This window comes from Molothrus ater, chromosome 4 (genome assembly GCF_012460135.2).
Source record: "Molothrus ater isolate BHLD 08-10-18 breed brown headed cowbird chromosome 4, BPBGC_Mater_1.1, whole genome shotgun sequence".
Taxonomy (NCBI): domain Eukaryota; kingdom Metazoa; phylum Chordata; class Aves; order Passeriformes; family Icteridae; genus Molothrus; species Molothrus ater.
In genome coordinates, this window is record NC_050481.2 from 37,357,800 (window position 1) to 37,569,787 (window position 211,988).

At 36.1% G+C, this 211,988-nt stretch overlaps 3 protein-coding genes across 12 annotated transcripts; 2 read left to right on the top strand and 1 right to left on the bottom strand.

Annotated features, from left to right (window-relative positions):
- Positions 1 to 52,975: 52,975 nt before the first annotated feature.
- WDR17 (WD repeat domain 17) lies at positions 52,976 to 110,959 on the top strand. 7 transcript variants are annotated; one of them, XM_054514631.1, is made up of 31 exons: positions 63,367 to 63,383; positions 64,201 to 64,301; positions 71,399 to 71,527; positions 72,517 to 72,700; positions 74,442 to 74,672; positions 76,388 to 76,639; positions 77,438 to 77,560; positions 77,884 to 78,071; positions 79,317 to 79,485; positions 81,415 to 81,506; positions 85,815 to 85,897; positions 86,786 to 86,872; positions 87,586 to 87,750; positions 88,625 to 88,827; positions 88,964 to 89,113; positions 89,221 to 89,351; positions 91,169 to 91,294; positions 93,447 to 93,602; positions 93,879 to 93,943; positions 94,326 to 94,458; positions 95,664 to 95,755; positions 96,886 to 96,985; positions 98,086 to 98,225; positions 100,652 to 100,672; positions 101,632 to 101,743; positions 102,451 to 102,592; positions 102,693 to 102,795; positions 103,652 to 103,753; positions 104,805 to 104,900; positions 105,068 to 105,251; positions 106,940 to 110,959. In XM_054514631.1, exons 2-31 carry the CDS (start codon positions 64,236 to 64,238, stop codon positions 107,057 to 107,059), a joined length of 3,945 nt encoding a protein of 1,314 aa, XP_054370606.1. In that variant the 5' UTR covers positions 63,367 to 63,383; positions 64,201 to 64,235; the 3' UTR covers positions 107,060 to 110,959. The 7 variants fall into 7 exon arrangements, with proteins under 7 accessions (XP_036237827.1, XP_054370606.1, XP_036237825.1 ...); XM_036381932.2 differs by lacking the exon at positions 63,367 to 63,383 and adding an exon at positions 63,804 to 64,030; XM_036381934.2 differs by lacking the exons at positions 63,367 to 63,383; positions 64,201 to 64,301 and adding an exon at positions 52,976 to 53,116.
- A 1,081-nt stretch (positions 110,960 to 112,040) lies between these two features.
- ASB5 (ankyrin repeat and SOCS box containing 5) lies at positions 112,041 to 151,817 on the bottom strand. Of its 4 annotated transcripts, none has more exons than XM_054514633.1 (8): positions 151,762 to 151,817; positions 121,943 to 122,010; positions 118,554 to 118,633; positions 117,404 to 117,511; positions 116,481 to 116,631; positions 116,213 to 116,347; positions 114,026 to 114,217; positions 112,041 to 112,654 (listed from the first exon to the last, which is right to left on the bottom strand). In XM_054514633.1, the coding sequence occupies exons 2-8, from the start codon at positions 121,998 to 122,000 to the stop codon at positions 112,527 to 112,529; spliced, it is 852 nt and encodes a 283-aa protein (XP_054370608.1). In that variant the 5' UTR covers positions 122,001 to 122,010; positions 151,762 to 151,817; the 3' UTR covers positions 112,041 to 112,526. The 4 variants fall into 4 exon arrangements, with proteins under 4 accessions (XP_054370608.1, XP_054370607.1, XP_036237830.1 ...); XM_054514632.1 differs by lacking the exon at positions 151,762 to 151,817 and adding an exon at positions 127,380 to 127,463; XM_036381937.2 differs by lacking the exons at positions 121,943 to 122,010; positions 151,762 to 151,817 and adding an exon at positions 139,492 to 139,718.
- SPCS3 (signal peptidase complex subunit 3) lies at positions 151,620 to 159,770 on the top strand. Its single transcript, XM_036381939.2, has 5 exons — positions 151,620 to 151,836; positions 154,333 to 154,406; positions 156,932 to 157,008; positions 158,432 to 158,547; positions 158,993 to 159,770. Exons 1-5 carry the CDS (start codon positions 151,694 to 151,696, stop codon positions 159,123 to 159,125), a joined length of 543 nt encoding a protein of 180 aa, XP_036237832.1. The 5' UTR covers positions 151,620 to 151,693; the 3' UTR covers positions 159,126 to 159,770.
- Positions 159,771 to 211,988: the final 52,218 nt, after the last annotated feature.

The following is a 211,988-nucleotide window of genomic DNA, read 5'->3' on the forward strand; positions in this document are numbered from 1 at the left end:
CGTTGTTTACTTTGCCTGGTTGGGTTTTGTTTGGGATTTGTTTAGGGAGGGGCTTTTGGGGGGGTTATTGTTGGGGTTTTTGTTGTTTTTTACCCTGTTTGCATATAAATCTGTTCAAATCTGGTTTGTATCAGAATAATTATCATGTATGAATTTACATGCATATATATAATTAACTGAATCATTATTTATAAGTCAACACATTTCCTACTTTTTTTTTCCTTTTAATTCATGTTTCTAGGGCTCTATTTTTTTGGAATAACTGAAAAAAACTTATCAGTTGTTTTACTTCTCAGATCTAATTGATAATTTAAAAACCAACATATTAATAAGTTCTATACATATAGAAGTGCTGCAAGCACCATAGGATGTAAGCAGCTCTCATCTTTTTAGGGATTATTCTTTTAGAGAGTTTTTTAGGAGAGGTATATTTCCTTTAAAAACGGATCTCCTGTGTAAGTCTCCTCTGCTATTCTTTCTCTTCAAAACCTTTTCTTAGATAAGCATTAACAAATCTTCGTATTTCAAAGACAGTCTGGCAAATATTTTACCTAGGCTGGTAGATTGCTTCTAAGTTGCATTTCTCAATAGCACCAAATATTTGAAATGACCAACATCCTCAACAGGGATGTTTGCAACAATGGAATATATAGGTCAAATTACTATAGGTCATAGTAATTTGATGAAACCAAATTACTTTGTTCCTTGAAAAAAACATACAAACTTTTTTCAAATATAATAGGAAACAAAAAGAATAAAGGTTGGAAAGAGGTAACTGGGAGAAGATACAATAAAGATGGCACAATCTTGAGTGGCATAAAAGGGTCAGGAAGAAACAACTTGCTCAACAAAGGGACAGGACTGCAAAGAAAGTAGGCTCAGAAGTAAACAAAGGCATATTATACAGCATGTATTTAAGTTGTGGAAACTTGTTGTAGCAGGCTGTTGTAGAGGGGGAAAAGAACCCAACAAAATAACAAGGAGAATCTGAATCACAAGGATTCATGGATATGAAATCACTGAACTGCAAATTACTAGGGAGTAGAGGAATATTTTGTTGAAAAAGTTTTAGCCATTTCTTATACTACTTCCAAGGCAGAATGCTTTTGGCACAAATATATGAGATGTTGAGCTGAATGAATCTTATTTCCCATTATGGTCATTTTCACATCAGGTTCACACACACCTTAATTTTAATGACAGGATTTTTAACTTCCTAAAAACTCACATGCCAAAGGTAAAGATGAAATCACTGTAATTGATGAAACAAAGTGTAACATTGACAAAAAATGGCTTCAAGTTTTATTCCCACCCCTGCAATACTCTATTTTTCATTGTAAATATTATTGTTAATGAAGATGCCGACAGCTCCTCCTGTTAAACAGCAACTCCTCCAAGCTATGTAAGTGCCAAAGCTCCTTCTTCAGAGAACTCTGCTTAGTTTCAGGTACTGTTAACTGGTCATCCACACAGCTTGTGTGACAGTGAGCAACAGAGAGAATGTGAAAGAGATTTCATGCAAGCTTCTTTCATATTTAACTGCACTTTATTAACAAGGGTTAAAACATAAATCTGTCTCCTGAATGTTTCTTTAGAACTGCTCCAAGGACCTTTCAAGATTAAAGTATGAATAGATGTTAATCCTAAAGCCAAATAACAGAAAAGCTCTGCAAGTCTTACATAGAATAACAAACCAAAGCAGAAAATGCCAACTGTATGTGACTTTCTAAGCAGCAATCACAGAGGCTTTCTTTCTTCAGTATACTGGGAAACATATTTACCACCAGTGATAAGCTACTTTAAAACTGTACAGAGAAACTACACAAGCTTCTGTTTCTGGAAACACTTCTAGCACAGAAAAGAGCTATGTTAGCGAATGTAGCAAACTACATTCGACTGCCTAAAATTCCCTTTTAATGTGAAATGAGATTATTGGTGCAAGTGATCATTGGACAACCATGCCAATTGTAAATGGCAAGGCAAGACAGAACATCCAACTGTATAATGAGACTAAATAAACAGTTAATCAAGAGAATAATTGGAAGCTGATGACATTAAGGGATCCCCTGGTGTCCATTATGATATTATAAAATGTAGCTGAGCACTTACAGCTTTAAACAGCATGACAAACACCTGACTTTTACTCCCAGTTTTGTATGGCCTTCAAATCAGTTTACCATTCCATCCTTCAGTCCTATCAATTTTCAATGACATAATAATGATAATGCTGTGGTGCAGTGATGTCTTGATCATGACAACATAATAAACTGGATGATGAATACATAATTTAAAAGCACAAAATTATTTATGTTACTCATACTACTACCTCAATAACCAAGCAAGAAAAATCAAAAGCCAGCTCAGATTACTTCAGCTATTTTGCCTCTGACTGCAGGAGAAAGTTGTGATGGATATGGGGAGTGAAGCAATATGTGTTCTTTGTGCTTCAAGGGAATTCAATTTGGACTAATGCCAGACAGGTCCCACAGACAGACTGCCCTTTATCAGTTGGAGCGGTGTACCGCTCACTCCTGGAAAGCATGCTCTGGTTTCATTACATGAAAAAATATAATGCATCTATAAAAACATTTATGAAAACATAAATTATAAAAACAATTTATGTTCTTAGAGAATATTCTATGATGCAAAAAATTCAGTAGGAGAGGAAAAGTAGGACATACATTTTAAAAATTCACTCCTAAATTCACCTAAACACTAATGTAGATGCACAGGTAGTAATTATTTTATGTAAATTAGGCAGTAGATTATAGAAATCTGGAAAACACACAGAGAAGAATTAAAACTGATGCTTCAAGTTTCTATTTAGAGTGCTCCACAATTCATATTTTATATTTAAAATAGAAATCTAACTATAAAATAATGGCACGTCATATTTTGTCTTTGGAATATCCCAACAAAAAGGTGTTGAAGGAAGCATTGGGAAGGTTTAAGATTTCCAAAATGTCTCTAAATGTCTGCTCTGGGATCTATATTTCATATCTACAACTTTGTGAGATACTTACAGAATAATAAAACAAGAGCACATGGCCCTGAGTTTAACTCATAGCAGACACTTACACAAGTGTCCAGGGAAAGGAGAAATGCCTAATGACATGAAAATCATCAGAATTAGTGGGGAAATGGAATGTTAAGAGAGGAAGGAAGAAAGTAGAAGGCAAAATGTAATGTTAGCAGAATATTGTTGCTTACACCATTGATGGGATTTGCATAGTTCCACTAATTCCCAATAATTACTTTTTCTGAGGAAATAACATTCACTAGAGGAACAAACTACCAGTTTAAAACTGGCAGCTATCAAGAGATGGCAGGATGGTCATACAGTCTAAAAAATTTCAGTACAGGGCTTCACCTGATAGAAATAAGTCTCTTACTATTTTTTGTGCACAAGTCTGGGTGTTACATTTGACAGAAAAATAATGGACATCCTTTCCTTGATGACCTTAATTTATTTTCATTTCTTTCTGCATTCCTCTATATTCTAACATATCTAGAAACAGAAATTTTATTGAAGAGGAGAGTGAGAAGACAACCTCCTTGCATATATTCTCATTATGTTCATACTAATAAACACTAACAGCATTATCATATTCAGAAAATTAACCTTTTTGTAAAAGTCTCATCGGTTAAAAAATTTCCTTCACTGAGAAGATCTTTCACCACTGCATACGATATCCAGACTTAAAACACAAGAGATAAGAAGTAACCTGCTCATATCAGTATTCAAATATATATTTCATATACGCTATATCGATCAAGAGGAGAAAGATAATAAAAAATTATTAACAGTACTTCTGATTCAGAATACCAATCTTAATATACTTCCAGACTATTACTGGAGCTATTGTAAGTATCATCTGTAATTTAAAACCTTCAGTCTGACTGAATATGTTTCATGATTCTTACTGGTTTTACTTTTGAAAGCAAGTAAAATTTTCCAGAGTAAAATTAGTTAACAGTCAATATAATTCCTCTAAAATTCTGAAAAACTTCAATCATTTTGATACCTAAGACTAAGAAAACTATGCCTTTTATATCTTGCGATCAAAATTAGTTGTCCATATTCCCAAAGGAATATGCTACTCATTTGCTAAGGTTTAACTCTGAAAAGATGCTCCTGGTTGTCAGATTGATGAAGAACAATGAACTGAATATGAATGCCCAATAATACATTTCTACATAGAGATTTCTAAATGTCATGGCTAGATTCTCCACATGGATACTCTAGACCTTAGCAGTAAGACCGTAAGTATATTTAAAGCCCAACAACTGATAGCTGATCACATCCCCTTTCAAAACTGGACACCATGACATAAGTGCAGCGTTGAGATCATCCAACAGAGTCTTTTTCACCCCAGAGTGCAATAGGAAGTGGATATACTAATAAACACTCATACAGATGTACATTAGATCAAGCGATTATAAAAAGAACATTTCACAGGGTAGCATACTCAACACATACAGTTCTAGCCAGACTCTGCTTTTATCAGGGGACTGAGACTGCACTATTTTCAGAGGTCTTCTCCAAACTAAATCACTGTTATTGTATTCTAAGATTTCCTACTGATATAACTATCACTGAAATATTCCATATAGGTTTTGGTGCCATCAATGTAAAGTTGCTGCTGAAAACTGGAAGTACTCTAAAACTGGCCACAGGCATGCCTTCAATTTAAAAATGTACAGTGCTAGTATGGTAAATTTAAGAATGAAGGTAAGGGGCACCTACATCACACCAGAATATCTACAAGAAAACAGATCTAATGGGAAGTTGTTAAAGCTAAGATGATCTTAGTGGAATTTGAAACTAGACATTGGTGAATAGAAATGATATTCAAATTATTTCTTCCAAACAATAGAGAAATTAGCCAAGATTGGATTCTTGGACCCACATACACATACAAAACTAAATCTTAATCTGTATTTTCTTAGCTTAATTAATTTTTAAAATTAATTTATAAAAACATTATTTTATATATATTTTTAAAATATAATCTTTAATTTAATTAGGTCATAGGATTTCTCTGATTAATACTTGCATTATGCAGGAGTTTGGACTAAATGACCACATTAGACCCTTCTGAATTTTAATCACTTAATTATTTAAAGCTTTAATCACTGTTTGCTGAGAGATTTCACATCTTAATGTGCTCTGAGATTCCCTTGACTTCTGTGGTCTTTGTACATCAAAGTGCTCATTCAAATATCTTCACAATTTTGGGTCTGATGAATGGAAGAATTATTTACAGCCAAACCCTCTTTTCTCTTCCTTTCCAAGAATTCTTATGGAGCCAAAAAACTGTGATTAAAAATACTATCCATCCAACATGCAACAACAGTATGTGTATTTCCCTATGTGCCTCTGTTCTATTGGAGGTTATTGGTCTATTAAAGCATTCAAGTTTCTCTTTGGCTCCATAGAGTTTCTGCCTTGTCTTCAAAGTTTGAGGCATGTCTGAAAGCATCTTCTGATGATTTCAAAAGGTAGTACATGGTATAGTCCTTCATTTTGACAAGGGCTCCTAAGTTACTAGCTAAGAAGGCAGCTGGGCACAGAAGAATACGCAACACACATATAACATACAATAACTGTAACAAGAAAAAATTAATATAACAGTATAGAAATAAAGTAAGAGAGGGACTAAAGATAAAAATGCACAGACAAGAATGTTTCAAAACAGTTCTCACTATCAGTCATATCTTGCTCATACTTAATAGAAAGAAAGAGCTTGACCATTCCTGTTGGGAAACACAAGCATCACACAGGATGACTGAATTCATGATCCCTCACTTCTAGTACAGTTCACCATGTGCTAGTGTAAGGGACTAAATTCAAGGCATCATTAAAACACAATTATGTTTAAATCTTACCTTAAGGTTTACTATTTTGTTACCCAAGTCCTGCCTGCAGGGTGCAGATGAAGGAGCTGATTTACGGTTCATGTAGGGCATGTCTATAATTCATCCACTTCTGCTTTTCACTTCAGATTCTACAGTTTCTCCACAAAATCACAACACAGAACAAATTGCCAAGTTCCTGCATGAGTACAGCATACAAAATACAGAATAATAACCTATCCACCTGTCTAACTGCAATACCCAAGCTGATTAATTTAAAGTTATCTCTCCATTATTCTAGTTTAGGCATTGGCTTTGTTCATTATTTGACACAAAACAATCTTTACAGTTAAGACTTTTATACAACACAAGACATAGGATCAGAATATCTTTTGCTGGAAAGGATCATCAAGTCCATCTCCTGTCCCTGTACACGATAGCCCCAAGACACACACCATGTGTCTGAGACAATTGTTCAAATGCCTCTTGAAGTCTGTCAGGTTTGTGCTGTAACCACTTCCCTGGGGAGACTGTTCCAGTGCTCAACCATCCTCTGGGTGAAGAATCTTTTCCTAATTCCAACCTAAACCACCTGTGACACAACTTCAGACCATTTCCTCAGGTTCCACCACTGGTTACAAGGAAGTTGCAAACTGCAATGAGGTCTCCCCTCAGTCTTCTGTCATCTAAGCTGAACAGAGCAAGTGACCTCAGCTGCTCCTCATAAGGCTTCCACTCAATGCCCTTCACCATCTTTGTAGCTCTCCTTTGAATGCTCTCTAAGAGCTTTATACACCTCTTACATCCCAAAACTGTCCCCAGCCCTGGAGGTGAGGCTGCGCCAGTGCAGAGCGGAGCGCGACAATCCCCTCCCTTGCCTGGCTGGTGATGCTGTGCCTGTCCTGCTCCCCAGGACAGGGCTGCCCTCCAGGTTGGTAGGGCACTGCTGACTCATCTTCCACTTGTCATTGATGATGACCCTCAGCTGTCTCTCCATGGTGCTGCTCTCCAGCCTCTCATTTCCCAGTTTGTATGTACATCTGCAGTCGACACTTCCAAAGTTCAGGATCCAGCTTTTCCTTCCTTAAATCCCAATTTACTAGCATCTGCACACTTAGTACTCTTTTGAGTCCTGAATCCAAGGCATTAATGAAGATGTCCCCAGTCTGATGCCACCCTATTCCCTGTAACCCTTTGTGCCTGACCCATGAGCCAGTTGCTTATCTGGTGCATTGATGTCCTTATCCAGCTGTGTGCTGGACATTTTGTCTAGAAGGATCCTGTGAGAGACACTATCAAAAGCCTTACTGTAATACAAAAATATTGTATCCACTGACTTCCCTTCTTCAATTGGTGGGCTACCTTGTCATAAAAGGATGTCATCAGGTTTGATAAGCAGGACTTTCCCCTCATGAACCTGTACTAGCTGGGATGATGACTGAGATGTTTTTCAGTAATGCTCAGAATGATCTCCTCCATGATTTTACCAAGCACTGAAGTGAGACACAGGTATCAGTTACTGAAGATTGTTTGTGTAGATGCCAACTACAGTTTTGCTAACACTTGACTTTTCTCCAACTGCATCCATTTCATCCAAGCTCTGAAAGGAACAAGAAAGTAAAAACAAGCCAGAAAAGGGAGAATAACAGTTGAGTGAAAAAAAAAAAAGATAAATAAAGAAAAGGCTGACAAAAGGCTGCTGGGTGGGTCCTCCCATTGGCATAGAAAACATATGACTTATGGATAATTGTCAAGCTGAACAATCGTAGATGTTTAATGATTATTATAATGGAAATTTTAGTTGCCTTATGTTTTAAAACTTGAGAGATCACAAATATACAATTTGTAAAATAATAGAAGTGAGACTCTGCTTATAACAGTACCAGCAAACTTTTTACTTGTTACCATACCCCCTAATGAGCAATGTGTGCCTGTCTCTTATAGCTTCAATGCAACAAATGTAAGTAATCTATTTTCTAGTTTCTAAAGAAACTTTTGTGCCCAAGAAAAACCAAAAAATATTTTTTTAAAGAGAAAATTGCAGACTTCTAACACTGTTCGAATTAGAGATGAAGTGCACCTATATATCTATTTGTGCATGTACGTGTATATATATGTAGATTTATGTCTATAAACACACCCATACACATATATAGTCCTATGCAGTTATATTCAGGTGCAAAGTGTCCAACAAGTGAGACCTTTATGCAATATGCATGTCCCTCAACAGAAGGCATGTAAATCATGTCCTGACAGAACATACACTGCACTCCTCATCCCACCCCTTTATCATCCTAGAAAATCAGAGAAAGAGATTTAAAAACCATAACTGAAACTGAGTGTTCAATTACAGGCTAAAAAAGAACAGTTTATAAATATCTTCTGTGAGCACTGGTTTAGTGATGCTGGTTCAGTGAACTCCCTGGATCCTGTAATCCCTTTTTTAATCTCTGTTACTTACTTACTGCCTTTGAAAGATTCAAAGTAGCATTCAATATTCCTATTACAGAGCAATATTACAACAGGACAAGTTTGGGGAAATAAAGATTAGCAAAATATTTTTTCTTTTTTTGAAGCGACACATTTTGGGTGATATTCAAGCTAAGATTCCATTACAAATTCTAATTGCAATCTCTTAATACAACATAATTAGAGGATCGTCCTAATCTGGAAAACTAAATCACATAAATGGATTACAGATCAGTTTTCAGATGACCAAAAGGAAAAAAAAAAGGTTCCCACAAAGAGTAAAAGCTGTCAGATGGCTAAAACACGGCAAACAAGACCACATTTCCTGAATTATCACTTTTACTCTAACAGAAGTAAACTGATTACTGGTTTAGATATGTTTTAAATATCAGATTTCTCTAAGCCCTCTTTACACCTATTAAGACATACACCCTACACTGTACGAATTTTGGCAAAACATCACATAATATTTTTTCCACTAATCCTTGTATAAATATAATAATTGTAAAGCCAGGACTTACTCTGGTAATGGATTCTCAGGAAGTCTACTAGCCTGTCTCTCAGACTATGGTCCAAATAATGGAAAAATCTGGGCTGAATAAAAATCAGCACTTTTTAGATGTTATTATGTTCATGACAGTTATTCTACTATTATTTTACCACTAAGAATTCAAGTTTGCATCACAGTAAAATGAACACTGTTCTCTGAACTGTGTAATGCCTTATAATCATGAAGATTTTTTGTATTTCTAAATAGATCTGCTAGCAGTGTAGACTATAAGAATGCATATCTATTCCAAAAACTATGTCCTTATCACTTAAAAAAATATTTTGTATACTTAGCACATAAACCTAAAAGAAGTAATCTCAGATGTTCAGGTGTGAATTAACCACATGCATAATTTTTCAAGGATATGTTTAATAAAGTACTAACTTGCTATGTGCTTTTTTTTAATTATCCTGCACTAACAAGATTTTTTCCTTTTTTAAAATATTTTGTTCATACCTGTAATAATAACAAACATCAAAACATCATATCTTTGTTTCATTTATTTTTAAAGAGAAATTTACATATATTAAAATGTAAATATAGTTTTGCGCTGGATGAAGACACTGATGAACTGAGTACATTAATAGAGAAGAAAACAATCAGCGAGACACTGAGACATTAGATTTCAAAATATACAGCAACCCACAGAAAAGCTATGACAAAACAGAGAAAAAGAACAGAGCATATCAATCATTGTTTTACTAAAGTTCATATGGGGAACCCTAAAAATAAGGAAACTTGATAAAAAAGAAATGATCAGGACAGCTAAAAAATTAATTACTCAGAGAAGGCAAAAAAACCCTGAAAGTGACTTTACTAGAGGCACAGCATGCAACTAAAGATTTGAGAAAGAGTAGAAGTTACCTTAGACACAGATGGGTTTTGCAGATTTTTCCCCACGTTTTCCTAAGCAGACTATAGTAACTTAAGTTTGCAAGATCTACCTGCTAGGAACCCAGCTGCAGCTGTCACTCACTGCATATCTATTTCATTAGAATATGAACTTTGGATGGAAGGATGAGATATATCTGAGCAAAACCAATGGCAGATGCAAAATGAAGGTTCTCCCATGGTAGAAGACACTACGCAAAAGAGATGATACTTGCTTCTCAAGTATCATCTCTTTTAACATTTCCCACCTTTTCTTGGAAGCAAGGAACCTGTGTCTTCAGAGCAGAGGCTCAAAATATTCACAACCTGAATCATGTTTTCTCTCTGTCTCTGAACCAGCACAAAAATGTTTATGTGCTTATTATTGCAGAACTCGCTTGCTTACAGTGCTTCAGCTCATTTGAACATATACCTACAGAAAAACTGCAATGGGGGAACCATTCTGAAGACATAATGAGGAATTAGTGATCCTGAGGTATATGCTGAGCCAGCTAAGCCTCCCCAGCTAGTACCCATATGTCATTGCAAGTGGCCGCTGAATGACCCCATGCTCTGTCCTGCCTTGGTAGCTTGCAGGTGTTACAGGAGGATGTGCAGATGGTCCTGTCTGATGTTCTGACGTGTATTACATGTCCTTCGTGGACATTTCACACTCATTAGGTCACAAATTATTGGTTTTATTGTGATGAAACAGACCATTTTTAACTGATAAATTTATTGGTGAGGAAGAAAAATATAAAAGCATGGCAGGTGGTCAGATACATTGAACCTCAACAGAGGGAAATTCTGTGCAATGTGTCATGGACATCTTGAAGAAGTCTGTCTGATGCTGACAGGCCTCAGGGGTTCCTGGCATCAGAATTGACATAGGATTAACACATTAAAGTCACTTTCTAATTATTCTGTAAATAGCATTAACCTCATTTATGTTTGAATCATTTTTCTTATCATCAAGACCCAGAAAAAACAAGTACAAAAGAACCGTAAAAAACATGACACTGTATTTAAACACAAAGGAAAAAACTCCTGCTCAGTCAACGACAGAAAACAGACACAGTAAAAACTGGATTGTCCTCATGGCCTCCATCAGTAACTTTGCAACTTACATCTGTATGAGATGGAAAGTGTTAACAATATCTAGTATTTAGTCCAATCCAATTTTTTACTTTACCACTGCATGCTTCAGTGTAACGATGCCTTCTTTTTCCTGCCAGATTGAGACTCTATTCTACAAGGTGAAGTACACACCCAGTATCTTCTTATCTCCCAATATTTGTTTCTTCTCAGCCTTTTAGCCTTCAAACTCTAGAGGACATAAAAGGGAAGTAAAAGGATGATAAAGGAAGTATAACTTTTCTTTTCTGAAGCACAACACTGCCAGTATGAAGCTAAATTTATTAAAGGAATGCTATAAAAAGCAAAAGCAGAACAAATAAACCTACAAAAAAATAAAAAATCCTCATTTCCATGACAACAGAAACACATCATTAAGGGCCACTAAACTTCAGAAGAATGTTTTTCTCTAATAAACAGCACATTAACTGTATTTTTTTTTAAGCATAGAGGTTCGTCCTCTGAAGCCTTCCCATAAACAAACTGATATGGGAATACAAGACAAATAATTACTCTTGATATGTAAGAAGGAAAACCTCACCAAGTGGTACCTACAGGAAAGAAACAGAGCTATTGTGTGCAATGATTATTATCTTTTCTCTCAGAAGTCCAACAATTATTTGCAAAACTATGACAAAGCTACAAAATTCTCTCACACATTTTATTTGGCCTAAAGAAGTTCATTTACAAAAAAATCCATATAACTTTACTCTTCAGAGACTGTTGTATGTTATTATTTACATATTTCTATATATATGTGTATGTATGTATATATAAAATTCCTTCCTCTTCGTTGATTATATGGAAGCAGCCACAAATTTTTCATGGCAGCCCCCCAATATTTTATGCTTTATTCAAGTACACACTTATGCTATAAAGATGGTGACAGAATCAGTCTCTCCTAAGAAGCAAAATATACCAGTCTTCTTATGTCACTATTATGTATCTAAACTGTCCCTTTACAGAGATCTCTGTTCTGAGCAAAATTATCATTTTAGCTTTAACTGTTGAAGCACAGGATCTCTTATGTAACACTAATTAGAAAAACACAATAAATAAATAAAATCAACTTCTTCCTAATTTTATTTCAGTCTTCTTATTCTCCCCAGTTTTTCCCAGCTTAAAAAAAGTCAAGAATTCCAGAATTTCGACTATATGTCAGGTTCATTAGCTGGACAACATTATCTGGACCCAAGCTGTCTGCTATAGCTTTCCAATACCACAATTTCAGGACTCAATCCAACTTCATCATTGACAGCACCTCTTTAAACCTTACCAATGTCATCCAAAAAAACCAACTCATTTCACAACTTTCTAATTTCTTGCTCTTTCATTTTCTATCATACCAACTAGTATTTCCAGAATTCAAGCCTATCTCTGCCTTTTAAGGTGACCACTTTAAATCACTTCCCCCTTTCTTGATTTTTGTCCTAATTTTAAAAATAAAATTCACTACTTCAGCCCATCTAAAATACTAATAAGTGATCATAAAATGCAGAGACTTAAAAAAAATTCTGGCAAGGCACACTGCTAAACTTGAAAAATTATCTACTCTAGATCAGAGTTATCATGCCCCATTTGAATAGATGATCAACAATGACTTGAAACATGACAATTTTCAGAAACAAAGCAACTTATTGCTACATAATATATTGCTATGTTATATTTAAAAAAATCTCTGCTCAAGCCTTAACAAAGCATCAGAGTCATTAGATGAATACTTTTCAGCTGACTACTTTTTCTATCTAATCAGAAAAAAACTCATACCTCATCTTTCCAAGTGGCCTCTGAAGAGGGACTATAAGCAATGCTGCATCAGAATAAAGGCTGAAATAGCTTCCTAACTAAATTATAATTAAGAGATTCAGACAGAGTTAAAGAAAATAATGTTTGAAACTGATTATTAAGCCAAAATTATTTTGGAACATAATAAAAAGACAACATGTTCAAATATACATACCATTCCATAAAGAAAGCCAGAAGATAGAGGGTTGCTAAGAACTAGATTCTCAACCTGAAAACTTGAACATCTAATAGCACATCAGCTATTACTGTATGAAAATAATTTTTATAGCTGATCCAACGGAGATATACATAAGACTATTATAAGTGTTTCAATGTCTTGACAAACATTGCAAACCCCTACTTAGACATTTTAAAAATTGATTAATTCACTATTTTTATGCTTCAAAACCATCCTTTTATTTTATATGTGTTTTATTTTTTTACACATACGCAACCAACCTAGTTGTAAATCAAGACTACAGGAACTACAGACCTCCTTCTTTATTATCTCTTATTTAAAGTGTTTGTGTGAGCTTCTTCAGGGCATTTTTTCTGCTTCACATTTGTATGGACAGTCCAGTATCTGCGGCTTCTTTTTTCTCTCTAAAACACAATCCCAATTTTGTTGACTGACTAGCACAGCACCTGCAGCTATCTTTACTGAAAAATTGTCAGAAAAAGCTATCTGGTGACTCTGAAAAACCTCTTTGTAGTGCAGTATTTTGTGAAATGCTCATAACAATACAATTTTAGCAGCAAACTTCCTTGCTAGCTTTCCAGCTTGCCCTAGTTCTTGGGGAAAACAGGCCTCTCCCTACATGCTTAATGTCCAGAGTTGTGTTGTTTCCAAACAACCATTCATTTTCAATAATGTCCATTTGGGCCCAATGACATCCAATTCAGGGAGCTTCTGTCTTGTTTAGGACACCATTGTGAACTGTGATAGATGCATGCCCTTCATTTTTGTATTCACCAATTAGTACCTGTAAACTATATTTTTGTGAATGTGTCAGAGCTGCTGAGGAAAGGCTATTTGCCTTGCTCAGGCTGCTGCTAATGAGGACAAATACAAGTTTTTGGGGAACAAAAAGATTGTTTTGAAGAGCAACTCATCACCTTCATTTGGAAAAAGCTTACAGAAGGCAGCAAGGAAAACAAAAAAAAAAAAAAAGGCAGAAAAAAAGCAGATCATGGGGAGCAATGCAACACACACCATAAACCACACAACTTTTCCCAAAGAACCTATCAAGGACTGCATTGATTGCTACTATCAAGAATGCTGATGAAAGATGTCGGACTAAAAAGTGAAGAGGAAGAAAGAATTAATCATCTTAATATTTTACAGACAAGAGATCTGAATTTCTATTTCAAAAGTAGAAAATTATGTAAAACCTATATTTAGGTTCATAGAGTGTCCAAACTTTAAGAAGTGGTACTCTGGTAGAATCTTGTCAAATGAACAAAACAGGAATACACAATGCAAAGATGTGCCAATCTCCCACATTCAAGTAAAGCCTGAATTCAGACAAATTTTTCTCTGCAAGAAGTGGAGGAGGTAATGGGGCTATTGGGGAAAAAATACCAAAACAAAACCAAACAAAATAACCCGAACACACCAACCAAGCAACAAACAAAACCAATGAAACAAAAAAAGTCCACAAAAACTGTAGAATAAATATTTTCAAGATAAATATTTGTTTGATTTTCTTATTAAGCATCAAATAAAAAACCAAAAAATGAAAACATTTTCAATAAAACTTATTTTGATTCTTAAATGATAATGATTTATCATATTTGGGATCAATTTTCTACTAATAGCATAATACTACATCTTTTTTCTAACTGTCGCAAAAAAAAGCAATAGCAAATCCTCCAGCTTTATGAATTCCAAAAGGGTCAAGACCAAGACATTTGTTTAACTAAGACAGGACAGTAACTTGATGTCCTCCCACAATTTTTTCTTAAAGATTACATCAAAAGAAATAGAAGACTGTATTAAAAAACACATAGGCTTCACCTGAGACCGAAAAAAAATTACAAATGAAGTTTTGGTTCTATCAGCACATTATTCCCTCATTTGGTCATTTTCTGAAGGGACTGCCAAGGTGGATGACTACCTCCCACAGTCCTGTCATTCCCCTGCTAACTACTTCTTTCCAGTGATGTATTCCACTATAATTGTCATATTTTCCATTATACTTCCACCATGAAGGAAAAGATGTCACTAAAAGTGGTGTAACAGCTTGCCAATACACTGAGAAAGATCTGCTGAACCTTTGGCAATTGTTACCTTAAGAAACACAACCCTGAAGACGCATGTTGGGGAGCGCTGCTGTGAGAAACGAATAAACATCCTTTCACTCTTTCTCCCTGACATCAAGCAGAAATGAGAAAGAGAAGTCGACAGAAGTCACACACAAAAGTGAAGAGCTCCGTAGAAACATCTTTGGATTCTAATCTGGACTGACAGCTATCCTATTTGTTACTAGTGTTATGTATAATGAACACACAACTGCTGCTTCAAAGTCAGAATAACCCTCTGTTTGAATGTTTTAAAGACAAAATTAGTAGGCCTCATTCCAGCCTCCTGAACCAAGGTACACAAGAATCAACGATCTACTTGGGCAAGTAGTGGTTCAAGATAACATGCTAAAAAATGCAGCAAAAAATCCACAAACTAAATTGAATTATTCATGCTATTCTAAGAGAATTACCACATCCATTACATGTATGACCTTAGGGAAATTATTAATATTAATATTAATGTATACATTTATACTGTTGAGAGATTGTAATATGTGGATCACAAGGAAAATTAAGGCAACTTTTCACCAAATGCAGAAATTGTTTTCTATATATGTTTCATTGGGCTTGGATATATAACTTAACTGTAATTGATATACTCACACTTTTACTTTCACAATATCAATTAGACGTGTATTTATCTATTTCTAAAGTTGATTTTTTTCATGCCTTTTCAGTTGTAAAATTGCCCAGATATTAATTATTTATCAATATACTTCTCAAGTAAAGCATACATGCCAGACTTGAAGGTTAATTTCTACAGCAGAAATTTAGACATCATCTATTATCTAAAATATTTTTTCCCTATTAGCTCTTGGAGAAGAACACTGCCACTAATGCAGTAAAGGTAAGATTTCTAAAACAGCCACTAGGTAATGCTGCAGAGCCCTTAAAATGGATAAAAAAGCACTGTGTTTTCTTGGGTGAGATAAAGATAGGTCTCCAGGCCCTTTCCCACTGGAGCTGGAGAAAGAAACAGCAAAAATGGTCCTCCTGGAGAAAGCAGAAAGGCATCATCGCAAGACGAACATTTCTAGGGACTTCTAAACTCTCTTTTGGTGGTGTCCTATGTTGGTATAAATCTTGTGCAAAGGGGAGAGAAATAATGGGTAATAGATGAAACAAGGGACAATTTACATAACAGGAATATTTGGAATCCCATGTAGTTTCTTTTCAATGGGTACTGAATATTTGCAGAACACTGCACCATAACAAATCCTGTTCCAAGAAACAGTCTGCTGCTACTACACACCAAGCTATCAGGAAGGGAAATGGAAACTTGCAAAGCAAAAAAAAAAAAAAAAGGCTTACAAACACATAGGAAAGGAGATAGGATCAAATGAAATGCAACTGAAAAAAGAAGAAACCAAAAAACCAGAAAATTGAGACATTTAGTGACTAGCAGAAAATGGTCTGTGAAGAAATCAGGAGCAGGGCAGACGACCAAAACACGCCAAAACTAAGCTCACAGATGCTGCAAAGGCACGGGAAAAACTCAAGGATGAAGAAAAACTTTGAGGGGAAGATACAAGAAACATTATATGGATACTGGGAAAAAAAAAATACAAAATTTGTCGCCAAAGAGAAAGCCATCAAAAGGCATGGGATGCCATCAAGCACAGCGACAAGCACAAAAGCTTGCCAAAATTCATCCATATGGAAATCCTGCAAACAGAAAAGAAGGACTTACAAACACACTGGAACAGAGAGAGGATCAAAGGAAACATAATTGAAAAAAAAGAAAAGAAAATAGGGAAATTTAGTGACAGCAAGAAAATGGACCAGGATTACAACAGGTGTAGTACAAAGGCCGAAAACAAGCCAAAACCAGGCTCACAGACATGTAAGGCAGGGGAAAAAGTCAAGGAGGAAGACAAAACTTGGAGGGAAAGATATGAGGGGCATTGCATTGACACTGAAAACAAAAAAAAAAATATTGTCGCAAAAATGAAAGCCATCAAAAGGCATGGGATGCCATCAAGTGCAGGCACATGCATCAAAACTTGTCAAGATTCATCCCCATTGAAATCCTGCAAAAAGAAAAGAAGATTAAAAACACTCTGGAATGCAAATATCATCAAAGGAATTACAAGTGAAGAGGAAAAAAAAAAGAAAATTGGGAAATTCAGTGACAACAAGAAAATGGACAAGTATTACCTGCAGCACAGTGCAAAGGACCAAAACATGCCAAAACTAAGCTCACAGATGTTGCAAAAGCAGGGGAAAAAGTCAAGGAGGAAGACAAACCTTGGGAAGATATGAGGGACATAGCATGGATACTTAATAAAAAAAAAAGAAAAAAACTTCCCCAAAGTCACCAAAGTCATAGCCATCAAAAGGCACAGCATGCCATCAAGGGCAGGGACATGCAACAAAGCTTGCCAAAATTGATCCCTGCTGAAGGCCAAAAGATAAAAGAAGGACTTAGAAACACGCTGGAATGGAGATACCATCAAAGGAATTGCAATTGGAGGAGAAAAAAAAAAAAAGTGGGAAATTTGGGCAATTTAGTGACCATATGAAAATGGACCGGGATTATATCAGAACAGTGCAAAAAACCAAAACATGCCAAAACAAAGCTCACAGACGTAGCAAAAGCAGAGGAAAATGTCAAGGAGGAAGAAAAACTTGGAGGGGAAGATATAAGAGACATGGCGTGGATGAAAAAAAAGAAAAAAAAATCTTCCCCAAAGTCAAAGCCATCGAAAGGCATGGCATGCCATCAAGTGCAGGGACATGCACCAATGATTCCCCTATTGGTCCCCATTGAAATCGCAAGATTCTGTTTCCCTTCCCAAAAGGAAATGAAATACCTGTCCACGGAGGCTTTATCATTGCAAGGTCAGCAGAAAACCATCACAACAGCCACTAGGATGTTGTCCCAACACAAGAAAGACTACCTGCACCATTAAAGCTCTGCCTGGTAAACATTGGCCTGAAAAAGATTTTCAGCTTCCAGGTGTATGTTATATTGATGAGACTAAACAGTTTTCTAGTGTGAGTTTTTTGTTTATTCTATCATACTTCATAAGTGACCATCTCAGAACTCTTCTTTTAGGCCAAAAGATGCACTGCATTCTCTGGGTGTTTCATTATAAAATCAATGCTCTCAGAGGATCACTTAAAATACACCCTGTAGTTGCCCATATACCCTTTAAAATTAATTTGGGAGCATCAACCAACTTCTACTCTAGGCTGTATAATTTTAAAATTGTATCACATTTTTAAGGCCACTGATTTCCTGCACCCCTTGTCTGCTTTTAAATATATCATCGCATATAATTTTGACAGGCAAAACCTGCTTTCCTTTAACCCCACTTGACTGCATTAAAGATTTTCAGTTTCTGATTAATGAAGTCTCATAAGAAATATTTAATCTCTTGACTGAGGTCAGAGCCATACTGATAAGAATAGAAATACTTATTTCTTTTACTCCATTCTTTTCCAATATTAGAATTCTTATGCCAATTTTCAGGAGCTACTACTTCTGTTTTACAAGGGTTTTTTAAAAAACCTAATAAAATTGGTTCCTAAAACTAAAAGGCTTTTGCAGACTGTTCTTATATCTCTTCAGGATAAGACAGAAGTGACAAAAGGCACATAAATAGAATGCATGTTTTGACAGTTAGGAGGGTATCTAAGTATTTCTTCTTCCAAACATGGAGAATGAGACTAGAATCATAGAATGAATCCAAAAAAGCTGAAAATTATTTATATGGTTTGAATAAAGCACATCATTTGCCAAGCCCACTCATGAACTAAAAGATACAGTTTTAATAGGATATGAAATAGACTGAAGGCGGTGTTGGACTTTCAGAGATATCTGACTACACAGTATATACCATAATCTGTGACACTAACCCTGTTGCCAACCAATATTTACAAACTTTTAGGATCTACTCCAGCATTTGGGAGCTGCATGTATTTCATGGTCAGTTCACTTCAGAAAATTCACAGAATTGTGGAATAGGTAATGCTGGAAGGGACCACAGTTGGTCATCTTGTCCAACCTCCCTTCTCCAGCAGGACCATCCTAGAGCACATGGCACAGGATTGTGTCCAGACAGTTCTGCAATACCTTCAGTGAGGGAGACTTCACAACCTCTCTGGGCAATCTGTTCTACTGCTCAGACAATTGCACAGTAAAGAAGTTCTTCCTCACGTTCAGTTGTAACTTCCTGCCAATCAGTTTCTCCCCACTGCTTCGTGTCCTATTGCTTGGCACCACTGAGCAGAGCCTGGGTCCATCCTCTTGGTACCCTCCCTTCAGACACTGATGAGGTCCCCTCTCAGTTGTCCCTTCTCAAGGCTGAACAGGCCCAGCTCCCTCAGTCTTTTCTCATAAGAAAGATGCTCCAGTTCCTTAATCACCTTTGACACCCTTCACTGGACTTGCTCCAGGAGTTCCATGTCTCTTGTACTGAGAAGCCCAGAACTGGACACAGCACTCCAGATTCAGCTTCACCAGGGCTGCAATTACTCATCCTGACAACTTAACTTTGGCATGTAGAAATCAGCCTTGAAGTATCAAGGTATATAAAGCCCATTTGTATTTTCAAGACCATGGTCAAGGCAATTGTTTCCAGAGAAACCATTCAATTAATAACATTCACATTATCTTACTGAGTTGGAGACACAATGGGGAGAAAAATAGCTTTTTCTGTGACCATTCTATTGAATTAATAATGCAATAAAAGCTGTTTTGGTAAAAAAGAAATCATCACATGCACAGTGATGATTTAGATATCTACAGATGCCTAGATAATCATCTAGATATCTACAGATGCCTAGATAAATCATCTAGATATCTACAGATATCTATACTAGATATTATCTAGTATAAGCTGCAAAAGCAAAAACTAATTAAATAATACAGTCATTAGAAAGAAATTAATTTTGAAAATTGATCTCATAAACCTGGGAGGCTTTGGATTTAAATCTCAAAAGCACGTATACAGTATCTCATATTTCCCCAAATAAAATTGCATACTAAAGTAACAGAAAGTCCTCTTTCTGAAGAAGGTCCAACTTTGTATTATGCTGCTGACACATCTTTAGGGAAGAGAGATTGGAAGTCATATAAACATGAAGAAAGTTAGAATTCCATCACTGAACACTGATGCCACATATTTAAATACATAGTAATACTGGGTGATGAGATCTGCTGATAATTCTGAGAATTTAGATATTATGAATAGAAACACTATGGAAGTTCCACATCTTGAAGTGTTACAGTGTTATTTTATTCCAGTAAATTAGCATGTTAGTGAAAGAGGCCATGTGATTAATATGCAATACTCTGCTAAGTGAGCTCTTAATTAGGCTAACAATTTAGGAGAAACAGGAAATAAAGGAATTAATTTAGCACTTTGTACATGATAAAAATTAAAAGTTAATGCTGTTCATGCACTGAATAAAAGTGGAGCCAGATGGCATAACCTATGAAAAAAGGCGACACAAAATTCTCATTTTCATTAAACTGTGATGTGAACAGCATCTTGTCTACTAATTAGCAGAACCTGATGATCCCCCTTTCAGTATATCTAACATATGTAGCATATGCACTTCAGCATATGTAGAACTTTCTATAATAAATATTGATAAAGATACCATACTATTTATCTGATCTTTTTCCCTTGGAGTTCTTATACAGAATTTGAAGTATACAATATTGAGTTCCTATTCAGCCAGGAATATTAATTACATGGAAAGTGCAAGCAAACCACCACGTTTTTCCAGTTAATATGTGGCAGTGAAGTAGCACAGACCTGCAGCATCATGCACTGTTAAAAGAAAAAATCAGCGACATGGACCATGCCCCAGAGTACTTTTATTTCAACCATTAAAAAGAATCCTCTATCACAAAAAGGAGCAAAACAGCAATGCATTAACATATCCCCTGAAAGAGGCACAAAAATAAAAATCTAAGCAGGGGTGTGGGGCATCAGTGCAACAGAATGATAAGAAAGAAATATTAGAAACCTCTGAAGATTAGTAACAGAGGTTTGATATTCATAACTTTACTATGATAGCCACTTGGCTACCTAGGACCCAGAACAAGTTGCTACATTAACACGAAACTCAGTGCAAGACCAAACCTCTGTCATTTTTGTTACTTTATTTGCAGCTCTGTTTTCAAGATAAATTACTGTATTAAATCACTTAACAATTACTACCTGTCCAAATCCTCAGTTCTCACCTTTGACACCTTCTGCAAGCATGAAATAAATTATCTGGACTTAAGCATTTGTTATGGTGTTAATTGGAGTTGTTTTATCTCAATCTACACTCATTTGTGATTTGGTGAGTTTGCCTAACAGAAATAACACTGAAATTACAGGCTCCAAATCCATATCTCCTTATATCTCTATTCTAAGTAAAACTACGTGAGGAATTTTCTCCTCATAAATTATGGCATAAATTATATGTCATCTAAATAGATATTTGTCATTCTATTGCCTCTCATAAGGATATGTCCATAATACTTGTCACATTGATGTACAATAATTTGCACTAACAAGTAGGAGCTAAAAAAATTCAGTTGGAATCCAAATCACATCCTTGTGTTGGAGATGATTGGACCACATCTGCAGTAAAGAAAAATATCAGTTATAATTTCTTGGTGTGTTTTGTGACACACAGGCTCTTAGTCTATTACAGAAAATCTAGAGAATCAAACATTTGGACATTTCTATCACTGTTCTACCCGTAGGACTTCTGCAAGATGTACCCTAAGCAAAAGTTACAAAAATATTAAATTTTCTATTAAATGTGTATGATTAGGTTTCAACATCATCATTTCTAAAAATCACAACCATTATGAAATCAGATGTTTTGAACACTCTCATTCAGCAAATGTACTTCTTCCCATATTCCTCAAACGACTATTTACTCACAACATGAAAAAAACCAAATTACCAGACAAATCTAGATCCAGGAATTTAATTAGAGACACCAAACTTCAGACTGAAAATAAATACTCATGTTCAAGGTAGATGTCAGTGAGCCACAATGCAGGAGGCAGATTCATTCACATCATCTTTCTAATAAGGATTTCTGACACTCTTTCTACAGAGTGCTGCAAATTTTAACCTAAAGGGAGTATAAAGCAATGAATCAAGACAAATTATGACTGCAATATGAATTGTAGCTTTTTGTAGCTTGTATTTCCGTTTTTCACTTCATGCTTTTGGTAAGCTTAAGTGTAAGAAAAATAGAAAAACCTTTTGCAAAAGTGAAATAAAGCTGGAATACAAAAAAAAAAATTAAAAAGTCATTATGGATCCAACAACCAATCTGAACCCTAAAGAGTCACATCTTTATTTAGTTATTATCATAGCAATTATCCCTTCTAATTCAGTGTGCTGTATTGTGCTAGCTCTACCAGAGATGATTACATAATCACTGAATGACTATACATTAGTTGGTGTAGCAAAAGATACTATGAACTGTTTTCAACTGGTTTGCAATGTTAGCTGTGTTTATATTAATTGTTATTTAAATTCAGCTATTATTGGAGAGTTTATTAGAATATTATGCAGTAAACCTCACTTTGGTGGATATTTGAAAATAGCATTTTACCATTAAATTCCAGTGTAAGTTAGATGCTTTAAGTGTGTATCTGCTGATCTACTTCCCTCACTGTATATCAGCACTGGAAAAAAACAATCAGCTCACATTCCAGTTTCAGTTATATCCATTATATCCCCTTACATCCCCACGTTTTGGAAGCCAAAGTAAGGAACTGACTTTAAGCCACAGTAATGGTCTCAGTGTGTTTTAAGATGAACATCTTTAACAAATGCCATTTTCCAATCCAGAAGCTGAGGTGCAAATAAAACTACATTATTTAAGATTAAACCTTGGAAAACAGATTATCATTTTATTATTTTTTTATTTTTTATTCAAATGCACATAGCTGTTCTATATATATGCATACAGACACACATACAGTATCATCCAAACAGGTGCACACACAAGTAATGTTCATTCTTTGAAAATAAATGTTTATTATGATTTTTAAATGTTTATTATTGCATTTATTAAGCCCAGTGATATAATATAGAGCAAATAGTACAGCACTTTTTGGAATCAAAAAGGCAGCTTTTCAAAAAGGCACTAAATGAACTGAGTAAGAACAGAAGCATAACCTTTATGATCTTAATTTTCATTAAGACATTAGTTGCCAAAGAAAATAGCTGAATGATTCCAGAAGGCAGAAATATTTTCAAGGTCTATTAATAACTAGATGAATGCTATTCATCTAGCTAATGTCACTCAACTAATTTTCATTCAAGCTGTCACCAGACTAATTGTAAAAAGAAATGGTATAAGCCAAAACTCATGGAATAATTATTCAGATGTATGGCTCTATGGCTAAGTAGCCTATCTTACTCAATATGGTGGGCCTTCAGTATTGAAAATGCATCTATTAACTATACATTTTCTGAAAACAACATTAATTATAGTGCATTTCAGGATGCTCCACAGAATAGTACAAAGGCATTTTATTTGCATGAGAAATTTGTGATTTTTTTTGTGTTAGTGTTGAATTATGCTATGGTAACAAAATTACCAGACCACACACCCAGTGACAGATTTTGGACATTGAGGATGACTATGGCGAGAGAGTACTAGCAAGATATTTTATTTCTTTAGACATACAATATTTTGTTGCAATCATATTGCAAAGCTCTCATACCTTCTCAGTGATTTCTCATGGGCAGTTCCTCACAGCACTGACTCTTTCTTCTTCACAGCCAACAACTCCACCTCTCTTCACAGCACAGCCAACAAACTCCATCTCTCCTCACCCAGCTAACCCACTCTTTTGTAGCACTCGTCTTCTTATTGGACACAGCTGTGGCCTATTAAGGGCAGGCCTGTTCCTAATCTTTGGTGATTGGTACAGCTGCAGCTCCTCAGGGGTGAGACTACCTTCTGCACTATTCTCTTACATTCTATCCCTCCACAATATTTGCCTTTCTATCTCTCATATACTGTGCAATTCACCTCTTTTCTGCAGGCTATTCACTTAAGAGTTGGACTTGACAATCCTTGTGAGTCCTTCCAACTCAGAATATTCTGTGAAATCTTTGGAATCTGTGGATTTAAGTCCTGTGACATCCTCACAGACTATGTTTGAGTTTTAGGTCAGAGTTCAGGTACACATTATCAGCTTGCCAGATTCAAACTTATAAAAAAGGTAAAGCTATTTTCAGGACTTTATAGATCACTTAGTTTGCCCTTGTGCACTACGGGTGCACAGACCTGGGAGTTTATCACGGCACCTTATGTCCTCAGTAACACAGATCTACCAGGGAGCAGCTGCTCAGTTTTGTTCCAGTCACAGTACTTACCTATGTCAATCCAGACTGGCACTATTCTCCTTCCCCACCAGTCTTCTGTCAAACGAAATAAGTAACAAAACAAAACACCTTTTACAGGGGAATTTCACATTTGAAGAAGTTAGATTTAGGAAAGATCTATGGAAAAGCACTGGAACACAGAAGAAGACTGCTTAGTGTTCCATATTACTATTTCCATGAGTAAAAGGATATGAAAAGAACTTTCTTTTGGGGATCATCCATTATGACTAAAAAGTTATTACCCCCACTTACACTAAGAAAACTTAATAAAGTCCATGGAAGACCAAAGAAAATAAAAAAGCATTAAATATTAACCAGGTTGGTGCAGATTGCCTTTGAAACTCATACTTTAGTTAAATCTTTAGGATGCAAATCTCATCCCCAGTCAGAAGAAGACTGGACTGACTTTAGGACTGACTAATATGCAACAATTAAGGTCTAATGCTTACTTCACAGTTTGGCTAAGTAACAGCTGCTTGAACTGCCTCTGTAAACAAACTGGACTGAATTGACTGCAGGCTAAGTGGGCAGCTCTGTGATAAGAAGTCAGCAGAAAAGAAAGAAACAGTGTCTGCACAATCTAGAATTGTGGAAAAAGTGAATAAAATGAGGAGTGAGAAACATCTCAAGTCAAATCTGCTCCATAACAGCTTCAGGAAATCCCTTCTGTAAAGCCCTCTTCTGTAAAAGAAGAGATCAAAGAAAAGAGTGAAAAGAATAATGAATCAGAGAAGCAAATGAGATGAGAAATAGCAGAACAACAGACTTGAAATATAGGAAAGACAGCTCTTATAAACTAAAATTCCCACTCATATTCTCATATTCCCCTCATTCCAATACCAGGGGGAAATATCACTGGTCTGATGCTTTTATTACATAATCAGATGTAGCTAGAATACCCATTCAGATTATTTCAGTTTGAGATCAGCTTACTTCATAAAAGTTTAAACAATTCCATGAGTTTCATTACAGCTAAAAGGTTTTTCATGTTACTTGTTTTATTATGCTACAGTAAAGTCCCTAAGGAACTGAAACAAAAGGTTGTAATTCTGTTTACTGATATGAATGATACATTGGTCTTAAAAATACTGAAATTAAAATAATGTGCTTTATTGGTTGTTCTTCTTTTATGCTATATGACTTTAGTAGACTATCTAAGGTAAGACCTCTTGGAAAAAAAAAAAAAAAACAACTTCAAAAATGAAAGGGTGGCAGGGGAAGCTGCTCTTTTCCCAAGGAGAAGCTGAGCATGTTTATGGTGGAGATGCTTTGAAGTAGGCAGCACACAAAGAAGGAAGTAAGAGTGGCACCGAAGAGCTTCAAGCTGCATTTCAAGCAAAGAGAATCAGATCAGTGCAGAGCAGCGTGTGAAGCAGGCAAGCATATCTCAGAGAACAAACACCCCACGTACCAGGCAGGAGTCCACAGACTTCCCTGTAGAGCAGAAAGCCACTGAACTAACTTTAGTAAGACCCACATGCTAGACCAATGTGGGCAGAATTTTCCAACTGTCTTCTTTTATTTCTGTTCTCCCTGACATAATCTTTTTGAGTTTTCTATATTTAATAAGGTAATAATTATAATTTTATTCTTATAAATCCTGGATTTTGTGGATCATTCAAAAAATAAAAAACTAACCAACCAAACAAAAAACAAAACACCAAAACTCCACAACTTTACTTCTCTGGGACCCAGTAGAGAATAATAATTTCTATTGCATTAGTATATTCAATGTAAGTTATCATAGTACCACATCAATATAATATTAAGCAAGTATTATAGGCAAGATCTGAAATACATTCTTAAACAAGAAACTGACTTTTTGAAAATTTATGAGTGTTCCATCAGTAGCAGATATTCAATCATACCTGAAGAGACACCGCCACACAGAAATAAATCTGACTGTTAATAATTCATATTGAAAATGTCAGGTAATAAAATTCTCAGTTCTTATACATGCACTTATTATGCAAGTTTTCTTCCCACAAAAGATAAAAGAAAATTATTCAAAGAACTGTAGACAGGGTTGTCTATGATAAAAAAAAATAATGGAAAAGAAATGATAAAAATGAAAAGAGAGACTGCAATGAGGCAATGGGGATCCAGCAGAGAGCACAGAATCTTTCTTGAAGTTACTGAGTTTCAGGTCACCGTTGGACATCCATGACTGAGAACAGGCAAAATGGTGTTTAGAAGCGTCTAAAGCTTTTGTAGCAGTCTATATTACCCAGAACTTTTTTCTTTGTAACAAAAAACCCAAATATTTTGGTGCATTTCAATTCTCAGTTTTCACCATGCTTTTCTAAAGCCTAATTCTCAGTTCATTAATACTATAATTATCCTCATCATACAGCTTCCACTGATAGAGTGTTCAAATTTGACTATTTTTCCTCTATTTTAAACATCTAAATATGTAATCTGAAATCTTCCTCTTCATGACTACTCTCACATTTCTTAGTATCAGCACTTATATTTGAACACAAAGAACTTGAGTCATTGATGCCATTTTCTACTCAGTCAATATAACCAAAGGAAAGGTTCATTAACACTGAAAACAGACAGTGGTCAGGCACCAGCTTCCACCAGAAGACTAAATAGAATTTGGTACAGTTATTTCCAGAATTGTTATTTGAAGTTTTACACAAATTTCATGTATGCAGGAATTTTACAGGCATGTATGCAACATATGTAAAAGGAAACTGAGATCTGTCATTAAGCCTTCTACTTATAGTTGTGAATTACCCACCCCCTGCATAACAACAGTTCCTTCACTCAAATAGTTTACTGTACTCAGCATTTATTGCTAAGGCATGATCAGACATATATTTTAGAAGAAACTTAGATGGCATAGTAAAATAATATTGAACTATAGTCCAGATGGCATCAAGATGTGAGGATTAAAAGGACATCTCTTTCATCAGAAAGAGCTGTACATTAAGTTCTCAGTTTATTCTCTACTTAACTCTATCTAAAGTCTTGTTCCTATAGCAACTGAATATACAGATATGAAAGAAATATATACCAGCAAGCACTCCCATCTCCAAAGTGTATATTGCAATTTAACACATCTTTGGGCAGGAGCTTCCATTTAGAACTGCTATAAAATCCTCTTGTCCATCCATTTGGGGGGATTACAGTCCCTGTCTTCTAACATCCCAGGAGTTTTCCTGGTATTTACAGGCATCACTAGCTCTGCCTCACCAGAGGCTACCTCATTATTTAAAACACAGTCATCAAATTCATTTGGAAATAAAAACAGCTACTTGGTCACAATATTAAAAATTAAAGACCTGGATACATTTTCCAAGGTCCGTGGAACCATTACTTTTTCACAGAACATGTAATATATATTTACATCATGAAAATATTGTGACAGAAAAAGTGATGTTTGAAAATTCAGAAATTTATTTTTTTTTTGTCTTTAAGAATAATCTTCTCATCAAACTGAAATAATTAATCTCCCTTCATTATACTTCTTCAATGCTTTAAGATGTTGGCATTAAGAAGCATTTAGATATAATACATGGAGAAATGAAGGATTTATGAAAGTGAAAAGCAAGGGCACACATACAAAGCCTATAGGTTACAAGAGATGCTGGAACAAAGCCATGTTCCTTTAGTTAATTTTTAATTCTTTCTGAATAGTACCAATGTACCAAAATATCAGCTATTATACATACATTGAGTCAGGATAGGTTGACTTTTATTGTTCTCTCTGAAAGCCATAGAACTCTTGCCAGATTTCCAAAAATTAAATCCCAATTAAAAATTAGTTCTTTTAACATTTAAAATATTCAAACTACCTTCTCCAGAACATCTAGCAGATCTTCAAGTAGAATATTTTGCAGCTAGGAAATTGGCAATAGGCTCTGAAAAAGTGACTACTTTTTCTCTGCTAAACAGGAGAATTATATTCTAGAGAAGTGTTAGATCAACGAAGCTATAAAATCATTCTCACACAGTGCAAAACACATTCATTCATCTGTTCCTTGAGCTCCTTGAAAGGTTGGAATTTAATCTACCAGTCCAGACCCTCAATGAGCTTTCTGCAAACTTTTCTTTGTAATTTCTAAGATCACAAAAAAATAAATAAATAGAGTATTAAAGCTTGATCTTGAACTTGTCTCAAGAGAGTTTTAGTCCACTTTGAGATGGTCTTTCTGGAAATATAGCAGTTAGATGAGATTTCTTGTCTTATTTCTAAGCAAAACTATTTATTTTGAAGCAGCACTACCACTTACTTGCTGTTTGAGAGAAATTTTATCAAATTTGCACTGTCATGGAAGTCTGGAACAGTTAAAATGCTAGCTATCAAAAATTATTTTTAATAAAGCCTTCATTGTTCACATATCATATCACAAGAAATTATGCCAGTTAAGAAAAAGAAAGACAAAGTCAGCAAATATGCCAGCAGGCAGACAGAGAGCAGGTGGGTTATTTATAGCTTTGGTTTTAGTAGGTAAATAGGGCTTACAAACAAGGTCTTCTGTCAACTCCTTCTCAAATGATTTAGTTAGAATTTAGGCAGGCATAGAGGTCCTATGGAAGTCTTTGTGGAGACTGCAGTGGTGTTCCATGTGATAGTAAAAGATAAAATACTAGGCTTTAGAAATTACATCAATTGTGCTCACTTCTAAAAACTATTAACTTTAATTTGACACACACTCAACACTGATTTTACACTGCTCTATCCACATTGATTTCAGTAGGGCTAGTCATGATTGATTTGGAGCAAGTCAGATAAGCCCCAACCATTTTACTTTATTCCCTGAACCACAGAGCAAAAGATCAATATTTACTGTCTTCAATTTCAAATATAGAAGTCAAACTTGAGACCCAGCTAAACCCCAAAACCAACTGAAATCAGCCACAATAAAAGCTCCTTATTTTGCCATATTTTCCATTTCCCATGGAAGAGTCTAACAAAAACTGCTACTGTCTAACAAAAACTGCTGATGAAAGTAGTACAGTCTTCAAAACAAAATACCAAAAATGTGGAACTTCAATGCAGACTTCAAATTATTCTCAGGTGAGTATATCAGGAGATGCATAGGCCCTAGAAGATGAGAGGCCAAGCACACTACCTGATAAACAGGAATAAGTATTATTATGTAGTAGACATGTTTTACTGTATTCAGTGCAGAAGTGGACTCATCAGTCTTCCACTGACTCCTCTTTTCAATTGATAATCTAGCATGCAAATATTCCATCTGAATAATATTTTAAACTAAAACCAGATCAGGATACCCAGGGTTAAAGGTTGATAATCAGAGAAAAAGTGGGAAAGGGAAAACACTATCAGACTACAAAGTTCTTCATCATCCATGGTTAATCTGGAAAGCACTGCGGACCACAGGCAGAAATAATTTTTCAAGCTAAGAAATTCATGCACTACTACTTTAAAAATCTAACTAATCAATTAAGCACAAAGATCTTCAAGCTCATTAAAAGTAAGAACTCTATCCCTTAAGGATCAAAAAAGCTGGGTCACCCCAAACTAGTAAACAGCTTCCCAGGATGATAAACCTCTAGTCTGAATATCAACTTGCATCAGACACACGCTACATCTACTGCGAAGAAGAGATTTTATACAAAATCCACCGATTTTAACTCATCCACTAAATCAAGACAGAATTAAAATAACATGTTGTTTAATCAGAAGCTGTTGATCTTTCTTTTTTAGGCTTTCCTGGTTTCCTTCCGCCTCTGTGGACTTCATGTTAATGTTCTAACTTGCATGAGGATTATTCAATCTTTCATCAGGCCATTAAGGGTGGGGAATTAAGAGTTTTACAACCAACAGCATATTTTCGTCTTCAGGAAGGACTTAGACAGGAAAAAAATCACAAAATGACCTTGTGTAAAACAAGACGAAAACCAGTAGAGCTTTTTGAATATTTCTATGCAGTTTTATATTCTCTTTTGCAACCAGCCATCTGTTTCATCTTAATCCAGCTACATAAAAGCAGGTGTAGGCTGAAGACCATTCTTGGAAAGAATAAGGCCTTCAGGCCAGAGATACAGATGCTAGAACTCTAGTCAAGCAATGAAGAGAAAACATTAGCCTGCCATATGTTAAAAAGGAGTTTCTCTTAAGAAATGGTCTGGGTGTTGCTTATGATCTTTAATCAATATTCATATATAGAATATATTTAAAGAAGAATACAATTTCACTCTTTGGCTCTGGTAGCTCTTTGCACTTGGAATTATGAGAAAATTAATGAGATTGATATGCAAGTATTGTCAAAACTCATTCATGAGACCAATTCTCATTCATGTCAAAACAATTCATGAGAATGCCTGTACTGAGAATTACCAGCAGATTGCGATACTTGGCCTGCTCCCCTTTACCTGCTCACCACTGCTGACTGCCCGGCAGCACACAGTACCTTCTCCATAAGACTCTTGCATCAAGATAACATAGGATTACATTAAAATTGTACCTATTTTAAGGTGTCTTTATCTCATAGAGGCAGCAATGACAAGAGAACAGGACATAGCCTGAAAGTTGCACCTTGACAGCAGACTCTCAGGCCAGTATATGCCACCAAATTTTGAAATGTGGGCATTTGACACTCCTTCCACTTGGACTCCTGAAAAAATCATTCAGTTCTCAGATGATCCATGAGAAAATCCAAAGTATGAATATAGTACTAAGATTAGTAAATAAGAATTGAATTTATAGTTCTAAGTAGGTGCTATACCTGAAAAAAATCATCATGAGCACAAATAACTTACCAGAATGTACAAATAACTGAAACTTAGACTACCTTATAAAGATAAAAGAAAAACCCTAATGTATTATTACTCTATTGGAGGCCAAAGGAAATTTCAGGTGTCCACATACCAGACCAATAAATTCTGCTCTCATTGACCAACACTTCCAGGTCCTTTTCTGCCAGACAGCTTTCCAGCCACTCCTTCACAAGCCTGTAGTGCTGCAGGGGGTTGTTGTAACCCAAGCGCAGGACCCAGCACCTGGCCTTGTTGAACCTTCTACCACCGGCCTCAACCCATCGATACAACCTGCAAAATTACTGAGGATGCACTTAATCCCCTTGTCCAGATCACTGATAAAAGTATTAAACAGGACTGATATTGAATATATGGCTGCTGTTGGAATACTTTTTAATTTCAGATATCCATTGGAGAGTGAAATAGAAATATCTGAACATGCAGCATTCTGCTGCTAACAGTTCTATAGGTAATGCAGAGATGGAAAGAAATGCTGTAAAAGAATTAACATTTAAATAAAATATTTTGCCAGTGTGGATCAGATAGAAATGTCAACCATAACGATCTTGCAGTTCGCACATACACACAAAAAAAAATAAAGATTTGCTAGTATCCATGTCAGCCTCCCTGCTCCAAAGAATTTTTCCTGCTATATATTTAAAAAGAAAATAAGCTGTTGCATATTTCCAATCAACTACAATTCAATACAGGCAAAGCCATAGCATACATACATACAGATACCATAGTATGAATTACCACATGCTAAAGCCATTTCATCATCCTTTCTTAAAATAGCAAAAATATGTATCAGTATTTTCAAATAGTGGATGAATGAATCCTAGAGTAAATCTTTGTAGATTTTCTTAGGATTCAGAATGCAATGGTAGTACTAATTTCAAAATAGGAAGGAACAAAATTATTTTAGTTTGCCTGGAAGGCAGCAAATAGTGCAGTAATAAACGAAAAAATTCTATTATACTTTAGGAATAAACTTAGCTGACTGTGACTAGTTAAAATTAACATGCTTAATCTTTTGAGCCAAGTAGTTTCTGAAATAAATGTTCTTTTATAAATACAAATCCAACCCAAAACTTACTGAATTTCACTAGGGAAAAAAAGTAATCTTTACACTCTGAGGCATACAAAGTAAAATCAGCAAGTAAACACACCACTTATGTTAAAGCTATATATTTTGACATACTCTTACTACTACTTATATAGTTTCGAAAAGTACATAACATTTTTAGATGTTTCACAGTACAAACCACATCGAAAGAACTCTATTCAGTTCCAAAAGCAACTGTTGCATTCACTGTCACTTGGCAATATGACTGCTTTCTGTTTGTAGTACTGTTCTAGTGACAGGAATATTAATTTTCAAAAACCTCTATTTAAAGAACAAAGCATTTAAGAATCTACAAATTTGTTAGCCTTTAAATAAAATGAAAAAAAAAGATAGCATCTATACAAAAAGATTTCTAAAGTCACCTGAGAGCTGTTGCTGCAGACTTTGTTTTAATGTTACATAGTTATAGTAATAGCTACAGAATATTCTCCCATTTAAATACCCAAACCCCTTTCCTAAAGCATGTCAGAATTAGACCCTCTGGACAGCATCCCAAGTTAAGCCAGGTAACAATCCAGAACTTGCCTACAGAAACAGTGGATATGAGGGCCTGCTTTTCTCCAGAGGTCTGAGAAATAAAAAACTCCTCAGTAACTCTAGGCAGGCTTTGTACCATAAAACTGTATTTTGCATCTTCTGCAGCTCAAACTCACAGATTACCTAATACATAAGCAATATCTGGATTATGCAGTCAAAACCACAGTCATACCTGGCAAAGAATATGTGTGTGAAACAAGCAAGGAGGCTAAGTTGTCCCTGCATATAAAGTAAAAAGACAGAAAAGAGGACTGGGAATGCAGTCTAAATCTCTTGGCACAAGCTTGGATAAGCTTTAACTTTTCTACTCTTTTAAAGAGCTTACTGCAATGTCTGTTTAGAAAACCAGTGAGGTTTGCTATGCTCCTGGCTGTTGCAAATATATCTTGTTTGTTCCAGAAAAATACAGGGTATGATTCAAGATAAATCATGCATCAGACTTTTCAGTCACATGACTGGGGATGTGTTCAGCATGACGATCCCTGCATGCTCCGTGCAGAAATGACTCAGAAGCAACTTACACATTTGTCAATCCAAGCAAGGGACACAACAGTAATTAAAATCACTAACATTTGGGTGAGGCTCAATGCATCCATCTAGATCTGATGCATGTAATAGAGTAATAGGTGATGATAGATCAATATCATATTATAATATCCTATGATAATACCTAAAAAAGATCTGATGAAAACAATGTATTAAAAAAATATCAAGAAAAGGAGAAATTTGCCTAGTTAGTCAGTTAATTCATGGAACTGTGTGTGCTCCCTGGCAATAGCAAGGATTCTTATTAAATAGTTCTTTCTTTGAGGCTTGAATACTTTCCCAGAGAACAGCACTAGAATAAGAAAAAACTATTTACACAAGTAACTCACATGTCTCCTGCTAGTTCCTGATTTGATATCAGAGTGCAGTTAAAATTTCATATATGCTTTCAGATATTTTCAATACTTTGATAACAATTAGATATAAAAAAATATTTAGGCATTTACATGTTAACTTAATTTTATTTGTTTGGTCACAAGTCTGAAAGTTAGGATCCTATGAGAAGACTCCAGAAACAAAGCTTTATATTTTAAAGGATATAAATAATATAATGTTCATCAATCAGAGGAATATCTAGGATTAACCAAGAGGGAGGCTAAGAAATGAAGAATATATAAAAATCTATCCCTTTTCTGGCATACCTTCAGTAAAATAGGTATCAGAAGGAGGGTAAATGCCAACAGCTTCTCTTTTAATAATTCAGAGATAAATATTCTATTGTAAAATGCAGACAGAGAAAAAAGAAAACATATTTTAGACCTGCAGTACAATCCAAGAACACTCACCTGTGAAATGGAAGATGCAAATTCATTTTCCTTTTCTGCCTGAGGCAATTTAAATATTATTATTATAATTATATTGTTTTAATGATGCATTCCCATCACCAAATTGTAGCATTCTCTGGGTGGGACATTCCTCATTCCTCCCAACTGATGTTGGGAAAAACCAGATACCCCACCCACATCCCAAACCCTATCAACTGTTCAGACTGTATTTTGATCTCTGTCTTCTGACTTTTCCTCAAGAAGATCAGAGTCTCAGCTGCTATGCTTTTAGACAACCTGAACCCAATGATCCTCTCTTACACTTTCCATGGCCAAGTTATTCCAAAGGGTTTTTTTAACGTTTTTCTTACAATCCAGTGGATAGTAAAATGACACTTTGGAACCTCAATCTCCTTTTGCTAATTCAAGTATTTAAGAACCAAAACTATCAACTAATTTTCTTCCTTACAGATTTTTAAATTCTTTCACAACTGCTACTAAGCTCAATATACAGGCTATAAGGAACTTCCTGAGAGACTATAAAGATACACATGTTGAGAACTATGCAAAATATTAATTCATTAGATGTTAGTGGGCACATTTTGTGGAAAATTAGACATATCTTTTGCTAGCCTAAATTTTATAGGCTCTTTCAATTATTAAAATACCATTCAACCATTGAACAGAAAAGTTTAATCAAAATTCAATCAAGATAATAAAACACAAACCCACTCAATATATTCTCAGTGGATCAAATGAAGATATCTTAATAGCCCAATACTCACCTTTAAAAAAAGAGTTCATTAATAGACTCCTCTGGAAGTAAAATGAAGAATATACTTCACTATAGCTTGAGTTTTCCAGCAAATTTAATCTGTAGCACTCTGAAAAATTTCTGGGAACCTCCTTTTAAAGAAAAAAACCCCAAACACTCCTTTGATATCTGCCACTTACCTAGTACCATGAAGGCTGGCCTCAGTTGTAGATTGAACAGTTACCAGTTAAACAATTAGTTTAACAAATAGTTCCCAGTTAAACAATTTCAGGTTTCGGCAGTCTCAGACTAATTCTATGATTGTCACAGTTGATTACTATCTTCACTCTTAAAGACCTATTAGATGTTATTTGACGCAATGCTTTAGGTTTGTTCCTCACTGAGTGGAATCTTGCTCCTGTAGATTAAGGAACAATGGAGTGAGCAATGACCACAACGTTTTAGCTCTGTGTGTTATGGCTGTGTCTTATTATATCAAAAAATATCCTGAGCTAGAAGAGACCCACAAGGATCCTGTCCACAAGTCCAGTCCTGACCCTGCAGAGTACAGCCCTAAGAACACCGCTATGTGCCTGATAATGTCTAAACACTTCTCAAACTCTGTCAAGTTTGGTACTGTGACCACTTCCCCATGGAGCCTATTCCAGTGCCTGACCATCCTCTGGGGGAAAAGACTTTTCTTAATACCCAATCTAAACCTTCCCTGACACATCTTCATACCATTACTTAGGGTCACTTATCACCAGGGAGAAGAGATGAGAACCTGCCTTTAGTTTCCTATTGTGAGAAAGCTATAGATGACAATGAGGTCTCCTCCTCAGTCTTCTCTCTCCAGGCTGAACAGATCGAGTGATCTCAGCTGCTCCTCTTTTTTTTCCCCTCAAGACCTTTCATCATTTTTGTTGCCCTCCTCTGGACACTCTCTAATAGCTTAATATCTTTCTTATGTTGTGATGCCCAAAATGGCACTCAGGACTCAAGACGAGTACACCCCTTGTGCAGGATAGTGCAGGACAGAGCAGGACAATCCCCTCTCTTGCCTGGTTGGCCATGCCATGCCTGATGTTCCCCAGGACACAGGTGGCCCACCTGGCAGCCAGGGCAGAGACTCAACTTGCCATTGATCAGGACCCCCAGATCTCTTTCTGCAGTGATGCTCTCCAGCCTCTTGTTCTCAAGTCTATATGTACACCCAGGGTTGCCCCTTCCCAGGTGCAGAATCCACCACTTGCCCTTGTTAAACTTCATAGAATTATTATTTTCCAGCCCTCTCTTTTATCCAGGTCCTCTTCAGGGCCTCCCTGCCTTCAAGGGAGTCAACAATTCCTCCAAATTTGCTATCATCTGCAAACTTAGCATTCCTTTAAGTCCTGCATCCAAATCGTTTCTGAAGATGCTGAAGAGCACTGGCCCTACAGTGGAGCCCTGCTGCAACTGGTCACTGACCTGACGTTATCACATCACAGTAACCCCCGTTGTGCCCAACCCATGAGACAGTTGCTCACCCACCACATGATATGTTTACCCAGCTGAATAATTTTGTTCAGAGGGATACTATGAGAGACAGTACAGAAGGCTTTAGTGGAATGCCAAAAGATAACATCTGCTGGCTTCCTTTGGTCAGCTGCATGGGTTAAAGGAAGTCAGGTCTGAAAAACAGGACTTTAATGAAGCCATGTTGGCTGTGACCAACAACTGTTTTCTTTTAGGTGATTTCCAATACCTCCCAGAATAATCTTCTCTGTAATTTTACCAGTCACTGAAATGAGACTGACAGGCCTGAAATTTCCTGGGTGATTTTTCTTGCCCTTCTTGAAAACTGGGACATCTGTTTTAAGTTTCCAGTGAACTGGGACCTCTCCAGATTCCCAAGATCATTCAAAAATCATCCAGAGAGGCCTTGTAATGACAGCACGCTCTTTGAGTATTCTCAGATGAATCCTATCAGGCCCCATAGATTTACAGGGATCCGGCTGGAGTAGAAAATCCTACACAAGTTCAGGGTCAACTGGGAGTTTCACAGGTATGATCCTCCTGCTCAGGATGCTGGGATCCCCATAGCCCAGGAATGATGTTGAAGACAGAGGAAAAGAAATCATTAAACACATCTGCCTTGTCAATGTCCCTGACTGTGATGGTTTGGTGTAATTTCTGCATTGCCTTTTGACATTAATATATTTTAAAAACTTTTTTATTGTCCCCCATAGTTCTTGCCAGCTTCAACTCCAGTTGAGCTGTGGCCACACAAATTGTCTCCCTAGACTGTCAAGCAGGATCTTTGTGTCCCTTACACGTTACCTGCATTTGCTTCCACTGGCCATATTCTTTCCTTTTTTGCCTTATCTCCAAAATAAGATTCCTGGCCAGCCAAGCTGGCCTTCTGCACCTCACCTGCTTGACTCCTGACAGTTTGGAATTGCCAGGTCCCGTGCCTTTAGAAGGCGGTGCTGAAAAACTGACCAGCACTGATGGATCCCAAGCATCTTCAGAAGCACCTTCCCAGGGAACCTCACTCCCTAGTTCCCTGAGAAGCCTCAAGTCTGCTCTCATACTCAGCATTGAAGTTTTGTAGGCACTGAAACTTTTCCTTCTGTCAGCAAAGCTTTTAAACTTGATTGCTTTGTGGTCACTGTGGACAAGACAGCCACCAAACTCCATTTCACTCATCAGACCCACTCTGTTAACATCAACAAATCAATGAGGGCACTGCTCCTAGTTTGCTCCCTTGGTACCTGGACCATGAAGTTATCATCCAAATGCCTTAGGAATATTCCAGACTTGTTTGTGCCAGCTGTGTGATGCTCCCAGTTAATTTCTGGCAAGTTGAAGTCTTCCATAAGGAAAAGGGAGCTTGATTTGGAGGTGTCTCTTAGTTCCTTGAAGAGTAACTCCTTGGTGTCATCATCCTGGCTAAGTGGTCTATAACTGACTCCCACAATGACATCCGCATTACTTGTCTGTCCCTTAATTCTTACCTAGAGACTCGCAAGTGCCATTGCCAACTATAAGCTCCATTTTTGTTGAGTTCAAATTTTACACCTCAGTGGTCTCTGAGTTCCCTCCTGGTGTCATCTCTATGACTTAAATAACTGGGGGAGAGGGGGGACATTGTGCACATTGTAAACCTCAAACTCTTTTCATTTTAATTAAACATATTACTGCAATATTCTGTCTGAGCTTTTCTTCTTTCATGTGTTTTGACTTTTCACTTTCAAAAATACTATACTTTGACTTTCGACAGGAACTTGCTTAGGAATGCTAAAACTTATTTCTCTTCACATTCTAAAAACTTCCCTCTTATATACAAGCATATATCTATTTATTGGGCCCTTCTAATTCCCACTTTAAAAATTTTAATCCCTACATAACCACTACTAAACTGAATGGGTGGATTATTTCTACAAAGATTTTGAATGTAAATGTGTTACTATTAACATAAATATAATTCCTCATAGAACCCTTTTACTAACTGCATCTCAAACTAGACCTTGTGTACTGCTCAAGGCTAAAATAGAGAGATCCTGATATTTTTTCAGTTCCACTAACAGTGATTCTCAAAAGCAACCATTTATGAAATTTAAATGTCTGCATCATCATTCATTGGAACACTCATTGAGTCAAAATAAGCACTTTGCATAATTTTAAACATCTGCATTTCATGCTTTTTAAACAGTAAATTTTTTTGCTTATAAAGAATACACTGTATTTCAAAGCCATTATATATTAAAAAAAATCACACTACTGCAGTTTACATTGAGAACAAAGCCCCAAACCCTAAATGAGTCATGCAGAATATTTTTAAAGGCTTTTAGAATAAGTTTTTTAACCAATGTTTCACTTAAAGGGCTGATAAAACATAACTATAACATGAACAATCCTGTTGTTACCAAAGTTTGTTTCCATTGTTAAGGCAATGGCCTATTTCCTCCAACTAGCAACAATAACAACCCCACACATCATTTTAGATAAAGGAATACGAATCGCTTGCTCAGTTAGTTGAAAAAATGGTCTGATTTTACCAAATAGAGATTGCAAAGCCAGTGGTACCTAGGTACAATGGTGACCCATTGGGTAGAAGTAATTCCATAAAAATTGTTTATTTGGGGAAGACATGGATGGAGATGAGGGGGGATCAAGATGAATCAACAAGAAACAAGACCAGCAAAATGGAGAGAAGTCAGGGAATAAAAGAGACCTGACACATGTAGACAAGCTACTGGTCATTAGGTTTTTCTGGTTCATCTTGTTCATGCTGATGAATGCTCTGTGTGTTTTCGCAGGTGTCTGCAATGGCTGGCTGTCCCTGCAATACGTGTGGCTGTGGCTGTGTATGTGTGTGCCCACTGGGAAGTAGCCTGGCTAGAGTCTGCCTGCAAACACAGAGAAGCTGCCACCTTGCATCTAGCAAGGTTCACTAGATTCAGCTACCATCAAAACAAGTCATATTATTTTAACTCTGAACTGGCTAACACTAACTTCTTTAATTTTGTGGGATCAATTCACACTTCCTCTATCACTTAATATGAGGAAAAATGAAATTATGATCATTTGATAATGAAATTATCATATGATCCATTGGTTCTTGTATATCTTTTATGTTATTTTTCTCCCTCATCAGTTTACCAGAGAAATATTTAGCAATTATTTGGTTATTTAAACACACTAGGATAGCTATAAGATCATTCAAAAAGGGAAATAAAAAAGTGAATTTTCAAGACGTTTAAAACAAATGGATGTAAGTACTACCCTATGCTGTATCTATTAGGCTTGAAGAATCAGGACAGAACAAGGTTTGAATTGATTGTAATCTGTAACACAGAGCTATCAATTCCATTTGCCAATAATAAATGATGGCCAATAATTCTGCTCAAATAACACACCAATATACTCAAATATGTTAATACATTTTGAAGCAAGCAGTTTCCTTATGGAAACTCTACAAGGAATTTTACAGTTAATTCCATTTTGTATATCAGTACAGCCCCATAGCTTCTGAAACAAATATATGCCTATCAACTTTAAAGCAGTGTTCATGGGAATAAATAAGAATATAATGAATTGTGAGAGTTTTTAGATTGGATTTTGTTTGAGTGTGCTGTGCTATAGGCCAACTTCTACTGATTACTCTTTCTAATTTACTCAGACAGTACTTTTTAAACACAACAGGATGAGAATGCCCAATAGCTAAGAGAGCATAAAAAGAAACATTCCAAGCATTCCGCATCAAACTTAGCAAGTCTACTTTTATTATTTATTGGGTTTGTCTGGTTGGTTGGTTGGTTTAGTTTTTTAAATTTTTTTTTATTTTTTGCCAGGTCAATTTAAATTGGTAGCTCTACCAATTGGAGCAGACAAGTTTTTACAAAGTGTTCACAGAAGGGTATTTTAACTACACTAATATTTACCCTCAAAAAAAAAAAAACAACTTTACAGATAAGAAAGCGAAATAGTCACACATTTTTCAGTAAAATCATATTCTAAATTGGTACAATGCAAGTCCAGAATTAAGGTACCTGAAAAAAGCATATACATAAATAAAGATAAAATATACCTTTAAAGCCTAGTAGACCAGCCATCTCATGCAGGTAAAATTCTACATAAAAAAAAAACTTAGAAAATTTGGGGATGGCTAAAAATGAGGCAAGATGGATTTAAACATTTTTTAATCCATTTTAAACATGGATTTTTTAGCATAAAAAATCTAATTAAAACCCTCAGTCTATAGATAATTTTTCAAGCGATGAGACACAAATTATTATCTTACAATGAGTGCAGCATCTTTTGATGTACATGTGAAAACTCATCTAGAAGTGACTGAATCAATAAAGTTTGGCAAAGTCTTTTAAGAAATATAAATATATAATGTACATTATATAAAACCACAGAGTTCACTATACAATATAGCAAGGATGTTTATGGAAGAAGCAAATGGGGGACACATGATCCAAATTCTGTTGAAGGGAAATATGCACATAAGCTTTTCCAACTAATTAAACATTGTTAAAACTCATCAATCAAGCAGAGGCAGTGTATCATTTTAGAAGTTTAAAATTCTAGGTCTTATTTAGAAATGTATTCAGATCTGAATTCACATTCTTTACTCACAGAAAGACTTTTACTGAATTAGAAGGAAGATTAATTTTTGACCTGGCCTGCAATCATGGCACTTGAGTAACTTCTCACTGAACTATATGTCTGGTTCACCTGTACTCAGTTGTAGAACCTGAGTCCTTGCAAGTTCTTCAAGACAGAAGATATATCTAATTCATTGTCTTTATTTTGGAAGGAAAAAACATATATTCGCCTAAGAGGAATTTAAAGATGTCACAGAAACTTCACATTGATAAAAGACAGAGAATAGAAATAGATGACATTGGATGTTCAGTATGACAAGTTTTTTTCTGTAATAGCCACTGATCATTTAGGAGTGCTATATAATTTGAAATTAATGCATCAGACTTGGGTGTAATACAGTCCTTTTGTAACCTGTCTCCCTTGACACAGATCTAAGCAGGTATATATTTAAAAGCTTCTTTTTTTTAAATAAAATTGAACAGACTGAATATGATGTGCCAGTGTGCTACTTCAGGATTTGCAATAATAAAATGCCAAAGAACAAGCTGCAATCTGTTTTTTTTTTGCTTGAGATACTCAAAGAATTAATTTTATGCTGGCATATACTGTAATTAGAAATAGCTCTGTGCATCATGATTAAACTAGTAGCTATGGAAACCAAAGCAGACTAGAATAAGTGTAAAAGGAGAATAGTGAAGAAGCCAATCATAAAATTCCTTTAATTTGTTTATTTTTAATCTTTCTCGTAGTGCAAATTGGAATACTAAGGGTCAATACTACTTTCTTACTCTTTTTTAACCTTTGTATGTTTGGAAAGAACAGTATTCTTTCCAAACTACTTCCTAGGTATTAGATTTTTTCACTCCAGAACTTCTCTACCCACACAATCTTAGGTGTTAAAAGCACACCATTTTTAAAGAACCCTTCTGTATTAAATAATTGTATCTATTTATCCTTTATTGAAATGAGAACTCCATGTTTTCAACAGCTGAAAATCTCCATGGTGCCCTATCCCCTTAGCTATTCCGACAGCCATCCGCTGAACATGTTCCAGTTTAGCAGCCTCCTGATGGGTGTGGGGGAAGGATGGATGCATCTCTGAGCCGTACTCACCTGATGCAATCTCGAGTACTGAATGAGGGGGAAGAATCACTTCCCTTGCTGTGCAGGCTGCACATACTGTGACCACCAAGCAGGCAGACAGCCTTTGTGACACAGCGCTGACTCATGTTTAAATTCTCACTCAGCCTCGGGTCTTTTCTGAAAGAGCTGATTCGTGGCAAGTCACTCACCAGCCAATGCTGTTGCACGGGGTTGTGCCAGCCCAGGTATGTCTGTTCTTAACAAATTCCATCAGGTACCTTATAGTCAGATTAGCTGAGGTCCCTTTGAATGCTATCCCTGTGTACAGCCCAGTGTACAGGCTGACTCGCTTTGCCACCCATTTTGCTGTCATTAGCAAACAAAAGGGCACTTTCCCTGCCATCATCCAGGTCAATGATTAAATTGTTAAGTAATATTTGCATCAGTATCAGCCTCTAAAGTGCAGCCACTCCTTAGACATCATGCTGTACACCTCTGTCCTTTGAGACATACAGTGGAGCTGCCTTCTCACCTGTGCTCTGGCCACTAGTCCCTAATGCTTTAAGAAACCATGTCAAAATACTTGGTTTAGTCAAGGTAAACAAGATTTTTTACCTCTTGTACCCTTGTCTAGAGACAGGTGCCTCATTACAGAATGTAATCAGGTTAGTCAGACATGGTTTGTCCTCAGTAAAGCTAGGATGGCTTTATGAATCACATTATTTACCTTGCTGTGCCTAATAATGGCTTCCAGAAAGATTTCTTTCATAATCTTCCCAGGAACTGAGATGAGACTGTGCTGTGTACAGCTCTTTGAATATCTTTCCTTTCCCTTTTGAAAGTGGGCATATTAATTAGCTTTCTCCAGTTACTGAAGACCTCTCATAATCACCACAATCTTTAAAAAAAGACAAGAAATAGAAATATTGGATGCACATCCTGCAGTTTCAGTCTGCTAATATGAACACTTAACTCAGTCCTCCTCTCGCATAGCTAGCATTCCTTCCCTGCAGACTTTCCCAGGAGGCACAGAGGTCTGGGAGGCTAGTGACCAGAGGCCCAAAGATATCACCTTATGATTTTCAAATCTTAAAATGGAAAAACAGTAGGTGTATTAGCTATATTACATATAAACGAACTGTACCTGCCTTCAGCCAGGCACCATTTATGACACTCAGTGTCAATATTTGGTACATTATTGGGCCATTATTGTAAGATAACTGTTCAAAAAGTCCACTTTTCTCAGAAGATGACTGTGGAAGGGGATCTGGTCCAAGCCATTCTCTGGGCTATGGCAAAGGATGAATAAACATTTCAGATATCCTGCTTTATATCAGTACTTTCAGACAGACTTATTAAACAGTTTCCTAGTATGTAAGAGCTGACATTGACTTGGTCAGAAAGCACTTAATTGTTGATCAGTATCATGCTTTGAAATGGAAAACTACCATAGATCAAAGCAAAACCTTTTCTCCCCATTGCCCAAATAATACAAAAGCAGATAAATCTTACACTTCTTAACTCTCTTTTCAAGAAAACACTTGGTGTAATAAGTTCAGTTTCGTCATTCTCAGTTAAGTGTTTTCCTGGCCTACTCCTCCTGCTGCCTCTCAACACCAGCACAAATATTCATAAAACAAAATATGAAGAGCAACACTCTGAAGGACAGAGACCTTTTTTCCCTGCTACTTCTGCCTGGAGTTTTTGCTTCAAAATGTGCTTCCAACCATTTTATTTCCTCTACTGCATAGGCTCCAACATCTTCTAAGGAAGAAAACCTAGCAGAATCAGCGACAGGATCTCATCAACACTCATCATACTAGCATCACTTGGGTGATAAAAACTGTCATTATAATCATCTTTAAATTCAACATCTGAGTCCTGTATGGTCACTATATTCACCAATTTTTGCTGCATTTGAAGTCACACCTTCCTCAGTAGAGACCTTCATCAAAGAGGTAATAATTTCTTTGGAACTTTGGGAAAAGAAGGTTACCAACATAAACTGGATTTAGTTTTGCAACTGTATTTTTACAGCTGGAAGAGAAGAGAATGCAAAAGTCCATCCCTACAAAAATATCCTGACTAGCCATGTCCCATGACCTATACAACTTTTACACTGAAAGACGAGGAAAATCTCTAATTACTATCTTTACTATGTGATTGAAATAGTTATAGTTTTAAAAGTCAGCTGGAAAATTTTTCCTCTCAGAGTACTGGGATTCTGTCAATGAATCTAAGTGATTTGGGGGAGAAGGGCAAATCAAAATGAATTAGTATTCAGGATAAAGAAATAATGTCTACCTAGGATACCTGTGATATTTTATCTGTTTTGTTAATAAAAGCCAGGAGTTCTCAGCACACAAGTCATCAGCAAAGTATTTTCAGTATTATCAGTATTTTTTCCTATTCCAGTATCAGTCCCTTCATTCATTTATGCTACTATCCTCCTCTTTTCCCCCATGTCAATAATTTCAGTGATTGCACTAGCTTTCTCATACAGTATCAAAGCACATCTGACAATACTCTAATCGGTTTCACTACTAGCAACAGGATTCTCACAGAACACAAAATTACTCAGGATGAGATTACAAAGAGGGTTTAGGGGTTTTTTTCACAGTGGAGAGGAGAGCATTCTTCTTTTCAAAGATCACCAAAATATTGCATATTTCACAAGGAACAATTTGGAATAAGCCTTCTTCAACATGCTCCCTTTACCCTCCTTACTGCCCGTGGATTTTAATTTCTTTGGCAGAAAACTGATTACTGCAACCCTGTTGAGCCACTGTCCACCACTGAAGCAAGCACTGGACTTGTGCTTATGAACAAGCACTGAAACAAGCACTGTTTCACGTGCTTATGAAGACAGAGTCAATCACCTTCCAGGACTATGTGTTTTGGCAATTGTATTGGGGTTATGCGGTGAGGTTTTGTAACAGGGGAGGGGGGCTACAGGGGGACTTCTTTGAGAAGCTGATAGAAGCTTCGGCTTTGTCCAATGGAAGCGCTGTTTTTCATACGAACTGTATTCTTCTGTGAACCAAAACAGCTCTAATCAATCAGAAAAAAAAAGAAAAAAAAAGAAAAGGCTGTTTTTATGATGGGGCGGCGACTTGAATCAAGACCGACTACTCTGACTTCAAGAAATTCCTGTCTGAGGTTAGGAACTGTGTTGTCGTCTGTGTCCGACCGCATCAAACCTTAAATTATCCTCCAGCTCTCCACCTGCAGGAGGCAGCGGGAAAAACAGTCTCCCTTCACTCCTCAAGGAAAACGGATTTCCACTCGCTTTAAAAACAAATGACGTAATCCCTGCTTTTCCCTTTTTTCATGTTTTTGGGGTAGAGGGAGGGGCGGGCGCGGGGGGGAGGGGTGGGCTCGGGGGGGAGGGGGTGGGGTGGGGCGCTGTTTTGTTTTGTTTCTGCATGGAACAGAGATAATGAGATCATTTGAGAGGGTTTGAGAGCGGCCCCCCGGTGCCAGCCGAGCCCCGCTCCCCGCACCCCCGGCGCTGCGGGGGGACCGCGCTCGCCGCCGGCGGGGACAGAGCGGCGCCCCCTGCCGGGCGCGCTCCGCACCAGCGCCTTCCGAATGACATCACCGCTGCAGCGGCTGCGCTCCGCCCGCCACCCACCGGCACCGCGGGCAAATGTTCCCGCAGGTTTTCACCCTGCTCTTGCTCCGTTTTCTTTTTTTTTTTTTTTTTTTTTAATTTTTCCTTTTCTTTCCTCTCTTTTCTTTTTGGTACGTCTTTTAAATAGCTGGTGAAATTTTTGGTGTCGGAACGTGACCAGATTGTAAAGGAAGCCTTAAAGAAACGCCTCGCATTGGACAGACATCGGCTCAGGCTACTCAGCAGAGCCAAATCGGTGATGTCACTGGCACACGCTGCAAACCAAATGTACCTTTCTGTTGTGCAATAAATAAACAAGCCTAAGTGAGGTGCAGAGCTGGTGAGGCAGTCAGCATTACTACCACTCCCCTGTTTACAGGGCCAAGCACGGTTTCTCAGAAGAAAGCGCAACATCCTGCCGTGCAGGTAACACGAGCAATTTATAGAACATCCCTCCCCCCCCAACTAAAAAAACAACCCGAGGCCAAAACCAAACATGGCCAAACAGCAACAAAAAAAAGCGCAGAAAACGAACAAACAAAACCCTGAAAACCAGCCCACCAGTCTATGTGGTGGGTTGATTCCTCTACAAAGAGTATAACATTACTCTTCCAGATCCCCCAGTCAAATACTCAAACACTCCTGAAAAAGCACATCTCCATCCACAAAGCCAACCTTGCTACTTGCTGCATTTCTCAGGAGTGTTGAATGAAACGGTCAAGTTCCACAAGCAGAATTTGCAGGGTCAGGAGACGGGGTCTCTCAGCAACAAGGCAAAAGCATTGAGATGGTTATGGGAGACAAGTGCTCTGAAAGTTGCAGGGTTTACAGTCAGAGAGGAAAACATTTTTTTTCCAGATCTACAGGTAAAAATAGGACAGAATAAGAACATAAAAAAAAAGTGAAAAAAGAGGGTGGGTGGGGGGAAGAGTAAAAACAGCAGGGAATTGGAAAATATCCTTAACTACTTCAAGATAAAAGGGAAAATTATAATGCTCTACCTGCTTTTAAGCTTCAGTTATGCAGCAAAGGGGGCATTATAACTTATTACAATCATAAGTTTGTAAATCATCTGATACAGAATAGGTACTAGATTTTGCTTCTACTGAATGTACTGGTGTATTCACTGACACTGGATTATGAAATGTTCAGCATTATGAAAGAAAAAAATTAGCTATTTTGTTGAAGGGTACATTGCTCTTATGTTTAGTTCATTTAGGCAAGTCAAGCACATATTTCCTATTATTTAACAAGTGTGGCAGACTACAAAAAAAAAATGGGTTTGACCCTTTTTCAGTGTTCATTATATTTTATGAATCATACAACACATTTATCTACTATGGTAGCTCTGTTCTACTTTCCTAATGCTATGTTTGATGTTTTAGAAAATTCTATCATGTTGAAAGTGTGCTGAAAACAGACTTTATCTTTCTGTTTCCAGTAGGTCCAAGCACAACCTTGCCCCCGTTGAAATCAGGGACAAAACTTTTGTCTGCTATAATGAAAGGCTATATTCATTACTCTTGGATCTTACTACTATAAAGTTCTCTAAAAAAAATGCATTGCTTCTATAAAAGCAGTTATAGTATTACTCTTATTTTATGTAGATGCCATGATGCTCCAAATTTGAAAGCAACAAGATCTCAGTTCTGGAACTTGGTCCTGTTCCAGTTACAACTACTGTGTTACTTTCTTGCAAATGACTGATTTAGCCTCCAGAGATGAATAAGAAAGCATTAAGAAATTATATCTGCATGAAAGCACTTGACAAGAAACATAATATCCTACTTTATTCAATGGAAACTGAAGAGTTTGAATGGCATCAGGGAGCAAGCAGGAGGGAAGGACAAGGAAAAAAGATCAAAAGAAAACCTAAATAAGTAGAATTTTTCTTTAATCTTTCATTTTTTGCATATGAAGAATTAATGTTCATAATGTCTTTCTACAGAAAAAAAAAGAGTGTGTGAACTCTAACTTTTTAATTCTTCAGCAGAACTGTCATGGTATGACATAATTTTACTATACATTGACTATATTACATCCCTTATTTAAGCTGTCAAATTTTACTTATAATCAAGAGATAATGGTAGAAGAAGATAAAAGAAAAGCAGAGAGAACACCTGCTAAGGAGAGGCTACATTGAGGTAGATTTAAACACTCTGAAAAGCACAGTAAGAAGAGGGCTAAGAGGAAAATTAACTATGTACCTGGTCACTGAAAGGCTTCTCAAGGATAAAAGGTGCAGATAAGGGACTGAAGGAAGTAAGAAGGAGGCAGAACAGAAGGGGGAGGATATAGTAAGAACTCTGAAGAAATTATTTCATAAACCCTTGAGGGAAGAGATCAGATTGTAGTTATACAATTTAATGTACTGACAATGAACAGGACTACCACAAAACTGGAGTTTCAGCAAAACCAGAAAACCCTGACTTCAACCAATTTCCAGTCTCCACCTCCTGAAGTGGTGATGTCTGGCCCATGCCTGCCACGTGCTTTGTAGTGTCATCCTACAGCAACATAGCATAGCCCCTGCCCACAGCACACAGCTCTACCACATATCCCTGTTTTGTGGCATGCCCCAGGGAGCTCCATGGCCTACACACCTGCTGGCACTGGACACAGCACTGTACTTGAAATCACCTAATCCCACCTCATCTGGATCCAGACGCTGCTGTTTCAGCGTGACAGACTTTCCTAGCCAAAGGGGTGACTTCAGTCTTTGTATCTGATGATAGATCTGGTTCTTCTGCTGGTAGATCTGGGCCTTAGCAGTGCCACAATATCAAAGTTCATTGGAATTGTTAGGAGCTTGCAGCATGAGTAACAATAGATTTAAAACAACAGAAAATTATGGTACAGCTGGCATCTATTGTTGCTTTTGAACTGTTGTTGCTATTGAAGCAGTTGTACAGCTTCTTCCTTTCTACCAGAAGACTTACTAATAATGAGTAGAAAAGTTGCCCATCATTAAAAACCTGATATTACCCCAGCTTTTGCAATTATCTAAAACTAAAAAAATTGACTGCCTACTTTCTATAAAACAGAGTTGATAACACATAGTAATCATGTAATATGTACACGATTACTATGTGTTATCAATTCTGTTTTATAGCAACTAGGCAGTCAATTTTTTTAGTTCTCATATGTAATCTCTTAGTTCAAAATAATGTCAAGATATTCAGAAGAAAAAGAAATCCTAGTTTACAGGATTTAATATGAGATATGTTCACAGGCTAAATGTGAGATGGGAAAGTTTAATGAGAAGTACATGAAATAAAATACTTGAGACAAAATATGATTGCTACCTGTGAAATAAGAGGTGTTGTTAGTGGGGTGGAATGAGTAAACAACTTATACCCATCCTTCTCTCTCCCTTTCTTTCTTATCTCTGAAGAAGGATATGCAGGAGAAGGAAGCAATTGAGAGGGAGAACACACTGTCCTTCTACATCAAAGGGTCCATTGAGCACATCCTATAATATCCAGCAGAGCTAAAATGTTAATTCTTGGGTTTATAATTTTAGGTTTATGCATTTGATATTTAATGATGCAAAATTGATGGTTGGACTTGATGATCTTGAAGGTCTCTTCCCACCCTGACGATTCTGTTATTCTATGAAAATGTTATAGTGGGCCGCTACAGAAGACATTGTAACAAGGAAAAAATGATTTTAAGTAGAATCTCGAGGGTTTAATCATAAATCTTGGTTGTAGAGACCCATACACAGACATGAGTTACTGCTGTAGGGCCTGAGCACTACATTAACAGGTACTGCCTTTAACAAAAAGGTTTGTATGTACTGTTGCTAAGAGCTTGTTAACCAGAGCCTGTTCAGAGTAGTGATTATCCCTGGTTACTGCTTTTTGAAAACTACCACCAATCATCAGCCAGGAAGGGTCTGTCACCTTCTTCTTCTTCCTCATGCCCTGCAGTGGCTCTTCAAAGTCTACATTGTGCAAGTCACTAAGGACAAGTGTTACTTTCTGATTTGGCCTGATCTCATTTGCAAATGTTGGACTCATTGCATTTAATTTCCTGGAATTAATTCTAGGCAAACCCAATGCTGTAAGTACCAACAAACATCAATACCACCACCAAGGTGGTAATTCCTCTGCTTAAAATAATTTATAAAATGTTACTGATTTTAGTCACAGCAGAGACTTCATGCGCCTAATAAAAAAACTGCATGAACACAATTAATTAAGCTTCTTTCAAGTATTTTCTCATTTTTACACCTTTCATTAAGGACTTAGGAAAAATGGGAGAAGATAACCACCAGCCTGAGTCCCCCATGAAATCATTTGCTGGATATAATTTCTACCTCAGTTAACATGAGGTAGAAAGGCATATAGTCCCTGCCAGACAGCAAGTGAATAGGATCACTAGTGGGAAAAAAAATTCTTAGTGAGAAATTAAAACAATATTTACATATTCCCACCAGAGGTCACTCATATCATAGGAATAAAATGAAAGTAACCAAAATTCTAAGTACTTGTTGATTCTACATATGATGGAAATTGAAATTGCATTTTCAATCCATTTGAATTTCTATTTCTACTGATTTTATTGAATGTTCATAATTGGGATAAATGTATCTTTCTTTAATAACAGGAGTGCAGGAGAAAATACAGAGCTTTGGTAAGAATAAGAAACAACTAGCTGAATAAACTTCTGCTTAGCTTTTAGTGACTGAGGAAAAACAAGAAAAAATTCTGCAAAAACTTAAGGCTCTAGTAACAATAACTAATGCTGTAGATAAGACTGTGTATGGTGGACATGGATGACAATAAACTACTGCATTTCATCTTGATACCTTTACTTCTTGAGCTGAAAGTCACAGAGAAGCTAGAAAAAGTAGGATTTATTCTTGGTAATGTGGTAGAGCTAGACACCTTGCATAAAGGAGTTATTAGGTATGCCTATGTTAATCAAGACTCCTAATAGTAAAATTTATATTTCTTTTCTAAGTAACTAAAATAAAACACAACATAGCAAAGATCACACTGCTAAATATAATCTCAGAATCCAGAGAAAATTACTTTATGCACTTAAATGTGATTAGTTCTATTTAAAGAAAAGGTTTCTATCCTTAGCATGTAAAAGAGAAAGTGTTAAAACTGTTCTCTGTTTTACATCTTTAATTTATTTCTCTTTCCTAAGCACTTCTTAGGCCACATCTTTTCTCCTGCTTCCAGTTTTGGGCCCCCAACACAAGAAAGGCATCAACAAAAGGGAGTAAGTTCAGTGGAGGACTGCCAAAATAAAACCATGAGCAATCTGTCCTGTCCTCATAGCTCACCCTGCTTTGAACAGGAGGTTTGGCTAGATTGTCTCAGAAGGTCCCTCTAATCTGAGTCATCCTCTTTTACTATATTATGATCCTGTGAATCAGACCTTCGATCCACAGACCGATGCTTTTCTAGGAATAAGCTCTAGGCAGTTCCAGTCACCCTAGGCCACCCAATTTAACTAGAAAAGATAAAGACAACATGTGTGCACCTATCAGTTAGATCTTATCTAAGAGTGAAAGTTAGCTAGAGCTCTTCAGCTGGTGGAAGGTTTGGCTGAAAAGAGCTAGGGAAGCATGACCAGACAAAAACTGAACAGAAAATTATTTGCTATCTGTTATTAAAAAGGGAGCGCATGGATATGCAAATGCTGACTTTAAAAATAGTGTTCAGTGTTGTGGGATGTTTTGGAGATCAAAAGTCTAGGATGATGGATAAATGTACAGGGTACATAACCTTGACCACAAATGCAACATTTAGTATAAAAATCTCATTGTTTATTTTTGCCAAAAGATACAATATTAAGAGTGAAAGAATACATTTATTTTCCTTATATTTTTTGCATTTACCTCTGCCAGAAGCCTTTCTTTAAGTATAGTGCTTAACGGCGTTTTGTTCCATTCTCTGTCTGCTCCTACTTTTTGTACTGACTTCTTGTACTATCCAACTTCTTGTTGGATTTGGAAAATAGATAGTGCTTGAGACTATGACCAAGTATGGTTGTTATGATCTTCAAGATCCTTTAGGCTGAAACATAGCAGTCTTCTAAGGAAGGAAGCAAATTAAAGAAATGTTTCACTGACAGTTGATGTATATTGTACATTTTCTGCCCAGTAAATCATAGACAAAGCAATTCCTTATCCACCTCTTCTCAGTTCCTTCTCCTAAAGAAGAATTTGTCAGGAATTACACAGTACAACAAATCTTCTCAAACAACACATTGCTTTTTTGCAGAGAACAGGGTAACAAGACATTTTTTCTTATTTGCATACATGTCAGGTACAGTGGATTGTGTCAGCTTTATTGAAAGAAATCAAGAACTGTCTTCGGAACTGTAGTTTCACACTCTATTGGGTACTTTCCCACTGTTTGCATCACTTTGACACAAACACAGCAATGGTGATAAACTGAGTTGGACCAGGAAATTCTTCTCTCTGAAATATAATTCAAGGAAAAATACTTTTCACTAAACAAGTTCCACACTGCAAGCGACCACCCAGCTGCACAAACAGTTGGAGAAGGGAAAAAGTAGAAGAGAAAAACAGGTGGATGTTCCCCAATAAGTGTCTGTGAATCATAAACCCACATATGTACATGATAACTCCAGGTGGAGCGGGATCTGGTGGGATGCATTTTGTGACTCCTGTTTGATGGGATTAGTGCGGATTAGTCTGCGGTTCCCTTCAGCACGTAACCACGGTCCCTGCGAACGAAGGGCAGCTACAGCTAAATGAGTCAATATTCATGTCACTTTATCAAACCGAGTCAATTTCATGTCACTTTTCAAGTGCTTGGCTTGACAACCGGGGCGTCTGGGGACGGACCAGCACTCCCGGAGATCCTCGGGGAGGCAAAATCCTCCCTTCCCGCCTGGCGCTGGTTTCAGGCGCCCTCCCAGTAACGGGGAATGCGGCTTGCGAACTCTGAAACCTCCCCTTCCCAGCCGCCGCCCCAGCCGGAGCCCGCACGGAACAGTCACACAATGACAGCATCACTAAGGCTGAAAGAGACCTTCAAGGCCACCCAGCGGCACCGCAGTAGCCGCTACCCCCCGATCCAGCCGGACACGGGTGTCAGTGGAGCCGGGCCAGGGCCTGTCCCACACGGCCCGCGCGCCCCGCTCCCAGCGGCCGCGCCGGGGCCGCGCTCGGGGTGCGCGCGCGTTGCCCGGTAACGCGGCGGGGGCGGGCGCGCGGGTTGCCCGGAGACGGCGCTGCCGCGGCCGCGCTGTGGGCGCTGCGGGCCGGCGGGTGAGGGAGGCAGCGCCGGCGGCCGCCCCCGCGGAGTGGGTGAGAGCTCGGCGGCCGGGCCCGGCAGGCCAGCGGAGGTGCGGCGTTTCTTGCCCTGCGTTCTTGCCCCGCGATTCTTGCCCCGCGGGGTGCGGCACGGCCCGGGAGGTTGCGCGGGGCTCGGGCGCGCGGCGCCGCCCTGCGCCCACCTGCGCTCCGGGGACGGAGCGGCCCCGGGGAGCTCTCGGGGCTGCGGGCGGTGTCTGAAGCGTCCAGGAGCCGTCTGACGGTATTGTCGGGATTTTACACTGTTCTGGGGACTGTCCTACGCTGTGTGCGTCTCTTTACAAACGTGCTTGTGCGGCAACGCGAACTTAAGATCGAGTAAAGGCGGGGGCAGCAATCTCTAAAGGAAGCAAGCAAGCGCTTGTCCTCCGCAGGGAGGGAGAGCTTTGGGCTTGTTTATACTATAAATGTTTTTCCCAGCTGGGACGAGGGTGGGAGGGGGAAGCAAAATCAAGTTTAGAGAGTTAAAAAAAAAATCATTCAAGTACAAAAGCAAACTACAAGCAAAGCTTATGAGAACGAATTTAAGACAGCAGACTCTGCAAATGAAGAAATAAGTTTAAGGGTTTTTTTTCTGTACAGTAAATTCTTCTAATATCTTAAGAGATGTTGCTTGACATAGACATTGTCATTCAACAGTTTGAGAAACTGTGTTGGAAACTTGCTCATCTTGCTACTGTTGAGCAAGATCTTTAATTACATGTAATGCTGCAGTGAAGAACATAATCCTGGATTTTAGACTCGATAAAGACCATACTGTTCTTAATAATCGACTTAACCGTGGAATGATATAGAAAATAAATACTTAGAAATGTCCTTTTGAGGGCTAAACCCTATTGGTTCAAGAGTCTCTTTCCGATTGCCATGCACCTAGTCTTTCAAAAATTTAATGGGCTAGGAAGTTCATTGTATCTCTTTCTAACTAATTTTAGAGGGTTTTTATAGGAGTGCTGAGCCTTGTGGTTTATTACCTTGTTTAAAATTTTGCCCTGACATTATGCAGCTACCTGCTATTCATAAGAGTATAACAGGGGAAGAATTCTGGTAAGAAACATGTAACAGTAAGATGTTCTTCAAACTTTAGAACAGAGCTATTTTGCTTTAAGTTATTTCTGGTAAGACATATTTCCCACTGTTTTAAAATAAGTTCAAGGTTCTAATCCTTGCACTTCCTAGTTTTTTGTAGTCCTAAAATAGAGAAAATACACTTCTGTTGTGGTGTTTCTTTCCTAATTACAGGCACAACTGTGTAAGTTACTGATACATTTCCAGGTTTCTGTTGTGTGTGTGTGTGCCTTGCGTGAATCAGTCTAGATGACTTAGTGATATCATTATTTATATTTTGTATTTCAAAACTGTTCAAAAGCTTCAGTTAAGACTGTAGTCATCTTCAACAAATTGTTGTAACCCATATGGAGACATGGTGGTATAAAGAACTTAGAAGGTAATATGGAGTATGCATGGAAGATACAGATAATGCAAAAATTTAAAAATATCATGGGGCTCTTGTTTTACTTACTGATTTTTTTCCACTTATGAATTATTCTCCCTGATAAGATATCTACAGGCTTCTTCCTCAGTTCCAACATTCTCTGTGTTCTGTTATACCAAATCTTTGACTCTTTGAGTAGCTCTGGCTGTTTAAAGGACCTATAACATGCAATAAACTTGTCATTTGGTCATCTGCTATGAGGAAAATTCCCAGATAGCAAGAAGTAAGGGAGGTCCTTGGTGAGTCCTAATTGTCCATTTAATTCAGTATTTTATTTCTAGCAGTGATAATAGGAGATTATAATTTAGGGAGAGCAGAATTTCCTCTTCCTGCAATCTGTGAATTAAAATTGATGTGGCCAGTAGGAGTAACTTCACCAAGTCCTGGTGGTGATGTTCTGTAACTGATATTATTTGTTTTATAAAGCAAAATATAGGCAGCCCAAGAAGATAAGTAAATATCAATATAACATTTGAATTCCAGAAAGTGGCTACAAGAACTGTGAATTCCCCTGTAGGGTATAGGCAAGTTGGTGACATCCTATCTCTCTGGCTAGCCATTATTTATGGTAGCAGCTGAGCTGTACTATGGGCACTGGAGAAAGACAGAAGCTTTTGTGGTAATCTTTTCCCCACTTGCATCCTATAAGCACACCTTGGCTGTATCCATTGGGGCCATTTTTCCATATCCTGTTCTAGTACTGGTGGGAGAATTTGGTTTTTCTGGTATGTGTGGGATTTATTTGGTTATCAGTAAAGGCCTGTAGAACTTTGCTGACTTTTTTATTGGTTGACAATATAATTTATTAGTTCTCAAAGCAGTGTCAAGTGTAGGAACTTGCCTCTTCCAGTTGTTTCTTTGTTGGTGTTTTATTTTATGCCGATGACCTTGACTGTTGTTAGCACCGTTGTCCCTGCTAAGTCTTCTCCTTACACTTTTTCTCTTGGACTACTTTGTTTAATTGTATGTGGAAAACAATTTGTAAGCAAACAAGTTGATAAATAGTGATTTTTAAGATCTTCATCAGTGAGGAATCTTTTTTTTTGTTGTTGTTGTCCAGTATCTAATTTCCTATTTATTGATGGTAGAGGGTCTCAGAAGCAGCTGTTGCAGTGGAAAAGGATTGATGTAATCTTTTTTTTTCCCTTGTGCTGTATATTATGTGTCTATTGATGAGGTTAGTAGTGCCTTTCCCCTACTTAATGATTTTTTTTTCTTAATGCTTCTACTGACTATAAATTTGCTTCAGGTCCAGGAACCTTTACCTACCTTCTAGCACCATGACCAATTTGAACCCAGCTGCTTAGCACATATGATGTCTTGATTCAAATAACATTTCTACATCTCTGGTAATTGCCCCCTTGTTTCATTATTTTTTAAACCTCTGTATTTACATGTTTCTCGAACACGTTAACAAAACATAATGCATGAATGACTGGTAAAATGATGTTAGGCCTCCTTCTGTGGTGGCAATATCTTTCCTTACATGTTGTACTCTTCTGGCTACATCCTGTTGGTGGCTCATACTTTTCCCATGGTTTATTACATCCATTGTTTGACTGATTTTGTAAAGGCTTTTTTTCCCTCCTTCTCTCCTTTTGACTGATTCAATTCTGCTTGGTGTACTATAGTTGGGTAGTATGTACTCAATTTCATGGTCTCTTAAAACCCACCACCTCTATTTGCATTTTTTTTTGGGGGGGGGGCAAGAAGGGGGACACAACACACAGCATTTATCTCATCCCTTTGAGTTGTATGTTTTAACATCACTTTGTTTCTGTCTTAGGTGTAATTGTTGACATTTACTTGTACCATTAGATAACATGCTCTGTAACCTCTTTCTTAATGAGAGGCCATAAATGGCCATGAGGCCATAAATGGCCAAGTTTGTTGACAGTCTGAAACCTAATTCTTTGGTTTTAAACTTCTGTATTCTCTTTTCGATCTGGCTAAAGAATCATTTAGGGGTTTTATGTTAGAGTTGATTATATTTAATTTTTTTACCCCACATAGGTTAATCAAGGTCTAAGAGAACTAATTAAAACTACTATTTTCATTCTCCTAACTTTCTTTTCAAGTTGTTACCTATTGTCTGAAAATACCTGTGATGGAGGACTGGTAATGACTGAGTGAAAGAGGATATGTCAGATCCAGGAGATCAGTTTCATACATTGGTTTAGACTTCAGGATAGAAAGACTGAGATTTCTGCTGTCAAGTGTGAGGTTGGTGTTGAGAAGAGCTCTTCTCAACACTAATCATTTGTTGCTAACCTAAGCACATCTTTTGTTCCTAACTGCTGGCTGTCATCAGGTTATGTAGTCATATCCCATACTGGTTTCCCAGACAATCAAGGGCAATCTTTTTGCAGTTAAAGTGTTTCTTATTTTGGGGTTTATTATGATGTTTGCTTTTTGAGGTTTCTTTTGCCTTTATGGATATTTGGGCACAAGTGGCTCTGAAGTGTCTGAAAAAACCTGTTAAACTGACTGCTCTGTAAAAATTCCTAGGGCAGAAAATCTCATGTTTTAGAACATTATATCAGAGATAAACTTTTCAAGAGCTGACCTCTTTTTCTAATAAAAACAAGTTTTTCTTGTCCATGTCCAGCTTTAACTACTAGTTCAAATTTGGAAAATTAGTAAGTTGATATACAGCTGCATGTCATCCCCACTTTGACTGTTCAACCTTTCTTATCTCAGCAAATGTACTTTATATTAATTATTATTCAATTTATATTTAACATCCGAATCAGCCAACTATAGTATAAAAAGTTGATGTAATTAAAATATTTACTTTATAATGTGTGCATTATAACTGCAGACAGGGATTTGCACTATTATAGTCCAAATTTATTAGAATATGTCTCTGAAGAATATGTTACAATGGAATGACTTAACTAGACATAGATAAAATCTTGTGATCATAATAGCAAAAAATACATGCAATATGTTTCTTGGCATGTGAACTGTTTGCTGACTGACCAAAAAATCACCAAGTGGCCATGGGCAGTTAGCTACCTGCCCGATTAAATCATAACTGGGGTACTTTAATGTTGGCTGCATTCAAATTTTATACAAGCAGTGATTATGAAACTGATACAAATATTTCAATATAGACATGGTTTTATGAATGAGATTGTAATTTTTCTCTGTAAATATATTCCTTTTTGTCTTTTTTGACCAAGGACACAATTGGAGATATTTAAAATTGTCATTTTTTATATGTATTCTTCACAGCATTAGAATGGTATCTGCTAAGCCATAGTAAAAGTGGTACTATAAATATATATAAACTTATAATTTTTTTCTGAAGGGATGTTAATTTATTTTCTTGGAAAAAGACTATAAAGCTTCATTGAATTTATTTTTAAAATCCAGTTATAGAACATCCTTAAGAAGATACATGATCAAGTCCAATCCACTGCTATTGTTGGTAGCTAAAGCTTAATCTCCTGATAAAGCTCAATCTTAAAAGTAGCTTGTGAGAAGGTTGTGTGAAAGTCTCAGCCCAGTGTAGGTCTGGTGGTGATGATAGTGTTGTACATCTGTTACTAACAGCTTATTCCAATCACTGTGAGGTGGCCTGGTTGTTCTGTATGTCATCTTGTCCTGATAAATCCATATAGCTTGCTGGGAAAGAGCAAGTGAGGGAAAAAATAAAAAAGGACACCTATCTAGAGCTGTGCTATGTTTGTGCCATTAGTAGCTTGATAGGAGTTGGGGAAGTCTAGGGAAATCTAATTGTTGCCTGACCTTGTATGACATAAGATTGCTGAGGTGTAAGTTTGCTGTGTCATTATCATATGATTGGTTCTTGCACAGCTTTACTCTAAACATTGTATTTTAGGATTTATTTTAGGATACTTGGTATCGGTACATGCTTTGTGTTCTCGGTGTAAAGATTCTTAAAGTGCTAGTTAATAAATAAAACCTGAGGATTTAACTGACTTCTGTACTGTAGATGTTGGTGTAATGAATTTGCATAACAGCATATAAATCATGAAAGTAATTAATTTCTAGGCTTTTTTAATTTAAGAAATTTTAAAGTATTTTGTTCTTGGGTTATTTTTGTTATTAAGACATTCTTGTAATGAGTTTTGTGTCTTCAGTGCAAAGTCACAGCATATTAATTTTTAGTAATTCAGTAGTTAAGACAGATAATTTTTAGAGTTTTGATGGGACATATTATGAAGTTATGCCTATATAGATTGGCAGGAAGTTTTCTCAGAGAACTGAGTATAGCAAAAATAAAAACTTCTGAGGTAAAAATTGGATTAATTTAAAATAATTCTTAATTTTGAAAAACATATAATGCTACTAATTTATGGCAAGAATATATCAAACATAACTTTTATAGAGGTTAAACAGAAAATATCTAAATATTTCTGTATATAATAGTTAAGCAGAAACAGAAACAGTGGTTAAAGATGTGTTTGAAAAAAAAGTGCATGGTTGATTTGTCACAGTATATCAACTTCAAATTATTAATTAAGAGCAAATTTCATGGTAAAAGTGGAAGATCAAAATAGAGGTTTCTTACCGCTCACCATCTATTTCTGAAAATCTTTATTCATGACTAAAGTGCATTGCTGATTTCTTGTATTGCCAGATAACATGGGAGAGTAGCATCAGTTTGCTCATTCTGATACCATACAGGACATTATTTTCAGATGTAATCTTCTATCCTCTGTTTTCTAGGCAAATTATACATGTATGTTATAATTAGGTACAGTTTTTTTCAGTGTGTAGAGATTGAGGCCACTATACTCTCCAATATATTCTTCTAGATTCTTAAGGTCATGTCTTTTGTAAAGAGCAAGGTAGTAGCCTGCTCTCATACTAAACAAATATCTGCACTGGAATGTCCAGATGATCAACTTTGATATGAAATACAAAGAGAAAATAACCACGGGTGGGTTTTTTTTGTTTTGTTTTGGTTTTTTTTTTAATGAGTTTCCTTTGGGAGGTGGGGTGGTTGGTTGCTTCTGGGTTCTTGTAATTCTTGACCATTGTAGTTCTGAACTTTAAAAACACATTGTGATGTTTATATGGTAAATCATTATTATTTTCAACATCCCTTCCACTTTTTCCTTCTGACAGTTTTAAGTTTTTTGTATTTAGGCCTAGTCAATCTGAAATGAGCTAAAATAAGAGTACCTAGTTCCAAAGGGAGGATTGTGAAATGTCTGCAGCACAAGCTTGGTCATAGAATCATAGTATATCTCAAGTTTGAAGGGGTCTGTAAGGATCATTGAGTCCAACATCCTGCTCCTCGCTAAACCAGATGACTAAGAGCATCGTCCAGATGCTCAGTGAAATCTGAATGGTTTGGTGTCATGAAAGCTTCAGGAGGAATCTGTCCCAGTGACTGACCACCCTCTCAGTGAAGAATCTTTTCATAATGTCTAACCTCAAGATGAGGTTGTCCTGACACAGTTTCATGCCATTTTCTTGTGTCAGCTCAAGAATTAAACAATTGTTTCTGCATCAAATGAATAGGATGTTTTGTCTGTTTTTATTCCTTCTAGAATATTGAAAACAAATTTATTGGGCAATATATTATATAAAAGACTGTTTATGCCTTGAAGATGTCTCTTTCGGTCTGATCTATTATAGTCCATTTTGTTGTCCTTAAATTGAGATCAATGAACACTTAACTGGAAGTACCAGCTGGACTTTAGGTTAAGAGCATACAAAGTTACTTATAAAACATTTAATTAGATTAATTACAACAATTTAAAGGATCGAACATTTTGAGGTTTTTCATATTTTTATTATACTTTAGTACACATAGTTTTATTCATCCTACACATAAGTTTTGTTATACCTGTATGTCATGGTTTAACCCCACCCAACAGCCAAGCCGCACACCCACTCAGCTACTCTCTCACTCCTCCACCAGCAGGATCAGGGAGAGAATCTGCAAGGTATAAGCCAGAGAACTTGTGGGTTGAGATAAAGACAGTTTAAGAGGGAAATCAAAAACCAACCACACAAGCAAAGCTAAACAAGGAATTCTTTCACTGCTTCGCATGGGCAGGTAGGTGCTCTGCCATCTCCAGGAGAGCAGGGCCCCTTCAGTGGTTACTTGGGAAAACAAACACCATCACTCTGAATGTCTTCCCCTGCTCCTTCTTCCCCTCACTTTATGTACTTGCCATGATGTAGCATGGTCTGGAATATTCCTTTGGTCAATTGGGGTCAACTGTCCCAACCTGAATTTCCTTATAGCTTCACATCCACCCCCAGAAAATGCCTTGGCTCTGTGTAATCTATATGAATTATAATCTCTGTGTTGTCAGTTCTGTTCAGCACAAACTCAAAACACATCCCCATACTAGCCACTGGGAAGAAAATTAACTCTACCCTAGCCAAAAACAGCACACTATAATATAATAGTTTTCCCAGCACCTGGAGATGAATGATGAAGTAGGCAAAAACATGTAATTGCCTTATAATGCATTTGCAGTCTTTCTTGTCTTTAATTTTTCATGTATAATTTAGCACCAAACTTCTTAATTTGTTCACAGGTAATTGTAACAGATATTTTTAAGCAGTTTAAGTTCCCATCTGCTATCTTGAGATGATTTTAATTACATCTGTACTTTTCAGTTGAAGATATTTACCAGTTTATTGAAAGGATAATACAGTATCTATATCCTTTTTAGCCCATGCTTCCCTGATGATGCTGAAACTAAATGTGAGTCACAGTGTTTGTCTGTCTTGAGAGACTCATTGTTCTGACAGGTTGGTATTGAGATTAGAAAACTCAGATCACATAGATGGTGGAGCAGGTACAGGCTGTTGTGGTTTGACAGTGGCCAAACCCACAAAAGCCACTTGCTCACCCTTCCCTGCCACAGCAGGGAAGAAGCAGAGGGGAGAAAAATTAATGAAGTGTTCATGAGTTGAGGTAAGGATTGAGAGAAAAAAAAAGTCCAAGGGCAAAACAGGCTCAACTTAAAAGTACAAAGTGAATTTATTGCTAACTAAATTAGAGAAGGATAATGAGAAGTAAAATAAGCCCTTAAAAACATCCTTTCCTGCCCTTCCCTTCTTCTCACTGACAGTGCAGGGAGACAGGGCATGGGGGTTTGCTCAGTTCATCCCCCCAGGTTTTCTTCCCCTGCACAGGGAGAGGAGTCCTCCCCCTGCTACATCATGGGGTCCCAACCACAGGAAACAATTCTCCATGAACCTCTCCAGAGTGGGTCCAATCTCACGAGCAGGAGTTCTCCCAAAACTGCTGCAACATGAGCCCCTCCCATGGGCACACAGTCCTCCTAGAGCTGCTGTGGTGAGGGTCACTCTTCCACGGGGTGCAGTCCTCCAAGGACAGGCTGCTCCAGCCGGGAAGCAGGGGCCCTCTCTCTCTCCACCAGGTCTCCCACTGGATCACAGCCTCCTCCAGGCATCCACCTTCTCCAGCCTGGGCACCTCCCACACGGGCTGTGGGTGGATCTCTGCATTCCCCGTCGATCCCCAAGGGCTGCAGGGACACAGCTGCGTCACCTTGGTCTCACCACGGCCTGCAGAGGAATCATGGCTGTGGCACCTGGAGCAGCTCCTCCCCTCCTTCTCCACTGATCTTGGTGCTTCTGCTTGTTTCCCTCACATGTTCTCACCTCCTCCTCTTGTCTGACAAAAAAAAAAACCCTGCACTTTGTTTTGATTTCCTTCTTAAATATGTTATCAGAGAGGCGTTACCAACCTCTCTCTGGCCCAGCTTTGGCCAGCAGCACGTCCATCTTCAGGAGCCATCAGGAATTGGCTCTGCCAGGCATGGTGGAAGCTTCCAGCAACTTCTCACAGAAGCCACCTCTGTGCCCCCCTAACTACTAAAAACCAGAGGGTGCAAAACCAATACATAGGCATACAAAATAAACACGTTTTTATAGATGGTGGAACAGCTACAGGCATAAAAGAGAAACAAGTTTGATACTACTGAACTACTTGTAATTCTTCGATCAAGATTCTCAGTGATACTATGTGCCCTTATAAAAAGGACACAACACCCTGAAAGCAAAGACTTTCCATAATGGGCAAGTATTTTTTTACTTGAAAACATGATTTTCATGTGTAACAAACAGTAATAATGTGGATATGTTTTAACAATTTTTAAAATTTTGTTCATGGAAGTGGTACATCAGTAATGTTTTTCTTCATTGCTCATAGACTATGGTTATGGTCAGGAATGTCTTCAGCACTGTCATTTGAGGTGACTGAATTGGTGCCATGTTTCTCATACAGTTTATGAGACCATGCAAATCTGTGCACTTTGCATAGTTAATGTTTGAGCTGAAATCTCAAAGGGCAAGTAATTTGAAAAATTTCAGCAGTATTGTAGGAAGTTCTGTATATTCTTGTGTCTGTATCCATTTACATGGATGACTGTATAACTACAAAAAATCTGATAATCTTGGAATGCTACTTCCTATTACTGGGTGCCTTGACTTAAATATTTATGGTTTTGCTTGTGTGGTTTGTTTTTGGTTTGTTTTATTTTTTTCTCCTTGGCTGTCAGAATTTCTGAGTAAGAGGTTTGAACGAAAAATATTGCTGTTTTTCTTTATTCCCCTGGAGAATGTCACCTGCCTATACAGTACCCTTAACGGAAACTACACATTCTAGGGTAGGACAGGTAATAACACAGAATTTCTCTGTGGAAATGGTAAGTAATGTTGACCAGTTAGTAGCTGGTACTTCCAGCTACTTTTCCTACTTTTCTTTGTTTATTTCTTGATTAAACAATACACTTCTCTGTTTAGTTTTTACATTTATTATATTACAAACTGTGAGGAACAGCTTGTTAAGTCAGTGTAGAAAGGCAGAGGTTGTCTGGATCCTAGGTTTCTTAAGAAACTGTTTTTTTTTAGGTCTGCACAATCTCTGTTGAGGATTTGATAGTTGCTGTAACCATGCAGTCAGGAAGATTTGTATGATAATGTCTCCTACACAGCACAGCTGAAGAAGTACATTGCTGCAGTACGGAAATGTGGTAGTACAGCTTTTGTTCCTTTTTACCTTTCATTTTCACTGGCATAATGCACTGTGAAACTTGGAGGCATACCAGAAAAGGATACTAACTGTGGAAGGCATAAATGCTGTCAGATATGTGAAACTCTTCTAAGGAAAAGAAGCAGATCCATTCCGATGAATTAGTTAAATTAGTCTTTTTACATTTTTCAGCCAATGCTGGTGGCTGCAGCTGAGCCCTTTAGGCTCTGCTGGCTGTGAACAATGGACTTGCAGATTTTTCTTTTTCCTCTTTAAAAAAAAAAAGTTAAACCGACGCTTGGTATTTGCGATAATTTTGGCCCCTCCTACTGTGCCAATTCAAACCACTCCCTACATAACCAAAACAAATCATTCCCCATGATTCTGAGCATATTTTACATTTCAGTACAAGCTTTTGCTAGTACAAGCTAGTGCACTGAACTACATTTTGTAGATAGTACATTTTTAAAAAATGAAAGTAATTTTTTAGAAGACAGATAAGAATGACTCAAACAGCACCTCATTTTTGGAGCTCAGAAGCACAGGAAAATGAATCTTGAAGAACTAACCTTCTTCAATTTTAAATACTGGAATATATAATCTAATTATTACTGTAGTATTGAATTCCATTTTCCATTAGAAAATCCAGTAGGTAGAACATTTAAATTGCTGTTAAAAGTATTTCAGATTACAGATTTACTAATTTAAAATTTATTAATCTCAAATAATATCACAGACTTCAGATCTGATCTTTGAGTTGCTTATTGTACTGTTGAATAAATTTTAGCACAGGATTTATTGTACTTATATGTCTTCAGGTTCTGTATTTTTTATTTCAACTGTGCCTTCTTTCATGGCTTGGATGACTTATATTTCCCACTGGTTTGATGAAGATGATTGGTATGAAGGACAAGAAAGAGTAAGAATTGCTTAAAGTAATATTTTCTATTTTACTATTTTTATATTTTTCTTCTTTAAGCTGCTCTTTATTATTATATTGATTATATCAAAAGTAGTTGTCATGGTTTGAGACAAAATGAGTTTTTTGAAAATTAATGTTGCTAGCTGCATAAAAGGTACTGGAAGTGTGACAACCACCTACTTGCATTTTTTAGGTTGCATAATTTAACAAGTAGTAATTTTTTAATATGCAATGAGATGAAAAGCAAACATTACATTTTGTTGTACTAGAAGGAATTAATATACCATGCATGGAGTAAAATTAAATAATTCTAGTTAGTAATAGGGTAAACCACAAATATTTGGGAGAGATTAAATTCACATAGGGTCATTTCCAACTTGTATCTTGGATAGCTTTATGTTTTTATTAACATTTTTCTGAGGAGGAGTTGTTACTATAGCAACATTTGCAGGATAACTTGGATTTATTTTTAGCATTTATTAGCTGCATGTCTACAGCTGCTTTCATAGATTTATGGTGGAAAATGAATATAAGTCACATTTCTCTCACTGTATTAAACTCTTTCAGGGTACATTTCTGTGATTTCTTTTTCTGTTTTCAGAGTATATAGTCAGCTAATTAGAATGCAGGAGATGCTAGTGAAAGCAGCTGCTTTCATTGGATTATAGTGTATTATTTGATAATGCCAGCTATATGCTCATAAGTATAAAAAAAACTGGCAGATATTAATACTGTTCCACTGTTCTCATTTTACATGTCACTCATGATATGGATGCTTCAGATGTAGAATTGCCTTTTAATAGCTGTCATCAGGGATTCGGGTGTGAGATGTGTCAAGAAGTAACTTTATCTGAAATCAGAACAGTCTTGGCAGTTTGCCAGCAGAAAAGCAATCTTCTGGTGATTGTTGTAGCTCTGGTTTGGAAGATGAGAACAGAATCTTACGCAGACTCTTAGATGCTTCATTCTGTGATCAGACATGGTTGTATACTTATCTCTGTGTATTGCACACATTATCTGCAAACCATGATTAAGCAATACTCTGCAGATAATGGCTTGGTTATCACTGCTAGATGGTTTCATATTGATTAAGTGTGTAGTCCAACATTGCTGGTGATTTATTGTTACAAATATCAGCATTTCTCCATGCTTGGAGAAATGCTTGCTAGTATGGGTCTTTAGATTGTCTTGTTAAGGTGGCACAATAAAGGGTATTCTAGTTAAACGTACTAGTGTAGTCAAGACAATCAAAAGCACTACTTTGTAAGACTTACTATGTTACATTTTCTTAATGTTGTTGCCTTATGTTTTCTAAGCAGGGTATCTATCTTGGATTAATATATTTGGGGTTTATTGTGAGTATTTGTTTCTGAAAAACAGTCTCAGGCTAGGATTTCAAGTTTCAAACTTTAAGGAAAGGTCCAAAGCTTCTGCCCTTGTGAAGCCAGAGATCCTGTGGTTAAATCAGTTCTGGTAATGATTTGTGTCCAAGTTTATCGTGGTTTAAAATGGCAGTGAACACTAGTAGAACATTTGTTCATTTCAAAAAATCTTTTAAATCAGAGTATTATCTTCCTGGTCAGTGTCTGGATAAGTGAATGCACATTTTGAACATTTGCTAGGTTGTCATAGGTTAGGAAATGTCATCTGCAAATTCTGATTGCAGGAGTCTAGCCAAAGCTTGTGGTATTTTTGAGGAATCTTGTTGAAATTCAAAGCCTTGTTCAAGGCACCCTCTTCCTGACCATGGTTAGCCTTCTGATTATGTGGGAGCTATACATGGCCTGTGTACCATGAATTGCATACAAAATTAGAAAAAACCTTTCCAATTTTTGCAAACTATCTACACTGTTTAGTGGTAAGCCAGCAACCAGCCTGGCACTTAAATAAGCAGTAGACTGCCTTGGTAGAATTCTCCTGGAAAGAATGAAGGGCTTCATTTGTATAGAGAAGTACATGTGTAAGCCTACATAATTATTCTACATTGTGACTGTCACTACTAATATAGGCAGACTTCATTCATCTTTTCCAGAAGCAGTTGCTTGAGTAGTGTGTGTTGTCTCAGACTATTCAGACACCTGCAGTAGTAATTGCAGTTTATTAAGCCATGTCAAGACTGCAGATTGGTTAGCATTTTGCAGTATCCCAAAGCAGGAAGAACTTTTGTTTGTTTTGTCAAAGTTTTCATACTGTAAGTTATCTATTGGCTTTTAAGCTGTATATATACCAGAATATTTCCATATATACCAGAGTATTTCCAATTACCCTCATTTCATGGGTCAGGAAAAATTAATGAGAATTTAATTTCCTGACATGGCTATAATGTGCTTGGTGTTTCCCAGTTCCACAGGAAGAACACCAGTGCTAATTATGTTTGTGTTTTTCCACATTTCTCAGTGCCGTTGAGGCAGACATTCAATCAGAAGTCATTTTCTGCTCTGTCTTGCAGACATGCCAGCATTTCTTCATAAGTTTGAACACCTTCATGCTTTTAGCAAGATAAAATGATTGTCCACTATCTGGTGCTTCTAAGTGGTCCCACTGGATAGGGTAACAAATTTGAAACTCTGTGGTTCACAGGTGACATTTTCATCTCCAACGGATTTCCTCCCAAGGATGGGTAAATATACCCAGTGTTTTCAAGGAGAAATAACATGATATAATGTCTTTATATCACTAAAGATCTTACTAATTATTATGTTATCATTGATTTGCTGACAAAAATATTGGTGCCTTGGGACAGTAGTGTGGATGAGATATAACAGTTTTATATGTCTGACATACAGGAGTGACAGCAAGCTTTCCACATAAGAAAAGAGACAAACTTGATGGAAAATAACGACAATAGAGTGAACAGAAGCAGAGGGCACTAGCACTTTACTGCTTGTAGCTATTAAGAAACTACACTTTGTATACACAGAAGCATATTGATTAACATAAGGCTACTCTGTGTCCACTTTTGTATGCATGCCATATTGCATATTTGGGTTGGTCATACACCACATGGACCACAATCAAAGCACATGTGAGCATATGTTGTTGCTTGTGCTTGATGGTTAGATATTTATGGATACTGATGACGTGCAAGCACTGTATTGATAATGAAAGTGTCAAGTGGTGGGTTTCAAGAGCTATTATTATTCCACAAGTGTTATCATAGTGCAATTGGGAAACACAGTGAGGAATGAAATACACTGAGTAGCTGAAACACAGAAAAAGGAGTTAGATTAAAATTAAAATGGTGCCTGTTAAAGAGCTGCAGTTGCCAGGCTACTGGCACTGCAGTTTTGTGTGCGGTGTGACACAACACTGAGTCTTTTCCCCTGCATCCTGTAGTAACTGCATTATTCGTGAATATCAAGGTTTAGTTCCTCCATCTGTCAAGTAAAGTGATTTCATTCTACAATGAGAACAATATTTTCCATTTTTGGGACCAGCAAGGTATTGGAATGAACGTGGAAATTCTAAAGTGCTTTCCAAAAATTGATACCTATGCTAAGGTAGGGATTATTAGGCATTTATCTTTAAGTTATTGATATAAAGCCATGATATGTATCTAGTCAATTCAGTTGTTATTTTTAAATAATATTTATGATATACCAATTTTCAGTTTAATGTGGTTGGTTGTTGGGGTTTTTTCTATATTAAGCAACAAGGAAGGACCTAGAATGTTGCTGTTTCTGCCAATTGAAAAGAAAGGGTTTTGTTGTCCTCCCTCTTTCCTTCATCTCCTTGGAAACTGTGAGCACACACTGCTAGCTTTCCCAATGTGGTATGCATTTTTTACATGCACAGAGGTTTCTTCATTGTATACTTAAGAGTAAAATATAATTACTTAAAAATAAAATACTTCTTTACAAAGTATAAAAAATCTCCATTGTATAAAAATGCACCAAGTGCAAAATCATACGTACGTTCAGTTATGCTGCATTGCTACGTTTTTGTCCTTCTACTCAGGCTGTTCTGATGAATACATCTTTCTCTTTTATATCTGCTTACTCAGTTAATTATGCTTAACGGAAATCTATAATGTTTGAAACTATGTGCAGGAAATTGCTTTAAGACATGATACATATGAGAGAGCAGTATTCCAGTATTCCACACACAACTGTCATTTCTTTGTCTAGATACTGTCATTTTGAATTTCAAGGCAAATGCTTCCTCTTGTAAAATTGTATATCATTACAAAGAGCAGGAAATAATAACAAGTTTTAAACAATATATATTAGTTATTAAAATGCAAATTCTTTTCTGTAATAAAGCTCAGAATATTTTATATATGTAACTTTTTTACATATATTTAAATAGGGAAAATCTAGTCAAAGTTTAAGAATACTTATTAAGCATGAATTCTTAACTCAGTGAAATAACACTATATTACAGACTAACATTTTTCATCTAAAATTGAAAAATTTCACCTATTAGCAGCATTTTTAAAGAGATTATTGCAGAATCCTATAGGACAAATCTGTTGTTACTCTAAAAGAAAAATCTGTGGAATTCTGTTTTAGCATCTGTAAGAGATCTTGGCTTTGCGATTAATTTTACATGGACTCAAACTGCAAGTTAAACAAGTCTTAAATCATATTTTCTTACAGATTAAAACTTCATCAAATCAAGAATTCTTAGCTCCCATATGAGAAGGTAAAAAAGAGTATCTGTACAAAGTGAGAAAAATCTTTTATTATTATGAAGTAAAGGCTTGTGTAGTCTTAGGTTCTATATAGTTGTCAACTTTTTATCAGTCTTACATTGATGGTTTTCAGGCAGTAAACCTGCAAACTAAACCTATGATTCTCTAATATTTTACAGCTCATTCTCTCCTACTTCACCATGCCTTTTTTTAATGTCCCTTATCAATTTGCTGACACACCTGGAGTTTTAACCATTGTTTTCCCTGGATTCAAGAGCAGAACACAAAATTTCTAGTTCCAGGTATTCTGTACTTGCCTAAAATAGTTATCTAATCAGCTGGAGGATCATCTGGGGGACTTTAATTTCAGTAAAATGGTGCCAGTTATTTTTTCGTGGGAACTAGAAGAAGTCTGTTCTGAATGCCCCAAATCAAATTATTTCTCTGCATATGTGATTTACACTTTAATTGCATAGAAGGGACCTCTGGAATTTGTAATTTTACTAAGCAGTAAAAGAACGCTAAATGGAAAAATTAGAAGTTTGGAGGCTATTTTTGGCACTTGATGATGTTGATTCTTTAAATAATTAGATAAATTTCTCTCTCCTATCATTTAGAACTCATATCATTTAGAACATGAGATGGATTGCAAAGAAGCTGCAAGATTATGCAATTTATAGAAATGTTCTCTCTGGAATCTCTAATTTGCTGCAGAAGTTGGAAGAATAAATGTTATTGACGGACAGAAAGGAAGTTTAATAGCCAAAGCCCTAGTCTGGAACAAAGCTATATCTTGTAACTTGATTTTCTGTATATTTCTGTTCTGCTGTTGCAGTCTCTTTCACCAAAATTTTCAAAAGTTACATGTGAGCATTTAATTTCCTTCAGTCATTTGGTACTCACTCAGAATGTTTAAGCACTTTAACTAGCGTCAGTGATATCTTTGAGAGATATCAGTCTCAAACATTCAGCTGATCCTGAACTTCTGCTAAAGAAGCCCCCAAAATAAGTCACTCTCAATTTTTTTTTCACACTTTCCAAAGTGAGAGAAACATGATATGAAATTTGTTACCTATAATTATTCATTACTGTTTACCTGCTAAGCAGATACACCAAGCGGAGGAGAAAAATTAAAAATAAAATTAATAATTCAACTTTATTTTTATCCCTAGTATAAATGCATTAAAATAAAATTTTGATAATATTTAGGCAACCAATATTTAGTTGATAGTGACCAATAGGTTCCTTTGGGTACTGTAGATGGCTACTGCAACACCTTATAGTTTGTTCTGTATGTGCCTTAATACTACTGTCATCCAGGAAAATATTTCCTCCTCTATACATTTGACATCAAGTAGGTCAAGACTGATCTACAGCAACATATCTGTGCTAAACTGTTACACAGCAGTGCATTGAGTAACCAACCCTTGTACTTCATCAACAGTTGCTCCCTCGAAATGCTTTATTGCTTTTGAAGTCTCATTTCTCGTTAATTCCCTTTCCTTTGTGAAGCTCGATGTGGTACCTAACACTTGATAAATTTAACATGGCTCTCCTCCTCTTTCAGGATTATAGTCTTAGCTCTTTGACCTAAAGATGTCATCCTCCATATTGCATGTAATATTTTTCCACCTAATGTCCCTCAGTCCATTAATCTATCCACAGCATAAATGTGACCCTGAGACATTCTGTTACTAAGTAACATGTTGACGTTATCCTGAATGAAATAGGGCTAGGTAAATAATTGGTCTGGCCCAGCAAAGCATTTCTTGCATTTTTATGTTGAAATCAGTTTTGTCACTCTGAGCACAGCTGGTACTGTGAGACTTGTTTTGGACAGAGAAAGCATAGTTTCATGTACAGTAATGTTACCTTAAGCTTTGCTTTTGATTTTTCACAGCTCACTTCAAAGTTTTTGTTAGGCAGTAATTATGAAGAAAATTTAGAAAGCTTCTCCAGAAAGGATGATAATAAGGAAGATAATGTGATAAAGAGTTGTTCTATGCAAGTGGTTTGAAGACCTTTCTACATGTCAATTTTCCTTAAAATGATTAGTCTATGGTTTATTTTGTCTGGCTGTCAGTGGGAGATGAATGGGAGAGCAGAGGAGGCAGTAAAGTGTAATAGAGAAAGTATTGAACCAGACCACAGAAGAAAATGGACATGATGAACATTTTCAGCTTATACAAATCAAGAAGTATTCAAGTTTTTAGGAGCAGGACTGCCTGCCCCCTCCTTTTCTTCCAACTGGATTGTTGTGAATGGTATTAGGCACCCTTTCTTGTGTAGCACTGAAGCCTCTGAACATCTGCTTTTCTTGATTTCAGATACATTCATTTGTATCTTAGGAGAGTTATATTTTTAAAGTAGACATTTTAAAATTATGTATGGGAACAAAAATGCATTATTTTATTCTTTAATATTCTGTCATCTTGTAGTCTAATGAATTTCTCTTTTAAAGGCAAAAATGTCACATGTGAAACAAGTGGGACTTTTAGCTGCTGGATGTCAGCCATGGAACAAGGATATATGTGCCGCTAGTGGCGACAGATTTGCCTACTGTGCTACCCTTGCTGTTTATATTTATCAGGTAAGATTATTCTTGTTTATCTGATTAGTTACATTTTTATATTGTTGTTGATCTCACTTTGAACCCTTTCAACAAATGCTTTTGTGAGTAGGGTTGCTGCTGAGAAGATATCTATGTAAAGCTCAATATTCCATTCAGGATACCCTTGAAGTTATGTGTGTCAAGAGTTATTTTTAGAAGACAGGCTTACAGTACAGCAAACATTTGAGATGAGTGAAGCTCAGTGATAGAAGACTGGGTTTTGAGGGAGAAATGAAGTAATTCCACAATTCCATTTGAAGCTGTAGTATAAAATAGTCTTTTGCATAGTGGATTAAAATGGTCCAAAGTTGTGGATTCAGTGATCTACCTTTATTTAATTTGGAGCCCAAACACCTCAGCACTATGGTCTTCTGAAGTTTGCAGTTGTTGTATATCAACATCTAACTAAAAAAACAGAAATGCTGTGATATAGAATTTTCAGACTGAGAAATATGTGAGGAAATAAAGGATGTACTTTAATTTTAAGAGTTATACAGGTAGTAGGATTAAAATGAACAAAATTTACTGTGTCATATTTGCGCTTTTTTTTTAATATGTATTTTTAACTGTACTAAGTAATTTAAAAAGTGAGAAGGATTTCAAACTCATTTTAATATTCTTTCCTGTTTACCCCTTTGGAGATTATTAAATTATTGCTACCATGCCTATAAGTAAAACATTTTAGGATTATTTGAGTACAGTTCTAAATGAAATATAATTATTTGTAAGTGACAGGGAGATAGATATAAAACTATTTTTTGCATTGTTGGATATCAGGCAACCTTTCTTTCCAAGTCAAATATATGAGAATTTATTTTATTGAGATGTGAGGTATTGGCAATAGTTAAATGCATTATAAATTCATCCATAAGTCTAATACTGTTATACGAAGTATTCTCCAACACAGAGGAATTTAAAGTAATTTTGCAAAAAATGTATTTCTAAAATGAATTTTACTATTTGTTTAGCTGGATCACCGATACAATGAATTCAAGCTCCATGCGATTATGTCTGAGCACAAGAAGACAATCACAGCCATATCTTGGTGTCCCCACAACCCTGACGTGTTTGCAAGTGCCAGTGCAGATAGTTTAGTGATCATATGGAATGTGAATGAACAGAAAGTTGTGGCCAAGCTGGACAATACAAAAGGTATTTTAGACATGGAGATCTGTTTTATCCATACAGCTTGATCCATGGGTATGAGAAATACTTGATTAGTGTAAACTCTATAGTTGTTAGGGTGGAGATTTAACAATTGCCTAACACAATAATAATTGCCTAACACAATCTAACAATATTCTTGTCAGATATGTTGCAGTTCATTCTAGAAAATAATGGTCGTGTGAGTAATTTACCTTCAACCATCTTGCATTTGGTAAAGAAAGACATTATTCTTTTTCTCTAAAGAACTTCCCCAGTTCAAGAATTAACTTTGCTAGTGATTTCTTGTTGAGTAGGGGAGAAAAAAAATCCCAAAACCAACATTATTTTCATCACTGTATAAAAGGATAAACAATTAAATTTTAAAATAAAATATTTCACAATGACTTAGCTAAGTGAAGCAAACAAAAGGTAGCCTTAACGGATTCAAGTATAAATCATTAGTGAATTTGAACAACAGCTTTTGTTTAAGTACCCTAATGCTTGTCTACCTGAATCTTGTCTCAGGCCTTGAAACTGCTGGAGCTTGTATTACAAGTCTAGGGGGTCAAGCATCTGTGTTACAGTTACATTTCCATGTCCAGTTCTGATTTATGCCAGTCAAAATCAGTACCTGTATTTCAAATTGAGATTGATTCTTACAGTCTCATCAGGTGTCCTTGACTCCTGCATTTTCATTGTTGGAAAGTGGGCGCAAACCAAGAACGGTCAGAATCTCAGGATCTAATAAGCTATTTTGGGACTCCCTACTCTGTTTTCTCCAGAGCATTTAGGGATACCTCTGGAAATCTTTTAAATCTTCCATATCATGCAAAAGAAAATTCCACAGTGGTTTAATCTATTCCAAAAGAATAAAATGCATAAATATAAATGCTGGTACTTATTTTTCAATACATGGCTTGTTTAAAAATCTACTTCAGCCAATGACTACACATGACAAAATGTTATTACTATTTTAATATTTTTAGAAACTAAATTAAGATAATATGTTTAAACCTTTTATTGCTTTTTCTTTTAGTCCCTTTTACACTGCCACATAAAAGTGTCTAAATACAGTTTTAAGTTTTCAGTTTGAGAAATTTGTTTTACTGTCATTTATTCCTTCAGGCACATATTATTAAATTATGAGGATTATGAGGGCTGGAGACATTAAGATCAATATTCTTAAGTAAGACTGCCTACAGTTAGGTATTAGACAACAGAATTAAAACTGTCATGTATCCAGAAGAAAGCTATCAAGAGTTCCCTTTTATTACAGAACTAAAATATCTGATATTGTCAAAAATATCTGCTTCTGTTAGATTTCTCTCTAAATTTCATTGTATTTTGCTAAAACAGGCATTTTGAAATTCTCAGTGTTTTATTATCTTAGTAGTAAATAAGTTACAGCAAAGCATAGTAGTGAATGAAATTCTGAATGAATGAAAGTATTGTTTACAGGATCAGGCTTATCCTCATCTTTGGTACTGATGAAGTGTAGATATCATAAAATACGGTCCATCAAAGTAGCATAAAAGTACTTTGGGAAATTATTTTACTTCCTGCCTCTGGAAATCTAATTTACTTTTACACTGTAAGATGTTCACACACTTCTCTAATTTTCAGTCTAGCAACTTCTATGTAGAAAAATTATTTCTACTGTTTTTCAAGGCAATTGCTGATACTGGGTCAAGGAATACTACCTGAATTTTGTGTCCTGGTTCTTACTAGGTTTACCTGTATGTTTCAGGAATTCCTGCATCCCTTGGCTGGTGCTGGAATGCAGGTGATGCAGTTGCATTTGTGCCCCACAGAGGTCCACTGTACATTTGGACTATCTCAGGACCTGACAGCGGGGTAACTGTGCATAGAGAAGCACATAGTTTCTTGTCAGATATCAGTCTGTTTAGATGGCATCCAAAGAAAAAAGGAAAGGTGGTATTTGGACATACTGATGGAAGCCTCTCTATTTTTCAATCAGGTAAAAACTCATATGACAAAATATTTAGTTTTATATATGTATCTCTTGTTTCTCCATAGGGAATTCTTCACTTTTAAAAATTAGATTCTATAATATAGGTACATACATAACATTTTTTCTTGGTTCACAATATTCCTATTCCTTCCATATCACAAAAATATTCTTTCTTAGATGCAGAATTCAGAGCATTTTCTTTATGTCTCCTGTTTTTTGACACCAAGATAAGACTGCATTTTTTTCACAACTGCAGTAAACATTTTTTTTTTTTGCAGATGGTAACAGCCATGATCTTCTACTGAATTATATTTTCCTGCAATTTTATTTTTCTGAATGGAAAGACTGGAATCTTTTGTTTACTTTCCTATTTTTGCATTTGTTCTGGAGTCGTCTGTTTCATATCCTAGAATCCTCTGCAATTTTATTGGTAGAATCTCACCTCAGACTTAGTATTATCTTCGTGGCTCTGTTCTGTCAAAGGATAGATGGGAAAATATTTATCTCTTTTTGTCTGAAATCCACCACACACATTTGTGCATACTCTATAAATAGTCTATTCTCTAATAAGGTGTCATGTTGATATGCTCATTTGAAGGTAAAATTCCACTTGTTTTCATAGTTTTCTTCAAAGGCAGATATCTGTATTAGGTTGACTATTTGAATTTTTTCCTGACTGCTTCTTCCTTGTATAAAAATTGATTTTCAACTTTGTGGGGAAAACTGTTCTGTAAATAATGTGTTAATTTTACATAGAGTTCTTCTCCAACAGCCATGCAAAATTTATTTTCTTTCAGTTCACTCTACTAAGTTGTCACACAGGATGTCACAGAGAATAGATTCCCTTGCTTCTGTAGTGCTGACTGAGTTAGCACTGGCACTGGGAAAAGGAAATCAATTTTAATATGATAACATCTAAGTATTTATCAGACTGATACTTTTCATGAAGTCTATCTATGAATAATGGAAGGTGTCAATTCCTTATTTCTAGAAAAGCAGTAATTTTTTTTTTTATAAGATCACAACTTCAAAAATACAGATCTATTTCATTTGACTGTACTCTGTCTTATACAACTAAGATTAATCTCTCTGAAATAAAAGGCGTAGGATAAATATAATATTAAAAGATGTAGGTTTCAATAATACGGATCATCAAGTGGAACATGTAATCTTTTTTGTGGGTGTCAGACTAGATATGAATGGTCTGTTTTGGCTACAGAATCTATAAGCACTTCATAGTTGCACACACTGTTTTAAAGAAGAAAAAAGTCTAAAGGCAGTTCTTCAGAATAAGCCTTTACTGCCACAGTGTTTTTCTGGTTCTTACTGCCTTTATTTCGCCTGTATAAGCTCTGGTGTGAAGATTTATTTGCATTCAAATGGCTTGTATTTTATGCTGTGCTGCAGACCTTTACTCACAGAAATTCTTAGAACAATGTATGTGATTTAACATACTTTCCTTTCCTATAAAATTATGTGTATAAATCTGATAGCCGTTTCTGTTTTCTGCTGTATTAAACATAAAGTCAAATCTGATAGAAAAAGTAATACTCTAAGTCAAATATTGCCAGTACAGCTTCATTAATTTCACTGCTGCAGAGAAGAGAGCAAGTGAAAATTTCAGGGAGAGAGGAAAAAATTATGTTTGCCAATCTTGTAACTATTGAAAGTATGTATTTGATTTAATTTCTAAATAACCTGTTTTCTTGTGCACTTTAAAGGTTCTAAAAATCAGAAACATGTCTTAAGACCAGAGTCTCTTGAAGGAACAGATGAAGAGGATCCAGTTACCGCTCTGGAGTGGGACCCTTTGTCAACTGATTACCTTCTTGTTGCTAATTTACATAATGGTATTCGACTAGTTGATTCTGAATCTCTGTCCTGTATCACAACTTTTAGTTTACCCAGTGCAGCAGCATCTGTTCAGTGTTTAGCCTGGGTTTCTAGTGCACCTGGAATGTTTATAACTGGAGGTAAGGCTTTTATTTCCTGATTTATACAAAGATAAAAAATACAGGACTGAGTCTTCAAAAAATGATACTCCAAGTTTGATTTTTATGTTTCATAATATTTTTAAAAGTAGAAGCATACATGAATTGTACATAAAAAAGACCATAACACAAAACCAGAAAATAATAAAACTACGCTGAGCAGTTTTTTCATGTTTTAAAAGTTTTAGCTACATAAATATGTGACTTTCTACAATTTGCTAAATAATATTTTCCTCATGCACCCTTTAGCAAAAAAATATTCCTATTTTAAATATTTTAAAAATATTTTAAAAATATTCCTATTTTATTCCTATTCCTTTGGGAATAGGAATAAAAATGCATTGTAGTAATTGATGCCACTTCAGAGATTTAAAAAATTAAAAGAAGAAAGTAATCTATTTCCTGCCTCTTTTCTAAACCATAGACATTATGGCTCAGGTTGAACTAATGAATAAAGAAATTAAGGCTGGCAGAATATTTTATAAAAATAGAGGTAGAGTTTATCTGTGTTTAAATAGCTAATGTTAATAATGATTGTTGTTAATAATGATATAGCCATTGTGGTGAATGGAGCACAAATAGGATGCCATGGATGTTACACTAGATGATCTCCAGAGGTTCCCTCCAGCCCTAACTATTCTATGATTCTATGGAGTTGACAGTGCTTGCTTATAAAATTATTCTTAGGACTTGAAGTTTAATTCACTGCTGTATTTTTTGTATAAATCAGTCCTCAAACCACATACCTCTGTGTTTTGTTTTGTTTTTTTTAAACCTTAGATTCTCAGGTTGGTGTGTTACGTGTTTGGAATGTTTCACGTACAACACCTATAGATAATTTTAAATTGAAGCAAACTGGTTTCCATGGCTTGCATGTGCTAAGTTCTCCTCCAAAAAAAAAGTGTAAGTGTAATTTTGATTGTTATTCATTGTAATGACAAATGCAACTTAAAAAAATCTTATTTATGAGTCCAGATCAATATCTGTAGCGTTGGTCAGCTATTTAGTTCTTAATTAAAGTATCTTCTGCTGCTAGTGGATTAGACAAATGCATAAAGGACAAGTACTTTATAGGGTCCTTCTTTAGTAGGCCAGGCTTCATACAGGAATTCTCCATTTCTTTTGTTTTAAATCTTATTAGAATACAAGCATTTTACTCTTTATAATTTCACTTATTACTGAAATAAGAAATAATCTCTCTTTGTCTTTTGCTTTATATTGTTAAGCATGTTCATCACAGTATCCTACTAAGAATCACCATACATCTTCAACAAGTGAGGCTGTTCCTCCTCCAACTTTAACCCAAAACCAAGCATTTTCTCTTCCTCCTGGTCATACCGTCTGTTGCTTCATGGATGGTGGAGTGGGGCTTTATGACATGGGAGCCAAAAAGTGGGATTTCCTTAGAGATTTGGTATGGTTCATCTCTGTCTTTGAATTGAGAGTTTATTTGGCTTATGCACTTTCTTCTGACAGCAAAAAATGGAGAATGAAGTCTTTGCAGTACTGTACAGCAGTTTCTATTGTTAGAGCCCAGATTTCTAGGAAATAAAATCACAGTTCTGAAGTTTAAAGTAATTTTTAATTGGAAATTACTGAATTCTGTTGGAAGTATTCTGACAGTTTTTTAAAAAACAGAAATAAAGAGTTACAGACTTCTTTTTAGTTTGTTTATTTTTTAACTGAAATTTTAGTTTGATGACCTTCTCAGAAATTTTCTCTAGTGGGTTTTCTATAATTCAGAATAAAAGTTTGAGTCACATCAGAGAGCTATATGGTGAATGCACTCAGTTTAACATTACAAAGAATTATTAAATTTTATTTGAATCTGAAATTCAGAAACAAGTTTATCATAAATTGGATGACCCTTTTCTTCACTAGGCTTTTAATTATTGAGGTTCTTGAGGATATTTCTCTTTTCCTCTTTCCAAGTTCTCTTTTCACTGAAAAACCCCCAAACAATTTTCAGCTGTACTCCCATATGCATTTGAATAGAGGCTGCTGGTTGGTTTTCTCTTTCCATTTTTATTGGATTTCATCCTGTAAAGCAACTGAGGCTTAAAAAAATTCTTAAATAATACTTGTGTTTCATATATTTATAAACTTAAATTCTACAAATGCATGACTTGGAAAACAACCAATTGATACATTAAAATTCTGATGGATTGAAGTTTAAGCTGCAATAGAGCATAGACTGTATATAGAAACACAGAATATTCAGTGGGGCACTAGACAACTTGTAGAACATGTTCATCATACAGAGCTTTATTTTTTCAATCAGGTACTTTTTACAATAGGGAAAAACTGTTCCTGTTTTAAAAAATTAAGTTGTTTTTTTTTTGCTTAGTTTTTTATTTCAATATTTTAGCAACATATTTTGAACAGAAAATACTAACAAGTTCCTGGCATTGCATTACCCTATGGTTTCAGAAAGAATTTTTTCTAGTTTTAATTTTAACCTATGAAAGAGCATGTTATAGTCTAAGTTATTTTATGCCTTTTATTTTGACTGATAAGCCTAAATATAAAAGGGTTTTGGAACTCTTAATTGACCTGACAATTAAATTAAATGCAATGTATTTTAGAGTTTGATCTAGAGTTGGACTTCTGGAGAAAATCAAATGTAATAAAAATGGATTAAATATTTGTTTCATTTAAGGGACATGTTGAGACCATCTTTGATTGCAAATTCAAACCTGATAACCCTGATCTTCTTGCTACAGCTTCATTTGATGGCACAATAAAAGTTTGGGACATAAATACTTTATCAGCGGTTTATACATCTCCTGGTAATGAGGGGGTTATTTATTCCATTTCTTGGGCTCCAGGTAAGAATATTTTGCTGTATGTCTAAATGTTCTTTGAATTAGCATTAACTGCAGAATTTGTCATATAGAAGTATTAGTTTTATATAGAAAGGCATCTTCTAAGGTCTAAACAAAACTTAATTATCTGTGAAACCAGTAGAATTCAATGCTTCAGACCTTGCTGAAGCTTACCCTTCTGAGTAATGCTCACAGTATTCCATACTCAGAATGGAGGGAGGAAAATCTCTGGAACATTTCTAACATGGCATTATGCAGATGACAAAATGTCCTGCTTTGCATGAGAAGCAGCTACGTAAAGGAATTCAGGTTATATTTTGTGCTGAAATAGTGGAACATAAGTATTTAGCTCTTTTTCTTCCTTCTTTGTGTAGGAGTCTAATCACTGAAGAACTCTGCTTTAATTTATTAGAATAGGAAGTGTCTTTTCTGCAAAGCATCTACTTTTTCTTAGACAAATCACTGGACTCACTGGGAAATTTTGTTTTCAAAGCTCTTCTGTAACCCCCTTTGGTATACCTGAAAATACACATCTGATAGCTGTCAATAGTTGACAATAAGTTGACTTCCCTATCCTGTTTTATTTCTTTGGACAGCAGATGTATTTTTTAAATCATAATAATTCACCTTTCTCTTCTCACCTGGACTTTTAAACTCTTAAGAAATAATAACTGACAGAAGAAAAATATTGTGGTGGGAAGCTTAATGTAGTCTGCATATGTTAAGTAAATTTGCACTTTTTCATTTCAGAGAGTTTCTTGCACCATATATACATCTTCACAAATAATTTTTCTTGCTATATGGAAATCATGGCAATATGAAATGCAGTGCTTATTCTTGGTTATTTAATTTTGAAGTTTAAATTCAGTGTTTAGTTGTATCTCACATTGAATCAATAGTTTGTTTGCTGCAGGAGGGGTGTAGGTTTGTTGGTTTTGGTTTTTGTTTGGGTTTTGTTTTTTTTTAAGATAAATTGGAAATACATGCTCCAATTTTGTTCCTTAGTATCCTGTCCAAAAGGTCCTGTCCCTCCCAGCCAGAACTTTTGGTGCTTACTCCCAGACAGTTCCTGCCTTGTGCTTTGTTCCTAATGTGTAATCTAATGCATGCCTCAATTTGTTTGGTCTCAGACCTTTGAAAAAAGTGATTACTCCTTTTTTCTTTTTTCTCCCTCATCATTCTCCTACCCGAGTTTACTCCCATTTTATATATTTACCTTGCTAGACTCCTCCTGCATAGGTTGTCTTTTCTGCCTCCGAAGCTTGGAATAAAATAACAGTCAAAAGTTTCCTATAAATCTGCTATTTGATGAAAAGTATAGCTATATTGGGATAGAGAGTCACTGTAATGAGGAGACTTTGGTGGCTTTTGGATAGACCTGAATTGAATTTCCCAGTTCTCACTGTGGAGTTTTGTACTGAGATTTTCCACCCTGTAGAGTGTGGTTACAGATTCAGGTACATTCTTGATGGTCTTAGGTGCAGCAGTGGTGCAAGATTAAGGAAACAAAGTACTGTAAAGTGTTCTCTCTCATTTTTATGATTTGTCTTTATATGTAGGGAACTTAAAAGGAAAATGCTCTAGTTGCTACAACTTTGGGCTTGAAACATTGAGGTTGTCTGTCTTTCAGGTTGAGTCATATGCATCACGATCATTAATTTCTTACATGCAAGACTTTTAGCAGGCATTAAGACACTTTTTACAGGAATACAATTTTTATTTGACTATTCCTCAAAACAGGAATGTAGAAAAACAGGTCAGGCGTTCACTGAAATTGATGTTTTTGACTTAGTAGCAAATGCTAGCCTCATGTTCATGTACCATTGATGTCTTATGTTCATATTACATTTCTTCAATTTAAAGTAAAACCATTGTCAAACAATCTTGTGATTTTATAATTATTGTAATATTTTTAAACATCTCTCTTTAAAGGAAATCTGAACTGCATAGCGGGTGGAACATCCAGAAATGGTGCCTTTATCTGGGATGTTCGAAAAGGCAAAATGATAACCAGATTCAGTGAGGTAAGATGGGATTGCTACGTTTTTGTCTATATGAAATGCAAGTTAGTCATTCCCTCTAGTGTCCATAAATAGAGATGGCCAAAGTACATATATTTTTAAAAGGTGCTATAGTATAAAAGTCTATGGAGTTATCTAAGTGCCAGTTTACATGTGTGGCAGAAGTATTTTTACTTCCTCAAACTGGGTTTGTAATATGAGAGTGGTGAAGCACGAGATGGACTCCATTATCTTAAAATTGGTCTTGTAGGGATACGTGGCAAAAGCATTGCTGATTCTTTAACTGTGTAAACATATATGGACATACAGACTCAGCATCAAAATGAAAGCTGTGTTCTGTATTTTCAAACATAAGGACCAGAAAAAACTTGCTGTACCTGAAGCCTAGATCAGTAAAGCCTGCACACTAAGCAGTATGACTCATTCAGTGGCTTGCGTTGTATTACGTGAAATTTATCCAGGCATTTTTAAGTCCTGAAATAGTAGCATAATGTTTATTGGCAGAAGAGGTTGTGTAATATTATGCTGTAGTATTTTACACTATTTTGTGTATTCTCGGTATATAGATGTGATCTTCAGATTATACAGACATCATCATTTAAGTATAGGATCCACATCAATGTACAAGGGATGCTCTTTAAGAAGAGAGGTGGGGGAGTGAGGAGAGGCATGAGCAGAAAACAAGTATACCTACCTTCAGGAGTTCTGGCATTCTAATACTGATATTGGCATTTGTGCTACTAAATATCTTTTCTGTAATACTTGTCCTGATACACATCCCAATTAAGTTTTCTCATATCACAATTTTTCATGCCCATATACTTCGTTATTCCAATAAGTAACTAACCTTTATTCAGAATCACTGAATGATTAATGTTGGAAGGGACAACAGGGAGTCATCTGGTGCAACCTCCCTGCTCAAGCAGGTCATCCTAGAACACTTTGCACAGGATTGCATCCAGATGGTTCTGGAATATCTTCAGAGAGGGAGACTCCCCAACCTCAGGACAATTTGTTCCAGTGCTTGGTCACTTACACAATAGAGATGTTCTTCCTCATATTCAGTTGGAACTTCCTGTGCATCAGTTTCTGCCCATTGCCCCTTGCTTGGCACTACTGAGCAGAGCCTGGCTCCATCCTCTTGGCACGCTCCCATCAGATACCGACAGACATTGATAAACACCTCTCAGTTGTGACTTCTCAAGACTGAATAGGCCCAGCTCTCTCAGCCTTTTCTTCTAAGAGAAATAATTTTTGTTGACCCCTATTGAACCCTCTTCACAAGTTCCATATCTCTCTTGAGCTGAGGCGGACAAAACTGGGCACAATACTCCACATATGTCCTCGCCAGGGCAGAATAGAAGAGCAGGATCACCTCCGTTGCCCTGCTGGAATGCTCTTCCTAATGCACCCCAGGACACCATTGGCCTTTTGGCCACAAGGTCACACTGCTGCTCATGGACAGCTTGGTGTCCACCAGAAGCCCCGCCCCACCCCCCTTCTCCGCAGAGCTCTTTCCAGTGGATCAGCCCCAGCCTGTGCTGGTACATAAGTTTATTCTTCCCCAGGTGCAGGACACTGCAGTTGCCTTTGCTGAATTTCAGCTGGTTCCTCTCTGCCCATCTCTCCAACCTGCCAAGGTCCCTCTGAAGGGCTGCACAGTTCTCTGGGGTACTGGCCACTCCTCCCAGCTTTGTGTTGTCAGTCAACTTGCTGAGGATGCATCTGCCCCGTTATCAAGTCATTGATGAACAAGCTAAACAGTTCTGGGACTGGTATGGAATTTTGGACCACCACTAGTGATAGGCCTCCAACTAGAGCCTGTGCCACTGATTGCAACCTCCTGGGATCTGCTGTTCAGCCAGTTCTCCATCCACCTCACTGTCTACTCATCCACTCCACACTTTCTGAGTTTGACTATGCAGACTTTGTCAGAGACTGTGTTGAAATTCTTGATGAAGTCAAGGTGAGCAATACGCACTGCTCTCCCCTCATCGTCCCTTGAGGTGAGGCTAACTGGTTAGTAGTTCCCTGAGTCTTCCTCTTTCTTTTTGGAGACTGGAGTGACATTTGCTTTCTTACAGTCCTCACCTCAGACACCTCTCCTGATTGCCACAGCCCTCCTTTCAAAGATGGCTATGAGCAGCCTCGCTGTGGTGATACTCTTTCAGCATTTTTGGATGCATCCTGTCAGGGCCCATGGACCTTGGATGTCAAGTTTGTCTGTGTGTTCTCTAACCCAGTTCATCTTGATCAAGGGAAAGTCTTGCTTCCAGCATTCTTCTATGCTGGTCCCTTGAGTCAGAGACTCTTGAGAGCTGGTTCTGTCAGCTGATGACTGTTGTAAAGAAAGTGTTCAATAACTCTCCCTTTTCTGCATCCTCTGCTACCAGGGTCCCCCCTCCATTTAGTAATGGGCATACATTATCCTTGGTTTTCCTTTTGATATTAATAGAGCTGAAGAAGCACTACTTGTTGTCCTTGACATCCTTGGCCAGACTTAATTCCAGATAAGCCTTTGTGCTCCTTATCTCCTTTCTACTTATTCTGCCCACCTCTCTGTATTAATTCCAAGTGGCCTGACCCTGCTTCTATCTCCTTTGCATTTCCTACGTGTGCTTAAGTAATGACAGAAGTTCCTTGGTCGTCCATGAAGATCTCTTGCCCCCTTTCTCCAATTTCTTGCTCATCGGGGTGCATTGTTTTGAGCCTGGAGAAAATTATCCTTGACTATCAACTGGTTCTCTGGACCCTTTTTCCCTGCAAGGTGTGTTCCCATAGAACTGTTCAGAGAAAATCCCTGAAGAGACTAAAGGTAGCTCTGCTCAAGTCCATGACTGTATCTTACTTGCTGCCCTGCTTCCACTTTGCCTGATACTGAACTCCACAGTCTCAATAGTCACTACAGCCAATGTTGCCCCCAACCTTCACATCTCCCACAAGGCTTTCCCTGTTTGTTAGTATGAGATTCAAGCAGCACAAGATTCCTTGTGGGATCCTACACTACCTATGACAGGAAGTTGTCATTAACACTTTCCAGGAACCTCTTGGACTCTGTGCTTCACTGTGCTGCTTCTCCAGCAGATGTGAGGGTAGTTAAAGTGCCCCACAAGAACTAGTGCCTGTGACTTTGGGGCTGCTTCTAGCTGGCTATAGCTCATCCTTCTTTTTACCTATCAGGCAGCCTATAGCAAACACCCACAACAGTGTCTTTTATCAAACCATAAGCTCTCGACTTGCCCATTATCCAGTCCAAGACAGAGCTTGATACATCCTAAGTGTTGCCTCACACAGGGGGAAATTCCACCAGTGTGACTTTCTGGCCTGTCTTTCCTAAACATTATGTAGCCTTTTGTGGCAACATTCCAGTCATGCAAGCTATCCCACTGTGTCTCTGTAATCACAGTGCAGTCAAAGGCTTGTGACTGCACACAGATCTCTAGTTCATCCAGTTTGTTCCCCATACTGCATATGTTGGGGTACAGGCATCTAATAGAAGTATTTGATTCTGTCCATATCCCAGTGGAGGTGCAAAGGGATTCCCTGTAGTTCTGTCCAATGATTACTTCTTTGGCTGCTTGTGCTTGCTCCAGGTCCTGTCTCTTAAGCCTCCTAATGCTACTAGAGTGATTTCTATGGTTCTCTCCCTCCCTACACATTCTCTCTGGCAAGCCTGGCCTCGGTCTCTTTCCAAACTAGTTTAAAACTCTTGCAGTGAGCCCTATGAACTCCTGAACTAAGATCCTTTTTCTCTTTGGAGACAGCTGAACCCCATTTGTTGCCAGTAGGTTTTGTGTTGTATAAACTGACCCATGATCAAAACCCCTAAAACCGTGGTGATAACACCAGCATCAAGTACAGTTGTTCATCTGCATATTCTTCCTGTTTCTTGCCACATCATTCCCTGCAACCAGCAGGACAGAAGAGAACACAACTTGTGCTTCACATCCCTCAAGTTGTCGCCCCAAGGCCCAAAGGCCCCTCTTGATTGTCCACAGTGTTTTTTATTTAACTTTCAGGTTTATATAGTTACAGATTGCCCATTCTTCAGCTTGACCCAGTTTTGTCTCTTAGATCCTGGAGGCTATAGTGGTTTTACTAGTTATCTCCATAGTCCCAATGTTTTGGACTTGGATTCTCAAACATCCAACTTATATTGGGTACTCATTATCATGTGGTTTTGTACAGTATACTGTACTGGGAGAAAAGAGCTGAAGACCATAGGAGAATAAAGTAAAAAAGATGAGTCAATAGATGAGAGAAAAAGGGGTGAATTATTTCTTATTGATAGGTATTTTGCATTTTTTGAAGCATGGAAAGAATGGAATCTTCTGCATTGCCTGGAGTCATAAAGATTCCAAAAGAATAGCAACCTGCAGCAGTGATGGATTTTGGTGAGTGTTATTGGAAGAAAAAAATGGCTAAATGCACTTCTCAAGTCCATAAAGTTTGACAGTACTCTCAGTAATTAATTTAAAAACTTTTCTTACTGGACAAAACTTAAATTCTCTTATTCTTCTGTACTTGGTAGGGTACATTTTTCATGATTTAAAAAAATAAAGGAAATGTTTTCAGAAGGAATAGTGTCTAAGACACACTGATAGTGAAAATAAATTGTGATTTTTATTTGGACAAGAATATCCTTCTAGGTTTCTTATCTGTAGAGGACACTTTTTGAAAGATATCCGACTTTACTTGTCTTAATTTTAAAATTTTTTTTTAGTTGGTTGTTTTAAGGACTAAAAAGTACTATTTTAGAATTAAATAACTACAAGTGTTCTATCACAGGAGTATAATACCCCCTTTCTAAAAATGAATGAATGTCCATTGAAATCAATTTTGCATATATTGTTTTCAGTACATCCTAAAAATCTTTCTTCATTTGTTTCCTCTGCGACCTGTGTCATTCCAGCTTGAACATAACGGGCAGAAATTTTAGAAAACAAGTAACTGTCTTTTTAATTCATAAAGATCTATTTGTACCTTAAAGCCATGACTACAGTTTTGATTCTGGGCTATGAGATCCTTTCAAGAAATATGTACCACAGTGAAGATCTTTAAAGCCCCTCTGAAGAAACACAGATAACTGAAGTTAGATATTGTACAATCAACATCCAGTTAAATGTTGTGATTGAGGGGCTGATACTGCTTGTGGCTGTTTCTCTGATTCTTTGTGTATACATTTTTGCTCTCTGGTTTATTTGCACAGAATAAAACCTAGTTTTTCATAGCCTACCCAGAATGTATTTTTCCTTATAATATCACATTGTAATTGTTTTCAGTATTATTCGAACCATCGATGGCAATGTTCTTCACAAGTACAAACATCCAGCTGCAGTGTTTGGCTGTGATTGGAGTCAAAACAACAAGTAAGTAAAAATTAACCCAAAGAATTGACGATATTTACTATTTAAATTGATTACCAGTAAAGTAACACAAATTTATGTAGAATGTGATATTCACTCTGATAGTAAAACACTGAAAATATCTGTTCCAAAGTAGGATATACCTATAGCAGCCCTGTCTTCCCAGTAGTATATTTCATTGACCACCATGAACTTTCTTAACTTTCAAAGGAGGATCATTTCATATTGATGAGAAAAAAAAAATATCTAGCTGAATTTATAAGGGGGGGGGGGAGAGGGGAAGACATTCAATACCAGGAAAGAGAGGTCTAGAGGTGCAGATTGGTGTCCTTGAAATGACTGCTAAGGTGAAAATGTAGCGGACAACTAAATACTTTGTGATTACATGCAAATTTTGTAGATAATTCCTAATAATGACATGAGAGCTTTTTGTCAAAAAAAATTCTCATAATTCGATTTAATAATAGCTGTGTATTGGGTGCATAGTCAGACGAGTGCAAATATATTCCCCATTGCAACTAAAGGATCTTTATCAGGTTTATTCTGATTTAGTTTTTTAATCAGATTATCGATAGCTACATGTTGAAGAAATGATGGAGAAGCAAAAAATTGCTATTTAAAAAAAATAATTGCCAATTGCACATCATATTTTGTTTAAATTTAAAGAAGCATTTATCACCTCTGTGACCAAGGATTTTGCTGTTTTTATTTTGCAGAGATATGATAGCTACTGGTTGTGAGGATAAAAATGTTCGTGTTTACTACTTGGCAACCAGCTCTGATCAACCATTGAAAGTTTTTACTGGGCATACTGCAAAGGTTTTTCATGTACGGTGGTCTCCTCTCAGAGAAGGAATCCTCTGCAGTGGCTCTGATGATGGGTGAGTATTTCTGAACTGTTAGAAAACTTAAAACTCAAGCAGGACTATTGGAGAAACTCACATCTTTGCTTGTAATGGTGCTGTCAATACTTAATAATCTAAATCTCTGCCTTGTTCAGATCCAGGTTTTAGCTCTGCTCTTAGCTTTATGTAGTATTTGGACTGCAGAATCATTATCTAAAATAGTCACAACTGCTGCAGTAGTGCAAGTTTCCATATGCTTTCCCAAAAGTAGGCTCAGTGCCTGATACTGTTACTGCGAGGAATAGCACAAGGAGGATACCACATGCTTACATTAAATCTAAAGAAACAGGTGCAAGACCTGCCCTTATTTGATATTTTTCAAAGTGTAGTTAAGTAGAATCTGCAGAGAATTTTAATGAGTATTGTATCTTTCTGGTTTTTTGTTTGATGCCGTTGCTTTTGAGGGAGGGCACATCAGCCCATGGTAAGTAGAAGGAAGCATTTTTCTATGATTTTAAGCCACTTCCCTGCAGAATATATAAGATATTTTTGTAAAGTTTGGCATGTTGGCTTCTATTGCTTTCCTATTATCATTCATTACAGGTTTATGTTTGAAGCAAAATCTATTAGTTCATAGTGCAGTGATTCATGACAGAAGACAACCTGATAGCAAACTTCTTGACAATAAAATACATTGAAGAGGACTGGCCCTAGAATTGAACACTGATGAGCATTGCTGCTGACCAGTTGCCTGCCAGATGTAGCCCCTTTCACTACAACTCTTTGAGCCCTGTTGTGATGCAAATAAATATTCTGATAAATTTGAAGCTTAAAATATTGCTGAAGTAGAGAGATAATTATATTTCTATCGGTGATCTGATGTAAATTGTTCTCTTTTATGCTGTTTCAGTACCGTTCGGCTATGGGATTATACACAAGATGCTTGTATAAATGTTCTTAGTGGACATACAGCTCCGGTACGGGGACTGATGTGGAATCCTGAAATTCCTTACCTTCTAATATCTGGCAGTTGGGACTATACAATTCGAGTCTGGGACACAAGAGATGGAACATGTTTGGACACAGTTTATGATCATGGTGCAGATGTGTATGGTAATGTCTTTTAAATTTTGTTTTATTTCTGTATTGAAATGCATTCTAATAGGGTTTGAACTTTATAAAGTAATTTAATCAAACAGGTTATTACATAAACTTATTTCACTACATTTTAAAATATCCCCTCTCCTAGGATTAACATGTCATCCTAGTCGTCCATTTACGATGGCATCTTGCTCTCGTGATTCCACTGTGAGACTCTGGTCATTGACACCTCTTATAAACCCTCTACAAATAAATATCATAACAGACAGATGTTGGGATGATATTATCAGCAATACAGGTAAGCAAATTGTATAAGCCATTGTTTTAATTTTCTTTATGTTAATATTCCTATTCCTTTCGTTGTTTTGTATTTTAATTTCATATATAAATCTTTGTGTGTGTTAGATCGCGCTGTGGAGTCTGGAGCTCCTCCTTTGCTGTGTGGTAAAGTTTCCAGGGATATTAAACAAGAATTGGAAAAATTGTCAGGAAGTCTTCAAGGAAAAAAACTAAGGTGGTTTTCAGAATTTTTTTCAGTAAGTATTCTGCCAACTTAGGGATGTTGTTAATTCACATGACTTTCTTTTCTGAAGTCAGTCTCCGAAATTGGGATTTCTTTTTTCTCTACCATTTTTTTCTCTCTTTCTTGAAGGGAGCTTAGAAAATAGACAGAAATAAGTTAATTTCTTAACAGGTCAGCGTATAAAAATGTCCATCATTGAATTGTTTGTCAGTTGTGAAAAAGAAATTTCACTAATTTAGCTTTGCAAAAAACAAATCAGCTTTTTGCAAAGTTAAATTAGTGAAATAATATAATTTTCTATAGGAAAGGTTAATTTGGCAGCAATTTGCTATTAAAGAAAATGAAATTATGTGCTTAATCAAACTGCATTAGAGTTTTTATTAAAAGAATACCTTCATTACTGACAAGTTTTTAACTGCCCTGTGTCTGTGCCCAAACTGCTTTTTATGTTTTAGGAACTGTAGATCCAGGTGACCTGTGCCTCAGTATCCATCTACTGCCTTTTCTCCATTGCACAGTAATATTTTCTATAAATTGCTGCAGCTTCTCAGTGCAAATGAGTTAAAAAATATGAGTTCCTTTGAGTTCTTACCTGAATAGAAGCTGTACTTGAGGTATAGCAAAGACAAAATTACTTGGAACTACAGGTTCTACTACTACTGAAACTTGTGTCCAATACGGTTGTAATTTAAATCAAAACACTGATCCAAAAAGAGCTAGTTCATCCAAAGTATTTGGTTTGAGTTCTAGATAAATTGAAGTGGATAATTGAGAAATTATGAAACAATCTTTTGCAATTTCAAACTTAGACATTTCTCTTTGATAAAAATATATTTATGGAATTCTTAGTTTTACATAAGTTATAAATTTTGATTTCCCTTATTGATTTGATAGTAAAACTGTTCTAAGAATACTAGAATTTTCCAAGAAAATCAGGTATGGGCAGTGCTTTTTGACTCCAGAAAATGAGATATTGTGCTAAACTATGTGGAGTCTGATAAGAGTTTTAGGGGACAGAAAAAAAGAGAGAGTAATCTCTTTTATTATTTTGGGAGGTGGGGGGGGAAGCGGTGGGGGGAGGTTGGGTGGGTGATGTTTCCCTAGTAGGATTTTATGCTTTTTACCAGCTCAGAAATAATTTGACTTCTAAACTTGTGATCCTGTTATTCTTAGAAAAGCTTTTTAAGGTCAAAGGTTTAATGATTTTTTTAAGCTTTTGAATACTCACTCTCTTCTAGACTTCATTCAGTGTTAAACTGTTGTCCTGTTTCTACAGAAGGATTGATTCAAAGGCTAGACCAATAGAAATGCTTAAAATTTATTAAAAACAATATTTTGTGCATATACCGTTATACTATATGTGTCTATTTTAAGATTTAATATTAAGATAGTAAACCAGGTTGTGACAGTCAAGCCTTGAAGTTCTTTTCTACCTGGCCCATGCCTTTCTTTTACAGAAAGTGGTAAAGAAGTCCTGGGTCAGCTCCTGCATGGCAGCAGCTGACTGTTGGTTTGTGCCAGCAGTAAACACAAGCTAGCTTGCATTTATTTGAGAGCAAAAGGGAAAACTAATGGTGAGCCCTCAGCTATGTCCACACATAACCAAATCGGTTCATGGATTTCACTGTATCTTTACAGCCTTCAAGAAGACTGAAGGACTTGTAGTCTCTTGAACTAACTCATGTTTTCATAATAAAGGTTCTAATATTGAAATTGTCTGAAATTGTATTTCTTGGAGTTGACTGACAAATTTTTTCCAATATCATTATAAGTTCAAGTTTCTCTTTTGAACATAACTGTAATAAAACTCTTCTTCTCTAACAATTTTAGCCTCCAGGAGGCAGCAAAAATTTATGGGATTTGGTTGCTGTAATAAAGGGACAGGATGACAGTTTGCTTCCACAAAACTACTGCAAAGGAATTATGCATATGAAACACCTCATTAGATTTAGACTGGTAAGTGAAGCACAAACAGTATGTGAAAATGATTGTTAGTCCATGTAGTATTTCACTATTTAAAAATAACATTCAATGCTTTACAAAGGGTCACAACTTCATATCCAAAGATATTTGTGCAATACCAGTTCTACACTGCAATACTTGTCTGTTACAATAGCATCTAGCTGAGTCTGTGTGACTTCATGCATACTCAGTGTTAAAATGCTAGGTTACAGTTATTAACAAGAAAAGCAATTTCAAAACAAAATCAATTGCAGACAATCATCACTACAGTTTCAGCTATGAAGGGATTTGTCTTGCCTATTATATACACTGTACTTTTATGTTCAGTAAAGTCAAATTATTTGTTTTTATAAACATGAAGTGTGTAGCTATGTTCAGATGTAAAGACAGGGGAATTCATGTCTGAAAACGGGGGAGAGTCATCAGAAATATGTTCTGTAGCTCTCTATAAGAAGGAATGGCAAGAAACTGTCCTTAACACAGATACACAGCTTAAGAGTGACTTGGATGAGAAAAGGAAATTCAAGTATTAGGCCATAAATTAATTACTAGCTGCATTTATGAATATGCAACGAGATACACAGTTTGTGTAGAATATGAAGATTCATTATTCTGTCAGGAAGTTCTTAGGAGTACTAAAGAATGCCATACTCCAATGACTGGATTGTAAATAGAGGAAAGATGATCTACTGGTATGGATCAGGAAATGCACTTGCCAGGCCCAGGGCTAATGCTTACCAGGTATCACCTGTTGTTTGCTGTAAAATCACAGGCTTTTTTAGAGTGTCCTGTGTTCCTTGTGACTCTCAAGTGATTAAAGTTTATGAGTGTTATTAACTGTAATAATAGCAGCTGCTCTGCAAATCCTATGAAGCTCTGTCTGTGTCTCCATGTGTCCAAAAAACCAGTTTTCTCAGCCAGTTGGCCTGAGAAGACATTAAATCTTGACTTGTGCAGTGCCAGCAGTCTGTTTACCCCTGCAGAATTATTTCATGCATTTATAACTCCAGTGACCTAGAATAACTACAGTAATTGCTGGTCATTCTATGGACCTGGATTAATTAAAAGCATTTTTCCCCCTTCTTGCTGACTCAAAATCTTGTTTGAAATCTTTAAGAGAAATTATGGGGTAGAGTAATGCTGCCTGCTTATTAAGGACTGCTAATATTCTCTTTTCCTTAGGAAACTAAATAATGGCACTGCAGCACCCATACATTTCGGGATAAATTAAGGATTTATAGCAACTCAGTTTTTTCTGGTTTTAGTAAACAGAGAGGATGCATTGATGACTTTAGCATGAAAATAATAAAAAATATAGAGGTGCTGAGGGAAAAAAAATGTAGTATGCTTTTTTAAAAAAACAGATTCCTGGGAACTATTGGTCTATGTGGCATTTTAGTTTGGGAAAGAATGTTCAAAATTCATTCTCCTTCTTCCATATATGGTTCTGAAAAGTCATGAATAGCCAAATGCCATCATTGTGCATTGAAGATAGAATTCAACTGAGAATTCTTAAAATGGGAATCTCCCTTTGTTTGTTTTTGTTTTCCTGTACATATAATTCTGTTGCAGCTTGTTTCTCAGGCTCTGCCAGATGAAGAAATTAAGTCTTGTCCTCCCAACTAATATAAAAATTGCGTAAGTTGGGAATATAAATAATTTCTTGGCTATAAGGTTAATGGGGCATGACCGATCAGATCACAGAACTTGTTGTCTACCAGTTAAGCCTACTGTCTTTGTTATTTCTTTGTGTGGACATCATTATAATGGTAATACGTACAATTTTCAGCTCTCTATGGTTTATGTTCACAAATATTGTTTTTTAAGTTTCAAAATACCAAGATTTTTATGAGGGACATCTGGATTAATTACCATTATATATGAGAATAAAAAATAAGTTATTATAGGAAGATAATAAATGAAAATGTATATGCGCAATAAAGCACTCGCACCTTTACTTTAACAACATAAATATAGTTCACTGTAATCTCATTGAAATCTCTTTCATGTAGCCTTTTTGCTAAAGCATGTTTTTCTTAAATTATAACCATTATATTCTACTGTAATATTTACCAATAGTTCATTCTTAAGGAAACTTTTTTTCATCTAAGAAAACTTCTAAATCTTTTTTTTCTTTTCCCCTCAGTCCAAGGCACAAGAACTGACAACAGTAAAGATGTCTAAATTTGGAGGTGGTATTGGTGCACCCAGCAAAGAGGAAAGACTCAAAGAAGCTGCAGAAATACATTTAAGATTAGGACAAATTCAGCGATATTGTGAGCTAATGGTAGAACTTGGAGAGGTAAAATATCAGAACACTAATGAAGAATAAAAAATTATGAAAGTTTCTGAAAACCAGCTACCCTAGCAAAGATGTGGAAGCAATGAATGGGTCACAAGTCCCCAAAAAAGGAATCTTGTTCCACTTATTTTTAACATATGCAATCTAAAGCATAACTCATTCCTTATTTAACTTTGACAAATATATTTTTAATGGAAGAAAAGTTACACTAGTTTAAAATATGGCTGCTTCTCAAATGAAAATTATCACTTTAAATGTATTATTGCTTTCTTCTAGTGGGACAAAGCTCTCTCAGTTGCACCTGGTGTATCAATGAAATATTGGAGGAAGTTAATGCAAAGGTAAGTTAACTAAAATATGATGGCAAATTGTAGCTTCAGTTCATAAAAGGACACAGACAGTAGGAAGGATGGATACTATTACCAGATATACTTGTCTTTTGTTACAGCATTCTAGTGATGTTACTTTTTGTTCAATAAGCTTTGGGATAGAACTGTGGAGAATTTCAACAATAACTTTGTGTACAAGAATCAAAGGGTTGAAAATAAATTGCAAGTTTATAAACTCTTTAAGTGCAGTATTCACACTTAGTAAGTCTGGAAAGGCAGATGGGTTTCAGTGAACTTTATTTGGCTTCATCTAACACCTACGCCATGTAGTTGAATTTGGTGATTGTTCATATATATGGTTCCTTCTTGTTTATTTATTCATTTGTTTAATTAGGAGAGCTGATCAGTTAATTCAGGAAGAAAATGATGATGTCATCCCATACTGTATAGCTATTGGAGATGTGAAGAAACTGGTTTCATTCTTTACTTCAAGAGGTCAGCTTAAAGAGGCTCTACTTGTTGCACAGGTATTACTATACATATATACCAGTGTGGGAGATGTATTTAGCTCTTAGCTTTTAAGTCAGAATATGACATGCACATTTAAAAGGCAAAATAGCTGAATAATGATGCCCTAGTTTACTTCCATATGGTATTGACCAGTTTTTATACAGAAATCACAAGAAGGAGGTACCTCACATTTACAGATTTAAAGCCTGATTCTTCTAAACTGCAACCAAATGACCATAATGAAAACCAATGTGTTCAATTTCAATTGAAATGGAACCTGATTTTCAACAGCTGGTATTGTCCTTAACATCAAATTAATGTAGGATTTGATTTCTCATTAATTTTTACCGAGAAATCATCTGTAGGTTTTAGCTAAATAATGTACAGAATGTAACTTTGACACATGCTTAGATTGTTTTGAACTATAGTTCAAACTGTAGTGTTTTTTCAAAGCAAGTTAAAGCTCCAGACAGACCTTAATTTTTCATGTAAGGGAGGTATTGCAGAGCTACTACAATTCATAGAATAGTCTGTCTCAAAGGTTTAATAAGATAATAATGAGTAACAAAATGCCAGGATTTACTTTCCTTTGTAACTGAGCCTTGAGGTTTAATGCTGTTATCCCAGCTACATCTTCAAGCATGTGAAAGAATTTCAAAAAATTCACAGAATCAATTAGGTTGGAAAAGATCTCTGAGATCACTGAGTCCAGCCCTTTACCAACCACCACTTTGTCAACTGATTTCATTTTAACCCACACTGATCTCTTTATATTTGATGTTAGAAATAAATTATTGTAAGATACAAAGAAAAGTTCACCTTAAGCCACTATATGCCAAATCTTTCCAGATTTGCTGGTATACCTGTTGAGCAGTATCTGTGGACTTCATCCTTCCCTCAGAGCTGCTTGCTACTTGGGGTGTAAAAATCAAGGTTGTAGCCTTCACCATCCATTATATCCAAATGCTGAGGAATCCTGCACCAATGCATAGGAAGGAAGAAGTCTCTTGCTTCAGTAGAATTCTTGTATGGCTAGATAAAACTAGACTAAGATTTAGCTATGAATAAGTTAATTAGTTTATACATGAAAATATTTTCTTTTTTATAACTGGGCTTTAGAATGATTTTTATATATCTTAGATTATTTTTATTGTTATAAAAATTTCATTTCATCTTCAGTTTGAATTCTGCATTAATTAATCTATATTTTATTCACTTCCAGGCAGCTTGTGAAGGAAATATACAGATGTTGACACTCTCCACAACAAGTGGAACTTCAAATTCTGCTGGAAACAATACAGATGATTATAATGAGTAAGTTGTTCTAGTTTATAACTATAAAACTCATTTTACTGCAGAGTGTAAAGTCATTAAGGGTGATAAAGCATAGTCGTTTAATTTGGCATCAGCAATGTAGTGTTCAAAAAAATATTGCATCTTCTAGTACTTACTTAGTGGAGTTACTAACTACCTGATGCTACACTTATTTTCCTATTGTGCCTCCTGGCACAAAATGGATTTTTCGTATGTGTGCATTATAATTATAAATGTCCTTTTCTCTTGCTCAATATGTAAGATGCATTCCTGTGCACTAAAATATATAGCATATTAATTAAGAACTTCTGGTGAGTAAGATTTAGCATTAACAAGTATCTGTGATCCCCTGTTATTACACATAATCTCCTGAAGCTTTGCTCTTTGTCATAAGTGAAGGTTCTGATAATGTAAAATAAAAATCAAACTGAAGAGAGTAGGTTTAGATTAGATATTAGGAAAAAATTCTTTACTCTGAGGCACTGCAACAGGTTGCCCAGAGAAGCTGTGGCTGCCCCATCTCTGGAAGTGTTCCAGATCAGGTTGGATGAGGCTCTGAGTTACCCAGTCTAGGGGAAGACATCCCTGCCCATGGCAGGGGGCTTGGAACAGAATTATCTTTAAGGTTCCTTCCAACACCAGCCATTTTATGATTTCATTGTCCATGTCCATAAAAAACAAAAACAAATATGCACCTCACCTTGTCTAGAACAGCACTCAGAAACCTGAATTACATTATCAAGTTATAGTTGTAGTTAAACAAAAACAGTTTGGAGGCTGTGTAGTTACTTCATTTACATAAGCAGTTTTTGAGCAATTAGAGAAGTACTAGTGCAGAGTTTACAGGTACAGATTGGATATCCAGGTATTTGATTTTCCTTCTGTCAATCTGAAGAGACATTTCCTACTGATGTAAACTTTGGGAAACTGACCCACCTTAGTACATACCAACATAAGTAGTGGATGAAGCTCAAACAGATTGCATTTTTCAAGCTAGTAGTGTCATTATCTGTGAGCCAAATATAGCAACTTCTAGGGTACAGAAGCAAATGTGGTGAATTACATAAATTAAGACCCAAGGCGCTCCAACCTTAAAGTGACCTTGTAGAATTTCTTTTTTGTTCTTGCAGTCTCCTGCAGAAGGTCAGTAAAGAACTGGCAGATTGGTATTTTCAGGATGGTCGTGCAGTGCTTGCAGCATGTTGTCATTTGGCTGTCGAAAATATAGAGGTAATTTTTTTTTCTTTAACAATGAAAAAGCCAACATTTACTTCCTTTTTACATCTCTACACAGTTTTAAAATGTATCATATTCTAAGATGGTATTTGGCATTTGATTTTTTTATACTTATGCAAAGTTAGATAGTTACAGTATTAAGGTTAGTAGCAGAACTCCCTTGATTCTATAAAATTCAAGGTCTCTCTCATGCACAGAAGGTAGCATGTTGCTGCTGAATTTTATTTCCAATATCTTGTTATATTACACAAGGTAAGATACTTAAGTACCTTGGATATATACATCTAAGTGTTACTGTTTATGGTAACCCAAAATACCCATTCAAAACTGGAAGTTATTGTGCTAAAGAAGATGCAATCATCCACCTTGAAGAATTTGCAGTCTAAGTGAAGAAGTAAATAGTAAAAGAAAACCCCACCCCTCAGTACAAAAAATAGAACTGACATGTAGGAAACATTTTATTATGTTTTTTATTTGCTTGTAGTTTTACAAATTGTTTATTTTCCTCATTTTAGCTGGATTTTGTTGTTGTTAACTTAACATGTTTTTCCTCCTCTATCCCCACAAAAAATATAATTTCTTCCCAAAGAGAAATTGAGAATCAGTAAATTCCTATATTTCTAAACAGGCATATTTGAAGTTGTTGTGTAGTCTCATAGGGTTTGACATTCTGCTATGCCTATCAGTAACTACGCTCAGAGAGAGTAAGAACAGGACAATCCTTCCTGTTTTCTGGGGTTTTTGAGTCTCCTTTCATTGAAAGAGAGGGGGAAATGTAAACTCTGAATGCAAGTGTCCTTAAGATTAGATGGAATTCCTAGCATGCATTTTAGGTATTGTATTTATGTGATCTCTTCAGTTGAATAAAGGAAGATTCTGCTAAAGGAAATCTATTTGGTTGTTTAAAAGCACATTAACATATGGAGCACAATTATTTACTCATTCAAGAGACCCAAAATATATAAAATTGGGTTTAACTATTGCATATTTTGTCCTTCTGTAAAAAGTGTCATAAGTGAATGTCGTATGCTCAATATGATGAATGGCCACAACTGCTTCTGTCCTTTAATGATATAATTTTTTCATTGAGCAAGCTTGCAATGGCAAATCTGATTCGTGGAAATGAACTGGAGCTGGCAATCAGTGTGGGTACTGTCTTGGGAGAAAGTGCAGCACCAGCAACACATTATGCCCTAGAATTACTAGCAAGAAAATGTATGGCAGTAATAACATGGTAAGAATTTCTTAATCCAAAGATTTTTTTTTTAATTTTCTGCCTGACAAAGCAATCAAGGTGTGTCATTGTGAAACTTTTGTAGAGATCAAACCACAGTGGGAAGGGAGAATAAAAATTGCTGCTTGAATAAGAATTGCTGTATTAGACCTTTGAAGTACAGGGCATGCAAATATTCTGCTTTAATCTCAAGATATATTCTGTATGCATTGTAAATGAGAGAGGAGTCATTGTCAGAGTATGAAACCCACTGAAAAAAACACCCTAGATACTTGGGCAATATGTAGCTTATGAAGTCCTAGTTTTTACTGAGTAAAAAGAACACCTTCAAAAAAAGTAAGGCTGGAATTGAGTTAAAAAGTCAAAAGGAATAGCTCAAGTAGGATATGTGAAGTGATTTTTAGGTACTTGATTGAAAAATATAAAACTATGAGTCTGAGGAATTATCTTCTATTGGTATTAGGAACACAAGACTCCTGCAATGATTTAAGGATGAAACAAGATTGCTGTTTAGTTCTGCAGGAGTAACTTCTCTCTTGCATATAGGGGAAGCCTTCTGTGGCAAATTTTCTTTTCCTCATTGTAGTGGTTCTACTTTGAAAAAATCAGCTTCTTGTTTTTCTGTCTAACAATGAAAAAGCAGAAAACCTTTCTAAGGTGTATTTGGCAGCTGTATAACTGGTTTGTAATTAACATTTCACAAAAACTGTGTATTTAAACTGTTAAGGATCAGTTTTTCTTCTACAGTTAGTATTTGCTAATGTATTTAGAGATAGTCTCAGAGAAACATAGAGGAACTCCTCTACATTAGAGAGGAGATTAGAACATTAGAATATTTAGCTTTCATTAGACAATGAAGCATTGTAGAAAGATAAAATAAGAAACTGGTGACTTGCTGCTTTCATTTTGCAGTGGTTTAGCATGTCTGCATTGCACCAGTCTTAATAGGGTTGTTTTGGCAACTCCATCTGCAGCTTTTAAGGTGTCTGAAGCTCTTTCATTGTTAAGGGTGATTTTTATGTAGCCTCCAATAGGAAGTACTGGAGTTAAAGAAATAGTACATATTTTTTCCAGTTCCATAACAAAAGCTTGTTCTGATCTCAGGGCTGTAATTACTGCTTATAATGGTATGGCATCTATGTTTATGTCCATAAAGGTGCTGTAAACTTATAGCATGTGTACACTGAAGTCTACATGGTGATAAAGTCTGTATGTGATAAAATTTTAACGTGATGTACTGCATATTGCCCAAGTATATATCTGGATTTTTCAATGGGTTTCACACACTGTGCTGAACACCTTGCAATCCTGAATTCTGATTTTCAGCCTTGCAGCATATTTTTTATATTCCGTAGGAAAAGATCAGAGATTCATTAATCTCTTTGTTTTGTAATAAAGGGATTTTCGCACAGCATAATCCCCTTGGTTAACTGCACTCATAAGATCATGTATAGAGAAGGTGGAGTTCAAGGGTCTCTGATATTTGAAGGGCTCCCTTCTTAAATTTACTGGTTGTTACGCTTAGGGATATCCATCAGTTGGAAATATTTCACTGTAGTGAAGCACTTTATTGTAGACAGCAAAAGGAATACCAGAAGGATCCTGATGAATTAATATAGAAATCAGTTACTGAATGGTGGAATGTTTCTTGGGTTTTGGTTCGTTGTTTTTAGAAATGCTCTAAAATATAAAATCAAGCCAAAAAAAACCAAACTAAACATTCATGCACTTTCCCAAATCTAAAGTCTTGAGAAAATGTGTGAATGTTTAAGGACACATTATTGTTTGTATTTAACACCTAAATACTGTCAAAAGCAACTTTCTGCTATTCAAAAAGCTAGTCATATTTTACCTGAGATAGTGAATTCTGCATATGCAAACTCAGCCACCTCATTTTGATCTTTATACCAACAGTGTTTTCAGTTTAATTCTTAAAAATCATTCCAGTTTCTTAGAATCTTTAAGTTCTTAAAAATCGTTCCAGGTAGCACAATTTGTAGGCCATTATCTTCTTTGAATTACTTTTTTTAAAATGAATACTGGATTTCAGTTTTTTGACAAGAAAATTTCTAATAACTTAAAAAATGTTTAAATTGCTTTTGAAGATTAGTACATATAAGTAAGTGATCTTGAAAATAGCTTAAGAACTTGTGAAATAACCTAGATTCTGGAAGAATGCTTCTGTAACTTGGAAAAGTAGCTGTTGCACAGTAATACTATCACAGATTTTCTAAAGACCTTTTGGCATGAGTTTCTTTATGTTGTCAAAAGGCATAAAATAGAAAGCTATTTTTTGTTGTTGCTGTTGAAGCCAGTTGCCCTGACCCATAGATTTGCTGCTGTAGTTTAATTATTTTCTATCAGATATTTTCTCTGTAAATTCATGCAAAATTTTTTTCAATACTGTTTTAATGTCTTTCTTTTAGCTTCCCATCACTTGGATACAGGTATTTTGCTTTTTTGGAGAAAGTTTAAGCTTATTTTTTCCCTTAATAAAGTCACAAGCTTTTCAAATTTCTCTAAGTGTCCTAATTTTTAATTGTGATTAATACTTGAAAGTGAGATAGAAAGCAGTTGCAAATATTGGATAATAGCCTTACTTGAACACTTTTAAGCTAAGGACCACATTCTGAAAATCCAGAGGTAATCAGTAAGATTTTTTTCCTTACAAATGGGCAAGTCAGTCTTGAGGTTCACAGGAGAAATGATGTCTGCTTGAATAGAAGAGTCAGAGAATAACCAGTTCTTAAAACTTAAATAGAACAATTTCCAAATAATTTCCTAATATTATACATTCCCTTCATTTATTTGTTGTGTGAAGGATAGGATAACAAATGCTAAAAAGTTTAGGAAAATGTAAGAAATGTCAGTTTGCTAAAGCACTTTTCCTTTGAGAAGAATAAAATAGGTATCACATTTTTTCCCATAGAATCTCTCTATTTCTATGTCGCATGAGCACCAAGCTATTCTGGATATTGGAGAGATGTCCTATGTTGATGTCATGAAGCTTTAGAAGCCTGGAATTTTGAGGATGGTTTCATGACACAGAACCACATTATCATCTTTTCTTATCTCAGATTGGAGGGTTCCTACTCTCCTTTCCCATCCCTGCTCACATATTCTTCCATTTCACTTTGAGATGGTTCTGAGGCTTAAGAACTGCACAACTATTTAATTCAACAAACTAAAGCAACAGAAAATTAATGAATTACTTTCCCAATAAGATGAATAATTAAACCTCATTTATTGAACAAAAATATTCTTAGATACTGAGCTTGCTTCTGCACTTCTCTGGAAATAGTATTTTTTCAGTAAACTCTTCTTTTATTAGGAATGTAAAGAGAAAATAGCTTCCTTCTATTACAAACCATCAAGAGTAACTATATGTCATCTTTTGTTTGTGCAGGGATTTAGCAGTTGATCTTCTTATGATGATTCCTGATAATAAACTGCAGTTAGTGAAACTATGTGCTTTTTATCCTGGATGCACAGCAGAAATAAATGACCTGCATGAAAAGGTACAATGTAAAAGAATTTACCTGAATCTAATAAGGTTTTGTATTGATTCATTTACTAATTTCAAAAAACATAAGGCCATATAAAACCTCAGGGTGAATTTGACTTTCACATCTTATATGTAACATATTCTTTTCTCCTCTATTAGTCTTTGTTGACTTTATCTTCAGCATTGTACAATAAATTTAGTTCTTCATTTCTATCCTTTAGTGTACTCTTTCCCTGACATATGTTACTTTCTGAAGTAGCTTATGATCTTCAGAATTACCTGTCAGTACAATTTATAACCTACTAGATGTGCAGCCTAATCATGTTTTGGCAGATTAACTTTCTGTAGTCTGAATTGTTTTATATTTTATGTCTGTTATGTCCATAAATGTCCCCTTTCCTCTTCAGCAGCAGAAGGGTCTGCTTTGGTTGCTCTCCCTTAGGGTGTGACTCAGACTGCATATTTATTAAAGAGTAGTAAAAGCTTCACAAAAACATTAGCAATGAAAACTGGTACTGCTTAAATTAAAGTTACAGAGCCTTTTCCAGTGCTGCTCTGGTCTAGATGACTTTCTTAATGCGCAATATATGCAGGTATGTCTTTCAATGACTCCTTCAGAGAGAATTTTTTCTTGTTGTGTGCAAACATCAGTATTTCTCTGCATCTTAGAAAATTGTTTGAACGCTTCAGTAATTTTCTGACAAAATGTTTGTTTTCCAGTGTAATCTTCCTGATGTGGAAGAATGTATGCAAGTGGCAGAGACAATTCAGGCAGATGGGGATGTATTTGAAACAATGAAGTACTATCTGTTAAGCACAGAACCTGAAAAGGCTCTCCCTGTTGGCATTCAGTATGTGAAAGGTAGGTAGTTGGATGAAGAACAATTTTAAAGAAAAAGTAATCTGTATAACTTACCTTATGAGATATATGAAAAAAATATTTTCTTTTTATTTTTCAACAGAACAACTCTGTGGCTCAGATTGGACTTTAGATTCCGTCTTTCCATATCTTGATCTTTTAAGTTACATACGGACTGAGCAGTTAATGTTGCCTAAGTGTAGTGAGTGAGTATATTTTCCCTGACTTAGAAAAGTGGGACTTTCCTTAAAGGACTCCTTCAGATTGCATATATATAGGTGCACACTGTTAGTATCATTTTTTTTGTTTAACAGAGGAGGGACACAAAAAAAATAATCCAACAAGCATGCTTTTTTCCAGTCTGGAGAACAGAATGTGGACTCTCCCAAATTATGAAGGTTTAGCAAGATAAAAAAAGATATTTTATTGCTGCTTTCTCTGTGGAGCATTTACAATGTGTGAATCAATATTGGTCTTATGTGAAGAACTTCACTTTGATCAGCTCTGGTTTCAGTTTGCTGAAGTGGTATCACAAATCATGTGGGCTTTTATGTCAAAGCATTAAGGAATGTTGGGCTGTCAGAATTAACTCAGAATTAACTCTAAAATAGATGGATAGCACTGATTCACCTTTATGATGGATGGTTGCAGCTAGGCCTAGGTGCCTACACAAGTATACGTTTGAAGAACAAAAAGGAGAAAAACGTTTGGGAAACTTGGTGAAACTGAAATCTACACTAATATTTGGGGCAGTTTTATTTACATTTACATTCTATCGCATTAAAAGGTCTGAGTGATGTTGTTTGTGTAACTCTATTTGATCATGCTTAAAAATTGTGTTGTAAATGCCATTTAAAATTTAATAATGGAAATCAACATGAAGCGGATGCAGTCTGTTTAAACAAGTCCATGACACAGAAAGTAAGCATAATCAGTGAACATATATTCTTCACAAAAGGTGATAGATAAATTAGGTCTTAAAATCATAACATGAATATGAGTTTGTTTAATGTTTTTCCAAATGCTTGTTGTTTTTCATGATTGATACTTGTTCATTTATAGGTTTCGGAATGAGTTGCTGATTTTGTGTGGTTATGTTGGTGCTTTACTTGCTATCAGAAGAGAGTACAACAGCATTGTACCTGCACTATATGAGTATACAAGGTAATACTGTGTTTTCATTAACTCTGAGTAATCTCAATCTTTATTATGACATATTCCATACATTGAGCCCACTCTTCACATCACATTCCAAAAAAATGAAAACATGTCTTTTTTCTTAGCTATCCTCATGTCTGAAACTAGGTGAAAGGATTGGGGAAAAGGAAAAGGAGCATTTGTTTGTTGTTGGTTTGGTTTTTTTCTTTTCTGAACCTAAAGAAATAACAAGATCAAATACAAGCTTTTACAGAAGGGCTATTCTGATATGGATATTATTACACTAGTGACAAGCAGTCTTTGAGACTCAGTTTGTGATACTTTCACTTTTGGCTGTAAAGCTTTCAATTATTTATTATGTAAAGAACCACAAAACAGTACTGCTCAAAGTTTTGTTCTTGGATTGCCCAATATCTTCAAGACTCATAGGTTTTTAGTTTCTGGCCCATCTTAAACTGGACACTTACCTGCTTAAGGTGGACAATTTATATGCTTAAGCAAGACATTTTTAAGGTATGCCAACACAAATGAAAGATGGCTGAGTTAGGTCAGGTAGTTACTGCCACCTATATTATATTTTGATAAATAAAAAATGCATCCACTGCAAGGGCTTTGAAACTGCTTTCTGCAAGTGAAACAAGGCTGTCCCAATGTATGTGTTCAACCATGTTTCTCTAATTGCATTTTTACCAGATATGGTACATGCAGGCAAAATGGATCCTTAATTTTAGTAAAGTTGACAAAATTAAGAAATAAAAACACATATAGCCTTGAAATATAGAGTGGCCTCAAGTTAAAAAAATTAAAGCAAATTAAATAAAGTGTAAATAGGGATCATTAAAATAAAATTTAAATATAAAGCTATACTTCTATAACTTGTGTGAGTATTACTGAAGTTTAATATACTGTATATTGTGAAGGATCAATTTATTTCCATAGTTATTCCATATCCAATCAGAAATAGTTTTATTTTACTACTGTCTATCATGTCTTGCTTCTAAGAAAATTATCATTATTAGGATTAATTAGGACTTTAATTACTTGCATTCCTTTTCAGTCAGCTTTTAAAAAGACGGGACGTATCTGTACCTTTGAAAATTGAACAGCTTTCTGAGGAATTGGATGCATGGAGAGCTTGCACACAATCAAACAAGTAGGTGGAAAAGTATAAAATTACCATGAGTGAGACTAGTAGTATTTAACTGTTTAGCTGTAAATTTATTCCCTTTGTAAAGTCTGAATGTAACTGCTTTGCAGATCTTAACCTCTCACACAAATTAGGAAGCCAAGTTGAAAACCAAATTTCTTTTATGTTCCTAGGCCCACAGATGAGTTGCCATGCACCCCGCCCTCTGAATCGCAGAGAGCGCTGTACTCAGTTCTTGTCTCACGAATTCAGGGGGAGCCTCTGAAAGGAATGGTTGGGCCAGACTGTGTCACTGGATCAAATCTTCCCAGTCATTCAGATGTTCATACCTCCTGTTTGACAGGGCTAAAGATCCAGGTACGGTTTCAGAGCTGAAGTGCTCTTTCTTACTGATAGGACTGACTACTTGTGAGGTTGCCATAAATCAAAGGTCTCTCCCACCATTTGCCTGGAAAAAGGTTTACCCTGTTATCACAGGATAGACTTAAAAGTGACAGGCAGTGATATCTGTTATTTAAGAAAGACTGTAAAAAGAATTCTCCAATCAAATAATTGTCATTTCCAAAATCCAAAACCTTTTAATTTACACATGAAAGATTTCCTTTGCCAAACGTTGTATCTAAAGTGCATGTATCTTTTGGCTAATCCTTCACCACAGCTTCAATAAAAGCCAGGAGATTATTTGTCTTCAACCACATACTAATATTTTTCTGGTTTTGGTTTTTATCACTATGGAAATGCATACCATAAAACTTGGAATTCATGACTAATTAAATCCAGACATTAGCAGACTAAATATTCAAATATATTTATTCATCACTCACATTGAGTTTTATGATTAATACACATTAGTCCTTATAACACCTATTTAGCATATCTTGTTATTTTAATAAACAGAAAATTGAAAGATTTTGAAAACACTACTCCTGCCTCCAGACAATGCCTCAGTAGGAATTTACTTTCCTAGGTGATGCCAAATCTGTTTCCTCTGTCCAGTGTAAGATGTCAGCCCAAAGAGTAACAGGGTGGTTTAGAGACTAAGAGGATGCATAGTTTTCTGATGAAAATTAGAGTTTACAAAATGCTCGTGGGATTTTTAAGGTAAAAAAATTCTCAACTGCTCACCATCAATCTAAAATAACTTGCTCTCAACACTTCCAGATTAGATGAGTAGTCTCTGTCTGTGGCTGTACTCTCAACATATTCTAACAGCCATGTAAAGCTGCCAATGTTATAGTCCATTCAACAAGAATAGCAAATATGGTGTCACCAGCTTCTCATCTACAGGATCTGTATTTCTGGATTAGCATACATTAGGAGTGGTGTCTTTGGGCATGCAGATCAGCTCAACAATCAAAATCAGTTAATACTAAAGCAGGGCAGCCTACTTGTATGGGTTTACAAGTTTTATGTAGCAAGTTTGGAGAGCATAATTCTTTCAGAAAGCACTGAAATTGAAATGCAGCTTTCAGAGCACATTTTGTCAAATTAATAAATTAGCAAATAGCTCTTTTTCCATCACATGAATGAGTACTTTGTCCTTTTCATAGTGAATAATTCAAATTATTCTGTAGACTGCATGTAGACTCTGTTTTCAAACAATTCATGGAGACATTATATCAAGAGGATTTTTGTGGATAGGAAAAGCAAAGATCAGCAGAAATAATAATCATGTCCATGATGAAATAAGGACAGTATTCTGAAGAAAAATGCTTGTTACCTCAGTTTCTAATTCAAGCTAAATTTAACTCTGGAATAATTGACAAGCATATATAAAATAACAATAAAACACATCAAACTAAAAATTTTAATATTGTAAAAGGTTGGGTTGACAGATTTGGGAACATAAGTGCCCTCAATTCATAACATGTCGCTGTTATCAGAGTTTTAAGTGAGTGGGGAAAAATATCTGTATGAACATAGTGGATAGGTCTAAACAAGGCATTTATGTTCTTCTGAGATAAAATATGCTTTTTGTTGTGGCCTTTACACAATCTGTATATAATTTCATTTTCTCTCCCTTCCCAAACATTTTTGCTTCACAGGGTCCTGTGTTCTTCCTCGAAGATGGAAAATCTACTATTTCACTGAATGATGCTTTGATGTGGGCCAAAGTGAATCCTTTTTCACCATTAGGAACAGGAATACGACTTAACCCATTTTGATGAGGTGTTTCCTCTGTACTTTATAGTGCTTAAAATAACACTCTGGGAGTTAATGCTGATTTAACCTTGATTGTCAAAGGACAGAGAGGTGGTAGTTGATTCCTCCTGCAGGTCAATTACTTGAACTTTGAAAATTTTAACATGAGAATGAAAGGATTTCTATACAAATGTTTGTTGAGAATCCAAAGAAAAGAGTTATTTGATAATCCAAAGAAAAAGTCCTAATTTCATATATAGCCATGTCATTTTTTTTTGTAAGAATATTGTCGTCAGACAATTATTTTTGTCAACTCTGTGTGAATAGATGCTTTGTAAAGTAAGCAACTATCTACATATTACCAAAATATTGATAATAAACTGTGAAACCCATAAACACTCTTCCAAATATATAATCATAAAATTACTTTATTGACAGCAACTCCAAACATTTTTTAGAATGACTGGAATATTTTGGCTGTTTCACACTGTCCCCATTTTTAATTTGAACTAATTTTTACACACAGGGTTCTATAGCAAAAGTAAAATTTCAAGAGTAGGTGTTTTTTTCATCCACTTGTTATTGTGCTTTAATAGCAGTACAAATAGAAGGTCACTTATGTTTTGTGTAGATTATCTATGTTTTCTTTAGATTATCTATTTTTTATTTATTTATTTAAATTATCTAGATTACAAAATTGTATTTTCTAATAGGATCATATTTGGCAACATTCTCCGTTATGCTTTCACTGGAGGCTAAAGCTCTTTATAAATTTTCTTGGTTTTTTTAACAAAGGCTTTGTATAGAACAAGCAGCATATTTATTGAAGTTATTTAACTATGCTATGTACACTTAAAAAGCTTGTTTTCTCTTTACATTTTGTATTAGTCATAAACATGCATATAATATGACAGACCAGAAGTAAGTACTTGTGCATTTATGTTTTTATTTACTACATCTGTACTCAAATGGGAAAGCAGTTATGGCAATAGAATACTAAAAATATTTAAAGCTGTGTATAGTATGGAATTTATTATAAGGCAAATATTATACTCATTATTCTTATTAATAATTCTTATAAAAAGAATTGCTCACTTTTAGAAAAGATGCCTTGGTTGCAGTACTTTTTGTTAGCTTAATTGATGGTACATAAGCAGAAATCTATTTCATCTGTTTTTTTTGCTGCTACTTAAAAATAAATTTTGAAATTTATTTAAATTCCTGATAGTTACATTAAATATAAAGAGGTTGCAATTAAAAATTGGCAGAATTATTTCTAAAGCAACTGTTCTGAAACTGGAAATAGTATTGGGTCTCTATTTAGTAGATCCTATCAAAAAGGCCTCAATTTAGAGGTAAGCCTTGCCCTTATTTAACTGTAGAAATAACAATGCCACCATGCTGGGATGTTGGGATGGAGATTAGAAATAAAAGAAAATCCTGGGTTTGTTTTTTGCCCTACCTCTTTAAAATCCTCTGGCAATGTTCTAAAGTACTATTACAGGGTTTCTGGTGTAAGAATATATTGGGTGGGGGTACACAGCTGTTCTGTACCCTAAAACCCCCATTTTTTTACATACTTGGGTGCTGGAACCAAATCTTTTACTTCCTGAAAGTATTCTCTGAAAATATTTTTCCTTTGTTTACTCCGTGGTACTTGCAGAAGAAGAATTCAGTTTCAGAAGTTAAAATTCATAGTTTCTGAAAGAATTTTCCATCAGTCAGTATCTGATCTTGCTTCTGTCAAATGAAAGACGATCTGTTTGTTAGCACATAAATCTTACAACCTGGTATGTAAAAGTTCTTGATACAGAGGTGGAGAGCAAACAAAAGAACTGAACATGAAGCCCCATGACTGAGGATTGGGATCTGAAGTATTAACTCAACTGCCATTCTACTATATTTAAAATCTTTTTTTGTATCATAAGAATTTTTATTAATATTTCACAGTTAAAATATATTGAATATGTAGAATAACTGCATCAATGTGTTGCACATAAATTATGCCTTAACATGGAATCTTGGGCAAATCTACTCCCTCTAAATTACAGAGTGTGGGTTAGGAATTCATTCCTTACTAAAATTCAAAATATAAGTCAAAGGGCATTTTTTATACTGGGGATCCATCAGGTAACAGTCTTTGTGAATAACATGAGGTTGCATTTTCCTTGAAGTTGTTTGTACAGTGGTGAGTGAGGGGAATATGCAGAAAAGGTTGTAATTGTGTCTGCTGTTACAGCTGTGGTTGCAACTGTCAACTCGTTCATCAGTTTCAAAAATAATTTCAGATTGTTTGCTAATGTGTAGCTTCATTGTCTAGTATAGCAAGTCAAATACAGATATCTACCCCTTAATATTAAAGAATACTTTGTCTTCAAAAGACTGTTTGACTCCTCTATAAAAGTCATATTTCCATTTAAATGAAAAAACATGCGAAGCTACACAGCTAGTGCTTTCCAATTACTATTAAATCTGTTATGTTCAACATCCGTGCAAAACCAAATCCATTGTTTTTTGGAAATAATCTGTCCCAACAGTACTGACACGTTTATTAGCTTCAGAGACAGCTTCACTGGCACCTGCAGTCTGAGATAGGAGATTTGGCACTTTAAAAAAGCCATGATGTGTGGAATGATGCCCTGTCTGTTCCACCCTGCTCAGGGCTCCTGCCAGGCTGGGCCAGTGATGCTGCCCTGGCCATGGCCAGAGCCAAGCAGCCCACAGCCCCAGGACAGGCCAGGAGAAGCACAAGAGAACCTTGTATTCCACGTGCTTTCTCACCCACCAGTGCAGTGCCTCCTGTGGGTCTCTGGAATACATTTTTTTTTTTCCTTTTTCTCTGAAAATGCCTTAGAACACTTTTTAACTGGTGTAACAGTTCTTTTAGTAAGAGCTTTATTGTAATAGGGCACTTAAACAGTGCTCTGACCTGGGTCACTGTTTGCTTCAGATCCTGGTTTCTAACATTTTAACACATAACATTTATTTCATACTAAGAATTCAACCCATCAAAGCCACATTGAATAGGGCCCTGACAGCATGAGAACAGTAACAAACCTGTCATTTCTGGCTAAACAAGGGATCATTTTTGGAAGGGATTTTACCAAGCACTAACACCAGGTATTTCATTGCCCTGTGTTTTTGGTATGTGACAGTAGCACAGGGCTCTGATCTGCCAGAGACGTGTCCCAGTGCATAGTCCTGCCAGGCCAACAACATCCATTCCCTCATTTGTTTGTTCCTGTCACATAGTAACAGAAGCAATGCCCCATCCAACTCAGCTCAGCTTGCCAAAATGAACTCAATTTTCACACAATTATCTCTTAGCAAAAGATGGAAGTTTATGTTGAAAATTGCCTCTTGCCTGAGATCGAAGTAATGGTATTACTACAAGCCAGTTTCTTCTGACTAGTGCCCTATTCTGTGTAATTACACAAAAAATACTACCAAATACCTGTAAACTACAAAGATGGTCTTTGTTCACTCTTTGGATGGTGGTAGGGATCATGGAGAATGGTGGGAATAAACTTTGGAAATGCCACAAGAGCATGAACACACCTATTTGCAATGAGATGGCCTGGACCCTGGTGTGACTCTCAGCAAAACTTTTAACCTTATCTAGTTGTGTTCCAAATAGGTGTTTTGCAGAGTAGCCGTGTTTGCTCCAATCTGATACAGGTGTCTAGAACATGAGAGCTTTTTTTGCCACTTTGTCTGAATCAAACTTGAAAAGCAATGTATGTACACCTGAAGGTGAGGTTCTAAATGAACTCATTCTACGTGAAGAAGTTCAGCAGTGCTGTGGTTGGCTTGGCACTTCAAAGTTGGCTTGTTTGTGAGAGTAATACACAGTAATGGTGTTGTACTTAAAACCACAAATTGCTATTTTCTGGATGAAAATAAAAACCACTACACACACCCCAGTACAGACTCAGGATATGATGGTCTCCTAAGCAGCTCCTCATATCTGCATTTGACTTTCCAAGGACTCCAGAAAAGCCCCCTAACTAGAGCTTTTGCAGTAAACAGAAGCAAATTAAGGTTATTTAACAGTGTCAAGACAGCTACATTTTTTATTAGGAGCATATTATTTAGCAACTGAGTAAGCATTCCTTTTTGTGAAAGCTTCCTCTATAGTTAGTTCCTCTCTTATCATCTTTCCAGTAGAAACATAAATACTGAAAGGAGTCACTGAAATGGAATGGAAGAGGGTGAATCACCAAGGGCAAATGGCAAGTTTTCAGATGTCCCGTGCTTTGGTTTGCAGGAACTGAGCATCAGTCACTGAGAAAGTAATCTGTTCTCAAAGGAACAGCAAATGAGAAGAGGGAAAGGAGGAGTGCTGCATTTTAATCTATTCAGATCACAATCATCAAAAATGCAAGGGCATAAACAAAGCCTCAGGGTTTTCTAATGTCCCTTGGGGGTGTCACCATTCTATCTCTGGCTAGAGTTGAACAATACTTTTTCACAGAAATGCCTGCTGGCGTATTCTGGGAATTTGAAATAGGATTTTTGGAGCTGGGTAAATGTTTACAAAGCAGGTAGTAAGAGAAGTAATGTCCTTTCACGAGCTGTACCCATCTTGATACAGAAAACTGACATTTTTGAAACCTTGTATTCACCTCCTGAATTTGAGCTTGAAGATTCAGTATCCACATCTCCACTATATGCCTTCAGAAATCTCACAGACACTACATATTAAAATGTCTTTCTCTGAGGCAAGTAATTATTTAGTTTGCCCATTAAATTATTGTGATACAGCACTGTTATGAAAAGATAAGGGAAGTGCCCATAAAATTATTTTTGTAAGAGGATACCAAAAGTATCTCCGTATTAAGGCTTTTGAGAAATAAGTTACTAATTGTACCAGTAAACAGAATTCTATAAAAAACTGAAGTTATGTTCACATCAGTTTAATTACAATCCACAGCACAGGCAGTGAGGAAGAGTAAAGGAAGTTTCTCACTGTGATTAATGAACTGTCTAGAAAAAGAAAAAGAATTGATGTTTAATTGTTTTATTTTTATCAATGCATATCGTGCACCCATCACCAAGTATTTTTAGGTACACAAACAACAGAGATTTGAAAATACATAAAATATTGACTCCAAATGGACAAACTTAACAAATAATAATGAAGAAACTCTTTGTGGTTGAGGTGTGTCAAACAGATTTTAAAAACATAAGCAAAATTAAAGGTAACAGCACTAAAGCTATAAAGGGTTAAGATAAAGTTATACAATCATGTCCCAGAGTATCAGCACACTTACTCAATTCAGCTGGATTAGCACCTTGGCACTAGCTGCTGAATGGCTCCCAATTACTATTACATTTCCAACACCAGGTGTCAAAGATACCATTTTTTTAAGCAATATGCAAAAGGCTTTTTTTTTTTCCGCCCAGCAGTTCTTTAGATAAAACGTACAATAAACAGAGAGGAAAAAAATGTACTCGCTATATTTAAGTTTCTAACAATTAATTACTATGTTATCTATACTGTAAGAAATTCTTAAGTATTGTTGGCAACTGGAGTTGTGGAACAAGATGCAGTCTAGCTCTTCCTATGTAATTTCGGATACATAGTCGGCAGAGCTGACAAAGAGAAGATGGTGTGGCTGCAAATAAAGAAAGGAGTTTAATTGTACAATTATACAAGCTAGCACTTTGTTTTACAACTGCCTCACACAATAATAGATTTCTAAAAAAAAAAAAAGTTCATATTTTGCAAATTTGACCTTTTTCTTCATTCAGTTTCCTTCACTGCCTTTCTGCCCTCAAAGATAAAGACTAGGGCTGCTTAAACCTTAATTAATAGTTAGGGAAATACTAAAGAAAGCAAGACAAGGTCAGTTTTTTTTTTAAATTAAAAACCAGTTCCCAGGAAATATCTGATGTCAATAAATTTAAAAACTGCAGACTCGTTGTTTTGGTTTTTTTTTTTATTCACAATACAGGTTACATACCTGCTATAGCACTACCAGCTGCACTACCAATGCATCACTGCAACAAGAATAAGCAGGAAAAATACCCCAAGATCCTGGACCATATTTAGTGGTCTTACTACTTAATCATAATGTCTTTATCATTTTGCCCCCCATTCCTTAAAAATGCTATTTTCTCTGGACAATAAATGTGGATATGTTTCATGCAATGTAACATTTTTCTTTGCTCTAACTTTTAAAAACACTACTAGTCTTGGTAAATTTGTGAAAACATACAGTTTTAGAGGGGTTTTGTTAGCAGCATTCAGACTACAGGGTGGGTTTTTTTTGGAAGAAAACATGAATCGGTGTTATTTGTCAGTTGACCTCTAAAGAGACGCCCATGGTTATTGAAATAGTTGCATTCTCTTGTGGCTTATTTTTACATTATACATAGTTCAGTCTGAACAAGTCCAGTTCCCTTTGCAATATTTCTCTCTTGCCAAAGCAGATAGACCTTTAAGAGGTTTGAGGAACTACAGACTCTTTAGTCTTCTGTTTCTCAGGATTTGAGAATTTTGTAAAGAAAATTTAGAAAATTAAAATTCTTACGCTTTTTTTTTGCCCATAATCAAAATAATTTGCTTTATATGCACATAAAATACATATTTAAAAATATTATGCCAGCTGAACAAAATGAAATATATTTTTAGCCTGAAATTTAAATACTCTGTTTCTTTTTAACAAGGTCTGTAAAAGCCAATAAAAATGTAGCTTAAATATCTACTTAAGTAAACACCCAATGAACATATGACGATACTTTTTCAGCTTGTATAAATTCTGATGCTGCTTGGTCAATGGGCTCTGGCCTGAGGCTAAATATTGCTGAGTATGTTTATAGTTAGAAAGGAAATTACCTGAATGCTCATATAATCATTTCATACAGCACAGTGTTACCGTCTATAACAGGGGTTGTTTGGGCTGTTAAATTGGGGGTTTTTCTAGGTAGGTTGGTTTTTTTGATAATACAAGTTGCAGTTTCAAATATAAACATCTAAAACTTACCTTCGTGGAAGAGCAGCAGTCTCTCCACTAAACTGCTTGGGGCAGCTAAATCAACAGGCCTCTCAAAATCTGAATTTTTGGCATTTATGTCTGCCCCAAATTCAAGGAGTAAGTTTACAATCTCTGTACTAGAATGCTGGGCAGCAGCATGGAGTGGAGTTTGCAAATGCTTTCCCTTCTGCACGTTGGCACCTGGTGGGCAGATGCACATAAAGAGATGTGAGATTAATTAAATTTGCTATTGAGTAAGAAAGATGAGGCTACAAAGCAAATAAAAGCCACCACTGGTCTGGAATGGCCACAGTGCATTTAGCCACTTTATTATTATTTTATTACATAGAACTATAACTAATCACATCAGTGTTTTGTTTGGGTTTTAGTTTTTTAGCCTAGGTTTTATTATTCAAGTACAACCAGCTAAAAAGGTATCAGGTACCAATCAGATAATGTAAGCATCACTGTTGCCTAAACATAAAAAGCACTTTTTGTTCATATTTAAGAAAATTTGCACTACATAAAAGCATACTTTCTTTATTTAAGTCTTTAAAAAAATCACTTAACTGAAGTTTTGTATGTCTATTTTTGTGAGTACACCAACTCAAGACAAAATCTTGAATGCCTTATAATTTTTGACATGTTGAAGCTGGCAGTTGGTTTGAAATAGACTCCCATCCCATCCAACCTTTATTTATTAATCTATAAATTAGTTTTAATTTTAATTAAGGTGAGATACATGTTCAAGAAAGCTAATAGGGAAAAAAAACCCAAACCATTAATTCTCCCAATCCATGGGTTCTAATTAGTACACTTTTATATTAATAGGTAATTTTAACATGTTTTAAATTAAAATAGACTAAATTAATTTGCAATAATGCATTCATATTCAAGAAAAAAAAACCATACAAGAGTTAAACTAAACTAGCTAGTATGGAAGAATCTCCCTTAGACATGGAAGCTGTTGGTTCATCTAAAACCCAGCCTTCTTCAGACTTCTTACTGACCTTGTGAGACCAATAATTGCCTGCTGTACCAACTTTACTCCCTGATTCAACACTTTTTGCATTTTAAATGTCCATTTGAGTAAAATAATAATGTCACAGGTCTATAGTAATTGGATCTGAAATCTGAATAATTCCCTGTTCTTATATTAACAATTAGAGCATGTTTCTGCATTCTCTTGCTTATTTCATTGTCTATCTGCTTTTCAACTTCTAATACATTCTCACAAACTGATAAAACATGAAAAAATTTAATTTACATAAGTAGTTACTTAAATTCTCAATTTACATAACCTTTTCTACTTCAGGGCACCAACAAATGTAGAATAAGCCCTTCTGTTACTGTTTTTTCTGTATAGTAGTACTTGAATCCCAAAGTATGCTAATTATACTTTTGCTGTTCTTAAACATAAAAAATCATGACATAGGATAATTAATCATCCGAGGAGATGGACTCAATGAGAAACACTTTAACTGCTTGTTTAAGTTCTAAATATAGCATGCAATCAACTAGAAAAACTATTCTGGTGCAATGATAGCAAGGCTGAATTATTCATATATACATTTTAATTCCTTGTTCTGCAGGATGCAAAAGCCCTGTATGTAAATACTGAAATGCACCAAACTATCTTTCAGCTATGCCAGTTGTGTCCCTGGACTTGTGCTGAAACAGAGCCAGCCTTCAACATCTCTAATCCATTGATTTAAAAAAATAATCTGAAATTTAGGATCAGATGCCTTTTACCTCACCCCTTCCCTCTGCAACTCAGCCTCTATGCCTTGTGCAAAGATCAGTCAGAACTTGATGAAGAATGAAAGTGAGGGGGACCTCATTGCTAAAGTAGTTTGACTGAAATCTCAATGATTACTATATGAAATTTCTCAAAGCTCATTTTTTACACTTCTTGTTCTTACAGAAAATTAATATCTACAAAGCTGCACTATGTGCTGAAAATTTTGAACATTCATTCTTACTGGTCTTGCTTCCTTTTTTTCTCTTAAGCTTACTGTGGCGCAAAAAAAAAAAAAAAAAAAGTAAATATAAGAAAATATTATTCAGCATAAACTTTGAAGTAGAACCCTGCAAGCAAGGGTTCCAGTTCAGTTGGCTGAGCACAGCTGAGTTCAAAGGTGAGTACAATATGCTTATTTTGCAGACCAGTAATATTTTATTGAAATCATGACATACCTGCATAAAGAAGCTTTCGAATGCAATGGATCTGCTGTGAAACACAAGCTACATACAGAGGTGTTCCTAAATGAGGAAGATCTTGGTCAACATCTATACCCCAGGATATCAGTACCTCCAGACATTCACTGTGACCTGTCAGTACAAAGCATGACAGTTTGCTGGACTTCAGTATGCTGTCTCATGGACAAAACCACACACATTTCTTAACCCTCTTACTGGGACATTGCTCAGCTGATCCACGTTTATTGAGGAGCTAATTTCTTACCTCTGCTGGCTGCTTCATGTGTTGGTGATGGCAGACAGGACTCCCACTGAGCTTTGGCACCGTACTGTAACAGGAGCTCAGCACATGCTGCACTGCCTCTCGAACAGGCATTAAATAAAGGTGTTACACCATCAATTGTTGTAGCATTTACCTAGAATATATAAAATCTATTTACAAAAAGAATTAAAAGAAAGGTAGATTTTTAAACAGGAAATAGTTAGAAATTGCATAAAATACAAAAAAAAAAAAGTACTTGTTAAAATAACAAGTTAACTGACCAGTGTCTGTGAAACTGTCTTCCTCTTACCATGCTTCTCAGTTGGAACTAGTTTACTTTTATTCTTGTTAAAGTATGTTGGATAAAAACAGTATTTTAAGAACAGTAAATATTTCCATTACAAAGATCAGAGACCTAGGAAGCTATGCACTTGAACTCTGATGTCAGCAGACATTGCACTGAAAGTGATCCATAAAGTCCCATTTTCATTTTGGGATAAAAGGTAAGACCACCTATGCCAGGAGCACAGAAAAGAGACTGTGCTTTTTTCTACTCATACCAAAGAATTTTAAGAGCACAGCGGTGCAGTGTGACAGCAGACATTCTGAACATGAAAAGAAAAGCCTCCTGAAAGCCACCTAAAACAAGAGGAACCCAGTAAAGTAGAGGAATGCATTCCATATTTTTGAAGTGAAATATCATAATGAAGACTGCTAACAGATTCACTCCAACTCATTACTGCCTCAGCAGCTGCCCATCACTCTCATTTGCAAGCATTCAGATGGCAGCTGTAATTACATGAGATGAACATAGCCAACAAGGTAAGTAGAGACCAATTACATTAAAATCAAGAAATATATCCTTCTCAGTTAAGCCAAGGTTAGAATTGGACTTCATATAAAAGAAAACAAAACCAAAGCCTTACGTTCGCTCCTGCTTCAAGGAGGATTCTTGCACACCCTACATGGTCTCCCAGGCAGGCTTCATGAAGTGGAGTTACTTGGTCAATTGTTAGTGTGTCTACATTGTACCCCTAAAATAGATGTGAATGGTATTTAAAGATCATACAAAACCTATTTAGAGTCGTTTCCTCACACTACTGTTCAAATAAAGAGTTTACAATACTCTAAATAGGCTTAAAATTCAACTTGCAATAAATTAATCCTCAGTGAGCATTTATTTTTCATCAGAAATAGGCATAAAATATGCAGACTGTTTAGATGCACAGTGACAAGGCAAAAGACAACAGACTCAAGTCAGAACATGGCAAATTCCAAATAGCTATGTGGAAAAAAATTTAACTGGGGGGCAGAGAAACCCTGAAACAGATGAGAGAAAGGGTGGTGCATCTCCAATATTGGTAATCTTTAAAACCCCACAAGGACCTGAGTCTAAACTCTCCTATGACTCTACCAATCTGTGACTTAAGAGCTGAAATATCCAAAGCTATGAATTTTAGCAAAGAAAACATTAACTGGATTGATAAAATCACCACGCCCTCTAAATTTTTTGCAGTAGATGTTGTTTGATTCTTAAGAACTAACAATTTTGTCTACCTGCTTTCATCAAATATATTCTATAGTATAATTTTTTCAATATTGAAATAGCTAATAGGACAATATTGTATTATTAAAATTTAGCATTGACAGTCCCTCCCTTTGATATTAGCAATTATTTTTAAATTACAACAATGCAAAATCCAGAATCTTTCAGTGATTCTTCCTGTTAACTAATATCTTCCTGACTGGCTCTATTTACCCGAAGGCTTAAAGCAGTGAAACTGCTTTATATTGATTTATACTATGCAAGAGGGGAAGACTGACATAAATTTAGACACAATTTTGGTTTGGGTTTTTTTTTGGGGGGGGTGGGGGGGTGGATGGGGGTTGAAACATACAGAGGAAATATTTTAAATACTAGCTTATATCTTGTAATATGAAAAATTCCTAAACATGTATTGCTCTGAAAAATTCAAGTGAAAAAAGCAAAACAAATACTATATCGGCATTAATAATCTATGCTGAGAAATTAAATAACATTAAAAATGAAATCAATTGTAAAAACAGAGCCTTCACCTGTGACAATAAAGTCTTCAGAGAAAGAAGACGTCCTTGGCTGGCTGCCTCATGCAGAGGTGAGCGATCTGCCCAAGAACCTATATAATAAACATTTATTGAATAAGCCGTATGAATTAGAAAGGGTTTGGAATGCACAGAGCAAAGCAGAAAATATGATGCTCAGAATGAAGTCAAATGTCCTACGAAATTAATTTTTCCTCTTTAGAGACTCAAATCATCGGCTTCTAAGCAGTAAAATAGTGCTCTATTATTAATTGTAACACATCCCTAATAAATTATTATGTGGTCCACAGAACAAAATATTGAGATATTGATATCAGTAATCTATTTAATAAGTTCATTAATTACCATATTCCACTTCTATTTTTGTACTGTTCATTTTTAATACACATAATAAAACTTTGTAGCTGGAATATAGGCATTATTTGAACTTAAACCAGACATAAAGCTGCCTGAAGAAGTCACAAAGAAGTTGGTTTATATGAAAAGCAATGTAGGAATCTTTATGTATGGTCAGATTAATTTGAAGCTACTACACAAGTGCAAGGAGAGAAATACAGTGAGAATCACAGTAAAAAATTACTATAGTAGAAAGAAGATATAAAGTCTAAGTTCTCATTCCATAAACTATTAGGCTTAAAAATAATGAGATATGTTTACTGTAAAGTTTTGGCCTTAATTTTCATTTATTTATCACCCTCAAAAGAGAAAGGTAAAAAAGAATAGTAACCCAACAACAACCCTGCGTTCACACACATAACCCTCCATAACTCCCAGCCCAGCTTCCAGAGCAATCCTGAAGCTCTTGCTGAAGGACCTGTCTTTTCCTCTGCAAGGCTGCACACTGACAGGTCCCCTCTAGCCAGCCAAGGTTGCAGCCAGACCTGATACTGATTTATGGCAGGAATTTTGAAAATTCAGTTTTGAGAGGCTGTGCAAGGAAAAAACATCTTCAAAATGTATTATGAATTATCAATATTTATTCCTCTAAGAACAAAATCACTAGAACTGTAAAATACTAATACAATCACTTGTGTGAGTTATATCAAGCTGCCCAAAATTCCTGAAGAAATGCAGAGAGAATTACCCTGGCATGATGAATTGGTAACACTGGCAGATGATTCTTCCAGGTGTGCAGGTTTGACTCTGCCATGGGCAGGGACTGCCTACAGAGCCAGCCACTGCATTTACTGGCAAAGCAATGAGTCTGAAATGCAAAGGCTGTTGCTCAATCACTGGCAGTCACCAGCCTAAGCTCTAAGATAACTACACCCCAGAAATAGACCCTGTTTCTGTTTCCTATTGGCCTCCTGTCCACTAGCCTGTTTCAGAAAGTACACTTTTGTTTACTATACAGAACCCCCTCAAAACACATCAAGAATGATGAAAAGGCTATTCAACGTGAAAAGAAATCAGGGCTTAGCTAAAAACATATGGATAGTGCTCAACAGTAAATTATAGATAAAACCTCCATTTTCCCAGTGGTGTTAGTGAATGAGACTAAAACTTACAGAGAAGTATGACTGCATCTTGGAAAACATGGTGCACTTTGTGACTCAGCACTACTGAATACTACTGAGATCAATAACTTGGCAAAACAAAAGCACAGATGATTATTCAAATTATCATAAGACTACATAAAGCTGATTGCAGAAATTTAAAAATATGACAGTAAGGTTTTATAAACCTGATTTTAAAAATGCAGTGAGATTTCTATCATGTCAGACTATCCTGTATGTGTGAAGCTCCTTGAACTCTTTCATCTGTGGCAGTAGATGGACTATTGGCAAGATCCAGTTTCCAATCCTCTGTCAGAATTATTTGCACTAAGCTCTGGTCATCTGTGTGTGCATGTACGTGCACATGCACACACATTACTCCCTGTACTTTTTACTTCAGGTTTATTTAATGTAATGTTTTGAAATTCTTATTGATAGTCCAAATAAAATAAAAAAAACCAAAAAAATCAAATCAAAAAAAGAAAAAGAAAAAAAACAAGCTAAACCCACAAAACAAAACAAACAATAAACAACAAAAAAAAACACCACCACCAAAAAAACAAAAACAAACTAACCCCCCCCCCCACAAAGAGATTGGGATTTAAGGGCTATTATACATAAAAAACCCCTTGAGCTAAGAAACCTTCAAGTGACCCAATTTTGACAAATCATCAGTATTTTCTTTGTCATACCAACAAGCTCAGATAGATTTATTGTACTGTGGTTTGGATGTGTGTAATCACTATGAGTATTTCGATCACTGTTCTTCTGCAGTAGTATCTGAATGAGCACTCAAGTTGTTCTAATTCAATTAGATCCATTAAGTTATCCTGCTGGCTGCTGCAAAAAATTCCTCAAATTTAAATCTGTATTTAGAGGTTGCTTTTCGTAATTTCATCCCTCTGTCTCTATAGATGAGAACTCTCTTTCTCTACAGTTTATCCTATTCAATGGAAAGAAAAAAAAAAAAGAACTGGTTTTAAGGAAAAATATCTTATAAAATCATAAGAGTTATGAGGCTTTTATGCTCATTCAATACACATACATTTCAGACATTTTTGTAGCCATGTATAAACACAACAAAAACACAGGTAGGATCTGAAAGCAAAAATTTTCCACCTTTACTTCCTTCACCTCCTTCCATCTTGGATTGATCAGAAGAATGTCTATTAATTACTCCAGTGACATTTGATAATCAAATTATACCAGATCCTGTTATAAGTTCTGGTTTGCACCTAGACCCACCTTATATCCCTATCTTCAGGCAGAGATATTTGGCAGCCAGCTGTTTCTGATAAATCCATAAAATGTAAAACGCTTCTATCATCTCTACTACAAATAAAATCTAAAAGCAAAAAGTTACAGAACTATTTTGTGCCAACCAATTCTGGAAAAAGAAAATTCACATTCCAACTGACTTGTTGATATACATAGTAATTCATCATTAAATACCACAGGAGCAAGAACATGTTCAACATAAATATTTACCATAAATATTTACCATAAATAAACATCAAAGGTGTTCTTGAATTCTTTGCCTAGATTACTGCCTTCTGCTAATCTACAAATTACGGTGTCTCTCACTTAGAAGTCATTAGCAAAAACATAAACACTTTCATTCATTGTGTTTGTAATAGCAGTAGTAGCAAAAATAGTCTATTCCAAAATTGATAATGCATTAATTCCCTATGGTCCCTGACAATGCTGAATACGAAGTATCTCTATATACAGAAGCCACATTAGTTCCAAGTTCTCTGATGTATAGTTTACCAGAAGGACAAACTATTACAAAGCATCATTGCTTTGTAAGCATTAACAGGAAAGAATAAATATATTCACTGCATTAACAGGTGAAGTTAAAAAAAATTACAAATTATAATACAATACCTAAATCTCCATCTCCCCATGGCACTTCCAGCCAATTGCAATTATAAATCCTACTCATTTCTTTCAATCTGGAAAATAAAAAAAATTAAATAATAATAAAAAAAACCTGCTCTTGCTAGTTGGACCTGTTCCTAAAACACCCTGGCTATGTTTGGAAGATCAGCAGCTCCCTGTAATATGAACTTCCAGCCTTCAGTAAACACAGCTTTGAATATATGAGTGTGTACAAGTTGTCAGTTTCTAATGGTAAAGGACGGCTGCCCCTTTTTGTCAGTTTTTCACATTTCTTTCTTTAACATAACAACTTCTCAAAGTGCCAGGATCTGTGCATTGGCTTTCCAAGACAGATTAACTGGAATTTCAGCACAAGAGAAACTAACAGTAAAATCAAGAAAACCTTGACATGAATAAACTGCAGGAAAAACTCCTTCTATTTTAACCTCATGCAAAGACATAGTTTTGTGTCCTCAAAAATCAGTATCAATACATAGATTTTAAGGGAAGCACTGCCAAATGTCCCTATGTTATTTTACTACTTACTCATAATACATCTAGAAAGAAAAGCAAAGATATTCTGAACATGTTTCAAATGCTGTTTGAGCTGCACCTGAACTGTTTTCTTTTAGTAGTTCGCTATTCCTTCAATTATGTTCTAAAATATTCTTTGGTTTTTGAACTGGGGCGTTGGTAGCTATTCTCAGCAGTGAAAACGTCCAAAAATAGGGCTTTGCAATTCTTGACTTTGATTCATTTCTAAGTCATTAATGTTCTTTTCCTCATACTTCCCTGCAGACTTCACTCCTTTACATCCTTTACTTGCAATTATCTATAAGTCATTCCTGAAATTATAATTATAGTAGTAAAATAATAAGTAAAAATATTTTCACAACAGTCCTTACCTCCAGTCATGTAATTCCTTTTGTATTTGTTTCTAAAAATTTGTGAAGTCTCCAAAAAAAAACCCAAAAAACCAATAAAACAATGACCCCCAACTCAGTATAAAAAGTACATTAAAGGTTAGATTTTCAAAAGGAGAACTGTAATGAATAAAGTTCTTTTTGGGAAAGTATTTATACCAGGGCTCAGCACTTTAAAGAATTACTGGTCTATGGCTAAATAGATGGAGTCCCAGTCATCAGAAGAAGCACTATCATCAAAGAAGAACTGAAAATAGAAGCCTGACACAGCTCATTACTGGGAGATGAGAAACACAGAGTATTTGGAAAGCGTTGTACCTAATATTTATTTCTGCAAAACCGACACAAGCGCTGTTACCTTTTATTTCTTAAGATGCATTCTGAGTGCTTCAGCTTCTGGCAACTGAAGCAACATACAGGATCAATAACTAAAGAGAAAAACCCTGCATGTCAGAGTCCCAAGATAACAGAATCACTTCACCCCAGCTGTTGAAATTGTCTGATATTTTGTATATCTAATTAGGTTTGAAAAGATTTTTATTGTGGGACTATAAAATTACTCATTTGTCTAAATCCCTTGTAGGATAAAGAAGCATGTCAACTACTTAATTGATATTTTATGTTGAAAACTATTAAAAAAATCTTCACTGAAGGCTTTAAATTTTAAGAAATATATCTATGATGCTTAACTATCATGATTAGATATGACCAGAAAAACAGAAGTCACTTTTTTTTTTTTTTTAATAAATGATGTTTAAACAGTCAACACTGAAGAACTCCAAGAGAATTAGAATTTAGGCTAGAGATTATTAAAATATGTCTGAAAGAGAAGATGTTATTCAAGTGGCATTTACATCTGTCATTTCAATGTTTCAAGTAATATGAAAATTCTCTAACAATATAACTATATAACAGTGTATATATATATGTATATATATATATTTATGTATATAAACAATGAAAACTTGATCGATTCAAACCAGTATACTTTCTATTGTTTATCATAATGTAGACTTTAAATCTACAAACTGGGGGCTTCATTTTAAATGTAATGCTAGCAATTGCCTACTCCTAAAAGCCATACAAAGCTTTCCCACACAGTTCTGTGTCTAACAGCATCTGCACCACATGACACATTAGTTTTGCCATTCCAGTGTTGCATTCAGTGAATGAGTTGGTATTCAAATTTTTTTTTATCTCCATGTCTAGCAGGATCTCTTTAATACACGTCATCCAAACTATAAACTCACTGTAACATTGTGAATTTTCTATTGCCTTTTTCATGGTATTGTCCCAATGATAAAAGCATACTTCAACTCCCCTGCTGAACCTATATCAGAAAATCATCCGTTCATACTATTTTATAACTAAGGAACTAAAAGACAGAGTTTTAATGTTTGAATTATAACACCATTCTAACAGCTTTTTTTTTTTTGAGTTCTTAAACATTAGAGTGCACACTAAAAGCACAGTTTAATTATGGTTGTGAGAGCTCTGAGCTTCTGAAACTTCAGCTTTACATAATAATAACCATGATCAGCCAAAAAGCTTTTGCATTAGGTGATTGGTCTTAAAACACATAGGTTCCAAAGAATGGAATTTACTTTTACGGGCATTAAAACACTAACCCTTTCTCCCTACCATTCACCGCAGGATTCTAACCTTTGCATCAAACAGCAGAACATAGGGTATGTTTTTTCTGAGTATAAAACTAATTCTCAGAACATTCTTTCATGTTGGAGCATTCTCAGAACATCATTCATGTTGGAGGAGGAGCACAGCTAAGGAGGCTGGGGCTTTGTGGAAGAGCACAGCATGTGACTGTGCTGTCAAGTACTGGGCTATAATGCACTGAATGGTCAAATCAGGGTGGCACATGTAACATTTTGAGTGTTTGGCATTGCACTTTTGCATACTTTTCCCACAGAAACACAAGCCACTGAACTCTACAAAAAAGCCTAGAATACCACAACAACAATTTCCAAACACAGCTTGCTTGGTTCCCAACAGAATTAACATTAAGCTACGTGAAGATGATGGCAATGGCAATGGTGGGAGCAGCAGCAGCCGCTGCTGGTTCTGTGCTCGGCCTTGCATGTGTGGGAAGGAGTGTGTCAGGCCCCTTCTCGTGTCACATGAAAGCACAGCCACAGCTCCACATCCATTGCTCATGCACAGGTTGTTTTTCCATCTTCTTGAAGCATCAACAACTGTCTGGATGTTTTTCTAACCTAAAGTTGCTTGCAAAGTCTGTATGCCCTAGCTAGAATGCCAAGATGTAAAATCACATAAATGTCCAAGTTCAGTAATCTATTAGATCCTTATCGGATATGACTTGAGTAGGAGAAGCAGCTGGTAATATTCTTTGGCTGTTATTATTTCCTTGGACGTGTCACTAAAACAAAGTAAGGGTTTTTCAGTCCCCTTCCCAACTAGAAGGTGACAGAAAAGGCCTATGGACATTCTGAGCTGAGTTCAGACTCTGAAGATAAAAGTCTGGAATAATTTTGCTCCTCAAACACAGTCTCAGTCTTATTCGAGAGTACAAACAATTTTTCCCAAAATGCTGAGAATTCTCTGTATTTTCCCAGCCTGCCTGAGAGTGAATGCAGCCCAGGGCCTAATCCTAAACCTTACAAACAGAAAGCAATTGTGCAGCAAATCTGTGCCATGTGTAATTTTTTGTCACATCCATGAGATTTTGGAGTTGTAGCCCCTCAAGCCAGCAGGCTGAAGGCCTTTTCCCATTTTGACTCTATCCTTTCACCCTTCTATCCAATCTTATGATATATTCCACCCTCTGCATCACTTGCAGTCCATTTTCCAATCTGCCTATTTAATTACAGACTGCATTGCAGTATGACTTTCTCTCCCTTTGCTCTGCAAGGGTGCCTGTAGAGCCAAGTCAGGTTTGGATACCTGCATGGATGAAATAGAGAGGAAGGAAAAAAAGCATCCTTCAGAGTTTATAAAAGATATACTTGTTATTCAAGTGCACTGCAACAATCAGAAGCTTTAAATGCAACAGAAGTCTCTCAGTACTTCAGGATGCCTATCAATAAATGTATATTCCCAGCATGGCAATTACAAAGAGCTCTAAATGGCTAGACCCTGTTAAGATGGATTCTACAAAAAATTTTAGTTTCCACATTTTACTTAGATTCTGAGAATTTCAAAACTAGAGTAATTGTGGCTATTTCGTTGTAAGAGTAGCAAGAGAGCCTAACCTTCAACCATATAATGGAGTGGGGCTAGTAGTAAAACTGATAAACTCTTGTGAAATTTCTTTTCAGCTGAGGGATATTGTCCAAGTTTTTTTGGAAAACACTGACCTAACAAGCTAAAATGGCCATAAATAAAAGTTTCTTTAAGTCAGGAAATCTTAGCCCAAACAGTGGAAAACATGAGGGCAAAAGGTGCTCTGCATATTAAAACTGATGAATAAATGCAATCATACAGCATCATTGCATTCAAATGGTTACTTGGAAGATAAGGCAACATGCTTAAATTCTTGAATATTGCTTCATTCTAAAACTGTCAATACTGAAAATCATCAAAGGTATTTTAAGAATAAGAATATATTTTAAGAATCTAGCTAACATATAGCTATATTTTACATAGTAAATACACAGTTTCTTTATGTAAATTATATGAACTCACTCCTGTCTACTACTTTCATTGACTATTTTAACATTTCCATCTTTTTATTTTATATCATATGATCATGAATTTCAAGCTTTACTTCCTTCATTTCTTATTTTGTTCCACTCTAAACCTTATGATATCATCAATATTAAATCATGGAATTATGGTCACTCTTTCAAAAAAATTCCTCTTAAGACTCTTGCAATTATTCAAAGCTCCCTTTTACACACTTGGACTATGGAAAAAAAAAATACAGGAAAATATGGCACAGGCAATAGGAGTCCTAAACACTTCTAACAGAGTTTATTCCTCATTGTTGAAAATGTCAGTGTTCAGCAACTTAAAAACCTCCTAAGTACTTCTCTATGAAAAGCCTTACAATTATATTTTGTCCTTAGTACCTTAGTACAGGACAATAATTCAGTCACCTGTGTTCCTCTACTGCCTTCTATTTCAGCTATCTATAGACTCCTCACACATAAAGTTATATGTAAAGTTTACTCCTCCCCCTCCTTTCATTCCCTGGTTCTCCATAGTAAACAATTAACCTTTAGTATCCAGTTACCTTGTGACAGGACACCAAAAGTCAGGGTAAGTCAAGCCTGAAACACTTGCATAAAATAAATAGGGCAGATAAACAAGAAATGGTATTTTAGATCAGCTGATAAGAGAGCAGAAAGAACGAAAATAGCCTCAGTACCCTTGTGTTAACCCATGCAAGACAATAAAAGTCCCACTAACAAAAGCATGCATTTACATTACAGCTAGGAAAAAAAACCTAAAAACCCAAAAATCAGTTTTATAGCTAGACCATCATAAATTGGGTCAGCTTAGCATATTTCAGTACCAGTTTCTGAAATGGCTGCTATACTAACCTTGGCTGGTCAGAATGCCCCAGCCAGCTTTCCGTTTTGCAGGGCACTCCCCTACACTTTCTGGGCGTCTTTTGGGGAGATTCTGGCTCCTCTGCACAGCAGTGTTTGTTGTCATGATCTGTTTCTCGAGGAAAGCCTGTCTGTCATTGGTGCAGGTGCTCTGCTCTGACGAACATCCACAAATGATCTCTACCACCTTTTTCCTCCTTTCGCTTTCTCACAAAGGATCTTGCTGTACTTACTGTAGAATGGCTACAACACTGAAATCCATTCAGTAACATTTACTAGCTTGGACTAGTGACTACAGAGTGGGGGAAGGGAAGGACTGCTCCAGCATTTTCTATTTTTAAAACAGAGAAAGAATCAGCTTAGCTACAGCATGAGTCTTAACTATTTACATGATTTAAATCGAAAGAAGGTGTTAATTTTTTAATCATTTAACACAAAAAAGAAACAGATTCTTAAAGCATAAGTATTCAAATGTTTTGCTGCTTGAATACCAAGCAGCCTAAAACAGAAAACCAAAATTATTTTATCAGAATGGAAATTCTTTTAATATTAGTAACAACAATTATTACTGCATCAGGTTTTACTGATATGTAATGTGGAGTAAAAAGTGATTTTAGAATTTAAGAGAATCCATGAAACTATGAAATACTCCTAGTTTTCTATGGTTTGTTTATCAGCGTTGGTTTTTTTTTAAATAGTGGGCAAGTTATCCTACAAATGTCATCAACAGAAACTAAATCCTGAATAAAAGCATGTTTTGACTAAAAAAAATTATTTTGAAAGTCTGATCCCGTTGTGAAAGTAAGGCTGTAGTCTTCTCAGAAGAAGCACAGATCAATATTTTTTTTTAAATAGTAACAAAACCAGCCAAAGATTGCTAGAATTTTTTGTTCATTACTATGTATCAGGCTGATACTATAGAACAGAAATCTGCAAAGAGAAGCAATCCATGATAAAATTGCATCAGAATAAAAGACAGTGATTTCTCTGTAATAAAAATATGTTAAAATGTCGCCTTTACCTCCTCAGCATTTCCTTGTAGTATTTCCTCATTATGCTCCTCTACAGATATATAAAGTAGCCCCTTGTAAATTTTTAACAAGCAAATCAACATTACTGAGTTTCACTAATACTATTTTTTTCAGGTAGCTGACAAAATTTAATCCCTAAAATTCTGAAATAATGCTCCGATATTTAATGAAATTTTCTACATCCCTCTTGGTTTTCTTTAGGAGAAAATCAGAGGCAAGATTATAGGTAGATAGGGCGAGAGGAAGAAGAAGGAGCAGCTGCAAATTTCACCTTGAAACTGCAGCACATGAGAGCTGTCTTACTTGGAATAGTGCTACACCCTTTACAGAACAGAAGCAGGTGGGCTACTGCTCTTCACACAAGACAGAACAAAACAGCACTCTCAGAGACATTAGGCTGCCTTCAGACAACTGTTTTCCTCGGGTTGTATCTAGCTGAACAAATCAGAATATCTCCCAGACTGAAATAAACACTTCAACATATCAAATCTCTGCATGTAAATCTGAAACAGAGCTTTCACAAAGCGGCTCATTATAAACGGGACATTATAAATATATCACTTAAATACTAGAATGATTCTTTCTTCCAAGTAAATAAATATTGGGAGGGGAATTAACAGGAGAGCGTACTAGGGACGTGTAATATGTGCCTGTGCAGGAAGATACCAGCATTATTCTCCTGTGAGAAATAAACTGACAGTTTTTTGTGCTTGCCATGGCTCTGAGGCTCATCTCAGTTTTAAATTTCCATTTGGAATGGAATTCCAGGACTCTCTGTAGAAGGTGGTGAGGATCAGGATCAAGTAAAGCATCTGGGACAGCAGAGCAGGAATTGACAGTGGTCTGGCAAGAAAAAATCTACATTTTTTTGTAGGAGTTTTGTGGGTGAGGTTGTCAGCTGAGAATGAATCTGCATCTTTCTACAGGAGTGGTACAAACCTGGAAGGACTTCATACAAATGCTTCCCACACTGATTCCAGCCTCTGTTCTCTCTTACTTGTCGGGGAGGTGTGGCTGGCAGGAGCAAGGAAAGCAGCCGGTACACAGCCAGCTGCCATGGCTTCAGAGAGGCAGAGCCCCACAGGAGCCAGCATCACCTGCCCCCTTGTGCAGACAACTGCCAGGGAACAAGGAGCTCCCCACGCAGTTAGAGTACCCCCAAAACCCTCCACCTCCAGAGCGTAGCTTATAGGAAAAGTATCTCCCTTACACAGAGATATTCCATAGATGCTTGCCATTCACTGAGTTACTTTGAATACTCTAGAGAACAATAAAAAAATATGCATTTTTGTGCTTTAAAGAAGGCAAAGCTTATACAGTTCAGGACTGCAGAAGGAACTTTTCACTAAATTCTGCTAGGCCCAAGCATTCCACCTCCAGGCAAAAAAACATTTAAAAGTCTTATTAAAACAGTTCATAAATACAAGAATTAAAAAAAAAAAGCTAAAATGGCATCAAAAATAATCCAAAATTATTTTAAAAATATAGTTGAGATGAGGGAATAAACATGGCTAAAGCCATGGCATAAGGCTGAAGACTGTGCTACTTCAGTTCCACCTCTCACATGGATTTGCTATGTGATCTTTCTCATTTATGCCCTGGACTACATTAGCTACAAAATAAAAATCAGTATCCTTCAACTTCATTAGGTATAAAACAATTAACATTCAAAACTATAAACCACAAAACCACTTGGGCTTAGTCCTGAGATTATGTTCTTCAGATTTTTCCCTATAGAAAACCTTCAAACACTTCCAAAATCTGCCAGAAAACCTTTAACACAAGTCTAAGGAGATGTCCAAGCATATAAAAAACACAGCTGACCATTATTTTTCCTGACTTGGCAAAGAAGCAGTTAGGCACAGCATTTAGATTACAGTTACTCATGGAAGCAATGCAGTTACCTTCAAAAAAGCAACCACAGGAAGGGACAGACGCCACAGTCTGAGAGTAAGGAAACCAGAGGACTTTACTGATGGGTTTGGAATTCTGGCCTAAATTAGCATACAAGCTTTAAATAAAGTACTATGTTAAATTTCACTAATAATTAGTTCTGTTCAAATTTATAACACAGAGGAAGAAGTGTTGAAGGAAACTCTCAAAATCTTTTTATTCCAGATTTTTATAAAAGGGAATATGAGTAAAGTTTCAACATTTCCATGTCAGCACATAGCTCTGAGTTTAAAGGGGCAACAGTTCTAAACAGGTGGGAATGAAAATGGAAGTAAATTTTTGTTCCTCCCTTTCAGCAGGGAACTCATTCCATTTTCAAGACTATTTTTAAGGCAACAGAGATGCAATTGTGGTAACACACAAAAAATGTGTTGATAAAACCGACAATATGCCCAAATCCCCTTGACCTTTGAAAATATGATGCAGTCCAAAGCAATACAGTCCAAACTCCTATAACAGTAATTTATCTTAGGAAAAATTGCACAAAATTGCACCATTTTCAAATGTCACAGATCAGTATTTTGTGTGCAACCATCTCAAAACAGCAAACTGATTACCCACCTTGCTTCCCAAACTGTTCTGTACTTTCAGGTTACTCTGTTTTCATGACCAGGATTACTATGGGGTCACAGTGACTGCATGGAACGTGCCACACTAAATTCTGGAACAGGACTAGAAACTGATTCTTCCTGCTCATGTGATCCACACCCTGCAACCATGAAGCTGAAATGACAGACAGACTCCCTGTGGCTCAGTGCCAGTACCCCAGCAGTGGCCTGCTATTTGACATTGCCAAAAACAAACCAGAAGAAATCTTGAACATTCCTCCCTGTAGGAGATGCCAGGATGAAGCAAATTTTAGGAAAGATTGAGGAACTGTGGTTTCTGACAAAAACAGCATCCTACAAGGCCACAGTGGGGCCACTGTTACATTTTACAGTGCCAGCTCAATGCCAAGGAACATAAATGCACCATGAAAGTACAGGGATACAGCTCTAGGAGGGGAACAGGGAATGGCCTGGAACAACTTTTTATTTGTTTGCTAAATAGATTCTTGCATCAAGCCATACTTCATGGCAAGTATGATGGTGATATAAAGTCATTAGCAGGCAACAAGAAGCTTAGGCATTATCCAGGTCACCAACCAGTCCTCTTAACAAATACCAGCAGATAGGTAGATAATGCTTTAATGGTCACTAGTTACTTAAGCATAAAATGACATTTCTTTACACCATTATAAGCTCTAAAAAAATCTATTACATACTCTTAATACAATTTCATCACTGTCTCTTAGCTGGAAATCCAAATCAGTAGTAGTAATAGTAGAAGAAGAAGAAGAAGATGATGATGATCACGGCAACAGCCTGGCTATCTGGCCAATAATCTCCCTACCTCTTCTCCTGCAATTTCTACAGTTGTTACACGTTGTGTTCTTGGATGCTGGAATCATAACTAAAGGTTGAAAAAATATTTGAACTTCTGATACAATAAAGGCTTTGTCTCAAGTCTCTCAGAAGTCAAATACAGAACAGTGACACATTTATTATATTTTTTGGCTTGTTTGCAATGTGTATCTGTCAGACTCTTCATGCAGTAACATAGAAAAATTGCTAATATGTAAACTTAACTAAATTACAGAAGTCATGGGGCAGAACCTAAGCAAATCAATTACCAAGCAGGCCTGAGCTTCAGATATTGACAGAAAGACAGACACAGGCATGAAACCCGTAGTCAGCATAGGAGTGGTAAAGGACACACCCCAGAGAGAATCTTGAGTCAATTACAGTGAAAGAACAGCCATAAAGAGAGAGAGCATATCTATTGCCAGAAAGACTCCAGACATGGCAGAGAGTAACATCCACTGGTGCAACAGATGCAGCATGCCACAAAGGATTTATGGCCAGCCAGCCAGCATTGCTGCAGTCCTGAGCAGAGCTCAGTTCTCAGGCATGCTATGCAATTCCCCCCAAGCCATCATCCTCTAACTGGCAGAAGTTCACTCGCTGTTTGCCTGCATTGCAAGTGTTTGAGAACATCCCCTACAAGAGAGGAATGTGAATAGCAAAACCCTGGCCATAAGAATCCAGTGGCTGAGGGAAGGAACATCACCTTCAGGGAGCTTTGCTATTTCGGTCTTCCCCTGCTGCCTTATACCCCACCAATGCAAGAAAGACCAGTGCAGATGGTCAGCTGAGCTTGCCCCAAGCCAATATTGCAGTTTTCTGCATATTTTCTTTAACACCAGTTCTCTTTAAAGCCTTGCAGACAGATTGATCCAATATTGCCTTTCAGTCTTATTGCTATGCACCTTTAAAACCCCAGGTTTTAAGATACATCAGAGTTATAATGCTCAATTTGTGCTTTTATTATTTCATAAGCTTACTCTTCATTTCACACAGATAAATACAGAAATCAATTGATGAAGGGCATTTCCACGTGAGTTTAGAGTGTACACTCCAAGCAAGCCAATGGGACCTAGGCTGGTGACAAGTTAAGGTCCACATTCAGAAAAAAAATACATTTCAAGGAGGCACACCTGAATGAAACCAACCAAAAAATGCAGCTGGTGGACCTCAAGGAGGTCCTCACATATACAGAAGAGTAAAAAACAAATCCCACAAACAAATCCACATGACAGGCTCTATCAGTTTCCTTTCGAGAGGCAAGCATGCAAACAGGCTCCAGCATACATATTCACTAGATTTTTCTGTGGCCTCAGAAATTTTCTTTCAGATGAGGGATGTAAAAAATGAAAAATTTGAATTAAAAGTAACATGCTTGGCAACAGATGTTCTTGCTCTTTGTTGCTGCAAATAAGTCAGAGCTAAGGCCATGCCAATTTAGTTGCATCATATAACTCTGAGCAAAACCTCTTTAAGGTAGAATATATTCTTCAAGAAAGAATGTTCTGGTACTTGTCTAATATGTGGTGTCATTTCCTTCCTTCAAAGAAGGTGCCTTTTTGGTGTTATTCTGCAGTATGACTCCTCTTTGGCAGTCATTTGTCATACTAGGCAAAGTTATTTGGCATACAAGAGAAAGTGATGAGCTCCATCAAAAAAAAAACCCCTTCTAAAATTTCAAAAAAGAATATTCACACTATCTTAAGCATTTTTACACCATTAGCTTACGTGCTGCAAATGAAAAACAAATGCTAAATGTGGTGCCTTACACCAAGTGGTATGGTGAATAGGTATGCCATACAATATTCCTATCATTGCTAAATGAATCTCCATTGTATCCAGGAAGCTAAGAGAGGTCTTGTACGGCTTTTATTAATAGAACTGTGATCTCTCTGGAATGCAAGTTGAGAAAATGCCTCATGCCTATCTTCCCTACCTAACAACTGTTGCTGAGTGGCATTATCAATTGCAACTTGTTAAGATAAAATAAATATGAAAACTTTGCTCTAATCATTCACTAAAAGCCATCCAAACAGTAGATCTCTAACAGTGAAACACGACATTATTGTCCATTTATGAGCTGTATTTTAAGGACCATATTCTTGGGACTACCCAAGTAGTCCTCAGTGTACAAGAAAAAAGGAAACAGAAAACTTCATAGTATTTACCAGTCTCTGTGAGAAGATGAAGACTCCAGTAGACTGAACTACCACAATCCCGTGGATGGCTTAATTTAGCCTAACTAGTGTACTGAGCTTTCCTACCATGCCTGATCAAGACAGATACAGCAAAGTTGGGTAGCTTAGAATTTGCTACAGTCATTCAAGAGTAGCCTTTCTTAACCTTAGAAGAAACCAGGGCATATTCACCTCTCCTGTTTTGCAAAATCAGAGTGTATTTTAAGAAGCATACCACAAACACAATTTCTGCTTTCAAGTAACTTTAACTTATACACTATGGATAAAGTGAAATTTTATACAAATTTTTGTGAAGAGAGGTGACATAATTAAAAAAATACAATATTTAAGACAAATCATTTTACATTCTCAGAACAACTTAGCTTGTCTATCAGGCCCCAGGTATCTGTATATGTACATGACCCTTTGCTGTTTATGCTACATTAACCTCTGTAAATTTTCTTTTTTTTTTTTTTCTTGTAAGAAGGTTCCTCTCTATCACTTTCTGCTTGTAGGTAATTTTGACAATTACTGAGTATCAGGTTTACTTTTGATAAAATAGACACCTTCTGCCTTATAAAAATATTTATGAGTGGGAACTATGCCTCATTCTATAAAGTTATTTTTAGTAAAAAAGCATAGGCTTTTTCATACAAACCAAGATCTTACCAGTATTTTTTGGCAGAATTAATATCTTAAGGACCCAAAACATCTGATAATTGATTAATTCTTTAGATTTGATCCACAAACTTTGAAATCACCTAAAACCACAGCACTACTACCTCATCCTAAAGCAACTATACTGTAAAACTCATCTGAAATTCCAACCCAGTGCTCCTATACACAGAGCACTTTCATGATATGACTTGTTAGTTGCTATAGTAGGAAGAGTCTAAAAGCCGCTTTTGGCCCTCCAGTGTTCATCCAGCAACAGCTGTACAAAAGGCTGATTTATTAACTCTTCACAGATCTGGAAATACCATGAGAGAAGAAATGTTACTGTGCAGGTCACTGTCATTACACATAGTCTGCTAAGGAGCTAAATATACCCAAAGTTAATTTTCAAGTTAGTTTATTCTTGTGTATCAGTTTGTAGGGCACAGGATTTTAAAATGGAGCAAACATATACTTGTTATGTCTTTACCCATTAAGAAAGAAATTAATAAAACGGTTTTTGCAAAGTTTCACATGCAATGAATATGTAAATGTTCACTTCAACACAATAAATAAAGAAACACTAGGCACCACAACCTATTTCTAACACAGCTCTAGTCCCTGATTGGAAAGCACTTGGCTCCAAAAAACTAATCAGTCCCTTTCAAGTCAATGGGGCAAGTGTATATGAGTAAGTGTTTACAGAATTAGTGCCAGAGTTAAAAATAACCCAGCAAAAGGCACCTTTATAATAGAATGGATCCCTTTTTCATTTAATTTTTATGGTACTAATAACACTGACTTCACTGAAAAAAAAATAATTCAACTCTAATAGCTTACTAGGACCCAGGTCTTCAGTTCACTTTAAGCAAATGTAAAAAAGACTGCAAAGTTCTGTCCTGCATTTGGTGCTATTCAGGCTTTTAATATTGTGAATGATAGAATAATGTATTTATTTTTATGCAGGCAGTAGATGACTAAACTGTAGATGCTACAACTGCTCAGAGGGAAGCAATTCAAAACAGACAAGTAAAACAGAAAAATTGTCTGATACCAAGAGAGCATGAAATTAGCTGAAGGCCATTACAAAGTACTGCATGTAGAGAGAAAAAAGCAAAAGCACAATACAGTGACTTTGTTTTAACATGTGGTTTACAGGCTACAGCCTCTATCTGTAATACTTTACTGCTGAGGGGGCAGCATCATTCCAGGAGGTATTACACAGGGTGCCATATACATGGCACATGACATAAGTGTTCCACTTGTACACAGCTAATAGTTCCCCTGGTTACACTCATAAAGTCTCAGCTGGAGCACTCTGTTTAACATGGGAAATTAGACATCAGTAAAGATGTCTGTTAACTATATATGAACTGGCACAAGTCCAAGGGAGAGCAACTGCAGTAACTCCAGGTGCTAGAAAATAAGATTTCAGAGGACAGACTAAGTTATATCCTTTTAACTTTATTCTGAAAAGAAAAAAAAAAAAAACAGCAGAAGTAAGGAAATGCATGATAATAGTCCTTAAATTGATTACTTCTCATACACAGAAAGAAACAGTAATATTTAATGAATTTAGTTAGCAGACATAAAGATTTAGGTCACCCTTGGGGGAAGTGGGAAGCAGTTTAGTGATGAGAACAGCAAACCTGCAATTGGTTGCATAAGGATGCTGCAGAAATCACTATTACTAAGCATTTAAAAAACAGGTTAGCCAAACATTCTCCAGATAACTCACATTTAATTTACCTCTGAAGGTACCTTTCAGCTATACACAAGAAAGGTTTTACTCAGACATAATTTCCATAAGCAAATGAAAGTGCCTTATAATTAGTAGAGCTTTTACATGCACTTTTTTGGTCTCAGCTGATGCTGAACACTGATCTAGTTCTTGTATTTCAATGTCACATAAACCGTATAATAATTTTTAATTAATGACTTTGACATTATCCAGCCATTCATATACACTTGAGATCCAAAGAATAAATGGAGTGTAGATTGCTGACTACTGAAACTGAAAATATTCCTGAAATATTAAGAAACAAAGTATGACCCATTTAGCAACAAGACCACACAAAGCAGATGACACAGGCAAAGCTGTCTCTTTATATTTAAAAAAGAAAAAGTGACAAAATAAAGCAAGTCAGCCTTGAAATGCATGATCCCTGGGCCTCAGTTCCTGAACTGACCTCTATACCTTCAGTTTGACAAAAGGAGTTCCACCAAAAACTACCTCACTCTACCTGAAACACCCTCAACTACCCAGACTTCATAAAAGAAAGACTTATTTTAACTCAAGGGGTCAATTTAGAAAGTATGAAATAATGCCTGTGCCTAGTAGCACATTATTTACAAAGGTTCTTTTTTCTTCAAAATTATAGCACTCTGTCCTAGACAAGCCATTATAACAGCAATAAGTAATCTTTTGTTATTAAAAGCAAACCTAAAATACCATTCCTAACAGAATTTTGAGAGTATCTAATCAGGTTAAAGCTAGAAAATAAAAAGAAACATTTCCTCTAATTTGAATTACTTATTGAAATGCTATAAACTTCAATTGGCTAATGATAGATGCTAGGCTAATTATCTATCTCTGTGTTTTTTCTGCCAAGGTTTCTCTGCTACTTGAGAAAAAACACAGAATGGATCATTAATTAGGAGGATACTTGGTATATAATTTTACAATGTAATGTTTCAAGCAGTTTCATGCTTCATGTTACTTATTGCACATCTTTTAGATACCACTTTTAACAGGATATTTTATTAAATGTATTACATGAATTCTGCTGAGACATCCCTGTGTTTCACCAACACCAAAAAATCAAATCCCACAACACATTGTGAGTTCAGACACTAGCATGCCTCTTTTCACAGATATAGAAAATAATTATAGAAAAGATAAGATAAAATAATGATTCTGAGAAGAATTATTTGCATCCCAAAGAGCAAGGATTGCTGCTGTTAGCCCCAACAGATGGATGAATAGCAGATTCTGTAACACTAGCTGGACACGTGCTTAAAACTTAACAAATCCAGAACCAATCACTGCAAGCTGGACAGAGAAAAATGAAGGCACACTGATGTTGAACTGTAAAAAGTCCAACTTAAGCACGAAATAGTTACATTAACAATTTTCTTTTAATAAAACAAGCAGAAAACTAGAAAATCTACCATATGTTTGATTCTTAAATCAATAAAAACCTCTGCTACCTGACCAAAACAGTAACCTGCAAGAGTGATAGATTTTCACCTTTTGCATTGCCCAGCTACTAGAATGCTTAGTAAGACTTAATGCTTAAATTTTTTTTTAGGTATGAGATGGGAATTTTGACAAATGCCTGAATTGCAGATTCCTGGGTTCAGCAACAGGTAACACCATAAACACTACTTTACTCTCCAGCCTGATGCATGCTATTCCTTTCACTCCAGTTCCTCCCAAGTCTCTTTCCTTCTGTGCCCAGCTCGTGTGTTGGTCTTCCCATAAAGAGCTGCCTTAGAGCTAGTGAGCAGCTTCTGGCAAAAAATTCCTGACTTCAAGTAAGGCCTTTTCCATTCTCTGCAAGTATTCCTGTCTGTGCTCTTCTTACCCTACTGTAGTGAACATATACATAAACACTCACATACACTCACACACACACATGCACAGTAGTTCAAGTGTTGCCATCAACAGGCTCAGATGTAAAAACCCTGGGTTTCAGAGCTTGTGCAGAAAACACATGATACAAATCCATCTCAAGTAAATCTTCTGCAAAGTAAGCTGATTCCTACTTTAGGATTTAAGCCTTTCTTTCTGGATTGCAAATTTTAACAGCCCTACACAAAATGTCTAGCTTTAGTCCCACCATTGAAGACTGAAAAAATCCTTTGAGTTTGAAACTGTTTCTGGCTCATTTCAATAGTTTCTCCCTTTATGTTTAACTTGGGCTTTGTCTTCACATTTGTGGTACCTAGGGATGAGTGATAAAGGCAGCAAGAGGCAAGACAAGTCTTCCTGTTCCATTCCCTAACTCAGCTTGATGCCATCCCAGAATACAAGGAAAAATAATAAAGACAAGTGAGGTAGCAGGGATCCCAAGCTGAGCAAAATCAGGGCTCAGTCATGTGCCAGCATGCCACAATTTAGAAGAAAGAGTGCTCTGTAATGCAGAAGAACTGAATGAAAATGGTACCTCACTACTGATGAGCTTTGGGCAACAACTCTGCCAAAGTTCTGCTAGTATGAACAGAAAAAGGAATTTTCACAAGAGCTTTACAACCCAGTAAAATCAGAAGGGTTTCCACACACATGCCCAAAAGTTGGCCCTGCAAAGTGTTATTAAGGTTCCTGCTATGTGCCAAGAGACAACTTATTCAAGGTATATGAGGAATATATATCTCAAAAAAATTACTATATGAAAATTTTACCCTAATCAAGACATAACTTTCAGAAATATTTTGAGTAGTTTCACTAGAGCGGTGCAAAATAATCATATGCCAAACACGGAAAATTTCAACTATGCATGGTAATCTGGGGAACATTAGGAGCAATTGGGAAAATAGTCCCAGATTGGGAAGAATTTGGCAACCTTATTTATACACAGGCATCCTAAATCTAGGCCTGTCTCCAAATAGAAAACTAGCTCTGATATTTGAGTTTTATTCTCAACTTAATGTTAATTAAAAAAAAACAAAAACAAACGAAAAAACAACCAAAAAAAAGCTCACATAATCTAACAGCACTCCTACAGATAATTTTGCTTATAAAAAACACAGCAACAAGTACAGAACAAAAACCCCACTCACATATCACTTGAAAAACTGAATGCGAATGAGGCTATCAGATAAATAATTACCTGAAAAACAAAATCCCCAAACAGTAGAGATAACAGAGTATACACAAATATACCTTGTCCTTGAGGAACTCCATAAAATTCAGCAGCTATCCTTGCTGCTTCCTTACGGTTTCCTTTCACAATGTAGAAATGACTAAGTATAGCAAGGCTGATCTTCACAAAAAGTTTAAAACAAAAAAGTGAAAGTATAGTAAAGTAGACATTGGATAACTGCTGTGCAAAAGGGCGACTTTCTTCTATGACAGTCATTGCTGCAGCAAAACCTCTGTCAGTGTTTGGGTCCGGCTCTCAAATGTGTTGATAAGATCATATGGCTCCAGCCATGCACTCTTGGGAACAACTGGTCCCGAGGAAAGAAAATATCAGCTGGTCATGATGCCTGCTGCTCAAAATATGACGATTATTTATACTGTACATAGTACTGAGTTCACTACCGCTCTTGCTAGCCCGCTGATATTCATGTGGGACAGCAGGTTCCAAGATCCTGGATTGTACTTGTTCCACTTAAAAGGTCTGTTGCATTACAAATTCTGCATTTCTAAGTCATTTATTTACATGTTTAAAATACATTTTCAAAAGTATTATTATAAACTCCTGAAATTCGTGTACTAAACCACGTAACTCAGATAACATGTTTTTGCTAAAATATGTTCTCCTGCTGCTTAAGTACATTGCTCTTTACTGATATTTCATTTTATGTCAGACTAATATTCGTTCCTTAAAAAACTAGAATCATATCAGTAAATAATTGAAGTACACATTAATAAATAAACAGAGATTTAATATATATCAGCTTTGACAGTCTCATTATTTTGCTCAGGCTGAATGAAAGTACCTAGTATACAAAGACTTTAGCACTATACAAAAACAATATTCAGAGTAGGTGATATGAGCCAAACATCTAGATATTTTTATCCATAAGACCTGGAGCACCTAAAATTAAATTAATTAAAATGCAATGGTAAAATTTCAACATGGAAAATTTCTAGTAGTTATGATATGGGTGATATCATTGTGCTGCATCATATGACATGACAGGCTTTATCCGTTGGCCAGTTTTAGAGAGGGGAATCTAAATTCCTCCAATTTTTTAAGACTTAATTTGCCTTTATACCATAAAGCTATTACTCACAGTCATCAGCAGTCACTCACAAGTTGTTCCATTAGTGTGAGTAATTGCTCAGTAAATTGCTGAGTTGCAACATGATACAAACTGAGGAGCTGCATGACAGAACCAGATTTCTAAGTGAACTATAATCCTAAAGTAAAAATCCTGGCAGCACAAGAAAGGGTCCTACCCTAAACTTTTATACTTCCTTCTATATTAAAAAAACAGTGTCTTGAATTATAACGTAAATGCTCTACCCAAAGTAATCCTAAACCTTTCTATTCTACCCTGGATTCTCATTTGGTGATTAGAAAAAAACAAAAACATTTTAGAATGCTGGCAGCGGTCCATCAGGATAAAAGGGTATGATCCAAATGTCACTGCACCCACAAATCACCCTGACTTCAATGAACAGAACAGCAGATATAAAGCACTATAATACAAAACCATACTTCTGAAGGGAAGTGGAAACAATAAGGCACCTCTTATCATCTGACTCTCGGAATAATTTATTAGAATAAGAAGCTATAATGTTTTCTGGAAACTAAATTCAAACAAATCTATACAAATGAAGAAAAGACAATGAAAAGTGGAAATGTTCTTGGAAATTATTAAAATTTTTGACTGACAGAAGTGAATTGTGCTTATCTTGAGAGAAACAGGCAACAGGTATTTTTCTTTGAAAATATTTAGTCTACTTAAAAGTCAATCATAACTAGAAAAGGCAATTAAAAGGAGTTTACCTTGTAAACTATATTAGTTAGTAAGAAAAATACGCAAATTTTTACCAAATTTCATTTATAGACATTTTCTCATCCAGCCAAAATAGGAACTGTTTTCCTCGTACCATTAGAAGCAGGAATGAGTACTTAAAATGCCAAATGAAAATCCATTTTTATATTTGGCACATTGTTATCCGACACTGAATGGAGGTGTCATGTTTTCCACAAGTATAAAAGGCATTATGATCTGAGCTACCACTGCCAAGTTCTGTTTCAATCTTCTGTTTCAATCATTAATAGAAATGGTATTTTCCTTAGTAACACACCCAATACTGGAATTTCTTACTTCTCCCATATTTGTACTAGTATTACTAAGCTTAACTTGATCAGTCCACAGAATTCTCCAGCCATCTTATGGACCTCTTTCACAAATTTACCATGCAGTACAAGGAAAAGCCATAATTATGTTACAGAAAGCTTTTTCTTCCTTACAGTGTTTTACCTGACCCTTTTTCCCTTTTTTCATGTTATGCCATCTAGTACCTGCTTTCTCATCTGGACTTCTCCCATATTTTGTTAACGAACAAAATAATCTTTCTTTTTAGAGGCAAAACTCCAAACAGAAATTACCATAAATAGCAGGAGTTAACAGAGCTCAGAATTCATCTTCCCCTTACAATACTGTTTCCTGCTTCTTATAACCACAGTAGATAAATCACAAAATAAATTTCTCAGTTGTTAGATTGTTTTTTTCAAGTTATTTTTTTCTGTAGAGGTTAAAAAAATGTAAATTTAAAACTACAATAATAAGGGTGATATGCATTTAGTATCTTGTAAGCGATGTTTCAAATAACCTCACGGATTTGTAAAACCACTTTTAGGAACAAGATGAAAATTGAACAGGAAGATTATTCCTGTATCAAAACTTGCCTCGCGTCCTTTCAAAAATTTCCCACATCACTAATAAACTACTTAAGGATGAAAAAATACATGAAATCATGAGTTTTGAGAATTCCAGTTCACACATACTCATCAGAAGCTGGCAAAATTAGTCTTATACTATTTCCTCTTTTTATAGAGCTCTGTAACTCTTATGTGCCAGCTTAGCTGGAAACTCTCCCAGCTGCACAGAACCAAGTCTATCCTAATCTAAGGGTTTTAAAGAGCTATAGAAATTACTGTTACAGTTTGTTGGCAAAGCCATGCTATGAGGCACCCAGTCATGAAAACTGAGCAACTGCTTAGAAGTTAACGCCCACACGGCATTTTGGGAAAACCAACAACGTGAATGCTGAGATCTGAGCACAGAATAGCTGAGAGGAAGCCCGTGCAGACTGGGAAAATCAGAAACAGAAACCTACAGCTGTTGTAATGAATATCAGAAAATAGACGCATAGGTAAATAAATGAAGGATCTGGCAGTCAATGAGATGACATGAAGGACTGTAAAAAAGTGGGATGCAAGTCTCCCACATTTTCTACTGTGTGGCAATGTGAAGTAACTGAAGTCAGATCTTGCAACACTTCAAAATAATGAGAGCTTCCAAATGGAAATGCACCATATGTAACAAATGTACAACACTATAACGACATCAAAACACTTAAAAAGAACAGTGGCTTAATCTGGATATTCGCATTTCCCATGTAGTTTTGACTTTTGGGAATGAAATTTCTTGGCCTCATTTCCTCACTAGTAAAATGGGGAGTATTCTGAAGATAACTTCATTGCTGTTAAAAAAACACTCAGTTATCCTGGTGAAAAGAATAACTAACTACATCTTTAATAATTTTTATTTTAATACAAAATTCAGATTACAAACCTAAATAAAATGAAATCTTGACTGTTCATTCACTTAATGTCAACAGAAGAGATGGGATGTAAAATTATTTTAGCATTTAGGGTTTTATCATTGCACACAAGAAAATGGCAACAAGCTACATTGCAGATTAACAATATTTGTATTTTTATTTTCTTTAAGACGATAGTAATACTGTGGCAGACAAGGATACCCTTACCTTGACAAACTAGCACATTTCCAGCAAATAAAACAAGAACGATGTAATAACTCCTCTGATATGCTTCCCCACTTCTGGAAATTAACTATTTTAATTTTAAAACCACTTAAGAAACTTCAAATGCTGGAATTTATGGTCTTAAGCGTTCCCTTTAATGTAACTTGGTCAGCTATCATTTCTCAAGAACATAATCTGTAGAATCAAGATAGCAATACTGCTGTTTAGAATGACTATAAAGGGGTTCATTTCAAACTCCAAAGCTAAGACAAAGTAGCTTGGCCTTTAATGCTTTGCTGTGTAGCAGCCAAGTGCAGTAGCAGTGGCACCTGTTTGTGCTAATTCAAACTGTCCAAAATCTAGTGTACAATTTACCCTCAACCAAACAAAGTAATTTTTAGAAAAACAAACAAACAAACAAAAACCTCAGACAAAACCAAACAAAACCAGACAAAAACAAACAAAACCAACAAACCAACAACAAACAAACAAAACAAAATCCAAAACCACAAAAACTATGCTCTATCATCTATTATTAATTGCATAACCACAGTCATACACTATTTTATTCTGGCAATTTTTGTCTACACTTTAGAAGACTGGTGTGTTTAATTTTCAGTAATGTAAGATACACAAGAAAATTAGCACAACTGATAGAATATTTAGTCTTTGAAAGCAATTTTTTAACATCAAAGACTATAAAACCCTTAGAAATATTATTTCTTTGTAGCACATGGTGTGTTGTTACATTTGGAAAACATACTTCCTTCTATTTATATTTTTCAAAGCAATCTATTTAAACTAAATGATAGAAGATGTAAAAGAGTAATTATATTCACAGCACAAATTCCATTACAGCTAGTCTTAAAAGTTTTCTTCTGTATTTTGGAGATGCACATAGAACTCTGAAAGTGAAAATTTTTATTTTAAAAATGAGATAAAGACGAAATATAGTACAAGGAATTATTTGTATGACGCTTCACCTGCATGTTTTCCTCCACACCTAAGAGACAGCTCAATATACACAAGAAGTTGATAGTCACCCTGGTTCTGAAACTTCTGTCTAATAAGAGGTATAAAAGAAGATTTTCAGATAAGAGGCAGAGGAACAGGAACTCTTAGGTGCTTTGAAGAATTGATTATTTTACACATTATAGGCAACCAACCAGGAGAAATTTGTAAAGTAATGCCCTTGAAACAAGGAGTTTAAAATAAAATACCAGTAAGAAATCAAGTTTTAGTACTGAGTTTCTGATGTAAGCATAAAATTCTTCATGAAGGACTCAAAAGAAGAGAAGCATGAGCTACTGAAAAGGAAATGTCTAACTCAGTAAGAAAAATTACCTGTTTAGTGACCAGCTGACTTGTATTTTAATGAATGCATGAGATGCTAATCTTCAAAATTTTACCTACTTATCTAAAGCTACTGAATGTTATGTCATTTCCTCCTTAATCTATGTTCAGCAATTTTTTCTACTATTTTATATTCAAAGCATCTGAACTGGAGAAATCCAGACTCAAAGAAACTATTTTAAAATTTATTTCCTCACTATTCAAAATGATACCTTAACATCGTATTGAAGACAAAAAGAAAAGGCATACATACCATAAAACAGTCTTCAAAAAGTCTTAAATGTTCTTTTCATTAATATCATTCTTAAGTTAAGGATATGATGCATTTATGCTTAGGCACAGAAAATAAACCCAAACAAGTCATATTTACCTGAAGAAATTCAGAAGCTGGAGTGATGGGAAAACACCAAGCAGCTGCTGTGTCCTTTTCTAAACAGGAGCTCAAGCCCATTAGTACAACCCAAATACTACTCTTCATAAAATATGAAGAGAAGAGGTGGCTGAAGTACAGACTGTGCTACTGTTTTGGGGGAATGAAAAGACAAAATATGAGAGAACACAAACTTTTTCATCTAGAAAAGAGGAAACTTGGTTTAGATCTGAACTACTTTTTCACTGCACCCCCTTGCTAACCTTGAGAATTCTACAGAATTACTTGAGCATCATGACAAACAACAGATACAACACTGTAAACCAAAGAAATGAAAGGCCCATATCTCCTTTTTACAGATTTCCTCCTGAATGCCATGTCTATCCAGGATCTACACAAACCATGCAACATGAAGTTACAACTCATAACCAAAGTTAGTTTCATTCCAATTTCTGTAGTTCTCATAATCCCTGCTAATAGCCTGATAACCTAACCAAAGACTTGAACCAAAAGTCTGTTTCAAAATGCAACGTAATGACAACTTTAGGGGCACAACAGGGAAAAATGAGAGTGTCTTAAAACACTTCTCCTCATAGTTGAGCTCTGGCTTTTGACACCCATTCTACTTAACAGTTACTTATTTAGACACCATTTGCCTTCTCTAACAATGAAGGCACAACAGTTCCTTTAAAAGAGCTTTAATACACAAAAATTTACAAAGGTTTTGTTATGTATATACTTTCTCTCTATTTTGGTGTAGCACATTATTTCCACCAGCTCTTGAACTGCTCTAAAATTTCAAATTTATCCTTTTGGGTGGTACGGTGGTACTTTTTTCATCCAGTGTACTAAAATCGTTGGTCTGACCAGTTTAGGCTCGATACAAGTCAAGTTATTTGAGTATATTAATGATTTCATTTCTAACACCACAAAAAGACTGTTTATTCTACTAACTCTTAATGAATTAAAAATGGTTTCATTGAGGTGTTTTGCCTTTTCTAGTAGCTGGAAATACTACTCCTATCTCAGAAAATAATTCTAGCCTACGGACTTGTATGTCTGGATTTCCAGAGAATGGAATTACCGGTCAGGGATTGAATATCAATCAGCATCTCTGCACATAGCAGACATTCTCCATATAACATGTATTTAAAAGCATAAAAAGTAACTCAGATACTTAAGTGATCATGAAATTTTAGTCTTCTAACTTTCTCAGTCCTTGAAAAAATAACATAGTAATGTTAAGTTTGTACCCCTTTGTTACGCACCACCGGACAGCTGCTTCTCATAATGGGGATAAATTCCCCTTCAGCTACAAGTCTGGTATCAGCCAATTCTGCTGTCACATTATCACATGAACATGCTTGATCTGCTTAACCAGTCCATCTAACCACTGACAGCAAAGTTCTACCCAGAAGGGAAGCAGGTATGACTGACAAGCTTACAAGTAAATTCAATCTGAGTTTTGCTAGAAACATAGTAAGTTTATTTACAGTATTTGTTGCAGTCCTCTTTGGATACCTAACATAACTCAACTATTAAAAGTATTACAGAAGATTCCAAAATAAGTCATGTGTGTACCTAGAGACATTACTAAACCCTGAAACGTGTCAGACAGCAGGCACACACGGCCTGCTGACAGACGAACTCTAGCAAATCTTGCCCCCCAGAAGTTTAAAAAGTTACCACCTCCAGCTGCCCATTCCATTCCTCAGCTAAAGGCTCCTGCCCCTCTCTCTCCCTTGCTGGAAATCAACAGGAAAGAATGTGTACTGGTACATTCCTCAGTTCAAGATCTGGCAATTTCAACTCTTAATAAATTAAAACCAATCTTGTTGGACTTTACAATGAAAAAAACACTCACACCCACCCCTACAACCCATTCTGTGACAAGGCAAATGACCCCCTGGAAAAACTCGGAGCAAACTATGAGGGGAGAGTAATGTCAAAATGCACATACTCACTGCCTCTTCTTAAGGATACTTAGGCATCACTTTTGATGGCCTTATGTACTGACACAGGTGTATCAGTGAATCTTGGGAAGAATCTCCTGATTTTGCACCTCTTTCCCTTTGTATAGTTCCTTTCTTGGGTCCAAGCAATTTCTTTCATTGCCAACCATGTCTACAGAACACAGATTCCCTCTGTGGTAACTAACTCAACCTCTTAGGATTGTGGTACCACAGGAGCTATGCTTTTGTCAAGGTAACTTGACAAACTAACTGCTATTTCTCTAGTAGGCAGTGCAACCACCTTATTAATCTAAATTCATGTAACTAAACCTGATATTTTTGCAGTTTTTATAATCAATCTTTTCTTCAACTAACAGCAAAAATATCACTTGTTCTTATTAAATAGATGCCTCTAAATAAAAACAATATTTAAGCTGTGAATCTTTTGTCATCAATTTGAATTCCATTCAAAATTGTTAATTTTGTTCTAATAAATAAGTTACAGGCAGTCTGTAAATATTTCTTTAACCATTTAACTTTTTTCTTCAAAAAACAAGTTTTATTTCTCAAAACAGTGAAATCATTTGTTTACTTTTATTCCTCCTTTCTTCAAACTTTGTCAGGTTTTCTTCTTGACTAAGTAAAAGTGGTTAAGTGGTTTAATTTTTCTTCTTTCTGTGTAAAGCATATTTTGGTGCTTAAGAATGTTGTTAATAAAAGAAATTACACAGTCAGTAGTAGGGATGAGAGTTAAAGTTTATTCTGCAAGCTTATGTCATTATACGCTGACTCCCATGGCTAGTGCTCATAACAGAAAGGCTTTTTCCATCCACTAAAATTGGTATCAGCTAAATGATATCACCATGACAGAGCTAGTAAAACATCTTTTTCTTCAAGCTGAGGCACAACAAGTCTCTGCTTGGTGCTTTTACAAGAGACATAAAAATACCTTGTGAGGAAGACTTGCAACTGGCTGAGTGAATGAGGTTAAAACCTGGGTGAGGTGGAGGAATAGCACTCGGGTTTCTAGCCCAGAATGGAAAGCACAATGGAGTGAGAAAGGTTAAGCTAAATTAGTAATGCTTGAATGAATTTACCTAGCCTGGCTTCATAGGCCATGAAATGGGCAAACCTCACAGCAGCCAAAAGTTAACTACGTATGTTAGGCTCTAAAACATATTGACTTTGGAGCCAAAAGCACAGAGATGCATCTCTGTGATGCATCTTTTATTTTGCCATGTATTATGCCACTAAATGAGACAATGTTGTAAAATATCAACTTCCTTCTGAAATCAGAAATTAAAAATTACCCGAGATTTTCTTGCTGAAGGATTCACAGTAATACTACAAAGACAAGTGAAAATTTCTTCTTGCTTATCTTCTTATTCTGCATACTGTGTAGATCCAAAGTTTAAAAAATGGAGGCGAGGAGAACATTAGAATCAAATGCAGTCCAAAAAGCCTCTTCTCTTAGTCACAGCCTTTCCACACCAGCTGTAAAAATGAGCCATCCAGAAGAGGTGTTAACTGAAAGGGGGCTGTTGCAAGAGACAGCTGATCATGGCCACATTTATTTTAATCTTTATCTTCCTACCCAGAGCTGCCTAAGAGGCTGTGTGCTGCTACTGTCTCTTAAAGAATTAACATTTCAACAATTAATAAAGGACAAATTCAAGAAACTATTTAGATATTCATGGTAAAAAGATGAGGACATACATACATACACGTACCTAGATCAAAAAAAAAGGTCCTCATCTATCTAGGTGCCAAAGATGCCACAGGCACCTAAACTTTCACCTGTAAAATTAGTCAGAAACTTAAGCCCCAAGAAGGCTACAGGTGCTGGGCTGAAGTTAACACCTCCCTTTCACTTGAAATTCACAACATACACCCCAAAGCTTCCATCTATGTATCCCATGTTAGAAGCAATATGGCTTCAGTGGGAAAACAAAGAACTCATAGCAATCTCTGTTGATGGTCAGTGTCAACACTTGCTATTTTGTTTACAGATGATGAAAGGAATCACTCCGTAACTTGAAGATCAGAGTAGAAACATGTCAACCAAAGAAAGCAAGCTACTCTCTCTCGAAAGACTACTTATCATCAGCTGCTGACAAGGATCAATCCTGCTGAAGTGCTGGCACTATAAAAAAAGAACACATGTTTAATAGATCAAAGAGCGCACAAAAACTCATTTTCGAAGTCAGATAATTTTAGGCTGAGGACTGGAGAAGGATGGCAAATTTTACATTTCAGACCTGCTGCCAATCCTATCTGCATTTTTTTCAACAAGTTTGTAATGAAAAACATGACATTTCTTGAAGTAATAGCCAGCCTGAACACTGACATGCCTTGTGCTCTGCTGGTCTGGGCTTAAGGATGCTGCTTGGGTGTAATGAATACCATTCCACTGCATCTTGGAAATGGTCTCCCAAACTTTTCTGCTTCCCCAAGTTCCTTCAAATTTGTTTCCATAATTAAAGTATTTCCTCAATTCCCAATAACACAACTTATTTAGCTGTCAGCAAAATAAGCTTTTGACATTAATGTCACCATTCTTCATGAAATATCAGATTTTATATCTTTCAAAAAGCAATCTAGAACTTATGAGCAGACAGCTATTGTGAATAATTATCTCTCACAACTGCCTTATTTCAAGATATGTTCCTATTTTGATTTTGCAATATTTCAGTCATTAAAAAGCTATAGGTCTCTTTATTCTGAAACAGTAATAGATCAGTCCTTGAATAAATTACACCATCTGTCTTCCCCTGTTTACTGTGCTTTTAAGAGACATTTATTTAAGGTTTCTACTAAAATAAATCCAAACCTCCACAAGCAATAGCCATATTTATGCACTGCCTTAAAAAGACATTAATTTGGCTAAGCCTTTTGATTTTGATCTTTTGCAGGTACCGAATGACTGCTTTGAAAATTTCACTACTTTATTCCTGTAAATTCTGCCAAAGAGCCATTTTTTAAATTAAAGAGTTGTTTAGTACGAAAAACTCTATAAATAGCAACTACATGAACTAAAAACAAGAACAAAGGCGATTAAGCCTTCTTTTCTTTGTAGATATGAGAAAAAAATGGTATTCATGGTATTCTTTTGAACTATCCTTTAGAAAGCAGCAGACATTTTATAACTTCTCAAATGAAGCTTACAGTAAAAGCTTCCTTAATGCTTTTAAGTCTTCAACTATTTTGGGGAAAAGTACCCACTTTTCAGCAAAAATAATCCAAGGTTTCAGCAACAACAAGTTCCAGACCATAAACCATGACAATAATTAATATTTTGAATAGCATAAAATAATAACAAGCCCTTAAAAGCCTAAATCCTTTACACAAGAAACTCTCTGTGATGCTGAAACTCTTATGAAATATCAGAAAGGCCAATACTTAAAAAATACAATCCAGAAAAGAGTCTACCCACTTTGTGACTGATTCGAATGTGACAAATGCACAGATAGTGGAACACAGGGTCCCCAAAGGAATGTCCCCATAGGTACCTTCACATCCTACAGGCTAAACTGACATGTGCTGCAGCTACTCAGTCTGGGGGGAAACAAAAAGCCTCAGTATGGTCCTTTTCCTTTTCTATTTCCTACCTTTATCTGCAAAGATTTTTCTTCCCTGATTCATAGACCTGGGTCTTGGCTACAGGGAGGAAAAGAAACAGCGCCATCATTACAGAACAGAGGTATTTCAGAATGGCCTGGCAGCGCCCACCTTCTTCTCCCTTCTGTCCCCATGAGGCTTCCACCCTGTCAGACTCCTGCATCTGAGCTCCTGCTCCTACTCCCAGTGTTTGCAGCACTGCAGCCTCAGGGCCGGGAAATTAAACATAACCGAATCACTGCTGACACCTGTTGGCAGCCCCCAGAAATCCCGATTTATCCGTTCTGGTATAGTTAATACACACGAATACAGCGGTTGGGAACACCAAAAAATGGGCCCCAAAGCATTGAAAAGCTCTCATTCCCCTGGGCTCCCACATGGATAACGTTGCAGGTCCGGGAAGCAGGAATGGGCACCAAAGAGGGGCCCCGGGAAGAGTAAGGAATCACCTCAGTACTTAAACTGCTCTTTGCTGGTACCAATTTAAATTGAAACTTCAACCAAATTGGTGGGGTAAGGTGAACCTCATCCTGCCAACGGTGTGAGATCACCACGCCAAAGAAAAAGATTCCAGGAACAAGCCTAGCCTAGCTACTGAAGGAAATTTCTAGGCAAGAACATTGTCAAACTGAGCACGTGTGTAATGAAAGGCAAATGAATAGGAACATCCTATAGGAAGCAAGGGAGAGAATGGCAAATCACCAGTGAAAGCAAGATACGGACATCAACTGAAAATACAAGCCTCCGCCTAAAACTCATTTACGCTTTGCTACACGAATGCAAAAATCAGCAGAGCGACAGATGCCCTGTGAGAGGAAGCGCCCTGGGAGCGCGGTAGGCGGCGGCAGACAGTGAACCCACAGCGCCCTACGCGCCCCCGCGCGGCCGCCATGTCGCGCTCCGGCCCGGCCCCGGCCCCGCCCATCTCCTGGCGGAACGGGGCGGGGTTGATACGGGGCGTGGCCTCATTTGACCCCGCCCAGCCGGCGGGAGGCCACGCCCCTCGCGGCGGTCGCGCGCGCGCGCGCGCCCCCTGCCCGCCGCCGCCCGCTTCCTGCCGCGTCCGCGCGCCCGCCCCGCCCGAGCAGCGGCCGCAGCCCCGGCCGGGCCCAGCGGGGAGATGAACACGGTGCTGTCCCGGGCCAACTCGCTCTTCGCCTTCTCGCTGAGCGTGATGGCGGCGCTCACCTTCGGCTGCTTCATCACCACCGCCTTCAAGGAGCGCAGCGTGCCCGTCCGCATCGCCGTCTCCCGGGTCACGCTGTGAGTGCGGCGCGGAGAGGGAAGGAAGGGAGTGGCGGGGGAGGGCCGGGCCCGGCCGGGCGGCGGCCGCTGCCCGCTGAGGTGGTGAGGGGCTCGGGAGCCGAGAGCGGGGGCCGGGGCGGGTGAGAGGACGGTGGCGGCCGGCAGGGGCGGCCGGCGGCTCGCGCGGCGCTCGGGGCTCGGCCTCCTGAGCTCCGGGCGGGCCAATGGGGGAGCCCCACGACGGCGCTGCCGGGCGGGAGCCGGGGCGGCGCTCGGGGAGCGGCCCGGCTGCCTCGGCCCCGCGCCTCCCCGAGAGCGGAGCGGAGCGGAGCCAGCTGCTGCCCGCGGCTGTGGAGAGACAAGGGGTTACAGGAACGTGGAGTTTATCCTGTGAACATTTATCCCATCGTAGTACGTTTTGCTTTTGATAGTAGCTCTCTTGGGTTTCCCCATTGATAACCTAGCATACTTTCTGTTCTGTGGTAGCAAAGTGATTGGGATGGCTTCTTCTCTGCGGAATGGACCAGGTGTAGGACACAATACCACATCAAAACGTGTTGCCTACTCTTAAAATGGGCTGATGCAAACTTGTGCAGGGGAACCTTTTTTCCCCAATTTTGGTGTTAGTTCAGGGTGGGGTTTTTTTCTCCAAAAGGAGACTTCCTCACAGAGAACTTCCATTAAGTTAAGTATGTGTGATATGGAGAGCAGTAGTTTCACAAGCATTTGAGCAGCTGTTACAGCCACATGTGAGTGGAGGCCTTTGCTCCCGTTTTTGCCACGTGGTTCTTTACCAGAGGCCACTGGGGAATCTGGCTCATAGGACATTTAACTGACCTGCTTTAACTCAGGTCATGCTTTTTTGTTAGGTTGGTTTTGGCTCAGATTAGGGAGCTAAAGCAGCACACTTTGGAAGTGTTTAGTGCCAGGTTGGATGGAGCTCTGCACAACTTGGACTAGTGAAAGGTGTCCCTGTCCATGTTAGGGAGGTTGGAAATTGATGATCTTTAAGGTCCCTTCCAACCCAGGCCATTCTGTGATTTGGTGATGATTCTGTGGAGCTTTGGAACCACCCCAAGGTAGGTGTCACCTGTGGATGCCTAATAGCAGGACTTGAAAGGAGACATGAAGGCAAATAAGGGGACTGCCATCACCTTTCAGACTGGTTTAATACCACAGGAAAAAAAATCCAATAACCTGTATTCAGTGCTACACTGAGGATTGCAAAAGCACAAACTTGACATAAAAGCATGTCTTCGAGTGTTATGGTGAGCTCAGCATATATAGGGCAGCATACAAATGCCTGATTTGGCTGAAATGTGTATTGCCAGTCCCTTCTGTGATGCACACAGATCTGGTGTTACTGGGAGGTGCTACACCTAATCTGCTTCTCTTGAATGTCTAAGAAATTCTGGAGACCCCAAACTTAGGCCTGCTACTCCATCTGACTGACAGTGGTTAAGAGGTGAAGTCAAGTGCTTGATAAGGTTTTCCACTTAAAAATATACTGCTTTTTTGCAAAGAGATGAAAATTCATTACAAGGCTTAAATTGTGAAGATTTGGTGGTGTTTTTCTTTTCTGCTATCTCCAAAAGTGTTTTCTTCACTTGTAAACTTTTCTTTTAATTTGAGATTACTAAACCTGGTTTTAATGAAATAATATTTTAATTGACTAATTTATGAACTGTAATAAATATAGCTATGAAGTTCATAATTCATAAAAAAACCTGTTCAATTAAGAGTTGAGGTTCATAGTTGATGGCCAAGCTAATTGCTTGTGGTATTCCTCTTTGTAGATGGTAAGTTTGGTAAACTGATAAGCTTTATGAATACATATGGCAGTATCTGCTGTGTGTCTGTTATTTTCCAGTTGCTCTTTCCATTGTGATTTAGTGTGGCAACATGAGGTAGTTTTCCAAATGTACGCTTATAATAAAGCCTTCCAAAATTATACCATTTTCCAGAATGTAGATTAAAATAACTATTTTCTTCATGCTGTTACTTAAATACATCACAGGAATAAATCTTGAAACTTGCATGAACTATGCATGTAAACTGTTGTATTGGAATGGTCAAAGCCTCACGAGATGCTTTGGGTTTTTTTGTTTCTTCAAGGACGGTTGATAAATATTGAATGTGGTTGCCAGCAGACTGCTATGCTGATGGTGTCCCAATCAGTTTTACTTATATGGAGATGCTAAAACATATTTTACTAAAATGAAATGTAGTCTAGATTTTGTATATATAGATTTTTGTTAACAGGAAAAAGTCAATAGGCTACGTATATGTCTTAGACACTGTGGTGTCAAGGCCTGACATTTAAAACTGGGACACCATAATTTCTGGAAGGTAGGTGTTAGTTTGTAATGTTGATTGCATTTTAGCCAGAAGTATATAAAGCAAAATAGAGAAAATGGATGGGGGAAATATCTAATAAAAACCATAATTTTTGTCACTTGTAAGATATAAATAATGAGAAAGGATAATCTTGTGTTGTGTTTTGTTTTCTCCTAGAAAAAATGTAGAAGATTTCACTGGACCTAGAGAAAGAAGTGATCTGGGATTCGTCACATTTGACATTACTGCAGATATCCTTAATGGAAAAAATGGTTTGCAGATTTTTTGGAATGAGAACACTTGGATGCTATTTTTGTTACCTTATAATCTTCAGATATTCAGGACATGGGGAAAACTAGCAATTTGTCTAAAAATAAAAATTTAAAGCAGCTAAAAATAGTATTTTGCATAGCTATGGCAGTGAAATAGAACTTAAACCAGCTCTTTGGTCTCTAGTAGATGACAAGTTGTTTAATGCCTGTTTTTGAAATCAGGCTCTTTTGTTAAGTGCACTGTATCTAATAATGGGGAACACAGTTTAACATCTAGACATTATTACTTTTAAGTGAAGTTTGTATCAGTGGTTTGAGGAGTGGATTAATGGTAAGGTTTATATAGGATATTGTTTTGAATGTCATACTGATCTAGGAACTGCAGCTTTCAAACTCACTTTGTTGTGAGGCTTTCTAAGTCCTGACTGTATAATAGTTGCATAGAAGTACCTGTCATTTTCTGAAAATAAAAAAGGCATTGTAATAGTTTACTTGCTTAGATGTTAAATACTCTAATCTTTAGTATTGAATAGTATGAAATTCATCGGGAAGCATACAATTTACTGAAAGATGTATCACATTGTTTTTTGACCTCTTTCTCAATTGCTGTTGCAGTTTTGCAGGGGTTTTTTTTGTATTTCTTTGCTTCCCTGCTAGTCTGGATTTAGGCTCTTGAAAGAGTTTTTCTTCAGAAGTCAGTACCAAATAATAGGTGGCATGTTCAGGTGATTACACTAAACCGTGTTTTGCAGCTGGTCTGAGGATCCTGGGATTTTTCCTTGTCTGCTGGTTTTTGTCTGTTAGGCAAGGCACTGATCACCTCTGTGTTTTGGTTTCGCCCTTTTGAAGAACACTGTCTTGTGTGAGCAGACCACACAAAACACAATGCCTGATACAAATGCTGGATAAACAGGTTAATCAGATTTTTGCAGGCCTGTTTGCACAGGAAAAGGGTGCAAACGCTTTTTTTTTATCAACTGGAAGCAGGAGAAGTAAGTTCCTGAGTTTTACCTCTGAAATGCTTATACATATTAAAAACAGAGACTGAAATTCTAAATTAGATGCACAGACCTGTACACATTGTGTACAGAGAGAAGCAGAGTAAAGCAGGACAGGACCTCTAAAAGAAATGTTCTTATAAAAGGATTAGTCTGCAATATGTGAGCATAAAGATTCCATGTTTGAATGACTGCTACTAGTAACAGCCTTTTTTTAAAAAACCACTTCTGACTGAATCTCTCATGCCTGGCATAAACAAAGCTTGCAATATGTAGAGCTGTAGAAGTCTGGTAGGGTTTTTTGTTCAAAATTTGTGAAGAGATACAGGTACATGGACTGTGTTAACTACCAGAAAGAAGTTGTTCGTCCTGGGAGAAGTTAAATAAAATGGCAGTTAGAAAAAGGAACTAGGCAAAGGAAAGGGAGCATAGAATTTTGACAATCTCCTTTAAGCTTATTTAATTCATTGTTAACTTTTGCAAGTGATAAGAAGTCCTATCAAGGAGATCTTCAAAATCTTGTTGGATATTTTGAGCCACGTGCCAAAAAATCTTCAAGTAAAATATTTCTACCTATTCTTGCAGGGACAGGAGTTAAATATTTAATTCTTTCCTTTCTTGCCCTTTGAATTAGTAACTGAAAAACATGTTTGTCTTGGGATGAGTGGAAGAAGGAGAAACAGATTTTGAGGCTGGTTAGGGAATCTATTTATTCTTTGAGATAATGGCAAATAGAATAGAAAAGAGGACTAGGAAATAAAGATTACAGCTAATCTCTATTGTGAATTAAAAAGTGTTTCTTAGCAGTGACACACATATACGTCTGTTAAATAAACAGACAACTGTTTAGAATCCCAGCTTTATTATACTGTCTCAAATGGCAGTCATCAGTTCTTTACTGCTGATCAAAAATCTGATCAAGAGTTTTTTGTTCAAGTCTAGTAAGCTTTCTTTGTTGTCAGTAAAGAATCAAATTTGCTAATTTTTGGGGTCCCTTCCAATATGAAATACTTCCCATATTCTAATTTCCCTAACATGGGCATTAAAGGCTCTTTGAATTCCCTACTCATCACCGATTTTGTATTTATATATTGTTTAATGTTACTGTATTTGGATGCAAGGGTTCTCTGATACTATAAAAAATTGCCTTGGGGATATTTGTGGAAGAATTCTGTTGTGACTTTTATGCTTAAGGTTTTATAATAGGTTGTCTAGCAGAGGATTGTGGTTGCTAGCTTGCAGTGTCAAATATAGAACTCTTAAATTATTGGAGGAGAAATAGCTGCTAGATTTCATAAGTAGTAAAAAGAAATACTCACCTGAAAACCTGTCACTTTATTATGACTAAAACTTGTGTTCAAACTGCTGGCAGTGCTCTGATTTATGAGTAAGATGAGGTATGTTGAAAGGTAAGAGCTCACTGTAATGATTATAGACTACTTAGATCTAGTGAAAATAAAACAAGGTTATCTAAGTACAGTATGGTATTTTTCTTAACTTGCATACATCTGCAGAGTATATTTGATTGGAATGTTAAACAATTGTTTCTATATTTGTCTGCAGAATATTCAACAAAAAACAATGTAAGTATTAAAAAGCGGTTTGAAGCAATTACTCATTTTAGTACTGCAGCTATTTTTAAACATTCTGTAGTTCTGTTGAGAAGAGTTAAGGCCACCAGCATTTTCTACTAGCCTGCACTGGCCTTCATGATTATTTTCTTGACAGTTAAACCGTAGGCTGGGAAGTTCACCTCCATAAAACCTAACTTGATATATGCCCAGTAGAATGGGAGAAAAACAACACATGCCTTGTGTTGCAGTATACTGTAAATGATTTTTTTCACCTTTTCTGTCCATTTTACTTTTTCCCTAAATTTCTGCAGTTGACTGTTGTTAGAAACAAGAGGGAGTGGCTTCTGGGCTGGCCTGATGTGGTGTGTGTTTTGTTCATAGATCACAGTTGATCCTACCAGTTACTGTAGCCCCGTAATTCATTTACATTACCTTGTCATACTTCTCAAAATAATTTGCCATGTTGCTTTGAATTGGTTGCTACTGAGCCTTCCCTTTGGGATAGCTGAAAACCCTTTTTACTAATCTGATAAAAGCTATGTGGAGCAGCCTTTAAAAAAATGGCGTTCATGAAACACCATGCTGCCATAGTACCACTGAATTCTAGTTAAAGCTGCCGTGGTCACATTGCAAGGATATGGTGAAACTTGGGGGTTTTCTTAACTTGCTGCACAAAACTGGCCTTCTTTTTTAACTTTTTTTTTAAGTACCTTAGTTATATTAAACAAGATGGTGGATATTGTGTTTGTACTAGATTGTGCAGTGATTTTACTGTATTGTTCCATATTTTAGATTTTTCTTTCATGTAACTCAACACTTCTCACAAATACTGAGATGTATTTTTCTAAATTGTTCTATAAATTACTAAACAAGACTGTTTAGCATCTACTTGAAACAACTTACTTTACAGTGTAAAGAATTTACACTTTAGAGTGTAAATTCCAGTAACGTAAGAACTTGGGATCTCACTTTTTCAACTGTTAATAAATTTTTTGGGGTTATGCTTGCAATTAAAATAGAGATTTCCATTAAAGTTGGAAAAATGATATGGACATAAGCAGAGTCATGCTAACTCAGTTTAAGTCCTTTATTTGAAACAAAGTCTAAATACTGCTTTGAAAGTGACTTACCTTTGCGAGTCAGAAGGAAACCGCTTTATGCTTTGTAATTCTTCTAAAGCATATGATTTCTTTTTAAATGTCTTTCTTGTGTTTTAAGATGTTCCTTGTTGTTTCCATTTATTCCATGCCACACTTCACTGTGTGGTAGTATTACATTACCCCACTGTGAAGTGTTACTTTGTTAAATTAGTTATGGATTGCAAGCATGTACTTGCAAAAGGGGGTTTTAGAGGAATAGTGCAATGAAGGTCCAGTGTCTGAATGTGATCTGGTAAGATACCTTGCTGACTTAATTACAATTGTGATTTTAGGCCCTAAATCAGGTGGTCCTTTGGGACAAGATCATGTTGAGAGGAGATAACCCAAGGCTGTCCTTAAAAGACATGAAGTCAAAGTACTTTTTCTTTGATGATGGAAATGGTCTCAAGTAAGTAAATATTTGTTTTATTACTAGTGTTCATGATATCTTGATTTACTTACATACTTTGCATTTAATACATGTGTTCATTGGTGTAGTAAGGTACCTGTATTCTATGTGATACTCTGTCATCTCTATTGCATCTTTCATTGTTAGAAGATGGCCTTGGGGTACAAGATATCCTATGTATTCTGTAGACTGGAAGATGCACTGCTATTATGAGCAACAGGCTTCTGGGTTTCTGCCTTCAGTCTGTGTAAAATTGGTTCTGTGATGCACCCAACTCCAAAGGAGTCAAGTAAAAAAAAAGTAGGCAGTAACTACCTAAAATTAAACAGCTTGTTGTTTCTGGAGCAGATAAACAATCTGTATCCCAATTTATTTAATACTAGTAACTGTTAATTAAATCACTTAACTTGAGTGTTTGTGCTGATAGTCTTTGTTGCTTTTGCAGGGGAAACAGGAATATCACCTTGACTCTCTCCTGGAATGTTGTACCAAATGCTGGCATTCTACCTCTTGTAACAGGATCAGGACATGTGTCTGTACCTTTCCCAGATACCTATGAAACAACAAAAAGTTATTAAATTATAGTACTGAACCATAAGCAAAATATTTTTATACTTGTATATTGTGGATACATTTTATTGCAGTTTCTTCTTGCATCCCATGCAACTTTTCACTGAATGGAGCTTAATTTCCTCAGGATAGTAGCATAGGAAAAGGAAATGAAAATTCGGTTGTTTTTTTTTTTTAATAGAACATTGAAGCTGAAACTTAAGGGAAAGGTAAATTACAGAGTAACGGTTTTGAGGGGGGAAACTGAGGATTTTTTTTTTCCTGGCCATTTAAGTATAGATCTCCTTTTCTTTTAAATAAATATTTTTAAACCAGAAGGTAGTCTTCCTGTGTTTGGGCTTTTTAAGTACTGTGATTCTTATTTATTTTGTGTAGAACTCAAATATACCTTCTGGAGTTGGTTTCTGGAAGTGCCTGAAGGAAATGGCTGTTTTAGGGCATTTTTTTAAATCCATGTGCAGTATGTTACAGTAGGCTAAACTTGGTCCTTTCTAGGACTGTCAGCAGCTACTTGGAAAACTGGTAGTTCATTATCTGTCAGCCTCAAATCTTGAGTGCCACTGATGAAGCCCACATTCAGTTCTGTATTACAAATCATTTTAATAGCTGCTTGCAATGCAGCAAACTGGAAGAATAAAAAGAAATCTATTCAGTATGAGTCTTATTTCTTTAAGCATAAGACATAAGGCTAAGTCAGTAAGAAAAGAAAAAGCTTTAGGTAAAGAAAGACTTTCTGAAATGGAATCTCTAGATTTTTACTGGGATCTGTTCATCAAGGAAGAATGAACGTGCTTATCCCAGAAGGGGCTGAGACAACCGATATCAGAGGGGATCTTCCACAGCAAGGGAAAGGATAGATGTTCCCTAAACAGTCTGGGTAAACCTTTCCAAAGCAGAGGAGTTCCCCATGGTAAAATAGAGTAATTGAGGCAGATTTACCAACCTGATTGTCAGTGAGTCTACCTGCAAGGCTTGGTTGCATGAGCCAGGAAAGGTAGCAAGCAGCATGCAGCAGCTTCAGGCAGCCCCTCTGCAGAAAAAGTGGCCTCTGTGGCTGCACATCCCCCTGTGTGTGCTCCTTCCCTCAGCTACAGCTGGGAGTGGGGTTGGGAGGAGGGAAGGAGCAGGGTACCAGGATGCCTTAGGCAATGCAATGGCTTGCAGTGATTGACAGGTGCATTCGGGCCATCCAGGAGACAGCCAGGAGAAGGAGCACGCCCTTATCTGCTGTCCCCCTGGCACAGTGCCTGATTTACATGTGAGTCTTCAAACAAAGCATGACAAAGGGAATTCATTGCCAGACGGAATGTTCTAGATGTACCGGGACACTTGGAAAAAGAGGAAACTAAAACTCAGGTTTTAATGCTGTAAATCAGAAAAAAAGTAATAGGAAAAATGATGAGAACTGCATTGTGAAAACCCTTATAAAAGAAGAGATGCAAAAGATCGGAGCAGAGTATCTCCCTTTGTTTTGAGTTCACCTAGGAGCTGATTGATTTTGAAGGAACTAACTTGCTTTTAAAAAGGGATCTTTAATATTTATGAATTGTCCCTTAGTGACTATTTAATACATTCTTCACGTTGATGTATTAATCAAAAAAGGTCTTGAAAAAAATTCCCAAAAGGTGCTTTGTCTGTACAAACGAAATTTTAAGTGCAAAAACTAAAAAAAATTTTTTACATGAATGTTGTAGGAGAATTTGTCATTTGTATCCAGCATATTTGCATGAATTTCAGTTCTCTGAACTTGTGCTGTTTTCCACAGAGTAGTATAATCAGCACGTTGAAACACATACTATTTTTGCTGTGCTTTGATATCAATTGTATATATGGCTCTAAAAACTGTTACAGAGAACTTAAAACTGTCATAGATAAGGAAAACGAAATATTTTTAGAGATAATTGGGCAAAGTTGTGGATTTGTTTTGCTAATTGCCAAATAAGTGGTTGGTTTTGTCATAAATTATATTCTTGAATTGTTTACTGAAGCATTTCTTGTGGCTTGGCATTCAACCACTTCCCTGCATTCCTTTGGCAGTACTCTTCCAATGAATATAATGTCTGCTGCCTATTAAAGAGAAGCTTTAACTACAGAGACAAGGATCTGCTGTCAAAGAGCATCAGGGAGAAAGCTACTTTCTGTCCTACAAAATGGTATATTCCTCCCAGCAGACAGTAGCAGAATTTCAAAACACAGAAACAGTAGCTTTCAAATGTGATGTTTGATGCTTTACTTGTGTTTCCCTGTGAAGAGAAATTATGTTTGAGGTAAGCATTTTAGAGGGATGAAGAAGAAACCATCATGGAGTTCAAATTCTTGGAGAGAAGAACTTGTTTTTGACCTGATGAAAAGGCCAGCATAAATGATGACTTGATGCTGTAATAGCTTGGTTTTTGCTCCTGAGCCACTGAGACGGGGTGTTGGTTCAGAATTTAAGGAGGCAAATTCCTCAACTGATCTCTATAAAAAAGTAAAAAGTCTTTCCAAAAGTCAAATGACTACTGTATTTTGTTGTGACAATTCTCAAAGCATTTACAAAAAGAATGTGCTTTTGTGGAAACTAATGGCATTTACTTCCTCTTGTCTCACACATCTCATGAGGTACTAGTACTGCTGGCAGCTGAGTGTTCTCTTAGCTGTGTTGCTGACCAAATATTGCTGGTTCATGAAGTAATATGTACAAACAAGATATTCCCTGGCAAGTGATTTACTTAATGGGGAGAGGCTGAACTGAAAATGCTAAAGATACATTTCAGATAATAATTTTTAAGTGAGATTCTGGAGACAGCAGTTCTTGTGTAAGGACTGAAAAAGGGAAATTTTTAAAGTAGCCTGCGTTTCCATTTGCCATCAAAAACATGCAGCACTACACTGACAGCTCTGTGCAGGAGGGGCAAAATAGCTTTGAAAAATCTATGTTTAGAGCTCTGCTCCCCTGAGCAGGCAGTCTTATTTATGGGTGGGTCTACAGTTATTGAAGATAGACATTGAGAAAATAAATTATTTCTATCAATTGTTAATTATTTTAATATATTTCTTCTGAACAATGAAATTAAAGCTAGTTAATATATTGCTTACTAGCAAGATTTAAATAGAGTTCCTGCAGAATTTTTGGATTCCAGCTGTTGAAAATGTTCTGAAAATTGCTTTAAGATGGTAGGTTTTACATACCTGTTCTGCAAAATGAAAGCTATTTAAGCTGAAAACTCGGGTACTGGAGAAGCAATCTTGCTCCAAATTTGTGTCAGAAAATCCATACAGAATAACTGTCAGACTTCAAGATAAGTTTTTCTGGTTTATTTGGCTGCTTTATTTTGGAATTTTTTTTTCATTAAAACAGTTAAAACTATAAAATTTTAAACTGTTCATTCAAAAACAAGTCAACAGACAGATATTGTTTAGCCTGAAAAGTCCCATTCTACACATATGGGTTAATGCTCATATTGCAGTAGTTATATCAGGCATCTTTTTATTAAACAAACAAAAAAAAAAAAATCCAAGACTTAGCTTGAACAAGCCAAATAATTTCTGGATCTTTTTCTGGTGCCCTCCAACACTTCCCGCAGACCATTTTCCCAATGTTATTGAAGATAATGAGCCGAAGATGAGGCACAGATGGAAACGAGTATTCAGTATTTAGAATGCTCATAGAAGAGCTTGGGTTGGAAAGGACATTTAAAGGCCACCTAATGCAACCCCTCTACAGTGAGCAGGGACATCTCCAACCCCACTGGGCTGCCCAGAGCCCCATCCAGCCTGACCTTGAACGTTTCCTGGAATGGGACATCTAACGCCTCTGGGCAGCATGCTCAGTGCTTCTCTGCCCTCATTGTAGAAAACTTCCCTTCTATAAATCCAGCCTTCTTCAGTATAAAACCATTATCCCTTGTCCTATCTCAACAAGCCCTGCTAAAGTGTTAATGCCCATCTTTCTTTAGGGCCCCTCCCAAGTGCTGGAAGGCGTCAATTAGAAGTTCCTGGAACTTTATCCAGGTTGAACAGCCCAATTCTCTCAGCCATCCCTGTAATTATCTGCATGGCCAGGATTTTTCTCTCCATCTCTCTCCACCTTCTCCTCTTTCCCTCCTCTCAACCTTCCCTCCTTCTTGCTACCCCTACCTGTTTACTCCAAGCTTCAACACAACTGTCTTTTTCAATCACTAATGGTCTAATAATTAAATTCTAAATCCTCTGTGAATAAACTATTTAGAAAATAAAGTGGAAAAAGAACAACCGTGGGTTAACCATGGACAAATTCATCTGAAACTTTCTTCTGCTTCCCAGCTGTATTCCCTTTTGCTCCTTGGTAGTACTCACATAAATTCTGAAGAAATAGCTGGCACACTTTTAAAATTATAAAATTGGCAGAAATGGGTTAGAGGACATACAAATTTCCAGTGCTAGAGGACCATGACAGTGAGCAAACATTTCTGTAATTGGAAGACATGTTTGTATTGTACCACTAACTTTGTTAGCAGCAGTCATCATGTGCTTTGCACTTGTAATGCAACGATTTCCAAGTGCTTTACAAGAAAAAATACACATTTAGTTCCAGAAAGTTCCTGGCATTCTTAAGCCATACTGGAAGTGCTTTTGCAAGCAACAGTCTTCAAAACAGTATCCTGGGGTAACTAGAATTGCCTGTGTGGCATGTGATAAACCCACCACAGGTTCCACCAGCTGGCTGCACAGGTGGTTGGTAACCAGAAGGGATAATTGAGAACTCTTAATTGGGCAGGCCTTTGGCAGAACTGGGATTTGGATGCCATGTGTGGGGTTTTGCTTCTGTGTTGCAACGTGCACAGCAGGTACAGTGCTATTCATTCAGTCTGCCTCCTTGCTCAGTGTTTCTTCTTGCTCTGTCAGGGTTTGCTTTTGTTTTCCAAGAGACTGCTATGGTCCCATGTGCTCGTGCTGAAGGGAATTTGTTGGATTTGATACACAGATGAGGTTTTAGAGTGTGGTGGTAGAAGCTATGAGACGGGTAAAGAAGATAAGCCAAACACTAATTTCTGAGTTGAAGTGTAAAAATATTTATACTTAAGAATGGCTGGTGTTAGATGTAGTTATGAGAGGCAGAGAGAGGTCTTTTTTGTGTGACATTGTAACTGAAGATTGAGATAAAACTAGTTTAACTGTAATTTGGAAGTAACAGTGATCAGATTGTGGCTGCTGAAGTCTTTCTGGGTTTTGCATTTTGTTGTTTGGTGGTGTTGCTGTTTTTTGGGTTTTTTTGGTTGGTTGATTTTTGTTTTTTTTTATTTTAATTTCTAGAAGGTAAATTTCTTCATGTTTTTTTTCTTTCTCTCTCCTAGTTCTGAAAGAAAGAGCAGGCAAGGGTTTCTTTTTCTTTCCTGCCTTTTCTAGTCCCCATTGCTCATTAAATATTCCTTGTTCATTGACATTTTGCTTTAGGAATTAGTATAGTAAGAAAGAGAGAAGTGCACTAGTGCCTGCATTCTAAATGCACATGTGGCAACAACCAACATTAACATTCTTCTTTTTAAGAACTGTTTTTGGGGGTTTTTATATTTTCAAATTTTAAAATTAAAAAGTAAAATGTTTTGTATGGTTTAATGCTGTAATGAAATAAATGTTATACATCTCATCAGATATGTTTCCTGATCTCACTGTAAAGACTGCCTCATTTCACAAGGTTTGATCCACATGAGCAGTGAACTTTGCCTAGTTGTCACCTCTCTGTATTGTCAAGTGTCCCTTCTAAAAAGGAGTATCTCCTTAGGATTTGTTTTTTCAGTTAATAAAACTTTTTTTGACTTAATAGGGTACAGGTAGAGCCTTTGACTAGATGACTATCTTTTTTCCCTGTCTCTCACTTTAATAAGTTATTAATCAGAAATTTGTAAAGCAGATGCTGACATCCTCAGCATGGACAGTAGGCCACTTCTCAAAGTGAGATAACCTGTGTAAGAATCCATCAATATTCATCAAAGCCAGTGGGTGTCTTCAGATAAGAGATGTCTGGGTTTGTTTGTTGTTTTTTTTTCTGGATACTTCCCATAATAGTAATGTCATGGGTTTGGTAGTGTTGTGTCTTTTAATGCTCTCCTGATCCCAGGATGAGAATTTCCCACTACTCTGAAATTCATAATTTTTAGTATTAAAGAAAACAAGGAATGGGGAACTACCATTTGTATCTTACATACAGGGTAACAAGCTGTTATCCTTTCAGGGAGATCCAATAAATATTTATGCTATATGTGTGTACCTGTTGCTTAATGTAATCCTTCAAGAACTGGTCAGCACCAGGGAATTTCAGCAATTTTTATTTCAGTGCTGCTTGTATTTCAGAGGAACCAGCATCAAACACTGAGATTGATCTGACCACTTCTACAGGGTGCAACACAAAGTTACCCTTTCCCAGGGAGCTATATGAGGTGTAAATGACTTTTTTCCTGGATCCAAAGTGAAGGTTTTTGATGGCATGGATTTTAATTAATTATTGTATTTTTTAGCTCTCTCTCCTTTTTCATTAATTTATTCTGTCAAAGAGAATTGTGGATGGTTTGCTTTCAGAAAACTAATGTATGTTTGCCATTAAACTTATGGTAGTTCTTTTATGCTCTATTTTTGGTGGTATAGTAGCAAAGTATAGTGTTTATGTTGCTCAGCACCAGAAATGCACTTTATGATATAGGGATTCAAGAGAAACTGTACCAAGTTTTAATTATATTTGATTGTTTTTGTTGGTACAGAGGGAGAATGAAAAACCAAAAATGAATGAAGACAACAGCTTTTACTTTACAAAAGAAATTCTTGTCAAACAAAATTTTATTTTTGTTTGGAATGAAGGATCAGTTTCTCTGGCTGAAGAAGGAGTTCTGCTCTTTGATATCCATATAGGGTTTGAGCAAAGGTCTGTTGTTAACTTTGGAAGTTTTTTCCCTTTTAAATTTTGTCAAAAAATACTTTAGTTTTTTACCACTTTCATATTACTCCATATTAACGAATTCATACAGTATTTTAGCTTCTCATTTTCCTGGGTGTATCCTTTCCTTCCTGATTTCTACTTGTGATCCAGCAAGATTATTTTAATTCTGATATGCTGACCTATTTAATGCACAAATTAGTTTCTGAATTGTTTCAGCAAGACATTGTGTTACAAAGGTGTATCATAAAATCATAACAATTGAGTCCTAATTATCCATACTAAAAATTCCTCAGATTTTAGAAAAAGAGTTTCACAATACATGAGAAGGTGAAAAACTGAAAGCCTTCATTTGATCAATTCTGGAGCAGTGGTCTCTGCTGCTTTTTCTAGAGAAATATCTTTTATTTTCTCCCATATCTTTCCTGGGTCTTGAGAAGTCTTTAAAAAAGTGTATTGTTTCCTTTGTCACAGACTGGACTTTTATAAGTCAGTGCTTTAATGGACATTCCAGCTGTTTTAACCAACAATTATACTTCTGGTAGCATGACTGAAATATTACAGAATAGTGTAGAAATAGCTTTTTGAAGAATGTTCAATCTAAACAAAATGGCAGTGTAATTGCACTAAAATTGTTTTTGCTAATTTAGTATAGTAAAAATATTGTAAACAAAAATCATATTGAGGAAAAATGATTGATTTTCATGTTGGTTTTTTGAGGACTGGATTTGATCATTCCTGTAGGGAAATTTTGTAGGAAAATCTAAGAACCTATCTCAAGTCTAACCAGTAAAAGCAATATTGATGCAGTTCAGTTTTGAAACCTCATTATGTCATGATCGTGATAATCTTTAAAAGTTTTAATCTTTTCTTTGAATAAACTACATATTCTAAAACATCTTCCTTAGTCTAAAAACCAAAGAGTTTAATTCAACAATATGCAGTTTGTATATTCACCAGCAGATGTCAGGCATTCACTTTACAAAACAATGGAGAGTGAGACATGTTCATTTTCATAGTAGGATATATAAGATATTTGGATTTTAAATTTAGGTATATAATGCCATTATGCAGTTTTTTACCTACTCGAATTGAGAGATTTTAATTTAAAGGAATTTTCAGAGTGTTTGGATTTAGACAGTGGTGGTCTTAATGTAACTTTTTTTTTATATTTGACATATGTATTAATGTCATGTATAATACAGTAAAAAAAGATGAGTCAATTATGTATATGTGTACACAAGTGACATCCTTGCATTTCTGTTCTCTAGGCAGTAAGTGTCTGGTGACATTTAAGAGAGTGCTGTTTAGTTTATCCCTGGGAAACCCATCCCTGGGATGGGATTTGCCATCATCTGTTGTAAATGAAAAAACCTTTACAGTTAAAATCTGTGACAGACCCGGGACTCTGGGATGTTATTCTTGGGTCCTCTACAGATCTTTCATAGGCCAAAAAAAAAGCTGCAGATGACAAATGCAGATGAGTTTTAAACTATATAGGGAGTGGTGGTTGGTTGTCTCACAAGCATTTTGAGTCCTAATTCATTGCAAATATAAATCAAATTTTCCAACTTTGAATGGTATGGGCAGAGATTGCTGTAGGGAATGAAGTCTGGTCAACATCGTCTTCTTTCTGAAGCTACACTTTTGTAGTGAATATGTTTAAGGCAATTTTCAGTGCATTTATTACCTGTTATGTGTTTCATACAGAAAACAAAAAATTTTTGTAAATTTTTGGGCAGTGGAGCAGGAGTAGCTGTCCTTTGAAGTGAGGTGGTATTTCTATACAGATAACCGCAGTGACCCCGTTCTTTAAGGTAAATGTCTGTGTTCTGAGCATCTGCCCCTGCTAAGTGGGAACAGCTGCTTCCCAAGGAGACAAGATACAAGTCAGTTGCTAGTGCTGCAGCAGCAGGAATCTCAAAGCAGCCATGGTTAAAACAACAGAAAGCATGAGCATGAAATGAGAAGTGCTGCCTCTGCAGTTCCCACTCTCTTAGAAGCAACCAACCATTTTTATCCTCTACCCATCAACTTTAGCCACTTCAAGTAAAAAGGGCCAAAATAAGTGCTGTAAGAAAATATTGTGTTCTGTATATATGAGAAATAAAGGAGTGCTACATTTATCAGGGACCTTTTGGTTTTATACCTGTTGCAGAATGTTGTGGGGTTTTCCCTTATGTGCAAGCACTGGGAAAGTATTTTTGGTCCAATTTAAAAGGGAAAGACAAAGATATCGGCTATAAATAAGAATCAATAGTGTTCATAAACCACTTTGAAAGTGACACAGGTTCAAAGTGTCAGATAAGAGGATGACTTAGTGTAAAAGTATTGGAAGAAAATCTCACATACTTTTTCTACCTTTATTGGCCCAACTCAAGGGTTGGGGCTAAGTAATTTTGAAGAGCTTGCTGATCCAACAGTTTTCTGTGAATGAATGGCAAGTAACTGCTCCTTCATTCAGGCAGAGAGAATCAGTGAGTCTGGACTTAGTCAGATGGACAATCAGTCTCATCACTAGACTTAGCAGCCTGAGCTGGTCAGCATCACTTTCTTGCCAGAGGCAAGACTCTTCTCATTTGGACCTTATTTGTTCTGTTCTGAATTGCAAGAAGTTCAATGAAATGGTCACCTTCAGTGGCTAAGTCCAAAGCATAAAAACAGCTCAGGGCATCCAAACTTGCTGTTGTGCACAAAATAGCTTCTGGAGAGTAGCAACATTTCAGAGATTGTTTGGTATAATACACTACAGACAGGTAAAGTTAACCCTGTCAACCAATTCTTTGTGCAAACTATGATGAGGCTCTCTGGAACTGTCCTCATTTGGATTTTTAGCTGCCATGAGAGCAGCCAGAGGCAGCGCAGTGCAAGCTCCCCAGGTCTGGGGTGCACACCACAGGCCTTGTAAAGCTGAAGGACAGGACCCTGCCAAGGCTGTTGTCAGTCTGGGGTTTGACTGTGTCCCTCTAGAGCATTTATTACCTTAGCAAGATGGTGCTGGAGCATCTTGTGCCTGTTCCAGGAGATTTGCAGTGTCACAGTGAGCTGAGGATGTGACACCCTGGTTTATCTGACCGTCTGCTTGAGAGAAGGCTGTAACCCAACAGCACGTGTATGTTTCTCATCTTCAGCACAAGCCCATTCATTTTTGGCTTAGGCCTAGCTTAATTTAATTGGTTCTTAGATTTATTGTTTTGAAAGCACCTGGTATTGATAAGGTGATGGCATGTAAGATGTGCAGTAGGAGAGGTTCAATTTTAAATGTAAAACCAGTAAAATTATTAATATAATTATTCAGAGCACTAACAGCAAGGTCTGTAACCATGCCAATAGTCCTGTGTGATCTCTTTTTGAAAGAGAAAATACTTCCACTTCCTACTGATATAAAGGTCTTTTCCATTAACAATATTGAAAAATACCAGCAAGACTGATGAAGAGCTAATTATGGAAAAGCAAACACACAGTGCGAATTATTCTAAAAACAATCAAATAATGAAATTTCCTTTCCTATTAAACTACATCAATGATTTGAATAATCTTTTATTAACCCTAAGCTAATACACTGAGTGAAATTTCGTTAGGGAAAAGTGATTGAGAATAGTTTATCAGCAGAAAATACCCTTACAATGTGTCACTAGATGGCAATGTAACACATGGCAGAGGGGGACTTTGTTAAACTATATGAGAAAGTTCTTAGCTTCGAGAGAAAACAGGTTTTTGAGGCAGTTTTCATGAATAAATGTGCAGCAAATGAGAAGCTAGATAATAATATCATAAGACTGTTTCCTAAAATCCATACATTTATAATCTTGGCAGGAGAGAAATGTTAATATTTGTGGTTGTGTTTGAAGGCCTTGATAGTTATGCTGAAACAGAAATTGCAGTAGGTGTCTGTTTAGTCAGAGTTTGTGTCATAGTGCCCCTTCATGAAAGGGCAGCTGGAAAGTTCTTGGCCTCTGCTGTCCTCCTTTGTAGCTAAGTAAAATGAGGTCTAGGCTACAACTTGTTAAAGCTTTCATGCCTTTAGTAAAACTAGACTATTCCCCTTTTTTTCATGGGTTTTTTTCCTATTTGTTTGGTGGAGGGTTGTTTGGTTTTTACCTTTTGGTCCCAATACTAGAAGAAACCAAATAACTGGGGGAGGTTGCTGCAGGAAAGCAGCACTTGGCCGAACCTGATGTGGCAGTACCACACTCATGTCATTCTCAGAAATTCCACTGCTGTCAAAGGGAGTTCCAAGGGCATAACGCATGAAGGGCACACAGCACAAAACTTGCATGCAATGACTTATAGAAGGAAAATGAAGCTTTTCAGTCTCCTTCACTTATCCAAGTGTGCCTGGCTATTGCACAACAGATGGGGTCAAGTGACCTCTTAATGTATGTACAGACTAGTGCTCATTAATCTCGAAAGGAGGTAAGATTTCATGGTATGTAAAGACTTTTTTTTTTTTCCCTTGTGCTGATATACAGAGATGCTATGGGGAAATGAAGCTTTGATGATGCATTGCCTTTACACAAATGGGATATTATTTTAAGATTAAAATCACATCCCCCTTCCTTTTTACGGTAATGGATCATAAAACAAAGTTGTACAAGATGGATGATTATTTTTTTCTCTTAAGGAGTTTCATGGCTCCAAAGTTGAAATAAGTTCATATTAAATGAGCTCATATTAAGTTCTTCATTTCTACAACAGCCCTAAAATCAGCAACTAGAATTAACTGTTGACTTTTTTTTGTCAGGACATTTGAGAATCTATCACAATAGTTTTCTGTCTTTCTTACCAATGGGTACGTTTCCATTACTGTTGTTCATTCATGAGAACAAGGGAAGTGGTGCAGGATGAGCTGGTGAGAAAATTTAAAGGAAACAATAGTAATGACTCACAACTGAAGTCTGTGCTTTAGAAATTCCCACCTTTCATAGAAGGTCTGCTAAAGAAAACCCAAAGTAATGTTCTAGCCAAGTCAAAATTATATTGGAGAAACACTATGGCATGCAAAGTATTGTTTTCAGAGAGACAGCCCAATCTGCTTCCACTTTTGATCTGGACTTTTTTTGGTTTAATGGCATGCTAAAAACTGCTTGCCCAATCCATTGTCTTCAGAGACTGCCCTTTCTTTGAAGACTTAGAGGAGTTGAACTCTGCCAAGAGCTGACTTCTTTATCTGGCATTCTCCCTTCTTTGGGGCTGTCTTATTGAAGTGTTTAGCAAAATATGTTTAATACTTCAAAAGGCTTTAATACTACAAAATACTACTAAAGTTTAATACTACAAAGTCTTAGGTCTTTAAAATGCTAAATTCAGTGTAACAGTATGCGAACACTGGCAGTAAAACAGCAACACAGTAACAAAAAGAGGACTGTGGATAGCAGTGTGATAAACTACAGAGGTTTGATGAATTTTATTGCTTAATTCAAATGTGCTTTGCATGTTTTCCACAAAGGAGTGATGTTTTCAAACTTCCCTTTTCCTGAGTTCTTCAGTAAAAGTTTTTCTCCTGGCAAGTTTGCATTCCCCACTGGAGTTTCCTCAATGCTCTTGTGATTATACTTGGGATCAAATGAAGTCACATCCATACATGTGTGATTTTACCATCTGAGAAACACGAATAGTGGTTCTGATGTGGTGGAACATTGAGCAAAACTGTGTCTTGGGGAAATTGAGTTCAGTAAAGTAAGATTTTTATCTACTGCTGGTATGTGTCTCTGCATATGGCTTCTGTTACATGACTGCTGAAAAGAGTTATTTTCTCGTGAATGCTCATAGCTGTCATGTTAAAGGAGTCTTGTTTATCTGGGAGCCGAAGTTAAAGTTACAGAAGTTGTATTTTTAGTGCTGATTTGATGTGTATATAGCACAGAGAACACTAATAGGCTAAAGTTGTCTGTTAATCCACTAAACAGAAAACATACTGTGCCATATACGCTCATTTTCATGTTAATTTATCAGTGCTCCTTAACTGCGTCTGGCAAACCCTTTAAACTGTCATCTGGAAGAGTTGTTTCTGAATATGTATGTGTTCTTTTTATTTTTACAGTAATATATATATAAGTCTTTTTTTATGAGTATATTATTGTTACTAATTTACCAGAAATTTTAGTGGTTGTCTACTGAAAATCTTTCCAAGACCTTGGAATGTGTTAGGGTGGGCAATGTAATAAAAGCACAAACAAAAACCATGGATAGATAAAGTGAAATATGAAATGCAATTTACTCAAATTCACAGATCAATATTGCCTAAATATATGGACATATGATAATATATAAAGTCCCTAAAATGAGCTACTCTTTGAAAGAGTAGCTGTTGGGCTGACTTCCGTGAATGTTTCAATTCTCTATATCAGTATGCTTTTCAGTTTTTTAGGCTTTGTTTTAATCATTCTGCTATGCCTCTTTCTTTACAACTTCTTTTCCCTGCCTGCCCCCGATAGCTAGTCCTACATGCCAAACTCTCTGATCAAACACTAAACTCAATTCAGTGCATCAGTGCTTTGAAAAGGTGGTACAACAACCTCCAAAGAGGGACATTAATGTCTTCCTATCTTTCCCTCTTTTTCATTAGAAATTTTCATTATGAGAGAGACATGGAATATGGAAAGTATAACTGTAATTTTTCTTGATTCTACATTACACAAATGAAGGAAGAATGGAGAGAAGTTGAATTTTATTCTTTTTCACTGGGAGGAAGAAAGTTTGCTTTTCTTTCTTAAGTGAACTTCCCTCAAGTGTGGCCTATTGTTTGTTTTTAAAGATTATGCATTTCGATTGCTATGTGCCACATGTGATATCGTGTAGCTATCCTTATCAAACAGCCTTTTTTGTCAAGAATTTTTGTCGGGTCATATTTTACTGATAAATTATTTAAGTAATTGAATTATTTTTACTTTCTGCTTAACCATAACTTACTGCTGAGAGTTGGTCTTTCTCAAAAATAAAGTTGTTCTTTTCCAAAAGCATGACTTTTACACTAATATCTTTTGTGCTGCTCTTCCTTAACCAAACCTTTCTGGCTAAGCAGTACTAGGTTTTCAGTTCCCCCATAGCAGTCCAGGGTGTCAGTCCAGCCTGCTGCTGCAGCAGCTTGCTTAGCAGCTCCTCTGTGCTCCTCACCATGCCTGTCTTTTCAGAAAGATTGATCAGTAGTTGATCTGCAGCCTGTGTTGGGCCTCTGGAACATGTGGGTGTAATTAAGTAGCATGAAAGGTGGTCTAAGGCAATGTACTGCTGTAGTATAAATAATTTGGGATGGAAATTCATTATAGAGCTGGACGTTAAGCTGCTAATGAAACTACATATTGCCTGTATCAGGCAGTACTGAGAAGATGCTTGTGTTTCAAAACCTGACCTCTGCAGTGACAATTCCTTTTGAGTCTTCCTTCTACTCTACCAGCAGATTACTTTATGTGATGTGCTTGTCCTGCTGCTTCTTCTGGATGCAGCTCAGGGATCTCTATGCTGTATAATACTGTACAATGTATACATTTCATTTTGTTCCCATGTGAGGTTTTTCTGTGAAACTGAGCTAAACATGCAGCTGCAAAAAGTAAAAGGCTAATCTGTAATCTAAACCAAAAAGTAAAGTGGGACAGAAACTCTTTAAAGGGAATATGTAAACACGGAAACTAGTACTCTGTTTCTGGAACTACTGATTTTTCTATGTTGCTTCAGACCAGCTATTTATTTACTATCTTTATTTACTTATCTGTGAAAGAAGATGTGATAATTATTTACCTCAGTGGAAGTTTTAATGGATCATTAGTTTGTTTTCAAAGAGCTCCATGACAGCTGAGGCAGACCAACATACACACGCATACAAATTTTCAGTGACCAGGCTCTAGCAGCTCAGTTATGTTGATCCCTGCCTAAACAGCTGTCTCCACTTCTTCAGCAGGAAAGCCAAGTGTGGCTTCAAGTTGTCCTGTCTCTCTTCCCAGTGCCTGCCTTAGATTTTTATGTTTATACACATTTCCCCTCTGTGGAACCTGTTCTATGGTGTCCTTTATGAGAGTTCCTGAAAACCTAACTGAAAAAAACAGGTGCATAGACTTATGATCATTATAGAACAGTGGTCCTGATCCAAATTACTTTCTAAATTGTTTAAAGAACTGGAGAATTTAGGTATCTTATTATTCAGGTTTTGTAGGAAAAATCATGGAAGTCTAGTCTGCTTGCAGAGATAAGACAATTACCAGTCCTGGTAGAAATAAGGCAAAATCAGGAGGTGCAGTTAACAGAATAATAATACCAGAGTTGCTTTCTAGCAAAAGGGAACAGAAAATCACAAAAAGGGCTAGATGAGGCCTATTCACTGATAATGAATGTGAAAATATAAGCTCTGTTATATTAGGTAGCTGGGTAGTGTTTGCCTGGTGCTTGGAAATGCAGTTTTTGCAGGTAAAACATATAACTTCTATATATGTCTTACAAAAGGCAGATATTGTCAGAGATTACCAAAAAGCTTTGAGGCTACTAAATTAAAGTTGCATTTGCTTGCCAAATAATGGATATGCATCATATCTCAAAATATACAGAGTTTTACAAGACCTGAAATAAAGTAAGGCTTTGTGCATTTTTGGTATATATTGTGTTGTTGGTTTTGGTTTGTTTAAAAAAACATGAATATAAATAAGAAAATGACTACAGCTGAATATTTGCCCTCCCACAAGAAAGTTGACAGTGTCAGAAAGACTTTTTTTTAACAAAACATATTTAGTTTTGCTCATAAATTGACAATTGAGTTAGATAGGCCTGTTGAAAAAGATTAACTCTCACAGTAAGAAATAAATAATGAGAAGCACAATATTGATTAAACTGTGTCAACAAAGTGAAGCTGATTTGAGATAAATATGAGAAATTACTACTCACTGCTGATGTAATGAACCAGATACCTAGTTGTCCCTTAAAGATTATTTGATGAAATAGTTGTTATTACAAACAATTTCAAAGCTGCTGAAATGTTTGTATACAAAGGACAATGTTTTAATTTAATAATTCAATTCAATTTAGGTTATTCCAGACACGAGAAAGATGTGAATTAGTGTTGCAAATTCTTTCAACTAAGTCTGCTTTGGCTTATCATATAAAAGCTAAAAGCAAAAGTTCTCTTGTTTTCCTGTAATCTTTAACCCAATTGCTTAGGTAATAAGAAAAAAGGTCCCATCTTCCTTCACCTTTCCCCTCCTCCCCATGCTATTGAGGTCTTAACATTCCAAAATGGGAGAAAATAATAGTTCCCCAGGGTCAGCTCTGTCTCTCTAGACTTGAATCTTCCATGTATTTTTCACTTCTGAAGTATTTTAATCTATTTGTGTTTTCTTCATAGTGGTAGCATGAAAAATAGAGAAAAAATACACAAACCATGTTTTGCAAAAAAGCAATTTGTAGAAAAATATCCTAACCCTCTTACTGGCAATGCTTTCCTATGGTGCCCAAGTTTGCCTTATTTTTCAGCAAGTCTTTGGCTGATAAATCTGTACAGAATAGACTTAAGATATTGTCTGCCACTTTACTATGTGTGAAAACAGGAGGAGTCTGTAGTGACATATTGGAAATAATCGAATGCCTTCTGGTTAAAAGTAAATGGTTACAGCATTTTAACCATAAGACACTCCTAATTGGTCTTCTCCTCTGTAAGGCAAATTCTTTGTGAATGCAAGTGTTCTTCTTTTAGCCTTCTTATTAGCATAATACAAGGTTATTTTCCCCTGATAGTCTGACTTTTACAAATAGTTCTGTCATTGCTCTTTTTTTTTTCTTATGCTGATGAATCTCTGCAAGTTCAAAGTCAATGATGCTTTAGAGATGTTTCAACTGGAAGCTGCTTCCAGAACTATTTGCAGAATGAGAGCTGTGTTCATGAATGAAATGAATAATATCTGCTTGAGTTCAGGGTGGCCCAAGTACTTGAAAGAGAGATCTATGTGTAGTTACTACACAAAAGCATATTATTAGCCTTGGCCTAAAGTTGGACATGGGAAAAGTTTGCACAACCTCATATATATATTGGCCCAGTTCTTACTTTTTCCTTTGCTGATTATCAAGGTGCCTGCCTATAGAGATGCCTTTTTTCATCTAATACTGTTTTTCTGGTTTGCCATTTATGCCTTTATTCTACTTTTTGCTTATTTTCCTTTGTGTGATTAATTAGAAATCAAGCACATCAATAAAATAGAAAATACAGCAAACTCTGGCAAAAGACATACTTTGCACATAGTTGCATATTTTAGTGTGTAAAACTCAACTTGGGGTTGGGTTTTCTACTCCTCATTCCTGGCTTCTCAGCGAGTACCTGGGTACTGAAAGTGCCAGTACTCTCAGTGAGCTGGGCACCCTGAAATTGTCCTTTAGACCTCACACTGCTCTTCCACTTTGTGTCTGGGCTCCTGAACCTTCCCCAGCTGATTCAGAATGTATGTTTCCATCCTAAAAATGGGAGTAAGTGGTTTTTTAACAATGGTCCTTCACAGTTGCTTTCCTTGCAACAAGATGCATTTCATTAAAAGTAGGAATTGCAGGGTATTTGGCACACATGTGGCACTCAGGTACATGAAAAAGAATGTGTTAGAGCACTTGTGTTGTCATGTTCATTCATTCAATACTGTTAATGGATCAGTTCTATATGAATATTGAACATTTGTACTTTTATACTTGGAAAATGTTTTACAAGTGTTTCAATTGCTTTGTGAAATTTGAATTCTGATGCACTCATTTCATTAAACTTTGGAAAATTATTTTATTACTTTTAAAGAAGACAATTTTCATATTAAGCCATTTTTTCACAAACAGATGCAGTCAAATATGCTTAAGGTAGGAGTCAGGACTGAGCACTCTTCAGTTGCAGATCAAGCTACTGCCTGTGAAATGCAGTTTGGGCATCATAATTTGGGATTTTTTTCAGAACTTTGGGCATTAAGTAATTAAGATCTCAATTTAAAAAAAAATCAGCTTCAGTTGAGTGAGAAAATACATATAAAATCATAAAATACATATAAAATGATTTCAGGTTGTGTTAGGTATGTCAAATATTTACATCTTAAAAAACACCCCCAGATTTTCTTGTTTATTTGTTTTTGTAATCGAGTAAGTTACGGTAGTAGGCCCTAGATTTACTTCCTGCAAGCTCCTTATCTGATTTATGGTTATGATTTATAAGCTGCACCCTGTAAAACACTTCAGCAATGAAAAGTAGCAGCATTCAGTGCTGGAGACTGTGAGTGTATGGGTAAAATTCTTCCTTTTATTAATCACTCGAAAGCACTTTTAAAGGCTTCCATGACTCACATATTTGCTGGCATTGGGTTTGGTGTTTGGTAGGATTTACAAGAATTAAGTGCTGGTGGCCTACTTTTTGCTATTCCTATTAGCCATGTCCTTTCCTTGTGTTAGATGTGTTGAGGGTCACTTCTATACAGAATAATACAGATCACAGTGAAACAAATGGTGGAACTCTGTTTTAATTTTTGTGCCTATGCATTGTATACTGGGATAAAAATCATGAGGTCACATTCTGTGTTCTTAGTATACAAAGAAGAATTATCTTTGTTATGGCAGTCAATTTTCATTTTAAAATGCAAACTTTAGTTATATAATCAACCATAATGTTAGGAGTTCCTTAACATCTTCATGGCCCAAAGCATCTCTCAGAGTGGCAGAAAAGGAATTTTTTTTTCTGTTCTTCATTTTCTCTGTTGAATTCTTTGGCTGAGAGGACCCCTGAAGATCTTTTCATCCTGAAAAGATTCTATCAAAAATTTGTACAAAGCAAAATTCTTTATTCTGGCCCTGAAACTGTCTCTGTAGATAGCCTTTGAATAAAAGTATTAACTAGCACTAGTACTTGCACGATTTCTGTTTCCTTTATGTTTCTTGTGCGTTTCTGTTTTTTTTTTTTTTAATTGTATCTGGGGATCACACATTACATCTATTTTTTGTTACAAATTGTGCAGCTGAATGTGTTTCTCTCTCTTGTACTTCTTCAGCTTCATTTAAATGGGCTGTATTTCATAATAAATCAAATTTGTGTGCTATCATATTTTTTCCTAAAATACTCAAAAGTTTGCAAATAAGCAGATAACATGTTTATTATCCAGCATTTGTATCAACACTCAAGCTGTATAACTAAAAGTTTAACTGGCCTAATGATGAGGGACAACAGATTTCATCATTTCAGACTTGACATAGTATAAAACCTTTTTACCAGAAACCTTTAGAGTTAAATTGCTGGTCTTTCATTGGGAAGATGTGTATTGCAGACTTTAGAAATAGCTATGAAATCCATCTGTCTGACAGATTTGCATTTGCAAATCTTAATGTGGAAACATTTAATTCCACTTTGTTTCCTGAGGTGACCTAGAACTTTTGGTGGTAACCTGCTAAACTCCTGCCAGGAAGTGCTTAGGAGATGGTTGGGTGCACAAAGCTTTCCCTTGACACAGCACTGAGCTTTTCATTATGAAACTTGTTACACAAACATGACATAACTATCAGTCACTTGTTTTCATTACTAAAGAAAACAGAAGTGGCCAGAATCTGAAGTTGGTACAATTTGCAGTTGCTATGTAGCTTGACAAATAAATGGATGGAGGTAAGGCAGAAAGACTACTAATTGAAGATAGTCTTTTTTCTTTCTTTTTTTTTTTTCCTTTTTTTTCCCCTAAAGTTAAGCTTCTAGTCCTACATTTAAGATAGTTGTTGGTATTAATAGTTCTTTACTTTTGTTACTGAGATTATTGCTAAATCTTCAGACCTTCATATGAAGTGAGACATCTCATAAGGCATTCTGGACTCTGGGACTGGCTCTTGTGAACATGAAAACCCAGACATTCTTGGGGATCTGAGTACTGAGAGTGGATCATCAGAAAATGGAGATACTCACCATTACTTTATTAGGAGGTTTAAAGATCTTCTTCCAATCTAATGCAAAAATCCAGATTAGTCAGTTTTATTTCCCTCCCCAAATAAATCATAAATATCCTTTTAAAAACAGAACAACAAACAACAAAAAATATAGAATTCTTACTTTAAAATTTCAATCTAAAAGCTCCCATTTTCAGTTCACATTCAATTTTAATCAAGATTTCCATTAATGTAAAACAAAATTATTGGACTAAATTAGAATACTTATTTTTCATGAATTTTTATGACTTTGAATTTTGCTGTTAATTTGTAAAAGGAAGACACTTTGAGATAAGACGTTCTTCCACAGAGAGAAAAATTTCACCTCAGTTTCAGTCTAAATTGGGTAACAATTCTTAATGGGTAGGCCTTAAATATTAGAGTATTGGAATTGGGATCTCATTTTCTGTATTTTGGCACTTCACAACAATGCATATAAACGTTGCCACTGCCTTGCAAGATTTTTGGGGTCCAGTTAACAGCTGTCCAATTTTAGAACTTCAGGATCAGCACACAAGTTTAAAGGGCGCCCTGAAACCACTCTTGAATATGGTTGTGTGAATTACTGAGTTCTCACAGACCACAGTTTGGAAGCTGCCTCTAAATATAGTGTCCATTGTTTCTTCTTGCATAGGAGGATGTGAAATAGGCAGAGAAAAACTGAAATCTCTGAAATTTATCTACCTGTAAAATGGCTTAATGACATTTCCTTCCTTTTCTTTAAAGTATTTTGAGATCCCTCGGTGAAAAATGATGTATAAGAACAGAATAGCGGTGTTTCTTGGTACTTCTACATTATAAAGAAATCTAATGTATTTTGTTCAAGTTGTATTAGCTTCAAACTCTCGTTGCAAAGGATAATCAAGATAAAAGAAACAAAGCCATCAGATCTTTTGTTACAAGTTATTGCTCAGACATGTCTCTTCATAATGATAATCACAAAACCATGGGTTAAATATGATTTTCTAGCAAGAGTTGAAATGAGAAATGCCATGACTTACAAGGCTATTGCATTTATGGTCTAGTATGAGTTGCATTTCTTCCCAGGAGACATGGGGTGCTCTATAGCTAGCAGAATTTTACGAAGTCTAGTAATGCTGTAATGTGTCATTTTTTGAAGGCAAGGTTTGGTGACTGACTCTGTTCCATTCTTTTTTTGAGTCAGCTGGGAATGAAGCAAATAACCAGCTCAGGACTTATTTCTTAATTTAAGAAGCTGTTGGTTTTTATAACTACTCTAATATGTAAATATGTTTGTGTAGTTGCCCTAACATGCATTAATAGGACTTATCTTCTGAGTGCTAACTTGAATCTCATTTACTAGTAGAATAAGCCCTCCAAGATTATGTGCCTTACAGTGTAGCTAGGAATTAGGATTATTTATTCATGTACTGTACCTGTGAAGAGACTTTTTTTAAATACACCTATTAAGACCTGAAAAGCCCTGACTTGGGTTTAAAATTAGTTCACATGCTTGTGAGGACGGAGGAAACTAAATGTGTTTCTGTAGATATATTTTTATTTTTAAAGCTTTTACTGATGGCAAACCATGTGTGGATAATACCTGCATCATTAAAGCTGCTAAAAATTTACATTTTACTGGGGGCTGATCTACAGAGGTCCCTTTTAACCTAAACAATCCTGTGATCTTTGTGTCTTAGCATCTTGCTCTGTTGGTGCAATAATAAAATATATCATCATCAAGTTGTGGGATCCCTAAACAATTTAAGGGAGATAATAATAAGGAGAACTCAGGAGGCCCAAGGTAGGACCACTCCTGACTTTAGGTTGCAAGATATTGCCAAGGCATAAATACCTTTCTACTCTAAAGACACGATTTAACATGATGCTGTGAACTTTTAAATAGGGCTTATAGTTCTGGTGCTAGTACCTGATCCCAAATTCAGTTTTCCTTTAGCAAAATTGCGTGGTGCAAGCTTGTTTATATTTGGGCTGATTTGCTTGAAATGAAAACTGAAATTTGCAGTTTAAGCAAGGATTACAGCAAAAGCAGTTACATGCTCAATACTTTCTGTCTCTGGCTGGTTGAGCTGTCTAATTTGGACTGCAATAGTCTAAATCTTTTTTATTATAATGGGTACAGACTCCTTTGAGGCACATGAGGTTCTTGTGACTGAAGTGAAAATGGTATAGTTACTCCAAGAGGTTTCTGTTTCCTGTCTGTGTTGGTGTAGTTATTGTGAATTTTAAATTCAAGTTGGGTTTAGAAATTATTATTATAAATTACTTTGTCTATCCGTTGGCTAGCTGTCTTAATCTCTGCCCTTATGATCTGCCACTTTGTCACCCTGAAGAGATCTGAACTTGTGTCTAAGACAGTTGTTCTTGTTTGGCTACTTTGTAGTCTGCATCAGTCCTATAGTCTAAGGAAAGTTAATTCCCTCTTTGCTGCTCCTAGATTTTGCTATGATTAGAAATACTGGGGAGTCATGGAGGAAGGAGGTTGATATGGTGGGGCCAAAGCCAAACAAAAATTTAACCAGGTAAAATTCTTAAAATTTTTGTGCATGTGGCAAAGAAATAAGTTGTTAGCAATCCTTATAGTTGTCTTAGCAGTGTCTTGCAATCAGAGATGGTCATTAGGGGCAGAACTGCCATCTTTACACAGGGGCTCTTGCTTGAAACTGCTAATTTTCAAGTCAGCTTTCCCCCACCCTGCATACCCAGTGCATGTTAAGTCAGGGGAGAATCTTGAATCTTCCAACAGTGTCACACAGCGACTGATGAAGGAAAGGACATGGTCTGTCTCACTTTTAGAGACCTGAAGATATGCAAACACACCAACATCAGGAGATTCCTGTGAAAGTACTGTCAAGTCCTCTTTGCCACATACTTTATGCAGCCATGAATCTGTTCTGGAGCAAAGATGTAGTTTTGGTTTGTAGATTCAGCAGGTATATTGATATCTGTGCCACCAGTGCCTACAACATGATTATCAAATGCATTGTTCATGCATTTGAGTTATTTTCTGGAAAACTTACAGAAGAGACTATGATTGTAGTTGTTGTTATCTTTGCTGTGAAATAATTTAATTTTGTAACGTGCTATCTATCAGTGTAAATTTGCATTATTTTCTAATCCTTTCCATAATTTTTCATTGAAAATTGATGAAGTAGCCTGGCCCTTGTAACACGGTAGGCCCTGTGTTGTTAGATGGTCTTCTCTGTGTGCCTGTTCTTCAGTGAGTTTTTGTGTCTTGGATATAAAAACTATTTCATTACCTTGTTTCCAAAGCAAGTAAATGACAAAGGTTTTAATTTCTCATTCAAATCCTCATTCAGAGGATTATATTTTCTGTTTATATTAACTCATTAATTGAGTCTAGAGAGGGCAGATGCTGTCCTGTATGTGCCACTAAGAACAAGCAGAAGAAAATTAGACTGCAAAGGAAAATTTCCAGGACTAATTTGGTCAAATGCATGTTAGTATTGGGAAAAGTGCATGAAAAATGACAGTATCTGATTAGGGCTTTAGGTTTTACTTGGATTTGTAGGGCTGAACACATTTTTTGCTATATTACTTTAAAATTTATATATTTTTTATTAAGATAATTTGTAAAAAAAGATTCGTTTGGTTTAGGATTTGTAAAATCATTTTCAGAATCTTCATCTTGCAAATCAAGGAAAACTTTCCTGAAAAGATAACCATAAACATCTTCAAGATCAGTCTGTTCCAAAAATTTTTGTACAAGCAAAGCTTTCTGATCCTTTTTTACTGATCCTTACTGCAACAGAAGAATGATTTGTCCATATGCTTACAACAAATATTTCAGATATATTTTTCTTTTAATATCTGTAGTTTTTCTGTTCAGTGTACTACTGCCCACAGAAAAGTACACTTTCTCATGCTTGCTTAATCACTTTAATATAGTTAAGGTGCAGCCTTCAGTGATTAGCATGGTATTTCTCGTTTCCTAGAGACCAAGTGCTAAGTCTATTAGACATTTCCTGCTATTCTTTTGAATTGTAAATACTATTCTTGTAAATTGAAAAGGCCAGTGTAGGCAGATATTCATGCAATTTCCTATCTATTAAAGATTTAGCTTCGAGAATGGAGAAATAATAAAATGCAGTTTTTCATAGAAATTAAGGCACACTAAAGATGGAATTCACTCGAACATTCACAGGGATCAAATATTTGGAATGCGAGCACTGATTATTTTCCTGTTCTCATCATCTGTTTAAAGAAAATATCAGCACATAACTAAAGCAATTGGTGAAATTCTGATCTCTGTGATACTGGATGAAAGTTTGTACTAACCCTTTTTAGCATCAGTGAAATTATTCAGTGGCATCAGTGAGCTCAGAATTTGGCCTCCTGCTTTATCTTTTTAGAAAGTGCTTCAGTATACAAATGCAGATGTTGTAATTCTTAAATTAAGTGATTTGGCTTGCATTTGGAATAGCAGCCAGCAGGAACACAGAGAGCTTACAATATACACTGAGCTATGTACACTGTTTGTAAGAATTCATGTTTATAGCCGGATACAGCTGATTTTGAGGCAGGAGAAAATGGAGGGAAAAGGAGGAGGAGGTGGAAAAAAAGACACACTTTCAGGGAGGGGGTGAGGTGAAAGAATGAAATTGCACCATCTACTGAATGTTAGCAGGCTATGTCAGCCTGAAGAGGAAGAGGACCACCCATGGGGAGGACAAGCCAGCCGAACCTTTTCTTAAAATTCTGGCTGCCTTTGAAAAGCACCATTCTATAAAGCAGCTGCAGCAAAGTTTTAACCAGACTCAAGTGCAGGTGTAAACTTCACGCTATCCAGACTTCAAATGCATCCTGTCAGCTGTGTTTGTATGTGCTGATCTAGAACACATGACGTACATTTGACTTGGTTCAACTCTGCTGGCGGAAGAGAGCTCGGACTTGCAAGGCCCTCCTGCTTTTCAGGAGGGCAGGTGGTAGCTTAAGGATTTCTTTGCTTACGGATTCTGACAGGAAAGAATGGAATTTCATTACAGCTTAGATTGTGCAGAAATAGTTTCTGAATATAGCAATATTTTCTGAATTTACCTGCTTCTTGAATATGGAGCCTCAGATACTTTGACATGAATGTTTACAACATCTGGTGTGATTTATTTTTTCGTTTTTCTGGCTTGACTTTTTAAAGTAATTTCCTTCTCTAGGCAGATTTTGAACCCTTTACATCATTACACCTTTGTGTCTGACTCTCCTGCAGAGGCTACAGGAATCTAAATCAGCTTCAGATGGTTTGCCAAGAAGCTTTTAGGCAAACTATGTGTTCTGGCTACATGTTGGAGGGAGTATGGCCATAGCATAAGCACAGGGGGACACATCTGTGTTGTACTCACCTCTTACTCTCTTGCAGAGAGACAGTATTTGTTGTAATAATTCCTAAACAACTCACTTTAGTCAAGATCATTTCTGTTGTCTGTGTTTTTTTACCTGACTGGAACCAAAAGAAGTTGTGATAGCAACAGCACCCAGGAGTATTTACATCAGATTTGTCCTTAAACAAAAAAAAAAAAAAAAGGAGTAAAAAAACCCAGCATTGTTCTTCCTCATGCACAAGAGCACAGGAATTCAGCTTATTTTGTACCCTCAGCTTCTTGGCGGTCCTTAAGAAAGTGCCAGGCAATGCTTGTGATGCAGTAAAGAAAACTTGCAGGTGCAGCTGTGTTTTTCTTTCAGGGATTTTGACTGTGAAAGCAACTCCTTTCTTTCTCTTACTCACAATGGGTGTGCTTTGTTCTTAGAAATAAATGTTGTCCAGTTTACAGAGTAAGAATGTTGTTTTCTTTTTTCCAGAGGCTAGCTGTGAGGCCTGGTTCAATGACGTCAGTAGTTCTGTCTTCAAAAACTCTTCTGTTGCTGGAAGTGGTGAAATGGTGTCTTCCTATAGCTCCCTTCTGCCATGGAGAGAGAGGGCCTGGAAGGGGGAAGGCATTTCAGGGGGATCAGCTTTTTCATTGACAGCAGTGCTTTGCTGTGTGACTGACAAAAGCCATATATATATATATATACATATATATATACACACTCATAGTCTTTTTCACTTGTGCAACATGGCACACTTTAATATGCTCTGCATTTGTTTTTCATGTACTGAATATTAAGTATGTGTGAGCAACAGTCAGTAATTTTAGAAAGGAGGCAGGGCAGGTGAAAAGAGAAAAATGTTTTTAGTGTGTTGTGTCCTGCATCAAAATCAAAATAATGTGTGTGTATGTACATGTGTTTTACTGCTGAATTATCTGGATTTTTACTTTTTTGGATGGGTTTTAATCCAAAGGTTTTGTAGCTGGGAGAGTAAAGTAAGACATGAGCTTTTGCCAAAGACATCTTGATGGGCAAGAGTTGAAGGTGCTGATGTTAAACAAACTATTGATTCCACTATTATTATATACTAATAAACTAATTAATTCCACTGTTTTTGTTTAAAAAATATTATTATGTACTGCAACTGCTATACTAATACTGGTTTTTTATTAAATATCACTTTTGTAGTAACAAGTCATACAACTGGTACTAAGTAACATGAACTCTAACAATAGTAATACTTGTATCAGTACCAAGGTTAAAATAAAACCAAAAGTAAAAAAATTACCAGTAGAAAATTTTTATTCATTGTGCCTCACCCTATGAGCTAACTGTATGCTGTTTTTATTATAAAAATTTGTGTAGCCTGAATGGTGGGCTGACCAAGTTCACTCAAGAAAAATCGAAGGCAAAGGTGCCTCCCTGTGGCTCAGGAAGTCACTAAGTTTTGAGTTATCTGGAGAATGGGGGAGTATTCATGGAAAATATCACTCTATACTTGCCTTATTTATTTACTTTTCCCAGCCATTTTGTTCATTCTGAGAAAAAAGTAATTTAGTATTTGACTAGATGTTCCTTTGGCCTGTGACTTTTTTCTCATGAACTTGGACAGGAAAGTCAGGTAAATCAACAAGGAGTTCTGGGTTTTTTGGCTACAGCCTGAAGCTGTCTGCTTTTGCAAGTTTAACAGAAAATGTTATGACTCTGGAAGTAACAATAGAACACTTTTATTATGGCATATTGAAAAAAGTGGATGAATAAACATTTGTGTAGACTGTGTGTTCTTGTAAATGTTTGGGGCCATATTTGAAGTGGAAAATACGGTCTCAGATAGTTGCTTGCAATAAATCTAGTCCTAATAAATCAGTGCTTTGAGTGACACATAATTCAAATTTAGAGAAGCTGGAAGTCAGCATGGACTGCTTCTTGGCTTTTGCTGAGTAAAGTTATCTGCTTTTCTCCCCTCCTCTTTTTCTCACAAAAACCTTTTCAATTTTTTCTTTATCATTGACTGCAACAGTGTTGTAGGGTTACTTGTCGGTAGTAGTCCTACTGGAAAAATTGAAAAATTGCGCAAAATTGAATTATTTATGCAGAAAACCAGAATAGTTTATTTCCCCATTTTTAAAATAATCCTGCCCTTTTTTTTTCATACCAAGACTTTGGAAGGCTTTTCACTTTCTGGCACCAGATACATGTTCAGAGCAACTGTGTTTTGTATTATCACCCTGCACTGGAATTCCTGATGCAAAAGAATATTTTCCTTTTCCCATAGATGCCAGCCAAGATGTGCTGGCAGTAGAAGAACTATTATTATGTGAAAATTATCAGATATTTTGTGCTTCATAGATGTTATTCCTGCCTGATAATAACCTCTTTCTGCAAGTGTGTGCTGATTGAGGAATCATTCACATAGCTGATTAGCTCAGAGAGCTCTACTAACACTTGTGTGACTCCAGCTCCATACTGACCCTAATAATGGCAAGAAAATTACCATTTGTGTAATCCAGAGTTTGAATGGGATGGCATTAGGTGCAAGTGTCTGGATATTTTTCTTTAAAAGACAAAAAATACAGTACAAACTGGATAGAGCTAAGATGATTGTATAAGTTACATAAATGATTGCATATACAGAGAAATGGCAAATAATGGCAAATTCCTTCCATAGGAATCACTGAGCTGTTTCTGATAAGAGGTTAAGGGATAGTTAAGTAAATCTAGGTGAGAGAGAATCACAGAAGAAAGCCAGTGAGGCTGAGATGTTCCCTTTCCAGTAAGAAGGGAACAGAGCGGGAGAGGAGGTTTAGCCACCTCCAGCTGAAGATGAATGAAATGCACATACTGCTGCCATGGTATAATTTAAATTCTTGATTTTTTTTTTCCCCTACTTAGAGGACTCCATAAAAGCATGCCAGATCTCTGTCCAAGTCTACTTTGAAATCAAAATGCTTTGGTTATACAGTATACCCATCTCTGTTCCTAACATTCTTATTTCTATTTGGATGTAATTTTGTCATACCTGTTCCTGCTCAAATTAAAAAAAGAAAAAAGTGTCTATTTGTATGCTTTAAGCAAGCTGATGCTTCTAGTGCTAAACAGAAATGGTACAGCCTAATTCCCTAAATCGGTACTTAAAAAAATTTGAGGAAATTATTGAATAAATAAAATCCCTTTCTTTATTTGCTTCTTGATAATTGTGGAGAAAAACCTACAGAAAAGCAATGAGTGACTCTCATGCCTGACTTCTGGAACAAAAAACGATGAAATCATGGAATTCTGTTTTGTTGCAGCTCACTGGGGTCCTGCTACTGACCTTGTCTGAGCCTCACTCCCTTTTCCTGTGGGCTGCATGCCGTGCTAGGAGGCAAAAAGCTGTTCAGCAGAAAGAGTTATAATTCAGAGATACTAAAAAAATTAAGTTATATGTGAAAGGACCTGGAGTTAGATGCAGAAGCTTAAGGACAGTTAAAGCCTTTGGGCTGATCTGAAAATGGACCTGAAAAGGCCGGTTTGCACTTATGGCTTGGTATTTTAATTGTTGCAGCTCTGTTTTTTGAAGCCTGTTGGGAAATATTGTAATTCTGTTCTAGTGTGTATTTCAGTAGCCATCCTTGCTGGTAAGGAAATTTACAGCTCTATTTGATATGTTTAATTGTATCAAATTTATCTAATTCAAAACCTCATGAAAGAAAAGCATTGGCATCTAGTGATTACGCAGTTCAGAATTCATTGCTTAAAGTTTCAAGGCTCATGCAAAGTTATTTACTTTCTAAGGATTTTCAACTTTAAGGATTTTCAACAAAAGGAAGCATATTTTAGTGATCTTGTAGCTGTCATGGATATGAAATTTCTGCATAGCCATGGTTATGTTTTCTGGTTGTGATGAAAGCTCTGATGTGTTCAGTGCCTGTGTGTACGTTAGTCCTTTCTCTTAGCTTGGCTAGGTTGTTGTGTCCTTCCTGATGCTGTCTGCCTTCTCAGTTTGATGTAGGACCTGCTCAGTTTTCTGTCAGGAGCCAGCTGTGCTTGCACATGTTCTCTGTTATATTTAGGAAACAGGAAGAAACCTGACACACTGATGATCAAAAATTGTTGCTTGTAATGTTAAGTAGCCAAAACCAGTTCACTTTCAAGATATGCTTTTTCTGAAATATCTGAGTTATATTGACAAATTGCTTTATTTTTTCAAGGAAACATAATTTTAAATTTTATTGACTGTGATAGAGCTGTGCTTTTCTTGCTTTAAGAAACCCAAGGTTCTTTCCACAAACCTGTTTTACATTTTGGAATGGGTTGGATCTTACCAGAATGGCATTATGGCTGGCTTCAGCTGGCCCAGGGGCTTTCAGATTTCAGTGCTTGTTATACAGCCACTCATGTTTCCCCCCTTCATTCTGCATATGTATTTGGGCACTGCTTTGGGATGAAAGACCATGGAGAATAAACTCTCTCTGACATCTGCAGAAGGTAGTAGTTGTAACTCATGATAGAGGTTACTGGTGGGACAGGAGGTTTGCATTGTGTCCTCTTTTCCTGCTGCCAGTAATTTACTTTTTATGGGCTTTAAATTTTAAAATAAAAATGATTGTACATTATAAGCACTTCCTCTGATGAAATATACAAATGTCATTGGAAAAAAAGTAAGCTAATCCTATGGCTGATTTAGATTAAACATTCCACTGGAGTAGCTTTATGTTAGGACTTGATTCATTTGCATCACAGCTTTTAACTGCCATTTTAACTAATTTTCCTATTAACAAGACCCAAATGACAGCTCCCAGGCCAGACTTCAGAAAAGGCCCAAGATGAGCCTAACTAATGTGTTAACTTTAGAAGAGATGTTTTTCTAAAATGACCTTATTCTTGTAGGCATATCAATGGTGAAATAATTTTTGAAAGAATTTGTAACTAAATTTCAAACAATGTGGGAGGTCCCCTTCTAGCCCAATAGTCTTGACTGATTCTATGAATATTCAGACAAACATACTGTCAAGCCTATTTTCTAAACTCATGCTTTTTTATTTCTTGTTGTAGTTAAACACACCTTTTGTTCATTCTTAGTATTTATGTAAGTTCTCATGGGGTGGAATTAATTTTCTTCATGCAGCTCATATGGTGCTATGTCCTAGATTGTGACCAAAACTGTGCTGATATCACTGAAATCAATTATTCATGCACAAAGTGAAAAGGTCTTTTTTTGCTTCTCACCTTGTCCCACAGGGAGTAGGTTGAGAATGAGCAGGAAACTGTGAGTGGGTAGCACTGAGACAGCTGATTTGAACTGGCCAAAGAGCTATTCCATGCCTTATTACATCATGCTCAGCAATAAAATTGGCAGCAGATAGCTCTCCCAAGGTAACCTTTGCTGTAGGACTGGCTGGACAGGTCTGCCTGTGGGAGGTGGTGAATAATTGCCTTTGGATCACTTGGGGTTTTTTTATTAGGTTTTGGTTTTCTTTACTTTTTAAACCGTCTTTATCTTCACCCACGAGTTTTTCTCACTTTTGTTCTTCTAACTCTCTCCCCATCCCACTGGAGCAAGTAATCAAAGAGCTGGATGGGAGTTCAGCTGCTGGCTGGGGTCAACCCACCACAGTGTATGTCAATTAAAAGCTTCTGCATTCTGTTTTTGTAAGGATGCTAGAATTTTGATGTAACATTGTTGCTTAAAATTTATAGATTTATGATCTTTGTAGACAGGGAGAAGGACCCCAAGTATAGAAATTAATGTAAGCCCTCTTTTCTTGTGCCAAATCTGAAATCCCTTGATATGGGAAATTTCTTTAGGTGGGTAGACAGAAGTAGTGTCAGCTGCAAAAACATTGAAAGCTTTTGAAAAAACTGGTGATCTCCCCAGAAAGTTCACTGTGTTTCGGTGAAAATTGTTATTTGCCAACTGAAATATACATAGGGTATACTTTATTTCTTATTTAATGATTATACATACACATAAGCCAAGATTAATTGTGTCAGTCAGTTTGGATTTAGTGTAAAACAATTATGGGTACCAAAACAGTCATAGTAACCTGTGCTTTCACATTATATGAAGTTAATTCAAACACTTCCAAACTTTGGAGCAAAGTAATTGTGAATGAGAGGTGCTTGAAACACTAGTCCAAATTTATCCTTGGTTCCTGATCTCTCTGCTGCAGTGTTCAGAGGAAAATGTAATTTAATAAGAAAAATGGGACATGGTAGAGGTAAGCAGTAGCTTTGAGGGGACCTCCAGAGAACTCAGGTTAGAGCAGAATCTATATTTTCAGTATCTATATTTTTAAATGTATTGAAGTGTGGCAAGTTAAGAATGTCAGCTATTAAAGCTGGTAGCTGTTGCAAATGTAACTGCTGCTGCTACTACTGGAATATTTTCATCAACTTCTGAATCAGTATTTAAGATTACAAAATACATTCATTGAAGACTCCTGGGCAAATTGAATGGTAAAGAGATCTGGGAGGACAAGAGGCATTAAAACCAAAGAGATACAAGCTAACATTCTAGAAATATAAAACTGATTAGTGGGGCTTGGGCTATGTTTCTGTAAGTAACTTACAGGAGGGATTTTTAGAAAAAGTAAACAAACGTGTAAGAATTAAAGAGAAAAAAAATTGTCATAACTGTCAAAAAAAAAGGTCAGAGGTGGTGTACTTTTTCTCACTCAAAATTTTCCTGTTTGCAAAAGAAGATTGATTTAATCAATGGAATAATTTCGCCTGTGACAAATGTGCACCAGGCAAAGCTTCACATGTGGTGCGTGTAACTGTTACACTTCAGGTTATTCATTGTGCACACTTGTCTGCAGGCACACTGCAGATACCTGAAGCACATAAAGAAATGAGCTAAAATAAAATACCTTTCCTTTCCAAAGGAAAGGGAGAAGGAAGTTTCCAGGTAGTTTTCTTCTTTTTCCTTTAAAATACCTACTGTTCTCCTAAAGATAAAGGAACTACAAGATATCTATTAAAGGAATATAAATAATTTTACTTCTCTGGTATGATTTACAGCTCTAGTTCAAAAACCTTATATAACAGAAAGGATTTTGTAGCATGGCAAAACTTAGATTATATTAAGGATAAAGATACAATGTACTTGGATTTCACTGGTAATGATACCAATATGCTGCTTTTTTTTCTCTTGCCCTCCTTTCTGTCTCTTTCTGATGCTGTTCATTTCTATAACAATCTGAGCCAGGTCAGCTGTTGTCTGAGACTGTGATTTGTTACTTTTTATTTTTGCCATTATCTTGGTCACTTCTTTAAGCAAAATGTTATCAATGTTTTTCTTCTATTATCTCTAGATTTTTTTGTTCAATGCAAAAAAAGGAAAGAAAAATACTTGAATGCAAATGCTTATACTCTCCACCAGAAGAAAATGGGCATTGCTTAATTAATAATAATAAAAAAACTGTATTAAATCCTATCATAATATACCCATACAACATTGGGATTGTATTTAAAGGAGAACTGATACTTCTCAAGGTTTAGAAATACACTTCTTGCCCAACTCACATATTTTCTTAAGTCAGATGCAGCCTCTCGTTACATTTAAGTGGAAGCACAGAGTATAATAGACCATCCCCAGGCTCTACCCTGCAGGTATCATGGTGCAGTGGTGAGGACAGTAGGGCTTCCTTTTCACTTCTGTTGCCTTGTTGACGGATTAGCCAGAGCTTGTCATGGGTTAGGTGCCAAGGGATGTCTTTTGAATCTGATTCCAAAGAAAACAGCAGGCTGTCCAGTTGATGAAAGCCTTGAAGGGGTTCTTTCTGGTTGTTAGAAATAATAAACAACTGAAACTCAGACATAAAAAATATACACACTGCTGTGTATAGTGTAATTTAAATTTTGTGTGGATCATATGAAATAGATGGATATATAATATGTTGATTTCATTAAAAAAATTTCTCCAGCATTAATATTTCTTAATATGATAATATTATATGCAGGTACTTGAGGAGGAAGTTATTTCTCAGAACTCTATAAAGGTGGTAGCTAAGAAAGTTGTTTTCATCAGGATTTCTTTGTCAACTTTTTCTTGTGAATGACCAGAGGTTCATAGCCCCCTCACCTTTACCCAAGGCTTGGCTTTTCCTTCAGGGTACTCCAGAATTCAAAGCTGACCCTTCAAAGTGAAGTTCTGTCAGGAGCTGGGGACAACAAAGCTTTGAAAGATTGGCTTATCTGAGTCAAAGTGGTATATGATCCTTTTTTCTTATTATTTTTTTCCCCTCTGCTGGGTCATCAGACAAGTGAGTTTGCAACTCATGGTAGTACATGATATATTTATGTATGGTACTGCCTTGCAGCCTCTCAATGGCCAAAATAGACAGCATAAACAATTTACAAATGGAAGCCAAAAGTTATTTTGGCTTCAGGAATATAAAGACAGTTGGTTTAACAACAGTTGGTTTCCCTTCTGAAAATATTGGTAGACGGTTTTAGAAATTTATACGATGATGTTGTAAAATAGCACAGCTCTGTGAGTTATAAGAGCTTGGAGAAGCTGCTGCCTTTATGACTCCAACTGATAAAAACTATCACATCTTTCTCCCAATGTTTTGGCACTAAATTCTTTATTCACAATCAAACATGAGTTTGCAAATTTCAGTTTAATAGCAGAGCAATGCAGGCAAGCTGAGAGAAAATAGTCTTGACTATGAGTGAACCTTCTTAACAGGAGGGGGTACAGATTGCTTGCCTCTGAAAGCAGCTGCAGGTAGGTTAATGTTTAGATAAATGAGGAAACAATAGGAGGTGATAAATGAGGAGGTTTGTCGTGGGCACTGCCTTTCTTTTTAACAAGCCCTGATGTTTTTAATAGGCAATGAGAATACTCAGAAGGGAAGCAGCAATATTTATCACTTGAATGAGAAGTGAACTTGAAAGCGTGAGTTTCAGCAGCTACGTAAAGACGGCAATAATGTTACATTTTCTCCAGTACATTGTTTTTTAGTATAATTCCATCAAATTCCTAAATGGATGGTTATAGCTAAGTGTAGTCTTGCTACTGTCCTGTGAGCTTTAGGTTCTTTTTTTTTATCCTTATGAAAATTTTGATTAATATTATGAAGAGAGAATTTGAAGCTGTGTTTTGTAAGCTGAATCAGTATTATGCAGTAGATTGCCTTCAACCAGTGAAACATTCCAGTGCTAATGTTTGTAACATTGACTGTGATGGGGGTTTCTCTTTAGAACATCTAAATATGGTGTAAATTACTAAAATGGTATCTTTTATGGATTAACTTTTAGGATTATGTATATCATTAAAAGTTTATTTCTAAATTAATGTAGTTTCATGTTTTCAGATTATTAAATTTTTTTAAAGTTCAAGTTACAATAAAGTAGAGCTTTCACTTCAAAGCTGCCATTAATTTTCAGCATTAATCTGCCTCTCTTACTATACTCAAAAAATGAAACACTTGAAACAATTTGAGAGAGGAACTTGCTTGAAATACTTGATGAATGTGAATGTGGTCCAATTTGGCAACCACAACTGAATAAAGAAACAGGCTTGTAACTCTGCTCCCCCCTCTTCTCCATTAACTGTGACTAAGAGGGAGTGTTTTCTTCTTCACAATAAGAGGAAATCTCATTTGTTACATGGCAACTTTTAATGTTATCTCTGTAAGCACTGTTTAAAGACAAATTACAATACCAAACACTGATTTAATGGAAAAAACATGTATTGAACATGGGAAAAATGTATAGTTTGGTCCTATGAAAATCTCTCAAGGTTTTTTAGGTAACCTGTTCTATATTAAAAATTAAAGACTTGAAAAAATAGTTTTCTTTCATGTCCTCAAAGTGTTTTCAACAGATGTTCTATGCTTCATCTTGTAAGAAATACTTTAAAGCCATCTGTGGTGTTGTAAAGATTGAGAGTATTGATAGAAAATGAAAGCTTTCATTTTAAATTTTGGAAGAGGATCTTGGAAGTAGTCCTGTTGTATATATTGGTAATCCAGGAAGAGTTTGCCACTGTTTTTTAATAAGTCTTGAATGAAAATATGGGTCTCCAGTCAATGCATCCAAAACCACAGTTAATTAATGATAGTAGTTTAAGGAAAATTTGAAGACATAACACTTCTTGATATCAACAGCATATATGTTACATATTATTCATTCATTATGAAAAATCACATTGAATGATAAGGCAAATAGATGTCAATACAGAATCTTGCTCTTGTAGATCACATGTAATAATTACTTTAATCTGAATTTCTGATCCCATATGGAAGTACTTGGATAGCCTTTTAATACATAACATTTTTACCTAGATTAATGTTAATTCCATTCTTAGCTCTTTTTGAGCTTTACTGTGTTCTGCCAATGGCATTTAGCCTGTACATATGTCTGGTTCTATATCTGGAATATGAAGGGTTTTATTCTTTCAACAACATAGGGGTTTATAGAGATAAACATTACCTCCTTCTATTGGATATAGTTTTCTATAGGATTCAAATGCTGTTTTCAGTTTCTTTTTGACTTTGTCAAATTGGTTTATGATATATTCTGTAAGATATATGGACACTTAGGAGCTTTGACTAGAATAAAGTGAAGCAAAAAGAAGAAAATACCTTTACACAATAGAAAATGAAGTAAAAGTGCACTGTAATGCAAGTGCAGAATGGAAGAGTTGTGTGAACATGATCCAGGAGTTATTTCAGTGCTCTACTGTGTATATTTTTCCTTTATGTACTTAGATTTCTTTGCAGGGTAAATTTTACTTTGAATTTTCTTGGTTCGTAATAACTTGGAAGTAATTTAATATCCATATAATGTTTTTATTCCTCTTCTAATTGCAACTTGTTGATGCACACTGTTGAACTTAACATTCCCTCACAAAAGAATTTATGTTGATTATTTTAAGTCATAGGGGAGTTGCTGTATTGTTTTAATGTTCAAATTTGCAGTCAGTAATTAATAGAAGTAAAATAAAAAAGTTGGGTTGTTTTTTATTTTGTCTGTGAAATATTGTGTCACAGAAGATATTAGAATAAATGGAAGTATATTACAAGTAATATCTGAAACCTTGTCTGATCACTGAGAGAAAGGGAGCTCATCTGTTAGCTGCAGGAGTCTTTACAGATAGAAGATGCTTTGATAGTTTTCTTTTTTCTTGACTGTATTCTACATAAGGTACCATAAGATATATATAAATATTGCCAGACTTAGAGGTCCTCTCAGCAAATTGTATTGCTATACGGTGTTGTGTTAGAAATGGTGCAAATGGACACATGATACAAACAACTAGAAAAAAAATCGGATAAATCAACTTCCAGGGCTGAACCCAAATAAATTTTACAGCAGTAAATTAGATTTATTGCTTTGGTGACCAGTAAAACTTGCTTTTCTGCTTCTTGAAACTGAGTCAGAAGCAGTCTTTACTTTTAGAGGAATTTCTTCTATAACAGAAATCATAGAAAGACATAGAAATTAGGCCTTCAAAGCATGTCAGAAGTTTAGTGTGTTCTCTTACCCCAAAGCATCATTTATATATGTCTTCCCTGATGAATATTTAAAATCTTTCTGAGCACAGAACTCCAGTATCCCTAGACAGTTAGTTCTAGTGTTCTGCTGCTCATACCTCTAGAAACCACTTTTTCTGAAAATGAAATCTTGTTGACTTATCTCTTCTTTACAGTCTTCTTAAAGATGATATTGCAGTTTATTTTTCCATGTGAGGATCAATTTTATAAAGCTGATCTAGGATCCAAATTTTATAAAAAAATCTTGACGGTGTCTGGTCTGACGTATCTGAAGAATGTTATGTTGGCTGAACAATGCTTCTTGTTCCAGCTCATTCCTATGAATTTTAGTTCTTTCAGTCTTGATTTATAGTGTTTTCACTCTAATGCTTCTTGCTGCTAGTGAAAAGAGCACAGACTAAAATTGTGTCAATCCATAAAACCTAAAATACAGACTGTTCCTGTTCATTGTTCAACACAAGTGAAATATTTTAAAAATATTAATGCAGAGAGTCTAGAAAAAATTGATTTTTTTTCAAATAAACACTTGTTTGTATCCATAGTGTTGGAGGCAGAAAAGTGGTTGGCTCTGCATGGCATTTCATCTTCTACCTAACCATGACAGCAATCCTTACTGGTAGGGCTTCAGACAAAGTAATGCCAGTGGATTTAAACAATAAGATTATTATGAAATCAGGACCCTAGAAAACATGCTGTCTATTAGATTGCTGTTCTTGTTCTAGAGGATGAGATCCTTTAAAGGTCTTAACATTCTTAGATAAGAATCTGTTTTTCAAAGGGAAAAGTAGTCAAAATTCAGTTTGGATAAAATAGTAGGAAAAAAACTTATTTTTTTGGTCTGGATTCTTCTTTTCCATCAACACAGAGGTAGACAGGGATCTATTGTGTTCTTTGTAGTAAGAATTTCCCTAAATTCATTTTGCAATTGTTTTATTAGTAAAGTTTCAGAAAACTATGTGCCACTGACACTTAATTTTGTAGGTTGTTATCTACTTGTCACAGACATGTTCAGTCCTTGATCTTAAAATATTTATTTTATTAGATGTCCTAGATGATATCTAAATTAAATAGGTTGTACTGTTTTTTGAAATAGGTATTTTTAAAAATTATTAGCTAACTATATTATAGCACTTTATTTCTGTAATTAGCTTTTGTTTTAGCCTCTAAAAACTGTCTGAACTAAAATCCTCTTCCCGCTTTTTGTAAAATAGAATGCCTAATTTATGATAAATTAGAGGTTTTCAGAAACTGTGATTTCTATGGTAATTTTATTTTCATTAATAAATAAATTATTAGGAAGCAAATTCACAGGGGAGGAAAAGAATCTGTGGGTATATATGAAAAGCAAAGATTATTGCCTGGATTTAATGAGTGAGAACAACGGCGTGTTTTGTGCAGTAGTTGCAACTTGTTTTATCAAATCACATGATACCTAAATGAAAGTCTTTTATTGAATACTATGCCAAAACAAACTAAGTTGAAGAGTATGTCTATTCCCCTTCAGATTTATTTCATCTGATACTTAAATTTTTGAATTAAGGCCAGAAAGACAGTAAAGATAATCAAATTATCAGACCTGAAAAATCGACATTCCTCTATTGGACAGAAACTCTCATTTTAGTGGTTAAATAATTTTAATGTTTTTTAATGTTTCATTCAGACACAATTCACTCACACATATTGAGATGTACCTGCACTATTAAATACTTTGGCAGTGTTCTGCTTAAATGATGGCTTGGATAGCCATAAAGATAAAAACACAGGAAGAGCTAAATCTTATTTCTACTCAACCACTCTTCAGTAGTTGCTTCCTTAAATATTCAATCCAGTAATTAGTTTTGGTTTATGCTCAAGATGATTGCAATCAGATGGCTTTGCAGGTTAGGAAGTACTAGGTAGTCTTGATATTCAGCCAGTTAGTTCTTTCTCAGTTAGATAACAGGTCAAAAACCTTATTAGAGTAGTAGTAAAAAACCAATTTACATGATGCCATATTACTCTCTGAAAATTCCACAAGCATATATAATGATGCTAGAAACATCGTAGTTAAAATATAAGAATGTTTTTATATCATACCAAGAAAGACACTGCTATCCTCTTCAAAAATAGAATAAAGGCAGATGTGTTTTGAGACACAGAAAGATTAATTTTCTGTTATTTTGCACTGTTGAATCTGGATGGATATCTAGGACAGTTTGCCTTTTCAAATGACAAAAAAAGCCCTATAATGTTCAAAGTCCAGTTTCTTTTAAGTGATAAATATAAGGCTTTGATTTGAAATTTTAACTTCAGAAACTGGATCTGAGTTTAGCCGCCTTGGAATAGCAAGTTAAACTGCCTGCAAGTAAAAAAAATTGAGCTAGTATGTTACTGGATTAAAAGTGTTTGGGTTCACAGGAGATTCTTTCAGGAATTCAAGAAGTATGTAATGTGAAATCATTATAGCAATTACAGCTGGGTGGTTTTTAACAGCCTGAAATTGAACTAGAGCTTGTAAAGATAAAGATTTATATCTCTCTCAACATCAACCACTGATGTTCTACTACCTAGTACTGAAATGTGTTAAGAGCTTGCACTTGGGTAGATGCTGAAAATTGCTGTCCTTTCTTTTATGTCCAAACAGTAGTTTGGAAACCATGATACTGTATAGTTGAAATTTGATGTTGGGGAGAGTTGGGTCTGCTAAATCTTCTCTGCACATTGAACCTCTGTAGCAAATGACCAAAATAATTGTAAAGAGAACAGTAAAATCTCTAGCCAGTGTTAAATTTTTCAATTTATTTGATTTGCTTCTGACGTTAACCTTTTCAAATTACCACTTTTTGAAAGGGACAGGAATCTGTTCAATAAAGTGAAAATTTCATGAGTTTTCTGAGGAATTTCTTTCACTCTTCTGCAGGAATAGGTGATAACTGTATTCATCCTGGGGAGCAGCTAAATGTTGTTTTACAAAGAATTTACTACAGACTCACCATTAGCAAATAGAAGAGGTGATGTTTTGGTGGACACACGTTCCTGCCCATGTTGTCACTAGTTACCAAGAAAAGAATTTTGAGAAACTTTTGAAGCATAATATGAAGCAAAAAACCTGTATCTTCAGCCTGCTCCTAAAAATCACTATGAATATTCTGGCTCTTGGGGCAGTTGATAATTAAGCCAGAAACCCAAATGACTCAGCTGCAGGGAAACTTTATGAACATTTATCCCTAAAGCTTCATCATAAATTAATCTTTCTTTTCTCTCCTTACAACCAAGACAGTCTGGGAACCTGATCTTAAATCAGGCCAGTTAAAAAGTTTTAGATGTCATAAGCATAGTAATTATTGCCAAATTCACATCAATTAAAATATAATTTATTTAGGAACTGCATTTTTAAACTCCCTATCTCTCTCACACATACCCATACAAATGTTTTTCATTGTATTTTGACTAGATGAGATGTCACTTGTAAACATTTCAGCACAGTTTATATGAAACATTTGTCTATACCCTTGAAAGAGTATTTGAATATTCAACAAGTCTCTGGTTGATAAACCATTTTAAATCACTGACACATTTTCCTACTTCCAAAGTTTACACAGTGTTGTTTCACTCTGTATCTCTAGAGAATCAAACAATAATGAATTTTAAAATATTTTAAAACCATTTTTAGAGTTTGAAAGGAAACATGAAAAGAAGGCTAATTAGCATTGAGAACTGTAAATCATAAAACACTTTATTTGTTTGGGTAGGCAAGCAGAGTTACGTGATAGGGTGGAGGCAGGATATCCCAATCATCATAATTTTTCCTCTATAATTATGAACCCTAATCAACATTTTGTGTGCACTTTTTTTTCCCTTGTGCAACTAACCACCTAAGCTGTTGGTACTCTTTATGTAGTCTAGAATCCTATAGTGTGTCTGTATTGTAAAGCCCTAGCTAGACTGAAGAGGAGTACCTGAATTCATGTACACAGAATTTTTTCTTAAATGCAATAATTTAAATCATGATGAAATGAAAAAGGCTTTCTCTGGTTTTTTTGTTTTTTTTTCCAACTCTTGTTCTAATTAGTCCTAACTGCATACAAGAAATCTGAAGTCTTGGCTACCTGCTCCAAAACATGCATTATAGCTGTGCTACTCTTTTTGTGATCTCAGCTCAAATAGACTTCCAGCCCACTTGATGGGAGTCACTAATGCTTAAACCTTTATTTATGGGATAGAGGGTCAAGAATTCCTCCTTGGTTTCTATGGTCATGGATGAGTAGGCTGGCTGAAATTACTTGGAGCTTCCTCTCAGTTGTGAAGTGCAGTGCAGAGAATGGCAAAAGTGCTCAGAAATCACTCTGGAGTTTAGGATCTCACCACTCCCCAGATCAGCACAGAGATACAGAATCTGTGTCCTGTTTCCTGGACACTGTAGTTGGCAGTGCCTCAGCCACAAAGCAGACTTGTTCCAATAGAGAGCAATGCCTGCCTGCATGAATAATTATTTTTTTACTCTTGGTATCCTTTTTACAGAGATTAGTGATATCTGAGGGATAGTGCTGTATTGGCATTGTCTTCTGCTGCCCAGCTGCAGCCCGCACCTGCATTTAGGACAGGGCAATATAAATTGTGAATGGACCAGAGCAGAGTAGAGAATTGGTCATAAACTGAGATGGAGATGACTGATCCTGAATGCAGGAGCCCCAAAACCAATAAATGTGGGGTTAAAGTTTTCAAGTGGGAAAATATAAATCTATGTTAATAGCAGAATGAATTAACAGAAATTTAACAATTAATTTTCTTATCCTTGTGGCCTTTCAAAATAAGAAGATAAATTAGCTGAGCTAGTTAGCTAATTAAGTTAGCTAAACTTAAGAAATGTCTGAGTAGCCCTGAAAAGATGCATGGAGATAATTGTTAATATACTGCATTCTTAAAACATAGAAAGAATTTTTCTTTCCAAAAGCAGTGAACCAGTGAGTGAATATTGGTCAGACACAGCTTTTAAGGCAAACTTGTGAAGACAACTTTAAATATTTTGAGCAAGTTTTTCACATGTGCCTGAGAAACACTTGTCACCTACAACAGCAATCAAACACTACTTCCCTGGTAGCTTAGGTATCTGTTTAGATATCTAGCTTTTATTTTTTTTTGGGCTCAATACTGGGATCCTTACCAGTGCTTAAGAATAATATTATGAAACTGAACATAACTGAACTTGTCAAAGGACTTGGACTGAGAGTTATTTTTTTTGGAGATGTTTTTTCTCAGTCCATTAGCATTGGTGTTTCCTCTCATTCTCCTTTGAAAATTGCAGTCTTTTACTTCATGTAATATGTTGGGAGTTTTTTCCTCTTTTATTTTTTTAATTACTTTTTTTATGTTGTCCCTTACCCAACCTCGTCTATTAGCAATGTTGCTGGAGTTCTGAGTTAACTGGAAATTACCAAAGAATTATTTTGTAGAATTGCATTCAGTTTTAGTAACAGTCATGCCACCAGCAGCAAATAGTGGCAGCTGTTCAAGGAGAGACAGGTCGAGTTCATCAGTCTGTTCTAGAAAGATTCCAGCAGCAATTTGAGTAATTTTGTGGCTTATATTTGTAATAGAGAAACCTGATTTTATTTGAGAACACCACTGGTACTTCTCAGTTGGCAGAGTTGATTATTGTATGTTTGTCCTTTCGCTTTCTGTAGAAGAGAGACTTTCTTGTTCAGTCATTTCCTTTAGTAAAGAAGCAGCAAAAATATAGGTTGGCAGAAGTATAAATTATGTTTGATGCATCCTTCCAGATGTTTTCATATGAAAATATTTTTAACTTTGATTTTTTTTTTTTGCTCAAACGTATTTCTATATAAATTAAGGTTTTTTAAATAATCTTTGAGATAAAAACTATTGATTTTCACAAAAGTGTTAGATTTGTATAAAAAAAAGATACCCTCACACAAAAACCTCACCCCAGTGCTTTCTATAAGACACATATATTTTTGTCTTGATCTTTCTGCTTTACAACCAGCTGCAAGTTGGCATTTATCAAGGCTGAATTTATTATGTAAAATATGAAAGCAATAAGTTTCTATAAAGTTTCAGTATAAATCAGGTTTATTTTTTAAGTAATCATTTAATCAAAACCATCTGCATCTTCCGATCAGGCAGAGACAAATAGATGAAAGCTAAAACTTGAATATAATCAAATATGAATGTACAGAAAAATCAAACGCTCAAAAAGAGTCCATGCATGCTTGCAAGGCTATGTCAGATTACAATAAAACTCAGTCTTCAACATTTTTTCTAGAGAAAATAAATATTTAGTCAGTTACAGCTCCAAAATGGCATGTAATTTGTTGTTTTTCTAGGTCAACAAAGAACAGTAGAACAATATTGTATATAAATGAAAATAAAATAAAAGCCTACCAATAAAACATTTTTGAAATTACAGATCACAAGGAAAGCAATGAATTTTGGGGATGAAAAATCTGGAAATTGCACAGAACAGAAATACCTATATGTAGTGTTGCCTAAATGTTGATTTAGACTTCACTTTTTTGTTCAACAGAAATGAAGTTATGAGTTCAGATTGGTGCATTATAGTCTTCCTAACTTAATTTAGCTCTAAAGAAGTTGGACTTTTTATTCACTAGTGGACCCTTATCAATGCTTTCTCTCTACCTTTGTGCACCCTTTCAGAAATTGTTCTACTATACATACACTTGTATATCTTTTATGTGCAACATGTAGTGTTTTGTACTTAGGCTCACATGTATATTTATATGGTGTTAAAACTGACAATTTTCTACTTTTTTTCTGTTAGTATTTTCTTATCTTGTAGGTCTTCATAGAAAATATAGCAGTTTTCTCCCAAATTTGCCCTAAACCAGGACACCAAGAATGAGATGTTAACTACAGTAACTAATTTCTAATTTCAGCTCAGATTCACCTTGGTCTCCTCTATTTCATTAGGGTCTTTCACTGTAAGACCTTCAATATACTGAAGTAGATGATAATGTTTGATTTCTCTAGTTACTTTGGTTTTAAAAATGCAAAAGCAAAACAAATGTGCTAGTAAAAGAATCAAAATTCATTGAGTTAATGTACTTAGGTAAGTACATGTATACAGTAAATGTATGTATAATACACATTACTCTATGTAATTTAACATATGTTTTAATATTTCTTCACGTGTATTCTGTGTATTCTACAATATTTTTTAACCCATCTCAAATATACATTAATTCTACGCTGTTCTGGTACCTGCGACTTTTTAGCTAGAATAATTCTTAGTCGTTTGCACATTTGGGGGGGTTTGGGTTTTTTTTTTTCCCCCTTCTATACACTATTATTTTCATCAAAAATATACCCATACCAAAATACTGTAGCTGTAGAATATGTTGGTATCATTGGAAATCATTGACTACACTTGACAGACTTATGATCTTTCTTGAAGTACATAGAAGTCCAACTCACCTGCCAAGTGTTCTTTGATTAATGTGTATGCAGATAACTAAATTCCCTTCATCATGTGTTTTTATAAGTGATTTATTGAACAGTTTATATTTTTCCTGACAATTTTTTGTTGCCTTTTTCCCACTGAGCAATATTGGAGCAGCTACTTAAAATCACTTGTCACTGAAGTAAGACAAGCTAATCTGGTAACATGATGGCTCCTGAAGCAGTGAGAAAGTAAGAGTTTTGTGGGATTTGGGGTGGGTTGGTTGGTTTTGGATGGGTTCTTTGGTTTTTATTTGTCTTAAGTTGTGCATTTTGTGTGTTGTTGGGGCAGGGGAGGGCTCTGATTGGGTTTTTTAAATCTGTGTTTCTGAACGAGACAGCTCCAGAGAACACTGCACTGGATAACTGATGGTATTAAGTATAATTCCATGGCAAACTAGGACTTAGTACCTAAGCTGGCTGAGATCTCCTTTCTATCCCTCTAGACCTCTGCCCTCAGGAACTGAGCTGTGGATTTTACTTTTAAGAGTAGGAGGAAATGGGATGTCATATTCTCTTGTCCTCAGTGGCTGAAGGGAGTTCACCTGCAAATTGTTTGGTCTAAAATTTCAAGTCCTGTTGCAAGACATTTTGAAGTAGAGAAAGAACACTGTATAGTGAATGTCTTCCTCCCATTGCTTCCTGAGAGCCTTCATTAGTAGCCTCGTAAAATCCTGTGTTTTATCAGATTTCATTTATCTGCATTAAGGATGACCCCATCATGTTTGCCCATTGTCTGCTTGCTCATACATTAACCCACGGCTGTCAAACAAGTAATAGGTGGAGGTCCAGTGGGCTGGTACTTCCTGCTCCCTTCCAGATGTACTGATAAAGGACTCTTTGCGTGGATGTCTCTCAGGGTTTGAGGAGCTGACAGGCTAAAGCTGAAGGGCTGGTTTTCCTCCTCACATGTCTCAAACACATGTACACACATATCTCCATATCAACAGCGTCAAAGCAAAACTTCCAAATGTGAGCTTGTTTTGATGCACGTTTTCAGTCAGCATTTCTTCTTTCTTGGGTCTGAACAAAAAGTAATACTCATGTCCTCTTATTATTTCTATGAAACCTCTAATCAGAGGCAAGAAATGCAGTTCTGATTGACAAAAGCACTGCTTGCTCTTTTTATGCATATCCTCAGGGCTGAGCAAGAAAAGTAAATTGAGCACCACTTATTCTATGCAAGTAATGTTCTTTCTTTCATAGTAACATTATAATAATTAAAAAGCATTACAATGCTGAAGTATTGTGTGTTGTTTCAGAAAATTTTTCAACAGAGATGATAAAAAAATAATATTTAATAGACAAATCCTGCTATCAACTACAGAAATTATAGAATATTCTGAGGTACAAGGGACCCAGAAGGATTATTGAATCCAGCTCTGAAGTGAATGGCCCTTATGGGGATGAAGCTTGCAGAGAGGCATCTGAATGATAATAGGAAAAAAATTAGATTTTTTATATATTGACATGACTTGAATACTCAATCAATTTAAAAGCTTCAGATTCAGGAAATATATGAATTTTTACATTGAAATTCAATATATTTAATATATCTGTCTAATTAGCTTGCACTATAATAGAAAATAATTTTAGAATAATCTTGGCTCTGGAAAACTGTATTGGAACTTGGCAGCTCTCTCTAGCTATTGTAACATTTGAATTGTGCTGCTGAATCCCCCTTAGGGTGTTAACCAACTTTATCCATAAATAAATTGAGAAATTATAGGTAATGATAAATGCACACTGCTGGCTCTATATATCTGTAAAATGTCTATGGAATTTGAAAGTCTATTGTCAAATTCTTTTTCTGGGAATTAGAGGGTGGGGTGTTTAGTGCTTCAAAAATAAATAAATAAGAAAGGAAATGGGCGTGCTGTTCTCTGTCAATTCCAAGCCCAGGTTGGTAAATTGGGACCTTTTTTCACTTGGGTGTTTGCAATGGATTGACTGGATGTGGACATTTATGGGGAAATGCTAAATATGCCTGACTGAAATTTTCCCCTAAGGTCTTATCTTGCAGGGATTAATGTGCATTCTACTTAAAAAGATGTGTATCAGTGGTAATAACACTTGGGACAGTCTCTCATGGAATTCTGCATGTAACAGTAGAAGAAGTGAACTTCTGTTAACCTTTTCACAGCACACTCAAGAGCAGATATTTACACTTAGGGAAAGTACAAAGTGATGCTTTTCATTACTGATGCTTATTACAATACTGAAGACATTCTGCCCAACTCCAGCCTGGAATGTCAATGTTGTTGATATTTCCGTGTGGAATGGAGAGATTCTGTTTGGCTTGTTTGGGAGTCTGGTTCTGAAGCTCATTTGAGGAAGAGATAAAGCAAATGATGGCTCTGTAGATAAAAAGGCAAGGCTAACAGGGAGATACTGTGTGGTCAGGCACACATCAGAAGTAGGGATATAGTCTAAGCTAAAAATCAAGGAAAATTGTCATTAAAAATGGTTCTATGGATCATACAACTATCTATCCATTTAAAAATCTTTAATGAAAAACTTTTTCAAAGACTGGTTTGTTTTTTTTCATCATGTTACTTCCTTCTGAGTTGCAGAGAAAAGCATTCTTTTTGTTACAGCTGAAATATCAGATGCACTGAGGAATGCAAATCTGAGCTTGCATAATAGCAAGCTTGCAATTCAGCAAGAAAGTGAACTTTGTGAAAAAAATACATTGATTTTGTGGGATTAGAATTAATGAAAAATGATCTGCAAGACTTTCAGAAGTATTCTTCCTACATTTTCAGCGGTAGGAGTATGAATCAAACATGTATTTCCATTTTTTTTAGTATTTGGATAATATTTGAAAATGAAAATATATCTAAGTCTGCTTGACAGATAAGTATGTAGGTATCATCTGAAATTAATTCTGTGGTAGTTTATCAAGGTAAAAGGAAACAGCAAAAAAATTCCTTGATTGTTGAATGTTCTAGATCCTCTTTGTAAAAATGGGCATCTCCAAATATTAATCAGCTTTCATCCCTTATGTGGAGGTGGAAAAATGAGGCAAAAATAGCTGGGCCCATTCTTTCCACCAAGTAGAGATATTTTCTCGAGGGAAAAATTAAACAGTAAATGTCCTTAAATAAGTTCAGGCAGTTACTGGTAAATATCAGATGTTGCTTAATAACTAGACCTTATTTAGTGGTAAAAAATAGTTAAATATTTATATCAGAATTAAATCTATTTAAATTTGCAATGGAATTTAATCTGTAGTGGTCATTTTCCTGTCTTCTTATGGCATCTGACAGAAGAGCTATACTCTCTAGCACATAGAACTATCGAAAAAGGGTTGCTCTTCAACATTTTGTAGAGAAAATTTTAAGTAAATTATGTGACTGTTTTAAAGAAGGAGAGCAAAACACAAAATGCATATGTTTCTTTTAATTTATTCTTGGATTAAAACAGTAGGTTTTTTTCATTTTGAAATGTCCATTTGCAAGTTAGGCATCAACTAACTCTAAAAGTAAAGGAAGAAAAGGGAAAAAGAAGTAATAACAAAAACTGCATTGAAATGTTACATCTTGAATTAAGCTTAGATTAGAATACATTTCTCCTCCTTGCTCCTCTCCTTTCAGACAGCTTTTTTAGAGCTGGAAGGTGTTTTCCTGCTTATGTCAATCTTACTAGCCAGAAACAGTTCTCACTGCAATTTTTGCAGTTTTGGTACAGAAGGAAAGACTATAATGTAGTTCCATTCATTCTTCTTTGAGACATTGCAGAAAATGATTTATAAGCAGTTACTTTTTGCCTATCAAAAGCCTTAACCTCTGAAATACTCAGAATAACAGGCATCATTTGTTCCTTTGGGGTTTTTAGTTTATTTTTGTCCACTTTTAAAAAATATTTTCAATTGCTACAGCAGATCTATGGGTGGATGTGGGCTGATACTACTGTAGGTTGTCATTTGTATTTCTAAAGTTTGATTTGTTTTATTTCTTCTTCAACTGGAACTGTTGCCTTCCTTTGCATTTGGCTGATTGCACATGTGTACAAAAGCCATCTGACTTAGTTGCAACCCAGATGAGTTTGGCAAGGCAGAATCTTTTGAGCAAATGGCAAAATCTGTAGCTTCTCCCACAGCTGTGAGTCTTCCTGCAAGCTGGTCAAAATATCTTACATAGTTTAACATTTTTCACTGTCGTATTTCCTTCTTACTTGAGATACACGTTTTCTTTTTTTTTTAAGTCCTATGGGGATTTTTGACTCCTATTTAATAAGTGGCTTAAAGAGAGATGCCTTAGGTCAGTCCTCTGGAAACTTTTGGTGGGCAAACAACAACTAGAAAAGGATTGAACTTCTTGATATATTTATTCTAAAGAATAAATCATTTGGTAAATAACATCCCTCAGGGAATTTACTCAAGGTCTTGGGAATAATGCTGTGTTCCTCGTATTTATGAGCTTAGTGTTTCACAAGAGCCCACTCAGTTTTGATTCACTATTGTATTGCTGTTTTAATATTTTGGTCTGGGTTCTTTTGCTGCTTCTTGATTTCATTTTTAGTCAACTTGATTTGAGTGTTATTCTTGTAATCCTTGATTGCAATAGTACTTCAGAATTTTTAAATTTTTTTTGTTTTCTGTCATATGCTACAGAAACTTTTCAAAGCAGTTCACAGACCCAGAAAGTCAAATACACCTCCCACTGATACATTTTCAGGCTTTATTTACAAATCAATACTTAGCTTCTTTTACACAATAGTGACCAAAATGTCAAGAAAAAACATATTCCAGCAGGTACTTAGCACATCTTCACAGATGATCCATCTTTCAGCAATGCAGCTACACAGTTTAAAAAAAGAGGGCTTCAGGTTAAAAATAGGTTGTATTGTAAAGACAATTACATCTTCAGTTGCCAGCATATGTTTATACTGGGTGGGCTATTGGCAATGAACTCTTTTATTAAGTGTGTTTTTCCTGTAAGTTAGCTGTAGCTCGTTCCATTTTAGTTGACACTATACCTCAGCTGTCTCTAAGGCAACCAGGCTGGCCTTTTGTCTTCTAAGAGAGGAAATCATAAGACACACATATGGATACACTAGAAAAAGAGACATCTGTAAGGAATTTAAATACTACCCACAGACTTTTCATTCCTATGCTACTGCCTGATTCTCCTTATTTATTTGTGGGGTCCATTCTTGTAGATCTGACCTGGATGAACATATTAGTCATGAGAGTGAAGACTTTATCAAATGATTCAACAGAAAGGTATGCAAGGGATGGAAGGTGAAATGGAGCAGGCATTTTATATACTCTATACTGGGTAACTTAAAGCTCTCAGAATTTGACTGAAACCACTATGAGGTCGAATCAAGACAGAACAAGTACTAACTAGAGAAAATGTCTTGTTAAACCAGAAAAATCTCAGAGTTCAAAGGCACCAGCAAAAGTCTGGTGCTAAGATGGAAAAGGTGTTAGGTGAACAAGTGGTGTATTGTAATTTTAAGGCCTCTTTTAGCAATGGTCAATTCATTATGAGTAAATGATTGTATGATATGATTTCATTTAGAATGTAACATTTTGCTTGTAGTTTTACTTAGCTGACTTTGCTTTATCACATGTATGCAAAGCAAGGGCATTTATAGTAGGCATTTACATCAGGGAGCTTCCCCAGCATTTTCTGCTAGAAGAGAAAATGAGGAGGAAGAGCTTCAAGTTTTTACTTATGCTAATGTTTGGATTTTTTATTTTATTCATGTTATCTTCAAAGAAGAACTATTTTCTGAGTTGTTGGGTGCTGGTAAATTGGAGGATGGTAAATTTACAGACTGGATGAAGTTGTCTTGATGCAACTTTCCTGCAGAAATCTGTGCCGTCAGGAAAATATATTAATAAACTTCTCTATTCAACAATAGAGATGCATTTCCTATGGGAACTGATAAAGCTATGTTAATAGTTATAGCAATTATTAGGAAAATCATTGAATAATGACTGGACAAACAAAGCAGTTTCTGGCAATGAATCTGCTGCAATGTAGTATTTATATTTCAGTGCAATTCAGTCAATCCTCTTTCTGTTGGAGAAGGTTGCATTCCTGACTCTCATCTGTGGAGAACTGAAGAATAGTTTAAGAGAAGTTAAGTTTTTAATTCAAATATCTTCAATACTATACTAAGAAAAATGGTCTCTCCTGAAACTTTATTTATTCTCCTAGAAAACTTTAGATAAAATTCAAAGACTAGGCACATCTTCTGGTGGAAAAAGGCTCACAGAAAGGGGTTTTTAAATTACATTTCATGGTTAATTTATCTTTAATGAATACAATTGAAAAAAATTGGGGCCTTAGCTGTTCTTAAAGTATGCGACTATGCTATACTACTGTTGAATATTGCCGAGTTTCTGAATTGTCATGTGGTCTTTGTACTCTTGGCTTCATGGAAAAAAAAATTGATTTCATGCCATATGATGACATATAAATAGGAAGGCCTGTTTCCTTGGAGGATATAATTTTCTTTTAACTTGAGAGAATATTTTATCATCCCAAATAATTCTAAATGTTATCTCGCACTTCACATCTGTTTGTTTGTTTTTGTCTTCTGTCTTTTTTGATGAATATGTTCTCCAGGTGGTATTGTCTGCATGCATCTCCTTTCTGCAAGATAAAAATTATGGCTAGATTTAATTTTGATTGTACAACTGTTTTCAGTCTTTATTCAATTTCCTTTGATCGCTTTTCTTTCTTTGCCATGAGTCAAATATTAGTGTAACTCAAAAAAAAAAAAGTTCTAGTATATGATTAGACTATGGTCTTTTATATAATTGCATAGTCTCCAGACATGTTAATTTAAGTAACTGTTTCCAAATGAGTATAACTGTATTTTTTTATTGCTCCATTCTTCCTACACCTCAACAAGTCCTACTTCATGTATTCAGGGAAAGATATTTTCTTATTATTAATGAATTGTTGCCTATCAGCTTCTGAACATCTGGCTTTCTTCACCTACTTAGTACTTTAGAAATTTCCTTTTCTCCAAATCCTAGATTGAAGTAAAATTTGGTTATTAATGCAGATAAAATAAAAATTATATCTTAAAATATTTAAAATAATTTTTATCTTCTAAGCCATTTTTCCTAAACATCACTATTTTTGAAATATTGAGGTTCTGAATCCTTGTATTTGTCAGATTTTAAACATACAGAAGATTTTCACTCCATTTCCCACTTTGTGCTGTTGGGATGTGTTTTTTCCTGTTTTCCTTTCCTAAGCCACACTAATAATGTATAAGGTAAAAGTTATGGTTAAGATATTTTGCACCCAAGTCACTGATGTGATCAGGCATATATTCAAGATACAAAAATTGGTATTTCTGCTGCAAGAATGGTACTATTAGTAAAGACAGTTGGTTTGGGATACAACTGACCAAGCATTTACAACCATAATACAAATATCATTATCAGAATTAGTCACCTGGGTTAATTTATAGGCAGAATAGAGAAATAGGCATTCCATGGCACAGCTAATCTCATTCTAAAGTGGATAAGACAAACCACATACTTTCAGTGTTCTCCACTGTCTGTGAAGGGACACAGAGGTAGCTCAGGTAAAGCCAAGCTGTCACGTCACTGTCTACAGAGTTGGGAGACATCTCCAGCCAGCTCCCCTACATACAGTGTGGAATCGAAGCCAGATGTGAGTACACACTACTTTTCATATGTAACACAACGCTTCTATTTTGTTGCTAAGAATAAAATTTAATTAGATTTTGGGTTTTTTTATTTTATTATATCTCTTTGACCTGCTGGACTTCTTGCCCAATAAAAAAACTCAAGAGTAACTTTTTATGAGCTTCTTAGAATCCTTTCTTGAATTTGAGTTACAAGTACTATTATAATTCTCATTCTGTGTTCCTGCTAGGTTATGAATTTCAGGATCATTCTAACTTGGCAATATAAATTTTGGAAATGTATAAAAAGTTTTGCATGAAAGCATCTAACTGTGTGGTGGAATAGTGTTGCTCCAGAAATTTATGATCAGTGATGAAAAATAAGTAATTTAGGTAAAGCTGATTATGATGAATGCAATTACAGTCAGGTTTGCAATTTCCCCCTTATATATTTGGGCTGTCTTTGGTCTTTATTTATTTAATAAATGACATATGTTTATTCTTGAGAAAGTTGAAGATCTTCAGCTTTGTGATGAAGTAAATCCCATTGAACTGAGGTGACTGCATTTCTTATTCCTTCATAAGCCATTCTTGGGAGCAATTTACAGAGGCATTGAAAATGAGTGCACGAGGGACACAGTGAACAAAAACAAGATCTCAGAGCTTCCCATGGGAAATGTCTTTCTTGTTAGGTCACACAATCAGGCTGTCACTTGTGTATTAAATACTTGAATCTTTTCAGCACAGATATGCATTTACCAGAGAGGGGAAGGAGACTGGTCCCTTTATAGCCCACTCACAGCTTATCAGTTATGGGGACATGTTGTTTCCTGGAAAGGTGCTCTTATCAGAAGATGATTGCACAGAGATAGGTAGTTCCTACTATTTGCAACTGGTTTTGTCCTTCTTCAAGGCAAACCCTCTAATCTAGAAACCTGACTGGCTTTGTCTTCAGCTTTGGGTTTGAACAATGTACAGCAGCAGCGAAGTTCTACATAAAGACTCTTTATTCATAGTCTTCTTTTGAGCAGCAGTCAGTTATGTTTAGCCATAAATTCATGAGAGCATAATGCAATGTCTTGGGCAGGCATATGCCTACTCCATTTTAGCAATGGCATAGATTAGTCTAGGCCACTTCAAATTTGCACTTGTATATTAGGTTTTAGTGGGTCTTTTCTACTTCCAAATTTTTAAATAGATTTAAATAGTAC

What these genes read in the sequence shown, in the direction of transcription:
- SPCS3 (XM_036381939.2), top strand. Translation starts at nt 151,694, where the DNA reads ATGAACACGGTGCTGTCCCGGGCCAACTCGCTCTTCGCCTTCTCGCTG. An exon ending in CACATTTGACATTACTGCAG is followed by an intron (nt 154,407 to 156,931) that starts ATATCCTTAATG and finishes TAACTTGCATAC; the next exon opens with ATCTGCAGAGTATATTTGAT. An exon ending in AATATTCAACAAAAAACAAT is followed by an intron (nt 157,009 to 158,431) that starts GTAAGTATTAAA and finishes TTGTGATTTTAG; the next exon opens with GCCCTAAATCAGGTGGTCCT.
- ASB5 (XM_036381937.2), bottom strand. Translation starts at nt 139,687, where the DNA reads ATGACTGTCATAGAAGAAAGTCGCCCTTTTGCACAGCAGTTATCCAAT. An exon ending in TGGAGTTCCTCAAGGACAAG is followed by an intron (nt 118,634 to 139,491) that starts GTATATTTGTGT and finishes TTTATTATATAG; the next exon opens with GTTCTTGGGCAGATCGCTCA. An exon ending in TGAAGACTTTATTGTCACAG is followed by an intron (nt 117,512 to 118,553) that starts GTGAAGGCTCTG and finishes CATCTATTTTAG; the next exon opens with GGGTACAATGTAGACACACT.
- WDR17 (XM_036381930.2), top strand. Translation starts at nt 64,191, where the DNA reads ATGTCTTCAGGTTCTGTATTTTTTATTTCAACTGTGCCTTCTTTCATG. An exon ending in TGGAATGTTTATAACTGGAG is followed by an intron (nt 76,640 to 77,437) that starts GTAAGGCTTTTA and finishes TTTAAACCTTAG; the next exon opens with ATTCTCAGGTTGGTGTGTTA. An exon ending in AGGCTCTACTTGTTGCACAG is followed by an intron (nt 94,459 to 95,663) that starts GTATTACTATAC and finishes ATTCACTTCCAG; the next exon opens with GCAGCTTGTGAAGGAAATAT.